This window comes from Hoplias malabaricus, chromosome 10 (genome assembly GCF_029633855.1).
Source record: "Hoplias malabaricus isolate fHopMal1 chromosome 10, fHopMal1.hap1, whole genome shotgun sequence".
NCBI classification, from domain to species: domain Eukaryota; kingdom Metazoa; phylum Chordata; class Actinopteri; order Characiformes; family Erythrinidae; genus Hoplias; species Hoplias malabaricus.
Window position 1 is genome coordinate 38,276,058 of NC_089809.1, and position 288,358 is coordinate 38,564,415.

General features: G+C 43.2%; 4 protein-coding genes across 6 annotated transcripts in view; 2 read left to right on the forward strand and 2 right to left on the reverse strand.

Moving 5' to 3' along the window:
* The first annotated feature begins 37,748 nt into the window (after positions 1 to 37,748).
* Positions 37,749 to 144,219, forward strand: srcin1b (SRC kinase signaling inhibitor 1b). Of its 3 annotated transcripts, XM_066682658.1 has the most exons (20): positions 37,749 to 37,940; positions 70,960 to 71,213; positions 82,901 to 82,924; positions 99,234 to 99,435; positions 101,120 to 101,436; positions 103,087 to 103,847; positions 104,143 to 104,226; positions 105,259 to 105,299; positions 105,469 to 105,492; positions 107,999 to 108,159; positions 111,457 to 111,632; positions 114,101 to 114,231; positions 114,388 to 114,535; positions 115,771 to 116,003; positions 119,467 to 119,702; positions 122,041 to 122,329; positions 123,562 to 123,704; positions 125,779 to 125,964; positions 128,519 to 128,641; positions 132,291 to 144,219. In XM_066682658.1, the coding sequence occupies exons 2-20, from the start codon at positions 71,025 to 71,027 to the stop codon at positions 132,447 to 132,449; spliced, it is 3,627 nt and encodes a 1,208-aa protein (XP_066538755.1). In that variant the 5' UTR covers positions 37,749 to 37,940; positions 70,960 to 71,024; the 3' UTR covers positions 132,450 to 144,219. The 3 variants fall into 3 exon arrangements, with proteins under 3 accessions (XP_066538755.1, XP_066538756.1, XP_066538757.1); XM_066682659.1 differs by lacking the exon at positions 128,519 to 128,641; XM_066682660.1 differs by lacking the exons at positions 105,469 to 105,492; positions 128,519 to 128,641.
* A 606-nt stretch (positions 144,220 to 144,825) lies between these two features.
* fmnl1b (formin-like 1b) lies at positions 144,826 to 204,276 on the reverse strand. The gene is made up of 27 exons (XM_066683363.1): positions 204,213 to 204,276; positions 202,995 to 204,126; positions 189,135 to 189,218; positions 188,492 to 188,572; positions 188,331 to 188,404; positions 185,975 to 186,058; positions 185,212 to 185,334; positions 182,485 to 182,593; positions 179,870 to 179,946; positions 179,252 to 179,345; positions 170,512 to 170,586; positions 169,340 to 169,450; positions 168,454 to 168,603; positions 167,753 to 167,854; positions 166,167 to 166,428; positions 165,135 to 165,323; positions 164,072 to 164,196; positions 163,217 to 163,419; positions 161,998 to 162,232; positions 159,809 to 159,877; positions 158,343 to 158,423; positions 157,364 to 157,493; positions 156,755 to 156,918; positions 151,160 to 151,261; positions 150,583 to 150,693; positions 149,333 to 149,447; positions 144,826 to 145,359 (listed from the first exon to the last, which is right to left on the reverse strand). Exons 2-27 carry the CDS (start codon positions 203,148 to 203,150, stop codon positions 145,259 to 145,261), a joined length of 3,207 nt encoding a protein of 1,068 aa, XP_066539460.1. The 5' UTR covers positions 203,151 to 204,126; positions 204,213 to 204,276; the 3' UTR covers positions 144,826 to 145,258.
* Positions 204,277 to 270,470: 66,194 nt separating this feature from the next.
* On the forward strand, positions 270,471 to 271,585 carry LOC136708051 (uncharacterized). Its single transcript, XM_066682313.1, has one exon. The coding sequence runs from the start codon at positions 270,683 to 270,685 to the stop codon at positions 271,583 to 271,585; it is 903 nt and encodes a 300-aa protein (XP_066538410.1). The 5' UTR covers positions 270,471 to 270,682.
* A 12,268-nt stretch (positions 271,586 to 283,853) lies between these two features.
* Positions 283,854 to 288,358, reverse strand: part of ccr10 (chemokine (C-C motif) receptor 10) — an 11,369-nt gene continuing 6,864 nt past the window's right edge. Inside the window, exons 2-3 of the mRNA XM_066683977.1 lie at positions 287,715 to 287,764; positions 283,854 to 286,172 (exon numbers count right to left, since the gene is read on the reverse strand). Of these exons, the coding sequence (XP_066540074.1) occupies positions 284,959 to 286,172; positions 287,715 to 287,760 (1,260 nt within the window). The 5' untranslated portion in view covers positions 287,761 to 287,764 and the 3' untranslated portion in view covers positions 283,854 to 284,958. The remainder of the gene's footprint in view (positions 286,173 to 287,714; positions 287,765 to 288,358) is intronic.

A 288,358-nucleotide genomic window follows, 5' to 3' on the forward strand; every position in this document is an offset into this window, starting at 1 on the left:
AAATAGCTCCTGAATTGAACTCGTGAATTTTCAAGAACACGTTTTCACTTATCATTCAAGGTTAATAAATTCAGATAAAAAAAAAATTCAAGCCCCAAAAAATGCAGACAATATATTTTGAAGTTGCACAAATTCGATAGACCAAATTCAGATTCCAAAATACGAGTAAAAAATACGAGTTTACACATCCTGGATACAAAGGATGAGCAATCGATTTTGCCTCCAATCGAACCAACATCCAACCACGACGCTGAAGTTGGCTACTTTCTGTTTCACCTTAAACTGTCGCCTCCACTGTCGCCGCTAGATGGAGAAATCCATCCATCCATTTTCTGTAACCGCTTATCCAATTTAGGGTCGCGGGGGGTCCAGAGCCTACCTGGAATCATCGGGCGCAAGGCGGGAATACACCCTGGAGGGGGCGCCAGTCCTCCACAAGGCAACACAGACACACACACATTCACTCACGGACACTTTCGAGTCGCCAGTCCACCTGCAACGTGTGTTTTTGGACTGTGGGAGGAAACTGGAGCACCCAGAGGAAACCCACGCGGACACGGGGAGAACACACCAACTCCTCACAGACAGTCACCCGGAGCGGGAATCGAACCCACAACCTCCAGGCCCCTGGAGCTGTGTGACTGCGACACTACCTGCTGCGCCTAGATGGAGAAATACAAACACAAATTCCATACCATTGAAAAAACTACACCTTTAGCTGTGGAGGTTTTTTGTAATGGCCCTGTGAACAGAGCGTGTGATGTTACAGAATGTGGAAACGTGCAAAACGTGTTCTTGAAAATTCACGAGTTCAATTCAAGAGCAGTTATATTCAGAAGCATAATTGTGAAGCAAAATATTCAGAGGTGGAAATCTGAAGATTTAATTTCAAAAGCAACAAAATTCAGATGAATAATTTCAGTGCAAAAAAATCAGTGATACAAATTCAAAGGTGGTAATATTTCAGTCTAATGAGACAGATTTGCTTCCACAATCATCAGTGATGAACATTCACTAAAATTTACCACTAAAAAAAATCAGTTTTGTCTTTGAAGGCTGAATGTGCCTGTTATTACATTATTTATTTAATCTACAAATGACTCTCAAAAGCATTATACTACTGTGTCTACAACTTAACAAAGAAGGTAAGACCATCCGACCATTAGAGGGACAGATCTAATAAAACACTTCTACTGGTAGGAATCACTGGTGATTTATCAAAAATCAATAGAACACTGTCCCTGCTTCTTTAAAGTCGTTTGGAGGAAAAAACAAGGATTTATTCTTTCAATATATTTGTGTTACTCCCTAAAGGTGTCTTATGTTAAGAAGAAGAGTACAGAGACACAGCTCAAGGTCCGGGCGAGGAGAGGAAGCTGATGAAACTGTGAAAGAGAAACAGAGAGATTAAGAATTCCACTCCTGAAGAAAAGAGATGAGCCTCCACTTCACTGAGGATGTGACTGTGGGTCAGAGACTGAGACAGAAGTGATCACTCAAACAGGTGAGTGAGAGTTCTCTCCAGCGCCATCTGCTGGAGAACTGACCACAACACAGCGCCAAACTACAGCGCTGTGCCGCCGCCAGGGGGCACTGTTTCCCCGCGCTAGCAGCTGAGACTGGAGAAATGTTCCTGACACTGTTTAACAGGAGCTGTTTTCCTGCAGAAATATCTTCACAACGCTTGTGTCCCGCTGTAAAAACACAGTTAGTAACAAGCTGCTTTCTGTACGAAATGAGCCTCAGTGCTAGCGCTAGTAATCTGTATTTACACCAGTCACACATCCGCATTAATATTAGCTCATTCACCTGTTTACAAACGATCAGAATAAACACGTGTGTTTTCATGCATTGTGGGGACATCATGTTTTCGTTTATAGAGACTACACTTACTTCATCCTTATTCCCTGCAAAACCCTAATCCTAACTTTAATCTAACTTTTCTCTAGCCTTAAGCCTTTGATTTAAAATTTAATGACATACTTTTAGCACCACTTTAAAGAATAGGCATTTGCCCCATTCAGTATCATTTCACATTTTATTTATACAGTTTTCAATTACAATTTCAAAATTAACAATTTTCCATAATCTGATTTCTATATGGGGCGGCAGGGTGGCACAGTGTATATGTGTTATATATGGCACATTTAGAGGATGTTCACCCAATTTTTTTCACTGCATAACAAATCATACTGATACACCACAAACATTTTTAATGAAATGAATTAATGAAACATAACACCAACCCACAGTCCACTGCGTCTAAAACTGGGTTCAGTTATTTAAAAAAACATTGGGAAAGTTATAAAAATAAACGCTACATTTATGGGTAACCAAAGAAAGCTTTCAAAGCGTTATTGTTTGTAAAGACCTAGTCATGAGAGGATGTTATATTCCTAACCACTCATGACCCCCTCACCTGTTACAAATTCACCTTCTTATAGAGGCATGGTTCCTATCAGTGTAATAAAATTCTATAAACATTTCACTCTTATTTTAGTAATGTCCCAACTTTACTGGAGCGTTGTTCTTTTTTTAATTGCTATTACAGACACGAGTCATGTTTATCCAGCTTATTTCCTCTCAAAACCAAACAAATTGTTTCCCCTGTTACTTCTCTATTCCTGCTCCTCTCTTAACATTTGTACAGGAATTAATACTGATGTTACATATTTTCACATTAAATATCAATATTAAAAGTTTTTATTCCATGTATTTTTTTGAAGTATTTCTGTTTGTCCATTCATCATGGCATTTTTTGGCATTTTGGTGGTGTCGCAGTCACACAGCTCCAGGGGCCTGGAGGTTGTGGGTTCGATTCCCGCTCCGGGTGACTGTCTGTGAGGAGTTGGTGTGTTCTCCCTGTGTCCGCGTGGTTTCCTCCGGGTGCTCCGGTTTCCTCCCACAGTCCAAAAACACATGTCGGTGGGTGGATTGGCGACTTCAAAGTGTCCGTAGGTGTGAGTGTGTGAGTGAATGTGTGTGTGTGTCTGTGTTGCCCTGTGAAGGACTGGCGCCCCCTCCAGGGTGTATTCCTGCCTTGCGCCCAATGATTCCAGGTAGGCTCTGGACCCACCGCGACCCTGAATTGGATAAGGGTTACAGATAATGAATGAATGAATGAATGATTTCTAGATTCCTCATGCTTCATACAGACACATTAACAAAATATCACCTAAGGTTTAAAATGTAAATATAGATATAGTAAATATAAAGTACTTATTATCCAACACATTCTCAAAAACGTTATCCAAAGCCTGATTATATCAACAAAACATTTTATTTATCTTTAGTTTTTCTTTATTTCTCTATTTAGAAACATTAAGCTGGTGAAATGAAATAAAACCTTTGAAACGCTGTGTCGCTACCAGATTAGCGCTGCTGCCTGATTTGGACTGTGCATGCTTGTGTACACTGTTCTGATATCTCTGATATTTTATTAATTTCTTATTAATTAACAGAAATAATTAACAGAATTAACAGAAAAAATTGGTTTCACGGCATGTGGCTCAAAAGAGTCACTTTCCTCAAAAGGAAAATTAGTTTTTACATTACATTACATTAGTTACATTTTACAGTTAGTTTTTACGGCAACTTTGTTGCCGTGTGTTCACAGAAGTGAGGAGATTCATGGCTAATTTAGGGAAAGTCTAAAATTGCGGGTAATCACAGTTCTGTCTGGTTGTTTACATACAGAAGCTAAGCGTCTTTTAGGGTGGAACAGTGTGTTTGAGGGGAACAAAATTGACTGTTGTTCGTATGTGGATGAGGTTAACCTTGTCTGTAAGTTTTTATTCACTGTTTGAATTACAACAGTAACTCATTTGTAACTCGAGTTGTTTAGTTTTTCTTTGTTTCTCTTTTTAGATTCAGAGAGAGAAAAAACACAGGTGCCTATTTTTCCTCTTCAGTAAACACAGAGGCTCTGAGCTTAAAACTAAAGAGAGAATAAATAACTTGACATTTATTAGCTTTAATAACCATACAGACGTCTTACCTGTTGGTCACAGTGGTCTTAGTCACAGTGGTCTTCTGAGTGTATCTTTTTCTCTTTCGGTTTTCTCACAGAGTGTGTGTGTGTGTGTGAGGGTGTGTGATGATTGTATGAATCCAAAGTGTCCTAATCACATGTTTTTGTTAAAACCTGTTATCAACTGTTTATCTGTGTGAAATAATACTCTCTCACTATTAGGACTTTAGAATTCATATGAAAACTATTTCAGATTTAAAAATTTATTGTCCATCATTTCATGAACGTAATTCGTCTTTGATGAACTGCAGCACAATACAGCATACCACACACACATAGTCATTACACCAAAAACTAAACTAAACTAAAAAAAAAATCCCTCCCAACATTAAATTCATCAATTATTAAAACAAATATTAGCCACAGGGGCAAAGGATCTTTATTGAAGGTGCACAAATCCAATTATTCACACACAAGAACAAAAATACACTGCGCTCACAGTTTTGCTCCAGTTGCAGCAGGAAATATGGTGAAAAATCCATTCACACACTCGTATAAAACATGCACAAAAGATGCATATTCAGAAACCAATATGTGAATCTGTGCAATTTGAGTTACACACCTGTATTTATTTATTTTTTTAGTTTTTTTGGGGGGGGGATATATGTCTTGCACACACAAATCAATGATTACACATGACAACTTCTGCACTCTCACCAAATGTATCAGTCAGTATGGTGCAAATCTATGGAGCCCCTAAAGTCTCATGGTGGAAAAATACTATTTAGAGACTTAGTTCCCTCAATTTAGTAATTCATTCCCTCAATTTAGACAGACATGACACAGACTATGCGTTAGGACACACGTTTGATCTCTCATGTCTGTTCCTTATTTACACGTTACAACCATGTTTTAATAGACTACAATATCAATAGTTCAGGTCGAGGAGAGAGTGAATAAAAGCAGAATTTAGAATCAGACAGGACTCATTTTTAATCGTGCATCCAGTGGGAGGCAGAACAATGTACTCCTGTTGTGTGTCACATAGCCACGGCCAAAATCTCATCTCATTCTCAGTCAAATTATTCAGTAAAATCCAATTGACCTGCTATTGTTATTCAGTCAAGAATGAATGTTTAAAAAATGAATAAAACCATAAAAATAAGCCCAATGTGTAGAGGATTACACCGTCAGTGACACTGTAAAGCTGCTTCTTTGTAATTATTTGATTCATTTAGCCTATTGCATAGGTGTATGTTTATACCTTTTTTCTTCATTCTGTATTGTCTGCAGCAAAGTGTAGCCTACGAAATAGGGTACAATACTTTTAATAAACAGTAAAAATGTAAAACTTTCAGAAATATTAAATCGATCTCTTCCTCAGCACTCTCAGCTTCTCTTGTCAGTAAAACATCTGCCTCCCCTCCTCTGTTGTCAGGTAATACGTCTAATGTTGTTAAATATTATAATGACACTCTGTCTTCTCTCTTCCTGCCTAGATCAGTTGGCTTCTATTAAAACCAAACTTGTATTGTTCACTCATTCTGCTCCTTGGTTTACACCTGAACTCCACCAAATTAAATCCCGTAAGATACTCTTACTGAAGCCCGGTCCCCCTGCTATTCAGATGTTATAGGTTCCGACTCAGCTAACTCCAAAGCTCTATATTCCATTATTAATAATATTTTTAGACCTATCAACAACATCTCAACGACGCAACTCTTTCCTTTAATTCTTTCAAACCAAAACCAATTCAAGCACTTTGACCACCTCCTCTGCTCTCTCTATCCCCCACCTGTCTCTTCTCCATTTACCACTCAGTCTCTGTCTCAGTTCTCCCATGTACCCAGTGGAGCTGTCTGACATATTAAAACGAATGAAAAGCTCCACCTGCGTTCTGGATCCAGTTCCCTCTAAACTCATCAAGGACTGTTTTCCAGCTGTCTCCTCACTCATCACAATGATCATCAACTCCTCTCCTAGTTTTGGTTCAGTTCCACATGCTCTTAAATTGGTTGCTGTCACACCAAGTCTCAAAAAACCTGGACTCAATTCTGACAATATGAGTAATTTCTAATCTTCCTTTTCTGTCAAAAATACTCAAACGTGCTGTTACCTCCCAACTTAAAGATCACCTTATCTCCAGTAACTTGTTTAAACTCTTCCAATCTGGTTTCATCTCACAACATAGCACAGAATCAGCCCTTCTTAGAGTTACAAATGACCTTCTTCTCTCTTCGCACTCTGGACACATCAACATTCTCATCCTCCTTGATCTTACTGCAGCATTTGACACTATTAACCACACCATTCTTCTTTCCCACCTTGAATCCTCTCTCAACATCACTGATGTACTGCCCTTTCCTGCTACGATCCTATCTCACTCACTGGAAACAGTTTGTCACCATTAATAACTGCACTTCTTCCATTCCGCCTCTTTCCCAAAGTGTTCCCCAAGGCTCAGTGCTTGGCCCCCTTTAATTTATCCTTTACATGCTCCCATTAGGTAATATTATACATCGTCATGGTCATCATGTTCATAGCTATGCTGACGATGTCCAGCTTTACATCTCCACAAAATCCATCACTACCTCAGTTCACTCCACTCTGACTGACTGCATCACTGAAATTAAATCATGGATGCAAACAAACTTTCTTAAATTAAACTGTGATAAATCAGATATGATTATCATCTGTCCCAAATCCCTCACTAAAACTACTCACAACTTTTGCCTTACTATCGACAACGCTACTGTCTCCTTCCTCTTATATCTGTAACCTCTGCATTATTTTTAATGGTATCCTGTCCTTTGAAACATAGCACGTATCCATCCTTCATTATCTTTTTCTGCTGCTGAAATCTTAATCCATGCCTTCATCACATCCCGAAGTGATCATTGCAGTAGTACTCTCTACGGCACAATCACCAAAATCCTAAATAAACTTCAGTATATTTAAAATTCAGCTGCACACCTTCTCACTCTCTCTAGTTCTCGTGATCACATTAAACCTGTCCTTGAGAAACTTCACTGGCTTCCTGTTTCACACTGGATTCAGCACAAAATTATTTTATTCATTCACAAAACCCTCCACAACCAGACCCTATCCCATCTCACTGACTTGCTACACTATCACAATACTTCCCGAAACATTCGCTCCTCTGATGCCCATCTCCTGTACATACCTCCTAGGACTAAGCACCGGACCTAGCGCAGCAGAGCCTTTTCTGTAGCCACTCCCTCACTTTGGAACTCTCTTCCCAAACACATCCACAACTGCACTGACCTGGCTGTTTTAAATCACTCCATAAAACTCACCTCTTCAGACCTGCTTTTAATATGAGTCAGTGTTCGTATTTTTCATAGCTTGCTTTTCTGCTTTCGGCTGTTTTATTGTTTTATCTAGTGTTGTTTTGTATTTTATTTTTCTTATTTGAACTGTATCTTATAGTCTTTAATGATCTTATGCTCTTTGGATTTCCCTGATTTTTATGTATCTAAAGCAATATGTAAATGATATTTATTATTGTTATTATTATTATTATTATTATTATTATTAGAACCAGGAGACCTTAGTAACCTGGATCTACAAGAGATCTGAAAATCTGAAGAGATTTTCTCTGTGACTTGATATGTATTGATACACGTGTGACTATTTTCTATAACTACAAATTTCTCTGTCACACGTGCTCAAGGGTTTTGCACCAAATGTACCTCCATAATACTGTCTCTTGTTTTCCATTTTCCCAATTTCAAAACAGAACTGAACGGCCAATTACACGGAGATCTCCGTTCTCAGAAAAGGCTTCTCGGAGGAGGGCACTAACAAAATATCAACCAATAACATTCCCTGACAGAAACTGCCCTGATCCTTCCCAAGATTGTCAGAAACACTCCCTGCTTAAGTAATTTTTATTTCCCGAGGTGGTTTTAAACAATCCCGACTGTATTTCTCCTCTCACAAGGTTTTTTTTTTCTTCTTGCGAACAGAGATTGTTCCACGCTCAATATGATTTCATGCACTCAAGATTATATTATGCTAACTCAAAATATCCGCATGCACGCAGAATTGTGGCACAAATATAACGCCATATTTCTGGGTCCAGAAGCTGAATGTAATTACCATGAACGTACATGTTCATGATTTTGAGGGCGGAGCTTCTGAAGATACATAATATAATACATACTATGTGTTCTATATTGTTTAGGACAGATAGCATATTTCTTAAGGATTTAATGTATTATTTATGAGTTAAGAATCACTCAATATCTATATTCAAACCACTGGCGACTCTAGGTTTCATGAGTGTGAATGCACCGAGGCATTGATACTAGAAAGTGGATGCATGTGCAGAGATTCTGAACTTTAATAAAGAGATATACACAGAATATATTAAACCACCAGAAAACAACTATATGGGGAACAGACAGGGACCAAATAAAGTAAATGGTACAAGACAAAAAACTACAATCAAATCCAAAAAAATATTATCTGAATAAGGACGGTAATAAATGAAGTAACTACCATTAAAAGAGAGAAGGAGTAAAACTAAAGAACTGAGAGAGAAAGAACTATGAACTAATAAAGAAGTAGACCACAGAGAACAGAGGACAAGTTATAAATATCATAAAGAAACACAGAAATTAATACTGTAATGAAATATTATCACAGAAACATACACTGAAAAGAACCCAGAATAAACGTTAACCTCAACATAAACACTACATTCACCAGGACATGGAACTGTAGGGGAGAAACTAGAAGAAAAAACAAACAGGAGATCATACTCACAAGATAAACAGACAAGATAAACTAATAAATGAAAGTTATAAACAGTCCCCTCTTTCTATCAGTGAGTCGATGATGGGGAAGAGCTGAAACACTGAGGACCAGCAAGCACTGGGAGGAGTTAATAATTGCTAACAGGCATCTTTTCATAAATCTGGTCTCTTTAAAATCTTTGAAGAATAGATTATGAAGTTCAGACTACGGTAGAAGTCTTTATTTAACTGTGATCAATTCACATGAGGTATCTACAGAACACCTCTTGTAATTCTTCTTTATTGATGTAGGAAAAGGATAATTATTCATTAATTTCCAATAATTAATTTTATTTACACACTGTTGTGCTGCTTTATTCTCCAATTAATATACAGGGGGTCCTCGACTTACGACGTTGATCTGTTCCTACGTCGCGTCGTAAGCCGATTTTCAGTGTAAGTCGGAACATACATACATACTGTATGTAAATAACATACTGTAAGCACTTATCCTACAAAGCGACTGGGGTGACGCCGTCCTCCTCGGTCCTGAGCCGCGTAACCGTGTATTCTTCCGCCGCACACACCAAACACGAAGTTCACGTTAAGACGTTTACGACGCAAAACCACTTAAGTCAAAGCATGGCTTTATAGAGTAAATGGGAGATGTGTCGTAACCACGAAACATCATAACTAGGGACTGACGTAACCCGAGGACCTCCTGTATTCACTTCTGCTGTATTTCCTATTCATTTTTGCGCAAAGCCTCATTCTGTCTCCATAACCACATTCGTTTAAAAAATCCAAGCAGCTCCTTGTTTGCACCCTCAGATCTTTTCTTCAGTTCTTTAAGTCTCTGAACTCGTTCTGAATTTCCTGTTTCATTGAGTTTCTCAATCAGGAAGTCCAGATATTGAAGGGTAGCCACAGAGTCTTTGTCTAAAGCGATTTCCTCCAGTTTCTCAACACACTGATAACACCCTTCCACCAGCCTGATTTTCTCACTCTCCTGTTGTTTTATTTCATTCTCCAGTCTGCGTTTCAGACTCTGTAAATCTCCAGATGCACCTTCATATTTCTTCATCAGATCTTCTTTGGTCTTTGTAACCCGTCTTGTCTTTGTCACATACATTTTATTCTCTTTAACATGTTTAGTGTGGTCACATCTTCCATTTTCCCTTTTCCATGACACGGCACTGTGAGAGATCACTGACCCACCAGCAATCAGGATAGTGACAGTTCTCCTCACACACACTGCAGCAAGTCGCCTCTTTGGTCAAGTGCCACCACTTAAATTCTATAGGCACCTTTTCTTTGTAGATTTCGTCCCCTTCATATTTAAAGTCATTCATGTCCTTCTTTTCTTTCTCATGTTTCTCTAAAGCTGTTTTTGTCTGTTCCAGCTCCTGTTTCCTGAGCTCTGTCAGTGTGATTCGATCTTTTAAATTGTTGATGGCTGCTGTTAGTTCTTTGCGGGTTCTCAGCACAATCGCAGTCATCTTCACTTTCACAAGTTTACTGTCACGAAAGAAATCAAAAACGTTCTTCATGTTTCTCTCATTTTCATCCCACAATGCTTTATCTTCTTCAGTTACTTTGTCATTGAAGTCTACACAGTGAGAATTGTCAAAGATGAAGTGCACAATTTCCCCTGAATCATTTGTAGTACACTTCATTTTAGATGCTTTAATGACTTTAAGGGTATTATTGGGGTTGCTGGAGGAATGTGTGATGAGTAGAACAATGTTTCTCTCCATATCTTTACCAAATAAAGAGAGAATCGCATCAAAAACATACAGCTGTCTGTCTGTGAATCGATTAATGTTTGCTGTCACCACAAAACACACTGCATCAACTTCATCAACTCCATCTTTACTCCGTCTGAATAATTCATGTAAAATTTCTGCGATATTTAATGCAGAGAAATATGTTCAGGTTCTAGAACAACATATGCTCCCATCTAGACGTCATCTCTTTCAGGGAAGACCCTGCAGTTTTCAACAAGATAATGCCAGACCACATTCTGCAGCAATCACAACATCATGGCTACGTAGGAGAAGGATCTGGGGACTGAAATGGCAGCCTGCAGTCCAGATCTTTCACCTATAGAGAACATTTGGCGCATCATAAAGAGGAAGGTGCGACAAAGAAGGCCCAAGACGATTGAACAGTTAGAGGCCTGTATTAGACATGAATGGGAGCGCATTCCTATTTCTAAACCTAGGAAACTGGTCTCCTCTGTCTCCAGACGTCTGTTGAGTGTTGGAAGAAGAAGGAGGGATGCCACACAGTGGTAAAAAATGGCCTTGTCTCAACTTTTTTGGGATTTGTTGACACCATGAAATTTTGAAACAACATATTTTCCCCTTAAAATGATACATTATCTCAGTTTAAACTTTTGATCTGTGATTTGTGTTCTATTCTGAATAAAATACTAGATGTTGGCACCTGAATTGCATTCAGTTTTTATTCACAATTTGTTTAGTGTTCCAACTTTTTTGGAATCCGGTTTGTACTTAGTTACATTATCTTATTCTTCAATGGTCAGGCCCACCACATAGCAGGTATGATTTGGGTGGCGGTAGAATCAAATGAGGTCTTGGAGTAGTAGGTGTACTTCTACAGTAGGTGTATTTCAGTTAAATATGGATTAGACATGTATTAGAGGTTTTAAAGGGTTTTCTTGGCGCGTGTGTGCGCGTGTTGGTTTTTATGGTTTACGAGGACTTTTCACCTGACTACGTACCGACATTACGGGGACATTTGCGTTTATGAGGACAGGGCTGGTGTCCTCATAATTCCTGCACTGTGGGTGCTCTTATCTACGTCAGAAAAACTCCCGCTCAAATTTTGGCGCCATGTCCTTTTACACCATAAAAACAAGAAACTCGCTTAACACAGTGTTAACTCCAAATTCGGAATAGTGCCCCTGTAGCCTGGTGTTGGAACAGCTCCAGTGTGACCGTAGCGTTAAGATTTGCGACTGCTGATTGGCTGGGCTTTGGATAGACAATTGGAGCTGTGATTGGCTACGAGCCCTGTCAATCATGATTGCATCGTCGTGTCAGTGGGCGGAGTTTCATCGTGCTGAGGAGGCAGCACTTTGCATGGAGATTTTAGCAGACTGGAATAACAGGTAAGAAATGGACTATAAAAATAATATAAGGATTTGTATATTTTGCACACATTTACTAATGCCTTTGAGGTGTGCATGAATGAAAAGATAGTTTTATGAGTTCTGGGCAGATGATTAGGACCAAAAAAATAATGCTAAATCCCGCTTAGCATTTCTATGTGATTTTCAGTGTAATATTAGCATCAAGGTAACTGGATGCTAGTTTAGTCATTCTCTGTTGTTTATGGGGTTTAATATGACTGGGTGAGTGCTAGTTTAGTAATTCTCTGTTGTTTATGGGGTTTAATATGACTGGGTGGGTGCTAGTTTAGTCATTCTGATGCGTCTCTGGAAGATGGCTCTCTTGGGAGACTTGTGAACGATGACCATCTTAATCCAAATAGCAAAATGAAAACAATCACAATTGCAGGAAAACCCCATCTGGGTTTATTTGCAACAACAAACTAATCCTGGAGAAGAGATCACGTACACTATGGTGACTCTGAATGGCCATGGAGATGCAAGGTTTTTAATGAAAAGCATTCACTGTAAATAAGAAGTACAAAAATGCAAATTTAACAGTAATATATTGCTCTTAAATTTGTTGCTCTAATTCATTGTATCTGTTTCCAAAGCCTGCAGTTATCAATACCAGCCTACAGACAGTTAATGAGGGAGACCCACTGCAACCGAAAAAACAGATACCTGAAGCAACATGTGAGGTAAGTAGTGATGTGTGAACATAATACAGTTATTTCTCATAGAATTGATCTAATGTGTGTGTGTGTGTGTGTGTGTGTGTGTGTTTGAGCTGTATATGTCCAGGTACAGTATGTTTAATTAGGACATACATATTTACTGAAAAAATGTGTGAGAAAATGTCTTTGTATCGATTAATGGAAGATCTGTGTGTTAATGTGTGTGAAAGAAACCTTCTGTATATGGACTTTAGTACTTACTGGGACAGCAGTGTTTACTGGGATTGTGCGTGTGTTAGTGTGTAAGTCCAAGACCTGTTTTGTTAGGACAATGTTTTACAGGGACTCTGCAGAGGCTTAGTTCATACTGATGGCAGCCTGTGTATATAGTGTGAGACAAAATTGTGATCTCGATGGCATCTGTTTCTGAAGCTCTAGGACATGTGCTTACACTGTGTGATCCTCAGGACAATGACTGCAGAATTTTAAACTATGATTCTCTAGACTTTAATATATTTTCTGATGAGGATATATCACTTTTGTCACCAGAACTGTGAACATGAAATAGTCATTGCAACGGTTTCAAGCATGAACAAGTGTGTGGAATGTGTTGGACCAGTTGCATCACTCAAGTGGATTGGCTACAGTGTAAAGGTCAGTAACAATTATTATTTAGATATTATGACAGAAAATGATTAATGGTATGTCATTATGGATGTGCCTGTGAACTGTAAACTGTTTGATATGTCATTTTAAAACTGACTGTTAGTTGATGGATGGAAACATTTTAAACTCTAGATTTTGTTAAAATATATACCATATATACCTTACTCATCTAAAGTATTTGGACTGTTTCCACATAATATACAATACATTTTTTAATTGGTCTTGTACCCCAATTTAAAGTATGATTGTTTGTGATATTGAGTGAAACCAGTCTAAACAGTTTAGAATAAAGTGGTGGGCTACATCAGATGAAGAATATGTGCCAGAGTCAGACTTAGATAGTGAATTGAATCAGACAGTTCAGTTGAGCTTGCATTAGAATGTGCAACAAGAGCCAAGTCAATGAGCAGAAAGTCCCGTTCACCAAATCTTGCGGTTTAAAGTTTTTTCCAAAATATGAACGCAAAGGCAGTGTCTAAAGCCCAGGAAAGAAACATGTTTGTATGAAGAAGCTGATTTATTCTGCTATGAGGAGCAGTTGATTGGTATAGAGTCAAATCATGAATTTTTCACTCGTCCGTTGCCCTTAACTTGACAAGTGGATCAAAATAAATCATCCTAAATTTCTTGTAATAAAATCATGTTACACTTGATCTATAAGTTGGAAATACAAGGTTTTGATTCAGCAGCAGTGATATCTTGCGTAACTTGTTCTTTTGTAAAGTAGCTAATGTAAAGTAGAATATGAGTTTCCCCCATTAATGCAGTTCCCTGTCTTTTAGGGATGCAGAAGACCCAGAACAGTGCTATTTGAAAGGCTCAAGGTATCTTATAGCCATATTTTATTTGTTCTGTTATGATTTGGGGTGTCACGGTGGAGCAGCAGGTAGTGTCTCTGTCACAGCTCCAGGGTCCTGGAGGTTGTGGGTTCGAGTCCTGCTCCAGGTGACTTTCTGTGAGGAGTGTGGTGTGTTCTCTCTGTGTCTGCGTGGGTTTCCTCCGGGTGATTGTCTGTGAGGAGTGTGGTGTGTTCTCCCTGTGTCTGCGTGGGTTTCCTCCGGGTGACTGTCTGTGAGGAGTGTGGTGTGTTCTCCCTGTGTCTGCGTGGGTTTCCTCCGGGTGACTGTCTGTGAGGAGTGTGGTGTGTTCTCTCTGTGTCTGCGTGGGTTTCCTCCGGGTGACTGTCTGTGAGGAGTGTGGTGTGTTCTCCCTGTGTTGCGTGGGTTTCCTCCGGGTGACTGTCTGTGAGGAGTGTGGTGTGTTCTCCCCGTGTCTGTGTGGGTTTCCTCCAGGTGCTCCGGTTTCCTCCCACACTCCAAAAACATACATTGGTAGGTGGATTGGAGACTCAGAAGTGTGGTGTAGGTAGGTGTGAGTGTGTGACTGAATTTGTGTGCTGCCCTGTGAGGGTCTGGCACCCCCTCCGGGGTGTATTCCTGCCTTGTGCCCAATGATTCCAGGTAGGCTCTAGACCCACCATGACCCTGAACTGGATAAGCTGTATAATGAATGAATGTTATGATTTGTTTTTCCAAGCCATTCTTTGAGGAAAATGATCCTTGTTTGTGTGCTGTGCTTGGAATAAAGATGATCTGCCCCATTGTTTTTATTTCTTTTATTTTTTATTTCTATTCCCAGAAATGTCTATCCTGCCATGGTAATTAATTGGTTAATCTGACTTTTTATTTTCTTTGATCAGTGTGCACTGATCACATCCCAGAAGAGGTTGAAAACACTAGGAAGAGGACAAGAACACTGTGGTCTAAACAGGAGGTGATGGCTGTGATGAAACCTCTCAAGCCTCACATAACGAAAGGAAAACTGGCCACAATGGCAGAATGTCAGCGGTGCAAGGATCCTGTGTTGAAGGACTGAAGTGCACAAAATATGTGACTTTGTTAAAAATAGAGGGTTCACCTTTAAAAGGCAAATTCAATCTAAATGAAGATTTACTTCAAGGACATGGGCTTGACTTTTTTTGACTTAATTCTTTAACAATCTGAGAAAAGTGTGGTGTTACACCTGCAGCATGTTAATTAAAGATGTGTTTAATTCTTTTTTTGTTGTTATAACTGGAGCTGCAGTTAACGCTAACACAAGCGAGATGCTCATGTCCAGAGTTTGTTGTTTACAGGGACCTGTTCTGCTTAATCACACGTGTCTTTGGAATGCACCTGTTATGTTTGTGTTTGTGTTTGATCAAGTACCAGTAAACCACCTCTGTCCTTATAACACAGTGAAATGGCCTTTTTTGTGTATTGTTAAATCAGTGTCCTGGTAAAGTAGGTATGACCTCACAAACCTCTTGCCATAGGTGGGAGATTTTCAGGATGTCCCCATATACAAGCATGTTGTCACGTGGACATAGTAAGAGCTTACATTTGTGTAGAAACAAATTAAGGTGATATTTGTGTTCTGTAAAAAGAGAGATTTTTTTTTGGTGTTTCCAGCAGCGCTGTAGGGCAAAGGGAAAGGTGGGTGCCACATTTTAACTGGTTTGGCAAGGGATGTCCTCATAAGACTTAGACCTGTGTGTGTGTGTGTGTGTGCAGAATATAATCTCAGTTCAAAGTTAAATCATTCTCCTGCTCCTTAGTAATATTTTTCAACAAAAATTGAGTAGTTTGAAAATGGCAAGTGAGAAGAATACATCACTGAATTCAGGAGTATTTGAATTTTGAATTAAACATTAAACAAAGGTGTACAAAGAAGTTTGAAAGCATTTAATACTTTCCTTAGCTCTTGAAAATGATTTTATGTCTTGTTTTTCAAAGAAAAACTGAAATACGGTATGAAAAATTAAAGAAATTGAGTGAGAGCTATTTCCTGCTTCACTCAGATGTTCACAACTAAGCCATTTTCTATTCTTTGTCTCACAGCTAAATGGTAAACACTGATCCTGGGTCGTCTGTGTGTGCTCAGTCTGGAGAGTATGACTGTTGTGATTTCTGCAGACCACCAGATGTCACTGTTTTAAGTCTTTAAATCTTCTGGCCAATCAGGATGAAGCTTCAAAACAGCCTCCACCTGTCTGGGACTTGAATGATTACTAATTGGAGTCAGCTGTGTTGTCTCTGTTTGGTTCAGTTCAGCAGTTTTTCCAGCAGTCTTGTTGCTTTCTGAAAAGAGGACTTTATTTTGTTGTTATTTTGGCTGTTGTCTGTAGATGAGGCTGAATTTGGGTTCTCTTGGGTAAATGCGTTTTAGAGATGTTTGTATATTGTAACATTCATTAGCTCTTTATGAATTTTTTTTAGTTTCTTTGGAGATTTGTAGTTTTCTTTTATGAGGAAATGTGCTGTTTTTGTTAGGTTTTATTCTGTAGAATCTGTTGGGTTCTGTTTGGAGACTTGCAGGTCTTTGTTGTCTGAAAGGGCTTTTATTTTACCCCAGGTCCATTCAGTAAGGGGCAATAACTGAATCCGTCTGACGTTAAAAAAGAGACTTTCCCTTCAATCCACTCACATCTGAAAGGGCTTGGTTCCAGTCTGTGGCCAGTGTGATCCTCTTGAAGAGATTTTGAGCAAGGTCTATGAGGTAAGTTAGAATCTTGTGTGTTTTTCACCTCTCATATGAAGAGCCATGGTCCTGGTCTATGGAGGCCACCTGTTTGTTTGGGGCAGGATGAGGAGGTAGATGGTTGCTTTTAAAGTCTTGGTTCGGGTCTGTGGAGCTAATGGGATCTTTCTAGAATGTTGAATTCTATTTCAGGAGACCGTTTCTCTGTTGTAAAAGAGGGCCAGTTCGGTCCCATTCTCCCACACACACACACACAAAATCCAAGGTTATTGGATTCTGAAGGGCTATGTTCTGGTCTATGGCAACACTGGGATCTTTCTCAAAGATTGATTCCCACCTGTAGAACCAGCTGAACCCAGTTTTGGAGTTCAGATGCCCTCTGGTGTAAAAAAAAAAAAAAGGGCCAATTCCACCTCAATCCCTGTCCCATTCTCTCTCTCTCTCTCTCACACACACAGGTTTACAGTGTTTATCAGGACACCCTGTACCCACCATGGTTTTTGAGGACACACCTTTCCTGACACCCTACAAATTAAATATGTGCCAAAAAATTTAGTTTGGTTTCATTAAGATACATCACAGTTTAAATTTTGATTTGGATCCTAAAATCAAGGGAAAGTATCATCTGACTTTTTACAGGTTTGAGGGGACTCAACAAAACATGGTTTGTAGAGACACACAGGTTTATAAGGACTGTTTATGTAAAACACACAAACTTTAATGTGGTTTACAAGGACAGGCATGGTTTACTAGGACTATGTCAAAAGGTGTTTATGGGTCAGTGACAGATAAGGTTTGGGAAGATGATCAATTCAAAAATATGTTTAAAACTTTAAAATAAAACATGCCTGAGGTTTGTGAAAGTGTATATTTTGTGGTTCTGTTGTATTCATATTATTTAATATGGTATTTATGCTATATTTTTAAGAACCAATTGTTTCACATTAGCATAATAATATAAAGGAAACAGTGTCAGAAACTTAAGACTTGAATTATTAAAGGGGTTGAGGATGCCTGTGGTACCTGTACATTTGGCTGCACATAGTCATGATCATGAGGGTTAACTATGGGTTACTGGCCAATATGCTGGTCATCTCCTGAAGTGTTAATCAATAGAGGAGTAAGGTTTAAAACATCAGTACCATTTTATTCTCTATATACTGTCTTTGGTACTGCTTCCAACTTTCCCCTCATCTTTTGTTGTATGTGCACCTTTCCCAATATATATGTACAAAGTACATCATTATTTTCTGAAATCATTATGTATATATTATGTATATATATTGGGTTATGGAAAAACTACTTGGTTTAATGGCACATACATTGGTTTTAAACTGTTGGTTTGTATATATCGGTTTGAGAGTATATATTGGATTATCAGTTTATACATTGGTTTCCTAGCATATATATTGGTTTGTTGGTATATATATATTGAACTCTCAGTACATACATCGGTTTGTGGGCATGTGTATATTGGTTTGTGGGCGCATATATTGGTTTGTGGGCGCGTATATCGGTTTGTGGGCGCGTATATCGGTTTGTGGGCGCGTATATCGGTTTGTGGGCGCGTATATCGGTTTGTGGGCGCGTATATCGGTTTGTGGGCGCATATATCGGTTTGTGGGGGCATGTATTGGTTTGTTGGTATATATATTGGACTCTCAGTACATACATTGGTTTGTGGGCATGTGTATATTGGTTTGTGGGCGCATATATCGGTTTGTGGGCATGTGTATATTGGTTTGTGGGCGCATATATTGGTTTGTGGGCATGTGTATATCGGTTTGTGGGCGCATATATCGGTTTGTGGGCATGTGTGTATCGGTTTGTGGGCGCATATATCGGTTTGTGTGTATCGGTTTGTGGGCATATATATTGGATTCTGTGCTGCATGGTAGAAATTTGCCGCTCAGTGCTGTTCAGCGAGTAGCCTGTTTTGATTGTGCTGCGCGGTTTTAATGAACCTCAGTTTGGACAAACTTTTGACATAGTCACCGGGCCACTCGGTTTTATTTGGAATGAGCTCCGCGATTATAAATACTAAATAAAGGTCATAATAAAGATGATAAAGCTCAGACTAGCCGATTGGATTACGTTCTACAACAATGTGTTTTCTACGACGCTGAAGTTAGCTCCTGATTCGCAGATCCAGATGTTCTTTTCGAGCTGCACGCGACCTCAGTGTTCTGTTCAACTGGGCGCTGTTACATCTCGGTCTAGGAGATGGTTATTGGTGAATGAAATAAAGTAGAAATAGGAAAAAAAAAGAGAAACTCACAGTTTAGAATAAATGAAAAAAAGTGTATTTACAAAGAAAATATGGATATTAAACAAAATAAAACAATCAAATCTTATAACAATACACAAAACTTAAAGCCATATCTCCAGGGGTAAGCCACGGCCAAAATAACAAACATAACCCAACACTAACTCCAACCCCAACACTAACTTTGCTATTCAAACCAATAAACAAATAAATGACAATAAATAACCCTGACTCCCTATCTAACAATAAACCAGGAGAAAATGGATAAACACAAAAGGCGCTTACCCCCTTCCGGCACAGGTGACCACAAAAATAATAAACGGAACACAATTAACCCACACAAGGAAACACACAGCCTCCAGAAGTTCACAACTAACACACAGTCTCCAGATATACACTGTTCCCTCAAAGAGACAGAGCAATCACCAAGTTAACCCACACAAGGAAACACAGTCTCCAGAAATACTGTTCCCACACAGAGACAGAGCAATCACCAAGTTAACACACACAAGGAAACACAGTCTCCAGAAATACACTGTTCTCACACAGAGACAACGCAATCACCAAGTTCACAACACATGGCAATTCACAATTGGAAAAAGGGGCGTGTCGATCTTCAGCTTCCTGCTTCTTTTATAGGCAGACACAGGAAACACCTCAGTAGCCAGCAATACCAGAAATCTCCACAGCTCCACCTAAAGACAGGGAGGGATGGCAAGACAACAAGAAAAGGAAAAGAAGAGACACAAGCATACAACCCGTAACACCCCCCCCCCCCCCCCACACCACCCAAAAAAAAAATCATTAGGGGGATAGAGAGCGTGACAGAGCATAATAATTCCTTTGGCTGGATTCACCCGGTAGTAGTTCTGCTTAATTGGAACACTTTTACCAATATTAACATTTGTTTGCCACAGCACATCCGTGAACAGATCCGCACACCGCCGACACAGTGCTCCCAAACCAGCACGATTAACAGGAAGAGACAACACACAACAATCAGCTAATGCCAAGTCCCTTTTACAAACAGAGTGGTTTGCCGGTAAAGGAACAGAGGAATCTCCATTCATTTCCTGACTACTTGTAAATAAGTTGCTAAGATCAAGCACATCCTTGTTAGAGCATTGGGATTGAGTTGTGACACACACAGGAAAAACAGAAGGAAATTCTTCTTGTAATTCATCCAACTTATTTAAGGAAGGTTCAGACACAACCTCTGGGATGGGGAAAACATTTCCACCAGCAAGGTCGTTACCTAGTATCATATCCACCCCTTCAACAGGTAATCTATTTCTCACAGCAATTCTAACCCTTCCACTGACCAACTCGGAATGTAAATGAACGTAATGCAACGGCACACTCATGGGGGACAAATCTATCCCACATACCACCCCATAAGAGCCACAAAAAAATTGTTTAAATGTTCAGCCGCGCGTGCGATCTCTGGGTGTTCTGTTCAGCTGCGTGCGCGATTTCTGAGTGTTCTGTTCAGCTGCGCGCGCGATCCCTGAGTGTTCTGTTCAGCTGCGCGCGCGATCCCTGAGTGTTCTGTTCAGCTGCGCGCGCGATCCCTGAGTGTTCTGTTCAGCTGCGCGCGCGATCCCTGAGTGTTCTGTTCAGCTGCGCGCGCGATCCCTGAGTGTTCTGTTCAGCTGCGCGCGCGATCCCTGAGTGTTCTGTTCAGCTGCGCGCGCGATCCCTGAGTGTTCTGTTCAGCTGCGCGCGCGATCCCTGAGTGTTCTGTTCAGCTGCGCGCGCGATCCCTGAGTGTTCTGTTCAGCTGCGCGCGCGATCCCTGAGTGTTCTGTTCAGCTGCGCGCGCGATCCCTGAGTGTTCTGTTCAGCTGCGCGCGCGATCCCTGAGTGTTCTGTTCAGCTGCGCGCGCGATCCCTGAGTGTTCTTTTCCAGCTGCGCGCGCGATCTCTGAGTGTTCTTTTCCAGCTGCGCGCGTGATCTCTGAGTGTTCTTTTCCAGCTGCGCGCGTGATCTCTGAGTGTTCTTTTCCAGCTGCGCGCGTGATCTCTGAGTGTTCTTTTCCAGCTGCGCGCGTGATCTCTGAGTATGGGAAGCCGTTCAGGAAATAATTATAATGTACTTTGTACATATATATTGGTTTATGGAGAAACTACTTGGTTTAATGGCACATACATTGGTTTTAAACTGTTGGTTTGTATATATCGGTTTGTGAGTATATATTGGATTATCAGTTTATACATTGATTTCCTAGCATATATATTGGTTTGTATGTATTGGTTTGTTGGTATATATATTGGACTCTCAGTACATACATTGGTTTATTAGCATATACATTGGTTTCTTGGCATATAAATTGGTTTGTGGGTATATATATTGGTTTGTGGGTATATATATCGGATTACCAGTACATACATTGGTTTTCCAGCGTATATATTGGTTTGTGTATATCGGTTTGTGGGCGCGTATATTGGCTTGTTTATATCGGTTTGTGGGCGCATATATTGGTTTGTGTATATCGGTTTGTGGGCGCGTATATTGGCTTGTTTATATCGGTTTCTGGGCATATATCGGTTTGTGGGCACATATATCGGTTTGTGGGCGCGTATATTGGCTTGTTTATATCGGTTTGTGGGCATATATCGGTTTGTGGGCGCATATATTGGTTTGTGTATATCGGTTTGTGGGCATATATCGGTTTGTGGGCGCATATATTGGTTTGTGTATATCGGTTTGTGGGCGCGTATATTGGCTTGTTTATATCGGTTTCTGGGCATATATCGGTTTGTGGGCATATATCGGTTTGTGGGCGCATATATTGGTTTGTGTATATCGGTTTGTGGGCATATATCGGTTTGTGGGCGCATATATTGGTTTGTGGGCGCGTATATTGGCTTGTTTATATCGGTTTCTGGGCATATATCGGTTTGTGGGCACATATATCGGTTTGTGGGCGCGTATATTGGCTTGTTTATATCGGTTTGTGGGCATATATCGGTTTGTGGGCGCATATATTGGTTTGTGTATATCGGTTTGTGGGCGCGTATATTGGCTTGTTTATATCGGTTTCTGGGCATATATCGGTTTGTGGGCACATATATCGGTTTGTGGGCGCATATATTGGCTTGTTTATATCGGTTTGTGGGCATATATCGGTTTGTGGGCGCATATATTGGTTTGTTTATATCGGTTTGTGGGCATATATCGGTTTGTGGGCGCATATATTGGTTTGTTTATATCGGTTTGTGGGCATATATTGGTTTGTGGGCGCGTATTGGTTTGTGGGCGCATATATTGGTTTGTTTATATCGGTTTGTGGGCGTGTATAATGGTTTGTGGGCGCGTATTGGTTTGTGGGCGTGTATAATGGTTTGTGGGCGCATATTGGTTTGTGGGCGTGTATAATGGTTTGTGGGCGTGTAATTTGGTTTGTTTATATCGGTTTTTGGGCGCATATTTATAGGTTTGTTTATATCGGTTTGTGGGAGCATATATTGGTTTGTTTATACCGGTTTGTGGGCATATATATTGGATTCTGTGCTGCATGGTAGAAATTTGCCGCTCAGTGCTGTTCAGCGAGTAGCCTGTTTTGATTGTGCTGCGCGATTTTAATGAACCTCAGTTTGGACAAACTTTTGACATATTCCAGATAAAACCGAGTGGCCCGGTGACCGAGCTCCGCGATTATAAATACTAAATAAAGGTCATAATAAAGATAACAAAGCTCAGACTAGCCGATTGGATTACGTTCTACAACAATGTGTTTTCTACGACGCTGAAGTTAGCTCCTGATTCGCAGAGCCGCGGTGAACGAAAGGGACTGTTCGATGTGTACATAATGCTGCGCACATTGCTTTTAACGCTTCATGGACTAATGAATAGCGCTAAATACAGGAAGTAACAAACTGTTTACCCTCACAACACACAAAACAAGCCATAAACATGTACGACATCTTTTCTTTGTTCCTTTACTCAATCGACGTTTGGTTTGTTTATATGATACTTCAATTTTAATCTGGAAACATTGCATATTAAGCAATTGTGCACCAAAAAAACAAAATGAATGTGAAACTGAGATTCTGGAGGGAATTTTAAAGTTTTAAAGTATGAAATCATTTCGGTCGGGCCAGGCTAAATCCATGTTTTCCTTACAGGGAGAAATTGTCCTAGGATGTGTAGTTGTGCTGGCCCAAAGTGATTAAGAACCTCACAGTCCCTCCAGAAACTCAGCCTCATATTTTTTATTATTTTTTTATTTTTTTGTACATAATTGCTCAATATGCCATATTTAAACATGTGTTTAACATACCTACTATTTATTTGTTTTATAATGTATAAAAATTCTTTAAAGTATTTTAAACTGCAGAGACCTTTAGTATTAAATAAACAAAATAATTGTCAATTGTGTAAAAGAACAAAGAAAAGATGTCGTACATGTTTATGGCTTGTTTTGTGTGTTGTGAGGGTAAACAGTTTGTTACTTCCTGTATTTAGCGCTATTCATTAGTCCATGAAGCGTTAAAAGCAATGTGCGCAGCATTATGTACACATCGAACAGTCCCTTTCGTTCACCGCGGCTCTGCGAATCAGGAGCTAACTTCAGCGTCGTAGAAAACACATTGTTGTAGAACGTAATCCAATCGGCTAGTCTGAGCTTTGTTATCTTTATTATGACCTTTATTTAGTATTTATAATCGCGGAGCTCGGTCACCGGGCCACTCGGTTTTATCTGGAATATGTCAAAAGTTTGTCCAAACTGAGGTTCATTAAAATCGCGCAGCACAATCAAAACAGGCTACTCGCTGAACAGCACTGAGCGGCAAATTTCTACCATGCAGCACAGAATCCAATATATATGCCCACAAACCGGTATAAACAAACCAATATATGCTCCCACAAACCGATATAAACAAACCTATAAATATGCGCCCAAAAACCGATATAAACAAACCAATACGCGCCCACAAACCATTATACACGCCCACAAACCGATATACACAAGCCAATATACGCGCCCACAAACCGATATACACAAACCAATATATGCGCCCACAAACCGATATATGCCCACAAACCGATATACACAAACCAATATATGCGCCCAGAAACCGATATATGCCCACAAACCGATATAAACAAGCCAATATACGCGCCCACAAACCGATATATGTGCCCACAAACCGATATATGCCCAGAAACCGATATAAACAAGCCAATATACGCGCCCACAAACCGATATACACAAACCAATATATGCGCCCACAAACCGATATAAACAAGCCAATATACGCGCCCACAAACCGATATATGCCCACAAACCGATATAAACAAACCAATATATGCGCCCACAAACCGATATATGCCCACAAACCGATATACACAAACCAATATATACGCTGGAAAACCAATGTATGTACTGGTAATCCGATATATATACCCACAAACCAATATATATACCCACAAACCAATTTATATGCCAAGAAACCAATGTATATGCTAATAAACCAATGTACGTACTGAGAGTCCAATATATATACCAACAAACCAATACATACAAACCAATATATATGCTAGGAAATCAATGTATAAACTGATAATCCAATATATACTCACAAACCGATATATACAAACCAACAGTTTAAAACCAATGTATGTGCCATTAAACCAAGTAGTTTCTCCATAAACCAATATATATGTACAAAGTACATTATAATTATTTCCTGAACGGCTTCCCATAAGCTGCGCGCGCGCGATCTGAGTGTTCTTTTCCAGTTGCGCGCGCGATATCTGAGTGTTCTGTTCAGCTGCGCGTGCGATCTCTGAGTGTTCTGTTCAGCTGCCCCGGACGATCTTTGAGTGTTCTTTTCGAGCTGTGCGCGCCATCTCTGTGTAAATCAGGGAATCCTTAATTAACAACGAGAGTTTGGAGGAAATCTAAGTCTAAAAAAACACCAAGGGGTACCCCTTAGTATTTTTTTGAGTTAAAATCGTGACCTCTTCAGATGTTTTTCAAATCCACACAGTGTGTCAGGGAGGTCCTGGCGAAGTCAGTGGTGTGGTTATTTTCGCTCTACCACATCCCAAAGCTGAGATATGGGGACCCCTTCTAGTCCATAAAATGTATAACTGCATATATCAAGATGGCATTCCTATTTCCAGTGAAACTGGGTAAAAACATGAGTAGAGGGGTGCAATCAGAAAAACCTGCTCAATCCAATATATCCTACATTGAATTTGTATTTGGCCAGGGGATCTCAGTTCTAATAAATTAAAGAAGATATAAAATGTGAGATTTAGGGATGTCAGAAGAAGCCTCACCATTGCAATATATTCAACCCCAATAAACCCATTGAGAGAAAATCCCAGTTACGTCAGTTCTCATATCTAAGCTTTGGGATGAGACAGGCTGAAAATAATCACATCCCTGTGTAAGTCAGGGCCTCCTTTACCACTGAGAGATATGGGTGAATTTAATTTCCTGGTGTGTTTATAACGCCCCCATCTGTTGTGGAAGAATGATTTGCACTTTTTTGACAAAGCTCCTTGCTGCTGTAAGATCTGCTTAAAAAAGTCTGTGGTCTCTGCTGTTAATGATAACAAACCTTTACAGCACAGTTATTTACTGATAGTCACTGTCAGAGCCACTTTACACAGTATATGTCCCAGCTAAGAAACTAGCCTAGCTTTATAATAAAAAAAGAAACCAAATAAACAATTTAATTTTGGATGACTGTTCTTCTGAAAAACCCCAGAGCTGCACTTTGTAAGTTTGTAACGTTGTTCTCTAAAGCAATTTCCTATTATTGTTGATACAAACGTTATTATTTTGAAGTTAGCAGTTTGGCTAAACTTATCAGTGTGTTTCTACCATCGTTTACCACGCTCTAACACTAGAGGGAGCCAGACGTCACCTGAAATCAGACGCTGGAGTTAATGTTAAAGGATGATTTAAAGGGGAAGTCCACTGCTTTTCAAAATTGCTGCATCATTCAGTCAGAGTTTGTACAAAGTCATTCTCTGGAGTCTGATTTATTTACAGAAACATTAATGATGCAGACATTTTGAGAGAAATTAGGTGCAATCTAAGTCTAGTCTCGTCTGAGAGATTTTCCAAAGAGAGAAGAGACCTGACGGTAGGTCAGAGAGCACTCTCTTGGTTTTAAAACACAAACTACGATACTCTGCATTGGGTTTGTGGTGAACATAAACCTGTGCTGGGCCTAACTTAAGTTTTCATTGCTGAACTCTGTTGCCATAGACTTGTAGCTGTGTTTATGTCTGTGTTTGAGGTGCAGTGTTTGGTCTCTGAGAGCGAGATGTGCTGCTGGGTAATGTGGTATCTCCACGATGAAGAGTATTGTGTCTGTGTCTCAAAAGAACAACAAGATAAAAGTAATTACTCTTTAACAGCAAGATTCATGATTGTAAACTTAAAACACTTTCATATGTTTCCCCACCATTCGCTGCTCTGCAGTCAGTTTGCGCTGGAAACCGCTTTAATGTGTTTACGAAGCCCCAGTGTCTTTAAATGGGTAAAAAAAAATCACACGGTCTCAATCTGGTATGCTAGGTTTCTCTCGTTCTGCTCACGGCAGGGTTTTTTAGATGACAGAGCAATTCCACAGAGTATCCATGCTAGTTCTACTCGACCTCAGTGCAGCTTTTGATACAATTGATCATACTATTCTGCTAGAAAGATTAAAAAACATGGTTGGAATAACAGGAACAGCCCTATCATGGTTTAAGTCTTATCTCACAGATCGCTACCAGTTTGTAAAAGTAAATAAATGTTTCTTCTATGCAAAAAAAAATGAGACCTGGAATTCCCCAAGGCTCCATTTTAGGACCTTTACTATTCATATTATACATGCTGCCACTGGGCAGAGTTATTAGCAGGCATGGCATTACCTTCCACAGTTATAAATATCAGCCAAACCAGACGACAAACCAACACTAAAGAAAATGGAGGACTGTGTTAATGAAGTGAAGCATTGGATGTCATACAATTTCCTTCTGCTAAACAGCGACTAAACCGAGGTTCTCCTTCTAGGTCCAAAACCTGCTATAAATAAGGTATCAGACTTAATACATAATTTTGACTTCCCTGTTCTCCCGAGCTCATCAGCTAAAAATCTGGGTTATAATTGATTCAGATCTATTATTTGATCAGCATATAGGTAACATTACAAAAACATCTTTCCTACATCTTCAGAACCTTGCTAAGTTAAGAAACTCCTTATCCCTCCCAGATGTGGAAAAAGTAGTTCACGCTTTTATTACATCAAGATTAGATTATTGCAATGCACTTTAATCAGGATGCTCCAGCAGAAACTTGAGTAAACTCCAGTTAATTCAAAATGCTGCAGCCAGGGTCGTCACTAAAACTAGAACATTTGATCATATCAGCCCAGTCTTATCGGCCCTTCACTGGCTTCCAGTTAAATTCCGTATTGATTACAAAATTATTTTACTCACGTATAAATCCCTACACGGTCTCACCTCTGAATACTTGAGACCTCATCACACACTATGAACCACCAAGATTACTCAGATCTCAGGGCGCCGGCCTCTTACTAGTACCCAGAATTCAAAGACTTCAGCGGGGGGGAAAGCCTTCTCCTACAAAGCCCCTCAGCTCTGGAACAATCTTCCAGCTAGTGTTCGGGACGCAGACACAGTCACTATGTTTAAGTCTAGGCTCAAAACACACTTGTTCAGTTTAGCCTTTGGCAACTAACCTCTGTCTAGTTTAAGGTTGTCGTTTCAGGAACTCATGAACATGGGGAATCAGGGTAAACGCGGATGATGTGCTCACAATTTCTCTTGTTTGGAGCGGAAGGATGTCTTTGCCTGAGCTCTTTCTGGTTTCCCTACTCCCAGTCTGTTACAGTCAGATCTGTCACTACACTAATGAAAATATTCACATGCTCTTATTCTCTGCTGCACTCAACTAAACTAACTGCTTCACTTTTACTGTTTTCTGAGTAAATGGTGGCTCACTGATGGAAGATTGTTTGCAGGATTCTCCTGCGGCCCAGACCAGCTGCTCACCTTATTATTATTATGTAGCATAATAAAACTTCATTGGTGATCATTTAAAATTCAGTCTATAGTTTGATCAGAGGAGGATGGGTCCCCTTTGTGAGTCTTGGTTCCTCCCAAGGTTTTTTCCTCCAGCCTCGAGGGAGTTTTTCCTTGCCACTGTCGCCTTCGGCTGGCGCGCATTGGGCTTTGATTTAAATGTTCTGTTCTGAAACGGTGAAGCTGCTTTGTGACAATGTCAGTTGTAAAAGGCGTTATACAAATAAATTTGACTTGATTTGAACTCCAAATGTTGAAAAAAATGAACCTAGATAAGGATGTTGTTATATTTATACTCCATTAGCTTAGATTCAACTGTATTGTCATTGTACAGAGTACGAGTACAGGGCCAATGAAATGTAGTTAGCATCTAACCAGAAGTGCAATATATAACATTATTTACATAATTTACATAAAGTGCAGTTGTGATATAACATTGTGATTATGGAAGTTACAGTAACCATATATACATATTGAAATATAAAACATGTAAACCAAGTAATATTGTGTAGATGATGCGTTATGTACTGAAGGATGAATGAAATTTTACAGAAGGTGCAGTAAAATGATTGTGCAATGTTTATTTAAAGTGTCTGAATAGTGTACATCAGGATAACAGCCTCAGGAGAAAACATTTACGAAGCCTGTTAGTGCAGGAACGGAGGCTCCTGTAACGTCTGCCAGATGGAAAAAGGCTGAAAAGTCCATGATTTGGGTGTGTGACGTCCTTGACGATGTTTCTTGCCCTGCCCAGGCAGCGTTTATGGTAGATGTCCTCGATGGTAGGTAATTCGGTGCTGTGCTGTTTTTACCACCCGCTGGAGAGTTTGCGGTCAGCAACACAGCAACTGCCGTACCATACAGAGATGCAGTTGGTAAGTATGCTCTCGATGGTACAGCGGTAAAAGTTCACCAGTATCCTGGGAGACAAGTGAGCATTCTCCAGACTCTGAAGAAAACAGAGGCGCTGCTGCACCTTTTTGATGAGGACTAAGGAGTTCAAGGATCAGGAGAGATCACAGGAAATGTGGAAAACAAGGAACTTGAAATTGGACACCTGAACAACTGCAGTTCCGTTGATGTAAATGGGGGTGTGAGCTTGATTCCTAGTCCGGCACCATAAAGACAGATGCTGTACTTCATCCCGGTAGGTCGTTTCATTATTGCCTGTGATCAAGCCTATCACCGTGGTGTCATCTGCGAATTTGACTATGGTGTTTGAACCATAGGCAGGTACACAGTCATGGGTGAAGAGAGAGTACAGAATCAGGCTCAAAACACAGCCTTGTGGAACGCCAGTGTTCAAGGTGATGGTTGATGAGTGAAGGTTGCCTAATTTAACAGATTGGGGTCTGTAAGACAGGAAGTCTAAAATCCAGTGGCAGAGAGATGTGCTGATGCCCAGATGGTTGAGTTTGGATATCAGCATAGATGGAATCACTGTGTTGAATGCAGAACTATAATCGATGAACAGCATTCTCACATATGAGTTCTGACAGTCCAGGTGTTAGTGCAGTGTGTAGTGCTGTTGACATAGCGTCCTCGATGGATCTGTTGCTACGATAAGCAAACTGGTGTGGGTCCAGTGTAGCAGGCAGGCAGGACTTCAGCTGAGAAAGAACTAGTCTTTCAAAGCACTTGGAAATTATTGGGGTGAGCGCAACAGGTTGAAAGCCAATTAAGTCTGAAGCAGTAGAGTGCTTAGGTACAGCTGCCTGGGCAAACGAAACATTAAAGATGTGAGTGAAGACACCCGCGAGTTCCACAGCACAAGCTCTTAGCACATGGCCAGGTACACCATCAGGGCCAGCTGCCTTTCTTGCATTCACTTTGCTCAGCATGCGACTGATGTCCGAAGTGGAAAGTACAAGTGGGTTGTCGTATGGTGGAGGATCGTTTATTGAAGATTTCTTGTTGCCCTGGTCGAACCGAGCGTAGAAGTTGTTCAGCTAATTCAGGGAGTGAAGCACTGTTGGTAGATGGAACAGTGCTAGCTGATTTATAGTCACTCAGGGTGTGTATTCCCTGCCACATACGCTGAGGGTCAGAGGAGGTAAAGTGCTCCTCAATCCGGTGTTTGTAGCAGTGCTTGGCTATAGCTATTCCTCTCCTCAGGTTAGCTCTGGCCAAGCTGTGTGCTTCCCGGTCTTCTGATCTGAAGACAGCATCTCTGGCTTTGAGCAGAGTGTGAACCTCTCTGTTCATCCAGGGCTTCTGATTAGGGAATGTTTTTGTTGTCTTTTGTGATGTCACTCTGTCCACACAGTTGTTAGACAGAGTTAGTGTAGGTGTCCAAGTGGATGTGTGAGCCTGTGGTGGCTCAAGCAGCATACTCACTCAAGTCCGTGTGCTGGAACTATTGCTGAAGGAAGGAGTCAGCCCCATCCATCCAGATCTTTACAGTTCTGGTGGAAGGCTTTCTCCTCTGCATGACTGGAGTGTATTTGGGAAGCAGGAACAAAGAAAGATGATCAGAAAGTTTGAGATGGGGGAGGGGTGTTGTTTTGTATGCATGTGCCACGTTTGTATAAACTTTGTTCAAAGTTTTTTGTCCCCTTGTGGTGCAGGAGGCATTCTGAAAAAAAATTGGTAGTCCAGATTTTAAATCAGAGTGGTTGAAATCTCCTGATACAATAAAAGCTGCGTCCGGGTGTGTATTTTGCAGTTTGATGATAGAAGCACAGTGACACTCCATAGCTGAGTTAGCATTAGCAACCGGAGGCACATAGACTACGGCTGAAACAATACAGCTGAACTCACGGGGGTCTACATTTTTAATGATCAGGAACTCCAGGTCTGCAGAGCAGTGGGTTTCCACAACAGAGTCCGTGCACCATGCTTTGTTTACGTATATACAGTTTCCTCCACCGCGGGTCTTGCCCGTAGTCACGCTTGATCGGTCTGCTCTGAACAGCGCTCGTCCCTCCATTTCCACCACGCTGTCCGCCACATCGTCCCTTAGCCACACTTCCTTTCATTCATTCATTCATCATCTGTAACCACTTATCCAATTCAGGGTCGCGGTGGGTCCAGAGCCTACCTGGAATCATTGGACGCAAGGCGGGAATACACCCTGGAGGGGGCGCCAGTCCTTCACAGGGCAACACAGACACACACACACAATCCACCTACCAACGTGTGTTTGGACTGTGGGAGGAAACCGGAGCACCTGGAGGAAACCCACGCGGATACGGGGAGAACACACCAACTCCTCACAGACAGTCACCCGGAGTGGGAATCGAACCCACAACCTCCAGGCCCCTGGAGCTGTGTGACTGCGACACTACTTGCTGCGCCACTGTGCCGCCCCCCACATTTCCACGAAGAACATTAAATTACAGTCCCTGAGCTGTAGCTTTTTTTTATGTAGATTTTTATAATTTTTTCTTGTTTTTCTGAAGAGACTCTTATTCTAAAAGAGAAGTTTCAGGAAGTATAAGGCCTAGCCTGGGGCTGTGTTTTTAACAACACATTTCATGTTTTTTTTTATCAAGAAAGCAGGAGACCCACCCATATCAGAACTGACATCAAATCTTTCCATTTTTAATTTGCTGCAAACTAACAAATGACTGGGTTTAAAACAGATGCTGTTTATTTATTTATTTTGACTGGAAATTATATCTGATACTGAGTGCACAGTGGCGCTGCAGGTTGTGTCTCTACCACACAGCTGTGGGGTCCTGGGTGGGGTCCACTGCCTGTGAGGAGTGTGGTGTGTTCTCATTTTATCTGTGTGGGTTTCCTCCAGGTGCTTTTCTTTCCTCAGTCCATACACACATGTAAATGCAGTGAGTGCATTGTCCACAGGTGTAAGTGTGTGAGTGACTGGGTGAGTGTGTGAAACTGTCCACAGGTAGGTGTGTGAGTGAGTGACTGGGTAAGTGTGTGAAACTGTCCACAAATGTATGTGTGAAATTGTCCACAGGCGTGTGTGTGTGTGTATTGTCCACAGGTGTGTGAGAGTGACTGGGTGAGTGTTTGAAACTGTTCACAAGTGTGAGTGTGTGAATGATTGGGTGAGTAACTGGGTGAGTGTGTGAAACTGTCCACAGGTGTGAGTGTGTGATGCCCTGTGATGAACTGGTGCTCTGTCCAAGGTGTGTTCCTGGCTTATGCCCAAACATTCCATGTAGGCCAAGTAGTTTCAGAAGATGGATGAATAAGTGAATGAATGTATCACTGAATGTTTGTCTTTAAAACTTTCATAAAGTAATGATTACCCTTTGTGCTCATTTGTGCCTCATCTTTCTGTTGGTCAGTGAGGCAGCTCCAGCACGTCCGGAAATGGAGGCTGTCTCACAGTTCGCTCCAGTGTTTTCAGACACATGCTTTCCTCGTACAGCTGGAACTTCCGGATGCTCCACCTGTCGGGTCTCTATGGCAACAGTCGTCTACACAATCCAGAAGGTCAGCTGTCCAGGTAATGAACGACCGGAAAGTCATTTTTCATGACTCTAATATGAGCTCAGTCTCCAATGAGACGACCACGCACTTAATGGCCACAAGTTAGTGAACATCCATCATTTTCCATTGATATTAAGGGCATTAAAAGACTGTTTGTCCCCATTCCCCCAGCAACAACTCTCTACAGTTCTGTGATGGTCCAAAATTGCTCTCAAGACCAGAAGGGTGCTGGAGGAGGCCTTTGGAATCAGAACATTTTCTAACATTAAATATCACTCAAACAGAAAAAACAGCCCTCACTCTTCATACTTTAATATAAACAGTGTAAAAGCCATAAACACCTTCTCCTTCAGTATCCAGTCATTGAACATGTTTTTTCCTGATAGTCTAACATTAAGGATATTGTGAATTTCCACACTCTCGTGGAACCTTTTTTTTTTTTTTTTATAGTAACCATCTTCAATCTTCAAAAACTCTGCCACATCTCAATCACAGAGACATTGCAAAGCTGCAGGTTTCATTTGGCGAAATCCTTTTTTTTTATGTGTAATATAAGGCTCTGTAATATTTAACAATTATTGTTATTAATAAAGGGCAGCACAGTGGAGCAGCAGGTAGTGTCTCTGTCACAGCTGCAGGGTCCTGGAGGTTGTGGGTTCGAGTCCCGCTCCGGGTGACTGCCTGTGAGGAGTATGGTGTTTTCTCCCCGTGTCTGCGTGGGTTTCCTCCGGGTGACTGTCTGTGAGGAGTGTGGTGTGTTCACCCTGCGTCTGCGTGGGTTTCCTCCGGGTGACTGTCTGTGAGGAGTGTGGTGTGTTTTCCCTGTGTCTGCGTGGGTTTCCTCCGGGTGACTGTCTGTGAGGAGTGTGATGTGTTCGCCCTGCGTCTGCGTGGGTTTCCTCCGGGTGACTGTCTGTGAGGAGTGTGATGTGTTCGCCCTGCGTCTGCGTGGGTTTCCTCCGGGTGACTGCCTGTGAGGAGTGTGATGTGTTCTCCCTGTGTCAGCGTGGGTTTCCTCCGGGTGACTGTCTGTGAGGAGTGTGTTGTGTTCTCCCTGTGTCTGCATGGGTTTCCTCCAAGTGACTGTCTGTAAGTAGTGTGGTGTGTTCTCCCTTTGTCTGTGTAGATTTCCTCCCACGCTCCAAAATCACACGTTGGTAGGTGGATTGGAGACTCAGTGTCTGTAGGTGTGAGTGAATGCGTGTCACCCTGTGAAGGACTGGTACCCTCTCCAGGGTTTGTTCCTGTACTTAACCCAGTGATTCCGGGTAGGCTCCGGACCCACCCTGAACCGGATAAGGTTTATAGACAGTGAATGAATGATTGATTATATCTTATATGATACACATGTTTCACATTATTGTGATGGTTCATTGACTCAGATGATGGAGGAGGATGAGAGGATGAACGCGAATGGATTAGGCCGTTATTATATTCTCAAAGAGACTGTAGTGAAGATTAGGAGAGCTGTTGTGGAGAACAGTGACCCTGGTTGAGTTCAGGATCATTAGGACGTTCGGATGCACAGCCACTGTGTGTTGGCTCTGTTTGTAGATGCAGTTTTCATTTTGTCCCAAACAGCGCACCGTACCCGAGTTACTCATCCACTCACTCCTCCCCATTACACATTTATGATGTATCATTTATTAAAGAGTAAACGTCACACATGAGACTGCGCTATTGTTGTCACACAGACAACAGCCCACAGTTTCAAGGGCTGTGTCCAAGGCCTCTGTGTGTTCATGTGTTAAACATGTGTGTGTCTGTGTGTGTGTGTGTGTGTGTTTATCTGCCACATGGAACAAAATGGAGTGGGTGTGGAGATCCTAACGCTGGTAAACAAGCGAGAACCAGCAAAAACTTTAGTAGTCACATTTTGTTTGGCCTGTGAAGCTATGTGATCTGACACCAAAACACACACACACACATCCTTCTTTTGTCCCTCTTTCTCTCTCACTGTCTTGTATTATGTGTTATTACATGGTAAGGTTCTCTCTCTCTCTCTCTCTCTCTCTCTCCGTGTCTCTCTCACTTGCATTATGTGTCACTAGAGAGTAGGATGTCTGTGCTAGTCTACATGCGCGCGCACACACACACACACACAGTATCTCCCTCACTGTGTCTCTCTCTCTTAAGGTCTTGCATTATGTGTGAGGAGAGAGAAGGAATTTTGTATTAGTCTACTAGTCACACACACACACACACACACAGACAAACAAATTTGTGTATGTTACTAAGGATATGTTGATGTTAAATAGTAGATTTTGAATCATTTATTTAAAGTCATACTTAAAACTATAAATAGAAATGTATTATTTGATGAGTAATAATAATAAACCGATGCAGTTCTCCAGTGCATGTGACGATTTATGTCCCACAAGTGGGTCAGTGCAGTATTGGGAGTCTTGCCCACGGACTCTGGTGTGAGTGGATCAGACACAGCAGTGCTGCTGGAGTTTTTAAACCCCTCAGTGTCTGGACTGAGAACAGTCCACCGACCAAAAACATCCAGCTGACAGAGTCCTGTGTCACTGATGAAGGGTTAGAGGACGAGCGACACACACTGTGCAGCGACAGATGAGCTACTGTCTCTGACTTTACATCTACAAGGTGGACCAACTGTATCCAGTGTCGCCTCTAACGAGAACAGTGGGCTTTGGAAACCACAACAACAGCGGCGGAAATGTTAAGCGGTGTTTTCTCATTGTTTATTGGCGTGTTGTTGTTGTTTGGGACTGAACACAGCTCCGTCATCAGTTCAGACAGATCAGTAGAGTTTGTTCCTTCCTTGTTGCAGTGTCCAGCTCTCACTGGATTCTTTCGTCGGCCACCGATCCGAGGAGCGTTTGAACCTCTTCAAAAGACCACGGCGTAATTTTACGAGCTGCCATCGTGAGTCGGATAAAAACAAACGTGATCTCTGCTGCAGCTGGAGATTTTACAGATGGAGAGTTGGTGCTGGTCGTCTGCGTTGCGTGGCGTAGAGTGACAACTCTCTCTGGACAATCAGCGCTCTGCAAGGTTTACACGCCACGGTTTAGTCCCTACTCATCTCGCTCTGAACCACGAGAGAACAGCCACTAAACAAGAACCCGCTTCCAGAACCAGTAGAACGGCAAGTAGAATAGTTACCAAGCAGTGGGCAGTGAGTGGACACTGAGTTTAAAAAAACCCAGCAGCACTGCTGTCTCTGATCCACTCATATCAGCTCAACACACTCACTGCAGCCCTGAGAATGATCCACTGCCCACATCAGACCTGCTCTGTGAGTTTCCTGAGCACAAGGGGAAAGGGGACTACATCCACCACACACAAGTTCTCCTGTTTGGCCAGTGGAGCTGAGAGAGTGGACAGTGTGTGTACCACAAGCCCATCAAGCTCACTGAGCCTGGACACACATTTCCAGACCCCACACTGTACAGATGACCCCTGTCAGCAGAACACCTTCGTTTGATTGCATTTGTGTGATGCTCTTTTCCTGAGGTCACAGTTACCTGTGTCCCTCACCCCATCATCCAGGTGAAATATCACCCGCTCTGAGGATGCACCACGTGGCTCACTCGTGACCTTGTGGCAGATTGAGTTACAGGTGCAGTGCTAATAGAGTCTGTCTCTTTCCGATCCGCCAATCACTTACTTCTCCTGGGCTGGACAACGGACCTAGCGGTCAGGCCCAGTTTGCTTGTAAGAACGACGTGTGTGATCTAGACCTGTGGTTAAGGTAATGAAGGTTAAAGCCCGGGATTATTTTTCCATGGGGACCTTGGGTAATGTCTTTTTAATGACGGATGTCAGTGATGTTTATGGTGGATTCACACTGTATCAGAAATCTTGGTGAAAGTAACAGACGGGAGCAGCTACTCGATTCGCACATCACTGTCACACCGCGTGGATCATATACTGGAGTTTTTGAGTGTCACTACTGTTCTCCAACCAAAAATATCCATCCTTCAGTGACCTTATCATCCAGTCATCAGGCGAGAAGATGGAAAAAACCTTTACTAATCAGTCACACAATTAATAGAACTGATAATATAAACGTCTGTAGGCTGATATGGACTCAATTGTTTGGTGCATGTGCACATTACTGTGTAGATCTGGAGCCCTCCAACTCACACACTGTGAAACAAGACCCCCCGGTCAGATCTCTGATACTGCTTCGCTTCTGGCGTCAACTACAGAGACTTTAGAATCGCCCCGCCCCCTCATCTGAGTCTGTCCAATCACAGTGCTGGACCTGTATTTATGTGAGAGCGCAAAGACGAGGTTAAACTCAGCAAATCAGACACAAAGAGCGCGGAGAGATAAGAGAACAGAGTTAAAATGGAGAAGAAAGAGAACCAAGGCTAAAGAGAGAGGCTAAAAACCAGAGCTTCTGCTCCTTGCTCCTCACTGCTGTGCGCTCGGGGTCGGGGTGAACATCGAGTGGCTCATTATCATTTAAAGGAACAGGTGCTGAAAGCGGGCGTTCTGAACAGGGGCTGTTTACACAGTGGGAGAACACTGCTGTGGGGCTCGTGGGGTTTGGACCAAAGCAGGTCACAGACGTTTCATTAAGAAACAGAACTGTGTTCCATTGTGGAGAAGAGGGAGGACATATTATATTTGAGTCTAGCTGTGAGGACAAGATTGGCGTTCTTAATAATGTGGATGATTAATGTAGATGTACACGAGCCGTAAATGTAGAAGCAAACAGTCGACACTTGTTCAGTAAAAGACATAACCACAGACAATTTACAGACACAATTAGGGCTGACTCTTACCAACTAATAGCTGGTTAATTGCTTGATTTATGGATAAATTAATTGCTTGATTCATGGGTAAATGTTTGTCTTGTTTACAGACTTGCCGTGCACTTAATCCATTTCCTGTACTGTACTTCATCAGGATGTGCTCGCTCGTGTCTGTAAAGCCTTTTTGCCCTGTCAGTCTCACTAATCTGCTGCAATTTTCTCATCAGCGAACCCCCCACCCTCAAACCCACCCCTTTTTTTTTTTTTTCAGAAACTGGTAAATTACTCCCTCCTCAAGCTTGGTGCGAGCACTGCATTGAAGTTACTGTAGCTTTAAGGGAAAGAGAGATGGAGTGGGAGTGTGTGTGTGTGTGTGTGAGAGAGAGAGAGAGAAAGGGGGGGTGGTGGTTGGTGGGGTCTGCATGAATATCAGATGAGGTCTGACTGTGCCATGCGGAGCTAAAGCCCTGCACCAGCATGTGTTTGACGTGCTGACACACACACACACACACACACACACACACACTGACCAGCACACGACTGGTGCTCACTGTTTTTCTTCAGAGAGAGAGCAAGGCAGAGAGAAACAGATCTGAGGGACAGATGGAGGAAGAGAGAGAGAGGGACAGGGTGAGAGAGAGGGATGCAGAGATGAAAGGAGAGAAGGCGGCTGCGTGAGGGAGAGGAGTGCGAACCGGGAGCTCGGATAAAAGGAGAGGAGAGGAGACGGAGAAGCGCCTCCAGGTTGTGGCGGGTAAGTAGTTGGTGCAGTGCTACTACACATTCTGCTACACCACGGGTCGCGATGCCTCGCTTTCCTGGGCTTAAATGTTGCATGGGAAAGTGCCAAACTGCTCTCAGATCAGCTGCAAGAGAGCAGAACTGAAGCGCTGCTTTGGCCAGTATCTGGGTGCATGTGTGTAAAAGGCTTGGCTCTGAAACGCTCTCTGTCGGCTCTGCCTCGGAGATGGAAACCCAATTATGATCAAATGCAATCTCCATTCATACGCTATTATATGCTTCAGCATGCGGAAAAAGAGAGAGCGCGAGAGAGAGAGAGAGCAATGGATAGATACTATACTTGCAGAGAGATGATGTATGGCTTCTATGAGTTTTAATGCACTCTAATGGACCCTAAATGATATCTGAATGTGTGTGGTAGATTTGTGTATCAGAGAGAGAGAGAGAGAGAGAGAGAGAGAGAGAGAGAAGGGGCTGGCAGGCAGTAATTGCTCTGCAGACGAACATCAAAGAGGTGATGGAGCGATATGTGGAGAAGAGCGAGAGGAATAGGAAAGAGGAAAGCAGACCTATTATAGATGAGAAGAGGGATTGGCGAAGAGCAGGATGGACAGGAGAGGAGGATGAAGGCAAGAAAAGTGGAAAAGAGAATAATGATGAGAAAGAGCAGGGGAACACTTTGAAATAGCTTTGGATTCAGAGCAGGGGCACGCTGGACCAGAAGGCTGCACAAGCTAATGACCTTCTCTGATCTCAGCAGTGGGCTACTGTGTCCATGAGTGCAGCACTTAACCCTGAGACTGCCCCAGGGATGTAGAAACATCCTCCCTGCCCCACTGCTGAGGTCATATGGGCAGCCGTGGTCTAAAGGTTAGAGCAGAAGGCTTGGGGCTGAAAGTTCATTGGGCTTTGGGAGTGAAGGAACAGCACTGTCCTCCTCTTCAATCCACGGCTGAGGGGCCCTTGAGCAAGGCACCGAACCCACAACTGCTCCCTGGGTGCATGCCATGGGTGTTTCACATTTCGGTAAACATTGCACAATGACAAATGATTGCACATTAGCGTTATCATTATCATATGGTGCCAATGTTGGTATAGATAAGTCTCTCAAGTGGTGCCATACTGACACAAATGATGGTATAGGGATCAAATGGTGTCACTGTTTAAGATCAAGTAGAGTCACTAGGATCTATTGGTGGCATTGGGAACAATTGGTATAGGGACCAAATGGTGCCTCTGTGATTGACTGGCGCCATTAGGACCAAACGGTATATGGCCAAGTAGTGTAACTCAAACTAGTGTATCAACTCAGTAGTGTCACTGGGAACAACTGGTGGCAAATCAATCCAAATTATGATATAGGGTTCATAGTGTCACTGGGCTCGAGTGTTGTCAATGGGACCTAATGACATAGGGACCAAGCAGTTTCAGTCGGATCAAGGGCTGCCATTTAAAAATGGTCCCTCTGTGGTAGAGGGACCAAGGTGTGTTCCTGAGATTAAGTGGTGACATTGGAACTAATGTATAGTATAGAGACAAATTAGGGTCACAAGGGTCAATTGGTTTCATTAGTCCCAAAAGGTGGTAAAGGTACTAAATAGTATAGTGTCCAAGTAGTGTAACCAGGATCAAGTAGTGCCACTGGAATCGTGTAATGGTACAAGAAGCAATTATTTTCAGTGGGATCAAGTCATGCTGCTGGGACAAAAGTTGGTATAGAGGCCGATTGTGTCCCTGGGGTCCGGTAGTACCATTAGGAACAAATGATGGTGTAGAGACCAGTTGGTTAATAGAATCAAAAGCATGCCTTGCGTCAGCCGGGCTGCATCTTTGCCAAAGAAAAAGATCTGGAATTTAATGTTCTCCTACAAACGTGCTGAGCATTATTCAAAAGGTTGCAGGGGTATTGACATGTCACAGAAGAGGCCTATGCTAGCTTTCACCCTAATAGACTTTTTCATCATGGGTTTTGGAGATTTTTTCAGACGAAAATCATGTTTCATCCGTTCCTGCATTACTTTCTAGCACAATGTCATTTAACCCTCTGGAGCCGGCGCTTAGGATTACGATGCGTGAAAATGCTCATTTTAGTCATAAACAAATGCACATGGCTGTGTTTTCACAGTGAGTGCAGTGCTGCAAAACGTCATAGTCACGCTTTTCAGCTGCCTGAGGAGGAACTGCTTCGTTTTGTAATGAGTAAGTGAAATATTTTTGACTCGTTTTTCTGCAGCACATTTAGCATTGGTTAGCTTCAAAGCTACACTAGTTCAGTACTATATTGCAGCGATGGAATTCATGAAGCTGACTGTAAATGTTTTGTAATTGCGCAGAGGCACAGAGCTCAGCTGCTTGTAGTAAAGTTTGGATGCTTTCTGCTGCTTCTTTGTTTGTTAATGATACACTTCATCCCACGGAAATCTGCGTGTCGACACCTCACTGACAATTTGCTGAGTTGTGTTTTTCGGTTTGTGTTTTGCTCTCTGTGTGGGGACCAAATGATTCCATTTTAATTGGAAGATCGGGAAAGTGTGGCTTTATGAGTACATTTAAGTAATCTAAAAAGTAGATGAACCAAACCTCTTCGATAGCGATGCACAACTGGAATCAAACCCGTGAGAGAGCAACTGAGAGCAGGAAAATCAGTGATGGTTTTCATGGCTGAACTATGCTGCAGTTTGATGAATAACCATATGAGTGAGTGTGTGTGTGTGTGTGTGATGCCTTTTGATGGACTGTTGCCCTGTCCAGGGTGTGTTCCTGCATTGCTCTGGATCCACACATAATTTAGCTCTAAACATTTAGTATTTCTCTTTTCAGACTCTCCATTATTCATCCAACACCAAACACTAAGTATATATTAATTTCTCTGTGTTACCCCAGTGTTCCTGCAACAATAGCGCCGTCACCTAAAGCTAAAAGCCTACCGCTCTACATTTATTCCTGCTGTTTTTGCATTTTCCTGCTGTTTTTGCATTTTCTTGCACCACGATTAACCCTTCATTTTCCCTTACGGGTCCTCGAATTTCATGGTTAGTCAGAATGGATGTCCCTAATACGGGTAATGCTTTGTGGCAAAAGCTGTACACAGTTCTGAGGACATTAATTCAAGTGCTTGCCTGAATCTACGCATACACTCGGACACTGCTTGTGTCACACATCTGTCATCCTGTCTTCTTGAGATGCAAGTTTCTAGAAGAAAACTGGATGTGAAGCTTCAGGAATCCTGAGGGAAAAGAGAGAGAGATAAAGTGGTTTTTGATTAGATCTCTCAGGCATGTTGATATTGCATGCACACCCACACACGACAGTTTGTATTCCTGCTTTGTGCATTTCTTTGAGACTCTGTGGGTCTTCTGTACGACTGTGAGCTGTGCACTGACCCCAGCTCTAACCCTGACCTCAGATGACTAAAGAACCAGCTTTGACCTCCTTTACTTTTGCTTTAAAAAAAAAAAAACTACAGTGTTTTGGAAAAGGAAGGATAGTATTGTTGTATTTGGAAAGCAGCCAGATATCTCCATGCTGGTCATGATTTAGAATATCCTGGGGACATCTCTCTCTCTCACACACACACACACACACACACACACACATTTCTTGCATTGAGTGGCCATTACATGGACTACAATTCATACTTTTGAGACTCAACCCAGCATAATGTTTAAGTTTACTTCATATTTTACTTTTGCATTCACTTAATAAAATGAGTTTTAGTCTAATTTTTATCAATTAATTACTGTTAGCTTTAGTGGGGAAAACTACAGCCATTTTTATCTAGTTTTAGGTCAATAGTTTAAATAAAAAAGAGCACCGTGCAAGCCCTAACCCCAACCAAACTGTGCCTCTGCATTAACCCAATTGTAGCAGTGAATACACACACACACACACACACACACATAGACAGAAAGAGAGAGAGAGTGGGGTATAATACTGAATTTGAGGATTCTGTGATGGTTTTCCTTTTACTTTTTTCCACAATTGGAAATGACGTGTACTAGCCATTAGGGCTGGACGATACGGCCAAAATTTATATCACATTATATTTATTAAGTTCGGTCTACGCGATATAATTCCAATATCAATGTGAACAGTAAAAAATAACAGAAAAAAACTGCCAAGAACTGAACGCAACACGACATCACCATCAAACAACAACCTCTTGGCTTCGTCAATATTATTATGTTTTTTAAACGAACTTGAAAATTGAGGGCAGTGAACTGATGACAGCGGTCTGTAATGACCCTCAGTCAGCGATTGATGCTGTAAATAATGTAAACTGAAATATTGAAAATGGGTTTAAAATCATATCATTGTTATTGCAACATTTTATATTGTAATATATATTGATATTTAATTATCGTCCAGCCCTTCTATCAGCTATTAATACATTTGTCTTACATTACTCACTTCATATTTCTCCTATTCTCTCTCTCTCTCTCTCTCTCTCTGTGCTGTGTCATGCGGGATCTTCTACGAGTGTGCGAGTCCTATGGGGAAGACTCTGAACCACTCATTAGAGAAAGAGAGAGAGAGAGTCAAAATCAGACCATGTGCCAGGAGAGATGGGGTGGAAAAGACAGATAGAGGAGGAAAGGAGACGGAGAGAGACAGGCTCGCTTTCCACACATCCCTCCACACCACACGGATTAGGAAGAGAGAGACATAAACAGTCCACAGTGGGCTGGATTACTGCACGCCATCATCTCCCTGCACAACAGTTCTGTGCAGGAGGACGGTGGGATGAATGACATAGTGGGGGAAAGAGGAGGGGGGGAAACATCTATAAGGATGGATTAATTATTCAGAATATTTGTTTTTGTTGCTATTCGTTTACATTATTGAGCATTTCAAAATAAGTTTTGTGTTTTGTTAAGACACATTAGCCTTTGCCAACCAGCTACCTCTTCTCTTTAAACTGCTGCTAACAAAATCAAAATTAACAGCTCAACACGCTTGGAGGAGAACACTAATGGTGTGTTTCTACCGTGGCTCCATGGTCCCTACTTGAGTTGACTCTGCTCAGCTTTTCCTCTCCTCCACCAGGGAAGCGGGTGCTTGTTTAGTCGCTGTTCTCAGAGCGAGTCGAGTAGGGACTAAACCGTAGCGTGTAAACCTTGCAGAGCGCTGATTGTCCAGAGAGAGTCGTCACTCCGAACCCAACGCTGACTGAAGACATGTCTTTTTCAGGAGCACGTACATCAGGTCGTCTTGCATTTATAAAAGGATTAGTACTGTACTCTGCTCTTAGTTGATCACACATTAAGACAAACTGTAGTCTGTGAGTGTAAAGCATGGATATTTAAAAGTTTGATGTCTTTTTTAAGTGAAGCGATCTTACAGACACTCTGTAGAGAAGCAATGTATTTGACTACTAACATTTAATAAACAAAATAAAAATAAAACAGCATAGGAGAGATTAGCAATCTCCCCATTTAAAGGAAATGTCTACAATGGTGTGAAACTGCAGTTCACTCTGCTTAATTTATGTTCAAAAGTGCTGTGTCTTTTAAGGTGGAGCGGTGTGTGTGAGTAAGAAGCGACTGTATCTTTTAATGTGGAGCGGTGTGTGTGAGTAAGAAGCGACTATCTTTTAAGGTGGAGCGGGGTGTGAGTAAGAAGCGACTATCTTTTAAGGTGGAGCGGTGTGTGTGAGTAAGAAGCCACTATCTTTTAAGGTGGAGCGGTGTGTGTGAGTAAGAAGCCACTATCTTTTAAGGTGGAGCGGTGTGTGTGAGTAAGAAGCGACTATCGTTTAAGGTGGAGCGGTGTGTGTGAGTAAGAAGCGACTATCGTTTAAGGTGGAGCGGTGTGTGTGAGTAAGAAGCGACTATCTTTTAAGGTGGAGCGGTGTGTGTGAGTAAGAAGCCACTGTATCTTTTAAGGTGGAGCGGTGTGTGTGAGTAAGAAGCCACTATCTTTTAAGGTGGAGCGGTGTGTGTGAGTAAGAAGCCACTGTATCTTTTAAGGTGGAGCGGTGTGTGTGAGTAAGAAGCCACTGTATCTTTTAAGGTGGAGCGGTGTGTGTGAGTAAGAAGCCACTGTATCTTTTAAGGTGGAGCGGTGTGTGTGAGTAAGAAGCCACTGTATCTTTTAAGGTGGAGCGGTGTGTGTGAGTAAGAAGCGACTATCTTTTAAGGTGGAGCGGTGTGTGTGAGTAAGAAGCGACTATCTTTTAAGGTGGAGCGGTGTGTGTGAGTAAGAAGCCACTGTATCTTTTAAGGTGGAGCGGTGTGTGTGAGTAAGAAGCCACTGTATCTTTTAAGGTGGAGCAGTGTGTGTGAGTAAGAAGCCACTGTATCTTTTAAGGTGGAGCGGTGTGTGTGAGTAAGAAGCCACTGTATCGTTTAAGGTGGAGCTGGGTGTGTGAGTAAGAAGCGACTATCGTTTAAGGTGGAGCTGGGTGTGTGAGTAAGAAGCGACTATCTTTTAAGGTGGAGCTGGGTGTGTGAGTAAGAAGCGACTATCTTTTAAGGTGGAGCGGTGTGTGTGAGTAAGAAGCCACTATCTTTTAAGGTGGAGCAGTGTGTGTGAGTAAGAAGCCACTGTATCTTTTAAGGTGGAGCGGTGTGTGTGAGTAAGAAGCCACTGTATCGTTTAAGGTGGAGCTGGGTGTGTGAGTAAGAAGCGACTATCTTTTAAGGTGGAGCGGTGTGTGTGAGTAAGAAGCGACTGTATCTTGTTGGTGTCTGAAGTGTAAATTGTAAGTGTTTATTCACTGTTTGAATTCCCACAGAAACTCATGTGTAACTCTAGCTGTTTAGTTTTGTAGCACTTTCGCTCTGCGTTTACTTTCATGCAGTAAGCGCTCTCCTGAATTTAGACTACAGCAACAATAAATCAATGTTACCCACCTATGGAGCAGGAATAGAGCAAAGTCCTCTTTTCATGAGTTTTTTTTTTTTAACATTTGGAAGTCTCTAGCTCTATCTTAATTCAGGGGCTACATCCTTCGAAGGATGCTGTCTACGGAGGTTTGTCTTTCGAAGGCTAAACCGAAATGGGAAAGTCTACAGCGGATTTCCTGTTTGACTGCTGTTACTGTCACAAAAACCCAGCTCCTGTTCGCTCCTGAGGCTCCTGCGCCTTTAAGGCGGAGCCAGAAACTTTCATTTAATTGTTTTTTCTCAGTTTATTACAGCTGGAGATTAAAGTGTTTTGGTATAGTGGATTTCACAGAAAACATCTTAAATAGAAAAATCATAGTTTGAAACAGATTGCGTTTGCTGTTATAGCAACTTTGTGGCTTGTGGCAGATATTGGAGTAGTTTACTGAACTTTATTAATTAAAAAAACAAAAATTCTCTCTCTGCTCCTTGTCTGTCTCTTTTCTCCAGCGTGCTCCTCGCAGTTGTAACACACAGTACACATAACGGTAATCTTTAAAATAAACAGCAATCATTATGTAAAATGCAAAAGCTATGTTATTATCCACGGCAGCTTTCTGAAGTGAACAGATCTCAATAGCACTCTCCTATAAACAATATTTTACAGAAATAATTACTATGTTTTCTGCCTCAGTCGCTGTGTATTTACCTCAGACCAGTGTCGTTTAACACCACGGGAGATAAATGAGAGATAAAAGGGTTCATTCACCGACAAACACTACATTTCCCCACAGTTTAATACACTGCTCCTTGCTCCTTAAACAAAGGAAACATTTAAATATTTTTTCTTCCTAATATTTGTATCAACAATGATTTAAAGTTGAGTCCAGTGCGTTTAAACCCGGTTCACTCCTCTGCTGAAGTCGAAATATTCAGAAATCCCCGCAGCACACAATGAACCATGGGATATCTCGGCTGGTGAAGGACAGTCCTGTTGCATTTTTTGTTTCTTGGGAAAAGGACGCATTTGTCGGCCACATGAGGGAGCCTCCAAAATAGGACGGTCTAGTCGTGCCACTGTGACGTAATCGGTCTAAAAATGTGTCTTTCGAAGAATGCAGCCCCTGAATTGAGACGCAGCCTCTCTCTTTTGAGCAGAAAGAGAAAGCCTAGCATACTAGATGGAGACACTTTGTTTTTTTACTATTTATAGACACTGGGGCTTCGTAAACACATTAGAGTGGTTTCCAGCACAAACTGACTGCAGTGGGAATTTCCTCTAGATACTGATGTCGATTACAGTTGTGAATGTCACATTTAACTACCTCTATTCTCTCTCTCTGTGCCATGTGTCAAAATAAAAGTCCTTAAAACACCGAATGCAGTAACAAATGATGGAAACTTTTAAAATTAAGACTAAGATGATTATGAACGTTGTCCATCTTGTTATTCACACTGATATATTTTATCTGACAGCACTCAGGATTAAGGTGTGCTTTGGACACTAGTTTGACACAAACTAGCTGAGGATATTTTCGGAGTAAACTGTGAAACTCAGTGAAAGTCGCTCTGGATTAGAGCATCTCCTAAATGCCTTAAATGTAAATGTTAATGTAAATTTAGCTGGACACCAGGGTCACACCGGACACTTTTCCAGGAAATGCCTCAGGATCTTTTGAGCTCAGAGAGTCAGGACCTTGGTTTTAGGTCTTGTCTGAATTTGTACTGTACCAAAGAGACAAGGATATATTCCTCTCTTTGACAATAGTTTAGTTTGATGAAGTTCAGTTGATGGAGCACTGAATGTCCTAAACACAACTGAGTTTGTTTCGTTGTTGTGCAGTAAAAAAGCTAAATTAACCACGAATAAACTTCACTAAACAAGGTTTTGGAGAGATGTACATCATGATTTCATTTCTGTGTCAGCTGTGTTTTCAGAGTGAGCAGAAATCCACAACTCCTCTGTCTCCATAAAGGCGACGTTCATGATTGTAATCACAACATTTTGTATATTCAATTAAGATGGTGTTTCCTCCCCATTTGTTCCTCTCTAGTCGGTTTGTGCTCGAAATGAGTCTAATGTGTTTACGAAGCATTCAAATAAACATTAAATCCACACACACACTGACAAGAAGTGACAGCCAAACACTCACAGCATACTCTCGACCAGGAACAACCGTCCACCTGGAGAACGCACTGGGCACTAGGGGGTTTCACCCAGGACAGAGAACCAATTCATATCTGGAAGAACACACATTCACTCCCACACATACAGACCATAATTCACACACACAGTCACTCACTCACACCAGGACAGTTAAAGTTAAGAGAAGCCAATTAACCTACCCTGTGTTTGGACTGTGGGAGGAAACCCACTCAGACAAGGGGAGAACATGGAAATTCAGATGGGACTTGAACCCAAGAGCCCAGTGCTGGGAGGCAAACATACTCACCTCCAAGCCACTGTGTCGCCCAATATATGAGTACGGATTTGACCTTGAGCCTTCATCTGACTTCATATTACAACGTAAATGTGTCTTATTGCTTCTTAGGGCTTGTTAAAAACAGTGTGTTATTGTCTAACCATTTTCACAAGTCCTAAATGTGTAAGTTCAGCAAGTTTGGGAGTTGGCGACCTCTCTGGTGAGAACATGTGATTGCATGAAATGTGAACACTTTGTAGCTTGGGTCGTGCTGTGTTCTGATTCCTGGAGCAGGCTTAAGGCCTTTTCACACTGAGTCTGAAACTGTGTCAGATTCTGAATTAGAACCTGTTCTATTTTCTGAGTTTTGTGAATGCGTTTAAATCATACCGACCAATCAGAGCGCAGCTGTCATGATTACAGCCCAAAAGAATGAATAGGAAGACGGCGACTGAACGGCTCGTATTGTTCATGGTGGAATCGAAAGCTTAAAGAACAACAACTCACTAACTGTAAAGAAAAAATAATCCCAAAAGAAGATCCGCAAACTCCCCCAGTGAGCTTCAGAAACACTGCTGAATTCCTGTGTTGTTCTGGAGACTGGGGCGGGTTCAGTGTGGCATTCAGTTACAGTGCTTACAGAAAAATGATAAATTAATTATAATTCCTATTTAGGTAATCAACTTCAATCATTTTCCCATGATTTCAGATCTGGTGCAAAGGTTCCATTATGTTGAAAATTGCAAAATTGTTTTTTAACTGTGGAAAAAACTGCTGATGCTGAAGGAGTATTCAAAGAGAAATAGATCAGAACTCAAAAGGAATGTCTTCAGCCTTCCCAGACAGCGAGCATATATCGGTCCACTGGCTTAAAAAGGTCCCCACTGACTGTAGGCCACTGCTAGTCCTCCATCAGAGAGCTCAGATTAGTGTCCTGTGTACGAGATATAACTAATCTCCTCAAACTGAGTCATTTATTCTGGGAAATTTACTACTACTACTACAAATGTTACCAGCTGTGCGAGATGCAATAATGGGCATTGTGCTGTATACATATTCATTACTAATCTAATTTACAAAGGAAAAACGCCAATGGACCTCCAGCTTTGCTCAGTGACCAATCGTGGTCTTGCTCTCAGGGTTATGAAATTCCATTTGTGTAAATTGTATTGAATGTAATCTTTCAAACCTTAAATTAAACAATTATATAACTCTTTAAGGGCGGCACGGTGGCGCAGCAGGTAGTGTCGCAGTCACACAGCTCCAGGAACCTGAAGGTTGTAGGTTCGATTCCCGCTCCGGGTGACTGTCTGTGAGGAGTTAGTGTGTTCTCCCCGTGTCCGCGTGGGTTTCCTCCGGGTGCTCCGGTTTCCTCCCACAGTCCAAAAACACATGTTGCAGGTGGATTGGCGACTCGAAAGTGTCCATAGGTGTGAGTGTGTGTGTCTGTGTTGCCCTGTGAAGGACTGGCGTCCCCTCCAGGGTGTATTCCTGCCTTGCGCCCGATGATTCCAGGTAGGCTCTGGACCCCCCGCGACCCTAAATTGGATAAGCGGCTACAGATAATGGATGGATGGATAACTTTTTTTTTTTTTTTTTTTTAAAAACTGTAGTTTTTATCTCAGTTCTCATCCGCAGCAGGGGGTTTTAACTAGCACTAGCGCTAGCCCTCTACCACTGACGCTGCATTGTTTGTGTTGCTATGGTAACACCACTATCAATCACTCTCAGCTCAGAGCAGAAGCAGTGAGTTATCACTGGAGCTGTTCAACAATATTAGACTGCTTTTCTGTATAAAAATATATTGAATTGAACATTTTTAGATACAGGGTGGACACTGGGTTTAAACAATGAGGATTAATGTGGTTTAAAATTAAAACTGCAGCCCGTGTGCGTTTTGCGATCGTGTTTTAGATAAGAATGATTCATCACTTAGCCTCAGGAGTACAGTGTGAGTGTGTACCGTCAGAATACAGTACAATACAACAGCCTGGAGCTCACACACACACACACGCTTGTACGCAGACATCAGAATACAGGGACTTGGCATTCTGCTCACTAGAGTCAGGCTTTATGCTGAAACATAACAAAGCACGTCCTGAACCATCTCTCTCTGTCTTTCTCTCTCTCTTTCTTGCTCTTTCTCTTGCTCTCTTTTTCTCCCTCTCTTTCTGTCGCTCTCTCTTATCTGCCTCTTTCTATCTTCCTCTCCTTTCTTCCCCCCTCCTTTTATCTTCCTCAAGCACTGATTCTGTATTTCTACCTCCCCTTCACTTTGCCCCTCTTGTAACTCTTCCTCTATCATTCTCTCTCTCTCTCTCTCACACACACACAGTGAGTTAACTGATCAGAGGCAATGGAGCATTGTTAATCTCATTTATCACACAGTATGCTTAAAAATACCATCATCCTCTCTTTTATCTATCTATCTATCCTCTTAGCTCCACTGATCCTGTAGACTAGGGCTAATTAGTTTAAATTCATTAAGAACATTTCTCAAGCCACAGTCCGGAGCGTAATGTATAACCTGCATATGATCAGTGCTGTATCCTGTACATTGAAGTAGCCTCATAGTTATAGCATCATTTTATATCGTTAACAACTGAATGTCAAATCAAATTACACTTTCAGTTACATTTCAACATATTTCCAAAAGATTTATAAATAGTTAGAAATAACAAATACTCAAATAAAAAGGCTTTTTCTCATTTCAATTAAAATTTACAAATAAAACAATGATTTTGAAAAATAAACATTTTTTACATAAAGTCCCTAATAACTTTACTGCTTTCCATAACCAGCGATCTGATTGGCTCTTATTGCTGAAGGGCGGGACTTTATCCATAAACAGAATCCATGTTGAGCGTTAGGAGAATGTTTCAAACGGTAATCGTTAAAGTTAAATTATTAAAGTTTCTGGTTTGACCTCACACAGCTCTGTCGTCCGGAAAGTGTCCCAAAAGAGCTTTTATTATTTTTAAACACTATGTTTAAATTACGGATAGGACAGTGTCTGACTCCGGACCTGGACCGCGGGCCACCTATTCATGACCCCTGCTGTAGGAGCACCTCACAGACGTGTGTGTTGTGTGGGTAAAGGTGGATAGTGTCACTATTTTCGTCTGTCCTTCCATAGCATCTTTCCATCTATCAGTTCATTCACCTACAGCAGGGGTCTCCAAACTTTTCTCAAAGGGGACTGAACTGGATCATATCAAAATTCTTAAGGGCCAGCCTCTCTTTCCAAGTATATCATGCATAAGTTATTTATATCATTCATTCATTCATTTTCTGTAACCCTTATCCAGTTCAGGGCGGCGGTGGGTCCAGTGCCTACCTAGAATCATTGGGCGCAAGGGGGAAAACACCCTGGAAGGGGCAACACACACCCGGAGGAAACTCACGCAGACACAGGGAGAACACACCACACTCCTCACAGACAGTCACCCGGAGGAATCCCACACAGACACAGGGAGAACACACCACACTCTTCACAGACAGTCACCCGGAGTGTGACTCGAACCCACAACCTCCAGGATCATGGAGCTGTGTGACTGAGACACTGCCTGCTGCTCCACCGAGCCGCACTTATTTATAACAGTGTATTCAACATATGAAAAACACATTTAGAAAATATTTTTTTAATTTATTATCTACTGAATTTCATTTTTCAAATTTATTTTCCTCTTTTGAAATCACCAGTTCTCACTGTCAACTTTGTATTTTTTGCTGCAGCCATCACCAAATGTCATTCTGTGAATTACTTTGCTGGTACAGAGAAATAAATGGCGTTTAAGTTTAGCTGAGTTCATTAACACAGTGGTGTAGTATCCTCTACATTAGCGCACTGCTGCCACCGCCAGGTCAAAGAAAAAACTGCCAAGTGCCAGCAGGCCACTAATGATGTATTCTTTAAAGTGAAGACGCGGGCCAATTAAAATCTTACAGCAGGCCACATTTGGCCAGGGGCCGGACTTGGACACCCTCGACCTACACCCCTGAAATCTTTCCAGAAAATGAAGTATTTCTCCCAGAAAGCTACTGAAATTACACATTTTGTTTTACACATGTTTATTTCCTTTGTGTGTATTGGAACAACTCAAAAAACAGAAAAAAAATTCATAGTGATATAATTTCATGCAAAACTCAAAAGCTGTCTGAGGACCAAAATTGTGGAAAAATATCAACAATCTCAAGTCCATCTCCAGATCGTGATGTTCCTTTGTCTGCTGTCATTCATTCATTCATTATCTGTAACCGCTTATCCAATTCAGGGGCGCAAGGCGGGAACACACCCTGGAGGGGGCGCCAGTCCTTCACAGGGCAACACACACAGTTACACATTCACAGGACTGTGGGAGGAAACCGGAGCACCTGGAGGAAACCCACGCAAACACAGGGAGAACACACCAACTCCTCACAGACAGTCACCCAGAGCGGGAATCGAACCCACAACCTCCAGGTCCCTGGAGTTGTGTGACTGCGACACCTACCTGCTGTGCCACCGTGCCGCCTCCTTTGTCTAAGGTGCACAATAAAAACAAGAAGTTTACAACCTATGGCACTGTAGCTAATCTCCCTGGACATGGACGGAAGAGAAAAATTGATGAAAGGAAAGTCCGGATGGTGGATAAACAGCCCCAATCAAGTTCCAAAGAAATTCAAGCTCTCCTGCAGGCTCAGTGTGCATCAGAGTCAGCGTGAACTATCCGTCAATATTTGAATGACATTAAATACCATGGCAGGAGATCCAGGAGAACCCCACTGCTGACACAGAGACATAAAAAAGCTAGACTGCAGTTTGCCAAAATGTACATAAGCCGAAATGCTTTTGGGGAAACATCTTGTGGACAGATGAGACCAAGATATAGCTTTATTAAAGCACATCATTCTCTTTACCGAAAACAAAAATAAAAGAACACAGTACCTACAGTCAAATATGGTGGAGGTTCACATATTTTTTGAGGTTGTTGTGCTGCCTCTGTCTCTTGGCTGTGTGCATCATGAAATCTGAAGATTACCAAAGGGTTTTGGGTCGCGATGTGGGGCCCAGTGTCAGAAAGCTGGGTTTGCGTCCTATAGGTCATGGGTCTTCCAGCAAGACAATGACCTCAAAGATACTTCAGAAAGCACCCAGAAATGGAGGGAAACAAAGCACTGGAGAGTTGTGAAGTGACCAGCAATGAGTCCAGAGCTAAATCCCACTGAACACCTGTGGAGAGATCTTTAAAATGGTAGGGAGAAGGCACACTTCAAATAAGAGAGACCTGGAGCAGTCTGAAAAAGAAAAGTGGTCCAAAGCTCCAGTTGAGAGGCGTAAGAAGCTTGTTGATGGTAAAAGGAAGCGATTGATTGCAGTTATATTTTCCAAAGGGTGTGCCTCCAAATAAAAGTTGAGGTTGCCAATCATTTTTTTTTTTTGAGTTTTGCATGAAATTTTATCAATTTTGTTGTATTTTTTTCTTGGTTTTTGTGTTGTTCCAATACACACAAAGGAAATAAACATGTGGATAACAAAACGTCTGGGAAAAATTCAGGGATGCCCACACTTTTGGCCATGACTGTAACACCATTCAGTCCATCCACAGCATCCACCAACCAATCCACTCCATCTGTTAGTACCCCTAGTACGTCCATAGACCTGGCTGTCTGTCTCTCCACCTGTCTGTGTACACCCCCTCTTATTAAAGCCATGATTCAGCTGTGTGAGGGGAGCAGCACACAGCCGCGTTCCTCCACTTTGTTCCCTCTGAACACTCGCTTTCGTCGAGACTATTATCCAACACGACACGTTCCACTCCCACGAGGCCCCGCGTTCCCGACTGCGCCGACGACAGCCCAGAGGAGAACTGAGACACTCACGCTCTCTTTCTGTCTCTCTTTCTCGCCGTCTCACTCTCCCTGTCTCCTTCTCTCACGCTCTTTCTTTCTCTCTCTCTCTCCCTCCCTGTGTCTCTCTCTAACCCCATCTCTGTTCTATCCGTTCTTCTCTCGCTGTGCTGCACGGATTATGGATTTTCATATCAGTGCTCAGTTCCTTTTCCGCTTTTTGAAGGCGCCTGCAGCTGCTGATGAGCTCTGTACTGTACCCATGTCACCACTGCCCCCCTCCCACCCTCCCTCTCTCTCTCTCTCTCTCTCTCTCCCTCTTTCAATTCACTTCAGCCCAATTCAGAACACTCAGCTGCAGGATTGCTGAGGCACCATCAGAATGACAAATAATCTCTCACTTTCTGTCTTTCCTTCATTCTACTGCGCTCTTTGTAAGCCTCAGTCTCTCTCTCTCTCCCTCTCTTTCCCTGTGTGTCTCTCTCTCCCTCTCTATCTATCTCTTTTTATCTTATTCCCTCTCCCTGTCTCTATATTCCCTCTCTCCCTTCCTCTTTCAATTTTACTTTCCCTCTATCTTTATCCTATTTCCCTGTGTCTCTCTTTTTCCCTATCTCTCTCTCACTCCCTCTCTCTTTCTCTGCTCTAGACATAGCAAAAGCTCTTGCCTCTGGATCGTCAATGTATTTTTAAACATGTCTCAACACACACAAATGCATACACACACACACACACACTTCCTCATCCCCACACAGCCTTCTTTTGATGTCAGCCAGATGCAAGGATCCAAATCCAGAGAGAGAAGGAGAGAGAGGATGAGACAGAGAGAGGGAGAGAGAGGATGAGAGAGAGAGAGAGAGAGGGAAAGGGAGAGAGATAGAGTGAGGGGGGAGACAGAGGGAGAGATACAGAGAGCTAAGTAGAGAGAGTGAGTGAGTGGGGAGAGAGAAAGAGAGGTAGGTAGAGAGAAGGGGTTAGATAGGGAGAGAGATGTAGGTAGAGAAAGGGAGATAGGTAGGTAGAGAGAGGGAGGGAGAGGTAGGTAGAGGGAGAGAGAGGGAGAGGTAGGTAGATGGAGAGGGAGAGAGATGGAGAAAGGGTGAGGGAGGTAGGGAGAGGGAGAGAGGTAGGTACTTAGAGGGGGAGACGGAAAGATAGAGAGCTTAGTAGAGACTGAGTGAGAGGGGGAGAGATGGAGAGAGGTAGATACAGAGAGGGTGAGGGAGGGATGTAGAGAGGGAGAGAGATGGGGAGAGATGGTAGGTAGAGAGAGAAAGGGGTAGGCAGAGAAAGTGAGAATTGGGTAAAGATAGAGTGAGAGAGAGGTAAGTAGATAGAGAGAGAGGGGGAGACGGAGAGATGTAGAGAGTGATAAAGAGTGAGAGGTAGAGGGGGAGACATAGGGAGAGATAGAGAGGTAGGTAAAGAAAGAAAGAATGAGAGGTAGAGGGTGTTGTTGATATATATATATATATATATATAAATATATATATATATATATATATATATATATATATGCATGTATGTGTGTGTGTGTGTGTCTGGAGGATAATTACGCATGTACCCGAAAGAAACAGCAAAGTAAACAAAAGGAAATGCTGTTTTATGCACTGAACCCCGCCCACCCCCCAGGGGGCACTGTAACCAGATCACCAATGTTATTAACATCATTGCCAGTGGTTTTAATCTTCTGGCTGATGTTTCAGTCAGTGGTTCCAGCTCATTTTCCCTGTTGTGAGGAGCTGCAGCCTTCTGTTTTGTTGTTGTTTATGTTAATTTGTTGGTTGCTGGGCTGCTGCATGGGCGGCAGGTGTTAGTGTTCTCCTCTGAGTGTGCTGAGCTCTAGTGGCTTTGTGTTAACAGTCGTTTGAAAAGGAATCGCTGGTTCATTCCCCACATCTTGGAGGAAGCATGTGTTCATCAGTGTGTGTGTGTGTGTGTTTGCCTCTTCATGGAGACCAAGTCGGTTCTTCTCTGGGTTTAAAATTTTCAGCTTTCTTCAGAGACCAGAGTTAATCGTGTGGATTTGGAGCTGAAGGTTAACTGCAGCAGAGCTGAGCATGTGGACGCTTAGTGTTCTCCTCGGAGTGTGTTAAGCTGTTCAGTGGCAGTTTTAAAAGAGCGGCAGTTCGTTTCATACGTCCCAGAGGAAGCATGTGCTCATCAGTCTCAGAATAGAGGGATGTTTTCCACACACACACACATCCCACAAATAGAGGGAGGTTTGCTTGCTTGCTTGTGTGTGTGTGTGTGTGTGTGTAATTGAGCTGTGTCCTTGGGGCGATTACATTAGTGTCAGCTCCTGTCCAATCGGTTCCCTCTGTGGGACGATTGTCATCAAGGTCAAAGGCTAAAGAGATGTTTTCCTCCTCCTCAGAGAGAGAGAGAGAGAGAGTGAGGATGATGAACAGTGTATAGCCTTGGGGTGCAGCGCTTGTCCTGTGATGTCTGTTCTGTTTTTAATTCGTGGAGAACCTCCGCTCCGGGATCTTCTCCTCTGTGCTCTGTTACTGAGGGAATGTAAAGAGCTGACGGTGGCGAGTGTGAACCATACACTGTTCCCTAACGGAGAGCTCTTCAGCCCTGTTCCTCGCTTGGATGCAATATGAGAACAACACGCAGTCCTCGAGTCCCACTGCTCCACCCCCTGATGGTCATTACGACCCAGTTTTCCTCGTGCTTGGTCCTGTCTGTGTTATCATCAGTGTCCGTTTCCCCCAGACGTCATTCCCTTCCTTATTTTATCAGCAGACACACCCCACTTAGCAAAATGGCTCTGGCCCAGGTCCCGCCCACGTCCCTCATTTTCACTCCAGCGCACCGCTCCTGCTCGCCACAAGAGGGCCATGTACAGCGCTTTTCCACTGCATTGTACCTACACTACCCATCTCTGCTGGACTCTACTCTGTTTTAATCCAGTTATGGTAGTGAACACACACGCAAACACAGACACAATTTGTGACTTGTGGGGACTTTACCTAGACTTTAATTTTGTGGATGTTACCATTACCTTTCCATTATTACTACTACCTTAACTTTAACCGTACCTCTAACTTTAACTTAAAACATGTTTCCACCTTAAAATGCAATGTTTATAGAAACACAAGTCCCCACAATGTTTGTGTTAAAAGGATTTGTTATATAGTACACACACACACACACACACACAGTTGAGCATTAGGTGTCTTGCTCAAGGACACCCCAGCTGTGGATGTTGAGGGAGGAGACAGTGCTGTTCCTTCACCAAGGCCTAGGGTGCTCTCAGCCTCTCGCTCAGTTCACATTCGTCAGTGTGATTTCATTTTAATAATGATTCATTTAAGTGAAAAACAGAGCATTAAATAAAGACTTAATATTAAATTAAAACATGAACTGATTCCAAAAGTCAGTGATTATCCACAGGCCCAGTTTATGAATATGTCTTTGGTTTTAAACTGGTTTTGTTGTGTGAGGGGTGAGAGGGTCCAGAAAAGGAGGACACGAGAGCCGACAGAATGAGTTTAACGTTTACGTGATCCACATTCAGACAGAGCTGCTGAGAGACCTGCTCTTCTCCTTTTTATTTCTTTCAAAACCAGCTTAGAACCAGTTTCCAAGAGTTTTATTTTTATTATAAACAAGAGACAGGAAGCTGGATTAAGAAATGTAAAATTCGTTTGTTTCCCAGTGTTTTTTAGAAAGTGAAAACTCCTTTACTGCTCCGTCCCCGTGCCCTAAACTCCTCCAGTTAAAATGAAAACGCTCACGAGGAGCTCCCAGAAGAGTTGATAAAATTAAATGAAATGAAACAACTTTCAATTATTTGTCTTCCACGTTTAACCCGTCTCTGGCAGTGAACACACACACACACACACACACACACTAGTGCACTAGGCGCTGTGAACAGGGGCGGACTGGGACAAAAATATCAGCCTTGCCATTATGGACCAGACCGGACCACCACATTCAATAACACACACACCTTTTCTCTCTTATCAGTCTCTTGAGTGTGTACCAACTGTGCAACTCTTTAAAACCACACACCGTAAGCCATGTGTTAGAGGTGGGAGTTTTGATACCGATACCGCTAGTCTTCACCACGTGCAGGTGCCGAAGCAAAAGACAGGAGGGGGGTTGCGCGCCCTCCTGCTCTGCGCTGACTCACCCATATGGCATTATTGTTGTGCCACAATTCTGCACGCGTACGCACGGATATTTCAAGCGAGCAAGAAGGTCTCTGACCCGCGCGCTCGCTCCACACTTACAGCCATTACAAAGTGCCTCAGATTCAGCCAATCAGAAACTTCAAATGACAAAGGTAATTTCTGATTGGATGGCTTGACCGCCAAGTGGGAAGGACATACAGGTTAGAGACCAGTAAATAGGCGAATACTGGCGAGTGGGAGGTTAGGGGGAAATCTGACAGTGCCCTCTGTACGACAACAGACCAGTACACCACAGCCAGTCATTTTATTTCATATTCATTGAATTGGCCACGTTAGAGTCAGCAGCGTAGCTGATATGCTAAAAACAATGTACATGGTGTAAATTAGTGCTGGCAACGACAATAAATGGTACTGCAACTACTGTAGAAACTACTTTATTAGTAATAGAAAGTACTGTAAATGCTATATAGATAGGTAGTTATCAACATACAGGGCTAGCTGATTGTGTAATGCTTAAATCTAAATGGCCAAGTCATCCAACCAGAATGTACCTTTGTCATTTGACGTTTCTGATTGGCTGAAACTGAGGCACATTGTAATGGCTGTAAGTGTGGAGCGAGCTTGTGGGTCAGAGACATCGCGTGTAGGACAGGAGAGCAAGAAGTGTAGGTTGTAGTGTGTGTTGAAGAAACCTGCTCGCTCTAAATATCTGCACACGGGTGCAGAATGGTGGCACGAATTTAACAACATACACCCACAGACTTTAGCGGGAGTGAAAAAAAGCTTGAGTATCGATCTTTTTCCAAGAGTATTGATCAATACCAATACCAGCGTTGGTATCGATATTATCAATATTTGGATCGATCCACCCACCTCTACCATGCAGTGAGTTACCGGGTGTCAGTGAGAGTGGACACATTAAATACTATTAGCCCTATAACAATGTATCATCCATCACTCCGTCACAGTAATGAATCTTAATCACCCCCTGGGGTCTGAGGGCTTTCAGCCACGTCTGAGGTGATCCGACACACCTCGACATTTTAACATATTTCACCAACCTAAAAAGGTTTGTTCCCAAAAAGCTACACCTGCTAATGTTCAGCACAAACCCAGCAACAATAACGTGAGGGAAGTCTGTACGTCGTTCATCTGTTCACTCTAAACATGGACTTCCCAAAAACCTTTTTCCAAAGGTGCTGATATAAAGTGAACAAACACACTGTGAGCATTTATGTTTTCTTTAGAGCTCTGAACTGTGTAAGCATGGGAGTTGGCTACACACTGGTGTTTACAGCTTTCTGATGTTTTAACTATTTTTTTCCATTATTTTGCTATGTATCTGATACCGGTGCCTCACACATTGACTATTCATGAGATGGTGTGAAAACCCCTCCCCACCGTCAAAGAGAATGGCTCATTAGCCCCCACGCCACCACATTGTTCGTAAACTGTGGTATATTAGTTATTTAGCAACTGATTTGGAGCAACAAAGCCATACATGAGCTTCAGATGACTGCTTGAAAGCAGCAGAGAGCATCCAAACTTTACTAAAAATTAACCAGCTGAACTCACAATTACAAAACATTCACGGTCAGCTTCACAAGTTCTGTCACTGGAATATAGTACTGAACTAGTTTAGCGTCAAAGCTAACAGCACAAAACGTGTGAGTCAAATATATTTCACTTAATCCTCATAAAATGAAACCGTTCCTCCTGGTCCTCCTCAGGCAGCTGAAATGCATGGCTGCGCCGTTTTAGAGCTCCGCGCTCAGTGCGAAAAAACACGGCCTTGTGTATTTGTTTATGACTAAAATGAGGGTTTTCACACGTCGTAATCCTCCAATAAGAGTGGATTATTTTGCTATTATCATATTAATACGAATGGGTGGGCCATCGAGGGTCGCTGCCTGAGTCTCAGAGAGAAACGTGCCTCTTGTTACTTATCTTTCAACAACAACCAGGTAAAAATACATTTCTTTTTAATCTCCATCTATTAGAAAAGTAGACCCTTTAGGGTTTCTGGGGATATGTTTGTTATGTTTCTAGGACAAAAACTCACTGTGTTGCATAAGTGTGTCAACGCAAGTTCTTTATCCTGTCAGTGGGAGCGCCGACTCCAGAGGGTTAAAGCAGCATTCGTCCTATTGGGTCTTGCCTGTGTGTTTCAGGGAGGAAGAAAAGAGAAAGAAAGTATAGAGATGAGAAATGATGGTTTAGATGCCCATTCTTCCGGGAGTAGTACTTGATAAATTGTGAACTTACCCAATCAAAAAGGATGAATGTAGCTGGGTGAACCTTGAACTACTACTCACCCCACAAACAATAATAGTCTAATAATGAAATTAGATTGCGGGCCACTGACTTACTGTTGTTGTTTATAAAGTGTGGTTTTAAAACTTGTTCTCGCAAATAGGAGTGTTTAGTTCACGATGGAAGACACGATGGAAGTACATAGTGTCCACTAGGACGTCATTAGCTTATTTCACCTGTGTTTACAATACAAACTTAATTTGCCTTAGAACATTAGCCAAAATTATTGTATTGACGTTTTATCATTTTATCAAATTTCCCAAGGGGTTGGGTTGCTTTCGCCTCCTCTTTAAATCGCCTAAGTGTTCTGAAAGCAGTCCAGCTCACCGCAGGTTCTACCACATGTTCCTGTACACAGCGAGTGCCACCACCACCACCCCCGTCATCAGCCACGGGAGCCGATGAAGGCCCTGGTGTGGCATGTTGGTAATTTTTTTAATCTTTTGTTTCTCGCAGTTTCTCTGCACCTCCTCAGAAGATCCTAACAGAGAACGTTACATTCATCCTACACTGCACTGCACACCGGCGCACAGAGCCAAAGGGAGGAGGTGTTTCATGGTATGATTGGGGCAGCCCTGTGTCAGTAAAGAAAATAACCAATGGGCTGCAGACCCCTGGTGGTTAGGAAACAAACTCATGCGCTGACTTTTCTTTTGCGGAGTGCATTACACAGACATATTTATAATTAATTAAAAATGTCAGGACTGTCGGCCCAAATATCACATAGACCCACCGGGTAAGTGCCTGGTATGGCCAGTCCGTCCCTGGCTGTGAACACACACACACACACACACACACACTAGTGCACTAGGGGCCGTGAACACACACTCAGAGCAGCGGGGAGCAGTTGTTGGTTCAGAGCCTTGCTCAAAGGCCACTCAGCTGTGGACTGAGGAGGAGGACAGTGCTGTTCCTTCACTCCCACCGCCACTAAAAGTGGCATGAATCCTGGTTCAGACTGAGTCACTTTGCCTCAAATCAGATTTGGATCAGATTTCAGTAGCGCGTATGAAAGTGGCCCAAATCCAGACTAAAAAGTACAGATTCGGAGTTGTTCAATGTTCACACGGTGGCACAAGCCACGCCCCTGTAGCCCTGTTCACACTTGGCATTAGTGCGCGTCTCCGGTGAGCGCTTATGGTCAGATCTCTCACATCGTTTCATCTGGAGGAGGGGTGTGGTGCACATTAACTCTTTAGAGTCTGGATTAAATTAAAATTAAGTGGAAACACTTAAAATATAAAGTCAAATATTATCCTAGAAACATATTAAACACGCCCCAGAAAACCTTGAAATATCTTTGAATGATCGGATTAGTGTGTCCTCGAGATCCGCATTGTACCCCATTCACACCTGTACTTCGTGACCCTGTGTTGGAGGCAATAGAAGTGTCAGACCTCACAGGTAACGGCCGGAGCTGACTCATTAAATTGGGGTGAGAATTGAGTGAGAAAATGGAGGATTCATGGCTTGGGCGAGCTGTAAAGCGCATCGAGAGCTCGAATGATGGACAGACGTCTGGCTCTGAGACTGATGTCTAGGACAATGTAATCTGGAGTTGGCAGGAGGGAGGTAAGCTCATTAAAACACAGAGGATTGAAGGTAGACTTGAGATTTTGGAGACGTTAGACATTGATGAGGTGATTTTGGGGAAGTAACTGTCCTTAAAGTCCCAGTCCGCTCAGCAATTAACCCCTAAATAACCATTGAATAACACTTTTTTTTATTTGATCCTCCCGGTTTAATCTCTTGATGTCTGTGATTGTGACCCTGTATCCTTCCTCCACTCCCTCACTCCACTCGTCTGATCAGGTATCATCAGTCCGTGTGATATCTGTCACACCTCTTTTCTCCATGGTGCTACGTGTGTTTGACAGTGTTGGGCCTGGGTGTCGTTACACGAGCTACACAAGCACTTATGAAGTTTAGGGTCGAGGTGGGTCCGGAGCCCCCCTGGATGGGGTGACACACACTCACACATTCACTCACACCCATGGACACTTTTGAGTCACCAATCCAGCTACCAACACGTGTTTTTGGAGCATGGTAGGAAACAGGAGCACCCGGAGGAAACAAACCCAGACACAGGGAGAACACACCACACTCCTCACAGACAGTCACCCCGAGGAAACCCACGCAGACACGGAGAACACACCACACTCCTCACAGACAGTCACCCGGAGGAAACCCACGCAGACACAGGGAGAACACACCACACTCCTCACAGACAGTCACCCGGAGGAAACCCACACAGACACAGGGAGAACACACCACACTCCTCACAGACAGTCACCCGGTGGAAACCCACGCAGACACAGAGAGAACACACCACACTCCTCACAGACAGTCACCCGGAGGAAACCCATGCAGACACAGGGAGAACACACCACACTCCTCACAGACAGTCACCTGGAGGAAACCCGTGCAGACACAGAAAGAGCCAACCGTGGCCTGGAGGTGAGGGAACTGGGCGTGTAACCGGAAGGTTGCTGGTTTGATTCCCAGTTCTGGTAGGTCATGACAGAAGTGCCCTTGAGCAAGGCACCTATCCCGCAACTGCTCCCTGGGCGCTGTGTCTAGGGCGGCCCACCGCTCTGGGCATGTGTGCTCACTGCCCTCTAGTGTTCACTAGTGTGTGTGTAAATGTGTGTTTCACTGCACGTATTGGGTTTAATGCAGAGAACAAATTCCTCTGTCCACAGCACAGTGGCCAATTCTATATCTAACACGCCACAGTCCTCACAGATAGAAGACCTGAGGCTGCGGGTGAACCCAGGACCCCAAGACCCTGCAGCACCACTGTACCACCCTGTGGTAGTGATTCCATACATTTTACTCTTTAGTGAGATCTTTGGAGAAGGTAGGAAACGTGGGCAATTACGTCTGAAAGGTGTCGTTCTTTGTTGTTCTGTGTGTGCTATTTGTGTTTGCTAATTACAAACTAAGCTTTTCTCCAATGAGACAGCTCTCATTCTGAAGTATTTAATCTGTCTCCATTTGTTTCTGACCTCCAGCTATCGTTTTAACCTTCCACTGATCAGACTCCTCTAACTCATTACGAGAGCCGTGTGTGAGTGTGGTCGAGCCTCCTCAGGGTAAACACAGGCAGAGGCAACTCCAACTGGGTTTGAGGTCCCCGAGCTACTTACCGCAGCTGTAATCAGAGGGCAGAGCCGCTCGCTGTTGGTGATTGTTGTGATTTCAGGTTGTTAGCATTCAGCAAAGAGTTTAAATTGCAAAAAAAAAAAAAAAAAAACAGATGGAAAATGGAAAGAAATGTGGCGTGTGATGGGGATAAATAGCTGATTCATATCAGAATCTCACTTAAGCATCGGTGAAGGCTCTTAATTTAGTCGAAGTGAAAACGTTCACGCAGTAATTTGGAGAATGGATTACAATGATGAGTTTTTGCAATCTTCTGATTTGAACGGCAGGCCCCTTATCTGCACGTATCCGCTGTGATTGTGCAGCGCAGCTCATGAACAAGTAATGCAGATTGGACGCGAATTCAGCGCCTCACGGCCCGGCGGGTGGGCCCTGAGTCAGCGACCGTCCGTAATTAAACCCTCACAGCCGTGATGAATCTCTTTTAAATTCACCTATTCATTAACCCAGCACTCATAATCCTTCTTCCCTGTCAAGAGTCGCCACCGGCCCTCTTCTCTTGCTCCTAATATCTCCCTCTCTCCCTCCCTCTCTCTCGCTCTCTCTCATCCCTCCTTCATCCAAAGAGCCCAGGGTGTGTATACAGTACTCCTGCAGATTTATGACGGTCGGGTGATTACAAACGCTGTACTCTACGTAAGCGATGGCCTTGTGCTGAGTGATGTCATTTTTCAGTGCTGCTGGAACCCTTACCCTGCGCTCAAGGCCTAGTCAGGACATTTTTCATCCTGCTGTAAAACCACAACGGCCTAGAAAAAAAAAATCACATTCAAATATCCGGCCACTTTTATATTCCTCCCCAGATCTATGCAGACCTTCTCTTACCTTTTTCAACTGGTGAGTTGTTTTCAGCTCTCAGGTTTAGAGTAAGCTATGCTATAACTTTATCAATAACAATGCTTACTATTCTATAACTACACTAACTGTAACTAACTGTAACTACTTTGTACTTAAACCTACCATGCTATAACTACTCTATAAGTACACTAACTATATAATTACACTAATTATATAACTACTCTATATCTACACTAACTATACTATTACTAATCTAACTACACTAAGTATATTATAAATACACTATACTATAAATATTATATACTAAACTAACTATACTTACCTTGTGAAGGACTGGCGCCCCCTCCAGGGTGTATTCCTGCCTTGCACCCAATGATTCCTGGTAGGCTCTGGACCCACCGCGACCCTGAACTGGATAAGGGTTACAGATAATGAATGAATGAATGAATGAAAACTAACTATACTATAACTACCCTATAACAACACTAACTACCCTTTAACAACACTAACTATACTATAACGACTCTAACCAAACTACGCTATAACTACATTAACTATACTCTATAGCTACACTAACTATACTATAACTACACCAACTATACTAAAACTATTCTATAACTACACTACCTATACTATAGCAATGCTATAACCACACTAACTATACTATTATTACACTAACTCATAACTAGACTATAACTACACTAACTATACTATAAGTTCACTAATTATGATATAACTACCCTATAATTACACTAAGTACTCTATAATGTCATTAACTATACTATAAATATACTATACCTACTCTATAACTACACTATATTATACCTATACTTGCATTAACTATAATATAACTATTCTATAATTATTCTATACTTACTCTAACTATACTATAACTACTCTTACTACACTATAACTACTTTATAACTACACTATAACTATCTACTCTACATCTACATTATAACTATATTCTAATTGCATATACTGCCATAACCACACTTTTATAAACTTCTATATCTATGCTATAACTACACTAACTGGGTTATAAAGACTATAACCACGTGTTTCTATAACAAAGAGCCAGTCCGAACGCAGCATGTGTCCTTGTGTATCATAGCATTGTGAAAGACAAAGACGTTTTACTCTCTCCCCCTCATGAAGGGAATGTATCTTCATCATAAAGCTCAAGGCCAACGGCAGTGTGTCCTGCTGGAGCAGTTTGTGTTGATGGACACCGTCTGATTTACAGGGCTGTTCCTCTGGGGCTGGTTTTCTGAACCTGGTTAAACCTCCTGAGCAAAATTTAAACTGTGATTCTGATTCGCAGAGGACAATATTTCAAAGGCCAGGGCTGGGTTTAATCTAGGTCTAGAGAAGCAGAGCACTCTGTGAAGTGCAGTGAGACTCCATCAGTCTCCCTCTATTTCACTGTCTTGTTCTCTCTCTCTCTCTCTGAGACACACACACACACACACACATACAGGAGAGATTAAATGTTGGACGTTTTTGCTTCCAGCACATTTATCATTGTCCATCTCTGTCAGATATTTTCGGGGTCCTGTCTAAAGAGCTGAGATTTAACCCGAGAGGTGAATGAAGGGAAACGATGTGACACTCCTGATTGGTTATTTGAGATGCAGTAGTAATTGGTCACTGTGGAGACAGGCAGGTGATCTGTGATAATGCTGATTTTGGTCTGTGGTTATCGAGGGAGTAAGAACGGAATGCGACACACATGAATTTTATAACATTTAGGGTCCAAATAAAAGTACAGTCTTTACAGTCTTTATTGTTTAAAAATAATGGGAAGCATCAGTGTTCAAAATAGAAACAACTCAGGGCCAGAAATAGATCCTTGTGGGACACCCTTTGATATTTTTTATCATCTTTTACTTAACCATGACAATCTGTGTCCTACTAAAAATATACAGTGGTCCCAGAAGGCATTGGGACACTTTTTTTTTTTTTTTTTTAAATTGAAAAATGCTAATGTAAAACACCCCCCACCTTTTTACACATACAAGTTACATAGCATGGAGTGGCAATGGTAGAGCCCTGTAATTCTGCTTATTACACAGGGCGGCACGGTGGAGCAGTAGGTAGTGTCTCTTACAGAGCTTGAGGGTCCTGGAGGTTGTGGGTTCGAGTCCTGCTCTGGGTGACTCTCTGTGAGGAGTGTGGTGTGTTCTCCCTGTGTCTGCGTGGGTTTCCTCCGGGTGACTGTCTGTGAGGAGTGTGGTGTGTTCTCCCTGTGTCTGCGTGGGTTTCCTCCAGGTGACTGTCTGTGAGGAGTGTGGTGTGTTCTCTTTGTGTCTGCCTGGGTTTCCTCCAGGTGACTGTCTGTGAGGAGTGTGGTGTGTTCTCCCTGTGTCTGCGTGGGTTTCCTCCAGATGACTGTCTGTGAGGAGTGTGGTGTGTTCTCTCAGTGTCTGCATGGGTTTCCTCCAGGTGACTGTCTGTGAGGAGTGTGGTGTGTTCTCCCTGTGTCTGCGTGGGTTTCCTCCAGGTGACTGTCTGTGAGGAGTGTGGTGTGTTCTCCCTGTGTCTGCGTGGGTTTCCTCCGGGTGACTGTCTGTGAGGAGTGTAGTGTGTTCTCTCTGTGTCTGTGTGGGTTTCCTCCGGGTTACTGTCTGTGAGGAGTGTGGTGTGCTCTCCCTGTGTCTGCATGGGTTTCCTCCAGGTGACTGTCTGTGAGGAGTGTGGTGTGTTCTCCCTGTCTGCGTGGGTCTCCTCCGGGTGACTGTCTGTGCGGAGTGTGGTGTGTTCTCTCTGTGTCTGTGTGGGTTTCCTCCGGGTTACTGTCTGTGAGGAGTGTGGTGTGTTCTCTCTGTGTCTGTGTGGGTTTCCTCCAGGTGTCTGTCTGTGAGGAGTGTGGTGTGTTCTCTCTGTGTCTGCATGGGTTTCCTCCGGGTGCTCTGGTTTCCTCCCACGCTCCAAAAATACACGTTGGTAGGTGGATTGGAGACTCAAAAGTGTCCGTAGGTGTGGTTGTGTGAGTGAATGTGTGAGTGTGTGTCACCCTGTGAAGGACTGGCGCCCCCTCCAGGGTGTATTTCCGCCTTGCCAGTGATTCCAGGTAGGCTCTGGACCCACCGTGACCCTGAACTGGATAAGCAGTTACAGACTATGAATGAATGAATAATTAAATATGGATGATAGCGTTTCTCACATCATGAAAACTAACACAGCAAATTATGAATGACTTCCAAATAATTGTATGAATTCTGCCTGTGAATTAAATGTAGGCTCTGAAGATAAGTACTGAGTCCTTTATGCGGCAGGTCACATGAAATTTTGCATGAATCACAATGGTTGTTATATTTTATGCCACTGTTTGGAGGTTCATGAGTCTTAGTCACTCTTCTGATGAAAATGATGTGTATTATGGACTTAAACAAATGACTGCCAATGGGGGTCTGGCAAAAGTACACTCACCTGACTTTGTTGCCCATGAAATTTCTACAAGTTGAACATTTATCTAAGATGTTATTAGAGCTGAATGATTCGGAGAAAGTATGAATTGTGCGTTCCCTGGACCAGACTGTGGTGCCGTTTGTGAAATCATGCAAACAATACAAGCCACACACTTGGATCTTTGTTTGAGGCTGTGATGTCACAGAACATGGCTATTTGGTCATTCCTAATTGGTTCTGACTCACCATCTCCGTGTTAACAGTTCGAGCTCCAGACTGTGATTGCGATAGAAGTCCCAGGCTGCAGGTGTCTTCCTTGCTCTGTGAACAGTTTAAGAATAAGACTTTTCTTGTTTTGAGTTACGTAAATAAATGGAGGTCATTGGTATTCTGCGGCTGAAGGCGTGTGGTCCGAGGTGTTCCTCTGACAGGGTTATGAGCTGTGTTACGAAGAACAGGCTTCTTATTTGTTTGCAATGATGCGGCACCAGCCTCTAATTTGTATGTAAGTGTGCCAGTCCGAAAGCTGGTCTCCAGTCTGCCCTTCTGCTGTGAGAATGTCTAACACAGCAGGAAAATATGTTAACACACGCACACGCAAAGGACACAGCAAGTACTACAAGCTTAAGAAAGAGAGAGAAAGAGAGAGCGAGAAAGTGTACGGCGACCTGCCTTTGCTTAAAAGTATGACAAATTAAAGCTGGTTTAAATCATGGGGAACACACTGGACCTCGTTCACGAAAGCTCTGTAGAATCTCGTGCGGTAATGACTTATAATGAACACAAAACATGCCGTGAACACTTTTCTACACTAAGCCAATAAGAGAAAAGAATTGGCTCCTGAGCCAGTGGTTGAATGCTTAACTAGCATTACACAATAGTGCCCCTGTATCTGCAGATTCACTGTCCTACTGATTACGAGGGAACACAGTTCTGGTTCTTAATGAAACGTCTGTGACCTGCTTTGGTCCAAACCCCACGAGCCCCACAGCAGTGTTCTCCCCCTGTGTAAACAGCCCTGTTCAGAACGCCCGCTTTCAGCACCTGTTCCTTTAAATGATAATGAGCCGCTCGCTGTTCACCCCGACCCCGAGCGCACAGCAGTGAGGAGCGAGGAGCAGAAGATCTGGTTTTTAGCCGTTTTCACTCTGTTCTCTTTCTTCTCCGTTTTTACTCAGTGCTCTTATTTCTCCGCGCTCATTGTGTTTGTTTTGCTGAGTTTAACCTCATCTTTGCGCTCTCACATAAACACGGGTCCAGCGCTGTGATTGGACAGAATCAGACGAGGGGGCGGGGCCATTCTAAAGTCTCTGTAGTTGATTTTATCCCGTGTTTTCCGGGGGTCTTGTTTCACAGTGTGTGCTTTGGTGGACTCCAGAGCCCCACATTAACGTGAACATGCACTGAACAAGGACTTTTTTTTTTTTTCTTTTATGAAAATCATTCAGATTTAAATTTGAGGTCTTTTTCTTTTTACATCCATTTCAGCTCATTTTTAATGCACGTTTATTAAAATGTTTTTTTAAATGTTATTGGTATTTTCCTTATCATTTTGTCTGTTTGCACATCTACCTTTATCCGACTGTTTAAAAGTTCTCATAGAACTGAGCATGACTGTACCAGACGTGAATGAGGTGAATAACAAACCAGAGGGTAATATTTAAACTCACAGACTTTGACTGGATACAACTGTGATGAATGAGGGCCACTGGATACACTTTATAATGCTCCGTGTGTGAAATACAGCAGCTGAAAAGTGCAGGAAATAACAAGAGCAACTTTGTGCTTGAAGGTTACGTTCCTCATTCCCATTTTTGTTCTGACTCCAGCGAGCGGCGCTGATCCGTTCATTACAGGGCATAATTAATCAGCTGAATCAGGGCCTTTGGAGGGTGTTTTTAATGCCGTGGCGTATCACAGACATGCTAATGAGTCCATCTGCTGCAGTTCATCATACTGCCTCTAGATGTCTCCACACACAGGAGAGACACACCTCACCTCCACAGATCTCCACTGACACAAAGGTTTGCAGACACTCCTTCTCTTTACTGACCACACAGGAGCACTTTGTTTTTCTGCAGTGACACTGACGTGGTGGTGGTGTGTTAGTGTGTGTTGTGCTGGTGCGAGTGGATCAGACACAGCAGTGCTGCTGGAGTTTTTAAACACTTTTCCGGTTCCTCTGTGGTAGAAAACCCTATCAGAGGCATCAGGACATCCTTAGTGCACCTCAACACGCCACACAGCATCCCGACAACACTACGTTAATGAAAGCCATATTGATATCGGTGTTCCTACTCAGAGGAAGGAAGCCAGTCTTTTGGTGAACAGATGTTAAGTGTTAAGGCTTATTTCCCTCACTGTCTTTGCTGAAGGGTCAGTTCTCCTGCTGCCTTCACCTTTGAGAGGAAAGAGCTGGTGTTTTCTGACGTGTCAGTGCCCTGTTGTCATGTGGCTTTATTTACACGTGACACAAAAACTCACAACCGCAGCGAACCCTCACAATCAAATATGTGTTGTTCAGAGAAGAGTGACACAGCAGCATGCTCTCAGTTTGTAAACCACCTGAGCCAGACAGAGGTATTCATCACACAATTACTGATTATCACAGTGAGACTCAAATGGGAATCTTCAGATTTCATCTCATTACCAGGTCATTTACACCTTGGTGTTTCTTTTCTCACTGTTTTGTTCTGTTGCCTCAAACACATTCAAAACCTAAATCTAATCAGCGTAAAGGTGTATTTTCATCTCTATCTCCATCTCCAAAGCTGACTTAACTGTGATGTCAGAGTAAAGCTGGCTTTAGTTGAGCAACCACACTCTCCAGCTGTAGTTAAAACCATGTGACCTGCTACTGGTAACACTACTGGTTCTCCCTGGGACCAAACAGGGACCAAACACAGAGTAGAGTAGGTACTCTACTGGACTCTACTCTGTGTTTGGTCCCTGTTACCTGCAGCAAACCCCAACAACGGCAGTGGTAACGTTAAGCGGTGTTTACTCATGGTGTATTGGCGTGTTGTTGTTGTTTGGGACTGAACACAGCTCCGTCATCAGTTCAGACAGATCAGTAGAGTTTGTTCCTTCCTTGTTGCAGCGTCCAGCTCTCGCTGGATTCTTTCGTTGGCCACGAATCCAAGGAGCGTTTGAACCTCTTCAAAAGACCACAGCGTAATTTTACGAGCTGCCATCGTGAGTCGGATAAAAACAAACGTGATCTCTGCTGAAGCTGGAGATTTTACAGAAGGAGAGTTGGTGCTGGACGTCAAAATAATTACTCACTTACTATCGACAAATCAGGCAAAATGTAGACATTTCCTTAATAATTGTTGCTGTCCTCAATATCATTGAAGTTGTTATGCGTTTGTGTGTAAAAGAATGAATGAGTCAATACTTTAGCCAGTGCTGTTCTGTTCTTTTTCTGGTCTCTCAAAATTTTATGTCAATTTTTTAAAATGTGGCTTTATTTGATGTTTTATTTATTTAAGGTATTTATATATATATATTCCAATAGCAATATCTGACCTAATAACTATGTCAGTTGCTCTTTAAAGGGGTGTAATTGCAATTAAAATGACAATGATATAGTTTATCATCAATATTTTGACCACAACATAATGGCTATTGAGACCTTTGTCTGCGTTGCGTGGCGTAGAGTGACGACTCTCTCTGGACAATCAGCGCTCTGCAAGGTTTACACGCCACGGTTTAATCCCTACTCGACTCGCTCTGAACCACGAGAGAACAGCCACTAAACAAGAACCCGCTTCCAGAACCAAGACCAGATATACCTGGTGGAGAAGTGGAAAAGCAGTTGCGTGAAGTAGGGACCATGCAGTGGAAAAGCTTCCTATATAACTCATTACCAATTCTGTGACTTGCTTTAGACAGGTATTATTCACTACAGACAATGTGGCCTACACCCCACAGACAAAAGTGTTTGACCTGTTAAACGCGACTCATGTAACCTGCAACAGGCAACAACCCACACCCCTCCACAGCAATGCTAACCCTGACCCTGACCCTGACCCACAGCACCACACAGTGGCACCACCGGCTGTGCCTCTGACCACTGAACATGTTGTTTCTCTCACATCTGTCCTTCTGCTGGTCTCGCAGATCTGCTGGGAAGGGACGAGGAGTGACGAAGGAGGGAGAGAAGAGAGGAAAGGAGGTCCGCTGTGATGTTGCGGGGGGAGCATGCAGATTACCAGCGCCAGTACCACACTTTGGGCAGCACCCCACGTCGTTTCTCCAACCCAGACATGGAAGCTCTGGCCAAGCTACACAAGAGCGAGGCAGAGAGGCAGCGAGGCAAATACCCACCCCAGCACGCCGCCACACTCGTCAACACCAACTGCTCGCGGCAGCAGGTACGTGAGTGTTTCTTGTGGGATGAGGGTGGGGAGAAGTTGGTATTTCAGGGGGACCCTCTATCTGGTTCATACAAAACCCATTCTAGTAGAATACAGTCTAGGACAGACTTCTAGTGCCTGTTTGAAAGCGGGTTTCTGACCTCAGTGGGATTTGTTTGGGAGGTGGACAACTTTATAACATCACAGTAACACTGAGGTAAGCCCAGTGTGGCCCGGTTCACACTGCAAGATTCTGGCCCTGATTTACCTGAGTGTCACTGAGTGTTTTTGGAGATCACAGACATCGCCCATGACTCAAAAATGCCCATCAAATATCCAGCGAGTTTGCCACCTGGACCAGTCTGTGACTCTTAACTCCAGGAGCGTGACTGGCAGTGAGTACAGAGACAAGCTACAGCCAACGAGAACATGCAACACGGGCAGAGGGGACAACAGATGGAGGAATACACCGTCTGTGCTGCGTCTGCTGGTCCTGGGCTGGGCTTCCCAAAGTGAACCAAGTGAGTGAGCATCAAACTGAACTTCCCCTCTCTCCCTGTTAAAATGATCTGGAATAAGACGGATGTGTCTGATGCTCTCAAACTAGTACCACACACATTCCCACATCGCCATGTCTCACTGTCACTGCAGTGTTGAGAAGAGTCCACCTCCCATACACAATGTTAACAACAGTCCCACACTCAGAAAGCGGCCAACGAGTGTGTTTGATAATCAGATTCCTGCACAAATTCCAATTTTGTGAGTAGTCTGATAAGCGGTGTTTACATGCTCTTGGGTAATCGTATCACAGGAAAACTCAGAGTCCAGCAATAATCTGATTTCTGCTTTGCAACAGCCACCAAAATATTCCAAAACAGACCTGACATAAACTTCCTGCTGTGACTTTTTGTAAACATGTATAGACTCTGAGTAAAGTCATACCCTGGAACTCTTGGGTACACAAGTGAACAGAGCCGCTAACGTGCCGGAGTATCTCATGAATGCGCTGCACAGGCTCTGCCCCGTGCCTGAAGCATGCAGCACATTCCCACTGCGAGAACGTAACTGTCACTAATAAAAGGACACCTTTTTAAGCTTTTTAACTTTTTAACACAAGCTTTTTAACACTCATGTCTGTTCTTGAATTCAGCATGGCCATCCGTTACAGACAGAGACCAGAGACCCAAGCTATGGTGAGGAGGGGGTAGAGTAGTGGATAAGTATACACTACACTACATACTCTATAACAGACCAGTGATGTAGGTGGTGCTGTAAAGTGCCTCGTGAGCAGAGGCTCCTCGTTACGTCGCTGCTGGATGAACGTATGATCAGTGTCACATTGTCCTCATCAAACCTGTCTCGTTTCTCCTCTTTCCTCCCCTCATTCTCGTTTTCTCCACTCTCCCCCTTTCGTCCTCTCTCTCCCTCTTCTCCTCACTCATCCCTGTTTCCTCTTCTCTTCCCGCTCTCCCGCTGTGTGTCGTCATCTATCTCTCAGTGCCAGCACCCCCTCCTCGCTGCCTGTTTGCTCGCCGTATTTACCCTGCTGCAGCCGCTGTTAGCAACAGTGCGGGAATCGGAGGTGGAGTGGCGGTGGGGGCTGGTGGAGGTGTGTGTGTGTGTGTGTGTGTGGGGGGGGGGGGACTCGGTCAGGTGGAGTCTGCCGTTTCCATGACAACCCCAAGCCCATATAAGGCGTACAATGATATCACATAGCAAGCTGGCATGAAGTGTGAGCCGCTGAGGAACAGGGACAGACAGGGACAGAGAGAGAGAGAGAACGAGGGAGAGGAGGGACAGACAGACAGACAGAGAGAGAGAGAGAGAGAAGCACTCCTGAGGCATGAGGGGATTTTCTGTGATCCGCAGTCCGTAAATGGAGACACGGAAGGAGGAAGAGACAGAGGAGAGCGGAGAAGAGGAGGGGTGGAAGGAGCCGGCAGCAGGAGGAGCGAACCTGCGGCGGATCTAATTAATTAGCAATGGTACGGTACGTTCCTTAATCAATGAAGACGTGGTCAATTGACACTGAGAAAACAGAGAGAGAGAGAGAGAGTGAGAGAGAGAGAGAGGTTGTCTACCTGACTGCAGGGAGATTGCTTTGAGGTGGGGAATGCTGCTCGTCAAACCAGGTGAGGAGCGCTCAGATCCGAGGCAGTGATAAGTGTGGGGCTGGCTTTTCACACCACGTTCTTCACATACCTTCAGAACGTACACTTCTGCGTGTTTGAGGCTCGCAGGTGGGAAGCAGGTGTGGCTGAAAAAGCCTGCCGCAGTGAGAATGTGTGTGTTTGTGTGTGTGTGTGTGTGTGTGTGTGTGACAGAGAATGAGAATGAAGGAAGGTAAAAGGATGGGGAAGAGCAGAAATGACAGTGTTTGTGTGCGCATATGTTTGCATGCTCTTAAGGAGGATAGGGACTGAGAGTGAGGGAATGCCACTGAGAGAGAGACATAGCATGAGAGAGAGAAAGAGAGAGAGGGAGAGGGGAAAGGGTGGGCACACTAGGCTGCTTGGCATGCAGATCATGCTGCAAATTCATCTCTCCACTCCTCTTCCTCTCTCTCAGACACACACACACACACTCGCTCAGAGCGAGCCGTCACTCCAGCTAAACCCTCTCTGATGTGCGTTTGGTTGAGCGTGTGAGGCTCAGACGAAGCAGGTACACCCTGTGCTAGTCGTGCCTCCTGTTAACTGCTCTCTGTGGACTCCTGGTTATTGAGAAGGGATGCTTTTCCTTCCCCACCACAGAGGGGCTTTCTCCTGCCTGGGGGCCTTACGTCATCCCTTATACTAACCATCTCACCATGCACTGAGATTCGGGAAAGACTTTTAATTTAAACCAAAGCTTACAGATAGTCATATCTCCTTTGGTAGAAGAGGATCTTTATGGAACACGACTGGACTTTAAAAAAGTGTGTGTAACTTTAGTGGCAATAATGAACCTCTGACCTTGTTTTTCTAACACGGGCTGAACCACTTCACCCACTACACCCAACGCCAACTCCTCAAACACAGCGGCCTGGTCAGGAGCCCCCTGGACTAAGCACGGTAGAGGTGTGGAGCGGGACGTGCACGTTGGTAGATCATGCCTTTTTAAACTACCCCCCCCCCTTCACTCTAAATGATCAAGACTCACGTGAATTGACTTTTGGTGTAACGCAGGCGTAGGACCAGATTCGAGACTAAACACTGGTGATGATATTAAGATGTCTCTGAGTTGAGACAGCTTTCGTGACCGACTCAAACCCAGGCCACGGAGACGACAGGAGAGCACTGCAACTCCAGCAAGGTTGGTGAAATCCCCTAAAACATTTAGTGTGAGGCCAGCTATAAGGAGTCAGGGGCGGTTCACACGTCACCGCTGTGTTACTGAGTTCAGTCGTGAAGATGTGAATAAATAGTGCTGGGATTAATGGCTCTGTGATGTTTAGTGAGTCTTATTTATCTGATTTTATTCTTGTTTGTGCTCAAACTGAACCGTATCGATTGATTTCAGGTAAAAGGAAGTGCTTCTTCACAGTGACTTCTATAGTAACAACAGTGTTTCATTAAAACTGTACTTACATTACTTTTGTTTGTTTCATTAGTTCATTCATTCAGTCACTTTCAGGAACAGGAATACACACACTGAACAGGGCATCACACACTCACCCAGTCACTCCCTCTCTTATACACACACACACACACACCTAGTGATCACCAGCTAGATAGAGTGGTACTACACTGAATGATCACTGGATCACTCATCCTCCATTCTCTTCACTCCACTGACCACACAGGAACACTTTGTAGTTCTACATCTTTGTAGTTGTCCATCTGTTGCTCTGCATACTCTGTCACCCCCCTTTCCCCCCTGTTCCTCAGCACTCAGGACCCCCACAGAGCAGGTGTGATGTGGTGGTGGATCATTCTCAGCGCTGCAGTGACACTGACGTGGTGGTGGTGTGTTAGTGTGTGTTGTGCTGGTGTAGAGTGGATCAGACACAGCAGTGCTGCTGGAGTTTTTAAACCCTGTGTCCACTCTCTGTCCACTCTGTGAGACACTCCTCCCTCGTTGGTCCACCTTGTAGATGTAAAGTCAGAGACAGTAGCTCATCTGTCACTGCACAGTTTCTCAGCCTCTGTCCACCGCAAAGACCAGACATGGCTAGATATGAGGGTCAGATATTTCAATTGAGTTTTCAGTTTCATAAAGCTTCATTGGCATGAATTGCTCTTAACTGTTTAATACAGAGATACAGAAAGAGAATATGAATTGAAAATGAGAATGATTTATATTTAGATACATTTAGATGTTATGTGGGTAGTGTCACTGATATGGCAGAGGTGTGTGTGTGAATCTACGAGTGTTTTACACCCATCTGTATCTCTGCTGTGTTGAAAGAGGTGGACTATCTAAAAATATCCAGTAAAGAATGGCTCCAAGAGGAGGAATTGACCTCTGAAGAGCTGAAGGATGACTAACACAAACTGTGCATCAACAGATGAGCCACTGTTCACCAGCAGCAGGATGCAGCAACGAGGTAGAGGTTTCTAAACAGACAGGCACTTCAGCAGCGCTCTTCAACTCGATAAACATGTGGAGTCCACCAACTCACACACTGTGAAACAAGACATGGCAGTTTTCAGTGGGCTGCCGAAGTCAGAAAACACAAGATAAAACGAGACGTTCTGATCCTGCGCCGCGTCTGACGTCAAGTGCAGAGACTTTAGAATGGCCCCGCCCCCTCGTCTGAGTCGGTCCAATCACAGCGCTGGACCCGCATTTATGTGAGAGCGCAAACACGAGGTTAAACACAGAAAAACGGACACAACGAGTGCGGAGATATAAGAGCGCTGAGTGAAAACGAGAACAGAGAAGAAAGAGAACAGAGTGGAAACGGCTAAAAACCAGAGCTTCTGCTCCTCACTGCTGGGCGCTCGGGGTCGGGGTGAACAGCGAGCGGCTCGTTATCATTTAAAGGAACAGGTGCTGAAAGCGGGCGTTCTGAACAGGGGCTGTTTACACAGGGGGAGAACACTGCTGTGGGGTTTGGACCAAAGCAGGTCACAGACGTTTCATTAAGAAACAGAACTGTGTTCCATGCTCTTTTCCCATTTGAGGACTTCAGGATTAATTGGGAGATCCTGCTTTGTGGAATACCCTCCAGGGGCCTGTTTTTATGGTTTTAGATCACAGTCTCTCCCTCACTCTCACACACACACACACAAAAACACACTACCTGAGCACGTCTTAAAGAAATAGTGCCCCATATCCTTCTGTTATAGGGACACACCACAACACAACAGTGTTTAAAATATAAGTTAAATGTCTCCAGTGTGTCTTCCAACCATGACATATGTTTTCTGAGGGAATAGTGGCATGTGTTTTTCACTTTGTGCCTCGTGGCTGGGTGATGTTGTTATATCACCTGCTCCATCGTCTCCTATTGATCAGCTCGGGAAGGTTTTTATAATGTGCTGCTCTGCAGTCGGTTTGTGCTGGAAACCGCTCTAATGTGTTTACGAAGCCTGTAAATATGTAAAAAAAAACAAAAACAAAGTGTCTGGGTCCAGTGCTAGGCTTTCTCTCTCTCCGCTCATGGCAGAGAAACGCCATCTGGAGGTTTTTAGACAACGGAGAGACTCCAAACGCTGAAAAGCACCAACCGAGATGAGGATGTTGCTCTATTCCTGCTCCACAGGGGGGTAACACTGACTTATTTTTACTGTTACAGTTACATTACTTAAGGTGGAACTGACTCTAAATTCAGGAGAGCGCTAACTGCATGAAAGTAAACGCAGAGCGAAACTGCTGCAAAACTAAACATCTCGAGTTACAAACGAGTTCCTGTGGGAATTCAAACAGTGAATAAGTTAAACGTCAGCTGCACACAAACCACATCAGAATGTTTTTCCTTAAATATACCTCCTTACCTCCTTAAAAGAGGCAGGGCTTCTGAACATAAACAAATGAGAGAACGTGAGTTTCTCAGAATCGGAAACATTACCTTTAATGAGTTTGGTGTCTTCTAGACCTCATTACTGTTGAATATGTATTCTGTCTTTTGTTGAGGAGCAGCTGTTACATTCTCCAGGGGAGTTCTCAAACAATGGTGATTTGCTTAGTGTCATGGATACGTCCAGGAATTTTCCCAAGAGCCTAGAGAGCTTTAACTTTGGGGGGTTAAAGTGAGCAGATCCTAGTCTTGTGTAAGTGGATGTAACTGTTCAGGGATATTTCCAACACGACGACCAAGGGTGTCTGGTGGTATTTCAGCGTCTTAGCAGTCAGTTGACCCTCTGGGGTCTGTGGGCATGTTCTTAATGCTTGTGTATTTTCATAAACTGGGTTTTAATCTCATTTGCTGAGAACATGACCCCCAGTGTTTATCACCGCAGGATGATCCTTCATAGCTCTGCATTAGACTGTTAGACCCACTGGACTTTACCCAAGTTTAATCCCTCCACCGTGACACCGAGCATGTGTCCTGCACTCGCTCACACCTTCACAACTCCTTCCCTGCATTCACATTAACCATAACTCTTCATCATTCTGTCAGATCGATTCTATTCTATAGCTGTGCTGTTATCTGTTGTGCTTTCTGCCACTGTCGCCCTTAACTTGCTCAAAGAAGACCTGGCAACATTAGTTGTGAAAAACAACGTACCTGAATTGACTGAAAGTTTTCCCAGATTTCCTAAGTGTGCACTGGTGAGTTTACAGAAGACTTGGACATACCCTCAAACCCGGCAGGTAGAAACGGTGAGAAGCAGATCTCAGATGTGTATCTGTTCTAACTCAGTAGCGATGGGCGATGATGTTGGAATTATATCGGTATCGGCAGATAATCGCTTTTTTAAAGAGTACTTTTTTTTTTTTGATATTTAAAATCGGTAATTGCTGACACATTTACTTTATACCAGATAAAGACTGGGTGACAAAATAATAGACTGATGAAAATGTAGGGAAAAAATGGTTCTGATTCTTCCCCCTCTCCCCTCTGATCGTACGGAGAAGTCTGTGCTGAAGCACTTATTTATGTATCACTTTGTTGTAGAATATTTACATTGCTGTAAGTCGACTGGTATTTATTTGTGTTTAATCCTTTGCTTAAAAGTTAACATTCATTAATTTATTATTAAAATTTGTATTAGCTTATGGAGAAAATTTAACAGTTCGCTAAACAAACGTGGCTTGCACTTTTCTCAGGAAACTCCTTTTATTTTATTGTTTGTGTACAGTTAAAACGTTGTTAAAACGTTATATAAATACGTCTTATATTTGTATGTAATTGTTAATCTTGGGTGTCTTAATTTTCTGCTTTTTATAAATGTTTATATTGGCATCAGCAGATATGTACGTGTATATCGGATATCACCATCAGACCATCCAGGGGGTTCATTAGGAGTTTATCTCGCTGTTGTACAGTTGATGTTTGTAGCCTGTCAGCTGCCATGTTTGTGTTGTCCATTCTCTAGCGGTCAGTACATGGTGGGGGTCTCTAGTGGACGGTGAATGGTAGAAACTTATACCAGCAGTTTGCTGTTATTCAGATCTGTTTTTGAAACTCAAACAGGGCTTTTCTTTGTGGATGTATAGGGCTCTCCTCATGTAACACGACAAAAGCCTGATCTTGTACGAGTTGAAATAACAGCCCAGAGGCGTCTCCGAGTGACCACAGAGTGAACAGACTTTCATTTAAGAGCTTGGAGTCCTCTAGACCTCATTACTGTTGGATGTGTTTAGAAAATAAGAAGCTCGTATTTATCCAAAGTCATGGGAGATTTGTCTTTTGTTGACGAGCTGCTGTTAGTGGAGTGGTCAAACTAAAGAGATATGTTTAGTGCCATGGATATGTCTAGGAGTCTATAGGGTTAGCTTTCTCACAGAAGGAGGACACTATTCGGAACCACATTAAAATAAATCTACACTTATAAAGGTTTATACATGGTTTAATGTCGACTGATGCAGGACACACCGTGAGGTCAGTATTTGGCAATATCTAAGGTTTGATTGTAGATGGATGTGGGTTCACTATTTGGCAAAGAACAGGTCACTGTTACCCTCTCTATCTGTGTGTCATAACTATTCTAATTATTAAAGACTATTAATTAACAACATAATTAAAAACTATTAATAAACATTTTAAACAATTTATAAACCTTTATAAGTGTAGTCTCTATTCTAAAGTGGTACCCACTGTTCTCCTGTGAGCGGTTCTAGGGTCTGTGCGAGTGGTCTTGTGTCGTGTTGTCAGTGGTGGTTTTTGGATGTTCCAGAATGAAGATAGAAACTTAAAAAATTTACTGTGACCTCAGATCTGTTAAAACTTTTATTTTGCTTTTATTTGGGGCTAATAGGCCTCTCTTTAATCATTGTACACACAGCACCATGCAAAATCATTGGGAGTAAGTTGGAGTGGTGTGTGCTGTCACACGTCCTATATCTGTGTGGAGGCTGAGTGCCATCAAACCCTCACAGAAACATTGCAACATACTTATTGACACCTGGGGACACTTTCGCACACACACACACACACCCAGTCACTCACACACACCCAGTCACTTACACACACCTGGGGACACTTTCACACACTCACCCATTCACCCACACACACCTGGGGACATTTTCACACACTCATCCAGTCACTCACACACACACACACACACACACCCAGTCACTTACACACACCTGGGGACACTTTCACACACTCACCCATTCACTCATACACACCTGGGGACACTTTCACACACTCACCCATTCACTCATACACACCTGGGGACATTTTCACACACTCATCCAGTCACTCACACACACACACACACTCACCCATTCACTCATACACACTGGGGACATTTTCACACACACGCCCAGTCACTCACACACTCACACCTTTGGACAGTTTCACACACACACACACACACACACACACACGCTTACATCTGTGGACATTTTCACACACTCACCCATTCACTCTCACACACCTTTGGACAGTTTCACACACTCATCCAGTCACTCACACACACACACACACACACACCTGTGGTCAGTTTCACACACCCACCCAGCCACCCACACTCTCACTGTGTCACATTCACTGCTCCTACCAACACGTGCATTTAAACTAATGGAGGAAACCCACACTGACACAGAGAGAACACACCACACTCCTCACAGCCAGTGACTCAACTCAGTAACACACACCATCTTTACAAACATATTCCCCACACACTCCTTGTTGTGTGGAATGTTTTAGAGAACGTGAGCTTCCAGCATCCTTCTGGTTCTGGAGGCTGTGTTGCCACAGTAACGGAGACTGGCCGGCTCGCCTGAGTCTCCCGACCCAGGTTTCAACGCCCTGACAGAGGAGGGATTCGTCTTTCCAATCGCAGTGGCTCTTATTTAGCACTACGATGCTAACGATTGAATCCAGCAGCTGAAATTCTGGCTCTGATTCATCCGGCTAAATCCACATAAACCCGCCGTAATAGCACAGACGCAGAAGAGCATTAGAGCATATTGATTTTCTTAGCAATCGCTAATTCATTTTAAAGGTACTCTAAGTAATTTTCTTTACACATTTTGCCTGTAAGTAGCATTTTACAGGGCTTTACTGTGTCCAGCTGGAATGGTTAAATCTGCTTAGTGTGTCTTTGAATGTTGGGTCTGGGATTAACTTCCATTCACTGTAATACAGGCCACGATAATGCTCCGACTATTCTTTTGATGAAGGGTTCGGGAAACGCAGGGCGAGACTCAGAGCAGACTCCTGCCGGAGACCCACAGCTGGACACGCCCCTCTTATCAGCCCAATCGTAGCCTGCGCTCTCTGTGACACAACAGCAGCACTGCTCAATTCTCCATTCATACCATTCACATACACACACACACACACACACACACACCAATCAGCCATAACATTAAAACCCCCACATAGTTTCTGCAGTCATCCTCTATTTTCTCTGACCTTGATGGATCATTCTCAGCGCTGCAGTGACACTGATGTGGTGGTGGTGTATTAGTGTGTGTTGTGCTGGTGTAGAGTGGATCAGACACAGCAGTGCTGCTGGAGTTTTTAAACCCTGTGTCCACTCTCTGTCCACTCTGTGAGACACTTCTCCCTCGTTGGTCCACCTTGTAGATGTAGAGTCAGAGACAGTAGCTCATCTGTCGCTGCACAGTGTGTGTCGCTCTTCCTCTAGTCCTTCATCAGTGACACAGGACGCTGTCGGCTGGATGTTTTTGGTCGGTGGACTGTTCTCAGTCCAGACACTGAGGGGTTTAAAAACTCCAGCAGCTACTGCTGTGTCTGATCCACTCACACCAGCACAACACACACTAACACATTTGGCCAGTGTTGGGTGCACTGGGGCAGTGTAGAAGATGGGTCCTCGGTGCAGTGTCCCGAGCAGAGTGTGTGTGTGTATGTGTGTGTCCATGTGTGTGATAACTTACTCTGCTTCATCCTGACTAAAGTGAATGATGAGATAAAGTCCAAAAGTTTGTGAATTAAAAACAGGAAAATACACAGATGGAGAAGAGTCAGATTTACTTATGTCCCACACATTTACACATTTACTGAGTGCCGGACTTTACACACACACACACACACACGTCTTATGCTTTCAGACGGTCAGCCGCCAGGGAGCAGACACCCACACAGCAGTCTCTCAGCCCACGGCCTTTAACCACCGGCTAGTGGACGCCTGCCAGGACTCAGACACCAATGCATTCCATCATCTCTGTTTACACTCTTTGAAAACACCAATGTTTTAGTCTTGAGATTTGATGGCAACCAGCCACATGCAGATACTGAGGCCAGGCAGTGGTGGTGGATGAAGGATTAGATCTGGACTCTTCAGAGAACACTGCTCCACAGCCCAGTGTTGGGGCTTTACACCGCTGAAGCTGAACAATCATGCAGGTTAATGTGTGAATCTGGAACCCACTAACCCACACACTGTGAAACAAGACCCACCCAGTCAGTTTCCTGTACGCTGCCGAAGTCAAACCACGAGATAAAATGAGCCGTTATGATCCTGCTTCGCTTCTGACGTCAAATACAGAGACTTTAGGATGTTACACACCCCTCTCTCTCTCAGATAAAGCCCCGCCCCCCATCAATAAGAGCCAATCAGATCGCTGGTTGTGGAAAAGCAGTAAAGTCAACTGCAACTACAAGTCATTAGGGACTTTATGTAAAATATGTGTTTTCTTTTTCAGAATCATTGTTTTATTTGTAAATTTCACTTAAGGTGGGAAAGTGACATTTTACTTAGAGAATTTGTTATTTATAACAATTTATAAATGTTTTGGAAATATGTTGAAATGTAATTGAATGTGTAATTTGATTTGACATTCAGTTGTTAACGATATAAAATGATACTATAACTATGAGGCTACTCCAGTGTACAGGATACAACACTGATCATATGCAGGTGATTCATTGGCTTCATAATTATTTCTCTAACTGGACCTTAATTAATTTAATTAATTACCCTGATGTAGACTTTCTTTATATATAAATCATGAAATGATAAAACACATATTGGATTTCCCCTTTAACAGTGCTTAGAAACACTCTCTCTCTCTCTCTCTCCACTCATTCTTTCTCTCCATTAGTGTCGTAGTTGTCTGGGTGAAGACACTTATTTGCTTAAATAGATGGAAAAGGTTTAACTCATTACTCTTTCTTTTCTCTCTCTCTCTCTCCCTAGCAACCACATTACTGGAGTTTTAAGGTCAGTACTGCAACTATGTGAAGTGTGTGTGTGTGTGTGTGTGTGTGTGTGTGTGTGTGTACTTTTTGTCTGTATGCATGGTGATGTCTGTCTGTCTAAGTCTGCAGATGCGCTTGGGCCAGAGGTGTCTACTGTGTTCTATAACAGCTCCTAAATTATTATTGTTACTGTGTTATAATGATGATGATTTGATAGGATCACTCCTAATGTTAATGTACATGGTCTTTAAGTTCCTACTGTGGACTTAGTTTTAAAGGGGAGCTGTGTTTAAAGGGGTACATAGATATTTATAAGTAATGTATAATATACAAATACAGTAAATAGTAGGGCAGCATGGTGGTACAGCAGGTAGTGTCCCTGTAGTTGTGGGTTCAAGTCCCGCTCTGGGTGACTGTCTGTGAGGAGTGTGGTGTGTTCTCCATGTGTCTGCGTGGGTTTCCTCCGGGTGACTGTCTGTGAGGATTGTGGTGTGTTCCCCCTGTGTCTGTGTGGGTTTCCTCCGGGTGACTGTCTGTGAGGAGTGTGGTGTGTTCTCTCTGTGTCTGCGTGGGTTTCCTCCGGGTGACTGTCTGTGAGGAGTGTGGTGTGTTCTCCCTGTGTCTGTGTGGGTTTCCTCCGGGTGACTGTCTGTGAGGAGTGTGGTGTGTTCTCCGTGTGTCTGCGTGGGTTTCCTCCAGGTGTCTGTCTGTGAGGAGCGTGGTGTGTTCTCCCTGTGTCTGCGTGGGTTTCCTCCGGGTGACTGTCGGTGAGGAGTGTGGTGTGTTCTCCCTGTGTCTGCGTGGGTTTCCTTCAGGTGTCTGTGAGGAGCGTGGTGTGTTCTCTCTGTGTCTGCGTGGGTTTCCTCCGGGTGACTGTCGGTGAGGAGTGTGGTGTGTTCTCCCTGTGTCTGCGTGGGTTTCCTCCGGGTGACTGTTGGTGAGGAGTGTGGTGTGTTCTCCCTGTGTCTGCGTGGGTTTCCTCCAGGAGCTCCGGTTTCCTACCACGCTCCAAAAACACACATTGGTAGGTGGATTGGAGTCTCAAATGTGTCCGTAGGTGTGAGTGAATGTGTGTGTGTGTGTGTGTGTGTGTGTGTTTGTGTCACCCTGTGAAGGACTGGCCCCCCCTCCAGGCAATATGTGGCCCTTGTAAGGGTCAGACCTGAGCCAGAATCATTTTGTTTAGTGGATTTGATGGAACCAAATCAGGAACAGCGAACATAACCTCAAAGAGACAGTTTGGACACGTGTGGGGTTCATCTGGATTCATCACATGAGTCTAACGAGAGATTAGTGGGGCTCTGTTTCTGACTGCACCGATGTGACAGAGAGAGTCGTGCAACTGGCCCGAGGTCAGAAACTGACCAGTGAGTTGAGTAGAGGGGCTACAGTTTGGGACCGTGCAGCTGTACAGCAGCGCAAGTGTGAGTAGGGCTTTCTAATAAACTGGTGACACACGTACGCATTAATACGAGGGAATTATTCAAAATGACTTAGACACAGAAGAATATAGCACAAAAATAGTTTATTTATTTGAAAAACAATGCCTTTCTTCTGTATATTTGACATTTGGAGGCAGACACTATTTTAGACACAGACCAGCTGTTGGGTGGATGACGTCAGATGGTTGCGCAGCACTAAATGTGGAAGGAGAGAACTTTATTTAAAAAATCGTATGGGAGCCACATGTGGGTGAACACAGCTTCCAAAAGCCCCTCGTGACTGTTTCGTGACATTTAGTTCATTCAAAAGCTTGCAGTAGATCCAGAGACTGGACTGACTGGTGAAAGCAAATAAAGTGCTCCCAAATTTCCCGCAGAAGGAGCCCTAAACCGGTTTTCCCCCACGTTCCAAAAACACACGTTGGTAGGTGGATTGGAGACTCAAAAAGTGTCCGTAGGTGTGAGTGAATGTGTGAGTGTGTGCCGCCCTGTGAAGGACTGGCACCCCCTCCAGGGTCCACAAGTGGGCAGCAGACGAGCAAGCCACCACTTCGCATTTGTCAAGTATTTTGAGACTAATCTCTGCCCATACTTTCTCCCCACTGTCGTCTCCGTCTCATCATTTCGACTCGTCTGTGATTTCAGAAAAACGATGTTCGGGCTCAAACTGAAAAGCTGAACTGTTCTGTATTTTTGTGTTGTTTTTGCTTAAGGTTTGAGTTACTCTGTGACTACTGTGTTCACTCTGTCCTGGTGAATTCAGACAGGTGTCTGAGCTGTTTATATTTTATGAAGTTTGGAGCTTTTCACAAAATGTTAGAAACTTGAGCTCTTCCCATCTGAACTGAAGCCCCCTGATCTGGAGCTTTACAACCCACCTCTGTCCCTTTGGGTTCCAGTTCAGTTCTGATCCTCTGCTTTATTCACAATAAACAACTGAAGGAACATGGAGACTTAAGTAGACGGGGGATAGCTAAACTCATTACACTCCAACAAGCCTAATACAGAGAGAGAGAGAGAGAGACCAGTACAGGATGTGTGTATTAGAAAATCACTTCTGCTTTTGTCGCATCATCAGATTCTGATGGGCTCAGCACAGCAGAACAATTCATTTACCCAATGAATATAGCACATGAATAATTCACAGCACACACACGCACACACAGAGAGAGAGAGAGAGAGAGAGAGAGAGAGAGAGAGGGAGCGCACTAAACAGGGAGAGAGAACTGAGACACAAAAAGAGAGAGAGAGACTTAGTAATTGTTGAATATTCAGTGTGGGTCTAATGAGGAATCACATCACAGAGCAGTGCAGTGTACAGTGCTCTGATGTTTATTTAGTGACGTGTCGGGGTTTAATTGTCTTCCTGAAGCGTATGCTCTATGGAAGCGGTTGCTAGGTAACTTCATGAGAAGCTTAGCAAGTCTATCAGTGAGGCCACTGCCCTGCTCTCCGTTTCGTCCATGTTCTCCTGGAGAAAAGCCCTTCCCAGTGTATACTGTAGATAAGAAATTCCCAGGTGATTTGCAGCCGCGTTGCATCAGATGTAAATGTAAATATTCAGCAGCTGCTGAGTGCTGAGTTCTGCCTCTTGTGTCCTGACCTGATGCAGCCCTTATCCTTTAGACTCCCGCTTGTAGCTTTCCTCCCACAGACGTAGATTAATGATCGGGTTGGAATCAAACACGGCGCGTGGCGCACAGGTGCTGTCTCTGTCACTCCGCTCTGGGGCCTGGGGTTGAGTTCAAGGGCCACCTCGGGTCATTGTCTGTGAGGAGTGTGCTGTGTTCTCCTTGTGTTTGTGTGGGTTTCCTCCAGGTACTCCACAAGTTTCAATGAGTGTGTGTGCATGTGTGTGTGTGAGTGACTGGGTGAGTGACTGGATGAGTATGTGAAATTGTCCACAGGTGTGTGTGTGTGAGAGTGACTGGGTGAGTGTGTGATGCTCTGTTCAGTGTGTGTTCTTGCCACACACTTGAGGCTAATGATGTTACAGAAAGTAAATGAATAAACAAATGAATCAGAAGCAAATAAATGTCCTGAAGGGTGTTTACTGTATGAACTCTTAGACCTTACCCAGCTCTAAGGGGAGAGGATGGTAATAAAGTGGACTGAGAATGCACACAGCCACCTGCTCTTCACAGTGAAAGACACACCAGGGAGGAACCATTTCACTCGCTTTTTAGGCCTCAAACCAGTGGGAGTCTCTTAGGGGCTGTGCTCTAGTGAGTATCGAGTGCAGGTTTTTATGAGTCTACAGAACCACTTTTAGGAAGAAGTAGGTCTAAACCCGGAGTAATTCATTACATTTCATTAAGGTCCAGTTAGAGAAAATGTTCCCAAGCCAAGGTCTGGAGCATAATGTATAACCTGCATATGATCAGTGCTGTATCCTGCATATCTGAAGTAGTCTTGTAGTTATAGCATCATTTTATCTAGTTAACAACTGAATGTCAAATCAAATTACACTTTTAATTACATTTCAACATATAAAAATAATTATAAATAAAAAATATTCTGAATGAAATGTCCTTTTCTCTTTTCAATTAAAATTTACAAATAAAACTAGAGGTCTGCATTTCCAGAAGGAAACGTGAGATGTTGCGCCGCTGATACCCCTGTCCCCCGATCTGAGTCTTTCCCGCTTAAAGCGAGGCCGTCAATACGGTAGACGTGTGGGTCCCTACGTGACGCGATGGTGAAATAGTTGACTGCTAAGCTGTTGGTAGTGGGATGTTAAGAGAGCAGTCTCCCACAGTAGTTTACATTGGACTCTATGGAGTTCCATAGACCATGAATGGAAAATGATACATTTAGAATTCCACCTTATAAAACAATTCCACCTTAAGAAACCCACAAGTGTATTGAGAAGTCCACATGTAAAAATGACCACTGTAAATAAAGGATAAAATGTAGAAAAGGCAGCCAGTATATTTTGAAGGCGGTATTCTAAAAAATTCCACCTTAAGAAACTCTGGATAATTAAGACGTCGCCCTTAAAAATGACCTTTAAAGTGTTAGAGACTGCCTATGTATTTCTGTGTCCTTCACTCTTCTATCCCTCTGTCTCTGCCTCTGCCCCTCCCCCTCTCTCTCCCTCTCACACGCACGCTCATAGAACACAACTGACAGACTCACGATTCAATGAATTTCGACCGGGGGGGGGCTCCAAAAAATCACCTGTAGCTCGAGAACTGATGGTGTAATGGCGAGTTAAAAACAGGCAAAATATTGAAAATCTGCGTGCCAACCCGCTCTTAAAATACATTGAGCTCTATGGGAGCTGAAACCCTCACAAGTGTCGAACAAAAAATCATAACTCAAAAACAGTATTCTCAAACGGTCTGAAACAAGTGTGAGAAAGGGGAAATTCCTCTACCATTTACAATTTAAATGAAGTCTGTAGGTGAATTTCAATGCATTCCTATGGGAGCGTACCCACCCTCTGAACAAATGCTTATAGCTCGGAAAGATTTTCCCAAATCACTTAACTGTATATACCGTTGCAAAAAAGAGACTCTGGGGATCAATCTGGTATAAATTGATATGGAATGGTATGGAATTGAGTCTGTTATCACAAGTTAAATATAGGAGAAAAATTTAGAAACCGCACTCTGAGCCGCTCTAAAAATACTCTATGGGAGCTGAAACCCTCCCTAGTGCTGGGCAACACCCATTGAAATGAATGGAGGGATTTTGAAGGAGGGATAGAAAGGGAAGAATGAGTGCAAGAGGTCCAAAAATGGAGATCTCAGATTCTGGTACACCCGGGTCTGACCGTCTGAAACCTTGTGTCCGTACGTTGAAAATTGACCGAGTTAGAGCAATTTGAAAATGAATTCCATAGAAATGACTGGGGAAAAACGAGTGTAGCGGGCAAACGAGTGCGGGTATCGGAAAGCTGTACACAAGCCCACATCGTCGCTATAAGAAGCACGATTTCCAGGTGGAACGGAGTTGATAGCTTGAAAACTGCGGGACGAGTTAAGCGGACAAGGAAATGCGGAATACTAAGAATACTGAAAAATAGAAGAACAATATATTTAAGCAGCAGGCGCAACATAACAAAGATTTTGAAAATTAAACACATATTTTAAATAAAGTCCCTAATGACTTGCAGTTGACTTTACTGCTTTCTCTTCACCAGCGATCTGATTGGCTCTTATTGCTGGAGGGCGGGGCTTTATCTGTAAACAGAATCCACGTTGATTGTTAGGAGAATTTAGAACAGTAATCTTTCCCTTCCTATTTGCTTGTTTGGACCATGGCCTATAGTTGGAACAGGGAAGGCAAACTCTGAAGAATTCGGGATGGAGTTCAGAGCTGTGGATGTGGATGTGAGTCACACTGCTTCAAACACACACTTTGTTCACAATTAAACAGCTGGATAGTTTATCACACAGCTCCAGGGGCCTGGAGGTTGTGGGTTCTATTCCCGCTCCGGGTGACTGTCTGTGAGGAGTTGGTGTGTTCTCACTGTGTCTGCGTGGGTTTCCTCCGGGTGACTGTCTGTGAGGAGTTGGTGTGTTCTCCCTGTGTGTCTGCGTGGGTTTCCTCCGGGTGACTGTCTGTGAGGAGTTGGTGTGTTCTCCCTGTGTGTCTGCGTGGGTTTCCTCCGGGTGACTGTCTGTAAGGAGTTGGTGTGTTCTCCCTGTGTCTGCGTGGGTTTCCTCCGGGTGCTCCGGTTTCCTCCCACAGTCCAAAAACACATGTTGGTAGGTGGATTGGTGACTCAAAAGTGTCTGTAGGTGTGAGTGTGTAAGTGAATGTGTGTGTGTGTCTGTGTTGCTCTGTGAAGGACTGGCGCCCCCTCCAGGGTGTATTCCTGCCTTGTGCCCAATGATTCCAGGTAGGCTCTGGACCCACCGCGACCCTGAACTGGATAAGGCTTACAGATAATGAATGAATGAATGAATGAATGAATGAATAGTTTATCAGTTACAGGTCCAGGTCTGGATTGGACAGTGTCTGGGTCCGGAGCGGGACTGTGGTCCACCTATTCCTGACCCCTGTTCTATATAATGGTGTGTTGATTATTACAACTGAACTGTTCTGCTTGAGAATGAAAACTGTGTTCATTCTTATAAATAACAACAGTGACAAACAGTGAATTCTGATATAATGCATTTCACAAACCCAAGATCACTTCAAGCGCGGCATGGTGGTGCAGCAGGTGGTGTCTCTGTTACAGCTCCAGGTTCCTGGAGGTTGTGGGTTCGAGTCATGCTCCAGGTGACTGTCTGTGAGGAGTGTGGTGTGTTCTCCTTGTGTCTGCATGGGTTTCCTTTGGGTGACTGTCTGTGAGGAGTGTGGTGTGTTTTCTCTGTGTCTGCGTGGGTTTCCTCCGAGTGCTCCGGTTTCCTCCCACAGTCCAGAAACACACAACTGGCAACTCAAAAGTGTCTGTTGGTGTGAGTGAATGTGAGTGTGTGTCCCCTGTGAAGGACTGGTGCCCCCTCCAGGATGTATTCTTACCTTCCCAGTGATTCTGGTGCTGGGTAAAACACCAGAGAAACAGACGTGTTGGTGGACGTTTTATTTTGAAATGGAAAAACTGCAAAATCGCTTGAAAAGAAAACTGAAAAATAATTGGAAAGTAAAACAGGTGAATGCTCCATCAGTGTTTTCTGGGGCTGTATTCAGCTCGACTCAGACGTTCCCCCAGATATTCATAAAATATCTCTCTTATGATTCGTAGGTATTTTTCAATCACTAAGCAAGCTCTGTCCACTGGTGGTGCTGTTTCAGTAAAACCATACAGACTACCTGAAGAAGATCTAGAGAAACAGTGCTGTAAACTGTTGTGGGGGAAAGTGACACAGGACACTATCCTGCGGCTCCTGTCCTTCTGGAGATTAGACCTTGATTTTTATTTATGATTGCGGTTACGGCAGGGATATAGTGAGTGAATGAATGAATGATTTGTGAGTGAGTGAGTGAATGAGTTGTGCGTGAATGAGTGAGGACTGGTGGTGGCCCTGTGGAGGACTGGTGCTTTGTCCAGAGTAGGCTCCAGACGCACTGTGACCCAGTTCAGGATGAAGTGTTTACTGAGGATGGGTGAATGAATGAATTGTTTGCTTTTCTCACTGTGGTGTTTAATGGCCACTGCTGAGTTTTTCTGCCTGTATTTGACATTAAATATGAGGACAGTTGTTGTGATATAGCAGCTTTCGGTTTCTGTCTTATCTCTAATAGGATTGTTGGCCATTGTTTTGTTCTTTCTCCCGCTCTCCCTCTGACTGGCTGATGTAATATAATCCCTGCAGCAGCAGAAGGGAAGGCAGTTCTTTGATGAGCTGAGTATTTCTCACCCTCTGTCCCTTACTCCCTCACATAGAGCCACACCCATTACTTTGGACTGCCTTTTTAAGACGTTTCTGTAGACATCGCTCTTCCTCTGGTGGAAAACACACAAACACAAACTGGAGACAAACTGAAACACAGACGCAATCGCTCAGTCTGTGTTTTGTGTTTGTGAGTCCCGCTCTGGGGCTGGTAACAGACAGTAATTGAAGTCTTTTGTCTTGTTTTTTCACAACTCTGTAAAACAGGGCAGAGAGAGAGAGAGAGAGAGAGAGAGAGAGAAAAACAGGGAGGAGAGAGACAGATAATGAGACAGTGATAGAGAAGGAAAGAAGAAAAGAGGGAATGTTAGAAAGAGTTAGAGTGAGAGAAATAGAGAGGCAGAAAAACATACAATGAGAAAGGGAGAGAGAGGACAACAGGGAAAAAGGGAGGAGAGAGACAAATAATGAGACGGTGATAGAGAAAGAAAGACAGAAGGAAAGAGGAAATGTTAGAGTTAGAGTGAGAGAAATAGAGAGGCAGAAAAACATGCAATGAGAAAGGAAGAGAGCGAGAGAGAGAGATGTATTTTGTACAAGCCGTTATCCAGTCTGTCTGCAGCTCTGCTCATAAGCCCCTCATCTTGGCGGTGACATCACTGTCCTGCTGCTCAGTTACATTTGGTTTTTCTGCTCTTTCTGTGTCAGTAAACACTGTCGAAGCTCCGTGGAGACGGAGGGAACCTGGTCCTAAGTCTGTGCCGGTCCTCTCAGGCCAGACGTGAGAGTTAAATGTGCCTCGGCCAATTCGGCTCGGTTCTGGTTCTGGATTCAGTGCTGTCCCCCTCTGGGCGCGGATCTCAGACAGAAGTGTCATTCTGGCCCAGGTCCAGTCCACATCCCTCACTTTCACAGCCCACCGACCTCATGGAGGCAGCAGTCACTGCTTCAGACACTTTCCCAGTGTGTGTGTGTGTGTGTGACTGGGTGAGTGTCTGAGTGAGTGTTAGACTTAGTGACTGTGTGTGAGAGACTGGGTGAGTGTGTGTGTGTGAGAGACTGGGTGAGTGTGTGTGTGTGAGAGACTGGGTGAGTGTGTGAGAGACTGGGTGAGTGTGTGAGTGACTGGGTGAGTGCTAGACTTGGTGACTGGGTGAGTGTGTGTGAGTGACTGGGTGTGTGTGACTGGGTGTGTGTGTGTGTGAGAGTGACTGCATGTGTGTGTGCGAGTGACTGTGTGTGTGCGTGTGTGTGTGCGAGTGACTGCGTGTGTGTGAGTGACTGGGTGAGTGTGTATGTGTGAGTGACTGGGTGAGTGCTAGGCTTAGTGACTGGGTGAGTGTGTGTGTGTGTGTTTGTGAGTGACTGGGTGAGTGTGTGAGTGACTGGGTGAGTGCTAGACTTAGTGACTGGGTGAGTGTGTGTGTAAGTGACTGGGTGTGTGTGAGTGTGAGTGACTGCATGTGTGTGTGCGTGCATGTGTGTGCGTGACTGGAGCTGGAGTGTTCCTGCTTGCACCTAATGATTCCTGATGGGCAATGCTCCCCCATCATTGATCAGGAAGAAGTGAGTGCAGGAGATGAATTCATTAATTCATTCGTTCATTGGAGACCAGGAGCATGTTCCTGCAATTCACTGGTGTCTAAGGTCATCATGCCCAGTGCCAAGCATCATCTAAAAGGCTGTAAAGCCCCAAAGCAGTGGACTCTGGGACAGAGAGAGGGCTCTCCATCCAGTTCCTTTAAGACCCAGGGTCAGTACCTGCAGCTCTCGTGGCTCAATGCAATCAGATTCTCCTTGTAATGTTCCAAAATAAAGCACAAACCCTCCCTAAAGAAGTAGAGACTTTTACTGCTGCAAATTGGGGTTCACATTCCTTTCCGACCCTTCGTTTCAGGGCACACCGTGAATCTACAAACCTCTGACACTCGATATCTACTTTATTCAAACTCCTACCGTGTTCTTACACGTCTCCTGAGGTTTCCACCCACTCTGCACTGCCAGGTCCACTCTGATGACCAGGGCCAAGTGGCCGCTTAGTGAAATCAAAGTCAGGAAACTAATGAGCAATCAGAACAGAAGTGTAACATGGTACACACTCACTGACCATTTCATTAGAATCCACTCTGGTGCCCAGAGGAGGGTGGTTTTGTGATGTTTTATTTTCTTTTCGTGAGAAGGTTTGGTTGAGTATTCATGAGTGAGTTAAAATATGCACCTTTTAGTACCAGAATCACTGGGCGAAAGGAAGGAACACACCCTGGAGGGGGCGCCAGTCCCTCACACATTCACTCACACTCACACCTATGGACACTTTTGAGTCTCCAATCCACCTACCGTGTGTATTTGGAGTGTGGGAGGAAACCCACGCAGACACAGGGAGAACACACCACACTCCTCACAGACAGTCACCCAGAGGAAACCCACACAGACACAGGGAGAACACACCACACTCCTCACAGACAGTGACACAGAGGAAACCCACGCAGACACAGGGAGAACACACCACACTCCTCACAGACAGTCACCTGGTGGAAACCCACGCAGACACAGGGAGAACACACCACACTCCTCACAGACAGTCACCCGGAGGAAACCCACGCAGACACAGGGAGAACACACCACACTCCTCACAGACAGTCACCCGGTGGAAACCCACGCAGACACAGGGAGAACACACCACACTCCTCACAGACAGTCACCTGGTGGAAACCCACGCAGACACAGGGAGAACACACCACACTCCTCACAGACAGTCACCCGGAGGAAACCCACGCAGACACAGGGAGAACACACCACACTCCTCACAGACAGTCACCCGGTGGAAACCCACGCAGACACAGGGAGAACACACCACACTCCTCACAGACAGTCACCTGGTGGAAACCCACGCAGACACAGGGAGAACACACCACACTCCTCACAGACAGTCACCCGGAGGAAACCCACGCAGACACAGGGAGAACACACCACACTCCTAACAGACGGTCACCCAGAGGAAACCAACGCAGACACAGGGAGAACACACCACACTCCTCACAGACAAGGGACTGAATCCTGTCCTCTCCTGTAACAAACCTGTCCTGAAATAGCATCTCATTATTGAAACTCAGAAAACAGATCACAGACGTTTCATTAAGACCCCAAAACGTATTAAACGTATTAACCATGGAGATAAGTGTTAATACCAGGTTGGAACAGAGCCCACACACACACACACAACCCAGAGCTTCACGATTTAAATCAGACGTATGTGTCAGACTGACAGTGTCAAGCAGCAGAAGGAAATTGCTATGGGCTAATCTCACCACCACTGGCGGGGGATATCAGTGTATCAGAGAAATGTAGAAATGACATGATAAAGCAATCACACCTTCTCCTGTTGCACACACACCCCACATGCGCGCACACACACACACACACAGTGTCCGAATCAATATTCTGTGTCATGTTGACACTCTTACTGTAATTAGGATATTAATCATTGTAACATGAAGTTAATTAGTCAGTTACACACTTCCTTTGACACTATTATACTGCATTAACCTCTCTCTCTCTCTCTCTCTCTCTGTGTGTGTGTGTTTATGTTTCTGTTCCCTTCGGGAAAGAAGGCTCTGTGTTTACATTAGCAGTTGATGCGAGTGTCAGCTTTGCTCATGCATGTCTTCGCTGAGTGCACACCGCATCATTTTAGCCCCAGTTTGGCAGCTGTGGACACGCTGTTGATTGCTGTGAGCATCCACCCAGCTCAGACCACCAAGCCAGACCCCCAGCTACAGAGAACAGCTCAGCAACACAATGTTCTCACTCTGTAAACACATTAGCAAGTCTCCGCGATGAATCCCGAACTGTCAGCCCTACTGCGACAGTCTGTAGCTGCAGTGATGTGCCGGAGACTGTGAGAATGCAGGTTGCTCAGCAATGAGAACCAATGCTTCGCTAACGGAGCAAATCTGGCTCATATCCCACCTCTGGAGAAGAGATGGCGGTCTCTCAGGATTGTGTGGAACGTGTGTTTGGGTTCTGCAGAGTGCGAGGGGTTCCCTCGCTTAAGGGCAAGGCCACCCTGTTCCTTCAGTTTGGAGTGTCCCCTAACTAGACATACACAGTACTTTCCGGGTTCTGAATTTCAGCAGTTCCTCTGAAGTACCCCTCCTTTGACAATAAATGGAGGACTGAGAAAGTGGAAAGTGACTAGTGAGAATGTGTGTCAGTGAATGTGCGAGAGAGTGAGCTGATTGACTTCACCGATGCCACCTTAAAACCTTTCCTTGACCTCTTTCTTTCAGAAGCAACACTAATTGGCTTCACATATAGGGCCTTAAAACTTTTTCTTAGCTCCTTTTAGACACAGTGTTGATCAGCTTCCTAAGTGCCACGTTAAAATCTTTTGGACATCTTTCTTTCAGACCCAGCACTAACCAGCTTCACCAGGACCTCCTCCTTTCAGACCCAGCACTGATCAGATTCATAAGCACCACATTAAACCTTCCCAGCACTGACCAGCTTCACAAGTGCCACCTTAAAACTTCTCTGCACCTCTTTCTTTCAGACCCAGCACTGGCCAGCTTCACATATGCCACCTTAAAACCTTTCCAGGACCTCGTCTTTCAGCCCCAGCACTTACTGGATTCATAAGCACCACCTTAAAACCTTCTGTGGACCATTTCCTTTAGAACCAGTGCTGATTAGCTTCACTTGTGCCACCTTAAAATTTTTCTTGACCTCTACTTTTCAAACCCAGAACTGACCAGCTTCACAAACTTCCTTTACCACTATTATACTGCATTAACCTGTGTGTGTGTGTGCTCTCCTGATTAAGGCTGTCAGTGGAACGGTATGCCAGGACCCCTCACTTCCATAAAATCTGATGGAGAAAGAGGGTCACAGCTGCAAACATCTGTCCTGTCAGTCATTTGCCCTTTCTGCTGATTGGCTGGAGAGCTTTCTACTTAGATTATCTTGGCCAATCAAAGAAGAGACAACTGTGTGGAGAGACTGAGAATTAATTTCTGAATGTTAACGCAGTCTGACAAGGATAACACACACACACACACTGCTACATCTCTCTCTCTCTCTCTCTCTCACACACACACACACACACACACACATTTCAGATTCAAAAGAAGAGCTCGTTCTGGACCGGTGAAAATGTGGGTATGCAAATTTTTGCATGTCTTTGATCTAAATGGGGGATGTGTGTGTGTGTGTGTGTGTGATTAAGCTGGTGGTCTTTGTGTGTAGAAGATGTGTGTGTAATACGGTTATTGTGATGTTGTGGGGACTGCTGCTGGAGTCAGAACTTGAGTGTGGGCTATTCACTCTTCACAGGGGTCTTTTAGTGTAGTGAAGTTGCTTTGTTAAATGAACATGTAATGGCCATGGAAGTGTTTAGGGCCGTCCGCTCATCCACCGTTTCTTCTCCTCAGATCAAGGGCCTTCACTTTGCTGCAGTAAAACTTTCTAATCGTCTGTGTAGACCTTAAAGTAACAGTATGTAGAATCTTAACTTTAAAATTACAGCTTCAAAATCACGGTGACGCCCCACTGTGCTGTAATAGGGAGAACAGAGTCTTTTCTCCAGGCTCAGCACTGCAGAAACTACACTGTGTAACTACCCTCAGGGTCCTGGGCTTGAATCTTGCCTTTGGTCTCCACAGGAATGCGGTGTGATTTCCGTGTGTTTAAAGAGTGCAGCTCTTGTGATCACTCACTGAAATCTTTGCCTGTGAAGTGACAGTGTAGAGTCCGTAGCAGAGGTAATGTTCACATAAACAAAGACGTCAGTTCCGACTGGAAAAACGTGCTCCTCATAGCCCCCTCCTCCAACAACAATCCCACAATGCACCACAACATGCAGTGTACAACCTGTGTACCCCAGCGGATAGAGGACACCCATAATACACCGAGTGGACTGGTAAAAACATTGTGTCCAAAACCGTTCACCATCCTCCTGAACACTCCCTAGTGTAGTGCACTATGTAGTGAGTAATGTAGGGAATAGTGAGTAGGGAGTAATTTCAGACCTAGGTAAGTTCACACATTTGATGCCTCTGGTGTTTTGATGTTGGGTTTAGGTCCGGACCCAGACCAGAGTCGACCCTCTGAGTTCCACTGCCTTAAAGGCTCACAGGCTGTTTCTGTTATTCTGCCTTCAGGAATAATAACTAGAACACTCCCTGTAATCTTTTACCATACAAACACTAATGAATATATATATGTCAAAGTGTGTGTGTGTGTGTGTAAGGGAGGAAGAGTCAAAAAAGGGAGAGGATATGAATCACAGATTTTAATGTGTCTGTGTTGAAAAGTGGGAGGAAGGGGCTCCTTACAGTCGCACAGTCCGCCGCGAGCCCAGAACGACAGCCACGGTGACGGAGGTGGTGGACGGAGGTGGACAGAGTGATGCCCCTCATTGTCTGGGGCCCGATTACCTGCCGGTGTCCTCCCAAAGCAAAACACCAGTCCTGGTCGCACAGGCAGACAAAGAGCCCGAGGAGAGGGGGACGCGAGACATACAGAGATAAAGTTTCATTTGTTGACTGCTTTGTTTTAATTGAATTTTAAAGGAACACTATGTAATATTTTTACCTTAAAATTACAGCTACTCTTGGCTCAGCACTGCAGATCCTGCACTATGTAACATTTGAAGGAGAGTGGGAAACCATCTCTCTTCTCCCTCCACCTCGATTTCAGGATGTTAAAGACATTTACCTATTTCAACTGCAGGGGGCACCCAGGAGACCCCAGTGTAATTTTTGTACTGAAATCAATGGAGTTTGAATGGACTGTGTTTTCTTACCCTCCTCCATTGTTACATAGTGCAGTATCTACAGTGCTAGCCCTGAGTAGCAACAACAGAGTCACTATTCTTCCTGTTACAGGTCAGTGGAGCATCACAATGATTTTGAAGCTGTAGTTTGAAGGTAAAAATATTACCTAGTGTTGCTTTAATAATTGGCCTGAGAGCAAACCTGCTCCTGCCTCCAGGGTCCTCCTTTCTGGGATGACATGTAGAGGAATGCTTTAAAGCAGGTGATTTGGAGTGTGTGTGTGCGTGTGTGTGTGTGCATGCACAGGGAGAGAGAGGCTCTTTGTATGTTTTAGCCTCATTAGTTCCCCTTCACTACGTAACAGCAACACAGACTCAAGGGAATGTCAACACACACACACACACACACACACACAACCACTCACGTGTCTCAATTTCTCCCAAGACAGTCCTCCACCTTCTCATCAGACATCAGGGAGGATCCTACACATCTGTTACTCACTGCACTGTGACTAATGACTGACTCAGGTCTTCAGTGTGTCTCTGTTTAAGGCCTAATTTGTGAAAAGCAGAGTCGACCGAAAGAGTTTCTCCTCGTTCCCAGGTGCATCTTTCGTTCTGCAGAAGAAGCCACTGTGTGTGTCCACTCACGGTCCACCTACTTTACACTATCCCTCACTGAGCTCATACGAACTCCACCTGGATTATACTCTTCAATATTAATCAGGCTCTGACCACAGTTCTGCTTGCATCCCAGACTCTGAGGAACTCAAACTGGGGAGGGATTATTCTGCTGAAGGGGAACCTCCAACACGGAGAACCTGGGAGGCCTTGCCCTTAAGCGAGGGAATACCTCGCACCATGTACACTCCAGCAATGGTACTTTTTGCTGTGGTGTGTTCTCCCTGTGTCTGCGTGGGTTTCCCCCGGGTGACTGTCTGTGAGGAGTGTGGTGTGTTCTCCCTGTGTCTGCGTGGGTTTCCTCCGGGTGACTGTCTGTGAGGAGTGTGGTGTGTTCTCCCTGTGTTTGCGTGGGTTTCCTCCAGGTGACTGTCTGTGAGGAGTGTGGTGTGTTCTCCCTGTGTCTGCGTGGGTTTCCTCCGGGTGACTGTGGTGGTCCCATCAAGAGTTAGGATTATAATTCTGTACCTTTAATTAGGGAAGAGAATGTAATGGACCTTTAGGGAACACAACTGGACTTTAACACCACTGCTGTACCTTTAACATACACTACCCTGTTAGTACCTTTAGTGACAGTAATGTACCTCTGTCGTACCTTATTTTTGAACAGTGTGTGGAACCAGAAACGCAATCTAAAGAGGCAACCATGAGCAACTTCGATTAAACTTACCATAACTCTTTCTCTGGGCGGCTCAGCAGGGTCCTGGGGTTGTGGGTTCGTGTCCCACTCCGAGTGACTCTGTGGGGTGTGTTATCTCTGTGTCCATGTGGACTGGCGACTCAAAAGTGTTTATAGGTGTGAGTGAATGTGTGAGTGTGTGTCGCCCTGTGAAGGACTAGCACCCCCTCCAGGGCGTGTTCCCACCTTGCACCCAGTGATTCCAGGTAGGCTCAGGACCCACCACTGCTCTGAACTGGATAAGGGTTACAGACAATGAATGAAAAAAAATATATATATATTTTTCAGTTGACTTCCACTGAAAGTAAAGGATTATATTTTCTTCGTGGTCAGTATATTTTTGCCGATACTGATGTAAGTGCAGGTCAGTGATATCAGCCGATTTATCAGTCTGCTGATGTATCAGTCAATTGTGAATAAATGAATAACACTGTCTCCCTCTTTCTTTCTCTCCCTCTCTCTCTCTGTAGGCGAGGACTCCAAGGGCCGCTGGAGTTGGTGGCCAGCAGTCTCTGGGCGAACAAGTGGGAGGACGGGGGTTTTACGCCTCGGCAGAGAATTTAGACAGCATGGGCGACGCCGACCTGCCCCTCGGCTTCAGCCGCACCAACCGCCTCCGACAGAGCCTCCCACTCGCCCGCTCGCCCAGCCAGAGCAAACTCCGAGCACCTGGTAATAAGCCCCACACACATATACACACACACCACTCTGCCCCACACACACACACACACACACTGAACAAATGCTCTGTGACTGTCACACTTTACATGCACACATCATTTCTCACCTGTTGAGAAGGTTTTCAGCTTCCTCACAGACAGTAGTCTCTTTGTGTTTGTAGTTGGGTTTATGAATGAATGAATGAATGATAGCTACACGTATACACCACTTTTCTAGAACCCCAAACCACTTTACACCCTCCTCAACATTTTGGAGTCACTTCAACCCCCACCAGTGTCTTGCCTCCACCTGGACAGTCCGCTCCAGTCTGGGATCCACACAGAACACAGGGACAGCACCCCCCCCGTGGAAGCCACTAACACCACCTCCAGCACCACCCTCCCGTGCGAAAAACAGACCCAAAGCCGCATAGCTTCAGTGGGTCAGTGGTTTGTTCATCTACACAAGGGTTCTGACAGGCTATAACGTTTCCCACTACCCTCCAAAAGTTACATAGTGCAGTTTCTGCAGTGCTGATCCTGGAGTAGCGTTGGCAGAGGATCTCCTCTCCCTGTTATACCTCAGTGGACCATCACAGTGATTTTGAAGCTGTAATTTGAAGGTAGTAATACCACCTACTGTTGCTTTAAATGTAAAACCATTGATTACAAAGAAATGCCATTGTTGTATACACTGGTGTTTGATTCTAAATTAGAGGTGCTCCTGATTAAAATCAATCCGCTTTAACAGTGTTCTCCACCAGCCTCAGGATTGTTGGCGCGGAACATCTCCAAGATACAGAGCAGTTCTCTTGTAGTGCAGCATAGACCGGCCATTTAGGAACACCGTTCCCTTTTGTTTTCCTTTAGATTTACTGCAGAGGCTGTGAGTGCTGTGTTTTCTTGGTCCCCATTTCACAAAAGACCCCCGCTCACATCCTCAACAGTAAATCTAAAGAAAAACAAAGAGAACGCCATTCCCTAATAGAGCATCTCAGAGACACCATTTAGGAGATTTGTTCCTTTTTGTTTTCCTTTAAAATCACTGTCGAAGGTGTTTGTGGGGGTCTTGTGTAAAACGGGGACCAAGGAAACGGCTCAGATTTACTTCTCAGGACATGCTTCCTGCAACAACAGGTGTTTAAACAGGAGGTGGAGTCATTATCTTTAGCCAATCAGGATAGAAATTATATGAATATAATATCAGCTCTCAGGGAGGGGCTCTGGTGGACGTGCCATGGACACACAGCATTAGCCTGTTACACACTTGGTTACACACTCACACACTCTTAAACACACACGCTTGTAAACTGAGGACACATTCAGTCTGGAGCTTATGCCCCTCACACACCTCCTAGTAGCTAGTAGCTTCTTCTTACCAGTAACTTTTCCATACGTATTACCAGCTTAACCCTAACCTTAACCCAACTTTAACCCAAATGTTAAAATAGTTTCTTCACCTTAAAATGTATTGATTACATTGTGGGGACATGCCAATCCCCAAAGCCAAGGCAAGACCCTACAATGTGTGTAAACAGGTTTGGGTCCCCACAGTGTGATATATTCCTGACACACACACACACACACACACTTTTCCCCTCCCCTTGTTTCCTAACTCTTGCTACTCTCTCTCTCTACCAACCCCCCTCCGTCTCTCTCTCTACACCTCACCCCCACCCCCTGCACTCCGTCCTCAGGGGTCCTGTTCCTTCAGTTTGGAGACGAGACGAGGCGTGTCCACATCACTCATGAGCTGACCAGCATGGAGACGCTGCATGCCCTCATCGTGCACATGTTCCCACAGAAGCTGACGATGGGGGCCCTTCGCTCGCCCAGCACGGCCATCCTCATCAAGGACGAGGCTCGCAACGTCTTCTACGAGTTGGAGGACCCCCGGGACGTCCAGGATCGCTGTGTCATTAAGATCTACTGCCGAGAGCCTCCACTCCGGGACACGGCCTATAACCCCCCCCACCATGGACACCACGGGCACATTGCCAACGGAGACCTGCGGGTGAGTGTGTGTGTGTGTGTGTGTGTGCAGTATTGCTCTGAAGGACCTGCTCCTTCTCTGTGTGAATGAGGGTCAAGGTGAGACACAGTGAAAGGGTGAGGTTTATTCCTGCTCCTGCTCGGTGTGAATGAGTTGAATAACACTGAGTGAAAGGATGAGGGTTAGTGCTGCTCCTGCTCGGTGTGAATGAGTCAAGGTGTGACAGAGTGAAAGGGTGAGGGTTGTTCTGCTGATCCTGCAGCATGTGAATGAGTCGACGTGAGATGAAGTGAAAGGATGAGGGTTAGTGCTGCTCCTGCTGCGTGTGAATGAGTGTTGAGGTCAGGCAAAGTGAAAGGGTTAGTGCTGCTCCGGCTGCGTGTGAATGAGTCGATGTGAGATGGAGTGAAAGGGTGAGGGTTAATGCTGCTCCTGCTGGGTGTGAATGACTCGATGTGAGATGGAGTGAAAGGGTGAGGGTTAGTGCTGCTCCTGCTGCGTGTGAATGAGTGTTGAGGTGAGGCAAAGTGAAAGGGTTAGTGCTGCTCCGGCTGCATGTGAATGAGTCGATGTGAGATGGAGTGAAAGGGTGAGGGTTAGTGCTGCTCCTGCTGTGTGTGAATGAGTGTTGAGGTGAGGCAAAGTGAAAGGGTGAGGGTTAGTGCTGCTCCTGCTGCGTGTGAATGAGTGTTGAGGTGAGGCAAAGTGAAAGGATGAGGGTTAGCGCTGCTCCTGCTGGGTGTGAATGATGTGAGACGGAGTGAAAGGGTGAAGGTTAGTGCTGCTCCTGCTGGGTGTGAATGAGTGTTGAGGTGAGGCAAATGTGAAAGGGTGAGGGTTAGTGCTGCTCATGCTGTGTGTGAATGATGTGAGACCGAGTGAAAGGGTGAGGGTTAGTGCTGCTCATGCTGTGTGTGAATGATGTGAGACCGAGTGAAAGGGTGAGGGTTAGTGCTGCTCATGCTGTGTGTGAATGATGTGAGACCGAGTGAGAGGATGAGGGTTAGCGCTGCTCCTGCTGGGTGTGAATGATGTGAGACCGAGTGAAAGGGTGAGGGTTAGTGCTGCTCCTGCTGGGTGTGAATGATGTGAGACCGAGTGAAAGGGTGAGGGTTAGTGCTGCTCATGCTGTGTGTGAATGATGTGAGACCGAGTGAGAGGATGAGGGTTAGCGCTGCTCCTGCTGGGTGTGAATGATGTGAGACCGAGTGAAAGGGTGAGGGTTAGTGCTGCTCATGCTGTGTGTGAATGATGTGAGACCGAGTGAGAGGATGAGGGTTAGCGCTGCTCCTGCTGGGTGTGAATGATGTGACACCGAGTGAAAGGGTGAGGGTTAGTGCTGCTCCTGCTGGGTGTGAATGAGTGTTGAGGTGAGGCAAAGTGAAAGGGTGAGGGTTAGTGCTGCTCCTGCTGGGTGTGAATGATGTGAGACGGAGTGAAAGGATGAGGGTTAGTGCTGCTCCTGCTGCGTGTGAATGAGTGTTGAGGTGAGGCAAAGTGAAAGGGTGAGGGTTAGTGCTGCTCCTGCTGGGTGTGAATGATGTGAGACGGAGTGAAAGGATGAGGGTTAGTGCTGCTCATGCTGCGTGTGAATGATGTGAGATGAGATGGAGTGAAAGGATGAATTCTGCTCACCTGCTTATGACCTCCTGTTCTCCTTCATTCTTCTAGAGAGAGCTAGTGTACGCCTCGAGGGAATCATCTCCCACTCGCCGCCTCAACACTATGCCTTCGTCGTCTTCTCCGTCGGGTTCTCCGTCCCGCTCCCACTCTCGTCTCTCGTACGCAGGGGGACGACCCTCGTCCTACGCTGGAGGTCCTCCACCTTCGCCGCAGTACCAGCACCAGCACCAACACCAGCAGCAGCACCACGTCCCTGGGCAGGCATCCCACGGGCAGCCTGTGTTCTGCCCCTCGCCCAGTGCCATCCTGGAGCGGCGGGACGTGAAGCCGGACGAGGAGCTGACCTCGTCTTCATCTAAGAGCGTGGTGCTGCTGAAGAACGAGGCCATCTACGCGGACCCGTACGCGCTGGTGCACTCTCCGCAGGCTCTAGCCTATCGCCGTGGTTCGGCTCGCTCGCTGGGACCCTACCCTGCCGCAGCACTGCACTGTGAGATAGAGGGCGCTCTCTACAGACCAGGGGGGCCACTATACGCTGACCCGTACGCTGCTGCGGGCTTCCGCACTCTGCCCCCAGCCTCGCCACAGAAGCTTCTGGATGCCAGGGATCCTTATGGGCCACAGCCAGGACGGGGGTCTCCAGGCAGGCAGGCCTTCAGGAAGGACGGGACTGTGTTCGTAGAGAGCCCCAAGTCCCGGGGTGGGGGGCCACCCCTGGACCAAATGTGCGTGATAGGGGGACCTGGAGGTGAAGGAGTGGCCCTGCCTGGATTTGCATCACCGATACCTGGCAATGAATCAGAGACCAGGTGAGGGGTTAAAGAAACACTACTTAATATTTTTACCTTAAATTGACAGCTATTTCTTAACCATAAAATTACAGTTTCAAAATCTGCAGAAACTGCACTATGTAACTGTTGAGTAGGAAACCATCCCAATTCCCTCCCACGCCCCCTTGATTTCAGGACAGTGCTATAAAAGTGTATTACACTCTGCAACAGTAGGGGGAGCCCATGAGGAAAAATACCTAATCATACCTAGTGTTCCTTTAAATATCCTTTGCGATGATGATGATGATGATGATGATTGTTCTCTGTGTTGTAGGGAGCGAATGGAGGCGATGGAGAAGCAGATAGCCAGCCTGACCGGTCTAGTCCAGAGTGTGCTCACCAGGGCCCCTGACAGTCCGTAAGCCTCAGTTCCACTTTCTCCTGAACCTAAATTAAAGGGCATATATTATAAACAACTCACAAGTTCTGCTTTAAAGTGGGGCTCTGGAGGCCACCAACACACACACTGTGAAACAGGACCCCCAGTCAGTTTTCTGTGTGCTGCCTAAGTCAGAAAACATGGGATAAAACGAGCCGTTCTGATTCTGCTCCGCTTCTATGTATAGTACTTTAGAATTGCCCCGCCCCTCATCTGAGTTTGTCCAATCACAGCCCTGCGTTTATGTTAGAGCGCAAAGATGAGGTAAAACGCAGCAAAACAAACACGCGGAGCGCGGAGAAATAAGAGCACTGAGTAAAAACAAAGAAGAAAGAGAACAGAGTGAAAACGGCTAAAAACCAGAGCTTCTGCTCCTCGCTCCTCACCGCTGTGTACTCGGGGTCAGGGTGAACAGCGAGCGGCTCATTATCATTTAAAGGAACAGGTGCTGAAAGCGGGCGTTCTGAACAGGGGCTGTTTACACAGGAGGAGAGTGTATGCTTTTTCCTTATGTCAAAGACATTTTAAAGTAAATACAGAATGCACAGATGTTTCTGCTTTTGGAGGGGGGTCGTGTGCACTGCTTGTAGGGGCCCGAGGTAGATTTCACAATTAATTTTGAAAAACTATAGTTATATATAGTTATTATACACAAACCATCCAAAACATTACAATGTCCTCCCCATTTCTACACCCACTGTTCATTGTCACAGCTCCACTGAACACACAGGAGCACTATTTAGTTCTACAGTTACAGACTGTAGACCAGATGTTGCTCTGCATACTGCTGGGTCTGATCCACTCACACTAACACACCACCACCACGTCAGTGTCACGTCAGCACTGAGAATGATCCACCACCACATCACACCTGCTCTGTGGGGGTCCTGAGCACTGAGCAACAACTGGACTACAGTCTGTAACTGTAAAAACTCTTTGAGTTTTCTACTGAACTGTTCCTGGAATCAGTACATTTTCCAGCGTGTGAGACAGCTCTGTGTTTCCTTACAGTGACAAGGCTGAAACAGCCAGCGACTGCTCGGCTCCTGAGAGTGAGTATACTGTGTGTGTGTGTGTGTGTGTGTGTGTGTGTGTGTGTGTGTGTGTGAGAGAGAGAGATGCTTCTCTGCCATTCTGCCAAAACACCTCCTGTGTTCATTGGGTGAAAGGAGACTGTTCTACAATGGGGATTCTTAACCACTGACATGTTTTGTGTTTCAGCTGGCAGGTTTAGAAAAAGAAAAGGTATTTCTGTGTGTGTCTCTCTGTCGTTTCTCGCTCTCTCTCTCCCTCTCTCTCTGTCTCTCTATCTCCTTCTCTCTCTTTCGTTTCCCGGTGAAAGTGTTGTCCGGTCTCCTGTCTGTCCTCAGCCGCGTGGAATGATTTCAGGGATTTCCTCCACTCTGTGGATGCTGGTGGTATTTCGAGGAAAGAATACAGGGATCCCTGAGTTTGGAAGAGCTGTGTGTGTGCGTGTGTGTGTATGTCCAAGAGTTTCAGATTGTGTGTGAGACAGACCCTGGAATGTGTCTGTCATATCCATGATAACCCCTCTGCATTCCTGGAATGAACCCCAGAAAGTGGTTTGACTCTGCGGCATGTTTTGTTTCCCCCCTGAAGAGAGCAATAACAGCGCTGAGGTGGATATTGCTCTGTTGCAAGCTGTGTGTTTGAAATGTTGGAGTTCAGAAATGTTCCTGAGTGTGTGTATAAGAGGCTGGGGAGACTGTTTTAAAGATGTGGATGTGTGTTGCATGTGTGGACTTCAAAGATGTTGTGCGTTCTGAACTGACGCAGAAGACCTAGTTCCATATTCACTGATGTGTTTTCTGCTGAAGGGGGAGGAGTGCACTGGAAAACCATGCACTGAATTTACCTGAATTAAATGTGTGCAACATTTCCACATGAATAATTTATATTATAACAGTAAACATCGTTGTGGTGTATTGAAAATATGTTAGAACAAAAAGTCAGACATTTTGTAAACTGCAATAAACACACGAAAATTAGGTTTCCATTGTTGCCATTAAATGAATCAAATGTATCTTGTAAATACAGACACATTTAGAGTCTGAAGCCTTAAACACATTCCAAAAATTGATGGGCTCCATCACCTTTCCTTTTACTGACACAGTTTAAGCATTTGGGAACTGAGGAGACTAATCGCTGCAGTTTTGAGGGTGAATTTTTTGCCCGTTCTTGCTCTTGAAGCCATACTGTGGTAGCACATTCAAAATGAGGCTTGGCGTCTTCTTGCTGAAATAACCATGCACTTCCCGAAAAAGACGTCACTTTGATGGTAACCCCAAAGTATACAGTAGCATGACGATTTATCCCGCAGAGCTGTCTGAGGGCTGGAAAGTCAGGCTCATTCAGAAGTGGTGTTCCACATGGACTGAAATTTATTCAGAGTTCCTGAATCTTCCACAGTGCCATGAACAGTAACGGTGATGGTGCTTAATTATACCTTTTATATTTTTCTTCTTTATGGGGACTTGCTCTTCACTCGTATTTTGACTCTGTCCCAACTTTTTTTGGAGTGTGTTGCAGGTGTCAGATTGTAAATTTGTTTATATTCACCAAATACATTTGAGTTGTTCTGGGACAATGTTGTAAATATGTCCTTTGTGACACTGTCATTAAATAAATCTGAGTTTTATAAAATCTCCAGAATTTTCAGGCCTTTGTACTTAAGGCCATAATGATGTAGATAAGATATTTCTACTTTTCAAAATGTGTACACATTTGAATCAGGTAAATTTAATCAATGATCTTTAGACTGGATATGGAAAATACTGCAATACATTTGTGTAAATATCTGAAAATCATGAATATATAACAGTGACTAAGTTATGTAGCGTTTCTTATGAAGGGCTACTCATAAAATCTGTCATTATCTCCATGTACACGGTACAACACCAAGAGTTAATAGACCATCATTTACTTCAGGATGAATAAAGTGTTTTCTGTTCTTGGTGGAATCATTGTAGCTCCATCCTGGTGGGCTTCACTTAGAAACTGTAGCTCTACACCCACACACTGTGAAAGAAGACCCTCGGCCAGTTTTCTGTGTGCCGCCTAGGACAGAAAACACGGGATAAAACAAGTGGTTCTGATCCTGCTCCGCTTCTGATGTCAAGTGCAGAGACTTTAGAATGGCCCCGCCCCCTCGTCTGAGTTTGTCCAATCACAGCGCTGAACCCGTGTTTATGTGAGAGCGCAAAGACGTGGTTAAACGCAACAAAACAGACACAACGAGCGCGGAGAAATAAGAGCACTGAGTAAAAACTGAGAAAACGAGAATGGAGAAGAAAGGGAACTGAGTGAAACGGCTCACTGCTGGGCGCTCGGGGTCGGGGTGAACAGTGAGCGGCTCATTATCATTTAAAGGAACAGGTGCTGAAAGCGGGCATTCTGAACAGGGGCTGTTTACACAGGGGGAGAACACTGCTGTGGGGCTCGTGGGGTTTGAACCAAAGCAAGTCACAGATGTTTCATTAAGAAACACTGTGTTCCACTGTGGAGAAGGGGGGCCTTTAAAGCAGTCAGAACATCTGTGTTTTTTCACTGTGCTGTTAGCAATGGATTAAACCTCCATGTAGCTGTTATGAATAGCCCTTTATAAGACGTCTACAGTAATACTCATGTTGGAGTAGCTATGAGATCTACAGAAAGATAAGATAACATAACTAGATTTGCATATATTTATCCTGGCTCTCATGTGAACTTGATTCTTGTCTCCGATTGGCAGCCACAACTCCCTCAGCTCCGCTGGCCCTGATGCCACCGCCTTCCTCCGGAGGTTCTCAGCCGATCAACATGTCCCGCTCACAAATGCAGCTTCACCTAAGTGAACTGCAGCACAGCACGTCCGAGCTGAGGAGACAGCTCACGCAGCTACGAAAACTACAGGTACGTACAGCTCTGAGTGTCTGAGAGAAACATGGAAACATGCATCTCATTGGTGAACATCATCAAATCGTCACAGAAATGTTTCAAAGTCTAAGACCTAAGGCACTCTTGGCAAAAACATGACCAAGTGGACGTGAACCTGGACGTGAACCCAAACAGTGACCTCTGGTGACATTGAATATATTTATGAAAACACAGAATAGAAACTCAGGACTAAGGCTGCATTCACATTACAAACCTCGTTGGTCCATTATGATTATTATCGTATTTGTCATTTTGACTAGGCGCAATGAGGGAACACCCTGAACGGGGCGTCATGACTCACACGTTCACTCACACCTACGAACACTTTTGAGTCGCCAATCCGCCTACCAACGTGTGTTTTTGGAGCGTGGGTCACCCGGAGGAACAGACAGTCACCCGGAGAAAACCCACGTAGACACAGGGAGAACACACCACACTCCTCACAGACAGTCCAGAGGAAACACACGCAGACACAGGGAGAACGCACCACACTCCTCACAGACAGTCACCCGGAAGAAACCCACGCAGACACAGGGAGAACACACCACACTCCTCACGGACAGTCACCCGGAGGAAACCCACGCAGACACAGGGAGAACACCCCACACTCCTCACAGACAGTCACTCGGAGGAAACCCACGCAGACACAGGGAGAACACCCCACACTCCTCACAGACAGTCACTCGGAGGAAACCCACGCAGACACAGGGAGAACACGTCACACTCCTCACAGACAGTCACTCGGAGGAACCCCACGCAGACACAGGGAGAACACGTCACAGTCCTCACAGACAGTTACTCGGAGGAAACCCACGCGGACACAGGGAGAACACACCACACTCCTCACAGACAGTCACCCGGAGGAAACCCACGCAGACACAGGGAGAACACGCCACACTCCTCATAGACAGTCACCTGGAGGAAACCCACGCAGACACAGGGAGAAATCACCATGCTCCTCACAGACATTCACCTGGAGGAAACCCACGCAGACACAGGGAGAACATGCCACACTCCTCACAGACATTCACCCGGAGGAAACCCACGCAGACACAGGGAGAACATGCCACACTCCTCACAGACAGTCACCCGGAGGAAACCCACGCAGACACAGGGAGAACATGCCACACTCCTCACAGACAGTCACCCGGAGGAAACCCATGCAAACACAGGGAGAACACGCTACACTACTCACAGACAGTCACCCGGAGGAAACCCACGCAGACACAGGGAGAACATGCCACACTCCTCACAGACAGTCACCCGGAGGAAACCCACGCAGACACAGGGAGAACACGTCACAGTCCTCACAGACAGTTACTCGGAGGAAACCCACGCGGACACAGGGAGAACACACCACACTCCTCACAGACAGTCACTCGGAGGAACCCCACGCAGACACAGGGAGAACACGTCACAGTCCTCACAGACAGTTACTCGGAGGAAACCCACGCGGACACAGGGAGAACACACCACACTCCTCACAGACAGTCACTCGGAGGAAACCCACGCAGACACAGGGAGAACACGCCACACTCCTCATAGACAGTCACCTGGAGGAAACCCACGCAGACACAGGGAGAAATCACCATGCTCCTCACAGACATTCACCCGGAGGAAACCCACGCAGACACAGGGAGAACATGCCACACTCCTCACAGACAGTCACCCGGAGGAAACCCACGCAGACACAGGGAGAACATGCCACACTCCTCACAGACAGTCACCCGGAGGAAACCCATGCAAACACAGGGAGAACACGCCACACTACTCACAGACAGTCACCCGGAGGAAACCCACGCAGACACAGGGAGAACATGCCACACTCCTCACAGACAGTCACCCGGAGGAAACCCATGCAAACACAGGGAGAACACGCCACACTACTCACAGACAGTCACCCGGAGGAAACCCACGCAGACACAGGGAGAACATGCCACACTCCTCACAGACAGTCTCCTGGAGGAAACCCACGCAAACACAGGGAGAAATCACCATGCTCCTCACAGACATTCACCCGGAGGAAACCCACACAGACACAGGGAGAACACACCACACTCCTCACAGACAGTCACCCGGAGCAGTTGCAACATTGTGCCACCTAATTATAGTAATAATAATAATACATTATATTTATATAGTGCTTTTCAAGAACTGGAGGGAGGGACAGTAAGCAGCTCGGATGACGAAGTGCCGGGGGTGTGAGTGGATTTGTAGGGATGGAGAAGATCAGACAGGTGTTTGTCAGATGACCCGTTGTATAAAAACTGGACAAAAGGACATGTTAGTAGCTCACATGTGCATCGCATCTTGTTCGGGAGGAAAACAAACAGCTCGCTAACTGAACACGATCAGGACGTGAAAGCAACAAAAGCCAGTTGTCTTTTACTTCTACTAAGATGTTGGCTGGATCCTGAATGTTCCCCTCCACCCTATGTAGTGCACAGTGTAGATCAAATGAGTAACGGTTTCTGCATTCACGTAGTGCATTGTACGTAGAAATATAAAAACAATTATACTCAGCAATAAACTTAACACCTCCCAGTTAATGTGTACTAGTTTAGTTTTATAATCTGTGAAGTGGATCTGACCATCTGACCATTCACATTCATGGTGCATACCCACAAATCAGATATGATAATCACTCAAATCTGATTTGAAAAAACAGATTTGAGCAACTTCAGCCTGGTAATGTGAACATGGCCAAAGACATCTTGGATCTGTTGAGTCTGCTCTGTCCACTCCATCTCATCCCCTCACATCCGGAATTATGAGGCTAGGATGAGGGGCTGGGACACAAGACACATGTCTGAGATCAGTGTGGAACTGAGCAGTGGTCACTCAGGAGTGATGGTGTGTTTTCACAGAGAAATGGTAGCTTTAGGGAGAATGTTCTCTGTCCACAGTGCTCCGGGTCAAACAGGGCTTGGTCCAGAGAGAGCAGAGACTGTTCTGAACAGTGCGACAGGAAACAGATGGAGATCAGGTGCAGTTAAAGAGGATTTAAAAAGATCTGGGGTGATCCAGAATATCCCTCAGGCCCTAGAGGGCCAAAATGGTCCAGCACAAACTCTTTGACACATCCAGGTCACTAGGTGTCAGTGTAAGGCCTGCTTCATAATGTGAAGTATAATCACTGGAGAACATGACAAATTGCTCCATGAAAATGAGGACAACGATCCTCTCTAAGCATCTGTGTTTCTAACGTATCTCCATGTACAGAATCTTGGGAGTAAAACGTGTGTGTGTGTGTGTGTGTGTGTGTGTGTGCAGTTACAGAATCAGGACTCCGTGCATGCTTTGCTGAGACAGACAGAGGCAGATCTGGGCCTCTGTTTAATTGAAGCATCACGGACACAAGAGGACCCCCTTCAACGCCAGCGCCTCCTAGTGGAGGAGGAGAGACTGCGCTACCTGAACGAAGAGGAGCTGATTATACAGCAACTACAGTGAGTTTATGCACACACACACACACACACACGTACACAGTTTCTGTGTTGGAAATCAACTGTGGCCTAACAGCAGGGGGCAGAGGGGCACAGCAGGATGGGGCAGTTACGCTAGGGGGCAGAGGGGCAGAGAAGGATGGGGCAGTTTCACTCAGGGGTAGAGGGGCAGAGGAGGATGGGGCAGTTACACTAGGGGGCAGAGGGGCTGAGCCAGATGATGCGGTTTCAGTCAGGGGTAGAGGGGCAGAAGAGGATGGGGTAGTTACACTGTGGGGCAAAGGGGGCCAAGCGGAATGGGGCAGAGGTGCAGAGTGGGATGGTGTTACACTGGTGGGGGGAGAGGGGCAGAGTGTGATAGGGCAGTTTCACTCAGGGGCAGAGGGGCTGAGTGAGATGGGGCAGTTACACTGAGGGGGCAGAGGGGCTGAGTGAGTTGGGGCAGATACACTGAGGGGGCAGAGGGGTTGAGTGAGATGGGGCAGTTACACTGGGGCCCATAGCAAAGTCTATACAGGGACTGTGTTACTGACACCCAGGTGAACCCAGCCACTCTTGGAAATCGCCCTGTTCACTGTATAGTGCACTATTTTGGGGTTGTGAAATTCTGTAGTCGTGTATGAAAATATAGTGAACGATATTCACTTTGCTCAACCAATCCCACAGTGCATAGCAGTGAGTAGTGTACAGCCGATGTACCCTAGTGGACAGCGAATAACCACAACACACTGTGCTGTGTGGTGAACTAAATCAGCGTGAGGTAGTGTTTGAAATCGTTCACTATTCTCTTGAATTCAGTTCACTATAATAGTGTATAATCAAGGGAAAAGGAGCCATTTCACGAACATATTAAGTTCCTTAACACATCAGTTTGTGTTCAAATGACACCGTAGAATTGTCTTCTGACCAGGAAGAACCGAGAGGCCTGAGAAGAGCAGTGCTTGATTTTCTCCTGTGTCTCAGTGTATATGGTGGAGCAGCAGGTAGTGTCTCTGTCACAGCTCCAGGATCCTGGAGGTTGTGGGTTGAAGTCCCACTCCGGATGACTGTCTGAGAGGGGTGTGGTGTGTTCTCCCTGTGTCTGCGTGGGTTTCCTCCGGGTGACTGTCTGTGAGGAGTGTGGTATGTTCTCCATGTGTCTGTGTGGGTTTCCTCCGGGTGACTGTCTGTGAGGAGTGTGGTGTGTTCTCCCTGTGTCTGCATGGGTTTCCTCCGGGTGACTGTCTGTGAGGAGTGTGGTATGTTCTCCCTGTGTCTGCATGGGTTTCCTCCAGGTGACTGTCTGTGAGGAGTGTGGTATGTTCTCCATGTGTCTGTGTGGGTTTCCTCCGGGTGACTGTCTGTGAGGAGTATGGTGTGTTCTCCCTGTGTCTGCATGGGTTTCCTCCGGGTGACTGTCTGTGAGGAGTGTGGTGTGTTCTCCCTGTGTCTGCATGGGTTTCCTCCAGGTGACTGTCTGTGAGGAGTGTGGTATGTTCTCCATGTGTCTGTGTGGGTTTCCTCCGGGTGACTGTCTGTGAGGAGTATGGTGTGTTCTCCCTGTGTCTGCATGGGTTTCCTCTGGGTGACTGTCTGTGAGGAGTGAGGAGTCTGGCATATTGCATTCAGTGTAAGGTAATTTGTATAAATTGTGCTGTAGTTTGAATGTTAGATCCTCTTTTGTAAGTCGCTTTGGATAAAAGTGTCTGCCAAATGCATAAATGTAAATGGTGTGTTCTCCCTGTGTCTGCGTGGGTTTCCTCTGGGTGCTCTGGTTTCCTCCCATGCTCCAAAAACACACATTGGTAGGTGGATTGGAGTCTCAAAAGTGTCCGTAGGTGTGAGTGTGTGAGTGAAAGTGCTGCACATCGCCACTTTCTTTCATCAACAGCACTGTGTAACAAATGTGTCAACAGAGCTGAAATAAATCAAACACATTTACATTTTAGATGCCACCCTCACTCACTCACAAATTCACTCACCTACACATTAATTCCCTCCCTACATCCCTCATTCACTCATTCTTTCACACACTCGTTCATTTATTCACTCATTCATTTACCCACTCACTCCTTTTCTCTCACTCATTTTGTCACCTACTAACTCACTCATTCACTCACCCTCCTTCCTTCCCTCACTCACTCATTCCATCACTTACTCATTCACTCACCTACTCACTCCCTTACACTCATTCTCTCACACGCTCACTCCTTTATTCACTCCCTCCCTTGTTGATTAAATGATTTACATATTTGTTCACTCACTCATTCACCTACTCACTCATTCATTTACACTCTCACTTCTTCATTCATTCACTCATGTTCTCACATACTAACTCACTCATTTACTCCCTCTTTTACTCTCTACCACCCTCCTTTCTTCACTCACTCACTCCCTTAAATTCTCTCACACACTCACACTCCCTCCAGACACTGAACATCATATATCTCTGTGTGTGTGTGTGTGTGTCTGTGTGTTAATCTTGATTCTAGTGATCTGGAGCGGTCAGTAGAGGAAATGAAGGCGGGGGCAGGGCTGAACCATCGCCTGGTGACCGAACAGGAAGTGGAGCAGAAAAGTCAGGAGCTCAGGAGACTGGGAGAGACTCTGACTGACCTCAAGAGTGAGTGACCACACCTCAGCCAATCAGAAAGTAGAGTAATGAGCACAGCCAATCAGAACACAGGAGTGACAATACAACCACATTTTCTGACTGTACATTGAGGAATGGTGCTCTCCCTCTCTCTCTCATTGTGTGTATGTGTGTGTGTGTGTGTAGACCAATTCCCAACACTGCAGAGTAAGATGCGTGTGGTGCTAAGGGTGGAGGTAGAGGCTGTGAAGTTTCTGAAGGAGGAGCCTCTGAGACTGGATGCTCTGCTGAAACGCTGCAGGAACATTACAGATACACTCACACTGCTGAGGAGGTAATGCACACACACACAGACACACACACACACGAGAGCTTTAATCAACACAACACAACACACACTAACACACCACCACCACGTCAGTGTCACTGCAGCGCTGAGAATGATCCACCACCACATCACACCTGCTCAGGGGTGAAAAGGGGGGGGGGAGAGAACAGGGAGAAAAGGGGGGTAACAAAGTATGCAGAGCAACAGATGGACTACAGTCTGTAATTGTAGAAATACAACATGCTAACCTTACGTCACTTCCAAACATTTTATCTGTAAAGAAGGAAGGTCACAGATAAAGGATAATGTCTGATGGTAAATTTATTACAGAATTTAATAAAATGTAATGCCCTGTGAAGGACTGGCACCCCCTCCAAGGTGTATTCCTGCCATGCGCCCAGTGATTCCAGGTAGGCTCTGGACCCAGCAATAATGGGTTACAGATATTGAGTAAATGAATAATCTAATCTAAATAGTTACAAGGTTTTCTCTCGACAGTGACAAAAAACAAAACATTTTCCTATAGGATTATTTATCTTTTTGAGATAACTTTATTCATTAGAAATCTCAAAATTCACATTTTCCTGATATTTCATGGAATATCACAGATAAACTACAAATTACAGCCTTGTATTTTTTGTAGCTTCCAAAAAGAACTAGTCCTTTCGTGAAACTCTACGAATCTCAACAAAATTTCCCCAAACACCAGGGCGATATTAGACTTGTCTTAGGGAAGCATTAGCATTAGCAGTCGTCTTCCCCAAAAATAAATTCACATCCCTGATTTAAATCTCCAGGTATCTCCAGCAAATAAGTAAAGACAACATTCTGCTAGAAACTTATTTGTTTATGACTGTTTTTGTTCAAAATAAAATCTTATAAACATGCTATGTATTAGCATTAGGCTAGCAGCAGACAAACCACATGCACACATTCCTCAGAAAGTGAGTTAAATATGGCTTCTAACATAAAACAAGGCAAATTAGCTTTAGCATAAATCCATGAGAGGAAACCTGAAGAACAGAAGCCAAGTTTGCATCTTTAGAAAAAGCACTCTGTGCTAGTAGCGCCAGCTAGCTATTTAAAAAAAAAAAAAAAGCCTATATGAAGACACAGTATGGTCCAGTGTTTACCCCAAGACTCCTTCAGTAAAGACTTGTTTTGATAAACGTCTAGTGATGTCCCTGTAGTACACACTCACAAATACACCTTCAACATTGTCTGTGTGTTTGCGTGAGCAGGCAGGTGTCCGAAGGCATGTGGAAGACTCCAGAAGACTTCAGCAGCTCCATGTCCGGCTCCAGTGATGCTGACTTTGCCAAGAGCTGTGATCTGGACATCCTGACCAGTCCCTCTCTCAGCAGCCTGCCCGACCTCACGGCCACTTTATCAGGCGTGGGCTGTCTCTCCACCTCCTTGGCAACCAGCGCTAACCTGGGGACTAGCGCCACCCTCACCAACACTGCCAGCATAGGTACCAGTCTAACTAAGCAGTGGACTACCTCTTTAGTGGCTGCACATGACGTAGAGCAGGGGGTCTCAACCTTTTCCACCTCATGGGCCACCTGAAATCTCTAAATAAATGGTGTTGTCTTTTATTTCTCAAGAGCTAACACTGATAACTTGAGAATTAGGGCCTGAACAATGGCTTAAAAGATTTATTGTCCATTTCTCTTCAGTCACAGAAAGGAAAATGTGTGAAGATGTTAAATAAGTTGAAAAGTGAGATGAAACTGATGATGATTAACACTACAAATGTCATATCTTCCTACTCCTACCCTGCTCCTACCTATTAGCACCAAGCACCTGGTGTTGGACATGGTGTTACATCTCCTGAGGATGTGTCCGCAGACCAGTAGCAGTGCTTTTCCACCAGTAAAACTTTAACTGGTTTTTGGACTGGTTCTGAACCTTGGAACCAAACCGTGGTTCTCTCCATCTACTCTCACCACCGCTCCCCACCCCCAGATTGTTTCCTCCAGTTTAGATGGGAACCAAACATATGTCGTCAGTGGGGGGATAGAGTCATGACAGGGTCGTTGTTGATGTTTTGTTTACACAGCAGTCAAATCAGAGTGAGATATGATACACATGTGGAAATGTTGCTGGTGCTCATGGAGAAAATTAAAATAATAATAATAAGAAGAACTGAACCGGCGACCCTCCAGCCTCAAGCTCACTTCTCTAACCTCTTCCACAGCTCCACTGTAGAGGAACTCTTTATTGAGGCTCAGGGTGCATAAAACACCTTAAGTGAGCATTTACCTTAGATTTCCCTTAAACATCCCTTAAAATTTAGTGTGTTGCAGAAAACACACCTTAAGTGGTACCTAAGGGTTTTCTTAAGGGAGATTGTCATATCCCCGTAAATGTTCCCTCAAGTATTGAATGTCCCTTAAGTGATCCCTTAAAAACCGTTAAGTGTTGCATGAAGTTCCTTAACCGTCACCTCACCTTAACGCTCAGAAAACAAAGAACACGGCTGCGTTTCTTGAGGTTTTAAAGATGATTGCGTTCCTAGGAGAGTTTTTCAAGACTGAGAAAATCCTCGAGCCCATCTGAGTGATTAAAAGAGAACAGATCTGACTGCTGTTCCATTTAGGACATCGCTGGCGAGTTAGAAGATGACTTCAGGCATTGTACACAGTGTAACTGCGCTTTTCCTGCAGAGTTACAGCTCCAGTGATGCACTTTTTTGCAACTGGTTTCCAGACAGTGGTGGGGGAGGTTTTACATTTCCATAAGTCTTCCGTGTGCCGGGTTGTTCACCCAGTGGCAGACGCTCTTTGTCGGTGGCTAGATGAAGTGGTTAAGTTTCCATCCCATGTTGATCAAGGTGTTATAAAAGCTACATTTTTCAGGAGAGCCAGTGTTCTGACGAGCTGTGCCATATTGTCAAAATGTGCTGCCGTAGTGTGCTTTTTATACGTAGAGGTGCTTAAATAAAACTGTAGGTCAGACACTCTGATTAGCTAAATGTAGTGTATCAGAAAATGCTGCCTACAGAAGTATAAACAGGAGATATGCACAGCCCAAGCCTCTTATTAAAGAAATGATAATATTATTGCGGTGGTAAGTAATGGTCTTATCTGTTTTTTTACATTTAATTTACCGTGTACAGTATGGGAAACTTCAAGCAAATAATACCAGTAAACTAAGACTGTGTAATGCACTGGAGAAAAACAGATTTATCACGTAAAACACCAGAAAACATGCGCAGAGCTGCAGAGAAGCGCATTCCGATAAGGCAGCACAACTGAGGGGTTTTATGCTACACACTTAAGTAATTCCCTTGGCTAAGGGCAAATCTTCACTTAAGGTTTATCCACTACCAGTCAAATGTTTGGACACACCCACTCAGGGAGGGTTTGCCTTGTTTTGGGCCATTTCCCACATGTTGTGAAAGTTTGGACATATTTATTATTTTCTACGTTGTAAATGAATGTGGAAGACATTAAAACTATGAAGGAACTCATATGGAATTATGTAGTAAACAACAAAGTGTTAAAGAAACCAGAATATATTTTATACTTTAGACTCTTCACAGTAACCCCCGGTTGCTTTGGCGACAGCTTCACACACTCTCTCCGTTCTCTCAGTCGGCTTCATGAGGTCGTCACCTGGAACGGTTTTCAGTGAACAGCTGTGGCCTTGTCGAGAGTTAATCTGTAGAACCGCTCCCTTCTGAATGTGTCTGAGACTGTAACTGGAGTTGTGCAGAGATAGGGGCTGGTACAGTTCTGTACAGGGAATATCCCTCTTCCACCAATCACTAATGAGATGTGTCCAAACTTTTGACTGGCACTGTACTTAATGGAAAAACCTAAGGTGTTTTATTCAACAGGGCACTGAGCTCTTTCTGGAGCTTCTTTATCTCGACTCGCCCAAATATGTTGTCGTGGTTTTCTTTGGTTCCAACTGGGAATTAACTTTTCTGGTTTGAGAACCTGTAAATATCGGTGGAAATGTAGCTAACGGCTCTAAATTTGGTTCAGGAATGGGAACAAAAGTGCTATAGATGTACTAGAGACAGGAAACCCTGAAGTAGAGAACTTAAATTACTTACATAGACAAGTGGAAGGCAGGCAGGTTTGTTCACTGCTCACTTGTGTTTTCTTCTGAAATCACTTGAAGATCAGCCGATAGTTCTATCCCCCTTTACTGAAATAACAGGACTAGGGTTGCCACCTTTTTAACAAAACCACAATCGAACACACCCTGGCAACACTGTGATGAACAACTACCTTTGAAGCGTGTCTCAAAAATGATTCAATCACAGGTTCCTTCAAATCCAAACTCTTAGAACGCTTTTCTAGTGCACTGGCCTCAGTCAGCACCAAGGCATCTAGGTTTGGACTCAGCCCATAAGTCCTGCATAATTTATCTGCTATATTTTAGCACACACTCCTAAAAATAAAGGTGCTACAAAGGGATATTTTGGCTAATGCTGTATGTTTAAATGGGTAAAGCACGTTAAGATTGAGTGATGGAATTTTAAACCTTTAAAATGTTCTCCACACACAGTCATTTCACAGTCAGGTACAGTAGCAGCAAGTGTGTATACCTGATATTAATTACATAATAAATACATCCTCTGTTTGCCCATAGATCTCTATTGATCACTCTGTTCCTTTGGTTACTGGTAGTGTGGCTTTTCTGATGCATCCTAATGATGGCTGTAGCTACATTTTGCCTCATGTTTGTAGTTTACCAAATGCTTTCTTACACTTTCCCACTTTTCAGACAATCCCTTACAGTTTGATATTGATAAATAATTGATAAATCCCGGTATCCTTATATTCTCTTGGAAACTGGTGAAGGTGAAGGCATCAGACATATTCACTGATACTCCACACAGCTTTATAATTTCAGTGTTATCTCTTTAACTTGATTCCTAAACTGTTTGATTCATTAACTGCTTGACTGATTCATTCCAGGGGCTGTGGCCAGTCTGTCCAGTGCTCTGGGTGCCAGTCTGGGCTCAGCTCTGAGTGGCGCTGCAGGATTAACAGGCACCACCACGCTGGGGAGCTGGCTGGCCAGCACGGCGGCGATGGACAGCAGCGTGCCTGAGCAAGACGGCACTCCTCTGGGCTCGGGGAAGAGCCGAGGCCTGGAGGACCTACCCACTCGCAGAGAACCGGATAAAGGAGTGTCTGTGGAAGTCCGTCTGGTAACACACTCTTTTCAGATCCTGTTGTCAGAGGCAACGGAAGTTGTTAGTTTGGTTACATTGGAAATACAATCACTGAAGGAAACACGACAGAACAAGACACAGCTGTAGTAAAAGTACCACTTAAGTAAAGATATTAAAGCATGGGTGTAATTCTGCTACCCTTCCAGCGGCGTGACTGTGTGAGTATGTGAGTGACGGAGTGAGTGTGATAGACTGGGTGAGTGTAACTGAATGAGTGTAAGTGAGTGACTGGATGAGTGTGTGAGTGATGGAGTGAGTGTGATTGACTGGGTGACTGTAACTGAATGAGTGTGAGTGACTGCGTGAGTGTGAGTGACTGGGTGAGTGTGAGTTTGTGAGTGACTTTTGGAGTGTAAGTGTGTGAATGACTGGGTGAGTGTAACTGAGTGAGTGTGTGAGTGACAGAGTGAGTGTGTGAGTGACAGAGTGAGTGACTGTGAAGGTGTGAGTGACTGGGTGAGTGTGAGTGAGTGTGTGAGTGACTGGGTGAGTGTGAGTGATTGGGTGAATTTAACTGAGTGAGTGTGTGTGAGTGACAGAGTGAGTGTGAGTGACTGGGTGAGTTTAACTGAGTGAGTGTGAATCTGTGAGTGACAGAGTGAGTGTGAGTGACTGGGTGATTTTAACTGAGTGACCATGTTTGTGTGTGAGTGAGTGTGTTTGTGTGTGAGTGACTAGGTGAGTGACTGTGTTTGTGTGTGAGTGACTGTGTTTGTGTGTGACTGACTGTGTGCATGTGTGAGTGAATGTGTGAGTGACTGGGTGAGTGTTTGTGTGTGAGTGACTGGGTGAGTGACTGTGTTTGTGTGTGAGTGACTGGGTGAGTGACTGTGTGACTGTGTTTGTGTGTGAGTGACTGTGTTTGTGTGTGAGTGACTGGGTGAGTGACTGTGTTTGTGTGTGAGTGACTGGGTGAGTGACTGTGTTTGTGTGTGAGTGACTGGGTGAGTGACTGTGTTTGTGTGTGAGTGACTGTGTGACTGTGTTTGTGTGTGTGTGAGTGACTGTGTTTGTGTGTGAGTGACTGGGTGAGTGACTGTGTTTGTGTGTGAGTGACTGGGTGACTGTGTTTGTGTGTGTGTGACTGTGTTTGTGTGTGTGTGACTGTGTTTGTGTGTGTGTGACTGTGTTTGTGTGTGAGTGACTGTGTTTGTATGTGTGAGTGACTGTGTTTGTATGTGTGAGTGACTGTGTTTGTATGTGTGAGTGACTGTGTGAGTGTGTGAGTGACTGTGTGAGTGTGTGAGTGACTGGGTGAGTGTGAGTGACTGTGTTTTTGTGTGAGTGACTGTGTTTTTGTGTGACTGTGTGAATGTGTGGGTGACTGGGTGAGTGACTGTGTTTGTGTGTGAGTGACTGTGTTTGTGTGTGACTGACTGTGTGAATGTGTGGGTGACTGGGTGAGTGACTGTGTTTGTGTGTGACTGACTGTGTGAATGTGTGGGTGACTGGGTGAGTGACTGTGTTTGTGTGTGAGTGACTGGGTAAGTGTCAGTGTGTGAGTGACTGTTTTTGTGTGTGAGTGACTGGGTGAGTGGGTGAGTGACTGTGTTTGTATGTGTGAGTGACTGGGTGAGTATGTGAATGACTGGGTGAGTGTTAATGTGTGAGTGATTGTGTTTGTGTGTGAGTGACCAGGTGAGTGTTTGTGTGTGAGTGACTGTGTTTGTGTGTGGGTGACTGTGTTTGTGTGTGAGTGACTGTGTTTGTATGTGAATGACTGGGTGAGTGTGAATGTGTGAGTGACTGGGTGAGTGTCAGTGTGTGAGTGACTGTGTTTGTGTGTGAGTGACTGGGTAAGTGTGTGAGTGATTGTGTTTGTATGTGTGAATGACTGTGTGAGTGACTGTGTGACTGTGTTTGTGTTGTGAGTGACTGTGTTTGTGTTGTGAGTGACTGTGTTTGTGTTGTGAGTAAGTGTGTGAGTGACTGTGTTTGTGTGTGAGTGACTGAGTGAGTTTGAGTGTGTGAATGTGTGACAATTTAAAAACACTCAAGTCTAGATCCAACACAGTACAGTGCTGGGTTCTCCGTCTGTTGCCTGTTGTTGCTGTGTTGTGTGTTCTCACTCTGGAGATGTTTACTCTGTGTGTTTGTTGAGCTGTGTTCAAGCGCAGAAATGTGTTTTTCTGTGTGTTTGTGTTTAATAATGTGTTGCTCTGACACTGAAGTAGTGTGATTTGTAAACAGAGTTTGAGGGCAGGCAGCAGTAGCCAGGGATATTACCCAGGGGTTCTGGAGAGCCTGGGATATTAACCCCCTCTATCTGTGTGTGTGTGTGTGTGTGTGTGTGTGTGTGTGTGTGTGTGTGCAGGCAGCAGAGCGGGACTGGGAGGAAAAGCGAGCGAGCTTGACCCAGTTCAGTGCACAGGACATCAATCGTCTCCTGGAGGAGACGCAGGCCGAGCTTATGAAGGCCATTCCCGATCTAGACTTTGCTGCCAAACAGATCACCAAACCGGCTGTGCCCCCAAAACCCCAGATCTCCTCTCTGCCCAAACCCATCACCCCGTCCTCCACACCCTCCTCCACCCCTGAACACCAGCCTGGAAAAACCCCTCCAAAACCCGGCAGCAAGGAGACCACCCCGCGCAGGGAGTCCGGTAAGACTAGGTTCTAGGGGAGAAGGGAACAGAGCTCATTAAAGTCGCCTTTAGAGCAGCGTTTCTCAACCTTATTTCCAACACGGCACACCCCACACCACATCTAAAATATTTATTAAAACATGCTCTCTTCATCCGTCTGACTGACACACACACACACACACACACACACACACACACACACAGAGGTGCTGGAAGTAGTAATTAGCTGTAATATTTTAAACATTTTTTTTCTGTGGAGTCACAGCGCTCATCATAATGCACAGATCTGATTGGCTGAGGAGCCTCACGTGTGATATGCAGAAACACATGTGATTGGTCTGTGAGTTTCCTGGAGCGCTAAACCTGAACCGTAACGACTAGAGGAGTCACACCACTTCAAACACACACTCTGTTCACAAGTAAACAGCTCTGAATAGTTTATCAGTTACAGGTCCAGTTACAGGTCTACCTGCTACGCCACCGTGCCACCCTCGGAATTCACCATGCTAAATGCTAAAATGCTATATAACTGTAAGCATAAATTAAAAAATAAAACCTGTGAAAATATGCATGTGGCTCTGGTGGTCCACTGTCAGTGCTGCAAACTGCAGGTGAACTAGAAGTGACCCACTTGTTAAAACTGTTCATTCAGCCACGGCATAAAAAATTGGGCCCACTCCTGGCAGTGCTGCACATGGCAAACTGGACATAAGCCAAAAGTGGCCCAAACATTGACCTCTGGCGACATGTGGTCCTGATTTGACATGTGGCTCACTCGAGTGCTGTCAGTGCTTCAGGCAAGTGGGCCATGAACATAGTGGACAAGGGCCAGAATCATTTTAATATCTGAACAAATTGCAGTTTCTGGTCATAATTCTGCTTCTATAATAAAAGTCTTCCACAGGAACAAGCTCAGAGCAAAGCCCGGGATGCAGATTGGAGAATTTCTGCTAGTGGCTTTTTAAGCCTTCTCGGGAAAACGGTTACCCAGCACACGTGAAGGCATTTGAAATGTTCTATTTATAATTGCCTGTGCTTTCATTGTCCTCTTCCACTCTGATCGTTACATCGATTCTCTTCACCGTGTGCTGCGCTGCGTTCTGTGAAAGACTGCAATTGTGTTTGAGTGCAGGCTGATCTCAATAGACTCCAGCTGAGAGCTTTCTATGATTGTGTGTGCAGGCCTGCCTGCATTAACGTGTGTGTGTGTGTGTGTGTGTGTGTGTGTTTGATTGACTGGCTGATGACAGGGGAGCTGACAGTGCCGCGGTATCGAACAGAGAAGCCGTCCAAGTCTCCGCCTCCTCCACCGCCGCGCCGCAGTTTCCCAACAGGCCACGGGCTCACGACCAACAGCAGCGGAGAGGTCATCATCGTCAACAAGAACCTCAAAGTGAGGAACGTGACCGAAGACTTTTGACTTTAATACAGGGTTTTATTTTTCTGTTTGAAGATCGGTTTAGTAAACAAACACAAGACGACGTCTTTATTAGGCCCCGTCCACACGGATGTGTTTATTATTTTCCTCTCTCTGTTTATGAAAACATCCCCATCCAGACAAATAAGAAAATGGCTGCATTATCACCTCAATCCAGTAGGGGGCCATAGTACCCCTTAAAGAGAGACATCAGGTGACAACAGTGTTTTCGGTCAGTGACCTACAACACTGTTTTCATGTGGACAGGAAGCCAAAACTAAAAAAAAATAAATGGATCTGTGTGGACAGGGCCTTAGATGCTCATCTTGGTGGGTTGTTATTTTCATTGGTGTAGTAGGTTGCTATTTATAGGGAACAGTTTGAAATTAGTGGTCTCAATACCACCCCAACGGCTGTTATAGTGCCCTCCCATCACACACTGCGAGGGTGGGAATAAGCAGGTGCTTCCTCAATGTCTCTAGATTATCATCACCGGATTGCTCACTCTGCCGGAGGAGAATGGGGGCCAGCTGCACCATGTTGTTGATAGAGAGGTTGGTGGTGGGGAAATCTGCCCACCCAGAAAGCAAAGCCATTTGGGAGCCCGTGAGCGACAGGGCATCACTGGGAGTCAGTGACAATAACTCAGTTTTGGCCACAATTTCTTAATTTGTTCCAACAATAAATATGTTGTTCGCTCACATTCTATTAAAATCCGTTTATTTGGAACAGAAACTGAGGTCACAAAGCTATTAAATGAGAAAATGTGGGAGAACAGTTTGTGCTGTTAAAGGATTAAAAGCAAAAACTGAAGAATTGTAGCTCCACCTCCTTTTCTTCTCAACACAAATGTTTAATAACCATATAGTTTTTTTAAGCCATGCTCCTAGGACCAGCTGACATCATGGCACATGACTCGGAAGAACATACCTCCTCTTTTCCCCAGACATGTCCTCGTTTTTAGGATGTGAATGATGTGTCCACTCATGATTTTTACATGGTGAAAAATGTCTGGGATATTGAATTGATTTGACGTCAGGGTTTGAGTCTACAGTCGACACACATTGTGTGTGGATTTTTACAGCTTTAAACACATCAGTTTAAGCCCCACCTTCTCTCCGACGCTATTGGTCAAAGCGTTTCCATGGCAAATGACCACAGCTTAAAATTACCTCAGCACAAATGTAATTAAACATAGTTTTACATAGTTTCAAGCACTCAGTGCGTAGAACCCTATTGTATTTGTTACGCTTTTTCTTCTTATTTTTTATTTTATTTATATATTTATAGATAAGTTTACATTTTAAGGCATTACATTTTAATGAAATAAGATGATTTAGCAGTGCAGGCTATTTAGGCTATTTATTAATCTTCGTAAATGACAAATGTTTATGTATTTAAGTTTATTAATATATTTGAATGATTTTAGAGATATTTAACTCCCTCTTATCCGCACACACACACACACACACACTGTGTAATGTGCAGTAAAATAAATCTAAAGCCTTACATGTAAACCATTTCTTTTAGCGATAGCATGTCACTAGCTAGCTTGTTTAACTTGTGATGTTAGAAGAGCATGAACTAGAGGGATCTGGGGGGTGGTGGGGTTGTGGGGGCTGACCTTTTGTTAGCAGCTTACAGTTGCCCACAGATGCGTATTCTCATTATTCTCATTGCCATGTTCAGCCGCTACCTCATTCATCACTGGTCAGTTTCTGACCGCAGGACCATTGCAGTTCAGATGCTGTCTGGTTTGTGGATGGATCTCAACACAGCAGTGACTCTGATATGGCAGTGGAACTGTAAATGTGAGGTTCAGAGACCAGCAGCTTAAAAATATCCAGCCATGAGTGGCCCTGTGGTCAGAGACTGACCATGTGGAGATGAGCTACAGTGTTGTAAGTGCAAGTTGGGATTTGTGTGCATAGGGGGTCAAAGACATGCTTTCACACTCTCACATCTACATTCACAAGTGTAGTACACACACACACACACACATACTGGCCACTCCACTCTCTCACTCTTCTGTCTCTCACTCTTCCTGCAGAAACTGGAGAAGAGTGAAAACTGTGAGGAACCGGACGCACAGACTCAGTCACAGATGCCACCGGTCAAACTCCGACGGCCTTCGACCTCAGACGGACCCCGCCCCTCCTCCACTCCGCCGGTCATCGCCGCCTCCGGGGTAAAGGATGACGAGGATGAGGACGAAAGGATCATGGCAGAGCTCGAGGTAAAATGGGCACAATGTCACCAGTCACATCCTCCAGGAAAGTCCCGGAATCATTTTTGCTTTTACAGGGGTTCCTCTGTGATTTTACTGCTGTCCAGATCTGACACTGAGGAGTCTTTACTGATGCTGTGTACCGTGAATACCGATACCATGTTCATTTACTCGTACGCGTAATTGCAGATGAGGCTCCGATACCAACATCTGATACCTCGTGACTAGTGCACGTTGCGGTGTTAATGAGCAGACAACTCAAAATGTCCATGATGTGGAAGGATTTACATTTGCATTTACAGCCTTTAGCAGACGCTCGCATCCAGAGCAACGCAAAAAAGTGCTTAGTGTTCAAACAGAATGTTTTTTCTCGCTCATACATCTAGGTTAATGTCCAATCTCCCCTTGAGCTCAGACATTGCCAGAGCAAGGACAATACACAGCATCTAGTCAGTGCTATACCTAGAATTATTTCACAGTCAGTGATGGAAACCCAAGGAAAGCGAACAGCAGGGGGAACCATAGAGCAGTGAGTGTGCCACGCTGTTTTGACTGTCCCTCAACAAGGTGGATTTTTCTTCACTCGAAGTGTATCTTCCTCCCAGGAAGTGTTTTCCCGTTTGCGAGAGCCCTGTTCGTTGCCTGACGTGGTTTTTCCTCGCACAAAATAATTTTCTCGGCTCGCAAATTTTGGATTGGATCCATCGTCATAGATCAAGCTGCTGCTCTTAAATAATCACTCCCAAGTGTGGAACTTCCCAGCCGTTATCACATGATGGAAACTGTCTTCCCAAAGATCCACAACACTGTGCGAATGCATATTAAGAACTTGTTGCTAATGTTACTAATTTGTAGATAAATACTTTATTGATCCCAGAGGGAAATTCCAATTATTGGTGGTGGAATGTGAGAAAATGCTAAAATAAAGATGGACAGTTCAAGAAATTAGCATTTTTTTAATTAATAACTACACTATTACACAATGCTCCTGTTTGCTTAAGTAGAAAATTACACATATGTGTACTCAGTTGGAAAAAAATGCATCCATAGTTCAGACTCTTGGTCACCAGTAAGACAATTGTCATTTTTTAGAAAATTATAAATAAACTCAAATTATAAATGCTCTGTTCCTAAACACTGAACACGAAGTCTCCATCTGTAACTCGTCTAAACCCACACTCACACATACTTTTGGACACAGTATTGTCCCCAAGAACAGAACAGATCCATCACAGTCTTCTGCAGCTTTTTTCTGATGGAGCTCAGAACCAATGAAGCGCCCAATATACTAAATAAACTTTTTAGTTGAATAAAATGAGAACTGTGATTTTAATACGACACACAGTCACCATAAAATGACAAAAGAGCTGAGAACGTTTGAAGCTGATACACTAATGTACAAGTGTACAAGTACATTGATTAGCAATGGCAGAGGCTCTATTCTCCTTGTTACAGCTCCCCTACCTAGGGGAAAGACTGTGCTGGCCTTGGAAAACTGGACATGAGCCTCTGGTGACCTCTGGCGACGTGGCCCTGATCTGGTCTTGGTGTGGTCCTCATTTGGTGAGAGGAGATGGTCCGATCAAGTGCCGTCATTTGATTATCTTTTACACTGTAATGATGGCCAGACCTCAGTCGGGATCGTTTTGCCATGTGTGAGGGAGAGCACCTGATTATTGGTGCAGTATTAACAGTTGTACAAGTGTTTGAATGAAGCATGTTGTGTGTGTAAAGCCTGAAGCTTAGTGTATGGCTGTGTAATTATTTTTAGCAGTTAGTTGGTACTTTTCCACTGCATGGGCTCTGCTCTACTCTACTCTGCTCTACTCAGATCTCCACCAGGTGAATCAGGTCCTGGTTCTGGAAGCGGGTTCTTGTTTAGTGGCTGTTCTCTCGTGGTTCAGAGCGAGTCGAGTAGGGACTAAACCGTGGCGTGTAAACCTTGCAGAGCGCTGATTGTCCAGAGAGAGTCGTCACTCTACGCCACGCAGTGCAGACGACCAGCACCAACTCTCCATCTGTAAATTCTCCAGCTGCAGCAGAGATCACGTTTGTTTTTATCCGACTCACGACGGCAGCTCGTAAAATTACGCCGTGGTCTTTTGAAGAGGTTCAAACTCTCCTTGGATCAGTGACTGACGAAAGAATCCAGCGAGAGCTGGACGCTGCAACAAGGAAGGAACAAACTCTACTGATCTGTCTGAACTGATGACGGAGCTGTGTTCAGTCCCAAACAACAACAACAACAACACCATGAGTAAACACCGCTTAACGTTACCGCTGCCGTTGTTGTGGTTTCAGCCAGCAGTTCCCGCTGGAGACAGGGTTTAAAGAAATCACCAAATACATTTCTTGGGGGTAGGGATTGGGTGGAGTGGGGCTGTATTAGTGGAAAACAGACCAGGGCCCAAACGAAGAGTCGAGAGTCCAGTAGAGTATATACCATGCAGAGGAAAACTGTCATAAGACAATAGTGTTATACTAGTCACTTGTTGACTATTTGTCATATGATCTGTTTATTTTGTCTCTCACACGCACACACACACGCACACACACACGGCAGATTTTCCAGCGAGCACCAGTAAAAGTGACCATCCCAAAGCCCAGCACCCTCCCACAACCCTCTGGTCACACCAGGAGTGTCCACAGTTTGGGTCAGTGGACCATCAGCTCTCTTTGGAGAGAGGTAACACCTAAACCAGCCCCTCTGAGCCTCTCTTACTCTGGGGTCCACTCCCTTTCTTTCTGCACTGCTTAGAGAACTGGCCCTATTTCCACAGCTCAAGCTGAGATCTTGTTCTCTTCATCCTTTTCTTCTCGCTCTCTCTCTCTCTCTCTCACCATTTTTGTCTCTGTAGCTCTCTCCATATTTCTGGCGTGTCTAGTTACAGTCTGTAATAGTTCAGTCTATTGTAGTTGTGTGTGACACTAAGACAAAAGCAGTGCCAGTAAATCGACGTAAACAAGAGCCAGGGCTGTAGGACAGGAGCTTCATCTGTTTGTAGCAGCAGCAACAACAAAAAAACTACAGCAACCATCATCATTTTGAGATACCGCCCTTATTTTTATGTACCACTGTGTATTTTATTACTATTATACTGTCCAACCCTAAGCTAATCCTCGCCTCGTTTGCAGGAGTTAGTGATTATCACTAACTCACCAGTTAAATTCTATAGTCTATTTTATGAAGCATGATATTCTGAATGAATGAGGGGTCTGTCAAAAGGTGCCAAGTGTTTCCAGGAAAAATCCATCAATGCTTAATGAGCCGGTATTTGTAACGGCTATAAGCTTATGTTAATAATTGTAATGGACAATGAAGGTCAAATGAAAGTGCTCCGATGTACCTAATGGCTAAAGGCCTGTTTGTTTTTTACTTAAGACGATCAAACTATGGCTTACGGTTGCTTAGGATACATAGGCAATGCTTACAGTGTGTTTACATTACAGTGGAGAAGATTTGTTATTAGAGCATGGAACTAGCCCAGAACATTGTCCACCAACCCACACACAGTGAAACAAGACCCGCACAGTCAGTGTTCTGTGCGCTGCCGAAGTCAGATAACATGGGATACGTGTCGTTCTGATTCTGCTCCGCTTCTGACGTCAAGTGCAGAGACCCGTTAGAATCGCCCCGTTCCTTCGACTGAATCGGTCCAATCAAAGCACTGGACCCACGTTTGTGTGAGAGCACAACGTTGAGGTTAAACTCAGCAAAACAGACACAACGAGTGCGGAGAAATAAGAGCACTGAGTAAAAGCAGAGAAGAAAGAGAACAGAGTGAAAACGGCTAAAAACCAGAGCTTCTGCTCCTCGCTCCTCACTGCTGTGCGCTCGGGGTCGGGGTGAACAGCGAGCGGCTCATTATCATTTAAAGGAACAGGTGCTGAAAGCGGGCGTTCTGAACAGGGGCTGTTTACACAGGGGGAGAGCACTGCTGTGAGGTTTGGGCCAAAGCAGGTCACAGTCGTTTCATTAAGAAACAGAACTGTGTAACAGTTCTGTTTAGCAATATACACACACATTGTTTGTGAGCAGTGATGGTTATGTAACAGATATCTTTACACTAAAGCTTTAGTGATAGCTATAAAGCGTCAGGGTTTTTTTTTTCTCTCTGCTTCTGTGTAAATGCTCCCTACAGCTTTAATGCACTCCACATTAAAAAGGGTTGTGTTTTCTTGCTGTAAATAGAGTTATACTTTGATTTTACGGTTATGATTTTAGATAAAACCAGATTGATAAGCAGATGGTGTGAGCTCCAGACCATGGAATTTAAATTTTAAAGCAACACTAGGTATTAATTTACATTCAAATTACAGCTTCAAAGTCTTTGAGATGATCCACCAAGCTGCAACAGGGAGAAAAGCACCTCTGTCAGTGCTACTCCAGGCCCAGCATTGTAGAAACATCACTATGTATCATTTAGATGAAGGGTTGGAAACTATCCCCTCGCTCACCTTTGATTTCAGGGCAGTGCTGTAAAAGTGAACTCTTCCACCAAAGGGGGAGCCCAGGAGCAAAAATACCCAATCTTACCTAGTGCTGTTTTAAGGATTAAACTTAGTCTTAGTCAGAAATGTCACTGACATGTCTCCATCCAGAACCGGTTTAGTCCATGTGTTTGTTTATTCTGGGTTGGGGAGGCTGGGGCTGTTCATCTCAGTGAGTTTCCGTGGCGTTCCCGTGCGCCGGGGTGAATCACAGGACGTCGGTGTAAGTGTTTAGACAGCTCATGAGTGGCCGTGCGGCGCAAAGTGTGTGCTTTCCATTGTTCAGAGGAAGTAGTAATATGCTGCTGTGAGCTCCCCCAGAGTGTCTGTCATAACAGAAGAGTGTGTGTGTGAGAGAGAGAGAGAGGGATAAGTATATAGCTGTCGGTTTTAGCACACAAACAAACACACACACACTACTCGGCATGCTCTTCTTTACACTCTCTCTGCTGCTTCAGATCTTCCAATGACTCTCTTTGTGTTTCCCCTGGTTACCTTTACTCTGTCTTTCAGCCGTGCACAGGTCTGTCACAGTAATCACATTATTGATTAATCTTATAATAAATGGATAATTCCTCAATCATTTTTGCTGATCTCAATGTTCCTGGTTGTGTTTACTGATGTGATCAAAGAAGTTTAAAGCATTTTTGTGTAATTTTTAGTGTGTAATTGTAATTGAGAATTCAAATATTCTCTGCTCTGTTGTAATTTTATTGTACCAGGATTGAATTGTTCCTGATGGAGCTCATAACGAATGTAGCGTCCAATAAATTCCTTCATTTTTAGGTTATTTTTTATCATACTGGTATAGAATTTTTCTATTTAATATTTCACAACATTCATCACTTATCCAGTTCAGGGTCGTGGTGGGTCCGGAGTCTACCCGGAATCACTGGGCACAAGGCAGGAACAGACCCTGGAAGTACACACATACACTCACACATTCACTCACATACTCACACCAACACACACTTTTGAGTCTCCAATCCACCTACCAACATGTGTTTTTGGAGCGTGGGAGGAAACCAGAGCACCCGGAGGAAACCCACGCAAACACAGGGAGAACACACCACACTCCTCACAGACAGTCACCCGGAGGAAACCCACGCAGACACAGGGGGAACACACCACACTCCTCACAGACAGTCACCCAGAGGAAACCCATGCAGACACAGGGAGAACACACCACACTCCTCACAGACAGCCACTCGGAGGAAACCCACGCAGACACAGGGAGAACACACCACACTCCTCACAGACAGTCACCCGGAGGAAACCCACGCAGACACAGGGAGAACACACCACACTCTTCACAGACAGCCACTCGGAGGAAACCCACGCAGACACAGGGAGAACACACCACACTCCTCACAGACAGTCACCCGGAGGAAACCCACGCAGACACAGGGAGAACACACCACACTCCTCACAGACAGTCACCCGGAGGAAACCCACGCAGACACAGGGAGAACACACCACACTCCTCACAGACAGTCACCCGGAGGAAACCCACGCAGACACAGGGAGAACACACCACACTCCTCACAGACAGCCACTTGGAGGAAACCCACGCAGACACAGGGAGACCACACCACACTCCTCACAGACAGTCACCCGGAGGAAACCCACGCAGACACAGGGAGAACACACCACACTCCTCACATCACTCACAATCCTTGGAGCTGTGACAGAGACACTACCTGCTGCGCCACTGTGCCACCCCATGATGAATCAGTTAAAGATTGAGAATTGCAGTTACCATAAAATGACAAAAGAGTGGAGAATGTTTGAATGTGAGTGTGATCTAAGTTCTTCTCTCATTCTGGTTCTTCTCTCCCGTGCAGTCTGCAGGAACGCCTCCTGGTTCAGCTAAACTGGCGTCATCCTCCGCCGCGTCCCGTCTCAAGCACCTGCAGCAGAGCAGCCTGGAGAGGAAGACCAGGAAACAGAGAGAAGACTTCCCTAAGCTCCAGCAGGGCCAGCAGCAGGTATTCCACTTCTAACAGCGGCTACGTCTCCCTCTCAGCACCACGGTTAGCCGCTGCCGTCCCTCAACACTCCACCTGAACGTCCCGAACCTCCCGAACAGCTCAGAATGCCTATGCTGCCTGCGTAGCAAGGGCAGCGGCACTAGCTGATGACTATTACCCATGTAGGTCTAGCCTAACATCTGTTTAGCTAGCGGCTAAGTCCCTTTGAGCAGTAATTACTATAGTAGAAGGTACGTGTCACCTACGAAACAGAAGTTGAGTATATCCTGTCCTGGTAGCAGTCGTGCACTGACGCTTCTGTTAGCCGCTGCAGATGGACCCTGTTGCTAACTAGTCTTGCGTCAGCAACCGCCAGCGACCATCGCAGCTGCTCTCCAGATGCTGTGTGTGTGCAACACTGCGACGTCTACCTCTCCGCAGGGGGTCTCAACATGCCCCATCTGTCCATGCTGCCTCATGTTTACTGTCTGCCTCTTGTAGTCTGAAATTCCATTTCTTCCACCCTCCACATTCGTCCAGAAGCAGCGCCGCATGCTAACAACACGTCATTCAGGACCTTTCTCATATCCGCTCACACCCTCAAACACAGGGGGCAGCACCTCGCTGTTCACCGTGTACACTGCCTCGATGTCATCTCCTGGGCTTGTCTCTGATTGCAGCTTGACATTTAGCTTCTGTAAATATGTGCAGCCCTGAAGGCTTGTTTGGCATCTTACCTTTGTTGAAATCAGTTCCCAGGTAAAAAAAAAAAAAAAAAAAGAAATTAAAAAAGCCCTGGTTTGGGGTTGTTTTTTCCACATTTCATTCTGTCTCCTGCAAACACAGCTCTCTCCACTGTTCAGGACAAAACCCCAAATCTCTACAAAGAAATACAGCAGTCTTGAATTCACCATAGTGTCCCGGGTCCTGGGTTCAATCCCCGCCTCAGGTCCCTGTCTGTGAGGAGTGTGTTGTGTTCTCCCTGTGTCTGCGTGGGTGTCCTTCAGATGGACTGGCTCTGTGACACTCTTCACAGGTGTGAGTGACTGGGTGAGTGACTGGGTGAGTGTGAGACAGTGTCCACAGATATGAATGTATAAATAACTCAGTGAGTGTGTGAGTGACTGGATGAGTGTGTGAAACTGCCCACAGGTGTGGGTATGTGAGTGACCGGGTGAGTGTGAGAATGACTGGGTGAGTGCGTGACAGTGTCCACTGTTGAGTGTGTGAGTGACTGGGTGAGTGTGTGAGTGACTGGGTGAGTGTGAGAATGACTGGATGAGTGTGTGAGTGACTGGGTGAGAGTGTGACATTGTCCACTGTTGTGAGTGTGTGAGTGACTGGGTGAGTGTGAGAATGACTGGGTGAGTGTGAGAATGACTGGGTGAGTGTGAGAATGACTGGGTGAGTGTGTGAGTGACTGGGTGAGAGTGTGACATTGTCCACTGTTGTGAGTGTGAGAATGACTGGGTGAGTGTTAGAATGACTGGGTGAGTGTTAGAATGACTGGGTGAGTGTGAGAATGACTGGGTGAGTGTTAGAATGACTGGGTGAGAGTGTGACATTGTCCACTGTTGTGAGTGTGTGAGTGACTGGGTGAGTGTGTGAGAATGACTGGGTGAGTGTGTGAGTGACCGGGTGAGTTCATTGTGTGAAATGTAAGCAGTTTTGCCATAAAATGTTCCGAAGATCAAACGATAGAGCGTGTTACCAACTAAAGAACACAAGAAACGCTTCTGAATTAACTCTAAATACAGGAGACTGTTTAACGAAGCAGAGCAGGAGACCTCAGGGAGAGGAGAAAGGAAAGAACTCTGGAGAGGGAGAGGGAAACGGAAAGAGGCAGCACTCCAGAGTCTCCTGGGAGACTCTTATCTGAGAGGGCAGCTTTGCAGAGTCACGGCTCTTCCCTCAATCCAGCCCAGAGAGAGAGAGAGAGAGAGAGACAGAGTAGGACGAGCATGGAAGCCCTGAGGGAAAGAATGTAAGAATGAAAACATGAAAAGGAGGGAATGAGAGATAAGACAGCGAGGTTCATTCCTCTCCAGTTAACATTTGGGCCGCTCTCTTTCTTTCTATCTCTTGCTCTTTAGCTTGTGCTCTTGCTCCCTTGCTCTCTCTCCTCTCTCTCTCTCCTGCAGGGTTAATCTTTAGGCCATTAGCTAGCCGTAAGCTGCACAGCTAGCCGGCTCACTGCAGTCTGCTGGGCCTGGTTATTCCCCCATTACTGATCCAAGGACAGACTGACACTCGGAGAATGAACAGGAACGTGTTTTGCGGTTAGTGAAGTGATGAGGAAGCTCAGATCCTTTCAGAGGATAAATCTGTGGATGTGGCACTAGGGAATTTCAGAAGAAAGGTAGACACGGTAGTGGAGTAGGTGATGGCAATGGCTTATCGTCCTGTAGTGGATGGTAGCAGCATCTGTGTTGATTTCTGCTGTGGGACCTGTAGAAGTGATCAGGGATGTTAAGGTGGACTTGAACAGAGCAAGACGATGGTAAACGAGAGCGCTCCTTCTGCCGATCTGTCTATCACGTTCCGCTTGGCCAGTTAGATTAACACCGTCAAAGCGCTGCTGCTGAAGATTTCCAGAGACAGGGTGGACTTACATGAACAGATGAGGAGGATTATGAAAGGTGGCAGCTGCCCAGAGTTCATCCTCTGTCTTTCTCCCATGTGACTACAGTCTGATTAGTGTTTTCTAGCAGTGAATCTGGGATGTTTACAAGTATCTGACCTATTATGCATTATAATATCACATTAAATACGAAGTCACACGTTACAGAGACACAAGGCTGCAGTCACACCGCAGGTGAAAGTGACCCACATCTGACTGTATCGTCTGAGAGGTCCCACTGTGTTTTTAATGTGGCATGTATCTGATAAGTCTGAACTGTTCCCACTTCAGCTGAGCAGAGGGAAATGTCCAAAGCGGTCTTCCATCTGCTTTTCTTGCTCCTTTCCCATCTTCAGAACTAGGCTCAAATCCTTTTCTTGTGAATGCACTATATAACTTATTATTATAAACCGTGTTTGAACAAACATGGATCAAGCTGAGGAGTCCATGATGTCCAGAAATATGATTTCCTCTTTCCCCTCTGACAGCAGATTCACAGCGATACACAGACATCTCCAGATAAAACTCGCTATGAGGGGCAAGGACCAAGCTGGGAAAAAGTGACAGTGTTTTACGTGTTTCTTTCCTGGCTGTAACTGCAAATGGTCACAAACGGCATAGATGCACTGATTCAAACAGGAACATGAATTGGATTCAAGAGCCTCTTACAAACACGGGGTCTCCTAAGAGGAGGACAGGAGAGCCGGAACAATGCACATATTCAAGCAGAATTTATACAGACATGACGATATAAAATTGATTCAGACGTGCTGAGAACAGTTGAAGTACACGCAGGCGCTGCACTGAACAAAATCTAGGGCACTGAGCTGTCACTCAAAACCTCAATAGCCAATGGGGACAAACGCCTGCGCGAGAGGCTTGTGTCAGAACTGCAGAGAGAAAGTCAGGCAGCGCGAGAGCTGCATTACACAGAATTCCTTTGTATAGATTTGTTTAGGTTTAATGCAAAACAATCTTATCCAAAATTGGCCAAATTCCATCATGTTTCTGTGTAAAGACCTTGAAGGTAATGTCAATCACAGTTCTATCTGGCTGTTTACATTCCGAAGCTAAGATTCTTTTAAGGTGGAATGGAGAGTTTGAGGAGAATAACGACTGTTGTTTGTTGGTGTCTGAAATGTAAAAGTGAAGTTTCATTCACTGATTAAATTCCTGCAGAAACTTATTTGTAACTTAAGTTGTTTAGCTTTGTAGCGTGGTTGGTAAAGCAGTTAGCCTTTCCCGTGAGTTTTGAAACGTTTCCACCTTAAATGATCCGAAAAAGCAAAAATAAGTTAGTGTTACCCCCTATGGAGCAGAAATAGAGCAACATCCTCATCTCAGTTCATGCTTTTTAGCGTTCGGAGCCTCTCTGTTGTCTAACATACTCCAGAGAGAGAGAGAGAAAGCCTAGCATACTGGAAAGAGACAGGTTTATTTTTCATTTTTTAACAGACACTAGGACTTTGTAAAGACATTAGAGACATGGAGAGCAGGAAATGGCAAGGAAACATCCTCAGAATTCTGTGTTTTTTTATTACAATCCTGAACTACACCATTAAAGCCTTGATCTTCTCATTAGCATAGTGCTAACAGGTCTTTACTGATTCCCATTAGCACTGAGCTAACTGTCACCTAGATTTCCCCAGTCCTGCTCAGAATGGCAGTTGTCTGTGAGCCAGCCGGACGGTCTGGTCACCACGCACAGTGTCCTGTGACCAGCGTGGTCTGCCCCACTGCAGGACGGTGCTGCTACCCATCTGTCAGACAGCTGTTAGAAGCAGACAGCTCCTACTTTGAGCTCAGCCAAAGGTCAGGCTAATTTGGCACGCTAGGAAGCTTTGTGTGCTGCCCCTTTCCCAGCCAAGCATCTTTATCTGGACTCTCAGCTCCAAGATCTACTTGCTGTAAATCTGAGACAACCTGGTCTCACACCTATTCGTGACATAGTCGCATATTTTACATATTTTATGCGACAATATCACGATCAAAAGTGAATGGGCAATTACCACAGAAACCATCATATCCATGCCTGTCATTACCATCCGTAAATATCACCATCTTATTTTTATTTACAGAAAATATAACGTTACTAATTCATTATTTGTTAAAATATTGAAGCAAATAATTGCTAGAGAAATGTTCTTTTCAGTATTAACCTTTTGAAAATTAGTCAAAATAACATTAAGTGAAAGAAATGTTCTCGTTAGAGTTAAAGCTGAAGTAGGACACCAGTAATAAGCATTGCTTAGGAAAAAAATTTATAATAAAATACTTTATGCCTTTGTTGGAATAAGAACTGTTATTCGCATTATGCCTTTTTCTATGTTATGAGTAATGACTGTAATGAGGAAGAGTTGTCGTGTTACTGTCGCATCGTGTTTGGTAATTACAAATTCACTTATGATTGTGATATTGTCGCATAAAATGTCGAAAATATTCGATATAAATTCGATATAAATATTCGACTATGTCACAAATTGCAGTCCCCTATATATGTGACCATATCACAAATAGGTGTGAGACCGAGTTGTCTGAGAACCCCCCCCCCCCCCCCCCCCCCCGAGTAGCTTGGGGGAAAGCCACTGTGGCAATCAGTTTCTGTTCGACTGACCTCACTTCCGACTGATTAGCAGTTGTGGGATTCACTGGATCAGCCAGGAAAACAATTGAACTCATGGAGACTTACACCGATAAACTTAAAACCATACTTGTTATGCACTTGGTGGTGGTGTGTTAGTGTGTGTTGTGCTGGTGCGAGTGGATCAGACACAGCAGTGCTGGTGGAGTTTTTAAACCCCTCGGCGTAACTGCTGCACTGAGAATAGTCCACCGACTAAAAACATCCAGCAGACAGGGTTCATTCTCCTGTATTTCACACCGTCTGTGATTACTTTTTTTCACCACACACATCCAAAACCAGCCACATGCACTCCCTGGAGAATGTATTTTCTTAGCAGTTGCCTTGAGTGAACCAAGGTTTGAAGGGTGCTGTCAGAGATGTTTCTCTGCAGACAGTTGCTGAGGCAGGCTAGCATCTCTGCAATCTTACATCTGAAAACATTCTTTGATCTGATCCCTGATAGTGGAGTTTAGAGCATCACACATCCAAAGCCAAACATCGGAGCACCTCAGAGGAGCAGTTACAGAAAGAAAATATTTGGGGTTTTTTTTGTTTTACTATTTTGTTTTTGGATGAATGCATTGCTAAGTTTTCATTTAGTAAAGAAAAGAACCAGTGCTAGTACTGTGTCATTCTCACACAGTGCCACTGTCCTGGGAGGGGGAGGCCACAATTCAACCACTGTTAAAGGGGATGTCTACGATTGGGGGTAAACACAGTTCTCTGTGGTTGTTCACATTCAGAAGCTCATTTTGTAAGATGGAAATGTACAACAGTTGTTTGTACGAGCTGAAGTGTAACTAACAGTTTTTAAACAGAGGGGCTAAGTGAAGGAATGAAAGAGGATCTGTGAGTGTGTGTGTGTGTGTGTGTGAAAGAGAGAGAGAGCGAGAGAGAGAAAGGGGAGGAAGGATAAGAGATAGAGAGATTTAATACATATTTCTGCATAAATAAAATGTAATCTACCCTCTGAACTCAACAGTAGCGACGCTGTGTTTGTCGCTAAATAAAACCACTACTCAGCTGCGTAAAAAACGAGTGAATTATCAAAGGAAGTTATTGCCAAATTTGGTAACACCATTCATTAGAATTCATATCATTAAAGCCTTAAATTCATGCTTGTGTTAACCCACATTTACCTGTTAATATTGACAGCAGTAGTAAAGTTGCTCATTATTCAAGTCCTGCTGGGTCCTGCTTTGATTCCTAGGTTTGAGTGTGTGTGCAGGAGCTGGAGGAGTGAAATGTAGAAGAGAGTAGTCCTCCAAACACAAGCCTGAAAACCTACCACCTTCCTAAATGCTTCTAACTGCACATCAGAGACAGCGATTATTGTGGTTCATTAAAGATTAACACTGTGCTTTTTCTTCTTCTGTTTCTCCTCACTCACCTCTCCTAACTCGCTTGCTTCATGCTTGCACTCTTTTCCCACTGATTCCTCACTCTTCATTTGCCTGACTGATACACACAGGTTAATCTGGGACAGCGAGTTTGTTTCTAACCCTCCGCAAGACGAGGCAGAAACGTGGCTCGGCACACGCGCGCCTCGTTTCTTGGCCTCTGTCAGAATGCTGTAAGGGGGGTTGTGTTGCGTACTCTCCGTCGGGAAAGAAAAATTCTCCAAGGATCCAAACAATAAATGACTTCATCACACTGGGTCTTCGCGCTCCTGCGCTCCTCAGGCTTAGCTTAACCGCTGACCTCTGCATTCTGACAAACTCTGTCCACGTCTCCCAACTAAGGCATGACCCTCTTTACCAACACAACCAACGTCCATAACCCCTTACTGCCCTGTTACCTCTCTGTGGTCAGTCACAGCCTCTCCCTCTCTGTCTCTGTCTCTCTCTCTTCTCTTCTGGCATGTCGGCTGGCATCATTTTTTTTAGCCAATCACTGTCCTTCACTCTCTCCTCCCCTGAGATCTGATCCTACTTTAGGTGATTATACCAGGCCCGGAGGGGGCAGGAGTCCATGGGGACAATGGACGGCAGTGGACCCTGAGTAGGATACTGAAGCTTGCATGTCTTACAATATGTGTAGTACATTAGGGTAAGTTTAATCAAGGTCCGACTTTTTGCTAAATGTAACAATGTAAGTATCGATATATGTACAATACGATCACATCAAAGGGTAAAACTGGTTCCCAGGCACGTGAACAAAGGGGATTCACACGGAGAGTGGCCAAATGGTGTATGGTGTGGATGAGGATAAAGTAATAATCACATAGCACTTATTAAGAGACCACTATATTCTGCTAGAAATCTCATCGTATAGAAAGTAAAATCTAATTAACGTAATCGATTGTGATAGATATTTAATATGAAATGTGGGATAGAGAGTTTCCTACAGCTACAATCTTTTGTATTTTTATACTTTGGAGCGAGAGGATGTGAAAGCGTTTGTAGAAACCCAGGACAAGTCCATTCGCCCGCCAAGTGAGATGTGTATATCTCTGTCCAGACCCCATTTACACTTGACGGTTTAATGCGTCTTCCCTAATGTTCTGAGCAAATGACGACGTGGAGGTACGTGGGCAGCTTTGCCTAAAGGTTAGTGAAGCAGTCATGGGTCTGAAGGGAACACCACTGTGTCCTCCATCAGTCACTACACTGTCAGAAAAACTGTCACTCTGGTGGTACCCTCTAGGGAACATATACAGCATCTTTAATTAGGGAATATAACTGTACTCTTTATTAACTGTGGATGTTAAAGTTGTGTTGATGTCATTCGCCCCGTTTCATCTCCAGGACTTTTATTGTGTTCTTTTATTCTCCACAGTTGTATAATGAAAGATTACAGAGATCCCCCTCTCCTTCTGGAGAAGAGAATGTAATGAACCTTTAGGGAACACAACTGGACTTAAACACCACTGCTGTAGCTTTAAAGATACACTACACTGTCTGTAGTCTGAAGATACACTACGCTGTTTGTAGCATTAAAGATACACTACACTGTTTGTACCTTTAAAGATACACTACACTGTTTGTACCTTTAAAGATACACTACACTGTTTGTACCTTTAAAGGTACAACTACACTGTTTGTAGCTTTAAAGGTACAACTACACTGTTTGTAGCTTTAAAGGTACAACTACACTGTTTGTAGCTTAAAGATACACTCCACTGTTTGTAGCTTAAAGATACACTCCACTGTTTGTAGCTTTAAAGATACACTCCACTGTTTGTAGCTTTAAAGATACACTACACTGTTTGTAGCTTCAGTGACTGTCATATACCTCTACCATACCTGTTTTTCTGACAGTGTAGAGTGTGATGTAATTTGACTTCTATGTTTAACCCCTTCTGCCCTGGTGGTCTTTAATGCACAGCCCACATTCCATTGCGCAATAAAAGTATGAATTTCAGTTTCAATAAATTATTTCAGTTACAGCCACGTCGATGCTCTTGATTTGAAGGAAAATAGGAGCATTAAGGAACAGTACTTTCTCCTCCCTCAACATCCATGTTTAAAGAGCCCGTGAGCAAGGCACCATATCCCCAACTCTTTTCTGGTTACTGGGATGGTGTCCTCCCACTCCGTGTGTGTGTTTCTCAAGTTCTTGATTGATAAAATGTTCCACATGCATCACGTAAAGACGTCCTGATTCATGTTGACTTTAAGAACCGAGTAAATGTCCACACGGAAAGTGCTGCTATGAACTTGTTTTGGCTCATCTTGGTCTGAAATAAGAGGGAAAGCCTTAAACATTGGTGGTGTGACCCAGTCACAAACGAGCAGAAGACCACCTGGTAATCCATTAATTATTCGAGGTGTCTACAGTCCTTTAAAAGTATCCCAGAGTTGATTTGCATATTGCATGCTGTACAGCAGTCAGATTTCAGTCGGACTAACTGCAGATACCCTCGACCGTGTGGCTGCATCTTACCGGGTTCCAACTCAGATCCAAACCGAGTCAGACGTTCAAGTGTAAATGGGGTCTCATCCTTGGGCTCCATAATTTACACATTATATATATAAATATAAATATATATATTTGAAACATAAGGAGTTTGAGTTACTCACACCACATGACTAACAAATAATTCATTTATTAGACGCTATTTATAGAATTTCCTTTGAGTTGATTTATTGTCTCATGTCTATGTTCAGTTCTCCCATTCATTTCTGTTCAGCTAAAAATACAAAGGTCCACAATGTAGTAGTTTCATGGCCATGTTTTTGTCCTAAGACAATCATAAAGATGTTCCAACATTACATGCAACTTGCTAAGAGGCATCTCCCATCACAGCTCTCCAGTCATTACTGATCCGAGACCAGCCCTGAGTCCACTCGGACTGGTCAGAGTTCACGGGGGTATTGACCAGAGGCAGTTTAATTGCCTATGAAGCTTTTTTTTTTTTTAATTAATGGAGAAATATATATATCTTATTTACTATTGCACTTTGAAAACAGTGTTTTGCTTTGTTGGTTCTGGCCAACAAAGAGGATCAAAGCACATCTTCGAAGCACAGTTCACTTGGCTCATAAAACTCAAACGAGCAAATGTTCTTCACTATCCCTTTATTTTACCAAGCACACACTGTGGGGGTTCATTAAAGTCTTCTGTCGAATGGTTTCAGCTCTGTTCAGGTCTGATACATCATTTCAGCTGTAATTGGCTTCCAGAAATGCCCAATCCCATTTCTCCTCTTGCCTCTACCACTTAGCACTCGCCCTCTCTTTCCCTTAGGGGTGGGTCGGTCTCGGTTCATGTTTGGAGAGAGGGGTGGGGTGAAGTGTGAGGGCGAGTTTAATGTAGATACAGAACGAGCAGAAAACAGCACGGGGACCAGCTGATGTCTCTGTAGTTACCTGTGATATTTCCAGTTCCACCTTAAATGGTGAAGGAATTAAATTCCAGTGCCTGCTGCTACTGCAATATTTAAGGAAATCTGAACAGAAATCTGCAGAATAAGACTCTGAATTTAGCTTCATATCACAGAAGACTGAGGAGAGGGTGATAAGATATGATTGTGGAACTCTTCTGAAGGAATATATCACTCTAAAATAGTCTAGCGGCCCTCATCTGATATCACTGCAGACTGGCTGAGCTGCTGATGTATCACTCTGTTGAAATGTCATCATATTTCCTAGGGGGAGATTTAAAAAACAAACCTTGTTACTAGGGGAAAGAACACACTCAAAACCAGGGGTAGGGGTAAAACTAAGAACTGGGATTGGGCCTAAGAATGTGCTTTTGATTTTGGACTAAACAAAGTAGAGGTGTCCCTCTGTATCTGTGGCTTCCACACTGATAATATTCAGAAAAACCCAAAAAGCAAGCTTTAATTTGCAGCACCACTATGCTGCATCCACATGTAGAATGTGATGTGTAGCGCCCCCTTCTGTGGACTTCTGCCATTTCCCATATCCTCTGTCTCTCTCCAGCTCTTGCTGTTTGAGCTCTGTACCCCTCACCTTTTCTTCATTCCTTCGTTGGTTAGACGTGTGCCGTGGTCCAGCTGCGATGGCTGTGTCTGCACTGAACATGTAGAAACCCCTCCTTAAACATTACAGTATCAATCACCCCCGTTTTTCTTGGTGTTAGGGGTGATCCATGATCTAGAGCTTGTTAACAGTGTATGGGAGAACGTGTGGAGTTCATACACCCATATTATCACATTATATATGAGGAACTTGAGCTTCCACTGACTCGCCAGACGTCAACTTTTTTAAGAATACAAACCAACACCAAAATGGTTTGAATTCCCTGGATGTTGTTCTTAATCTGCCACAAATACAGAGGGCGCACCAGTGTGTGACCAGTCTTCTCCACAGCCTTAGTGTCTAATCCGGGCTTCCCTGAGCAAGTCGTACCACCGTAAGACCTCCCCCAATGTGTGGTTCCTTAAAATAAAGGGTTGCCAAATATTCCAAAATGGAAAGAACTGCTGATCCACAGCTGAGAAAGCACACGTAGAGGCCTCTGAATGAGATCGTGAACGATGGGTGGGGGGGTAAAGTACTGACACACTAACGAGTGCAGAGGACCACGGTGGACGTGTACATAGACTGTGCTCTCACAGTGTACTAATGTAGTGAATTTGTATGTAAGGTTTTTTTTTTAATAAAGAGATGTTAGTGCTAAACTGCATGTACAGTATTCCTGAAAGTCTGCATGCAGAATCAACTCTGTGTAAAATAGATTGAATTCTGTATAAAGGAGATATTTTTTGTTAAAGATAGTTCCATATCTGTGTAGGTGGGTCGGCGAGGCCCGTTCTTCCTGTCGTCTGTAACCGTAACTCGAACCGCGGCTCTGTAACGACGAGCTCATCCGTGTTAAAGAATGTGTGGAGTGTTTACAAAAACCAAGACTTTTTTTTTTTGTGAGAACAATAAAGTGAGAATGCACACTGACCAATATGAATATATCTGTATGAAGAATACTGCTGCTCTTGCGGGGGAAAAAATCGAAATGCTAAACTCTATGTAACAGAGACTGTTGGTTTTGTAAATTCTTGTCCTGTTTTTTGTGAGTATTAAAGTGAGTATCTTGTACTCCAGTCTCGGTGAGTTCTTTGGCTTTGAACGATGTTCACAGATCAGCTGTAACTCTAGCCACAGCCTTATTTCTCTTAGCTCTACTGACCATACAGGAGCACTTTGTAGTTTTGTTGCTCTGTATATTTTTAAGCCCCCTTTCCCCCCTGTTCCTCAGCGCTCAGGACCCCCACAGAGCAGGTGTGATGTGGTGGTGGTGTGTTAGTGTGTGTTGTGCTGGTGTAGAGTGGATCAGACACAGCAGTGCTGCTGGAGATTTTAAACCCCTCAGTGTCTGGACTGAGAACAGTCCACCGACCAAAAACATTCAGCCGACAGCGTCCTGTGTCACTGATGAAGGACTAGAGGACGAGCGACACACACTGTGCAGCGACAGATGAGCTACTGTCTCTGACTTTACATCTACAAGGTGGACAAACGAGGGAGGAGTGTCTCACAGAGTGGACAGAGAGTGGACACAGGGTTTAAAAACTCCAGCAGCACTGCTGTGTCTGATCCACTCTACACCAGCACAACACACACTAACACACCACCACCACGTCAGTGTCACTGCAGCGCTGAGAATGATCCGCCACCACATCACACCTGCTCTGTGGGGGTCCTGAGCGCTGAGGAACGGGGGGAAAGGTTGGGGGGGTTAACAAAGAATGCACAGCAACAGATTGAGTACAGCCTGTAGAACTACAAAGTGTTCCTGTGTGGTCAGTGGAGCTGGGGGAATGAACAGCGAGTGTAGAAATGGGGGTGTTATGGCTGATTGGTGTGATCCTAATGTGTATAACACCCTGCAGAAGTTCCATCCCGTGTTTACAGTGAAGGCCACCCACTGGTGAGTACATTTTCTTTATTAATAAGTCTGTAATAAAACAAAGGCATAAACTTATATGAAAAAATAATTAATTTACACATACACCATTGTATGCATTGGAGCATCACACTCCTGTTTAAATACAGCAAGGGTCTCTCTGCAGCAGGTGGTGACCACTGTTCATCAGACTCTTACCTGGAGCTTCTGGCTGATTGTAGTTTAACAGATAAAACGAGTTACTATTTGTACAGCTTCCATAATAGTATTGCAGTGGTGTGTGTGTGTGTGTTACAGAGAGATATCTGAGGGCATTTGTAGCTGCTGTGATGGCTTCCACTTGGAGCTGCGTCTCCCTCCGTCTGCTCTGACATAAGGCTGGTTTCTTAGACCTGCAATCACACACACACACACAATTATATACAGAGGCCCCAAACATCTGAAAAACATTCATTTAGTTACACAACAACCAAAATATACAATTTCATCTCATCCTTTGCAGGGTCCTGGAGGCTGTGGATTCGAGTCCCGCTCCAGGTGACTGTCTGTGAGGAGTGTGGTGTGTTCTCTCTGTGTCTGCGTGGGTTTCCTATGGGTGACTGTCTGTGAGGAGTGTGGAGTGTTCTCCCTGTGTCTGCGTGAGTTTCCTCCGGGTGACTGTCTGTGAGGAGCATGGTGTGTTCTCCCTGTGTCTGCGTGGGTTTCCTCCGGGTGACTGTCTGTGAGGAGTGTGGTGTGTTCTCCCTGTGTCTGCGTGGGTTTCCTCCGGGTGACTGTCTGTGAGGAGCATGGTGTGTTCTCCCTGTGTCTGCGTGGGTTTCCTCCGGGTGACTGTCTGTGAGGAGTGTGGTGTGTTATCCCTGTGTCTGCGTGGGTTTCCTCCGGGTGACTGTCTGTGAGTGTGGTGTGTTCTCCCTGTGTCTGCGTGGGTTTCCTCTGGGTGCTCCTGTTTCCTCCCACGCTCCAAAAACACACGTTGGTAGGTGGATTGGAGACTCAAAAGTGTTCGTGTGAGTAAATGTGTGAGTGTGTGTGTTGCCCTGTGAAGGACAGACGCCCCCTCCAGGGTGTGTTCCTGCCTTGCGCCCAATAATTCTAGGTAGGCTCCGCACCCACCGCTGCCCTGAACTGGATGAGGGATACAGACAGTGAATGAAAGTAGGGCTGGACGATACGGCCAAAATTTATGTCACAGTATATTTCTTAATTTTGCTCGATATGCGATATTATTATAATATCAATATATACGATATAAAATGCACTAAAAAACCTCCAAGAACAAACAAGAAACATGACATCTCCATCAAGCATCAATCTATTGGCTTTGTCTATCAATATTAATATTTTTAAACTAAATTTAAAATTGAGTGCTGAACTGATGGCGGTGCCCTGTAATAAATGTCAGTCAGTGACAGAGGCTGTAAATTATATGTATTGAAATATTAATATATAGATATTGGTGTTGAATTGTTTTCCTAAACGAATGAATGAATGAATCTCATTCATTAATAAAACCCATGTCCACTTTTGTTGCTTTAGGACGTACCGTGACTTAAAGAACAGAGGAGTGAATTGGGGCTGACAGGTTGCTGTTTTTTTCCCTAGGATTGAGAGGAAAATATTGGGTAGCGGGGGATAAAGGAACAGTGTTTTCTCTTCCCTCAATATCCACAGCTGAGGTGCCAGCTGAACCCCAACTGCGCCCTGGGCACTGAGGTCTCTGGTTGCTGCTCTGTGTGTGTGTTCACAGATGGGTTGAATGCAGAGTGTTGTACTGCCAAGAAAGTGGTTTGTAAAATATAGGCTGTAGGTAAAAGGGGAGTCACAAGGGGGCGCTTCGGTGAAAACTCAGCACTTATATCTCCACATAGTAGGTTTTAATTCAGTAAACCTGATTTACCCGTCTACAAAACAGTAGCCTTATTAAAGTGATTAACACATCAGCCAATCACAGTCAAGTCCTTGAATGCGCTGGTCAGTGACGTGTGCATGGCGTGTGGATGTGGGCTACAGCTGGAGGAGATGTGGTGCTGAGGACCCTGTCGACCCAAAGTGGGCTCCACAGTGACCAGGGGCCAAACGTTTACAGTGAAGACCACCCACTGGTGAGTATGTTTTATTTTCATTATCCATGATTACATTTATAAAATCATGAAGAGTTCAAGTCTATAATTAACATATACACTCTCAGGAGGGTCTGTACAAACATCTCTGTCAGTACGAGCATCACACTGCTGTTAAAATACAGCGAGGGTCTCTCTGCAGCAGGTGGAGACCACTGTTCATCAGACTCGGACACAGAGGTCTTGGCTGATTGTAGTTTAACAGATTAAATGTGTAACTATTTGTACAGCTTCCATAATATCACCCCATTGTACTTTCCAACATGTGTCTGTGAGCTTCTTGTTTGTTTTAAGGCTTTCAGATGTGCCAGCCAATAAAATGATGACCTTGTCACAGCAGATATTCTCCAGTGTGCTGTATATCATCGCTGTCCAATAAAGAACGTGTCTCCATGTTTGTGGAAGTTTAGTTTACTACACAGCAGCTGTTCATTTCACAATGAATGGACCAATAGAAATGCTCCAAAAGTGACTGAATAAAATATTTTTGCTTCCAATAAACATTAAGAAGTTTTTTTTTTTCCTGTAAAGTTATGATGTGACAATGTCAAACACTGATGACACTATCCCAACATAGTAGCAGTAGAACGACATCCACATCACACAGACAAAAGATAGACATGTGATATGAGGAGGAATGCAGTGAAATAGAGAGCATTAAAGAGACAAATCTACCTCCAGCAGAAACAAGAAGACAGAGAAAGAGTGTCTATGAAGGACTCAAGTCACCAAAGCCGGAATCAGAGAGCAGACGAGAGGAGCGCTTCCCCGAACGAGCCGTGAAAGGAACAGCCTTCAAGGCTGAGAGAGAGAGAGAGGAGATGTAGAATCTGTCTGAATTAATAATACCAAACTCCCAGTCTTAGAACAAACAGGAGACAGAAAGCACACAACAGCAAAACAATCACATTGTGTTTTATCTAAACCTTGCAATCTGTTAGTATCTGTACTTTATTAAAATATTCAAACCATAGCCCCGAGTGACGTGGATTAATCAGAGTGGAAGACTACAGGCGCTGGAATCGCTGCACTATCACACAATACTTCCCTGAACTTGTTGATGTTGCCTTTAAGTACAGATCTTTGTACTTTAATTCAAGTCTGTAATGTTATTTCTTACTAATTCAAGGAATAAGGTTTAAAAGACCGTTGCCCCCCCCCCCCCAACGGTGTTGGGAAACTCTAATAGGCGTCTTGCCTGTGACGTACATGGTGGACAACAACTCTAGAAGCTGCACTTAATTTAATGCAAAATGACGAAAAGGTGTGTTGTTTTTGGCTGCAATCATTCAATGTACAGTGGGACATCTGTGAACAAATGGCCCAAAGATCCCAAAATATCCAGAAAATGGACTAAATTTGTCCACTTTAAACGGGCACTTTGGAAAGGACCATCCGCTCACTCCGTTATCTGTAGCTCTTTTCCAACAATATGGGCATGTAAGGACACCAACGAAAGGTGTTCAAGAGCCTCTGTAACATGGAGGTAAACAGGGTAAGGACACTCACTTCGCCTGTTTTAGTTGGTGTTAGTTAACGTTAGCTTGACTTGCTAAACTCGGTGGCTCAGATTATACTCGGCTACGTAGCTGCATTACGGAGGTTTATAGTGTCGGATGAATTCGAGTTTGACTCGGATCACATTTACAAGAATAACGGTACCTCTAAATTTGAGTTTAGCTTATTGCTAGGCTATTGTCATGAATAATGTTGGTTATTTAGCTAGCTAGATACTGTCATAACGGTGTTTTACCGCAGCGTTGTTCAGCTGTTGTCCACCAGTGACGTCACGGTTGCGTTCAAGAATTTCCGTAGCGAGCTCGGGTTTTTCCGTCAATTTAATAAAATTGTCAGTTTTAAAGCAAATTAAGGTGATATTTTCATTTTAATGCATACTTATATATGTCAGTAACTACAATAATGTGAAATATTCATGGAGGTCCATTAAGTGGTGCTTAGCCTTTAAGTTTGATTTGAAGATGATTGTTGCCATTTCAGTCAGGAACTTTTCCCGTCCACATAAAGTGATCACTTCAGAGATATAAAGTGTTTAAAAAACTGTTGAGTAGCTTTTCAGGGTGTGTTCAGAATTTTCACCCATCCACAGCAAGCATGAGGCACATGTTTAAGGGAAGAAAGGCAACAGAAAAGTTGGAAAGTGGACATTAACTGCCCTGAAGTCTAGGTCCCTGAAATCTTTAGGTCCTGCTTGCAGTGATTTGTAGTCTGACCCCAGACTGACCTGTGATGATGTCCTCTATGGCTCCGTCTTTTCCCTCACGCACAAGTGGAGACACCTGTCTTCGCTTCAGTTCAGTGATCAAGTCCACCTGCTGGAGCCGAGTCACACTGGGCATCTACAAACAGACACACACACACACCCATTAAAAGAAATCTGACCACAGGATTGTTATGGTGAGGTAATGGTTTTGCTGGTGAATCATTCTATCATTCTGAACACTGCAGTAAAACCGACATGTTGCTTTTCCACATCTACTTGACTCTACACTGTTTTCCACTTCTCCACCAGGTGAATCAGGTCCTGGTTCTGGAAGCAGGTTCTTGTTTAGTGGCTGTTTTCTCGTGGTTCAGAGCGAGTCGAGTAGGGACTAAACCATGGCGTGTAAACCTTGGGGAGCGCTGATTGTCCAGAGAGAGTCGTCACTCTACGCCACGCAACGCAGACGACCAGCACCAACTCTCCATCTGTAAAATCTCCAGCTGCAGCTTATTCGACTCATGATGGCAGCTCGTAAAATTACACCGTGGTCTTTTGAAGAGGTTCAAACGCTCCTTGGATCAGTGGCCGACGAAAGAATCCAGCGAGAGCTGGATGCTGCAACAAGGACGGAACAGGCAGGGTTTTGAGACGACACCCGATACACCATACAACAGAGTGTGCATGGTGTTTTTGCAAGTGTCTTGCTGGAGCGTTTACACTCAAGTCAGTGTTGCTGCTTGTGCAAGAGAGGTTCACCAGCCTAAAATCCCCAGCCAATAGCTGTGTTCAGTAACTGACCATTTATCAAGGGTCAGACAGCAGCAGTTTCTAACTCAACCCCAGCAAGATGCAGCTACAATATCAGTGTGTGCTTCTGATCAAAGTTATTCTACCTTTCAGCCAGATGAAGGTCTTCCATAAACACTAAACCGCCACAACGTTCAAACCACAGTAAATGAACCATGAGCCACTGCACACCGGGATCTCCCCACAGACCTGAGTCAGTCTTAGTGTGACCCTCAGATCTTTACACTGACCATTTCTCCTCTTTCAACATCAACTTCAAGAACTGACTGTTTACTCACTGCCTGATTTATCCCACCACACCTCAACAGGGGGTGCTGAAACCACTGACAGCTGTTAATGGATTCTGTTTTGTGGCTTATGTTTTACATCATTCTGTATCAACCAGGTACTGAAGCTTCCGGTTGTGCTGTAGACACGATTGTTTAGACGGCGACAAAATATCTTTGAATCTTTAGACCCTCTACCTTGTTTCTGATCTGCTCGTTCTTGGCTGGGTTTAAGCTGAGTGTGTCCTTGCCCTCCTCCCCATCAATGTAGCTGCCTCTCTTCCTCTGCTCGTTTTCTTGCTCAGCCGCCTGGAGAGAGAGTGAGAGAAAGTGAAAGTGGACAGTTTCACACACTCACCCAGTCACTCACACAGTCATTCACACACTCACACAATCACTCACACACTCACCTATGGACAGTTTCACACACTCACCCAGTCACTCACACACTCACCTATGGACAGTCTCACACACTCACACCTGTGGACAGTCTCACACATTCACCCAGTCACTCACACACACTCACACCTGTGAACAGTCTCACACATTCACCCAGTCACTCACACACACTCACACCTGTGAACAATGTCACACACTCACCCAGTCACTCACACCTGTGAACAAGGTCGCACAGTCATGCCACCTGTATGTTTCGACTGCGGGAGGAAAGCAGAGCACCAGAGGAAACCCACACAGACACAGAGTAAACACACCACACTCCTCACAAACAAAACCAAAACCACTGTGACGCCTAATGACGTTAATTATGACTTACCTTATAAGCTTTTATGAACCTAGTGAAGATGGGGAAGAAGTGGGAGGGAGGAGTGGTTTTGGGATTCTCTCCAAAATACTTCACCACAGACTCATACGCCTCCTGCAGAGACACAGAGGAGATCAGTAATTGTAATCCAAGTGTGTGAGTACAATCATTAATGATCTTATTTATAGAAACACGACTAGGTTCACCATCACAAGATCCTCATGGCCTACATTACTGCTTCACTACACAGCTGTATACAGACTGTACATTTCTGCTGATGCTCCGTTTACCAGCTGCTCTCCGTCTCATTCATCACTGCTCACTCTGACCATAAGAGTACGGGGTATATCTGCTTTAAACAGTGCTGGGGACGTGAATGTGGACCAGCTGTTGAATTCAATTCAGCTGCAAGTGATTGTAGAAGGTGAAATGAGGATTTATTTTGTTGACTTGTCAAAGCCAATTTATAGCTCTTGTAATCATCTTCTTATTACAATGTTCTTCGTGTATTTTTAATGCTACTCCTCCTAGGGTTTTCAAGTTACAGCCACAAAACTTCACCAGATCATAGAACGTATAGCCAATTATGTTGCTTGTGCTTTTTGGAGTGATCCGACTTAGGGATTTTGGAATACGAGCTTCCAAAGTTGGAATTTTTCCCATAGGAAAATTTCAACCTGCTCTAACTCAGTCCATTTTTTAAGCTACAGTTATAAGATTAATAATAATAGTCTTTAATTATAAATAAAAATATTATTTTGATAAATATACACAATTCTCCATTGGCTGCTCATCATTGAAGATTTTTTAACACTGGAACTTCAGTGTTGCTTTATTTAAAAGCCCTGTAAGTCGGCCTGCAAAGAAAATACAGGGGTCTTAAAATATACACCTGGAGTATTTAACATGTATCACTCGTGCTTCTTTCTCTCCCCACTCTACTGCATTTTTCATTCTCATCATCCCCAGTGCCACCACATCACAGATCACAGTCAAGGCTGAGCCAATGTTCTAAAGTCTCACCGTGCACAGCCTGTTTACACCAAGCTTGAAAGATGCTTCACCATGTGGTGTGTTCAAATCAACTGAATCTACCCAGTCATCTTCTCTTTAATGTGCTGCTCTTCATTTAAGAAGTCCTAAAAAAGGTGCAGTCGAGGGTCTCACTGGTACAAGCTATGCACCTGAAAGCCAAAGATATTTGTCCAAAACCAAATATTATGAAATATCTAGTTTGGGAGAAGGACCAAGCCCAAACTTCTTGTCTCCATCTTTACGCAGTCTGTAAAACCGCTCCTCTACCTTTATCTACTCGTGATGAAAATTTACAGCTCACCACCCTAGATCCTCCTTTTCCAACACTGACTCAGCCTTTGCTTGTCAACGCCTTAGATTTCACCAGCAGAAGCTGCCCAGAACTCCAGCCCGGGTCCCTCACAGTTCCTCTTCCTTCTGCCACACACTTCGGGCATGGTTCATACTTCTTAAACATGCTGTTTAGAAGTTGCTGCCAGTTGTGCCTCACTGGGAGAAGCCTCACATTTGTGATCAGGAGGTTACACTGATCAGAAACTCCAGGCCATGTAAGACATGTGAGGTTAGCTGGGAATATAGGACATGCAAGGTCTCTTTGTGCTACCACAGCTCCAGTCTCTGGATTCTGAGGAGATCTGAGGAAACTCTGAAACTCAACAGGAACTTTTCTGGTGAGGACAAACTCCAAGCCAGAGAAACAGGACAGCCTTGTCCTTAAGCAAGGGGATGTCTTGCATCCAAACAAGTAACTTCAAGAGACAACATTAATTAATTGGAGGTCTGCATTTCCAGGTGGAAACCCCCATTCCCCGATCCATGTCTTTCCCTCTTAAAGCGAGGCTGTCGATACAGTAAATGCGTGGGTCCCTAGGCGACGCTATGGTGAAGGAGTTGACTGCTAAGCTGTTAGTAGTGGGATGTTAAGAGAGCACTCTCCCATAGGCAGTTTACATTGGACTCTATGGAGCTCCGTAGACCATGAATGGAAAATGATACATTTTGAAATCCACTTTTACAAACAATTCCACCTTAACCCCTTGGAGTCTGAGGGGTTTTCAGACACTCTGGTGTAGTCTGACATGCCTTGATTGTTTTACAAATTGTACGCATCTGAAATTATTTTTTCTCAAAGTATTACACATGCATTTTTCAGAACTATCTCTGCAACAACAATGTTGAATCAGTAAGAGTGTCATACATCTATATTTTGATTAAATTTACTCTAAACTTAGACTTCCAAAAACCTGATATACTGTGAAAAAACACATTCTAAACCCACAATTGTATTGAGACGTCCACATTTAAAAATGACCACTGTAAAGAAAGGTTAAAATTTTGAAAAAACAACCGGTATACTTTGAACAAGGTATTTTTAAAAAATTCCACCTTAAGAAACCCTGGATAATTAAGATGTCCCCCTTAAAAATGACCTTTAAAGTGTTAGAGACTGCCTATGTATTTCTGTGTCCCTCACAGCTCTCCCCCTCCCCCTCCCCCCCTCTCTCTCACACACACACACACACGCGCTCACAGAACAAAACTGACAGACTCATGATTCAATGAATTTCAACCTGGGGGGGGGGGCTCCAAAAAATCACCCGTAGCTTGAAAACTTTCCAGGGTCCAAAAATGAACGAAACATACTGTAGCGACAAGGAAAGTCTGGCGATCGAGATGGTGTAAACTTTGAGCAAGAACTGATGGTGTAATGATGAGTTAAAAACAGGCAAAATTTTGAAATTCTGCATTCTGACCCGCTCCTAAAATACATTGAGCTCTATGGGAGTGAAACCCTCCCAAGTGTCGAACAAAAATTCATACCTCAAAAACAGTAGTTTCAAATTGTCTGAATTTACATGTGTGAGAAAGGGGAAATTTTTCTACCATTTAAAATTTAAATGAAGTGTGTAGGTGAAAGTATAAGGAAGTTATGGCAAAATGTTCGGCAGAAAATTGAAAAAGAAAAACATTCATTTCAATGCATTCCTATGGGAGCATACCCACCCTCTGAACAAATGCTTATAGCTCGGAAAGATGTTCTCAAATCACTTAACTGTATATACCGTTGCAATAAGGAGACTCTGGGGATCGATCTGGTATAGTAAAATCTGCAGATTGAGTGTGTTATGACGAGTTAAAAACAGGAGAAAAATTTAGAAACCGCACTCTGAGCTGCTCTAAAAATACATTGAACTCTATGGGAGCCAAAATCCTCCCTAATCCCCCCGTATTTTCAAAAATGTTCAAATTTACAGGTGCTAGAAAGGACAAGTTTCTCTACCATTTGAATGTAGAATAAAGTTTAAATGTAGTTTCTAGGTGAAACTATAAGGAAGTTATCGTGAATTGTTCGGCTGAAAAGTGAAAAAAAAAAACGGTTTTCGGGCAGAGAAGCTAGAGTGCGGTGACATCACATTCAAATGAATGCAGGGATTTGAAGGAGGGATAGAAAGGGAAGGGTGAGTGCAAGAGGTCCGAAAATGGACATGACAGGTCCCAGGGCACCCGGGTCTGACCGTCTGAAATCTCGTGTCTGTAGCTTGAAAATTGACCGAGTTAGAGCACTTTCAAAATTAATTCCATAGAAATGAATGGGGAAAAACGGAGCAAAAAACGAGTGTAGCAGGCGAACAAGTGCGGGTATCGCAAAGCTGTATACAAGTCCACATTGTCGCTATAAGACGCACAATTTCCAGGTGGAAAAGAGTCGATAGCTCGAAAACTGCGGGACGAGTTAAGTGGGCAAGGAAATGCAGAATAATAAGAATGATAAAAAATAGAAGAACAATATATTGAGCCGCTGCTTAAAGCAGCAGGTGCAACATAATTAGTGTTGGTCAATGTTGGATTAGCAATTTGTTTTAAGAACTGCTTTGTTGGCAATTCAGAAACAACAACCAAAGTTTCCTCTGCACCATGGATCTATGATCACCTGAGCAAACTCGGCCCACAAACACAGCCCATAAAATACATACATTCTCCACTGGCAAACACTGTCATAGCCAATCCACTCTGCCATCTGCGACCTTATACAGATAGAGGTATGTGACACAGGGGAGAGTCAAACTATGCCCAGAATATCTTGAAAGAAGTTGGTCATGTAGCATATCAAATAAGACCAGGATTTTCTCAGAAATTGACTGCTGTAATGTCTCTTGTGGTTTAACCATTATTAACACAGAAATTTCAACATTTTGCTGTTTGTTATAGGCTTGTTACAGGCTTGACCAGACCCTAAATGCTCAGCACTACCTGACAATGCTACAGGAAACAGTGTTCCCATCCATTCTGACCAAAGATGGCGCTGTGCATTTAGGGTCTGGTCCAGTCTGTAATGAACCTGAACTGAGCCTGTAACAAACAACAAAGTTTTGACATTTCTGTGTTGATAACTTCTGAACCACAAGAGATATTCAAATCTGATTGTGGCGATCCATTTCTGAGACAATTCTGGTCTTCTTTGATATGATATTTGACCACTTTCCCATTGGAAAAACTTGCCCTTGATACAATATGGCAGTTTTCAAAATGGTGGTCATGTTCCAGACATATTCTAAACGATTGGCCCCTGTACCCGGTTGCATAAACCACCTTAGGTTTTTCCCTTACCTATAAACCTTAAGTGAAGGATATCCCTGAGCTAAGGGAATTACTTAAGTGTGTTGCATAAAACCCCTCAGACATTTCACTTAACTAACAGAGAACGGTAAGGGATTTACTTCAGTGACTGAGGTTTTGTTGCAGTAAAATTCTATTGTTTCCATGACAACAACAATAATGCCACAAACACCCGGCAACCCTGTGTTCTGACGAGCTGTGGTGCCTTGTCTAAATGTGCTACTCTGCAGCTCTGTGCAGGCTCACACCCCAAAAAAAGTTTTCTTTTGTTTTATGTAATAAAATAAACAAGGTAGCACAACTCGTCAGAACACCCCATTTTCTGTGACCAAAAGAATAAATAACATTCATTCATTTATTATCTGTAACCCTTATCCAGTTCAGGGTCGCGGTGTGTCCAGAGCCTATCTGGAGTCATTGGGTGCAAGGCGGGAATACACCCCAGAGAGGGCGCCAGTCCTTCACAGGGCAACACAGACAGACACACACACACACACACACACACACACATTCACTCACACACTCACACCTACGGACACTTTTGAGTCACCAATCCACCTACCAATGTGTGTTTTTGTTCTCCCTGTGTCTGCGTGGGTTTCTTCCGGGTGACTGTCTGTGAGGAGTATGGTGTGTTCTCTCTGTGTCTGCATGGGTTTCCTCCGGGTGCTCCGGTTTCCTCCCACACTCCAAAAACACACGTTGGTAGGTGGACTGGAGACTCAAAGTGTCCATAGGTGTGCCCAATGATTCCGGGTAGGCTCTGGACCTACCACCGCCCTGAACTGGATGAGCACTTACAGACAAGGGATGGATGGATGGATGGATAATAAACAAGTCATATTTAGTTAAATTACAGAGCGGGAGATAGCACCATTCCTGACTATCAGCACGTGTGTATTTCCACTTCAGTGTGTGTATCACCGGCACTGGGACATTTCAGGCCTGTTTTACCTTGGCAGTTTTTGCATCCTTAACAGCAGACTGCATCAGGCTGGTGTTAGTGGACAGGAAGTCTCTGAGGACGGGACAGTCCTTCTGCTTCTCAAACTCCTTCTGGGTCACTTCCATTCCTTTGTCCAGGGCACGCACGTCTATCACAATGCTGTCCAGAGAAACTGGGTGGGAGAAGAATGTGAGAATGAGTGTGAGCGCGAAGTGAAGGAGACGGGTCAGCTGATCGTGCAGAGGGGGTTCTCGGCTGATATGAGGTTTTTCTGAACTTTTAGACATAGACTCGACATACGCTGCATGTGGTTACACAGTTTTTACTGTTGCTGTAGCATTAGCTGAAACAGCCCGTACTCTTCTTGGAAGGCGTTAGACTAAGAGTGGGAACATTGCTCTAAGGATCTGATTGAATTAGGCCACCTAAATATTAGTGAGGTCAGGTGCTGATTTTGGAGAATTTGATGGTTTCCTACCTTCCTCCACAAGTTACATAGTGCGGTTTCTGCAGGGCCAAGCCCGGAGTAGCTCAAGGGCTCTGTTCTCCCTGTTAGAGCTCAGTGAAGTATCTCAATGATTTTGAAGCTGTAATTTTAAGGTAAAATTATTACTCACCCAATGCTGCCTTGTCCAGAAAGTGCAGTTCCGTATGGAAGGTGTGTAGCTGTGGGTATTTATCTTGTATGATGCTCACAAGAAAATGCAGAAGCGTCTGTTTGCGGTCAGTAGACTTTGTGTCCAGCAGCTGAGAAGAAAAACAATGCAAAACATAAAAATGTCCCCTGAGAACTACCACTGTCCCCAAATCTGTCAAAAGATTTGCATGAGGTGCAAGTGTGGAATTGTTTGTGTTTCATGAATCCTACGCAGGATGTACATTGCTACTGTACATCTCCACACGCTTGGAGGAGAACACTAATCACCAGATTTATTATGTCAGCTAACACTCGTCAACTGTGCAGCGACAGATGAGCTACTTTCTCCAACTTTACATCTACAAGGTGGACCATCGAGGGAGGAATGGACAGTGAGTGCACACAGGGTTTAAAAACTCCAGCTTCACTGCTGTGTCTGATCCACTCCTTCTTAAATCAACAACACTAACTAGGTTTTGGTTGATCACCTCTTTAAGAAGAGAGATTTTGAAAGGATTAAATCAACAAATTCACACTGAAATAAAGATATGTGTTTTAATTCTAATATTGTTTTTTTTGAGCAAATACACTCTTACTGCTCAGATATCTCATGTTCTAAGAAGCATAAAACTATTGCACGGTACGTGCTCATGCAATGTGATGTTACATTATATTAACATTATAATGATAACATGTAAAGTGAGCAAATAAAGTGCAAGTGCAAAACTGCTGTTGACCAGATATTATATGGAAGGTGGACCACTGCTGAAGGGCTAAAAGATGGCCCAGACTAAATGTGCAGTATATGAGCCACAGTCTGCAACGGTACACCTGCACAGTGGACTGTAGGTGCTTCCAATAAAGTGGCCAGCGAGAATAAGGACTTTATGCAATGCTCCACAATGACCCATATTTAGAGCTTTGTGAAATCTCTCTCTCTCTCTCTCTCTCTCTCTCACCAGATCCAGGCTCTGGAGGCGAAAGCCATACGCCGCTCCTCTCTTCCCACTGTTCATGTAGTTCCCAAAGGCCAGAACAATCTGGACACATCAGAAAAGCATAGGGTCTGTTCATTCAGAAATTAAACACACTGCATCACGTACATGTTACAAAATTCGAGGACACTTCTAATGAGTGAGTTCAGCTAAATTATGGATTAGTTCAATTTAAGGTGAAGGTCCTTGCCATAAGCTCCTCTTGTTACACCCTTTGATTCCTCCTCTTCCCATTTATTTTCATGACTGGTTTCTCCTGCTGAGTGACTGGGGTCCACAGCAAAGCCGCCCAGAACTCCTCCTCCGTATCAGACCTCTACCTCGTCACTAGCCCAGTTTTGTAATTTTACACTTGTATAATCTCCACAGAAAAGCAAGGTTAATACCATTGGATGCTTTCGAGCAGCTCCACATGAGCTGGGGGTTGGTGTGGTTTGTCTTTAACTGATTCATCATGGGGTGGCACGGTGGAGCAGCAGGTAGTGTCTCTTCACAGCTCCAGGGACCTGGAGGTTGTGGGTTCGATTCCCACTCCGGGTGACTGTCTGTGAAGAGTGTGGTGTGTTCTCCCTGTGTCTGCGTGGGTTTCCTCTGGGTGACTGTCTGTGAGGAGTGTGGTGTGTTCTCCCTGTGTCTGCGTGGGTTTCCTCTGGGTGACTGTCTGTGAGGAGTGTGGTGTGTTCTCCCTGTGTCTGCATGGGTTTCCTCCAGGTACTCTGGTTTTCTCCCAAAAACACCTGTTGGTAGATGTGGGGGATTGGAGACTCAAAAGTGAGTGTGTGAGTGAATGTGTGAGTGTGTGTTGCACTGTGAAGGACTGGCGCCCACTCCAGGGTGTGTTCCCGCCTTGCGCCCAGTGATTCTGGGTAGGCTCTGGACCCACCGCCGCCCTGAACTTACAGAAAATGAATGAATGAATGATTCATCATGAACAGGGTCAAGGTGGGCAAAGAACTGACCTGGAAACACTGATGGCAGGCACCCAGTCACTCACCTAGTTTCTCACCTAGTCTCACACACACACCTGTGAGATTCAACAAGTCACTCAAACCTGTGGATAAAGTAATGCACTCACCCTGTCACTCCCACAAATGGGGAATATTTCACACACACCCCCAGTCAATCACACATTCACACTTGTGAAGAATCTCACTCACTCAGTCACTCACACCTGTGCATTATGTAACACCCTCACCCAGTCACTCACACACCATGAGAACACCCGGAGGAAACCCACACCGACACAGGGAGAACACAGACAGTGACTCGAGGAGAGGATCCCACCCAGGACAGAGAGACCCAACCTGCAGCGCCACCGTGCAGCTCCAGAAAGAACTGTGACCTGTTAATACCCTTCATTTTCACTGAAAACATAGGACGAGCCTATGTCCACAAACCTTTGGCCTGTTAGCGTTTGTGAATCCACCTACCTCCAGAATCTTCTTCAGTTTGCTGGAAGATTTGACGGACATGGAAGCTGCAATGACGGCGTTCAATTGCTGCAAGATAAAGACAAGCAGAAAAGGAGTGTGAATGGTGATAATTTAACCACTGCCTCTAAACCTATTATCTAATCAACACAAATAGTCGCTAAGCCGCTGTTCTCCGCAATCATTTGCATTTACATCTCTGCGCTAATGTGGAGATAAGCGCTGTAATTACGCGCCTGTCCAAATGATTCAATGCTTTATGACAAACGTACTGTGGGATTGACATATCACCTAATCCTGACTTTGTCCTCAAAGCTGTGCTTCTTTCGGAAGATGTTCTTTAGGTACGTTCGGTTCTCCATGTGTCTAGAGTAGCCTTATTACTCTCATTTCACACAAACCTCGTTCCAGACAGAGTGCGGTTGTGTTCTCCTTGGCAGAGATTCGTTAATGGTGTGTTGTGTGTGTCTCAGGCTGGTGACATGAGTGTGAAGCCACTTGAATCACTTTAAAACAAGCCATTACAGTTTTTTTAAGGTGTCCATTTATTTGGCGCAGTCATTTACTTAAGGTGGAAGCCTAAATAAAAGGGCAGATTTTTTTAATGTGGAATTTTTTAAGGTGGCCAGCAAAATATAATGGGAGACTTTTTAATGTGGTATTTATATTAATGTGACCATTTTGAAGAAGTGGTCACTTACTTAAGGTGGAAACCTAAATAAAATGGTTGATTGTTTTAAGGGAGAATTGTTTTAAGGTGTTCTCATGTGGAAGTTTAAATACAATGGCTGTTTTTTTTTTTTTAAGTGGATTATTTTTAAGCTGTTGACGAAAATACAATGGTTGTACTTTAAGGTTTTACACTTTATATGAAGTGGTCATTTTTTTTTAATGTAGAAGTCCAAATAAAATTACCTTTAACTAATGTGGAATTTTTTAAGGTGGCGTTCAAAATATCTTGCCAGTCTTTTTTAATATTTCAAATGTTATTTGAAGTGGTCATATATTTAATGTGGATATCTAAATAAAGTCGCTGTTTGCTTGAGGAGCATTTTTTTTAAAATGTGGTGGTCAAAATATATTGAAAGTCTTTTAAAGTTTTAGGGGTCATCTGAAGTTTTCATTTCTTTAAGGTGGATGTCTAGATGAAAAGGCAGTTTTTTTAAGGTGGAGTTTCTTTGACATCAGTGTCATTGCGACAGAACAAAGACACAAACTGGGGATATTGTCTACTCTATTTAAATGTAATGAAATGATTGGCTCCAATAGCGGTTGGACCTAAATTTTGAAATTTGGAAAACCTACATTTTTAAAATAGTTTTGTATTTGGTTCACAGACAACTATCAGGGATTAATAAAAGGAAAGTCAAGGAAAAACTGTGGTTAAGCAAATCCACAAGGAGCTGCTGCCTTTACAAAAAGAAAACAAAACTGACTTGTGAACAACTATTAACTGATTATATACAGGTACCTGTAAAATACACAGTCGTAACGTCAGGAAAGAACATAAACATCAGCTCAGTCAGCCCCTAAATACTGCAGAGTTTAACGCATGAACATTTTAACTGGCTTTTTCAGCAGCTTACTTTACCTTCATCAATAATCAGGTTTCCTCTGCTGCATAATTCTATTTCATCTAGTGCCTCAGTGGCTTTTCTGTTTGGTTTATTAAAGATTGTAACAGGCATCAGTTAATGTTTGTTCTTTATTTTTGTCTTTAGATGACACACTGTGTCAGGAACCTCACTACACCTTCTCCCCACATTCACTGTGTGCGTATTCTGTCAAGAAAGCAATACAGACACATTCCCCGTGGCGTCTAAGGGACATGCAGTAACAGCAGCAGCTCCCCCAGGTCCCAGTGCTCCCTAGTTTCAATACATTGTTAATATGGAGACAGAGAGAACCATTGTGGAAAATGAAAGAATTACAGCCGCCCTGAAACATGTCTGATGACGTCCATGTCCGTCTCTATATTTTTGGAACGTTACAAGCATCATATTTGTTGCGTGACGTATTTACAAACACACTTATCTAAAGTGTGAAATTTACTAAAACTCTGCAGGGTTTCTTGAATGTGTTTTGCGTTTCTTGTAATGAATGATTGCTGAAGACTGCTCATGGGAAGAAAAAATAATCTTTCCATGTATTTAAGAACGAAATCATGTGTGAGACCTGGTCACACTCACTGGCTGCAGCAACTGGACATTTTCTCTGAAGTTGCCCATGAACGTGAGGGTGCTAATCCTCTGAGAGAGGCGAGGGATTTTGCCGAAGCGCACCATGAACCTGTCCTCCTCAGACAGCTCCATCAAAGACCGGCCCTCACGCTCGTAATTCTGGATTAGCTTCAGCTCATAATCTGACGGGATGAAGCGCTCCAGCAGCTCCAGGAAATCCAGACTTAATGCATCTAGGTTATACCTGCAGAGAGAGATAGAGAGAGAGAGATGAGAAAAGAGACAGATAAGGAGAGTGTATAATATAAGGTTAATGTATAATGTGACACTATCCATGAGTGTTATGTAAGCTGTGTAATAATGATCTAAGATTAGTTCTATGCACTTGACCCAATGAGCAAAGACAATCAGTGCTCAAATAAAATTAGTGCCTCACTGTAATGTCACACAACACATTCAAGAGACTGCAGACACCCATATAGTTCATAATTTCAGCTAGTATAAAGGGGATGTATTATATGAAAAATCTGGAGCCCACCAACACACACTGTGAAACAAGACCCAACCAGTCAGTTTTCTGTGTGCTAAGTCAGAAACACGAGATAAAACGATTCTGTTCCTCTTCTAATGTCAAGTGCAGAGACTTTTGAATCGCCCCGCCCCCTCGTCTGAGTCTGTCCAATCCCAGCGTTGGACCCGCATTTATGTGAGTGCATAAAGACGATGTTAAACAAAGCAAAACAGACACAGCAAGTGCAGAGAAATAAGAGCACTGAGCAAGAACTGAGAAAACAAGAACAGAGAAGAAAGAGAACAGAGCGAAAACGGCTAAAAAAAATAGAGCTTCTGCTCCTCGCTCCTCACTGCTGTGCGCTCGGGGTCAGGGTGAACAGCGAGCGGCTCATTATCATTTAAAGGAACAGGTGCTGAAAGCGGGGGTTCTGAATAGGGCTGTTTTTGAACAATGCATGTCACAGATGTTTCATTATGATCCTAGGGGCCTACTAGTGTGAAAGGTGAACTTGTTTCACAGTGTGTGGGTTGGTGGACTCCAGATCCCCACATTTATGTGCACATGCACGGAATAAGGGATTTATTTGTAGTATGTCGCCTTTAAGCGAGACTTGTTTTATTTTATTACAAACACAGCTGGCTCTGAGGGTGGAGCTCGTCTTTAGAGTAAGCAAGAATAATGATCTTAATTCTAATTCCCAGGTCTGTCACATACGTCTCAATGGCAGTGCAGATTTGGCTTGTGTCCAGGCCTCCCTTGCGCAGTGTAATGGCCAGGTTTTTGGCCTTGTTGGGCTCCAGTAGTGAGACTTTGCTGGACGCTTTCTGAGCCACCTTCATTTTTAGAGTTCCCACTTCAGCGTGAGGGGACTGCGCTTTGGTCTTGAACAGCTCTGCAAACAAATCCATGTTCAGCTCCTGATCAGAGAGAGAGAGAGATGGGATGAGAAACCTGAGACGTAAACGAGAACTGTAGCATCTGCTCATTTCATACTTTTCAAAAAGAGGACAGAAGAGCAATAATAATAATAGCACAAGGCCCACGCTCCAGGTGAAGATCTCAGTTGTCTGCAGTTGCTCTTCTACCTTTGCAGTGTGTTTATTAAAGGTGATCTGAATAGAGTCATAGACTCCTGACATATTCCACTGTGTAGATCAGTGGTCATCAACCAGTTGATCACGTATATCAAGGCTTCTTCCCTTTCACCTTTATGTTACTGTAGCTGCATCATTCTGTATGCAGTGGTTCGCTGGCTACTTTAGCAGAGGTTGTGTCCACAAATTTTCACTATCAAAGGTTCTTAGAGCGATGGTGCTATCAAAGGTTCTTAGAGCGATGCTATTGAAGAACCTTGTTGGTTTCATAAAGAACCATTTTTGCTGAACAGGTAGCAGCTCTGATTTTACTGCTACTGTGGCACACACACACACACACGTGCACAAAAGCACACACATACACACACACACACATGCACACAAGCACACGCACATATACACAAACACACGCTCACACACACACACACATGCACACACAATCTCTATCCTCGAAGAAGCAGCTCCTCCTTCTTACCCCCAGCACGCGGTCGTCGTCCAGCTCAGTGAACACGGTCCCAGACACCTGCTCCTCCTTTAACGCCTGCCAGTTAAACAGAGGCATCCGATACTTTGTCTGGATTGGCTTCTTACGATTCACTCCTAATAAACACATTCAAACACACGTATACAGATGTGTCACACAGCTGCCGTCTTCAGTGCACATCGGCAGAGGTCCCACAAGTCTCTGAAACTTCATCTGAACAATATCCCTCAGTTGCTGTTGTCATGTAAACTCTGTATAATATTCACAACTACACTGAACCATCACCACTGTCCATTCCTTCAGTTCCACTGACCTCTTTGTAGCTCTACAATTATAGACTGCAGTCCCCCTGTTCCTCAGCGCTCAGGACCCCCACAGAGCAGGTGTGATGTGGTGGTGGATCATTCTCAGCGCTGCAGTGACACTGACGTGGTGGTGGTGTGTTAGTGTGTGTTGTGCTGGTGTAGAGTGGATCAGACACAGCAGTGCTGCTGGAGTTTTTAAACCCCTCAGTGTCTGGACTGAGAACAGTCCACCGACCAAAAACATCCAGCCGACAGCGTCCTGTGTCACTGATGAAGGACTAGAGGACGACCGACACACACTGTGCAGCGACAGATGAGCTACTGTCTCTGACTTTACATCTACAAGGTGGACCAACGAGGGAGGAGTGTCTCACAGAGTGGACAGAGAGTGGACACAGGGTTTAAAAACTCCAGCAGCACTGCTGTGTCTGATCCACTCTACACCAGCACAACACACACTAACACACCACCACCACGTCAGTGTCACTGCAGCGCTGAGAATGATCCGCCACCACATCACACCTGCTCTGTGGGGGTCCTGAGCACTGAGGAACAGGGGGAAAGGTGGCTAACAAAGTATGCAGAGCAACAGGAGGGATCCAGTCTGTAAGTGTAAATCTACAAAGTGCTCCTGTGTGGTCAGTGAGTGTAGAAACAAGAAGGTTGTCACTCACAGAGCATGAAAACATTTCCTAAAAACTATATGGTAAGGATATATTTAAGGATATACATTTGGAAGCTTGTCTCACCTGGTGTGAAGGTGCCTGAGCTGAGCGGTGGTGGAGGAGGAGGAAGAGGAGGTCCAACGCCTGGAGGAGGTGGTGGAGGAGGAGGAGGTGGCGGAGGGGCAGGGACTGGGATTGGCGGAGGGGCCGGGGGCGGTGGCTGTGACTGTGCTGAGGATGTGGCATTAGAAGCGTCTACTTCAGTAATCTCAACTACAGGAGGGAAGAAAAGAAAAAGACACTCAGATCTTCAGTCGTTTCTGATGTTGCAGCGATGAATAAAACACCATGTGGACACCTGTCCACTCACTATTTCTTCCGGTATCGGCGCTGCAGTAATAGCTTCTGCATGTTTACGTTAATGTGGGGCTCTGGAGTCCACTAACCGAGACACAGTGAAACAAGACCAACCAGTTTGTTTTCTGTGGGCTGCCGAAGTCAGTAAACACAGGATAAAACGAGCGGTTCTGATTCTGCTCCACTTCTAATGTCAAATGCAGAGACTTTAGAATGGCCCCGCCCCCTTGTCTGAGTCTGTCCAATCACAGCGCTGGACCCGTGTTTATGTGAGAGCGCAAAAACGAGGTTAAATGCAGCAAAACAGACAGAACGAGTGCAGAGAAATAAGAGCACTGAGTAAAAACAGAGAAGAAAGAGAACAGAGTGAAAACGGCTAAAAACCAGAGCTTCTGCTCCTCGCTCCTCACTGCTGTGCGCTCGGGGTCGGGGTGAACAGTGAGCGGCTCGTTATCATTTAAAGGAACAGGTGCTGAAAGCGGGCGTTCTGAACAGGGCTGTTTACACAGGGGGAGAACACTGCTGTGGGGTGTTCCACTGTGGAGAAAAGGGAGAATTGCGTGCAGTTGCTTCAATGTTCAATGCATTTTAGCAAAACATCTGCGTCCACAGTTGGTACATTCCCATAAAATTATACCAGGACAGCAGTGTGTGTGTTTAGGGAGAGAAGAAGCAAGTGGTGTCCATACTTTGGACTAGTACTGTATACACACACACACACACACACACACACACACACACTTGGCTGTGTGTTTTCACCTGTGTGAGGTAGCTGAGGGCTCTCGGTGCAGGTCGTGCTGCTCGGTGTGATGCTGAGGTCCAGCGATCCGGACGCTGATCTCTCCATACGGATAAGCCCCTGATTCACCAGCTGCTGCACTTTTTGCTCCAGAGCGGTTAGAGCACCGACCGACCGCTCTCTGTCCCTCTCCCGCTCTCTCTCTATCTCCCACGCCATCTCTCGCTCTCGTTCTCTCTGCTGCAGGCTGGAGACCTGAGCGCATGATTCACGAAGACTTTCCTGTACACACACACACACACACAAATGAAGTACTGCCTCTAGGCCAGTCTGAGTGTCTGTTTTCATACAAACCGGGGCAAACACTGCTCCAGGCTGGTGTTTGTGTTTATTTACAGTGAGACAGAATGTGTTTATCATATGAGAAACTTGTGTGTGTGTGTGTGTGTGTATGTGAGAATAAGCACCAGTTTATACACGCACATTGTGGGGACCTCTAGTTCTTGTGGGGGTCCATTACACTTTAAGTTAAAGACGTTTGTTTGTGGGTTGGTTCATTCACCCCCACCCACCCATCAGAGAGTCTCCCCCGCTCACACACAGTGACCCCCATCCTCGGTACGGTGAACACAAACTTCCTTTGAGGCACCTGAGGTTGACCCACTGCTCCTGAAAAACTTCATGCACCGGAAGAGAATGCAAACTTTCCAGATCTGTCCCAGCAGCCAACAGAGGCCAGCACCAGGTCTCACCATGAGCAGAGAGACGTGGGGGGAGAGGAGAGGACGCCCTACCCGCCCAGGAAGTGAGGCTACTTGTGCACTCTCCTGTTAAACCAGAAGGATGCCTTCTTTGATACAGAGTGCAATTTGCCAACCTTCAACTTGTTGGAGACATGATTTAGAGTTTGTCTGTATAAATATGGATGTATATGTGTATATAAGAAGTTAAGAAATTTGGTGTGTGTGGGGGGAGGGGTGTGTGTGGGATGGCCAATGTATAGTGACTCAGATTTAAAAAAAAATGAAAAAAAGAAGGAAAACAGGAGTAAATCTGCACAAGTTCCGACCCCTGTGTACAGTCCTGTGTTTAAACAAAGAATTGTACCTAAATTCACAAAGCATCCTCATGAAGATGATTCACACAGCATTCACACAGTGCATTATCCTGTGTTCGACAGAATCGAGCTCTGAACCAAGAACTTCCACCATGCGTTCTCCACTGCGTATCCCACTCAACGCTGAATGTGAAACTGGGCCATTGAAGGCTCGCTTGTTTAAAGGCTTTTATAAGAAGAGTGTAATTTATGACAAGGAAACAGTGTTTTATTAAACTCAAACTTTTAGGGGCCTGCCATTTACACGTACACCTCAGAGTTTAATAAATGAAGCCGTAGTGACAGGAGACGCTCAGACCTCAGCCCCACGGTGGAGCTCCGAAGGAAAAGCTTTTAAAGCTAGTGTGAGATTAGGTGTAGGATTAGGGTTAGGGCTGTGTCTCCACAAAAACAGTGGAAGGCTGTACAATACCCCACAATTCACAAAAATTGAAAAATATGCATGTGTTTATGGGTGTATGGGTGTGTGTGTGTGTGTGTGTTCTGCACCTTTAGCAGTTCCACTTCCTTAGTGCTCTGCATGAGCTGCCTCTCCAGTTCAGACACTTTCTCCATCGCTTCATTCTCACATTCCTCCAACCTGGTGCTCAGCTGTGCCACACACACACACACACACACACACACACACACACACACACACACATACACACAGAGTACATGATTTGTAAAGACTACAGTATGAAAATGCTGCCTTCCACACAATAGACTAGGGCTTGATTCCCAGTGTCAGGGAAGAGCACTGTGCTACACCATGTGTTTCATTTCAGTGTAAAGCCCCTAAGAATATATGAAAAACACAGGTTTCTGTCTGTGTGTGTGTGTGTGTGTGTGTGTGTGTGTGTGTGTATACATGTATGTCTTTGAGTGTGTGGTATGTGTGTGTGTGTGTGTGTGTGTGTGTACATGTATGTCTTTGAGTGTGTGGTATGTGTGTGTGTGTGTGTGTGTGTGTACATGTATGTCTTTGAGTGTGTAGTGTGTGTGTGTGTGTGTATGTATGTATGTCTTTGAGTGTGGGGTGTGTCTGTGTGTGTGTGTGTATGTATGTCTTTGAGTGTGGGGTGTGTCTTTGAGTGTGTGGGCTGTGTGTGTTTGTATGTGGGTGTTTGTGTGCATGTATGTCTTTGAGTGTGTGGGCTGTGTGTCTTTGAGTGTGTTGTGTATGTGTGTGTGTGTGTGTGTGTGTTTACCTGTGTGTTGTGCTGCTGTATTTCCTCTAAATGTTCCAGGAGGGCGTTTTTTGTCTCTGCGTCCTCCAGCAGAGCACCGACATCAAACACATTATCCAAATACGCCTGAATCTGCACCTGCAATCTCTCACTCTCACTCAGCTTTAATCTCTAAACACACTCACACACACACACACACACAAACATCAATCACCACTGCAACTACATTAAATCTACAGTAGTTATGAACTGAATAAATCACATTAAACAGCCCCACACCAAACACACACACACACACACACACTCCAATCACATCACAGACAGTGCCCCCAGCATCGAAAGTGTGGGGGTGAACATGTGCTTCTTTTGAGACATAACACCGACCCACTGCTCTTTTACAAACTGCCACTAATGCAGTGGCACTGAACAGTCATTCACACCAAAAGACCAAAGAAGAACGCAAACTGCCCAGATCTGTCACATCAGCCAACAGACACCCACACTAACCATCACTCTGACCCCAAGCTTGGACGACTGACGCATCACAGGGGATGGAACTCACAATCTTCTGACTACAGGAGCCCACACTACCACAAATGAATTGAGGTCTATTAAATGACCCCACAATTCATGAAAACGAACATGTGAGTGTTTACCAGGAACATATCACACTGCGGGGGCCAGAACCAGTAAATTCAGGGTCTCGTCTTTTATTACATTTTTAGGTGAAGATAAGGTTTAGCTTTAGGATTAGGTTAAGATCAGGATGAAGGTTGAGGAGTACTTTTGGCAAAGTTTTGGCCTCAGTCTCAACAAAATGAACAGATGTCTAGGTAATGTCCCGACAATTCACAAATACATGTGTGTGTGTGTGTGTGTGTGTGTGTGTGTGTGTGTTAATGCTCACCTCCAGGTAATCGTCCAGTCCCAGCTGTGTGAACTCGGACTGCAGATGAACCCTGAAGTTCATGTTCTCCACTGAATGCACCACAATGTTTATGAACTGCATGCACGCCACCTTGTGGAGAAACAGAATAATACACTTAGCAGCAGAGGTGTTGTGTCTTTGTGTGTACAGGGGTATGTTTTCAAAAAATAATATTTAAAGTAATTTAAACACTGTAATTTTCATACTCTGATGTGTTCTGATTTTCCACTAATTCCGTTTATTCTGGATTACTTTATTTTTATAACAAAGAGTCAACATTAGGGTCAGGACAGACGTGTAGCATCATGGAGTTTAGGAGTTTACGGGCTGACGGACCCCCTGTGTGTGTGTGTGAGTGTGTGTGAGAGTGTGAGTGAGTGTGTGTGTGTGAGAGAGAGTAAGAGAGTGAGTGAGTGAGTGAGTGAGTGTGTGGGTGTGTGTGTGAGAGAGAGTGTGTGGGTGTGTGAGTGTGTGTGTGTGTGTGTGTGTGTGTGTGTGTGTGTGTGTGTGTGAGAGAGAGAGTGAGTGAGTGAGTGAGTGTGTGTGAGAGAGTGTGTGAGTGTGTGAGTGAGAGAGAGAGAGAGAGAGAGAATGAGTGGGCGAGTGTGTGAATATGTCCACAGGTGTGTGCGTGTGTGTGTGTGTGTGTGAGAGAGAGAGAGTGAGTGAGTGACTGGGCGAGTTTGTGAATATGTCCACAGGTGTATGTGTGTGTGTGTGTGTGAGAGAGAGAGAGTGAGAGTGAGTGAGTATGACTGGGCGAGTGTGTGAATATGTCCACATGTGTGTGTGTGTGAGAGAGAGAGAGAGAGAGAGAGAGAGAGAGAGAGTGACTGGGCGAGTTTGTGAATATGTCCACAGGTGTATGTGTGTGTGTGTGTGTGTGTGTGTGAGAGAGAGAGAGTGAGTGAGTGAGTGAGTGAGTGTGTGTGAGAGAGTGTGTGAGTGTGTAAGTGAGAGAGAGAGAGAGAGAATGACTGGGCGAGTGTGTGAATATGTCCACATGTGTGTGTGTGTGTGAGAGAGAGAGAGAGATAGAGAGAGAATGACTGGGCGAGTGTGTGAATATGTCCACATGTGTGTGTGTGTGTGAGAGAGAGAGAGGACAAATGAATGAATGAATGAATGAATGATTTTAAACCAGCTCTTACCATGAAGTCCATGTTACTGTCTTCATTACGGAAATAGTCCAAGAGCTTCTCAAAGCGCCACTTCTCCCCACACACCTACAGAACAGATACCATCACTGAGGATTACACACTGCACAGTGTTCATCCAGAAGCAGCAAATCTTTTAAAGGTGGAACTGTGTGTTTGAGTAAGAAGCGACTGGAGCTTGTTGGTGGCTGGAGTTTATTTGTCTTTCATTTGAGTTTTTATCGTTACCAATTTACTACAAGATTAAGGTTTATAAAGATATTAAAAATCTGTTAATTACATGGCTATCAATCAAGTTATAAACACCTTAAAGGTCATTAATAATCATTTTAATTAAAAAGTGGTTTAATCAGTGGTTAATTGATGAAACATAGTGATTGACTTATAAAGAAGGTCAATATTAGGCAAGATGTGAGGTTTAACTGTATTGGATGTGGGTTCACTATTTGGCAAATAACAGGTCACGGTGACCTTTCTTGTTTTCATGTTCGGAAACTGTCCACTGACTAAAAGAAGTACACTCTCCTGTCTCTATCTGTACATCTGTAAGGTAAGGGCTTCTAATAAACTGGCCAGTGAATGGACAACTCTGGAGCTAGTGCTGTAACACAGGTTAGCGCAGCTGCACTATTATAGACACCAGGAGGCAGTATAACCTATATGTACCACACACACACACATTCTGGTCTCTGTGATTTCAGAGGACATTACGTTGATTTACACTCATGCCGTGGAGACTCTAATCTGGACCATGACTGCTATCAGACTCTAACAATCACACTCAGAGTAACCCTTACTCCCACGGTACACATCTTCACCTTAAAGTATTACTCTTTACAACAATGGGGACATCGGAGTTATTCCCATAAAGAAGACTAATAGATTAACTAATAGCTTTTGGACTAACACTACACCTCAACCCCTTAAAACTTACCTCAACCCTAAGCCTAGACTCTAACTGCAGCTTTAACCCTAACCATATATTTTACTAAATATATATTTGAATCAGAATTAGAATCACTTTATTGGCCACTGTGCTTGCAAACAGAAGAGATTTTTCTCTGCATTTAACCCAATCCGTGCAGTGAAACACATTTACACACACACTAGTGAACACTAGGGGGCAGTGAGCAGTCACCAGGGAGGTGGGCAGCTCTAGCCACGGCGCCCGAGGAGCAGTCGGGGGTTTGGTTCCTTGCTCAAGGGCACTTCAGTCATGACCTGCCGGCTCTGGGGATCGAACCGGGGACCTTCCGGTTACACGCCCAGTTCCCTAACCAACCAGGACACGGATATTAGCATAAATCTGAATATATATGGGAACTCTGAAAATGGAGAATGAATAAAATGAATCAACTGTATTCCTAGTTATTTCTTTATGCTTCTAAAGAAGACTACAACAACCACAATGCAATGCGGTTACTCTTCACTTTTTTGCAGCTGAGCATTCAGGAACTGTCCTTGAGCGAAAAAAAGAAAGCAGTGGTGTAACCTGCTGTTATTTACCAGATACCCTCAGCTACACCGTACTTTTCCCTACTGCCCCCTGAGCAGCCGTCTGCACAGACGTTTGCTCCTGGGGCTCCCCCTAATGTAACTCGCTTTTACAGCACTGTACTGAAATAAATAGGAAAGGAGAGGGACAGCTGCTGTTCCCTACACTCCTCCAAAAGTTACATAGTGTAGTTCCTGCAGTGCTGAGCCTGGAGTAACAATAACAGAGGCCCTATCCTCGCTGTTACAGCTCAGTGGAGCATCACATTGATTTTGAAGCTGTACTTTTAAGGTACAAATATTATTGTTCCTTTCATTTTCAGGTGAAATCTGACAGAAGACTCAAAACTGGACTGACAGGAGGTTTTTCTGGGGTGTGTGTGTGTGTGAGTGTGGTGAGGGGATGTGTGTGTGATTAGGAGAGACAATTTCAGACTCTCTAATAAACAGTTATTAGCATGTGTGGTATGCTAGCACTAAAGAAGCCACTGACCACAGACTCCTGAATGATTTATAAATCAGTCTGGCACACTGTGCCCAAACAATACCCACATTCTGTCACCACCATACGACACCTGAACCCCTGTCACACACACACACACACACACACACACACACACACACACACGCAATGAAAAGCTGAATAACATCAATACAGTGTGTTTGTGTATGTGCGGGTTGGTTTATGTGCATTTGCAAGGAAATGACGGCATGCATGTGTGTGAGTGTGTGTGTGTGTGTGTTGGGTGGGGGGGGGGATAATGTGAGCTTTACTGCTTGTTTTTAAAAGCTGTAATGTGATCCTTCTGACCATCAGCCCAACAATGAACACAATGTAATCAAATATTTAGACACTGAGCTCTAATTCACCACATACAGCATGATCTCAAACACACACACACACACACACACACACCAAGCAAAACCATTCAACACACTCGGGGCTAAGGAAGAGCGGTGAGTGACAAAGGAATCTGACCTACTTCATTCTGTGAACGTGCTGTGGACGGAAATATCTGAGCAGGACACGTATCTATTTTATCATTTCATCTGCACACATTCCAGTTTTACTGACCTTGGCAGTTCCTGAAGTGCCCTCCACTCTAAGAGCTTATTAACCACTGAATGCTATCAATAGTACAGCACTCACCTGCTCCTAAAGGCTCCTAAAGTCACTCTCAGCTCTAAATCTGTAACTAAACCTGACTCTTTAACCTCTGAATGTGAACTGGAGACTGTATATAAACTGTCACTGAAGCATTTCACCAGCACTGTGACCCCCCATAAATAAATAAATAATTATGTTGTACAGGGTGCAGCTCCACTGTTTTGACCCAGGTTTGAGGTGTAGGTGGCCCACAAAAGAATCCAGCAAGAGCTGGACGCTGCAACAAGGAAGGAACAAACTCTACTGATCTGTCTGAACTGATGACGGAGCTGTGTTCAGTCCCAAACAACAACAACACGCCGATACACCATGAGTAAACACCGCTTAACGTTAGCGCCACCGTTGTTGTGGTTTCCAAAGCCCGCTGTTCCCCTTAGAGACGGGCTTTTGAGACGGCACCAAGTACATTTTTGTGGGGAGCTGAGGGAGCGGTAAACCACCCAGGGACCAAACAAAGAACAGAGTTGGTACCATGTTGTGGATAATCGCCGGTAGCCACTGATCTTTTTCACTGATGTTGGAGGAGGAATCATCAAGGTCTAGAAGGGATTCAGGAGTTTACAGGAGGCCTCTCTGTACTTCAGGTTCAATACATGTTTTCCGTTTGTATCACGCCTTTCTTCACATGGCCCATTGTGACTGGTGCACATGCACACTTTGTGATGACGAAGCTGGAACTATGTTTTGTGCAGACTAAACTAAAGCTTATGCCCATTTACATAAAATTTGGCTTCTCTGTGTAAACCCGCCTGCATCTGTTTGTGCTACTGATCTGGAAATCTGACCATATAAAAGTTCCTTTCATTCCAGGATCCGGCGGCTAGGAGTGCAGTCACCTCATTTGAATCATGGCAGTGGTAAACAAATAGCAGCTTTTTTCTAGTCCAAACCAAAAGTGAAATGGATCACATTACAGCACGCTCGTCTCATTTGAATGTTGGCTCTCACAAGCTGAGACGGAAGTTGAACAGTAGTCAGTGTGGCAGATTCAAGTTTACAGCGGTGTCATTGGACCCAAAGCAGCCCTTATGGGATGTGACGGAATGAGGAAATGATATTGACTGATATGAGCACATGGGTTTTACCCTCTACTTCCATTCATTGAACTCCACCTACAACTCCACATTCCACAGGAACATTTTACTGCTCATGTGTTGCTCTGTAATGACTCAGGAGACATGAGGATTATTCTCCTAAAATTCCTTAGACGAAACAGAATGAGACAAATAGGAGACACGAGTGTATGATTAAAAAATAAATTAAAAAACATGATATCAATAATGAAAAATGAAGAACAGCAGATTAACTGATGTTACAAAGAATGAAATCATTGAGAGAATAGATGAGGAAAGTGAGGCACAAAGACGGAGAGACTGAGGAAAGTTCTTCCTCAATTTTGTCGAAACTCTAAAGGATCTAGCACCTAGTGGTAGTAGAGAGTAGCTCCTCCGGCAAATCTGAGCACAGTTTGTGACTGTACTGAGATCTCCACTAATACTCCAGGGGAGACACATATGAGAAGACTAAGGTCTTTATCTCAGGAGACACAGTTGAGCCTCCTTGAAGTCTCATTTGTCTTTCCATCTGATCTCATTGTGATTTAGGAGAAACTTCTAAGACATTAAGGAGATCTGCTTTTTGATTTTCTATCCTCTGGGATGTGTTTAAACTTTGTCATCCAGCTTCTGCTCTGTTCACTGTTACGTGCTACACTGTGGTCGGGGAAGAGCTGCTGTTCTTCACATGCCAGAGCAGGGTTCGATCCTCAGCTTGGGCAGGAACACCACACTACCGCTAAGCTTGCTGGGAAATGAGTCCTAAAAGCTGTTCAACTCCTAACCTGATTCAAACAGAAAGTTCAGGATAAAAGCAAATGTAAATGACTTCTGACTACACAACTGTTCCAATATTATTAGTGTGGAAGACCATTCTCTGGCAACAAGGGGCGCCAAACACAGGTCAGGGTCATTTCTAGGTTGAGACTGGTCCACCACCCAAACCTATACCGCCAAAAGCAGCTCTGTGGTCAGTGATGAAGTGCTAGTAGACTGCTAACGCAAACTGTGCATCAACCTAGTTTCTATACAAAAGCAAGGAAGGGTGTCCTGATACAGAGGTGTAAAAATAGTTCAGTCTGGATACTTCCTGTGGTATTTATTTCCATAAAAATGTTTTTGCTTTGGACCGTCCTACAGAGACACAGACGTCCACTGTTAGCTTCTTCCTCAACAGCAACTGCTAATTGTTAGCTGGGGGATGTTAAACCATCCCAAAAGTTATACATCTCATATAATTCAACAAATTCTATGATGAAAGAAGTATCTGAGCTTGGGTAGCACTTTACAATAAGGGTACATTAATTAACGGTACTTAAGACATTTCTGAATGATCAAGTAAAATCACAATTAATGATTGAGTAGTGATAGAAACTAGTGATGTAACAATCCATCGATCTGTATCGATGCACCGACCCAAAGAACAAATTATTCGATGCATCGACGAGACGTATAAATATACAGTCATCGGCATGACTCCTCTCTGTAAGCTATACTCCTCCTGAGGTAGGTGGCAGACTTTATAAATAAAGTGTGTTCAGTGAATAACAATGCAAGTGCTGTCTACCAGTCGTCTGAGCCGTAGAGGCCAAGGAAACGAAGTTATACGCTCTGCAGTTGGTTACAAATGATGGATGCAGAAAGATTTTGGTTTTCACAAAAATAAGGGCCGTTTGCGAGGACAAGCGTCCGTTCAGTGCAGTGGAAAATGCAGGTTTTTGAGAGCTTCTGTACATACTGGAGCCGAAATACAACATTCCTTCTCCACAACACTTCAGTGAAAACTGCATTCCTAAGCTGTAAAAAAGACATGCAGGAGGGCATTAAACACAAGCTTAAGGGCGAGTTGCAATTACAACAGACATGTACAGCTGAAGCGTATGTCGGCGTGATCTGTCATTTCATCAACGTCAATTGGCAAATGAAGAATTATGTTCTTCAAACACGCATTGTGAATGACACACACACACACACACACACACACACACACACACACACAGGAGTAAATACTGGGAGAGTGTGGAGAGAAGCATGTGAGGAGTGGAATATACAACATAAATAAGATGTTCAAATTATTCATTTTATTATTTTTATATTACTAATTAATTAATTAATATAATTATTAATTGTGAATTATTCATCCATTTATTGTCTGTAACCCTTATCCAGTTCAGGGCGGCGGTTGGTCCGAAGCCTACCCGGAATCACTGGGCGCAAGGTGGGAACACACCCTGGAGGGGGCGCCAGTCCTTCACAGGGCAACACACACACTCACACCTACAGACACTTTTGAGTCTCCAATCCACCTACCAACATGTGTTTTTGGAGCGTGGGAGGAAACCAGAGCACCAGGAGGAAACCCACGCAGACACAGGGAGAACACACAACACTCCTCACAGACAGTCACCCGGAGGAAACCCACGCAGACACAGGGAGAACACACCACACTCCTCACAGACAGTCACCCGGAGGAAACCCACGCAGACACAGGGAGAACACACCACACTCCTCACAGACAGTCACCCGGAGCGGGATTCGAACCCACAACCTCCAGGTCCCTGGAGCTGTGTGACTGCGTGCCGCCCTATTGTGAGTCAATGTACCATTATTGAAAGGGTGCTCTTGTGAATAAAACTGGAGGAAACACCAGTCGACACTGTTGTGTCTGATCCACTAGCACACACTAACACACCACCACCACGTCAGTGTCACTGCAGCGCTGAGAATGATCCACCACCACATCACACCTGCTCTGTGGGGGTCCTGAGCGCTGAAGAACAGGGAGTAATGGGGATAAGAAAGTATGCAGAGCAACATCTGGTCTACAGTCTGTAACTGTAGAGCTACAAAGTGCTCCTCTTCGGCCATTTTTCTAGACCCAAGTCCTGAGCATAGCTGGAGCTGCTTAGTTTCAGTGGAGGAGTGTGTTGTGATGTTGAGGTACTGTGGCTGGCTGCTGACTTATAAACTCCAACGAAACCTAGCATTTTACTGATGAGTATTTGAGTCTTGTCCTAAAGTATATGCATCATAACAGAATCAAAACCTTAGACGTGACCTTGGTGAGCATTAGAGAAACAGACCATGGCTTTTCGTTATCTAAAATTACCTCTCCCTCCTCTCACCTCGGCCTCAGTGTGTGTGTGTGTGTGTGTGTGTGTGTGAATGATTTGAGTCAGAGTTTAAGAGTGTGTGTCCTGTAAATGTCCAGCTGCTCCTTTACTGTGTTTACACGTCGTCTTAGTTTTCAGGAAGGGTTAAAAAGAGAGAGAGGGAGGAATCTGAGGGCCACGCCCGTCCACTGATTTATCGTCCACATGGACAACTGGTGAAACAGCAGCTGTTGCTGGTCTTGTGTGTGTGTGTGTGTGTGTGTGTGTGTGAGAGAGGTGCCAGAGTAGGAAATCAAGAGAATTACCTAGTAGCTGTTAAAAATGTTTGTAGACACCACTTATAACAACTGATTGCAGCTGGTTCAATACTTGTATTAACTTAAAGTATACAGTGTAAAGAAATACATGTATATGCTTGTGATTGTTTAGTTTACTACATCATTTGAACACAGCAACTGTCCTTCACACTGTGTAAAATTTCATAACTGGACCAATAGAACATTACTTGGAATTAAAGGGAATGCCTACGATTGTGGGGAAACTCTTCTGTTCTTTGTTTACGTTCAGAAGCTCTGCATCTTTTAAGGTGGAAGGGTGTGTTCGCGAAAGAAAACGACGGTTGTTTGTAAGCCGCTGAAGTGTAAATAGTCTGTAAGGTTTTTTCTCCATCGTGAACAGAGAGAGAGAAATCCTAGCACACCGGACCTAGACACTTTGTTTTTTTGATCCGTTTACAGACTTCATAAACACATTAAAGTGGTTTCCAACACAAACCGACCACAGAGCAGCACGTGGAGACATCCATTGAAATTAGGAAGGGTTATTTCTCCTTTCTGTAAAGTTTCTTCTTTGGAGATACATGTTTTCATCGTTGGTGACATTAGGGTGTGTCGTAATATCTTCTGGGGTGACGTGACATAGTACGGTGTAACAACTGACGCTGTAGCTTTTGTTGCTGCTGTCAGATGACAGTGATGATGATGTGACATTGGCTCTTGATATTTTTAGGATGTAGATCTTAATGTAGCTCTCACTCTGATTTTTGTTTGTGTTTTGTTTTGCTTTACACTTTATGACATTTATGAATCCTTACGCAAATACCATGACACCGTTATTGAAGTGTATCTTTTTCTCATTAAAAATGTTTAACCCCCTGGGGCAGAAGGACGCACCGGCGCGTCAAATTCGACCTTCCGTGATGATTCTATTAATATCCTGGTGATAACACAGCGCAGGAATACAGTTCAAACACTCTCTGAATGTGTAGCAGCTGCTCTTTCTATTGCATTTCATTTTGAAATGGTACAGGACTTACATCCCGAGTTGTGAGCCTGTGAAAAAGCTTGAGACATGCCTCCTCTGCCTCTCGCTGTTTCTAACTGGTGGATTCACTTGTCCGTCATCTGCATCTCTTCTGTCATTGGTGAATTCATGTGTCCGTCAATGTTTTTGTTTGAAACTGACCTATGGACTATCAATAAATCACTAAAGATGTACCCATCCCTTCAGTTACCCTCCATGTTTCATTCAGTCGACATCAGAGAAATGGCTTTAAAATGTTTAAATGCGCTGGTGCAACGCTGTCAGAGACAGAGGGGTTTTGTTCATATGACGAAGATGAATGTGAAAACAAATGTTATCTATTTGAAGATTGGTAAGTGTATTTTACAAAAATTTTCCCTTTAATGGTGGACTTAGCTAGTGTTTGGCTAAATGCTGCATGAAACAGATGTGATACAGTAGCCATGGACTTTGTAAAAATCAGTACCTGATCTCAGTACTGTTCTAGTGGCTGCATGCCCCCTTTCACCCTGTTCTTCCATGGTCCAGACCCCACTGAAGACCACTCTATGTATCTTGAGACTGGAAGGAAACAAGGGTAAAGCAAATAAGAAAATGCTCACCTCTTTAAAGTTGTTAAAAGCTGAGATAATGATGTCATGGCCGCCTCGGACTAAACACACAGCGGCCAACAGCTCCAGGACCAGGGCTTTAGTTCTGAAACACACACACACACACACACACACACCAAACACAGACTCATTACACCCCATATACTGAGCTTAACGTTTGTTAGAAACACCTGCTTTGTACCAATACTACTTGGCCACTTTATTGGAAACACCGACCATTTACATCACTGTAGCTTCAGACTGTAGTCTGTTCATCAACAAAACCGTGACATTTACAGCGAAGTTGTGGTTTTCCACACACTGTGCAGCGACAGATGAGCTACTGTCTCTGACTTTACATCTACAAGGTGGACCAACGAGGGAGGAGTGTCTCACAGAGTGGACACAGGGTTTAAAACTCCAGCAGCACTGCTCTGTCTGATCCACTCTACACCAGCACAACACACACTAACACACCACCACCACGTCAGTGTCACTGCAGCGCTGAGAATGATCCACCACCACATCACACCTGCTCTGTGAGGGTCCTGAGCGCTGAGGAACAGGGGGAGGGGGGCTAATAAAATATGCAGAGCAACCATTATAATTATAGAGCTACAGGGTTCTTACCTGGCATTGTTGTTGTTCAGGCTCAGGGTAATCTCATTCACACAGTGAGGGTGGGCCATCACCTGGTTAAACCCCAACTGAGAGAGAGAGAGAGAGGGTTGGGATAGTAATAGTAGTTGTGCATAAAGCAAGACCTAATTGCCAAAATAATGGATGTCTATGTAATGTCCCCACAATGCATGAAAACAAACTTGTGTGTATACCAGTGTGTGTTTACACTCAAAGTCTGTGGATCTATCTACATCACATTTTAAGGTGAACACATGTTTTAAGGTTAGTGTTAGGGTAAGATTACGGTTAGGGTTCCTACCCTCCTCCAAAAGTTACCAAGTGAAGTTTCTGCAGTGCTGAGCAGATAGTAGCAACAACAGCCTTTAAGACAATGCTCAAGAGTGAGTGTGTGTGTAACTGTCCACAGGTGTGAGTGTGTGTAACTGTCCACAGGTGTGAGTGTGTATGTAACCGTCCACAGGTATGAGGGTGTGTAACTGTCCCCAGGTGTGAGGGTGTGTAACTGTCCACAGGTGTGAGGGTGTGTAACTGTCCACAGATGTGAGGGTGTGTAACTGTCCACAGGTGTGAGTGTGTGTAACTGTCCACAGGTGTGAGTGTGTATGTAACCGTCCACAGGTATGAGGGTGTGTAACTGTCCCCAGGTGTGAGGGTGTGTAACTGTCCACAGGTGTGAGGGTGTGTAACTGTCCACAGATGTGAGGGTGTGTAACTGTCCCCAGGTGTGAGTGTGTGTAACTGTCCACAGGTGTGAGTGTGTATGTAACTGTCCCCAGGTGTGAGGGTGTGTAACTGTCCACAGGTGTGAGGGTGTGTAACTGTCCACAGGTGTGAGTGTGTGTAACTGTCCACAGATGTGAGGGTGTGTAACTGTCCCCAGGTGTGAGTGTGTGTAACTGTCCACAGGTGTGAGTGTGTGTAACTGTCCACAGGTGTGAGTGTGTGTAACTGTCCACAGGTGTGAGGGTGTGTGTGTAACTGTCCACAGGTGTGAGTGTGTGTGTGTAACTGTCCACAGGTGTGAGGGTGTGTAACTGTCCACAGGTGTGAGGGTGTGTGTGTAACTGTCCACAGGTGTGAGGGTGTGTGTGTAACTGTCCACAGGTGTGAGGGTGTGTGTGTAACTGTCCACAGGTGTGAGGGTGTGTGTGTAACTGTCCACAGGTGTGAGGGTGTGTGTGTAACTGTCCACAGGTGTGAGGGTGTGTGTGTAACTGTCCACAGGTGTGAGTGTGTGTGTAACTGTCCACAGGTGTGAGTGTGTGTGTAACTGTCCACAGGTGTGAGGGTGTGTAACCGTCCACAGGTGTGAGGGTGTGTAACCGTCCACAGGTGTGAGCGTGTGTAACTGTCCACAGGTGTGAGGGTGTGTGTGTAACTGTCCACAGGTGTGAGTGTGTGTGTGTAACTGTCCACAGGTGTGAGTGTGTGTGTGTAACTGTCCACAGGTGTGAGTGTGTGTGTGTAACTGTCCACAGGTGTGAGTGTGTGTGTGTAACTGTCCACAGGTGTGAGTGTGTGTGTAACTGTCCACAGGTGTGAGTGTGTGTGTAACTGTCCACAGGTGTGAGTGTGTGTAACTGTCCACAGGTGTGAGTGTGTGTGTAACTGTCCACAGGTGTGAGGGTGTGTAACTGTCCACAGGTGTGAGTGTGTGTGTAACTGTCCACAGGTGTGAGGGTGTGTAACTGTCCACAGGTGTGAGCGTGTGTAACTGTCCACAGGTGTGAGCGTGTGTAACTGTCCACAGGTGTGAGGGTGTGTGTGTAACCGTCCACAGGTGTGAGTGTGTGTGTAACCGTCCACAGGTGTGAGTGTGTGTGTAACCGTCCACAGGTGTGAGTGTGTGTGTAACCGTCCACAGGTGTGAGTGTGTGTGTAACTGTCCACAGGTGTGAGTGTGTGTGTAACCATCCACAGGTGTGAGGGTGTGTGTAACCGTCCACAGGTGTGAGTGTGTGTGTAACTGTCCACAGGTGTGAGTGTGTGTAACTGTCCACAGCTGAGCATAGAGTAACAACAACAGAGGCTTATCACAGCACAGTGAAGCATCGCACTTATTCTGAATTTGTAACTTTAATACACCAATACTACATAGGGTCCCTTTACATTTTAAATCGATGACATCTTTTAAGATTCAGATTAGGTTTAGGATCAACGTAGTCTCGAACTGCCAGACTGTCTAGGAGAGTATGCTAAATTTTGCAGCTTAATGTGGTCAAGAAACATCTATTACTGCAAAAAATAATGAAATTTGACTGACCAATCACAACTCTGCTTTGTCATGACCTGTAGAAGGAGGGTTCACTTTGGACCAGTACCAGAGCCAGTACAAATACACTGAAGTGCCTATATGTGGATTTACATAGAGCCAATCAGAATGCAACTGGCAGGATGCTAACAGTGAGGCCAGCTTCACACGCCGAAGGTATCACACTCTCGGTCAAGCCTGTGGCTGAGACTAGGAGCAGTGTAAGGATTAGGGTTAGAGTTACAGTTAGGTTTAGACTAGTATTTCTTATGGATAGGTTAAAGGTAATGAAAGGAAGTCTAGGTAATGGCTCTACAATGCCTGACAACAAATGTGTGTGTGTGTGTGGTACCTGGTAGTTCATGATGGCCCGCAGGCACATGATGCAGAGGTGTAGATGGTCCTTCTGACTGAGCAGCCGCGAGCTCCTCTGAACCTTCCTGTTGTGGAAAGAGTTGAGTCTGCAAAGGACACCCGTGTAGAGAAGGAGGGGGCACACAGACACAAACACACCATTTATCCACCCATCGTCAGTGCTGATCCCGTAATGTGATCAGGGGGCTTCGGATGGAAATGAATGAATGAATAAAACGGAGGAAAGGAGAAAAAGGAGTTAAGGGTCATCAGACTAAAGCACTGCTTGAGCTGGGTTCCCTGGGCCAGGACCTGTGATGTCATTTGTGAGGGGTTAAGTTGGCCAGTAGGTAGGAGTACCGAGGGCTGACAAAGCATCAGCAAGAAATCTAATGAAATATGACACAAAAAGAATTTTTTATGTCAGAATGCCTCTGAATGCCTCATTCAGCAGCCGTCCCAAATGAACAGACACTCAGTCAATTGTTATCAAAAATTGCTCCAAACCTTGAACATATTCAAATGTTTTTAGCATTTACAGAATAAGTTTGTAAACTATAGATAAATGGGAATCTGTGCTGTGTTTATTCTCATCGTCTGTAACCCTTATCCAGTTCAGTGCTGCGGTGGGTCCGGAGCCTACCCGGAATCACTGGGAGCAAGGAAGAAACACACCCTGGAGGGGGCGCCAGTCCCTCACAAGGCGATACACACTCACACATTCACTCACACACTCACACTTATGAAGACTTTTGAGTCGCCAATCCACCTACCAACATGTGTTTTTTGAGCATGGGAGGAAGCCGGAGCACCCAGAGGAAACCCATGCAAACACAGGGAGAACACACCACACTCCTCACAGACAGACACCCGGAGGAAACCCACGCGGACACAGGGAGAACACACCACACTCCTCACAGACAGTCACCCGGAGGAAACCCACGCGGACACAAGGAGAACACACCACACTCCTCACAGACAGTCACCCGGAGGAAACCCACGAGGACACAGGGAGAACACACCAAACTCCTCATAGACGGTCACCCGGAGGAAACACACGCAGACACAGAGAGAACACACCACACTCCTCACAGACAGTCACCTGGAGGAAACCCACGTGGACACAAGGAGAACACACCACACTCCTCACAGACAGTCACCCAGAGGAAACCCACGTGGACACAGGGAGAACACACCACACTCCTCATAGACGGTCACCCGGAGGAAACCCACCCCTCCAGGGTGTGTTCCTGCCTTGCGGCCAGTGATTTCGGGTAGGATCCAAACCCAACGCTGCTCTGAACTGGATAAGGGTTACAGATAATGAATGAATGAATGAAAAAAAATACAGCCGAGTTCAGGGTCAACTTTGGAAATATATTCTTTGTTCTGTGGTCAGTAAAATAAAGAATTAACACATCACAGATTCTTCATGGAGATTGTACAAAATGAGGGGTGTCTTGTGTTAAAAATAATTCTGTCATCAGTCTGTTTACAGTAGTCCTTGGTTGACACAAACCCAGCTCAGTCAATGCTGTGAATCAGGAGCAGGATGTTCACACAGCACAGGTTCAGGTGGAGACAGGAACATGGGAAACACCACAAAACATGCAGCGCCTCTAAACCTAGACTCACTGTCTAAATACAAAAATTTTACACTGAGTTCCAGGAGCAGAAACACAGTGCAGCTCTATCATAAAGATCAGGTTCACATTACAGTAAAATATCTCACTGTCGCAACACACACAGGAATGCGGCCCGTCCTGATGAAAAGCTTGAGGCGTGTGTTTTAGTGTGTGTGTGTGTGTGTGTGTGTGTGCGTGCGTGCGTGTGTGAGAGAGAGTGTGTATGAGTGTGAGAGTGTATGCGTAGGTGTCCGAATGTGCGTGACTACCATGTCCACCCTTTAAGACAATGCTCAAGAGTGAGTGTGTGTGTAAGTGTCCACAGGTGTGAGTGTGTGTAACTGTCCACACACACACACACAGTGACTGGGTGAATGTGTAAATAACAGGGTGAGTGTGTGAGTGACTGGGTGAATGTGAAAGTGACAGGGTGAGTGTGTGTGTGCGTATGTGTGTGTGTGTGCGTGTGTGACTGGGTGAATGTGTAAGAGATAGGGTGAGTGTGTGAGTAACTGGATGAGTGCGTGAGTGACTGGGTGAATGTGTAAGTGACAGGGTGAGTGTGTGAATGACTGGGTGTGTGTGTGAGTGACTGGGTGAATGTGTAAGTGACAGGGTGAGTGTGTGAATGGCTAGGAGAGTGTGTGTGAATGACTGGGTGAGTGTGTGAGTGACAGGGTGAGTGTATGAGTGACAGGGTGAGTGTGTGTGTGTGTGGCTGGATGAATGTGTAAGTGATGGGGTGAGTGTGTGAATGACTGGGTGAGTGTGTGTGTGAGAGAGTGAGTGTGTGTGACTGGGTGAATGTGTAAGTGACAGGGTGAGTGTGTGAATGACTGGGTGAGTGTGTGTGGCTGGATGAATGTGTAAGTGACAGGGTGAGTGTGAGAGTGATAGGGTGATTGTGTGATGTACTTGGTGTTTGGTGTGCGGTGCCTGAGATATCAGTGTGTCTTTTTGTGAATTTGTTTATCATTGAGCCTCATATTTCCCCACTCTAATACTGCAACCCTGCTGAGTTACTAATAGGAACTGCAGGACACACACACACACACACACACACACACACACACACACACACACAGCATGCTGTGACTGACCGTGCAGTGAAGGAGCGGTTGGTGCGTGAAGAATTGTGGGTGGGGGAGTTTGTGGCACTAGAGGTCAAATCCTCCACAGATTTCTCCTCAAAGCTGCTGTTGTCCATGCTCTCCAGGTCATACCTGCAAACACAGACACACACACACACACAGGGTTTAAAGAGGCACAGCTTTACCGTTTAGACACAATGTGTAGAACTGTGTACTCAGTAAAATACTGGATTATCACTGATAGTTTAAAGAGATTTAACAATAAAGTGGGTGTTACTTTGCCAAGGATGAAAAAAAGAGTAAGAAATTATACTAAAGAATGTTTATCAATGACATCTTTATGAACAAATAAAAACTGTATTAATCTAATCTCCTCAATTAAATATATATACAGCCAAGGACATTTATACAGTTCATTCATTCATTCATTCATTGTCTGTAGCCCTTATCAAGTTCAGGGTCGTGGTGGGCCTGGGGGCCTACAAGGTATGTGGATTGGAGACTCAAAAGTGTCCGTGAGTGTGTGTGTTGCCCTGTGAAGGACTGGCGCCTCCTCCAGGGTGTATTCCCGCCTTGCGGCCAATGATTCCAGGTAGGCTCTGGACCCACCGCGACCCTGAACTGGATAAGGGTTACAGACAAGGAATGTAGGTTGAGACCAGGAGCAAAAATACTAGTGTTACCTCCAGGGTCTTCCCACCGCAGCCTTGTCTTCCCTAAATGTGAACAACATTTACAAGCATCACACAAACAAGCCAGATGATGTACGTACGGGACGGCACGCTGTGCAAAGGACAGGTAGTCCACTAGAACGTCCAGCCCCTTATTCTCCTCATTCAGAAACTCCTGGGCCCAGCTGGAGAGAGAGAGAGAGAGAGAGAGAGATAGAGATAGATAGAGAGGGAGAGAGAGAGAGTGAGGTAATTGAGTGACAATTCTTTTTAAAGCATAGTTTCCACTGTCATTATCAGCTGGTGATGACATTACAGACATTTCTCAGGTGATCCTTATCAGCCCCCTGGAGCAGTGAGGGTGATAACTGCAAACACTGAAAACATCAAACACCCGCACATTACTTTTAACCTTCTGTTAGGTGTAAGAACAAGTTCTAATGCGTTTAGAATTAAAAATAAATAAATCATTTAAAATGAAATATTAATGCCCTACATTCAGGATCGCCAACTGTCTCCATCTGTAACTCACTCACACGGACTTCTGGACACAGTATTATCCCCAAGAACAGAACAAACCCATCACAGTCTTCTGCAGCTTTTTCCTGATGGAGCTCAGAACAAACGCAGCGCCCAATAAACTCTTCACTCACCGCTTTCACACCGCTTCATTTTTAGGTTATTTTTAGTTGAACAAAATGAGAATTGTGTTTTTCGTACGACACACAGTCACCGTAAAATGACAAAAAGGAAGCAGAGCATTTTAAATTACAATTATACCCTACACAGAATACCTTTAAAACTGCTCCTGATTCTTAAAGCATGATAAGAACTAATCCCCAAACACCGAACAGTAGCCTTCGGTATCAGAGTGTATTTGTCACTCAGTCAAACATAGTACAACTAGCAGTGAAATGCTTTGATGATTACGTTTTGTCTATACAAGAAAACAAAGAAAAAAAAATAATAAAGAAAAGCATTAAAATAAAAAAGCTAAAGACATACAGAGACAATAATTAATTATGGGAAAAATAAACATAGAGTGAAGTAAAGATATACGCAGAGGATTCAGCTTCACTATATTAATGCCTCTGTATATATCATTACTTTATTCTATGTTAATTTTTCTTTGCACAATTGGATATCTATGTTGCAGTTTTGGTTTAAATGTCTGTGATTGTGCAGAAATACTGTTCTCTCTGATTTGTTTACGTTCAGAAGCTCTGCATCTTTTAAGGTGAAACAGGGTGTTTGAAGAAGAAAACTACAGTAGTTTGGTCTTATTCACTGTTTGAACACGTGTAACTCGAGCAGTTTAGTTTTGCATCAGTTTCGCTCTGTGTTTACTTTCATGCAGTTAGCACTCTCCTGAATTTAGACTCAGTTCCATCTACAGAAAAAGTAAGTCAGTGGTACCCCCCCTATGGAGCAGGAATAGAGCAACATCCTCATCTCGGTTGGTGCTTTTCAGCGTTTGGAGTCACTCCGTTGTCTAAAAACCTCCAGATGGTGTTTCTCTGCCGTGAGCAGAGAGAGAGAAAGCCTAGCACCGGACCCAGACACTTTGTTTTTTTACCCGTTTACAGACACTGGAGCTTCTTAAACACACTAGAGGCGTTTCCAGAGCAACCCGACCGCAGAGCAGCACATGGAGAGGAGACACACTCAGAGCTTTGTACACAATGTTTTTTGAGTAAAATCATGGATGTCACCTTTAATCTAAAACCGTATGTTTATGTTAAAAACGATAGCTTTAATATGACCACAATAAACATCTCTCAGACAGTGACCAGAGGTTCAAACCAGGACCCTGCGGCCCTAGGGCTGTGTGCCTGTGCCGGTTATGGAATAAACAAATGACACTTGTACTGACAAGAGTGGACTACATGTGTCTCAGTGTCGATCATGATTGATGGGAAGAGGGATCATGGGATCTACCCCAGGTTGGATGCAGGGTCTGCAACAATGCGGTGGTCACTGTATCTGACAGTAGCACTGAAGATGGGCCGAGCCCTGAAACACAGCTCCTAATTTAACAGTCAGTCTGTGGGATAGTCGCAGAAAGAACGAGATCTCAGATGCATGCAACTGAAATGAGTTTCTGGGTTCACACTCTGAACACAGAAATGCTGATCCTCCTCCTCAAGAGGAGCTAGTTAAGGTGGTCCAGCCATGCGAACTGCATAGAGATGTCCCCTGGACACCTCCTGCTGGCTCAGGGCAAACCCAGGACTTGCGGGAGGCATCTGGGAACACCTGGGGGTCCCCCAGGAAGGGATAGAGGAAGCTGCAGGAGGGAGAGAGATGCCTGGGCCTATCACTGTGTACAGATGAGAAGAACTGTCCCTCCTAGCTTTCCTTAGTTTGGTTGTGACTATCATGGCTAATGGTTCATCCATATATATATATATATATATATGGGTGTGTGTATGTGGGTGTGTGTGGGTGTGCACTTACCCAATGTGATTGGTCCTTAAAGATATCTCCAGCTCTCTCAGGACTTGAGTGGCCTCTTGGACTCGCCTCTTGAACTGATGCAAAGTTACAGAAGACCATTAATGCTTTTAATTCTCTGTTCTCCATCACACACACACACACACACACACACACATACATACCTTCCTGCTGCCACTCTGCTCTATGAAGCTCTTGAGTTTCTGCAGGTAGGCGGATGGGGGATTTTTCACTTGAAAGCGCTCCTGGGGAGAGAACACACACACACACACACACACACACACACACACACACACACACACACACACACAGCATGATGCTCAGTTTGATTTGGGAGCAAGTGCAGTGAGTGAGGAAGTGTGTGTGTGTGTGTGTGTGTGTGTGTGTGGTCCTGATACGAGTGTTTTAGACATAGTGGGGTTTAGATGAAGCCACTATAGTGGGGATGGTACAGAAGCTAAACCTCACAGCTGACTCCTCAGTGAGGTAACAAACTGGAGAAGAAGCCACAGACTGCAGAAGGCCTGTGGTCACATGACTCTCCTCCTTCTGTTCCTGCCCTGAACACACACCTCTGAACACACACCTCTGCTGTTCCAGCCCTGAACACACTCCTGTGAACACACTCCTCTGCCCTCTCAATGTGAAACAGCTGGCAGAGGCACAGATCACAGCCTGAGGGCTAACGGTACAAAATGAACAGAGGTGGATGAGCTGCAGGTCTGACCCTATCACTGCTACCTCACCATGTCTCTAAAGTTTGGTTATTGTTTGTGTGTGTGTGTGTGTGTGTGTGTGTGTACTTACCTGATCACAGACTAACTCCCACTTCTTCTCGTTGTCATACTGACAGAGTAGTTTGACTTTATCAGGAGGAAGGTTCATGGAGTTCTAGAGAGAAAGAGAGAGAGAGAGAGAGAGTTATCTTCTTGAAGTCTATTCTCTGCAAATTCAAGACCCTTAAGAGACTTCAGAAGGCAGCCTTTTTTGTTCTTCATTCAATGAAATAGTAGTTACACTGACCCCCTGTGGCCTGGATGTGTTAGAAATTCATCTGTGAGACCCTCTCCATGGAGAAAAAACTGGTCTATTCAAGAAATATAAAGCAGCTTGATTCTTCATCTCATGTGAAATGTAATGTACAATAATAATAATAAATAGTTTTGAATTATGGGACGCGATGAGTCCACGAGGCAGAAACACATTCTGTCACAGAATCACTCACACACTGAATCTGAACTCTGTGTACAGTGTGTACAGTGTAGTGTAGAGCTGTGTGTGTATGACGACATTCTACAAGGCATAATTGTCCAATGTTTTTGTGTGTGTGTGAGAGAGAGAGAGAGAGAGAGAGAGAGAGAGAGAGAGAGAGAGACTCCTCTAATGAGAACACTCATGCCGTCCATGCATTATTTAGATGGATGTCGTAGCAACAGGTCGTGTTACAAACAGAGCTGATCTCCAGGTTCACAAAGGCATTTTGGGAGATTTACGTTTACACGTTACATTTATACAATTACATTTTTATTCACACAGATCAGCCATAACATTAAAGCCACCTCCTCCTGTCCACACTCACTGTCCCATCTCTCAGGGTTAAATAAGTATGTGGAGCAACAAACAGACACTACAATCATCAGACCCAACCCTGCGGATGACAGAGCCCTTTACATAATTATAGTCCTGCATTGTAACTACCTTCCTACAAAGTTACATAGTGCAGTTTCTGCAGTGCTGAGCCCAGAGTAACAGCAACAGAGGCTCTGTTCTCCCTGTTACAGCTCAGTGGATCATCACAGTGATTTTGAAGCTATAATTTTAAGGTAAAAATACGACCTAGTGTTGCTTTAAAGGTGTGCTGCTAACTCTCTGTTTTAACTTTGTCCTCTTCCATAACACAGATTCTCCTTGACTTCTGCCTTATCTCTCATAGCCCAGGGTATCTCCACAGCTAAGCCCTGATATGTGGGAGGTCTGACGCCAAACAAACTCTACAAACTGGTTTTCAGTGGCTGAGTGAGAGGAGGCTCAGCCCGGACCATCGCGCTGACGTTTGTACTTCAAAATACTCAAGATTCTCTCAGCATTTAACACACAGGTCTGCAAGGCACTTCATATCTCTAACACAGCCCTGTTTCAAATGATTATACACCAATCAGCCATAACACCAATTGTAGTCTACTAAGACTGTAGTCCAGCTGTTGCTCTCAAAACATTGTTAGCCCCAATGCTCAATGCTCAGCACCCCCACAGAGCAGATGTGATGTGGTGGTGGAACATTCTCAGCGCTGCAGTGACACTGACGTGGTGGTGGTGTGTTAGTGTGTGTTGTGCTGGTGCGAGTGGATCAGACACAGCAGTGCTGCTGGAGTTTTTAAACCGCTCAGTGTCACTGCTGGACTGAGAACAACCAGCAGCATCCTGTCTCCACTGATGAAGGACTGTGTCACTGTGGTGGTACCCTTAAGGACAATAATGTACCTGTACTGTAACTATTTGTCTGAGAGTGTAGAGGACGACCAACACAAACTGCGCAGCAACGGATGAGTGACTGTCTCTGACTTTGCACACATTTCGAAAATGTATTTATTTTTATTTTTTACATTTTTTTGGCTGTTCAGCAAACCCCACACTGTCAGCAGCATATCATTTCCAGCCATGCAGATCCACGAGGAGCAATAGGGGTTAAATACATTGTCCAGGTCACAACACCAGTCTGGTTTTCTCCTCGGTCCTGGTGTCTTTGTGCTGGTGTTAGAGTCAAGGTAACTCAATCTCCTCTTTAAGTCTTGACTAAACTAACAACAACCTTTCAGTCTGAGGGCCAGACACCTCTGGTTCACTTCTCTTTCTCCTGCGCTTCCTGCTGCCCCCTGGTTAGCGATAATACACTCAGCACACACAACGGTTCCAGAGCAGAATTTCACTAAAGGGCAGTTTGAAATACTTTATATATTTCACTCAGCAGAGTAAGTAAGTTCATCAAAATATTTTGGGAATCTGCAGAATTCTCTGGGAATAAAGGACAAGGCCATAAACCGCAGCTGCATATCAGTGTCCTTTCATCCCTCAGACAGCACTGCAATGAAAACTGGATTCTTCTGGGATAGATTCCACACACGCTTGGGAATACTTTGACAATTCATTGCCTATAAACATTCCGTACAAACAAATGCAAGTTAACGACAGTCAACTACATCTAGATCAGGGGTGCCCAACTCCAGTCCTGAAGGGCCGGTATCCAGCAAATTTTGGTTATACCTTTGCTCACACACACCTGAGTCAGCTCATCTGTTAATTACCAGGTTTAAGGGGTGTGTTTTAGCAGAGCCATCACCAAACTTTGCTGGATACCAGCTCTCCAGGACTGGAGTTGGCCACCCCTGATCTAGAGTGTTATACTGATCTGGGTTTGAGTTTTAGCCCTTAGTTTTGTGGCTGCTTTAAGCACTGTTCATTAATTCACTCATTCACACATACATTTTCTGTACCCACTTGATCCCACGTTGGTGTAATGGGTCAAATCCAGGATATTCACCTCAACAATCAGCCTCAGTATCCAGCCGGTTCCAGCTGCTAACTCTAAGGCGTTTGGTCATTGACAATTTATCAGTCACCCTTTACCCCCGCACACATACATTTCATAGTCCATGGGTGGATATACACTGGGGATGGGACAGGCCTCGCCTCACCACATCACAATCCTGTAGTGGATTCTCCATAAAGTGGAGACACCGAGATGTAGTCGTGTGGTAGAGATGAGGAATGAACAAAAAAAAAAAAAACAAGCAAAAATAAGTGCAAAAAATATGCAAATGGAACAAAAACGGTTAAAAACCAGAGCTTCTGCTCCTCGCTCCTCACTGCTGTGCGCTCGGGGTCGGGGTGAACAGCGAGCGGCTCATTATCATTTAAAGGAACAGGTGCTGAAAGCGGGCGTTCTGAACAGGGCTGTTTACACAGGGGGAGAACACTGCTGTGGGGCTCGTGGGGTTTGGACCAAATTGTTCTTACACAAAATAAGTGTCACGTTTCTGTATTAATTCATTTCACACACTGACTTTAAGAATATTGTACTTGTCTAAAACCCACCAATCAACACCGCCCAAACACAAACCCCCAACCCCCTCTCCCCCATACACACCCACACACACACACACATTCCCTCGAGTAGGCTCTCATTAGCATGGTGCTGTGGCCTATATTACACATCAGGTCTGTGGGAGGAGCTCTACAGATCTGCAGTAATAGGCCCTCAGGACAACACACACACACACACACACAGACACAGACACACACATTCTCATTTTGCCTCTCTGATTCTGCCTATGTTGAAATAACATTGGCCAACATCCATTTTAGCAGGTTACCCAGCACACACACACACAGAATCACACACTTTTACCTGTGTCTCCCAGCCTCTAAAATTAGTTCTGTTCCTCATCCTTAAGCAGGAAACGAGGGTAGGCAGCGGGAAACAGAAGTTCAAGGACAAACATCTCCTCTACGCCACAGTGTTCATTCTGTCCATCTCTTTCCCTCTTTTCCCTCTGTGTTTATCTCTCTGTGTGGGGTCAAGGGACAATTACAAAGTATCACACCAATGAGAAACACTCAAGGCTGTTGTTGGTTCTCTGTAACATCTCACCAATCGTTACCTAGTTGCACTAAAGCAGGGCTCTCGGATAAACAGTGAAACACTGGACACTTACTCTAATCTATATTCGTGTAACCAAGGGTATTAATGTTCAGTTCTTTAACATCCAGTGCTAAGAGTTGGCTAGAGGAGCATAATAAAACCCTGAGCCCTTTGCCTAGAGCAGTGGAGCCGTGTCCTCTGGCGTGTTGGAGATGCTCCTCTCCACAGTGACCTGAGTAGTGACCACTCCTTCCATGTCATCTCCAGTCCTCTGCTAACGTGTTTGGTGTGTAATGACCCCAGTCAAACAAAGCCAGACTTTACTAGATGATCATTTGTTGAGGTCAGAATTGGTCAGTAAAATGACATGGAGGACTATAATGACCATATGGACTGTGTTTAATGTTACTCTGATAGAACACAACAGGGCTTAGCTCTTACCGTGACAAACTCAAACAAACACAGCGCCTCCAACAGGACAGAAAGACCTGTGCATCATTTCTACAGTGACAGGAAACAGAAGGCGTGTCCGCAAAAAGTCCACCCCTAAAAGTTACTGCTTTTTCCTGTCGAACCTCCTTCTCTCCTCCGGGACCTGGAAACCGATTCCCAACTACATTACCCAGAAAACATTTTTGGAGTGACATCACTGTGTGCTGTCCAGAGAGAAGGCGAACATGGAGAATGTGACACACAATCCATCCATCCATTATCCACCACTTATCTGAGTCCGGGTCGCGAGGGAAGCAGTCTGAGTAAAGAAATCCAGATCCAGACTCGGCTGCCGCCCGATCCACAACGCACTAGACCCGGATTACTACTTCTCCCACAGGTGGTGGGCCCATGGAAGAGTGGACCCATGTTACTCCTTTGGGCTGAGCCCGGCCAGACCCCATGAGTAAAAGTCCGGCCACTAGGGGCTTGCCAAGGAGCCTCTCCCCCAGGGGTTACATCCAAATTCACTAACAGCAATGTGCGAATCGATACTGTAAAATTGATACCTTCGATACGCTCTAAAATCGATTCTCAAATCAATATATTGATACTTTTGATACTTCATTCATTTGAGGAATCATTAACAGGAACACAGTGGAAAGTAAGATCTTATCTAAAGGATACGCGGTTGGTGGGAACTACTTTTTCCTTCTGCCTGGGTAAGTGTGTAATGCATAAGCACAGCGGCACGTCGCTCAGTCAGTCGCTCAGTCTGTAGACACTGACACAACGGCAGAGTGTAAACAGAGTCATGTGTGGAGATATTTTAGCTCTGTCTCTCTTCAGTCTCTGGCGGAGTGCTTCAGTGCTACAGACAGGCGCTAGGTCCAGAGGGAGAAAACCTGGAGCTTTAAGAGGCACTAAGCACTGTTGCTGTTGGAGTTCATAAATTAATAAACATGGTTATGAAATAAGTAACAGAATAAATACATGCTTCATCATAAGCTGCATGGGTTCAGCTTGGAGTAGTAATGGGTTTATCACTGAGATAATCTCCCACAGGAGAAAAAGAGCCCAGATTTATTCAGGTAAGGTTTCCTAAAGAACTGATCATGCTGTGATTGGCTCAGTTCATCAATATCAGCATTGTATTTGAAAGGGATCAGCTCTGTCTAATTTCCCCAATTCCTGCTCCTTCTGTCCATTCCTCCTTCTCCTTTTCCTCTCCTTGATTCCTTTGCCTTCTTCCGGGGATGAGAGGAGCAGTAGGGAGGGAGTGAGAAGACAGGAGCAGTAGCAAGACTTTTGGGAAGCTCCCAGAGAGCTGATTCTGCTCTGATTTATTTTACCCTGCGTAGCCTGAACTTGCCCGTGCGGGGACTCCTCCATCACCAGATTTAAACCAAGAGAAAAAGTTAATTGTGCCAGTAATACCCACCCAGGATTTGTCAAAAGGGGGTCTCCAGTATCTAAAATATTCTCAGAGGAGTAAGAGATGTCGGTAAGGAAAAGGGGGTCATACTCTTTCTGATCTCAGAGGAAATGTTGTCGAGTGAAGCGTGACAACTGAAATGTGCATGTCTGAGTTCACAGCGGTTGTTTCCCTAAACTCTAACATGGTGACGTCTGAACTCACATGGCCGACTGATGAGATGTTTGCAGCCTGCTTTTGTCCTCTGAAATTCTCTAGATTTCTGATATTTTTATGGCACTGTCTGCTGTCGTCTGTGCGCTGTGGTGTGATGCACTTTGTGGAGATCAAACACAGATAAACTGTAACACCATCCCATCACCCTCATGAATTACACTGTTAGACTGTGCAGCAAATTTAGGTGTGTGTGTTGGAGGGGGAGAGAGAGAGACAGACAAACAGACAGACAGAAGCTCCTATCATTGATCATTCTCTGTGCATGCAGCTGATGATAGAGCAGGATAAATAATGACTAATCCATACACAGAGATCAGAGCTGCAGGGCTGAGGGCTTTATTTACAGCTCTACACACAAGGGTTGAAAACAAGGAGGTGGCTTTAATATTAGAGCTGATGTGTTGGGTTTAGTGTCAGGGTTTTAATTTATGAACAATGTTAGTTTTAGAGACAATGTCAACAATTCTGGAGAGCTCCAGTTCTCAGAACAAATCCCTTTAACGTTTTTTTAAAGTGGAATGAAGTGTGTGGGTAAGAAGCGACTGTATCTTTTAAGGTGTTGCGGTGTGTTTGAGTAAGAAGTGACTGTATCTTTTAAGGTGTTGCGGTGTGTGTGAGTAAGAAGCGACTACATCTTTTAAGATGGAGTGGTGTGTGTGAGTAAGAAGCGATTGCATCTTTTAATGTGGAGCGGTGTGTGAGTAAGAAGCGACTGTGTCTTTTAAGGTGTTGTGGTGTGTGTGAGTAAGAAGTGATTGCATCTTTTAAGGTGGAGTGATGCGTGTGAGTAAGAAGCGACTGCATCTTTTAAGGTGGAGCGGTGTGTGAGTAAGAAGAGACTATCTTTTAAGGTGTTGCGGCGTGTTAGAGTAAGAAGCGACTGTATCTTTTAAGGTGTTGCGGTGTGTGTGTGAGTAAGAAGCGACTGCGTCTTTTAAGGTGGAGCGGTGTGTGAGTAAGCAGCGACTGTATCTTTTAATGTGGAGCGGTGTGTGTGAGTAAGAAACAACTGTATCTTTTAATGTGGAGCGGTGTGTGTGAGTAAGAAGTGACTGTATTATGTTGGCGGCCAAATTAGTGTTTATTCGCTGTTTGAATCACCACAGAAACTTGTGTAACTCGAGCTGTTTAGTTTTGTAGCACTTTCTCTCTGCGTTTACTTTCATGCAGTTAGCGCTTTCCCAAATTTAAGCCAGTGTTACAAGCCTATGGTGCAGGAATAGACCAACATCCTCATCTCTTTTCATGTTTTTTTAACATTCAGAATTCACCGTCCAAACACCTCCTCCACCGATGCACCAGTTCTGACTGAGACCTATTTTCAGAGCTAGGGCAGCATACAGCAAACACCAGAGCTTTTTCCAGCACACAAAAAAAACAAACTAGTAAATGGTGAGGAAACTTTATCTGAAATTAATCCAAAACTATTTTATAAAAGATGTGAACATTGTTCTTAAGGCAGATGTTTTATGTTGGGCATCCAAAATTTAAAGTGAACATGTTTTATGAGTGCCAGTTTAATGTAGCACACATTTTACAAAATCTAATCCTAAGCCACACCATATGCAAATCAGTTCAGCAGAACTCCACAAACCCTGTAGGGCACTGCCCCACGGCATCAGCTTCCATCTGTGGAAATGTTCCTAGCCAGTGCTCACATGTTCTCCATTAACTGATTGACTCTTTCACATAATTAAGCACCTGTCCCTGTTGGATTGCCCGAAGTCCCTCTGCTCACCAAGACCGATGGCACCTTCCTTTACTCTCTGATGAGATCCTATTGATTACTAAGCACATACATGCAGGTGTAAGCACAGTCCTCATCCACAGAGACATGAACATGTGCTGCAGTTCAAAACATTGACCACTGAGAGCCATCAGAACCTGCAGATCCACAGAAGCTGAGCAGGTTGGGCTCTGGTCAGGACTTGGGTTAGAGTCCTCCTCCTACGAAGCCATGGATTCTAGAATTGATTTAGTGGGTTCAGCAGGGTGCGCTGTTCCTGTGGTCTGTGTAGGCGCCAATGCCTGGGTGCAGTGACAGGGACACTGTACTGAATAACAGGGCCATCCTTTGGATGTGGTATAAACCTGAGGTCCTCTCCAAAGTCATTAAAGACATTTGAAGACGAGAATTAGGACTATGGAATATTTTGCACTTTTCTCCAGTGAATAAAAACTAAACAATAATGTGAACGACTGACAAATTACCTGTTGTTTCAGATTTTAAAACAGAAAGATTTAAAACACAGAAAAGATTCTTCAGGAGTCGACTCCTCTTGGGAGTCATCTGGGAGTCACTCATATCTGTTGACCATTGATTTATAAATCCGAATCTCTTGGAGTCGACTCAGTCTCGGTTTTGCGACACCTTCTGCAGCGACTTTGAACTTTAAATGTTAATGTTAAATAAAGGCAAAATGTATTTTAAGAAAATACATGGCTATTCTCCCATCATTGAATTTTTTTTTTATTAACAAAAAATGTGTTTTATTTTTATGAATTAAATGGACAAAGAAATAAACTTAAATATTTTAGTTAATAAATATGAGACTAAACTAATCCAGATTTAATCAAAAGACTAAGTCTAAGACTAAATGCCCAAATAAACCCTGGTATGTGGCATGGTGTAGTACACTGCTGTGGTAGACAGCCTTCACCTACTGACCATGAGGCCAGTTTGTGACCAAGTGGACGGAGAGTGTGGCGTTACCATCAGTGCTGTGAGGAAAGTGATACATCAGCGGAATCAGGTTCAGTGTTTGGAGGAAAAGTGGTCAGTAAAAATATTATGCGTCGTAAAGAGTAGAGAATGCGTGATTTATGTGCAGCAGTTAGCACTGGGACTGGCTGAATTGATTAGCATGGAAAACATCACAGAACACACCCTGCAGTAACGGAGTCTGAAAGCTCAGACCCACCGCAGCTACTCTGCATTAGCCCCTACAGTCCACTCCACACTCCAACACACCGCATTCACAGCAGCCAAACTCAAATATATCCATCACAAGCACCTGCAGATACATGAAACAGGCTTTAACACACACACACATACACTAGTGCACTAGAGGCCCACCCAGAGTAGCGGGCAGCCACCTCAGCACCGGGGGAGTAGTTGGGGGTTATTAACTCAGAAGGGCTTCCGCTGGACCCCTCCTCGCGAAATACCAAGACATTGGTGCTAATTTTATCACGAGGTGTTGAGGGGAGAAGAGTGGGTTTATGGAGGAAATGGTATGTAATGGTAAAGAGGAGTCTGGGCGTGGTCTTTCTCCCAAATTTCATCCGTATTAAATATGTAGGCAGCTCCTGACCACAGCATGGATTTATTTACACTCTGTGGTAGTCCTCTCTCTCTCTTTTTTTTTTTTTTTTTTTGACTATTTCTTTAAAATTATTGGTGCCTCCCTAATGTCTCAGAGCAACGATGTTCTCCACTGTCCAAAAAAAAAACATGCATCTCTGTGTTTGAGGATAGTTAGTTTATCTTCAAGTAGTCAACAGGTAGTGTCTCTGTTACAGCTCCAGGGTCCTGGAGGTTGTGTGTTCAAGACCAGCCCTGGGTGACTGTCTGTGAGGAGTGTGGTGTGTTCTCCCTGTGTCTGCTTGGGTTTCCTCCGGGTGACTGTCTGTGAGGAGTGTGGTGTGTTCTCCCTGTGTCTGCGTGGGTTTCCTCCGGGTGACTGTCTATGAGGAGTGTGGTGTGTTCTCCCTGTGTCTGCGTGGGTTTCCTCCGGGTGACTGTCTGTGAGGAGTGTGGTGTGTTCTCCCTGTGTCTGCGTGGGTTTCCTCCGGGTGACTGTCTGTGAGGAGTGTGGTGTGTTCTCCCTGTGTCTGCGTGGGTTTCCTCCGGGTGACTGTCTGTGAGGAGTGTGGTGTGTTCTCCCTGTGTCTGCGTGGGTTTCCTCCGGGTGACTGTCTGTGAGGAGTGTGGTGTGTTCTCCCTGTGTCTGCGTGGGTTTCCTCCGGGTGACTGTCTGTGAGGATTGTGGTGTGTTCTCCCTGTGCCTGCGTGGGTTTCCTCCGGGTGACTGTCTGTGAGGAGTGTGGTGTGTTCTCCCTGTGCCTGCGTGGGTTTCCTCCAGGTGACTGTCTGTGAGGAGTGTGGTGTGTTCTCCCTGTGTCTGCGTGGGTTTCCTCCGGGTGCTCCGGTTTCTTCCCACGCTCCAAAAACACACGTTGGTAGGTGGATTGGAGACTCAAAAGTGTCTGTGTTTCTCTTTGGACTGCGAGGAAAGGCTCAGTGATGACTGATGTGGTCAGTAACGAGGGGCCAAACTGTGCCTCAACAGACAGCAGCTTTATATGGTAGGGGTTTCTAATAAAGTGGCCATGTGTGGATATCGTTAAGGCTCTGGATGGTGTGGGTTAAAATGCTGCAACATCAGCAGAGTTTCTTTCATTGTTCACTGGACAGGCCAAAGTCTGTTGAACTATGTACTGTGATGATCACATGACACTGGGGTGATGCATTAACTGCATTCATTCTAACTCCAGTAAACACGGTTATAACTAAGGGTACTTTTCTGCTGAGAATACTCTCTCTCTCTCTCTCTCTCTCTCTGTCTCACACACACACACACACACACACAAAACCACACACTGTGCAGGATCCAGACTGCGGCAGCTGCTCTCCAGGGCTGCACTGTTCCATATTCATAACTACAAACTCTGCTTTATGATATCCGCTATGTACTGGAAGTTGCATTAGATTTATTCACACTACGGCACTCACTCACCATCAGCTCTGCAGCCTTTAGGTGCTCATTACAATACAGTGCTCAGGATCATACAGGGGGGTAATAATAGAGAAATATACAGTAATAACAAGTTGCATTTACCCGTAACCAAAGAGTTTGTGTCTGTGTTGTTAATAATTAATCAAGTAGCCACAGCGGTAGAGAGGGGTGCAATATTAGGGTCACGACCCCAAGCAGAGGGCAGCAGTTCTGCTGAAATGAAGAGGTTTCAGTGTAAAAGACTTGCTCGGTTGTTTCTGACCTCTTCTGTCTTTGAATGGACAGCCACAACAGAAAACAGATTTACATCTCCCAACAGCAGACAACATCAGTTCCGACTGATCCGGGCTTTAACCGAGCGGGAAGTCGACCCAGAGTCATCAGTTCTAACTGATCTGGGCTTTACCCAAGCAGAGAGTCGACCCAGAGTCATCAGTTCTGACTGATCCGGGCATTACCCGAGCCGGGAGTCGCCCCCAAGTCATCAGTTCTGACTGATCCAGGCTTTACCCAAGCAGGGAGTCGAACCTGAGTCATCAGTTCTGACTGATCCAGGCTTTACCCGAGTGGGGAGTCGAACCCGAGTCATCAGTTCTGACTGATCCGGGCTTTACCCAAGCAGGGAGTCGAACCTGAGTCATCAGTTCTGACTGATCCGGGCTTTACCCAAGCAGGGAGTCGCCCCCAAGTCATCAGTTCTGACTGATCCGGGCTTTACCCAAGCAGGGAGTCGAACCTGATTCATCAGTTCTGACTGATCCGGGCTTTACCCAAGCAGGGAGTCGAACCTGAGTCATCAGTTCTGACTGATCCGGGCTTTACCCAAGCAGGGAGTCGACCCAGAATCATCAGTTCTGACTAATCCGGGCTTTACCCGAGCCGGGAGTCGCCCCCAACTCATCAATTCTGACTGATCCAGGCTTTACCCGAGTGGGGAGTCGAACCCGAGTCATCAGTTCTGACTGATCCGGGCTTTACCCAAGCGGGGAGTCAACCCAGAGTCATCAGTTCTGACTGATCTGGACTTTTCCCAAGCGGGGAGTCGACCCCGAGTCATCAGTTCTGACTGATCCGGGCTTTACCCAAGCAGGGAGTCAACGCCGAGTCATCAGTTCTGACTGATCTGGGCTTTACCCGAGCGGGGGGTGAACCAAGGAGAGGATCCCACCCAGGACCCCGGACCCTGCAGCTAATTGGTAGAATATTGTATGAATTCTAACTTGGGTTTAAACATAGTGCCACATCAATAAAGGTCTTTGAGCAAGACTCCTGCATCATCACTAAAACTGGACCTGGACTTTATGCACACTATGGGGGGGGGCAACAAGTCTGTACAAAGTGCTCCTGTGTGGCCAGTGGAGCTGAGAAAGTATACTGTGAGTGCAGAAGCAATGTCATTTTAATGTTTGGGGCTGACAGGTGTCCCACATCTCTCATTTTCAGCGTTGTGAGCTACACCTAGGTGTAGAGTTACAGTCTGTAGTCCATCTGCTGCCATGCACAATTCATCAGCCATCCACTAGCTCACTCATCACTGGCCGGTTTCTGACCATGGGATCACTATTGTGGTGTCATTTGAGAGGCAGGTCATGGTCGATTTTGAAAAGCAAATAATACATTTTGTCGCTTCCCCCCCCAAAAAAACAACAACATGTATCTCTGTATTTGTGGATGTTTAATTTACTGCATCATTTGAACACAGCAGCTGTCCTCCACATTGTGTGAAAATTTCATGACGAATCACCAATAGAGATGCTCCAAAACGACTTGGAATTAAATCTTTTTACAATGGCATCCACTGAAAGTTAAGGCTTTCACTTTCCTCTGTAAATTTACTGTTTTTGAAACGCTTCCTTCAATGCACTGCTCAAATAACTGCCCAGATCTACATCACCAAGCAGACACCCACCAGATCTAGCACAGTTCTTGTGTGATGGGTGAAAGGGGGGGCATCCTACAGCACAGAATTAGAATCACATTATTAGCCACACTGTGCTCTCTGCATTTAACCCAATCCGTGCAGTGAAACACACATTTACACACACACCAGTGAACACTATGTGCAGTGAGCACACATGCCCGGAGTGGTGGGCAGCTCTTGTTCAAGGGCACTTCAGTTATGACCTGCCGGCTCTGGGGTTAGAATCTGCAACCTTCCGGTGACACGCCCAGTTCCATAACCACCAGGCCACATCTGGTGGTTTTTCATCTGGCAATTTGTGAGGCCCAGATAGCAGTGAATGTTTAGCCCAAACGTGACACAGCTGCAGTTTTCTCATGGTCCACAGTTGGTCTTAAATAATGGTGTTGACTCAGCAACAGCTCCACCTTATATGTGTCAGATATCAGGTGTGTTGTGGACCAGAATCGACAGTGGGCCCACGTCTGGCCCAAACAACTCTCGCCAGTGCTGTAAATGCGCTGTGGCAAAAGTGAGATAGATTGGGCCCAATTGCATCTGCTACACTGTAAACCCTAATGTTCAATGTAATTAACAGGACTGAGTGATTCTAACTTACAATACATTGAAAGGTTTCACTCAATGAAACAATTAAATTAATTTTAACCATTTCTTCCGTTTGAGTTTGTGAAACTGTAATTGTGATTGAGCAGAGTCCTGTTTGTGGTTTTAAGTAAAAACAGCTGGATACGAGAGATTTAACTGAACTTAAATGATATGAGTTTGCAGCATGGCGTCTGAAGTCAGACATGGGAGCAGTGCAGTAATGTTCAGTCGAGACGGCGGATGGTCTGGGGTTCACTGCTGTATTCTAGTGGGGTGCCAGGATAACGTCTGTGTAATATCCGCTATAAACATTGCAGATATTTGCATTCACAAGTCTGGAAAAGTTCTGAGCTACAGTGATTGTGTTGAAGCTAGAGACTAAATGATCAGACGCTTGAGTGTGGTGAAAAAGAGAAGGAAAAACTGCCTGTAATTTTCTCAGGAGAGGAGAGCAAATAACACAGACATGGCTAATCTGGACAGAAGTAAAATCACAGAGGAGCTCCTTGGAGAGAACAGATCACCCCACGACTCTGTGGATGTTTAATCGCGTCTCATAACAATTCAAGGCTCTTGGTAATTGGTAGATAAACAGAAAAGGGACAACTCTCAACTCTTAACAACTATTACTTTATAAAAGAAAAGTGGTCTCTAACTTGTGCACAGCACTGTGTGTGTGTTTCTCCAGTCCAGTACTCACCAGCACCAGGCTGAACTTCTCCTCCAGCTCCTCATCTGGAGGTGGGGGCACTTTGGGCGCAGGAGGTTGTTTCAAGGCCCCTGGGATGAAAGAGGTTTGTGGCCCTTTCACGTCTCGCCCGGGGGACACGTCCATCCCCCCTGCAGCGTTCCCCATGGCTGTTTATCTCAGTCCCACACAGACACGCAACTACCGAACTCTCAGTCACATGGACATGAACCCTTAAACACACTCCCTGAGAGTGGAACTTGAGATACCCCAGTGTGACCGGAGAGAGGTGGCCTTCCCTGACGACCTCGGGACGCACTGGCAGAGGCAGGGAGGTGGGATTAGTCCCAGAGCTGTAGAAATCCAGGTGAGAGGAAAGTCCTCAAGGGTTGGGATCTTCAGAAACGACCACGGAAATGATGCACGTCTTCTCTGAACTGTAGCAGGTTCTCAGGAATGACTTCAGGGGCTCCAGGCTTTTCCTCTTTTGGAAGTTGCTCTGGATCCAGGAAGAGTGGAGGAACAAGTGAGTAAGTGGGTGAATGAATGGAGGAGATTTTGAAAAATGTTAAAGAGGTAGATAAGGAATGCTAGTGATGCAGGACAGAGAGAGATCGAGGGATGAAGAGAAAGAATGTTTGAAAAAGAGCGCAACACCATTAGGCTCCAGCAGTCCCATCCCAAGTTCAACTTGTCCACACTTCGGTCCCTAGATCAGCTGCCATCCAGAGCTGGACTCTTCTCTCTCAGGGCCCCGTGGTCCATCTCAAAGCAAGAGACTGAGACAAGGAGGTGAAGAAAGGGAGAGAGAGAGAGACAGAGAGAGAGAGAGGGAGGGAGAGAGGAGTGCTGAAGTGTGGTGGAAGAAAGCCAGAGCTCACTCTAAAACCCATGCACAGACAGGCAGCTAGAAAGTGAGCAGCTGGGTCCTAAAGCCTTCCAGTTCACCTCACTCTTCTCTATGTGTCTGAATGTGACAATCAGGTGGTGTAGATTCCTGAACTGTCACACTCCAAAACCTGTATTGCTATCTTAGTGGGCCTTTTTTTCATTAAAGCCTCAACCAAACCATAATCTTAAGTTCAGTAACAGAAGAGTCTTCGGATGTCAAGCAGAACTGGGCTGTGGAACTGTGTTTCTCCCTCTGAGAAAGAAAGAGAAAGCCAAAAAGAATAAAGAGATAAAAGCATCTCCTTTAAAGTGGGGCTAGAGGGTGTGAACAAAATTTACCTGTCAAGCAAAGGACAGCACGCATTCATTCATTCACTGACATTCTGTAAGCATTTCGTCCTGATCAGGGTCACAGCAGGCGAAGAACCCTTCCTGGAATCACTGGGCCCAAGGCAGGGACACACCCTGGAGAGGACATCACACTTTCACACAGTCACGCCACCTACCAACATGTGTTTGGACTGTGGGAGGAAACCGGAGCACCTGGGGGAAACCCACACAGACACAAGGGAGAACACACCACACTCCTCACAGACAGTCACCCAGAGGAAACCCACGCGACACAGGGAGAACACACCACACTCCTCACAGACAGTCACCCGGGGGAAACCCAGGCAGACACAGGGAGAACACACCACACTCCTCACAGACAGTCACCCGGAGGAAACCCACGCAGACACAGGGAGAACACACCACACTCCTCACAGACAGTCGCCCGGAGGAAACCCCTGCAGTCACAGGGAGAACATACCACACTCCTCATAGACAGTGACCCGGAGGAAACCCACACAGACACAGGGAGAACACACCACACTCCTCACAGACAGTCACCCGGAGGAAACCCACGCAGACACAGGGAGAACATACCACACTCCTCACAGACAGTCACCCGGAGGAAACCCACGCAGACACAGGGAGAATATACTACACTCCTCACAGACAGTCACCCGGAGGAAACCCACGCAGACACAGGGAGAACACACCACACTCCTCACAGACAGTCAACCATCTTGTGGAAACCATCCTAACCCTAATCTTAATCCTACTCTAACTTTATCCTTTCCTAAATATAGCATTTTATGTCATGGACCTTGATATTTTTCCCCATAGGGTTGAATAGAGTGTAAATAGATATTGGTCCCCACAGTGTGATATAAATCTGCACCATACACACCTCAGGTTAACTATTTTCTGTAACCCAGAGTTTGTAGACATTTTCACCTTCAGTGATCCGAAACAGCAAAAATAAGTCAATGTTACCCCCCTATGGAGCAGAAATAGGGCAACATTCTCATTTCGGTTCGTGTTTTTCAGGGTTTGGAGTCTCTACCTCATCTAAAAAACTCTCTCTGTGAGCAGAGAGAGAGAGAGAGACCTAGCATACGACCGAGACAGTGTGTTTATTTTTGAGACACAGACACAATACTCTTCATCGTGGAGATACCACATTACACAGAAGCACATCTCGCTCTCAGAGACCAAACGTTGCACCTCAAACACAGACATAAACATAAGCTGCAGGTCTACGGCATCAGAGTTCAGCAATGAAAACTTAAGTAAGGCCCAGCACAGGTTTATGTTCACCACAAACCCAATGCAGAGTATCGTAGTTTGTGTTTTAAAACCAAGAGTGTGCTCTCTGACCTACCGTCAGGTCTCTTCTCTCTTTGGAGAATCTCTCAGACGAGACTAGACTTAGATTCCACCTAATTTCGCTCAAAATGTCTGCATCATTAATATTTCTGTAAATAAATCAGACTCCTGAGAATGACTTTGTACAAACTCTGACTGAATGATGCAGCAATTTTGAAAAGCAGTGGACTTCCCCTTTAAATCATCCTTTAACATTAACTCCAGCGTCTGATTTCAGGTGACGTCTGGCTCCCTCTAGTGTTAGAGCGCGGTAAATGATGGTAGAAACACACTGATAAGTTTAGCCAAACTGCTAACTTCAAAATATTAACGTTTGTATCAACAATAATAGGAAATTGCTTTAAATGACAACGTTACAAACTTATAAAGTGCAACTCTGGGTTTTTCAGAAGAACAGTCATCCAAAATTCAATAGTTTATTTGGTTTGTTTTTTAATTATAAAGCTAGGCTAGTTTCTTACCTGGGAAATATACTGTGTAAAGTGGCACTGACAGCGACTCTATCAGTAAATAACTGTGCTGTAAAGGTTTGTGATCATTAACAGCAGAGACCTACCACAGAATTAAGACAGTTTTAAAGCAGATCTTACAGCAGCAAGCAGCTTTGTCAAAAAAGTGCAAATCATTCTTCCACAACAGAAGGGGGCGTTAGAAACACACCAGGAAATTAAATTCACCCATATCTCTGAGGTTAAAAACACAGGCATAATGTCTATGTAAATAATATATTTAAGCAAAGACAACAAATTTGTCTGGTTGATAGTCAATATCACCTCAGCACAACACTGCCCCCTTGTGGTCCATCCAGCTCCAAAAGGTGGTGAAATACCACCATAATATTCACTCATTGTCTTTATTTATCAGCTGCACTGACCACACAGGAGCACTCTATATTAATGTGGAATCACACACTCACCCAGTCACTCACACCTGTGCACTGTTTCACACACTCACCCAGACACACATACACTCACACCTGTGGACAATTTCACACATTAACTTAGTCACTCATTCAGTCACACCTGTGGACAACTTCACACACTCACCCAGTCACTCACACACACATACACACACCTGTGGACAACTTCACACATTCACCCAGTCACACACAATTTCACACACGGACAGTTTCACACACTCACCCAGTCACACACAGACACACCTGTGGACAAATTCACACATTCGCCCAGTCACACACACACACACACACTTCTCTACACTATGTAGTGCACAATCTAGGGCTCTCTGTGAGGAAAACTCTGGTGGTGAATGTTCTGTTGTCTGTGTCTCTGTGTGTGGAGCAGGAGTTCATATTTCTGGACTTTCTTAGTTAAGCTTTGAACAACGTGGAGCCGACTGTGGACCAGTCAATCGTTGTGGTCTGTGTGAATGTGACACAGTTACATTTCTGGAGAGGTGTGCGTCAGGTCCAGTCCAGACTACGGTGTAGGTTTCGTCTCTACATGTTTCCTAGGTTAGACACAGAAGCATAAAGTGGGCTTCACACCAATGGACAATGTCACGCAGGCAATCCACTATCAACACGTGTGTTTGGTCTGTGGGAGGAAACCAACACAGACACAGAGAGGACACACCACACTCCTCACAGACATCCCACCCAGGATCTCGAGACCCTGCACCACTCTGCTGCCCAGATACACCACAGGGCTTTTATATTTCTCTCTCTTTAGGGTTCAGCACTGACTCCTGTAGTCTGTGGACTCCAAACTGAACAGCCGATAAAGATGAACCTCGAGCATCGTGAGCTAACCTCATCTCATATCTGTGAGCTTACCTCTGCCCGAGTGGACAGCGCAGGGATGCGCAACCTGGGTATAACGTCCTCATCCAGATCCAGAGACAGCTTGGTGGTAAAGACTCAGGTTAAACTGCTGGAGGAATGGCATGTGCAAGGACTTACAGTTAGTGTGTGAAATAATCATAATCAGGGCTCCCTATCTTCTACTTTTATGGGCTGAATAATTAAGTTTTCTGTGTATTACTTCTGTATTATTTAAGAGTGCTACTGCATACTCTAAGCATAACCTAACTAGGTAAAGTGCATCATACACATGAACGCAACTCAAACTTCAACTCAAATGAAAGCAGAGCTTGTTTGTAAGGGATAGTGAAGGGTTAAAATCACTTAATCACAGGGTCAGACAAAGCAAAATAAACCGGGTTTATAATTCTGGGTGACAGCACTGGTGTTGAATCAGAGGTGTGTCCTTAACATTGTGTCCGGGGCGACATGCTCATGTTTAGACTCGTGTTTCAGAGGAGATTATTAAACCGGACAAATGTCACGTTTACCTTTCTGTTGAAACATAATACCAGTGCTTCACTGAACTGCTGCTGCTTCAATCATATAAACACTTCAGTTCACTCCACTTTAACCATCACAGCTCCTAAAGTGACATGGTGGGTATATTTAGCAAGTTGTGAGCACTATATAGTATTTTGAGGCCACAAAATAATATTTTGAAGCTTGGACCAAGGGACCTGCATTAGCAACGCACACAAGTTTGATTGGCACAGCAGCTGAACTATCCTAACCTAAGCTGAACACAACTAACCTTTGAGACCTTTGTTAACCAGATTGCAGTTGGTTAATGTTAATGCACACTGCCTTGAGGTTCATGGATGACATGAAAAAGCAGTGTGCATTAGAGAACTTTCTCCAGGACAGGTATATGGAGGAGAATCAAATAGCAAAAATGGTGGAAGACAAGGTTGGTTTGTACAAGTTTTGTCAGGGTGCGCAGTCATTACATGGCCTCAATTTATTATTTTGTGGCTTCAAAATACTATATAGTGGCCACTTGCTAAATAAACCCACCATGTCACCTTAGGGGCTCCATACATTTCAACACTTTGTTCTGCATGAGATTATTGCTCGTATTTATTAAAGCTTAACTTAACCAGGTTCTTGGAGAAATGCAACAATTACGTGGACGACACACAAGATCCATCCCAGGGTTGCAGGCAGAAATAGATGAAGATGGAATATGTTTCACTGAGACTTTGTTTACACCTGATTACTTCATGTGACTTGTACCTGTTTTGTATCCTGATAAGGTTTTAGCTGCATGGTGCACCAGGTGGACGTCATACAAGCTCTTTATAAAGACATTTATCGTTTCCTTTGCATTATTTTTACTTAGTTTACCTTAGTTTGTGTTTGAAGTGAGTGTGTGTGTGTGAGAGTATCTGGCCTGGTGTCATAAATTTCAGTCTTACAAAATGTTGAGGAGTCAGTTGCAGGTTTATTCAAGAGACAAAATCCAAGTAGAAGAGGAGTCAAAAAACCATGAAGACCGTCCGAGAAAAAACAACCATAATCCAAAGGGTAAACAGATCAAAGGAATAAACCAAGTCCAAAGCCAAGATTAAAAAAACCATGAAAAGCTAATACAAACACTAATGCTCAGAATTGCCAATATATTTCTAACAATACTTCACAACCTGTGGAACAAAACAGTGCGCTTAAATGCTCTACAAATGATTTGACTAATTAGAGACAGGTGAGGAATCTAAGTTAGAACTCAGGTGAGTGTGACCTCTGGTGGTTTGGAGGAGAAACTGCTTGGGCTGATGTGACACCTGGCCTTACCCAGATATAATCCAGACACTAGATGCGGAGGAATTTTCCAGGTGTAAACAGGGTAAAGCTTTACTGTTCAGGGCTCCTATAATAATAATAATAATAATAATAATAATAATAATAATAATAATAATATATAATTATTATTAAACAAATATATAATTATTCATAAAATGTTTTGTATATAAATCAATTTCTCTATATGAGTACATATTTTTATTTACTTAATTATAATTTTTTTGTATTAACATTTTTTTTTTAATATTCATTCACCCAAAGCAGTCAAACATTTGTCTTTTGTCAAAAAGAAGGGAGGTAGGTGGGGTATCATTAAAATTCAATTTAATTTTTTGTTTTTGTAGCCCATCGCCCAGATGTTTGGTATCGCCTTGAAGTTTTAGAAAGGCCTGGTCTCTGTCTCAGTAGACCCTGCAGCGCTTATTGAACTCAGCTTTGTGGACTACCATACCATCCATGATCGGGAAAACAACATATATTTCTGAGTCATTCCAGCCTTCAACAGCGTGAAGGGCAGTAAAGACATGACCATTTCCATAGAAACATCCAAGACCACCGAATATAATTTTTCCTTATATAAATATGGCAGGATATTTCATTAAATATCACCAGGTTACTGGGAATATCTTTAGAAATGTTTCCTTTCTGATATATAACTGGGCCAGGTTTATGACGTAGGTATTTGAAACATGCTTGTTTAATAGAATCACAGGCCCACAGTGGTACATCGTTTTTGTCAAAAGGTAAAACCTGTTTTTTATTGATTTCTTTATATAGGCTTGAAAACCCTAGGTAAAGGTATATATTTTTTTAAGTTTCATAAGAAATTTATTATCCAAAAGCAGTTCATTGTGGTCTTGATAAACCTGTAAAACAATAATAATTATTATATATAATATTTTATTTTGGAAACTAAAGTTGTAATTTATTTAGAAATTTTTTTAAATAAAGTTGTAATTCTCACGATAAAAGACCAGAACACTTCACTGTAATGTGCTGTGAATACCAGCCGGTAAAGGGCCACTTGTCCTGTGCACAGGTGAACAATAAACCAGTGTCTGAACAGAAACGCACTGTTAGGTGGTGTTCTTATTTATTGCAGTTTGTTCCTTTTTATGGAAACAAACAGTAAACTGATATAAAAATCTTGCTTGAAAATAAATAAAAACTAAACTGAAAAAAAAAACTATTCAATAAACAGAATAATGTGAAGTATGTGCCTGTGAAATGTTCTGGTTTATTACAATGAGATATTTCTTTATCAGCTCATAATATGATAAATATATTTGATTACCTCACAGTTTAGTGTGTAGTTATGATAAATCACTTAACTTTATGAACAAGCTCTAAATAAAAATGTACTCACCATTCCCATCTTCATCTATCTCTTTCTCTTCAAAGGAGACCATGCAGCTGGGCTGTATTTAAAGCTTGTCTCAGCCAATCACCTTTCAGCATTGTTCACAGACACTGACTCACCTTGTGGTAGTTACTGATGTCATGTTTCTTGTGAACTCCTCTTTTCTCGTTTTGCTCTGTGCAGGGTGGATGGTTGTTGGTTTAATTTTCTGCAATAGCCATTGGTTGTTGTGTAAATAACATAACTGTTATTTAAACATATAAGTGCATAACTTTTTACAGGGGCAGCACGGTGGCACAGCAGGTGGTGTCTCTGTCACAGCTCCAGGGACCTGGAGGCTATGGGTTTGAGTCCCGCTCCAGGTGACTGTCTGTGAGGAGTGTGGTGTGTTCTCCCTGTGTCTGCGTGGGTTTCCTCCGGGTGACTGTCTGTGAGGAGTGTGGTGTGTTCTCCCTGTGTCTGCATGGGTTTCCTCTGGGTGACTGTCTGTGAGGAGTGTGGTGTGTTCTCCCTGTGTCTGCGTGGGTTTCCTCCGGGTGACTGTCTGTGAGGAGTGTGGTGTGTTCTCCCTGTGTCTGCGTGGGTTTCCTCCGGGTGACTGTCTGTGAGGAGTGTGGTGTGTTCTCCCTGTGTCTGCGTGGGTTTCCTCCGGGTGACTGTCTGTGAGGAGTGTGGTGTGCTCTCTCTATGTCTGCGTGGGTTTCCTCTGGGTAACTGTCTGTGAGGAGTGGGGTGTGTTCTCCTTGTGTCTGCGTGGGTTTCCTCCAGGTGACTGTCTGTGAGGAGTGTGGTGTGTTCTCCCTGTGTCTGCATGGGTTTCCTCCGGGTGACTGCCTGTGAGGAGTGTGGTGTGTTCTCTCTGTGTCTGTGTGGGTTTCCTCCGGGTGACTGTCTGTGAGGAGTGTGGTGTATTCTCCCTGTATCTGCGTGGGTTTCCTCCGGGTGACTGTCTGTGAGGAGTGTGGTGTATTCTCCCTGTATCTGCGTGGGTTTCCTCCGGGTGCTCTAGTTTCCTCCCACAGTCCAAAAACACATGTTGGTAGGTGGATTGGAGATTCAAAAGTGTCCGTAGGTGTGAGTGAATGTATGAGTGTGTGTGTTGCCCTGTGAAGGACTGGTGCCCACTCCAGGGTGTGTTCCAGGTAGGCTCTGGACCCACTGTGACCCTGAACTGGATTAGCAGTTACAGATAATGAATGAACAAACAGAATGAAGTCATTTCAAAAGGTGAATGAAAAAAATGAATTGTAGGGTTACAGCACATAAACATGTTTGACCTGCTTGAGAATAAGTGAAACTAATTTAGTGAAAGAATTAGTGATTAATCCCACCCATTTTGATTGTCCAAATGGAATTAATTTCAAACAGTTGTGCCCATATACAACTTGTATTCCATGTAAGAATTTTGGGATGTTTCAGTCTTTTAGAGTTAACAGTCTTTAAAAAGGTGTAAGAGGACATGGAATCAAAGTGGAATATTATCCGAGTCTGTGTGTCTCTCTGCATTCTGCAAAGATTCTTCTCTTGACCCTGTGTGGCACTTGGTTCATAAAAAAGGTCCCTGGAGAGTGGTTTACGATGCTCTGTGTTATCTGAAATTCCCATCTGGGCTTGTGTGGCTTGGAGATGTCTCTGAAACCAGCTAAAGTTTACTTTTTAAGGGTATTAAAATCAAATCTCAGAAAGTCAAATTTTTGATTAGAAATGAATACACATTCATCATATCACACTACAGCAGCGATTCTCAATTGGTGAGTGTCACTGGCACTATTTGGGTGGGTCGTGGACAGCTTGTAAAAGATGAATAAATAAATAAATGAATAAATAATAAAAATGAAGAATAATTAATGCTTATCTGATTTTGTACTTGAGACAGAGAGAGGCACGCGTCAGATGCGCACAGATTTCTCGTTGCCATGGTAACCACCCTTCATTTGCTGGATACCCTTCTCTTTAAATTTGTGATGATGTTTGGAGGCAAGATGGCAAATATAACCCGTATTATTTGAAATTTGAGTATTTGAATGTGGATTTTCATTCATTGAGGACAAACATGGACAGAAACCCCAGTGTGTTATTTGTAATGAAGTGCTTCCACATGAGAGCAGAAAACCATCCAAACTAATGCGGCGTTTAAAAACGAAACTTTTATACATGCAGTTGGCATGGTCCTCCTCAGTTTCTTACTAATGTACTCTGAATGCAGAGATATGCAGAGAAGTGAAATATGTAATTTTGTGGCCTTATATATTTTGTGATGTCACCACGTGACGAAGTTTTGGGAGCTAGACCACGCCCCAATTACCTCTCCACAACTCTATTTATACCCCTTCACTCTCACTCCATCCCCATGACGTACAACATCGCATTGCGTTTTGTCTGTCATCCACCCGTTTTTTTATGCCACCATGGACATCACTCTCGTCGCCTCCGATGACGAATTATTTTCCGCAACCCGGGTCCCTCATCTACCAGTTCACAACCTACACCTAGGCTTCACTTGGTGGTCGAGGTTCCAGCCACTCCTGCTTCCTCTAAGCTCCGCACTCCGGCTCTAGGCGTTCCCGCCACTCCTCCCCAGCCTCTCCTCCTCCTTCTCGCCACTCTCTTCGCTCCAGTCACCAGACTACTCCTCCCGCCAATTCCACTGCTCACGGCAGGCCCCACGTTTCTCCTCCCACTGTTTATGCTGCCACGGATTGGACAGTGGCCGGACTCTGGACTCCTCCCCTCCCTGCCACCTTTGTTTCTAATTCTCTCTCTCGCCCTCCTTCTACTCTACATGCCTCAGCCTATTTTCTTTCTCGTCCGCTGCCCTCCTCTTCTGTCCTTCCCGCTTTCTCGTCATTTCGACCCCCTCCCCGTTCATCCCTATCAAGTAGCATCACATGACCTATGGTAACAAACACTGAATATTATATATTATTATATACAAATATTGGTTGCACTAAGGTCAAGCACCAGAATAGTGATACAGCCCTTATCAAGTGAAAGGAGTAAGTCATTAGTTACTCTTGTTAGAGCTGTTTCTGTGCTGTGATCTATGTGCACTGAAATCAAGACTGAAAAGTGTCATGAATGTCATTGTTTTGTAGGTAAGAGCACAACTGCTGTGACTTTTTCTAGAATCTCAGCAATAAAAGGGAGGTTTGATATTGGCCTGTAGTTTGTGAGCTCAAGAGGGTTAAGTTTGTTTTTTTAATAATTGTTTTGATTACTGGTAGTTTCAGAGGTTTAGGTACATATCCAATGTTGAGGGATGAGTTTATTATTGTGAGCAATGGTCAAATGACTTAAGGTAGGATTTGTTTAAATACCTGTGTTGGTGTAAGATCCAGTAAGCATTAAAATGATTTAGATGCCAATTAAACAAAGCCAGTCATGTCCATTGACAGGATTAGTTGACAGGACTAGTCGACGTGCACCTCAGAGCTGGCGGGGGGTTCATCTACAAGAGCCAATGTGACTTTGGACTGATTTTGGATTTTAAGTCTAATGCAATCAATTTTATAATTAAAAAAATATATAAAGTAATTACTACAGGAATCAGAGGGAATAATGAGGTTGATTTCCATTTTTGTTGCCAATTAGGATTTTATACAGTGCTGTATCAAAGGGTTGTCTTGGTTGTTTTCTATAAGGTAAGAGATGTACTGGGATTTGGCTTTATATAAGGCATGTTTGTACTTGGCGAGGCTGTGCTGCCATGCAATTTGGAAACATTCTAGTTTTGTGTGTCTCCATTTATGTTCATAGTTACGAGCAGCCAGTTTTAAGGCACGCGTGCTGTCACTGTACCATGGAGCTAGCTTTTTATCTCTAAGTTGTTTGGTCTTAACTTGTGCAACACTGTCTAAGTTTGTACACAGTAAAATTTTCTAGGTTGTCTGTAATAAGCTTGAGGTCATTTGGGTTTGAGCTGGAGAAGAAATGGTGGTAAGGTCTGGAAGGTTATTGATAACTGTTGAGGATGTCATAGTGTGCTTTCTAATATAGTGTGGCTGTGCACAGATATCAAAGTTTAATGCAATTTCATATATGATTATATGGTGATCAGAAATGGTCTCATGTAGCGAGAGATTGGATAGATTCTTTATCTCAATGCCCTGTGTTAACACTAGGTCCAATGTGTGTTTGCATTGATGAGTTGGCCCAGTAACATTCTGAGTGAACCCTAGAGCATCCAAAAGTGATTCAAATGCAATTTTAAGCAGATCATGATCCTTCTCAAAGTGAATAATGAAATCACCAACAAGTAAGGCCTTTTCTGAAACGAGAACTACATTTGAGAGAAAATCAGCAAATTCACAAAGAAATTCTGTATAGGGGCCAGGAGGACAATAGATTGTGATAAACATAAAAGAGTGCTGCCATTTTGATGCAGTAACTTTAAGAGTAAGCACTTCAAAGGATTTAGCATCATAACCAGAATTTTTAGTTGTGTATATGGTAGGGTCATTATGATGGAAAATGAAGATTAACACTAATGAGTAATGGTTAATGATAACTAATGATTTATATTATTGATACAATATATTCAGGGAGTAATGGTATTGATTAATCTTGATCAATTCTTACTAAATTAAATGTGCAGCTTAGTGTGCTTGTGACCTGAAAGGACTTGTTACATTGTGTTGTGTTACTGTGACCCAGGAGATAGCGGAGACTGTGGGAATGTGCTGAAAAGAGCAATTCTGAGAGTAGTAGGGGAGACTAAATAGAGTGGAAGAAGGAAGTTAACAAACTGAAAGACAACGCTTACCTGCAACCATTTCTCCTGACAGTAATAAACTAGGATCCACCAATAAGGAAATGTTTGTGTTGATGTAATAACGCATGATGGTGTACGTGACTGGGGTCATATATATACTGCTATAATGTTTTTGTTCAATAAAGGAGAAATCAGAGAGAATCTTTGACTGCGTGTCTTTATTCCTCTGGTCTCCCCAAAGAATTATTTGAGCATTGATCTTCCTTCTTGGTGATACTTAGAGATTAATTTTAGATTTGCCATGACAGTCATAAATTGTGGATATATCACCAACACGAACAGATGTTTGAGTCAACTGTAATAGTTGAAGCCAGGGGGAGAGGACTCATTCAGGGCAATGTATTCACTCGGTTGAGCCCATGTTTCGCAGAGACATAATGCACAAGGTTTGTTATCAGTAATAATATCACTGACAATGAGTGCTTTAGATGCTAGAGGTCATATATTTAAAGCCCTAATTTAATACTGGCGGTGCTGAAGCCTTGCATTCGCTGCAGTGCATTGATGTTCATTCTAATTAGGTGGTTAAAACTGATTTTTGGGTGTCTGTTACAAGCTTTGCAGAGAACAGACACAGTGTCAATGCTGGAATGAGAGACATTACAGACTCACAGGGTCCAAGATTGTTTTGAAAACATGCACTGCTGACATTTTCACTGTAGCAGCATGGACCCAAGAAGTATCAAACTCTCAGTTTACTGGAGGTGGCCTCTTCCCTTTCATTGGAAGAAAGTGGGTGGAGCTCCTGTTGACAACGAGGTCAAGAGTGAAGTTGGTGGTGGACCTGAGGAAGGACAAGGCACCGGTGTCCCCTGTGTCCATCAGGGGGGGTCAGTGTGGACATTTTGGAGGACTACAAATACATGGGAGTGCACATTGACAATAAACTGGACTGGGCTGAGAACACTGATGCCCTCTACAGGAAGAGCCAAAATTGTCTTTTTTTTCTGAGGCACCTGAGGTCCTTCAACATCTGCCGGAATATGCTCATGACTATTCTATGACTCTGTGGTGGTGAGTGCTATTCTTTATGCTTTTGCAGCAGGCTGAGGGCAGCAGACGCCAATAGACTTAACAAACTGATCCGTAACTCCGGTGTTGTTGTGGGTGTGAAGCTGGATGGCCGTGTCGGAGAGGAGGATGCTATCTAAGTTACAGGCCATTATGGACTATGGCTTCCACCCACTCTATGACACAGTGATGAAACACATGAGCACATTCAGTGCAAGATGCATTCCACCGAAATGCACAACAGAGCACCACAGGAGCTCCTTCCCCAAAGTGTTACATCATGGTTCATCTGTGCAATACTCAGTACCACATTATACTGTTCATATGTACATAGGTGCAGTAATATATACAATATATTTTATATGTATTATCACAACTTTAAGGAATATTTAAGAATGTAAATGTGTACATATTTCTGTTTTGTTTTTAATATTTTTCTTTTTATTTATTGTTATTAGTGTTTGTATTCTTTACATAAACTGTTGCAACTGTAACAACGGCAATTTCCCTCTGGGATCAATAAAGTATTTCTGAATCTGAATAAGTGTCTGCACAGCAGCAATGCACAGCTTCTACACAGTAGCCAAAGTTTTTCAGACATCCTTGTTCTCCAGTCTCCACAAGGTATACTAGTTACAGATTCTTCCCAAATAATTCTCATATTCAAACAGTTTTATAAATCATACAGTTCCAGTCAAAGGTTTGGACACATCTCATTAGTGATTGGTGAATTGAGGCTAGTTGTCATGGGGCTGACTGATGGAGACGGACGCAAATGCTAAAGCACAGACTTTCATTTACAAAATATAACAAAGCAAAGACAATCTTGGACTTCAAAACAAAGGTGGACTAAACGAAGAACATCAAAGATAGACAGGCTAGACTGGGAAACACGATGACAGAGGAAATGCCGGAGACAGACAGACTTGGTAAAATCATAACTTAGAAAACGAATGACCAACAAGAGGAAGTGAGACAAGTGAACTTAAATGCATATCGCAGATAAGAGACACCTGGAACAGATAATGAGGGGGACTGATAAGTCGGGACAAGGGTGGAGACACGAACAACAACAAACAAGTTTATTGTATAATGTCACATAACGAAAGTGCAAGGTGAGTGAGAAACTTCTATGTATTGTCCTTCAGAGTAGTAATAACTAGCAGTACAAAATAACACAAACACATAAATACCATGTTTACACCGCCATTTGACAAAGGGTTGGTTATCCACAGTGTCTCTAGAGTTGGGGCACTAAATTCCCATTGAAGGAGCAGACCTTGTTATAAATAAGCCAGGGTATTAATTTTTATTATTCCCCTTTCCAAATTTTAGGCACCATAAACTGAGAGTTGGAACTGAGACAGGTGACCTGGCCAAATTTCTGAAGAATAAAAATCTAAAATGTAGAATTCCTTTAGAAAGAAGTGAAAACCTTTCACAATTTTCTTTCTTTTTTTTTTTTTTTTTTTGCTAAAATCGGTTCTAGATCTCTCTCTGCCTGCTTTCATTCCTTTTCTTACTGATTGCACTGATTTGTTACTGGAAAAGAATAAAGAAAGATTAGTGGGACTGCGTAAACACTGTGTTACTCTTTCCTTACAGAATCATACTTTCATTTGCTCTGAAATGAACCCAAAAAGATGTTCAGGTCAAATATGTTTTTGTGCTGTAATCCGAAAATTCATTTATCTTAATTTTTTGTGATCTTTAATTTAGTTATTTTTCATTATTAGCAACAACACAGAATTCATACATTATTAATTTTTTGCCTGTAACCCTTATGCAGTTCAAGGCAGCGGGTCTGGAGCCTACCCGAAATGGACACGCATGGACACTTTTGAGTCACAAATTCACCTATCAACGTGTGTTTTTGGTGCATGGGAGGTAACTGGAGCACCAGGACTAAATCAACATAGACACAGGGAGAACACACCACACTCCTCACAGACAGTCACCCAGAGCGGGACTTGAACCCACAACCTCCAGGACCCTGGTGCTGTGACAGAAACGCTATCTGCTGCTCCACCGTGCCGCCCACAGAATTGCCATATTGAAAAGTAAAAAAGAATGGGGGCGATTGTGTACACGATTGTGTAATCATTTATAGCCATGGTAGTTCCTAGCCATCCAGATTCTTCTCTCTGCACAGTTCAAATTACTACCAGAGTCATTATTTAAAAGAAAGAATTGAGGTAACATTTGGAATGAGATCTCCAAAATTGCTGACAGAGTAGAAGAGACTTTGAACTAAAAATTATAGATATTGGGGCATTCCCAAAGCATGTGCAAAAAAGTATGATATACTCTGTAAGAACAGAAAGGAGAAGGGGTAAGTTGCATAAAGTAAAGTTTGTAAGGTGATAAGTAATATCTAAACACTAAGTGGTAATGAATGAACTATCATCATCATCATCGTTATCATCTTTTCCACTTAATCAATTCAGGGTCACGGTGGCAACAGTGCGAGCAAATAAGTCCCAACGTCTCTGTCCCCTGCAACCTCCACTAGCTCCTCCTGGGAATCCCCAGACAATCCCAGGCCATGTCCTGGGTCTACCCCGGGGCCTCTTTCCAGTTGGACATGCCTGGCATACTTCCAGTGGGAGGCGTCCAGGGCACATTCTTAGATGCCCAAAACACCTCAACTGACTCCTCTGAAGGCGAAAGAGCAGCAATTCTACTCCGAGCTCCTCTCTAATCAATGAGATCCTCACATGATCACCGAGAGTACGCCCAGCAACCCGTTGGAGAAAGCTAATTTCTTGTTCTTTCGGTCATACTGAATGGTAAATTGAGAGCTTTGGTTTATGGCTCATCTCTCTCTTCACCACGACGGTTCAGTACAGTGACCGCATTACTGCAGACACTGAACCTAACCTACGGTCAACCTCATGAACCCTCTCCCCATCACTCATGAACAAGAACCCGAGATACTTGAACTCCTTCACCTGGGGTAGGTTCTCACCCCCTACCTGAAGGGAGCATGCCATCTGTCTCCCAGAGATAACCATGGTCTCAAACTTGGAGGTGCTGATCCAAATACTGACCGCTTCACACTTGGCTGCAAAATCCTCAAGTAAACGCTGGAGGCCTCCGTTCAAGGAAGCCAGAAGAACAACATCATCTGCAAACAGCAGAGGTGCCACCTCCTGAGTCCCTCATCGATAGCCCTCCTGTTCTAGGCTATGCCTTACCACCCTGTGCATGAATATAAGGAACAGGAGTGGAGAGAAGGCACAGCCTTGGTGGAGTCAAATGCCCACATTGAACAAGCTTGACTTATTGCCGAGGATGCAAACATAACTCAAACTCTGAGAGTACAAGGACCATACGGCTTGCCGGAGCGACCCTGGGACCACATACTCCCAGAGCACCTCCCACAGAATCTCTCGGGGAACACGGTCATATGCCTTCTCCAAATCCACAAAGCATGTGTAGAGTCAAGTAGTAAATTCGCACGCCCCCTCAATAATCTGTGAAAAAGTAAAGAGTTGGTCCATAGTTCCACGTCCAAATCCGCTTTGTTCCACCAAAATCCTAGGTTCGACTATCAGATGGATTCTCCTTTCCAGCACCTTGGCATAGACTTTTCCAAGGAGGCTGAGAAGTGTGATGCCATGATAATTGGCACACTTTCTCCGGACCCCTTTTATAAAATAGGAACCACCACCCCTGCTTGCCAATCCAAAGGAACAGTTCATGAGGTCCATGCATTATTGTAGAGGCATGTCATTCAAGACAGCCCCATGGTATCGAGTGCTTTCAGTAACTCTGGACAAACCTCTCCTGGAGCTTTGCCACTGTGTAGATTTTTAACCACCTTGGTGACTTCAGCCAAGGAAATGGAATCTGACACCCCAGACCCTTCTGGCACTACCTCCTGTCTAGAGGGCACGTCTCTTGGGTTTAGGGGCTCCTCACATTGCTCCTTCCAATGCCCAACAATATGCTCAGTCGAGTTCAGAATTTCACCAGAACTGTATGGAACTGATGAAGTGGTGTGTGTTTGATGAGGCTACGAGAGGCCTGGATGAATGCATGGACACTGTGACATCCTGTGTCAGCTTCTGTGTTGACATATGTGTTCCCACGAGGACTTGAAGTAAATGTAATAATGAAAATAACTGGTTTAATGCCAAACTGAAGCAGCTGCCCCGGTCCAAAGAGGTGACATACAGGAGTGGAGATGGGGTGCTGTACAATAAGGCAAGGAACACACTGAACGGAGAAATCAGAACTGCTAAGATGAACTACTCAAGCAAGCTGAGCAGGTTGATGTTGAGCAGTGAACCATCATCCATCTTGAAGTACCTGCAGAACATCACCATTTACAAAAGATCACCCCCACAGATAATGGGTGATCATCACCTGGCTGATGAACTTAAAGTAATGACTTGTATCCTTTTACTCTTTTGAGATACAGACCCAGTACTCTTCATCGTGGAGATACCACATTACACTGAAGCACTCTCAGAGACCAAACACTGCACCTCAAACAGACATAAACACAGCTGCAGGTCTACGGCAACAGAGTTCAGCAATGACAACTTAAGTTAGGCCCAGCACAGGTTTATGTTCATCACAAACCCAATGCAGAGTATCGTAGTTTGTGTTTTAAAACCAAGAGTGTGCTCTCTGACCTACCATCAGGTCTCTTCTCTCTTTGAAGAATCTCTCAGACGAGACTTAGATTTCACCTAATTTCTCTCAAAATGTCTGCATCATTAATATTTCTGTAAATAAATTAGACTCCTGAGAATGACTTTGTACAAACTCTGACTGAATGATGCAGCAATTTTGAAAAGCAGTGGACTTCCCCTTTAAACCATCCTTTAACATTAACTCCAGCGTCTGATTTCAGGTGACGTCTGGCTCCCTCTAGTGTTAGAGCGCGGTAAATGATGATGGTAGAAACACACTGATAAGTTTAGCAAAACTGCTAACTTCAAAATATTGACGTTTGGATCAACAATAATAGGAAATGACTTTAGATTACAACGTTACAAACTTATAAAGTGCAGCTCTGGGTTTTTCAGGACTTTGTTGGTTTGTTTTTTAATTATAAAGCTAGGCTAGTTTCTTAGCTGGGACATATTCTGTGTAAAGTGACTCTAACAGCGACTCTATCAGTAAATAACTGTCCTGTAAATGTTTGTTATCATTAACAGCAGAGACTTACCACAGAATTAAGACATTTTTAAAGCAGACAGCTTTATCAAAAAAATATGCATATCATTCTCCCACAACAGAAGGGGGTGTTATAAACACAGGAAATTAAATTCACTCATGTTGCTCAGAGGTTAAAAACACAGGCATAATGTCTATGTAAATAATATATTTTAACAAAGACAACAGAGTGATCTTGTTGGTTTCCTGAATAAGGAATAAAATGGTCTCCACATCCCTACAGAGTGCACTGTAACAATCCCACAGTGGATTACAGTAAGTAGTGTACATACCCTGGAGGACACAATACCCACAATTCACTGCACTGTTTTTCTTTTAACTTTTTCTTTGCAGCTGAGGGGGATGTACAGAGAAACAATGGAGTGCTGTGTCACTGCTGGACGGAGGATAGTCCACCAACCAAAAACATCCAGCCAACAGCCGTATTTAATTTTTCACCCTCTAGACCACGGCTGCCCATTCCTGTTCCTAGAGATCTACCACCCTGCAGAGTTCAGCTCCAACTCTAATCAAACTCACCTGATTCAGGTAACAAAGGCCTTCAGGGGAGTTTGATAAGAGTGTGGTCTGTTGGATCAGAAACCTCCAGGGGGGTAGATTCCCTGGACCAGGAATGAGCAGCTCTGCTCTAGACTCTGGCCTCTAAACGACACATCATGCCATACATATTTCTGTCATCTTATTTTCCCTTGTCAGCATAATGTTTGCAGTCAGTATGTTTTTCAACATATTTATTAGACTTCTCTAATCTATCTAGAAATCTTACTTCTCTAATTTAACTATAGAAGTTTAATGGTAAGCACTTTCCCTCTCCAGTCCAGGGTCATGCCCTGAGTACTTTAAGATCATGAGCTTAAGCACAATATGTTCTATACTTCTACACTTCAATCATGATGCATCAGTGTATGACAATCATTATAGAGTGTATTGCTGGGTTATCATCATTATTATCTCATTACAATGTTAGACTTCTGACACATGGAATGATGCAGCATCCAATCGCTGCCATTACTAATAATGAAGTGATCACTGTGATAGCCAATTTCAGCACCAAAACCCCCCACTTGCCAAAATATGAATCAAACCAAGCCACCCATTCATTATGAATTCCAGATAATTCATGTAATTCAGCTGTGAACCACATGAGTTCTGCCATGACCAGGGTGAATGATCCATTAGCTGCTGTGTGATTAAGACTAAATGTACAACAGTGGTCACCAAACATATGTCAGCTCATGGACATTGTTGAGTCACAAGGTGCATATAGCGGATAGAGGTTATACACGTTTTGTGTTTGCAGAATATTTACAGTCTTACCCTCAGCCAGTTTACAGACCTGTGTTAGAGCCAGAACCTGCCAGAACACAAACACTCATGCAGAGACACAACAGCAAAACCAACTTGGTTCTTTCCACAACTGGCATAGGATGCTGACTCATCAACAAACAAATTAAGATCAGCATAAGGAAGAGGAATATCCCTTAAATCAGGTCTCAGGGAGCAGACCTGAGAGATGGCTGCCATAAGTCACGGGGCTCTCAATCATCCTGTGTAAGGAGCAGGTTTTGGAACTGTGCATTCGGCAGGTCATTGCATTCAAGCAACAAGGTATGATATCGTAACCAACGTGCAGCTGACAAATGACATGTTTTTTGTTCTAACAAAATCATTGACGCTGCATGTGGAACTACCAACATCAAAAGTTTTTAACACACTATGTCTCTGGAAGCGAGGATGGCCTGTTCTACTGTTGCCACAGCATGCAGACATTTGGGCAAACCACATGCCGCAGAGTCCAGTTTGCTGGAGAAATATACCCCTGGGCACTTACAACCCCATGAGGAGCAAGGAAACACAACAATGCAGCAGTATCCTCATGACATGCTCCAGCATCAGACAAACACACCAACAAATCATCTACAAACTAAAGTAGTGCACTTCCCCTGGGGAAAAAGAAATCCTTCAAATCAGCCTTAAGGCCTTAAATGGTCGGTGATTCTGCATAACCCCGAGGCAATCGGGTCTATGTCCACAATTTACCCTTGAATAAAAATGTAAACCAGTACTGCTTTTTGTCACCTCCAAGAGCCTAGAGAGATAGGACCTGGCAGATTCATCTGGGTTCTGTTTGCACTCTCCTATTCCTCTCAGGACCGGTCATGAGGTCCCCTTGTGCTCTTGTCCAATCCACTCCCATTTGAACTGCCAACACTCTCCACAGTTCATGTAGACTTGCGTGGAAAGTCTCACAGAACTGTCTGAGGTGTTTACAGAATTCCTCATCCCCATCATTGACATCAGGGAGTGAGACTGCCACCTCTTTTATTTCTGCAAATGTCCAAGGCCCAAACATTTGTCCTACACCGTCACCCATAGGCATTTCCAGCATTGGCCCCCACTTTTGTTATGGCAATTGTCTAAGTGCCACCAGGAAAAAATTATTCTCAGACCTGAGGAATAAAGACACAGAGTCAAGTATTCACTCTAATCTCTAGTTTATTAAAACATTCACAGCAATAGTTTTAGGGCATTTGTCACGTACACTTTTCCTGTTACCATTACAACTGTCTCATTTCCCAAACCCAGACACTCCCTAACTGGCACATTATTCCATACGTATTTCTGTTATTTCATTTTCCCCTGTCAGCTTAATGTCTGCAGTCAGTATGTTTTTCAACATAATCATTAGACTTCTCTAATCTATCTAGAGATCTTACTTCTCTAATTTAACTACAGAAGTGCAATGTTAGGCACTTTCCCTCCCCAGTCCAGGGTCATGCCCTGAGAACATCATGTAATAAGCACTTTAAGATATTGAGCTTAAACGCAATATGTTCTATACTTCAATCATGGTGTATCCGTGTATGACAATCATTATAGAGTGTATTGCTGGGTTATCATCATTATTATCTCATTACAATATTAGACTGCACTTTCCCATCACATGGACAATTTCACACATTCACCCAGTCATTCACGCACACTCACACCTGTGGACAATTTCACACACTCACCCGGTCACACACACTCACACCTGTGGACAATTTCACACACTCACCCGGTCAAATACACTCACACCTGTGGACAATTTCACACACTCACCCGGTCACACACACTCACACCTGTGGACAATTTCACTCATTCACCCAGTCATTCACACACACTCACACCTGTGGACAATTTCACACACTCACCCGGTCACACACACTCACACCTGTGGACAATTTCACACATTCTCCCAGTCATTCACGCACACTCACACCTGTGGACAATTTCACACACTCACCCAGTCACTCACAAAAACACACACACCTTTGGGCAGTTTCACTCATTCACCCACACACACTTGTGTTCACTCACTTTCCCAAAGATTAACATTTTGAATAATGACCCAACATCAGATAAAGTAGGAAAAGGTTTTATTTAAAAAATAATAATAATTTAATTATTCCATCATTTACTACAAAGGACAGATGAGAAGAAGGTGACAGAAGGGAAGAGGAGCAGGGACGGACTGTGTGTGTCTGGGATGCTTATGGTTTCTGCTTGTTGCTGAAGGTTCTAGATGTTGTTAGAACTTTGTTTGAGGGTTCTCCAGGTTCGAGTTTATCACTCTTTTACTGTGATGCACTTTGCTGGCGACGGCGTCCGCTCCATCAGGACAAGCTGTTGGTTCCAGCGTGCAAATAACAATGGTGATATTAAATTATTTCACCCACAGCTCCTTAATTACATTTCCCTTTCCACCGTAAACGTTACTGCAGCTGCTTTCTGTTTTTTAACATTGAGAAAAGCGCATGTTAATAAACACTGTGTAAACATAAGGAATATAAAGGAAAACTAACAGCAACATCTCATCACATCCCTCACATCTCCACTTTAACCTCCACAGCCACAGATCCACACTCTCTCTTCAAATGACCTCACATTAACAACAGCTTGTAATTTTGCAAGTGCAGCGTGGTTAAGGAGCACATTTCCACACTTTGTTCTGCATTAGAGTATTGCTTTTATTGATCAAAGCTTAACTTACCAGGTTCTTGGAGAAATGCAACAATTATGTAGACAACGCACAAGATCCATCCCTGGGTTGCAGCCATAAATAGATGAAGATGGAATATGGTTCACCGAAACTCTGTTTATACCTGGTCACTTCATGTGACTTGTATGTGGATTGTATCCTGATAAGGTTTTAGCTGCAATGCTGCAGAAGGCGGACATCATACAAGCTCTTTATAAAGACATCTGTCGTTTCCTTTGTATTATTTTCATTTAGTTTAACTATTTTTGTTATTTTATTACACTAGACTGATATTAATAACTGTAATGTACTTGAAGTGTGCACTCTGCCATCATATTATTAGGAAATTATTATTATTATATTTACAAATATCTGGCCTGGCCTTCTCCAGATATAATCCAGACACTGGATGTAGATGAATTTTCTATGTGTAAACAGGGTCAGAGGAGCCCTGAACAGTGAAGCCATGGCAATAATGTAGAATGTGGCAAAATAATATTGGCAATAATAATAATAATAATAATAATAATAATAATAATAACAACAACAACAAAAACAACCATAATAATAAATAATTTATACATTTTAATAAAATATAAAAATACGTATTATGTAACGTATTATTCATAAAACATTTTGTATATAAATCTATTTCTTTATATGTGTATACATATTTATTTACTTACTTATTAATTTATTAAAAAACTTTATTTTAAAATATTCAGTCATCTATATTCAGTCAAAAAAGAAGGGAGGTAAGGGTGTGGTGGGTGGTATTTTTAAAATTGTTAAGAATTTGTAAAAGATAATCTCTATTAGAGGCCCAGGGTGTCATCTCAGGGTGAATTTCTGAAAATAACCCATATTTTATATTGATTATGCCCCGATAAACGCCAACCCAGTTCCCATTACAGAAAACAGGTGAGCCACTGTCTCCAGGTCGACCCGCTTTACTCATGGCTCAATCATAAATATCGTGATTGAGAATTATGTCTCTGTTCTCTTCTTCGAGTTTAAGTTTCCCTTTTGGAAGTAACCAGATTCTGTTAAAATATAAAAATATAAATCACTGTCCGGCTGAACTCTACCGGTGATTTTTCGGTGATGTTTGGTATCGCCTTGAAGTTTTAGAAAGGCCAGGTCTCTGGACCTTGCAGTGCTTATTAAACACAGCGCTGTGGACTACCATACCATCCCTGATCGGGAAAATAACATATGTTTTGGAGTCATCAGGAAGATTGAGACGTCAGGAAATTGTTTTCACTTTGTTGTTTAAATAGATACGGCAGGGCATTTAATTTAATATCATCAGGTTACTGGGAATATCTTCAGAAATGTTTGCTTTATGATATATAACTGGGCCAGGTTTATGACGTAGGTCTTTGAAACATGCTTGTTTAATAGAATCACAGGCCCACGGTGGTACATAATTTTTGTCAAAAGATGAAACCTGTATTTATTACCCAAAACCTGTCCATTGTGGTTCAGATAAACCTGTAAAATAATAATAATAAAAATTATATATAATATTTTATTTTGGAAACATGAAATAAAGTTGTAATTCTCACAATAAAAGACTAGAACACTTCACTGTAATGTGCTGTGAATACCAGCAGGTAAAGGGCCACTTGTCCTGTGCTCAGGTGAACAATAAACCAGTGACTGAACAGAAATGTAGTGTTGTGTTGTGTTCTTATTTACAAACCGGATTCCAAAAAAGTTGGGACACTAAACAAATTGTAAATAAAAACTGAATGAAATAATGTGGAGATGGCAAATGTCAATATTTTATTCGTAATAGAACATAGATGACAGATCAAAAGTTTAATCTGAGTAAATGTAACATTTTAAAAGAAAAATATGATGATTAAAATTTTCGCAGGGTCAACAAATCCCTAAAAGTTGGGACAAGTAGCAATAAGTGGCTGGAAAAAGGAAATGGAGCATATTACGAACAGCGGGAAGACCAATTAACACTAATTAGGTCAATTGAGAACATGATTGGGTATAAAAAGAGCTTCTCAGAGTGTCAGTGTCTCTCTGAAGCCAAGATGGTAAGAGGATCACCAATTCCACCATTGTTGCGCAGAAAGATAGTGCAGCGATACCAGAATGGTGTTACCCAGCGTAAAATAGCAAAGACTTTTAAGTTATCATCATCAACCGTGGGTAACATCATCAAAAGATTCAGAGAATCTGGAAAATTGCTGTGCGTAAAGGTCAAGGCCGTAAAACTCTTCTGGATGCTCGTGATCTCCGGGCCCTTAAACGTCACTGCACCTCAAACAGGAATGCCACTGTCAAGGAAATAACAGAATTAGCTCAGGAATACTTCCAGAAAGCATTGTCAGTGAACACAATCCACCGTGCCATCCGCCGTTGCCAGCTTAAACTCTACAGTGCAAAGAGGAAGCCATTTCTAAGCAAGCTCCACAAGCTCAGACATTTGCACTGGGCCAGGGGTCTTTTAAAATGGAGTGTGGCAAAATGGAAGACTGTTCTGTGGTCAGATGAGTTATGATTTGAAGTTCTTTATGGAACACTGGGACGCCACGTCATCCGGACCAGAGAGGACAAGGATAACCCAAGTTGTTATCAATGCTCCGTTCAGAAGCCTGCATCACTGATGGCATGAGTGCTTGTGGCATGGGCAGCTTGCATGTCTGGAAAGGCACCATTAATGCAGAGAACTATGTTCAGGTTCTAGAACAACATATGCTCCCATCTAGACATCATCTCTTTCAGGGAAGACCATGCATTTTTTAACAAGATAATGCCAGACCACATTCTGCAGCAACCACATCATGGCTATGTAGGAGAAGGATCCGAGTACTGAAATGGCCAGCCTGCAGTCCAGATCTTTCACCTATAGAGAACATTTGGCGCATCATAAGAGAAAGATGCGACAAAGAAGGCCCAAGACGATTGAACAGTTAGAAGCCTGTATTAGACATGAATGGGAGAGCATTCCTATTTCTAAACTTGAGAAACTGGTCTCCTCTGTCCCCAGACGTCTGTTGAGTGTTGGAAGAAGAAGGGGGGATGCCACACAGTGGTAAAAAATGGCCTTGTCAAAACTTTTTTTGGGATTTGTTGATGTCAGTTTTCAAACAACATATTTTTCCCTTAAAATGATATTCTCTCAGTTTAAACCTTTGATCTGTGATTTGTGTTCTATTATGAATAAAATTTTAGATGTTGCCATCTCCACATCATTGCATTCAGTTGTTATTCACAATTTGTTTAGTGTCCCAACTTTTTTGGAATCCGGTTTTTAACAGCTCACAATTTGGTAATTAAATGCATGTGGTCCACAGGCCAGAAGTGACTAGTGTGTGTTTGTTTGTTCACTGCCACAGATGGGTCAAATGAAGAGAAGCAATTTCCCTAAAGGAAACAATAAACATGTTTCTTCATCTTCTAAAATAAGAGAAATATGTCTCGGCTGCTAATCCAGCCTAGTCTGAACCTCATGCTTGAGGTCACCTAAATCTGACTCATAAATCTGTGCAAAGGCAAACAGAGGCTCTTCATTCAAGAACGTTGCACTCTTTGGGTTCAGAGACTGCACACTTTGAATAATCTCACAACTTTTCTTTGAAAAACACCACTTAATTTCAGCTATGAGACAGTCAATCACACACACTCATCACATTCTAGGATGTCTTTTATACTGTGTTTGTACACCGATTTTGTATTGCTCAGCCAGCTCCTTAACCTCTATCCATAGTTCACCAAATGAATGTTCATTCCTGTAGTCCAGGAAAGTGTCTGTAAGTGCACCTACTACTGTATATAGAAATTTTACAAATATTCACATCTTCTTCTGGAGAAGAGAATGTAATGTACCATTAAGGAACACAACTGGACTCTAAAACCACTGTTGTACTTTTGAAGGTATTTTTACACTGCTTGTACCTTTAGTGACCCGCAATGAACCTCTGCTGTATCTTTGTTTCTGAGAGTGTATGATTCTTTTTGTCAGTCAGTTAGTCAGGAGTTAGAAGTGAGATCAGGTGTTAGAAGGAAGCTGAGGAGTTCAGCCCAGTATCAGAAACCTGTTCAACTCAGTTAAGGAAGGAGAAAACAGAGAAAGACATGGAAGTGTAATTGAAAAATTTTATTAGTTTTTCTTGAGATTTTGTTGCCTAGGGAGTACTTTGCCATCTAGAAAGAGCTCGCTACTCTATTCACCTTCCTAAGAAATATTTAATCTTGTTCCTTTGATTAGATCTCAGTTAAATATTTTGCTCACAAGAAATTTGTTTAAAGGCATCTAAAGGCAAGACCAGTGTGGCTTTGAAACAGGCAACCTCTCTAGGCAGCTCACTTCATCTAGGGTCCTCATCCGGCTCCCAATAACATTAGCTGCATTCCAAAGCCTAGGCTGCACCCGAGGTAGGATGTGTCCTCTGTAAGACTGTCCTATGAAGACTCCTTCTTAACCCAATCACACAGATAGACAGGAAGATCTGCCATGAAACATTATCACCTTCAGTGACTGTATCAATTGATGTACTACTGTTAAAACAAGGTTGAATTACACTTATTTTGTAACAAATTAAATCAATGGAAAAGTTAACTACCATTAAATTACTATAACTTTATTTATAGTATTAATTAATAAAAAATTATTAATTAATTATCAGCATGTATGCTACACATTTAATGGGTCAAAAGTAGTCACTGTTCTGTTTGGTCTCACTGTTTGGTGTGTACCACACTGAACATGGACTAAAGAAAGATAAAGAGAGAGTTGTATCAGGAGATTAGAAAGACAATTATAGATAAACATGTTAAATGTAAAGGCTACAAGTTTGCAAGTGTCAAGCTTTCAGCTGGAAATCCTCTTTCAATTCAATGAAATTCAAATGTATATGTATAGTGCCTTTCACAACATGATGTTGTCAAAAAGCAGCTTCACAGAAGTTCAAAATTAATCAAAAACACAAAATGAAAGACACAAAGGGAAATTAAATTATATGACATTAAGCAAAAAAAGAGTAGTCTAATTAGAATAACTCAGTGTGAGCAAGCCAAGGCCACAGTGGCAAGAACAAACTCCCTCAAAACTGGAGGAAGAAACCTTGGCAGGAACCAAGACTCACAAAAGGAGACCATCATCCTCTGAACAAAGCAACTTATAATTTATGAATAAATGGAATGGAGTTGTTTTGGCCGAAAGTATTGACACCCCTGAAGTTTTTCCAAAACATTTTCACCACGAAAACTTGTAATTGCACATGTTTATTTCCTTTGTGTGTATTGGAACAACACAAAAAACAGAGACATAAACCCAAAATTGATATAAATACACACAAACTTCAAAATGGGCCAGACAAAGTTGTGAGTAAATAACTCTGTTTGAAGGACGTGATGCTGGTTTAAACTCACGTTTGGCAGGTGTGAGTAATATTAAAACCTGAAACCAGATAAAAAAGTAGAGAAGTTGACTCAGTCGTTGTATTTTGTGTCTGTGTGTGCCACACTAAGCATGGAGAACAGAAAGTGAAGAGAACTGCCTGAGGACTTGAGAACAAAAATTGTGGAAAAATATCAACAATCTCAAGGTTACAAGTCCATCTCTAGATCTTAATGTTCCTTTGTCTACAGTGTGCAACATAATCATGAAGTTTACAACCCATGGCCCTGTAGGTAATCTCCCTGGACAAGGATGGAAGACAAAAATTGATAAAGTTTGCAATGCAGGATAGTCCGGATGGTGGATAAGCAGCCCCAATAAAGTTCCAAAGAAATTCAAGCTCTCCTGCAGGCTCAGGGTGCATCAGTGTCAGTGTGAACTCTCCATCGACATTTGAATGAAATGAAAAGCCTGACATAAAAGAGCTAGACTGCAGTTTGCCAATATGTATGTGAGTAAGCCAAAACCCTTCTGGGAAAATGTCTTGTGGTAAAAAAAAAAGACTTTTTGGTCAAGCACATCATTCTACTATTTACCAAAAACGTAATGAGGCCTACAAAGAAAAGAACACAGTACGTACAGTCAAATATGGTGGAGGTTCAAAGATGTTTTGGGGTTGTTTTGCTGCCTCTGGAACTGGGTTTCTTGACTGTATGCAAGGCATCATGAAATCTGAAGATTACCAAAGGATTTTGGTTCGCGATGTAGGGCCCAGTGTCAGAAAGCTGGGTTTGCGTCCTGTAGGTCATGGGTCTTCCAGCAGGACAATGATCTCAAAAATACTTCAGAAAGCACCCAGAAATGGAGGGAAACAAAGCACTGGAGAGTTGTGAAGTGGCCAGCAATGTGTCCAGAGCTAAATCCCACTGAACACCTGTGGAGAGATCTTTAAATGGTTGGGAGAAGACACCCTTCAAATAAAATGAAAATGAAGAGTGGTCCAGAGCTCTAGTTGAGAGGTGTAACAAGCGTGTTGATGGTTATAGGAAGTGTTTAATTTCAGTTATTTTTTTCCAAAGATTGTGCATCCAAATAAAAATTAAGGCTGCCAAAACTTTTATATTGCCCACACCTATTACTTGCCACAGGTGAGTTTAAACGAGGACCACATGCTTGAAACAAAGTTAATTACCCACAATTTTGAAGTTTTGCATGAAATTATATCAATTTTGGCATTTTGTCTCTGATTTTTGTTGTTCCAGTGCACACAATGGAAATAAACATGTGTAATTCTAATCATTTTCTGGAAAAATTTCAGGGGTGCCAACATTTTCAGCCATGAGTGCAAGCCCTTACCTGAGTTAATTCAGGTTAATAAGGATATTTAATGCATTTGGTATGTGGTGTATTCATTGAATAGATTTTAATTCATTCATTAAATCATTATCATATCTTTAAAAGTTTATGTTTATAGTTACTGTAAAGTGTAACCATGAATTCATCATTTACAATGAATTAATCAGGACATACTGTATATTAATAAAATTTCTATGAACAGTACACTCATTATTCATTACCAGATGTATTTAGTGAAGGTGAATCTGTGAAAATATGTATTTAGATCTCATTGTTTTACAGGACATTATTGACTATGGACAACATACAAAGATGTTTTTATTTGTTTGTTTATTTATACTGACCCAATCACAGTCTAATGCAATCACAGGGAATATAAAATCATGGTTAAACAATGTATTTAGTGTTATATTCGGATGAAGGATATTTTTATTAATAATGTTTATTTTCAATATAAGACACAAACAGTTCAGTCTAAATAGAAACTAAGTATTTTAATTCTGATTTTGTTGAAATATTAAGTTACAGCACTATGCAGAACTCTTAGGCACCAAAGATAATGATAAAGTTATACACAATCATAGTAAATACAAACAAATAAGAAATATAAGATATTTTTTCTCAATAAAGTAGTAGATAGAAGTCAGTTTGGAGAACAAGGATTTGTAAAAATTCTCCTTGATTTGCAAGAATTTGTTAAATCAGCAGCACACATTATTTAAGATCATTATTTATTTACTGCTAAAACTAGGTATTGGATGGTAACCTCAAATAATCCGGACTCCATGAGGAGAGAATTGGACCAACACAGTTAAACCAACACATTCACACACAGAGTATCACACTGGAATAATGTGATTGGGTTTATTATAATGTTGGGGGTTGTTTGTTTGTTTGTTTTTGCAAATAAACACTCAGATTAATAGCTTTTTAAATTTCATAATCTCTGGTGCCTAAACCTTTAGCACAGTACTGTGTATCTGAAAAACATAATGAGATGAATTACCAAACTTAGATGAGTTGAACATTTGTGAAATATTTCAGAAGAACTATAAAAGCTTCCAGGGATTTTTGTTTTTGACTAGGGTGACTGTAATTTGGGTTTCACATTTTGTCCAGGATATATAGTTTTTTTTTTTCTTGCTGACACCAGGAATTGAACCACTCAGCTTCTGATTACAAGCTAAGTTCCCTAACCACCTGGCCATGGCTGCCCCTGCCATGGAGCCAGTGGTGGTGTGAAGGGTATGTACATGACTGACTAATCGTGTTAGAATATTGGTTCAAAAGAGAACAGTCACTACACACACACACACACACACTCATACACACACACAGAGTTTTCATGTGAGATTATTGAAAGTAAAAACCCGAATCCCAAACCTGAAATTCTTTTGGAGAAATTACAGTCAGATGCATTGTTTTAGGTCCCAAAAAAAGGATGTCACCACTATCTGTAAATGAATAACACCCTGCAGCATCTTTACTACATCAAACTTTCACAATAAACTTTCTGAAGTTCACTGGATAAGAACATCTGCATAAAAATATTAAACATTAATGATAATATAAGTACAGACAGAAATTAAAGGTGCATAGCTAAAAATATGGGGTATTTTGTTTGAATCTAAATGAATCAAATGTCAAGATTTCCTAAAGTATAAATGTTAAAATGTTTGTGCTGCACTAGATTTGGCCTCAGCTTTCTTCTGGTTGACTGCAGATAATCAGGGATAATGGTACAGACGCAGTTCTCTGGGATAGCAAGTTTCACTAAACGGGTAACCGAACCACTGTCCCACCTGGTACCAGGCACTAGCATACCAGTGCATGCCCTCCTCCTCCTGCTCATGCTGAACAGGAAACATACTTTCAAAGAAGGGCACGTAAGACCGGAGAGTGTGAAGAAACCTGTAGGGGGCGAAAGCAAAATGGGACAAATACTGGAGGCATTCCAAGGCATAGCAGGACACCAGGTGCCCGTCCACAATCAGGTTTCCTTCCACAGTCAGAGGAGCGTAAGCACCTAGGTCCTTGGATTCCTGGACGGTGGTCACACGGCGGGCCACCAGTAAACCTGTTGTCGGGTCGTAGCGGTGGATTAAGTGACCTGGCCGTAGGTCTTTGGCGAACACCGGGATCATGGTGGCGACTGAGGCAGCAGTTTCGTTGGAGGTGGCGATGAAGGTCACATGGTCAGGTGACATTGAGAGTGGCTCTGAGATTCCTTCTGTAGTAAGGAGAATGTAGAGGGCTTCTGCAGATGGTCGACGGTCGAGCCAAAGGATTACTTCACTGTATATGAGATTACCATGTGCGTCCAGTGCAAGGATTTTATCACCCACCTTCAGCTCTGACATGGACTTATGGGTCCCATTACTCATGAGCACTGCTGCTTTTCCAGGAAAACACTTTTCGGCCACTTGACAGTCTGGGTTATATGTAAATTCACTGTGATCAACAAGTCCCGCCATGAAGTTTCTCACTTGAAATACCATATTGTTATCAAACTGCTTCCAGAAATCTTGACGTTTGGTCGGAGATAGTTCAGCATCAACACTGCAGCCCACTTCAGTCCATAGTTTGGTTAAGCAGCCCACTGAATGAGGTCCATGTTCAAACGAATAGCCACACTCTCCACTTTCTGTAAATAACATTAAAACATGATTTTATTTATATGATCAGTAAAAAATATCCCACATACTCATTTTTCATACGACTTTTTCATATGACTTTCTGAATTTGTAGTTTGTGTCCCAACAAGATCATCTTAATATCCACTGTATCAATGAAATCATAACATAAATATATGCTTTTAGCTGTTTGTGATATTTAAATAGAAATGAAAGTAAATTTGACATGAGATAACTTTAGTAAATATTCAAAAATAATGCAAAATAAAAATATTTAATGAGCTTAACTACAGTTAAAAATAACCATGTATGTATCAAACACATGATTAAAAATCAAAAGCATTGTTTAGATTAATTATTATTGATTTCACAGCATTGGCACATGTACAAAATGAATTTATAGTTTAGTGCACTGATGTAACTCTTGTTTAAATTTACCCATGATAAGAAAACAAGTCCCCACATATTTTATCTCCCAAAATGATTTTGTGTAGAGAACAGTGCATATTCTTGAATACATTACATTTAACTAAGATGATCATATGCAAAACTAAAATACAGTTTTATATAACGTTGCTCTGTGATCATGTTTTTTTTTTATATTTCTAATGTCATAAAAAGGAAACTGTGAACCTTCAACTAATGCAACGTCAATCAATTTTATTTTTATAGCGCTTTTTAAAACATGATGTCACAAAACAGCTTTATATAAAAATTAGTTTATATACATCGATCAGCCATAACATTAAAACCACTGACAGGGGTGACATTAAAAACATTAATTATCTTCTTACTGTGGGACCTGTGAAGGGATGAAATATATTAGGCAGCATGTGAACAGTCCGTTCTTGAAGTTGATGTGTAGGAAACAGTAAAAACTGTCAAGTGTAAAGATCTGAGCGACTGTGACAATGGTCAGATTGTGATGGATAGATTAAAAAAATGAAAAATTGTGTTATGGAATGTTCCATGTATGCAGTGGTTAGCACGTACCAAAGGTGGAGGAGGAACAACCAGTGGCATTGCACAGACAATAGGTTAAGCCTGCTGCCTGACCTTGTTATCAGTGTTATTCTCTGAGTACCATACAGAAATCCATACAGAAATATATATATATACACACACACAAAAGATACAAACAAGTAGAGTATTATCTATCTATATATGTGTGCATGTGGGTGTGTGTATATACAGTCATGTGTGCAAATGTGCAGATTATGTATGAACATGTTATGTATGAAATAGTAAAAATAAGAATGATAATAAGCAGTGAGTTTTTCCCATTTGTATGGTTTGCTGTTCTATTTTCTAGTAAACTGACTGTGTAATAACCTGTGTACAGATAAAGGAGGCAGTATTGACTTTATTCACACATAAGACAAGTTAATAGGATGCTGCCTGCAAAATAAACAAACCAAACAACTACTCAGCATGCCCTCGAAAACACTGCTAATGAAATGATGCAGATGTAAATCTGTATAGTGACTTAATCATCCGTCCGGCGTTATAATGGCAAAAAATAAAGAAAGTCTTGGCCAAAAATTTCCAATAAATTGAGAGATAGAGCATATTTAAATATTTGCTGCAAGCAATAGGATGATAAAGTACAACGCTGCAGTTGTTCCAGTGGCTGGCAAGATGTTGAAATAAAGTGAAATAATTAAACAATGATTAATCTAACATTAAAAACAGTGATTATATATTTCTGTTGAATTCATACTGTACAGTGTTTTATTTAAAATAATAAATGTTTAATTAATGTTAGTTAATACTTAATATAAATAACTGAGATTTTCTAGCATGATTATCAGATCTTCTGCTTTAACTTAAATATTTAGATCTTACCTATGCAGTAGGGACTGTCTGACCAGCCATCACTCGTGCACCGAATCTGAAACGGGCCTTGGAGGTTGTAGAGTCGATTACAGGACACTGAACATGAATCTCCATCAAAAATGTTTTCACACCCACTCTGTCCATTAGGAATTCTAAAAGGATCACACATGGATCTGCACTGGATCTGTCTGTAACATGTCTGTGGTTTCTTCTCCATTCGGCAGTAATGTCCATCACAGTGGAAGAAGCGAGCAGCATGAAACGGAGTGCTGCCTGGTAAAGAAACAGTCCAGTCTGTTTAAAACAAACAGCATGCAGACACTGTTAAAATTCAGCTTCAGCAGAACCCATGTAACTATAGTCTACCCCTAATCATTTGTACTAATTTGCATGAGCAACTGTATAAACTTTCTCTGTGTAATTTACAAAGAATTAAATTACATAGATTAAATTATGTCTAAACCGAAGGAGAGTGTCTTTAAAATGTGTTTTATTTTTACTAAATTGTTCTTCATAGCAACATCAGATTACAAAAATGCATCAACTAAACTAGAAACATAATTTCTGGAAAAGTTAGGTCATTGTGTAAAATGCAATAATAACAATCTGTTATTTTCTATTGTCGTATTTGACACCGGCAATACACTCCAAAAATGTTGGTAGGGACCAACATTAGTCAGAACCAGTTGAACAAAAAGACTATAGTTTACCCAGTAACTTTTTCATGGAATAGAATAAAATGGGAATAGGTTTACCTAATCCAACCACAAACTCACCAGACTGCAAGGATAAAAATTAAGTTGAAACTTCAGGAAAGGACATATGGTGGGTAGCCAGCAGTTAATAATAATAGTAATAATAATAATACTAAAACAGCAGATTAAATTAAGTAAAGCATTATTGGTCTCTAAAGACTGTAATTATGGTTTGGAAAATATTCCCAAAAATTAAATAGCAAAGAACTGAGAGAAGATATGAAATACCAAGTCTGAAACCAGTGAAAAGATCTTAGATCCTTTTCAAAACTGAAAATAATCATTTTGTACCAAGAGCCCTGTGCATTCCAGTGAATCACAAACCAAATCTGGCTAATAGACCAGGCGAATAGAACACTATTTCAGCATAGCAACAGTATCCAACAGAAACTTCCACATCCCTGGCTTCAGAGATTATTTCAGGGAACAACAGAAATATTTGACTCTGAGCAAAATTGTATTTGGAGAATTAAAAATATTGGTATTGGATTGTAATATCTTTAATTATAATAGCAGTTTTAACAGCTGTTGGACTACAGTGGAGTTACTAAATCCAGTGTTGCAAATTATGTAGTACAAAAGTGTCTCTGTACGTGTATCTGTGCTCTAAAGAGATCACAGGCATGAATCATCTGAACTTCTGTTGTCACATCACAGTAAAAGCTAATACAGTTAAAATGGCCTAATCAGAAAAAAATAATCTAGGATCCAAATTCCAATTTGAAACTTTTAGCCTACTTCTTGTTGTGAAAGAGCTTCTGTTTAAGTGATTTCTTGATTCTACAGGTCTGGCAGTAATCAGGCCTGGGTGTGTATAGTGAAACTGAACTCAGCTTTCCAAAAATGTGACTAATCACAGTTAATTCATGGGATGCAATTATTTTTATACATAGAGCCATTGTTGTTGGGGATAATTCACCATTTACCAATTGCTTTTTGTATTTGTCTTATATTCACATGTTTGTGATAATATGATACCTTTATGCGAGACAAATAAAAACAAGCAAATAAGTAAAATAAGTATCTGTAAAACAAATAAGTATCTGAAAATACTTTTTTATAGCACTGTATATGCATGCACTCACCTTTCCCAGGATATAACAATCCACAGAAAGTTCTCGCTGCAGTGATGCCTTCAAAACAGACCCTCTCCCAGCCATTCCCTAGGTTTACTTTAGCCTTTCCAGAATATTCTCTTCCAGACGTTTCCAGTTTTATCATAGAGCACTCCACCACTAGGCCCTCTAATCTTAATTTCACAAACACTAACTCTCTGTTTTCACAGGAAAACCTAGCAAGGTTTTCAGCGTGTGCTGAAGTGATTCGACTTGTCCATGTGCCTGATTTCCATTGCTGTAGTTTTCCATAGAGTTTTAAATTTTGATAGTTTGTTTCAATAAGTCGAACGTTTGGTTCACAGTTAGACTGTTCCCACTCTCCATTCCTGCATGTTATTCTGTCCTTAGTAGGATGATAATTAGCATCACATTCCAGTTTCAATATGTCCCCTTCTTTAAAATTATCTGAATGTCCTGACAGTGATCTGAATCTGCCATGAGGATCCTGTGGGGGGTCTGGGCAAGGGATCGGGGAACACGATGGAAAAAGAGACTGAGACCACTGTCCTCTTTTTAGATCACAGTCAAGGTGAGAAGGTCCTGAAAGCTCGTATCCGCGTGGACATGAAAAGTCAACAGCAATGATGTAACTTTCAGTTCTATACTTTTTCTCAATGTGAGCAATGCTGGGCATGTGACAACAAACTGGTACGGGAGGCTTAAAGTGTCCATATAGACACTGACTTTGTATTTTATTCGTAAAGCATTGTCTTTCTACAAAAGATCCATGAGGGATTACATTATATTCATGATTACATCTCCTAGGGACACATGGTCTAGAGAATCTTTTTTCTGAACACAAGATCTCAGGACCAGAGGTTAGACTATACCCTTCTTCACATGCAATCAACACAGCTGGACCACGGCTTGTCATCTTCTCCCCAATAACTCTAGTTCCCACAGGTGCAATATACGTGGGACAGTAATTAGAGGTCTTCATGTGAACATATTTCTCCTGACTTATTATTCCTGAGATATTTGATGACACAGACACTTTGTATTCCGTTCCAGGTTTTAAATCTGTTATCTTTGCAGTAGTGAGACCGGTTTTAATCTGCCTTACAGTTCTATATCCATCATCTTTGACACGTACCACATAACTGTACTCCCTGCTATTTGGGTCAGAGTCTGGAGATGGTGCTGTCCATCTGATAAATGCATTGCTGTGGGAGACGTGGGTCACAGTTACAGATGTTGGTGGGTTTGGATTTGTTCTCTGTATTGTTTCAGCCAGCACAAGTAGAGGAAACTCACACAATGTCACGTGAAACTGAAAGGTGTAAAGAACCCCTGATTGAAGACCTGAATATCTGATCAAAGGCTGATGATCCCAGTGGAGACTGTCACTAAAAAACAACTCATCAGACATTTCTAAATTGTACTTAATTTTGTACTCTTTGTTCTTTAGTTTGTTCTGTGTTTTAACCTCAATTTCTACTGCTGTTTCATTAGCTGACCTCACATTGAGTGTGGGCATGGTTGAGTTTATTTCAGAAAGAGTCGGACTGATCTCTGCAGCTGAGCTGAAGAAGGAACTGTCGACCATGGTGTCTTTGGCAAAGACAAAATCCACATGCTGATTGAATGAGCCATCGTTATTCCAGTTTTCCAGAAGAACTGTTAAGTCATTTTGTTGGATAAGACTCAGAACAGGATTTTGGTAAGAGAAGGCTATGACCAGGTTTCCCTGCAGCAAGAAGAAGCAGGCATCAGTGTGGCTAAAGTCTCGAAGGAGAATATAGTCTTGGGCCTTGTCTGAAGCAAAGTTGTTGATGTGTTTTACACCACTGCAGTCATCCAGGATGTACAAGTCATTCCCAGGTCCACCAAACAGGAGATCTTTGCCGTGTCCTGGTATGAGGGTGTCATTTCCAAACTTCCCTTGTAGATCATTGTCCTCATCATCTCCAGTGATCAAATCATTAAAATTTGTTCCTCTTACTGCCTCTACACCTGTATAGGTGTCATTCTCAGCATCTGCCCACTCGCCTTTGCCTGAGTTAAGATCTACTTTTACTCCTGTGGAGGTTTCCACATCTCCACTGAAGAACACAGTATCGATCCCTGGGCCCCCATCTACCTTGTCTGCCCCCCATCCACCATAAATCAGATCATTTCCTGCTCCTCCCATGATTTCATCATTTCCTTCTCCACCCAACAGGACATCCTCCCCATTGTGCCCTTTTATAATATCATCTCCTGCATCTCCTTCAATTCTCTCATTGCCCTCATTACCCTGGAGGTAGTCATCCTTGTTGCCCCCTTTAATGAGAGAACTACTTTTACTCCCAGTTATGTAGTTACTGAAGTGAATGGCTCCATAAATTTTGGAAACTGTGAGGAATTCATCTCTTTCAGCACAACTGATGTTACAGCTCTTAGTAGAAGTTGAAGTATAAATGGAAAGGACTGATTTGTATGGATAAGAGAGTGGATTCACCTGAAAAAAGAATCCATCTGAGGATTTTACCACAAGATGTTGGTGTTCAGGACCCTGAAGGTATTTGAGTAATCGGACACGAATATCATCATTTCTGGATCTAGATGACAATATGACGTGTGGTGGCTCTAGTAAGACTGTAATGTCATTGTAGTGCACTTCTAGAAAGAGATAATCGGTTTTCATGTCTGTAGCTCCATTATTAATTTCATTCTCATATCCATATTCATGTCCCAAGAAATAAGTGTCTGACCCATTAGCCCCCATTAAATACTGATGTTTCATGGCATTTCCAATACCTGGGTCAATATAGTTATCTTCAGAGTTTCCAATCACAGAGTAGGAGCAGTTGCTGGATTTAGCTTTGAAGCGTCTTACTTCACTAAAAGGATCTTTACTCAGATCAAACGTTTTTGTATGTTCTTCACAGTTTTCCTGACTGAGGTTTATCTCAAAGGGGATAATTATCTCAGGTTCAGAAATATTTGAGGCTATCATGGAGATGACACCATCAATGGTTTGCAGTGCCAGGTGTTGGAACTCTTTACCTTTGAGCCAGTCCTGTAGGTGTACCTCAGTATCTGAGTCCACGACTTTCAAAATGATATGAGGCCACTGATATGTAGCTCTGATCTTCGAAAATGGATGCTCCAAAAACAAAACGTCACTGACAAGGTCTTCAGCAATATTAAAAATGTACGCTTGTTTACATCCAGATTTAATTACATATTTATCACTACCACCTGCTCCCTGCAAGTGGTCTCTGCCTCCAGTGCAACTCAGAAAGTTCCCAAGAGCATTGCCAGTTAGAACATCATCGTGGGCGGAGTCAAAAATAGTCAGTACATAAAGCAAGTGTTTAGAAGTGTCTGAGAGATTAACGGTGCTGCCATGGGTGTCTTGACTTAGATCAACCATTAGTGCAGTCATTGTCAGCTCACCTTCATTGGTTGAGATATGGAATGTCACATGATCCGAGGACAGAAAGGTAGCGTGCTGAAAACTTTTGCTTTTGTTCCAGTTTTTAAGGCATACACATGTTAATCTGACATCTTCCTTATCAACTATCTGGAGGTCCTCCCCCTGCAGATCAGCCTGAATCCTACTGAAAGGAACATGAAACACTACCACATCCATTTTGTCATCATTGGCATAGTTTTTGATTGTGTCACATCCCTGTCCCTGAAAGATTTCATATGTATCAGCTCCCTCTCCTCCTTCAAGTGTGTCTGGTCCATGACCTCCATTAAAAACGTTGTTTTTCTCGTTTCCCACAATGGTGTCAGGAAATTTACTCCCAATTACATTAATTACACTTTTAAATTCTCCAGTTAATCTGATTGACACTCCAGTGCCTGATTTTGATTTGTCCAGTGTTTCTGGCTCACACATAGCGTGGAACTTGCCATTTGAAAGTCCTTTGTCCGTAACCTTAAACATGACTCCGTCTGCAGATTGGAAAGTCATGTGCTGGTAATGCTCGGCACTGCTATGCACAAACCAGTTTCTGATGGTAATTTTGTATCCCTGTGACCCATAGACAAGGACAAGGTCAGTGTTCCTTTGAGTACAATCAATATGACTGAAAGGGGCCTTTATCAACAGATGATCCTCCAACATGTCGTGTGAGAAATTATCAATGTCTGCATGAGTTCCACTTGTAGGAAAAACATAAATATCCCTCCCTTCTCCCCCTGAGAGCACAGCTGTCTGTGGCCCAAGAAAAAAACTGTCATCTCCCCCATGACCATAAATGGTGTAGTGATAATTCTTAATCACAAACTCCATATCTGGATCTTTTGGTGGTTGATCAATGGCAATAAACATATTGTCCTTATCATTTCCATAGTAGGTGCCAAACATGGATGAGTGGAGTTTGATTTCTCCACTAATTACCTTTGCATGATAAACAGGAATTACCCAAAATAGATGGGCTGCCTTTTGCGTATAGACAAATTTAGCTGATTCTCCAACTCCCAGTACAATGTTCTGTAGACTGGGGTCATAAAATGTTTTCTTTATGGTTTTGACCCCACCACTTCCATCATCAACTCCTCCAACCTGAACTGTCACACTCCCATTGTTTAGGAGCTGGACAGTAACAAATCCTCCATGCTGAGACAGGATGCCTTCCATTAGATTCAGAGTTCTCGTATTTCCATCATCAGCAGTAATTTTATAATAGGATTCTACTTTTGAAAGATTGCGTAGTAGTTCTTGGTTTTGTTTCACTTCTTCATCAAGTGCTTTCTTCTCTCTCAGGAATCCCCCTGTAACAAAATTCCCAGCACCCTCCCCAAGTCCTTTCATGACAGCTTTCATCTTATCCAAATCATTGGCTCCCTGGGGCAGTTTTTCTAACTCACTCACAATATCACAGTAGAAGTCCCCAATAGACATTCTGACTATGGTCAGGGCAATAATTATGGGCTGCAGCACAACTGCTGCTGGAGGGAAAGCAAGTTGTGAAATTGAGAGCACTGTTGTAGTCACATCGAGAGCCAGGTTTGTGGCTTCTAGTCCAAAGTACTTCTCCTGATTTGGATCAGATCTGTTGATGTGCTCAATGGCTATTACACCTTCTGCAATAGAATAGCCATCAAAGGACATGCCAACAATGGGAAATCCCTTCAGAAACCGTCCTGCAGCACTCTTTCCAAGCCTCTCCACAGAGCCACTGATCTTTGTGAGAGTCTTTTTCATACCCACTTTACTTGCTGCACTTTGGAAACTTTTCTGGAAAACTTTCTGGGACATCCTGGAGAGTTGTTTGTTCAAACTGGTCACCTCTCCGAGTTCATGCAGAGACTGGGTTAAAGTAAAAGCACCTCGAACAGTGTTATTCTCTGCAAAAAACTTCCCTGCCCCGAGGAATCCAGCCGCAATACCATATATACTCATAACTTTGTTTATGCGTTCTAGGTTTTCAATTCCACCTTTTTTCACCAGTGAAGAGACGCGCTCTGTTGTTTCCATCTCCTGTTTCATGTGAAACGATTCTTCAAGGGGAAATGACACTAAATGAGTGTCATCTGGATCGTATCTGTTGACAAGTTGCACTTTAACTTCACCATCTTCAATGGTTAGTGTATTTTCTTTTATCACATAGTCTTTTTCAATCGTATTCTCTGTCAGACTGCACACTGATGGGCTTCTTATTCTTCTCCTTTTTACATGTTTTTTTTTACCACTAATTATGTTCTTGCATTCTTTATATATTGACCTCTGGTAGTGTCTTTCAAATTCTTCCATGTCATTTTGCAGATTTATGTTTGTGTCTAGTTGATGCTGTTGACCATTGTTCTGTTTTATATATGAATTACGTAGCACTTTTCCATCTTTTAAAGTGTACAACATCCTCATTTTATTTTTATCATTGCTATCATCCGACATTGATATTATTCCATTGTCTGTTAATTCCTTGTAAACATCATTGAATTCTTTACCTTTCCGTTCATATGCCCAGGATAGTTCTTCAAAGTACTGTGACACAGCTGACATGTCTACATTCATTGTATACTTTGGTATTAATTTTGTGCGGTATGCCACAGCTGAACTGATTTTTATTCCCCCGTTATTTATTTCTTTTAAAAAATCAGACATATAGTTGCTTGCTGCTTGTGTTCCTGCATTACAAACCATAAATCGCATCTGCTCGAGAGGTCTGAATCCCACTTCCTCCGTAAACCGTTTTATAAGAGCAGCAAGTTCCTCTGAAGTCTTGTCACCAATACTATACTTCACACCAAACTCCTTATGAGTTCCTGGGAGAGGTTGAACTTCTCTGATTCCATGTGTCACAATAGTCAGCTTTGCCTCCTTGTTCTTGAACTCCTCAGTAATGCATGAGAATGTATCTGTATTACGGTCATATCGATATGAAAAAACATTTTTAGGATTTATTGCGTTCTTGTTTTTAATATATTTACCTTCATAGAACATATTAGCTCCCTCATAACTATTTAAAATCACAAGATGGACAGAAGGTATATCAAATGATGTATAACGATAATTTGAGTCGCGAAAAATGGTTTCTCCTTGTTCCCATTTCTTTTCAGAGTCAGGTGTCCAGAGTTTTTTTGGAGTTGCAAGAACAGATGATGTGAACAGTGTGAGTAAAGTTACTGTGAGGATTTTCATTGTTGTTTCTGAGGCTTTGGAATCCCTGAAAAAAACACAAACAACAGAGGAATACAACGTCTGTTTGTATTCTATGAAAAGAGATAATAGAATTATAAAGAGTTTCTGTCCTGATCACACGAGTGAAACAAATCTATGCAGTCAGCCACCATTAGTGGGCCTGACCGGCGCAGGAGAAGAGCTGGGGGATCTGGGTCTCAGGACTCAAATTCCCAGAATCCTCAGCATCAATCAGCACCAACCAGCTTCAGCTGTGCAGTGCTGCATATAAAGCCAGGCTCAAGCACAAGACAATGTTGCACCTTTTTGAAGGAATGGACAATAATGGTGGGAATAGCAAAAGAGAAAACAAACAAAAAAAAAACAATATTTCAAAGAGAAGATTATACAGAAAAGGGAATGCTAAAGCAGACAAGGGGAAATAGCTGAAAAGAGAAACCTAAACTGAAAAGGAGAAAAGGCTTTAAAGCCACAAGGGAATTGTTTTAAGAGCAATTAAAAGATACAAGCTCTGTTCATAGATATTTCAGACTGGCTTGTTGTTACACCTATTTGAGGCAAAGGGAGGGAAATTAAAGTTTAATAAATAAAGTATACACAAGCACTCCCCTTTCTCCCCAGACTACCTATAAGATAATAACACATAAGGCCTAAATAAATATATTAATTTCATTATCTATAAGCGCTTATCCGATTCAGGGTCACGGAGGTCCTGAGCCTACCTGGAATCATTGGGCGTAAGCCAGGAATACACCCTGGAGGGGGTGCCAGTCCTTCACAGGGCAACACAGAGACGCATACACATTCACTCACACCTACGGACACTTTTGAGTCGCCAATCCACCTACCAACGTGTGTTTTTGGACTGTGGGAGGAAACCGGAGCACCCGGAGGAAACCCACGCGGACACAGGGAGAACACGCCAACTCCTCAAAGACAGTCACCCAGAGTGGGAATTGAACCCACAACCTCCAGGTCCCTGGAGCTGTGTGACTGCGACACTACCTGCTGCACCACCGTATATATATATATATATATATATATATATATATATATATATATATATATATATATATATATATATATATATATATATATATATATATATATATATATACACGCCCACCGTAACCCTTGGATATGGAGCTAAATCAATGGCATAAGTATTTGAATCTGAATTTTGAATGTTTTAATTATATTTGTCGGAATATATCGGAATTATTTTTGTATGGCATTTGCTAAACTTGAAATTCTGAGGTGGTTAAAAATTCAGATTTAAAAAATATGGACCCATAAATTCAAGTTGAAAAAAATCAGATTGTGAAAATACAAATCTAGGTCAGAGGTCAACAAGCAGGCCTCCCAGGAAAAAGTAAACTTTCACAGAGAGATCGATTGCAGCGTTGGCCAATCACAGCACCCAATCACCAATCACATAGCAGTCTCACACCCTCCAAACCCTGCCCTAAAACCCAAGTTCTTTGAAGTGAGTACCCCGCTGATTGACCTGGTTGGTATTTTCGCAATCTGATTTTTTTTTTTAACTTGAATTCTCCTATTTTTTTTTTTTTTTTTTATGATCTGAATATTTTTATTGTGAATATTTCAAATCTGATTGTTTCACCAACTTAAAATTGCATGTTAATCAAATGCCATTTTCTTTTTGGCACAGGGCCATGTAGGTTTGGATGAATGTAAAATGGTCATTTGCATATTTAAATTATTAATTCTAATTCTCACAATTAGAGGCAATTAACAAAAACAATACAAAATTAAACAAACAAATCTTTAAGAAACATCACAAATAAGGTAATAACATATAAGACTACTACAGTACATTCAAACTTACTCTTGAACTCTTTGGATTCTATACGCGAAGCAAACTAAAATATTGTGTTTTAATTAAAATATGCTTTTTAAATAAATCCAAATACCTATTTAACAACAAGAATGTAAGTGTTGGTAGAATTGCCTTTGTTTATGTTCATGTTAAACAGGGAGTAACTTTCATGAGTAGTTTATATTAAACTCATGCAGACATTTGTAAACCTCTGTAGTGCACTAATTAGCCCTTTAAAGCCCGACACATTAAATAATAATACAATAAAACTGATTTTTTTTTTAAATCACACATTATGTGGCCCTTTAACTAAAAATCTAAATGCTGTTCATTTATAAGTTTTTGATCATATAATTTCTGAATGCATCATATTTATTTTAGGCGTATTTTATAACTTATTTCTTTAATTGGCCTTTTATTTTTAACTGCAGTTAAATCCATTCTTCAGACTCTGGTCTTCAGAACCTATGAGTACTCTGTTCTTCTCTCTGACCTTTTTACATTTCTTCTACCAGTGGTTATAAAAACACCAAAGACAAAGGCTCCTTTTTCTTAATCTGCACATCTACATTCCACATTTAGAGGAACTACACTCTCTGTCACTGTCTGAACCTTTTGCTAGAGGCATGTGGTCATTCACCAGACCTCCCATTACTCATCATGTTCCGCTGAATCTGTGTCACAAAGTCTGTCGACTCCTGAACCGACACATTTTACAGACAAAGACTTTTGGAAAACTTAAAGTACATTTGATTCATAAAAATACTTTGTAAAATTGTATAAATGTGTATTGATGCTGTAAAGTACTGTGTGATTTTTCTGAATATTTATTATAACTAATGAGCATTTAACCGGTACACAGCAAATTCTCCAGTGTTAAATCAACACTATTAGTGTAAACTTACAGAGTGCTAAATTATTACACTAACCGTGTTACTCTCGGTGTTAAGTTTACACTAATAGTGTTGATTTAACACTGGTGAATTTACTCTGTAGAATACAACATCTATGAAATGGAACAAAAATGCTTAGTTTTACTACAAATCACACATGGAAGTGCTTCAGTTTCACTAAAAGGAGTCTTGAACATTTCTCCTGTATTTTCATGGAGATAGGAACAATTATGTATTGGGACTTCATTCACAGTTCAGTAAAGAACTCAGAACACAGGCCACAAAAAGATAGAAGTTTGTTGCGGTTTTTCTTTTCATTATATGATGAAAGAGACACCTTCAGAGATCATGCATATTATTTGATATGTTTGGTTTTAAAGGGTAAGGGTCCAAGGAGACATTTGGGATTTAGCTAAACCAACACAATTTAAGGTGGAATTGACATTAGATTATCAAATCAACCTTGAGTTTTGTTTGTTTTTTTTAGTTGATGGAAGATAGTTTGTTAAACATTAGTATCTCACAGAAAGAACACACAGTAAATAAACTACTGTTTAGTAAATCTTACTTTAGCTGCTGTGTGGGAAGTTTTATACTTTTTAAGAATGTGGAACGGAACCTAACGGAAGTCATAATTATTACTCATTCATTCATTGTCTGTAACCCTTATCTAGTTCAGGGTGGTGATGGGGCCGGAGCCTAACCGGAATCACTAGGCACAAGGTGGCAACACACCTTCACAGACACACACTCACACATTCACTCACACCTATGGACTTTTTGAGTCACCAATTTTTATTGGTGATTTTGTTGCATTCACTGCTTGGTTTAATTTTCTGTTTCCACCTTAAATATTATGGAGGTATTAGGCGCCTGGTTACACAGAACTACTCCATTTAAGGTGGAACAGAAAATTGGAATAAACAGTTGACGCATGCATTAATCTCATTACATTTCAGATTCTAACACTTTTATAATAATTGTATTTTCTGATACTCACTCTGCTGTGAATCTTGAAGGTTTTATCGTCTCCACCTCAGTTATGTTTCATGTTCAGCGTACGTCATCAGTGTCAGGTCTTACACAGTTTCTGTTCACGAGTACAACTGTCCACCACTGAATACCAACCCTTTTTATACATTACATATGTTACCACCCCCCAAATTATCATAAGAAACCACTGCCCTAGCCTCTGACACTCCCCAATATAAAACATTTTTCCTTCCCCTGGTCTAAGGTTTCCCAAGGATTTTATACGGTCACCTGGGCTCTGTGCCAGATCTAAGTGATCTAATGTATTTTTCTGTGTGTCGTAGACCATGTACTCGACTGGCACCTTCCTCCTGCTTAAGGTCCCCACAGATGTACGGTCAAAATTACAGAACAGTCACTTAACGTGTAATCATCAGTTTTTTTTTATCTAAAATGCAGTGTTCTCCTCAGAGATGTGTTTGTGTTTTTGAGAAGATTAGAGTCAGGGTTAGGGTCAGCCGACAATTCTTCATTCCTCCTGGAAATTGATGAAATTGAATGATTGTATAACTGCATGCATTTGGTATGTCGTAGAGTAAAGCAAAGCACCGTGGCCTGGACAGATGTTGGTATCACTTCATATTGTTGTTGTTTATTGCCCTCCTTGTTCAGTAGGTAACTTAATTGAACTTAATACACCCTTCTGAGTGTCTTAGCAGCCAAAGAGTCTCCCCTCATCCTGCTCTGTGACTTCAACCTGCCAATGGACAAGATGCAATCATCCTGTCTCAACCCTCAGCTATCATCCTTTGACCCAACATTCAACCAGTCTTCTCCAAACCACAGAGCAGGCAACATTCTGGACCTTGTCTTCACCAGAGCCACTCCAGTGTCGGATCTCACGGTGACTCCACTCTATTGTGTGGATTTCTATCTAGGGAGGCCTCCAAGGTGCTCTAATTAAGTTGATTATATTAAAGGTTCTACATGTACAAATGCTATCCTTAACGTTGGCAAAACTACAGACATATTATCAAACACTAGGGACTTAAAGCTATGAAGCTGACATTCAGTATGGTTCATGCTAAGCATGAATGCTGAATTCAGACAATAATAAACAATTATTTTACACACCTGTTAATACAATGAATAATTAAGGGGTATTGTTAGCCAAGGCCCTACTGGAACAAAGTCAGAACCATAAATAAGGCATAAATAACACAAACCCAAAAGTTTCAAATGAATATTTATTCATTCATTCATTATCTGTAACCCTTATCCAATTCAGGGTCGCGGTGGGTCCAGAGCCTACCTGGAATCATTGGGCGCAAGGTGGGAATACACCCTGGAGGGGGCGCCAGTCCTTCACAGGGCAACACAGACACACCTACGGACACTTTTGAGTCGCCAATCCACCTACCGACGTGTGTTTTTGGACTGTGGGACGAAACCGGAGCCCCCGGAGGAAACCCACGCAGACACAGAGAGAACACACCAACTCCTTACAGACAGTCACCCGGAGCGGGAATTGAACCCACAACCTCCAGGTCCCTGGAGCTGTGTGACTGCGACACTACCTGCTGCACCACCGTGCCGCCAACGAATATTTAATGCATGTTAAATGTTGTGTATAATCTACTTAATTAGACAGACAATTAGACAAATTCACATCTACACATCCTTAGTTGATAGATCCAGTGCACCTCTAATGACTTTATATTAGTAGTAATTAGATGTAAATTGTTCTGATACTGTGTTGTAATATGTTTTGTCCACTTCTGCGTGAAAGGTGATGTTGTGTTAATTGTCTACAAAACACATTGTATGGCAGTAAGTTCATGATTGTCTGGTGTTTGTTAAAGACACTTTGTACATGCCTAATCAGCCAAAATACTAATTTTTACATCTCTTTACTGTAAAAAAACATTATTTCACTGTTAAATACTCAAACCATTAAGGGGCAGTACAAGTGTCCAAGGAATGGGAGGAGCTGAGACTCATGGGGGAGCTCCCAGCATGCCTTGCTGCTCCATGTTTCCAGAGTTTCTTAGTTTTTTCTGTCTTTGAGACTTTTTGATTTTGGTTTGCATTGGGGTGATCATTTTGTGTATTTGTGTGTGCGTGTGTGTTTCTGTGCATGTTGTGACGAGATGTGTGTTGATCAGGAAAGTTTACCATCAGCCTGTGTTCCGAGTGCTGGAGTGTGGCGCCCAGATCCCACACATTTCTTTGGTCCTTTCAGCAATATCTCCTTTTAAGGGTTGAATATAGGATGTGGTTAAGATTTATCTAAATACGGCAATATCTCAGTCTCCTTTCTCTTTTTTGTCACACTATTTACATGTTAATTTTATGGCAAAACAATGTTTCTTTGTTATTTTCATGTAGATACTATGGTTTTTTATGGTTTATATGTTTTTTAAATGTGCAAGGTACTGTAAACAAAACAGTTCTTAAATGTAAAATGTATGATTGCCAAAACTGTGAAAGCACATTTTACGATGAAATTCTGGCAACCACAGCTGCTGTTTTTTACAGTAAATTTTACAGATATTTTTTTTTTTTTTACAATGTACTTTTCAATCAAGTTAACACATTAAACCAGTTTACAGATAGATAGGGTTTGGGAGTCCTGAAGGGCCATACTCAAGCATACATTAACTCATAAATAGGTGGTGTGTTGAACCATGTTCAAGAAACTTTACTGGACTCCGGCCCTCGATCACTTCCTCACCTGCTTTAAGCAGTTACACTATGTCTTGCGGATATCAATGTACAATAATTAAGGTAATCAGTGTTGTTACCTCGCCCATGAGTGCTGTTAATTTTATGGTTGATCAGCTTATAATGTATTAAATAAATATATGCTTTCTTTGTTTCTCATTCACTTACACACACACTCAGTTATCTCCCTTAAAGACCCTGTGTGTACAGGAATAATGTCATGAGCTCTCGCAGAGTGACTGTGACTGTATTTACTTTACAGTTTTAAATATGATATGATTTCAGGTTATGAAATGCAGACAGATCTGCCAGAGCTCACATGGGCTGCAGGTGGCTACTGTCTGCTCATATATATATATATAGATAGATAGATAGATATTCATTCATTGTCTCTAATCCTTATCAAATTCAGGGTGGCTGTGGGTCCGGAGCCTACCTAGAATCACTGGGTGTGATGGGAAAATGCAGATTAACACTAATGAGCAATGGTTAATGATAACTAATGATTTATATTAATTATTGATTAATCTTGATTAATTCTTACTAAACTATGTAGGGGGCGGCACGGTGGCGCAGCAGGTAGTGTCGCATTCACACAGCTCCAGGGGCCTGGAGGTTGTGGGTTCGATTTCCGCTCCGAGTGACTGTCTGTGAGGAGTTGGTGTGTTCTCCCCGTGTCCGTGTGGGTTTCCTCCGGGTGCTCCAGTTTCCTCCCACAGTCCAAAAACAAATGATGCAGGTGGATTGGCAACTCAAAAGTGTCTGTAGGTGTGAGTGTGTGTGTGTCTGTGTTGCCCTGTGAAGGACTGGCACCCCCTCCAGGGTGTATTCCCGCCTTGCGCCCAATGATTCCAGGTAGGCTCTGGACCCACCGCGACCCTGAATTGGATAAGGGTTACAGATAATGAATTAATGAATGAATAAATTATGTAGGCCTTAGTGTGCTTGTGAGCTTGACCTGAAGGGACTTATTGCATTGTGTTATGTTACTGTGACCTGTGGGAGGAAGGCGTTGAACAGATTAGAAGGAAGGCAGGACATCTCTTACCATTTTTCCTGACAGTAATAAAATAGGAGATAATGAGGCACCAATAAGAGAATGTTTGGGTTGATGGAACAAGACATGATGTAATAACGCCCAAATGGCACACATGGTGTACGTGACTGGGGTCCTATATATTGCTTGACTCTGTTTAATAAAGATGAGAGATAAGAGAATTCTTGACTGCAGGTCTTTATTCCTCTTGTTTCTCCAAAGAATTCTTCCAGCATCTATCTTCCTTCCTGGTGATACTTAGAGATTAATTTTAGAATTGCCATAACACTGGGCACAAGGTGGGAACACACCCTGGAGGGGGCGCCAGCCCTTCAAAGGGCAACACACACACATTCACTCACACCTATGGACACTTTTGAGTCTACAATCCACCTACCAACGTGTGTTGTTGGACCGTGGGAGGAAACCGGAAATGGTCACAACATTTCCATCTTCATTGATTTCTTTCTCTTCAAAGGAGACCATGCAGCTGGGCTGTATTTAAAACCTGGCTCAGCCAATCACCTTTCAGCAGTATTCACAGACACTGACACACCTTGTGGTGTCTTACTGACCTCAAGTTTCTTGTGAACTCCTCTTTTCTCATGTTGTTCTGTGCAGGGAGGTGGGGGGGTTCTTCTGGCCTGTGGACCACCTACAGCCCTCCGCTCAAACCCCTTCATTCAGCTGCACGTTTCTTAGACTTTTATTGGTGGGTTGTTATGTAAAGATCCAGTCAGCTGTGAGAGCAGTGACTGCAGTAGAAATGAATCTGAGATTAATTATGTGAGTAATGCACTTACATTATGGGAACATATTTACCAACTATTTCACTTACTATTAAAACACAGTAATTTTTCAGAATCAAACGTGTAGCAAGAAGCAATCATTGCTTTTCACAAATTGAGGGATTAAAGTGAAATTTGCCAATTCCTATAGGTTTTAAGGTATAAATGTGAAGGCAGTGTGTACACACACTGAGCCCCAGACACCTGCAACACAGATCAAATTATGATATTTCTGCATCATGTCACACCTCTGTTCTCCAAACCAATCATAAAACTGTAAAAAGACCCTCCCACTCAGTGTTTTAAAAGAATGTGTTTTGGAAAAGCTTTTCTATGATGTGCTTATATTTTTAGATGTTAATGCAGTTGCAATCTATGAAATAAAAGTGGCTGGACAAATAATCAGCAGTGTTCATAAATTTCCAGTCCATGATTTTATTTTTATTTTATATTATTAAGCCAGTCAAGAAAACAGTGCATTCATTCAGAGTGGAGAGAGAGGTCCAGACTTTAGTGAATTACAATCTTCAGCTTCCTTGTGTCAAATTTACAGTGTCCACTTACAGCATAAACATTTAGTAATGGGTGAAATACAGAGTCATAACGTTTGATGTCCATGTGATATGAAACATCCAGTTCCATCTTCAAGGCCGTTAATGGACACAGATCACCTCCAGGAAGTTGCTTTCCCCCAGTTCCACAATCACCGATGGTTCTTCATTGTCTGGTAAGATGGTCTGAAAACTCTTGAACACTATGCTTTCAAATAAATAAAAAAAGATATTTAGATTTATTTGGCTTTCTTGTTTGACAATTTTCCAATTGTCCAAAAGTTTCCAATTGTTTAAAAAGTATTGTTCATTTATGTAAAGTTAACAAATCATGTAACCATGTCTGAAATCTATTAATAGCTAATTATAACTCTTTTTAAAAATTGAAATTAAAAATCACTGGTAGAGGCCCAAGGGTTCATCTCAGGAAGAATTTCTGTAGAACGGCCATATTGTAAGTTGCGAATTTTGTTATGGAAGTTACCGCGATAAATGGCAACCCATTTCCCATTACAGAAAACAGGTGAGCCACTGTCTCCATGACGACCTGCTTTAGACATTACAAATTCACATCTAAGCATCTGGGATTTCATGTTTGCATTTGGGCGAACGAATTTGCACACTTTCTTTTGGAAATGACCTAAATCTGTTAAAGTATGAAAATATAAATCACTATTCTGTTGAACTTTACCAATTAGGTTTTGTAAACCATCGCCCAGAGGCTCTGTATTACCTTGAAGTTTAAGAAATGCCTGGTCTCTTTCTCTGTAGATCCTGGAGTTTATGGTAAACTCAGCCTTGTAGACTATAATACCATCTGGAACGTGGAATACAGCATATATTTCACGGTCATAATGGGCTTTGATAACGTGAAGGGCAGTAAAGACACGACCATTACCAAAGAAACATCCCAGACCATAATTAATTAGTGTTTCTTCGTACATTATGTAGATAATGCAAGGCATTTCATTTGATAAACACAGACCATTAGGAACATCTTCAGAAATGTTTCCATTCTGATAAACAACTGGGCCAAGTTTACCTCTTAGTGTTTTAAAACAAGCCAGCTCAGTGTCACTAAACCAGGGGGCAAATATGTCCTGGTCTGTACTAGTACTATATATAGTACTAACAATTAAGTCCCTTATTTTTATCATTGTTTCCTTCATGATTTCAAATATGTTTATAATCATATTTTTTTAAAACGGACTATTTGAAAAACTAAAATCCTCAGAATAATCTCCAAATTCAGCTGATCTGCATGTATCCTGCAGTCCTTTTGTTTTAGATTCTGTAAAACAAAGAGATGTTTAAAATCATAACATTACAATAAATTCAGCATTTCTCTGGTCATTTCAAAATCTCATTTTTATTTGGATTTAATAAGTGTTTTACTGATAATGAGTTACTCTCCTGTATTTTGCTGTTTGTCCAGTACCGCAGTGTGAACCCTACGATGAATCTCAGTTGACTCTCTGTTATTTTAATTAGATAATTTGATAACAGAATGACAGATGTTGGACATGTCATTATAGTGGGAGGTAAACTAACTTTAGCCATGTTACCTTTTCTCTGACTACTCACTCTAATCATCATTAAATGCAGATCTGTTAAACTAGGCTTAAATTTTTCCCCATTTTTGTCAGTTTCATTTACAAAGTAATTAAATGAGTTTTCCACTCAGGACATGTGTTATGTTCAAGAGACTCTTGGCTGCTCAAATGTGTAATTATTTGAGATGTAAAAGCTAACAGACAATTGATATATACAATAATTTGACCATGTTTTTTTATATTTGACATCGTTTTTGTTAATTATATTTTAATGGACATTTATCCAAACTAATTACATTTGATATTTTTTCAGAAATGATTAGACTTCATGGAATATTAGCTTAAAATATGGGCTTTGATGACAGTATATTATTAAGATGAAATACATTATCATAAGGCAGATATATTTTTATTTATTTTCTCTTCTCTAGGATTCATAGAGATAAACATCTGAGAGCCACAGCCAGAGATTTGTTACTTGTTTATGTCTCCAATATCCCAGCTAATATATTTACTTCCAACTCTTCAAAAAGATAACTATTAATAATCATATTACTGTTATTATAATTAGTGTTTTTTTTCACAAACAAATTAAGTAAATACTGGTTTTCTTAAAATATAAATGATTAAAAACCATATAAAACAATAAAATAAATCAATGTGATTATAAAAAATTAAATAAAAAGTAAATTTAAAACACACAAATAACTGTTTTAAGTAAAGGAAATTATAAATAACAGTAGGATTAAAGGTGCGCTCTTAGTACTTTGTTGTTTTTAGGGTATGTTTAGGGTTATTTTTTGAAACGTTATGTTTCATAGTCTATAGGGTCAGTATTTTTGTCTTCTGTTTAAAATTTTGCTGATGGAAAATCTCATAAATGTTGATAACTTCAAAGATCAAATCTTCAAACTAACCTCCAAAACTTTAGACCAACATCAAATAAATATTGTTTAATTAATAAAAACAAAACATATCAAGTTTATTTAGAAGTTGTGAAAAACAACCGTCTTACCTTGAGTCTTTATTTGTTATGAAAGGGAATGCGGAAGTGTCCCCTAGATCAACTATTGCGTGACTTGGCATGTCATGATTGGCTAAACCTATACTGTGGGAATTTTTCTGGGTGGGAGCCTTTTGCCAGGAATATTCAGCTTGTGCTTTACTGTAATCCTGACGGACATAAGCATATTTCTGTCCCAGGCTTTACTATAGAAGTAAATGTGTTTGCTAAAAATGCATAGCCCAAGAACCTGAATTGGATAAGCGGTTACCGATAAAGAATGATTGAATGAATAAATGCATAGCTTTCAGCAAGTCTTCTTCTAGGCCATTCTTGTTTCATCAGATGAAACACTGCATTGTGTTAACATCTTTACTGCTTTTTATTGCTCTGACGCAGCAAAGAAAAAATGACAGATTTTTTAAAGTTTTCTACACATTTTTCGGTTAAATTTCATTGGCCAGGGCTAAACTTGGTGTGTGTGACATCAAGTCAGCTACAGAGTTAGCGATACAATAATGCCCTCTCCTCGATAAAGATGCTGCCTTCCAGTGCATTCAGACTCTAAAGTGACCCCCTCCTGCCCTCCCTACAAAATGGTCACTTCAGTCCAATATCATCGATTTGCAGCATCTATCCACAGGTTTAGTTTCAGGACAGAGGTTTATGCTCTGAAAGCATGGATGACTGTTGTCTCCTGTTAGGATTCAGGTTAAAGTAAGGTTAAATTAGAACAAAAAGCTGTACAGATGAACCCATCAGAAAGTCAATAACAGTCAGGTGTGTCCATGTATTTGTGCTGTTATAGCTGTCACGGCTCATAGAAACACTCCCATGCATGAACAGACTGTAAAAAATTACCTCAACAACCTTCAACACGTTTCTGTTCAATGCTCCAGTAAAACACTAAATGTTGTGCTGAGTTCTGTGAAACTAGTTAACATCATTTAAGCTGCAGCATTGCACACACATGAAGGCCAGTGGAGTGAAATGTGTACCAAGTTGTCTGCCACCCTTGCATATTTGAACTCTTGCACCCCCTTTGCTCACCTACAATACAATTATCAAACGGCATCAAAGTGCACACTTCAAGGCTTTAGGGCTTAATGCAAGAAATGGAACTGGTGTTGGATGATTGGACTTTAGCATTTGTGCTCATTCTTATAATATCAACCTCAAGATATTACAGTGGCGATGGAAGGGATCCTCCAAAGGATAGATGTGTAATTGAAAAAAAACAGAAGCTGGGGAAAGTGAAACTAGTACATTTGTTACAGAATGTATAAATGAAAATTTCAGAAGAGAAATCAGTTGAAAAATGAGATGGAGGGTGATTATATTGTGGTACTAAAGCAGCGTTCAACTAATAGCACAGCTCTAATCACATCATCAAGTTTGCTGATGACATAACTGTGGTGGGTCTCTTTAGCAAGAATGCTGAGTCAGAATACAGAGAGGAAGTTCAAAGGTTAACACACTGGTGTAGAACCGACAACCTGTCTCTGAATGTAGACCAATCCAAAGAGATGGTTGTTGGCTTCAGAAGGACAAGGCATGAACATTCTCCACTGTGAAGATCGCCAGGAGCACCAAGCTCCTTGGAGTTCACCTGGCAGAGGATCTCACCTGGTCCCTCAACACTAACACCACACCCAAGAAAGCCTAGTAGTGCCTCTACTTTCTGTGAAGACTGAGGAAGGCACATCTCCCTCCTCCCATCCTCACCATATTCTACAGAGGAACCATCAAGAACATCTTGAGCAGCTGCATCACTGGTTTGGAGATTGCACCATGTCTGACCGCAAGTCCCTGCAGCGTGTAGTGAGGACAGCTGAGAAGATCATCGGTGTCTCTCTCCCCACCATCACAGACATTTACACTACACACTCCTAATGTACACATCAGAGAATGGTCCGGCTCACCTCTTTCAACTGTCTACACATCTGCTGCTAACGTCTATCCAACTGGATAACATTGTACTTTTTTAAGTTTAGCAGCAACATACTAATGTCTACACTTAAACCAAAAGTCGAAACCTGCTGCTAAAAATAGATACAGACAAAAATTGCACCAAATGGATATATTTACACTTTACTGTTAACTGCACTGTCCCCCTCCCTTATTTATGGTTCATGTCTCACATACTTATTGTAAATCATTTTGCACACATGCACTTTGTGTTGTATTGTGTACTTCGTTGTTCTATGTAGCACCTTATTCCTGGAGGAACATTGTTTCATTTCACTGTGTACTGTACACCACTTCATATGGTGGAAATAACAATGTAACATACTTGAACTTGAGCTTGAAGGGGAAGCTTTTCAGAGAAAATTGCTGGTGAAACATGCTCTTACTTTCTAAAGTGCCTGTCACATTGCATTGTCAATTGAAATGGTGTCCAAGGATACACTGGAATTTGCTGGGAAAAATGAAAGAGCTGTGAATATACCTGCCAGCATGACGGGAGTAAAAGGATGGTGGAAAACGAAAAGTAAGGGAGAAAACATGAAATCATCATGAACAGAGACTAAAGCACACCAACCTTGTTATAGATGTGGTGGAGGCCATACACCACTAATGTGCAAGTTAAAAACTGAGAAATGTCACCATTGCTCATATTGAGGTCTACTGAATTACTATGAGCATTTCATGATAGACTTGTCCACTTCATTGCAGGCACTACACCAACTTTTGAATGAAAAGGTTGCATGGACCTGGTCCTGAATGAGAGTCAGCATTTCAAATTACGAAACAGCAGCTATTGTAGAACTCAATAGTTGCACATTTTGACACAGCAGCCAGTGAAAGTTGCATGTGACGCATCCCCTTATAGTCTTGCAGCAGTCATTTCACACATAGAAAATGGAAGAGAAAAGCCTTGTTTTCACCTCTCGCACATTAGGAAATGCTGAGTGTAAGTATAGTCAAACTGAGAAAGAATCTTTGGCTATAATACTTGGAAAGAAGATGTTTCACATATGCTTGTACAGTCATAGGTTTACTTTGATAACTGACCATAAGCTACTCTTAGCCATTGTAATTTGGTCAAATTTGGTCAAATAACCTGAGAGATGATTCATTCATTCATTATCTGTAAACGCTTATCCAGTTCAGGGTCGGGGTGGGTCCAGAGCCTACCTGGAATCATTGGGCGCAAGGCAGGAATACACCCTGGAGGGGGCACCAGTCCTTCACAGGGCAACGCAGACACACATTCACTCACACCTACGGACACTTTTGAGTCTCCAATCCACCTCCCAATGTGTGTTTTTGGACTGTGGGAGGAAACCGGAGCACCTGGAGAAAACCCACGCGGACACAGGGAGAACACACCACACTCCTCACAGACAGTCACCTGGAGCGGGAATCAAACCCACAACCTCCAGGCCCCTGGAGCTGTGTGACTGCGACACCTACCTGCTGCGCCACCATGCCACCCTTGAGAGATGATTATCTAAAACTATTTTTAACAGATGGACAGAACTGTCTATAGAACAAGGATGTGTTATATGAGGATTTAGAGTGATCATACCACCAAAGCACTGATCAAGACTTTTGAGTGACGTACACCAGTGGCACCCAGGCATCTGTAGAATGAAATAACTAGCCCATAGTCACATGTGGTGACCAAATCTTGACAACAACATAGAGAAAACCATTCAGCATTGTAGTGCTTGTCAAGCCATAAGAAAAAAGCAGTGTCATACCTTCACTATTAGCCATGGCCAGCATTGATTTCCCAGAAAAAGATGGTCAGAAATTCCTAGTTCTGGTAGATAGTCATTCCATAAGATTAGAAGTTGTGTCAACATTGTCTACCACAGCATTCAAGACAGTGGAAGTGTCTGTCTTTGCAGCATACAGTTTTCCGGAAGTGATTGCCTCGGATAATGGACAGCAGTTAAGAAACAATGGCATCAGGCAGTTTCTGGTGCCTGCTTATCACCCAGCATTGCATGGTGCTACAACAGGGAATAATTATAGCTAACAATATGACAAACATAAAATGCATGCCTTTTAAGAGGAACATTCAGCCAAAATTTAAATTATAGACATAAATTTCTGGTTTGGTCAAATTGCTATGCTAGTAACTTAGCTGCTGTCTTTCCTTGAAAATATACTGTCTAAAGTGGCTCTGACAGTGGGTGTGTCAGTAAATGCACTATAAAATATTGTTATCATTACCTCAGAATTCATTGTCTGTGACTGGTTTGAGGGACATGTTTAGAACACATCTCACTCCTCACAGTCAGTCACCTGAAGCAGGGCTACAACCCACAACCCTATGAACCCTAGACCTCTGAGACAGCAACACTGACTGTTTTAACACGGTGCCACCCACAGATGTAACAGCAAATTAATTAATATTCTTAACATTCATTCATTCGTCTGTAACCCTTGTCCTGTTCAGGGTCGCGATGGGTCCAGAGCCTACCTGGAATCATTGCGCGCAAGGCAGGAATATACCCTGGAGGGGGCGCCTTTACAGGGCGACATTCACTCACACCTACGGACACTTGAGTCTCCAATCCACCTACCAACATGTGTTTTTGGACCGTGGGAGGAAAACGGAGCACCCGGAGGAAACCCACGCAGACACGGGGACAGTCACCCAGAGCAGGACTTGAACACCTGGAAACGTGTGACTGCGACACTACCTGCTACGCCACCAAATATTAACATAGAAAACAAAATTAGCTGTAGGTTTCCTGGATAAGGAATTAGGCCACAGCACTATATAGTGCATATAATATAATATAATTCCACAGTCAGTGTTGGGTAATAACAGAATACATGCAACAATATTACATATTTAGAATACAAAATATAAGTAACTGTATTCAGAATGCAGTTACATTTGTAAAAGTGAATGGACTACAATGTATTTATCTATTTAACGCATTTTAATGTGCTCCTTCACTGCAGTGGATTTTCGTCACAGTCAGGCAGTGTGTGTTAAACACGGCTAGTAAACGTATCTGCCACCTGAAAAAATTCAAAAGCTTTCCACATAAGTTAAGGGCTATTCGACTGATAAAGCAGCTTTATCTGCTCGTAGTTTAAATACGCACAAATACTACTTTATCCAACATCATATAATTAGTTTGAATTAGTTTCAAATATAGTTTTAACTGCTTATAGTTTAAATGCTTATTCCACCTATATAGCTGCTTATAGTTTAGCTTCAAAGGCCTATTCCACCCAATACTCTATATAACTGCTTATAGTTTTTTATAGTTAAGAAGAAGCTGTTTTGCTTGCCCTGTTTTTTTCTGTTTTATTTTTATTTCTTCTGTTATTTCTGTTCTTACCACTTCCAAACCATTCATAGATTTATTTTATATATTATCTCCACAGGATTATTTACTACAGAGTCACTAAAACTGCCACCTGCTCCTGCAGCAACGTTTCTGGTGCAAGTTCCTAAATCAACCAAAAGCAGTAAGTATCTGTAATACCATGGCTGCTGCTGGCTGTGTTGCCTGCTCAGAGTGTGACATGTTTAGTTTACCACTAGAGGTGGAAAAGTGGGTTAATGATGGTGATTGCGCCAAGTACCAGCTAGTTAGTTATTTGGTGGATAAGGTAGACCAGCTAGAAGTGCATATCCAGGGCTTATTATTAAGGGATAAATAATGAGATTCATTGCTAGCAACTAGGATGCCTTAGGGAGAGTCGGCACCCCCTCTCCTACAGCATTAGAGCCCTCACAGCAGGGTGAAGTCTCGTTGACATAGCTGGAAAGCTAAGGCTAATGCTAACACTGAGGCCAAAGCTATTTCCTGTTCCAAAAATCAAGTGGGCTTTGTAGACAATTGGTTACATTTTGAGGGCAAGCCTGGTCTTCTAGGTAGGGATGGTACCCACCCCACATGGGAGCGTATTGCCTTACTTTCTTGCAGCATAGAACATAGTCTTTAAGTTAGTCAGCAGAGTAGTGTAAACAGAGCTGGGACCAGGCCACAGACCTTTCTCAGTTTCTAAGTAAACTTAGAAAAACAAAATCAGCCCATGACAGCAGCAAAACCTCATTACCATCACCTCACCACACCTGTGTACAATTATGTATACAGCCCAGGATTATCAAGCAAAGGAGGTGGAGTATGTGTAATTGACCAAAATACCCTAGATATCAGTCAGAAACAATGTGACACTTTCCACCATTATCACAAATCCGGTCACAAAGAGAATGCATTTTTATTATGTAACATTTACAGATGACCAGGGCCTTACTTAGAATTTCTAAAAGAATTCAGTGATTCAATGATAATTTATAATTGAATGAGATTTCAATACCCATTGAGAAGATAGATGACCTACTATTGATATTACTCAATGTAACAGGGCCTACACACTACTGTAGTCACAGTTTTGACAGTAGGTCTAACAGACAAAATTAATATCTTACCACAATCCTCAGCAATTTCCAACCATTAGCTAATTTCATTTATCGCTATTCTACAAAGCATATAATAAACCCATCTACTGCCCTACAATTTATAGAAAACCTCCCAGAACTATCAACCCCAGTTCCCACTCCATCAGACCCAATGGAGCTAGATGTTGTAATGTGGCAGCTCACCCAGGGGTGGATTGAAACAGGGCAAGCCACCAACAGAGCACTAGAGAAATAGGCCTCAAGTGCAGAGACACACAATCAACCCTAACTCTGGAAGTTAGGAACACAGAGACTAAATTAAACACGAGAGGAAAACTTAAGATGTCAGGGGAAAACTGATCAGCTCAGAATTGAGCAAAAGAAAACAAAGGCAAGAGAGTTTCCCAAAACAAAAGGGACAAGATGAGCCAAAAGAAATTAAAGATAGAACACAACTTTTTCTAATTATTTATTTATACTAAAAAATGGTAAATAAAAGATAATGCTGAATCCCAGGAGAAACCAGAGAGAAAGCTCTGGTGGACAAACAGAAGATAGAGAGAGAGCCAGGAGAAAACTCAAGAGCCTTTACCAAATTACCAGCCAGACTTACACAGTACTCTGAAACGAGAAACCCAAGACTGAGCACTGAGGTGTGTGTTGGCTTCCCTTAAGTAGAAGTAGCACAGGTGAAACCAATTGCCCCAAATTAAGAGTGTCTCTGTCTCCCTCTAGTGACTGGGGGTGGCTTAGCAGGCAGCCTTGCCCCAGCCCCAGGCAGACCTCTTACAGATGTACTAACTGACTACTTAGAAAATACCTGTCAATCTACTTTAGAAAACGTGGCGCCACTTAAAATAAAAAGTATGAGACAGAATAAGCTCGCCCCATGGTACCATGATGAAACCCATCCCTTAAAACAAACAGCACGAAAACTAAAGCAGAAATGGAGATCAACCAAGCTGGAAGTGTTCCACTCTGCCTGGAAGGACAGCCTTATAGAGTATGGAAATGCCCTCACTAAAGCTCGCTCAGCGTATCTGACCTCGCTAATAAAAAAATCCTAGAGTAATGTTTAGTGTGTTTTCCAGAACTGTTAAAAATCAGGCAGATTCGGAACCACAAATTCCAGCAACTCTCAACAGTAAAGTCTTTATGGACATTTTAATAATAAAATCAAGGATATTAGACAAACAAACTCCACCCACAGCATTAAATCTTTCCTGGCTGCCGCCCGATGTGACTGATATAAAACATAATGTAATTGTTAAAGAAAGACTTGAAACTGTCACATTGGTGTGAAAAAAAGGCAACTGGGTTCCTGGATGGTTTCTACAATTTAATAATGTGATAAACAGAAAACAGTAGAAAAATAAACACATGCACTGAATATTTACTTACACTTCTGTTTGTCAAGTCACTTATTACAGCATTACAATCACAAAGGCACACAATAGAAAAAAAAACACAACAGAATATTTTTCTTAAGAAACTGGGCGTGACGGCCACATTCACACATCTTAAACACCGGAGACAATCCACAACGTTCACCAAACCCCACAGAAGCCCTGAGGCCAGAGACCGTTATTTTGTTTTGTTCTCATAACTTCTAAATGAAATGGGATGTGTTCTGTTATTATCAGTTAAACAATCTTTTATCTGATGCTGGTCTAAAATTCAAGGCACTAGTAAATTAATATAAAAAAATTAGCTGTGAATGTTGACTGTAGTCAATATTTACACGTTTTTCATCAGCTGATTTTAATTAAGACATCAGTCATATATTGAGAGTCTGTAGAGTATCATAATTAGAATGACCAATCATATATAAAGTTAGCTTACCTGCCATTAAAGTTACATATTGAACATCTGTCATTCTTTTACTAAAGAGTTTGATTCAAATGTGATCTGATAAACAGTAAATTAAGATTCAGTGTAGGGTTTACACTGCCGAGGAAAATGATGAAGATTGAATGGGTGAGAACATTAAGGGTTTTATTTAGAACTTGTTTATAAAATTTAAAAAGAATGAATTTAAAAGAAGAATGTTGTTTTAATGTATCTACATTGGAAATTCTGAAACAAATAAATGATTATAATGTTATGAGAAATATAATAATAATAATGATTGTGTAATGTTCTTGTATATTTTATATTGTTTTTTATGAAATTATGTTTTGTTTGGTTTTGAATTGTTAGTTTGGTTTTGTTTGATTGATTATTTGGTCCTTTGTTTGTTCAATTAATCTTTCATTTATTCATTTATAATATTAAGGTTTTATTGTTTTCCAGACCATCTTTTTATTTCAAATCTTTAAGAAAAGTAAAGCTTTGGGTGTGTTCTTGTGAATCCTCTTTTGATCAATCAATGCTGTAAGGCGGAGTAACCGTACTGGTTTTAAATGATGCAGAGTCATGCCTAGACATGAATATTAAGTCTGAGATTAAATATAGATTGGTAAAGCTCCTCTTACAGTGAGCTTTGGAGATCTTTTTACTTCTCTGACCATCCTTCTCACTGTGTGTGGTGGCAAGATACACTTGCGTCCTCTTCCGGACTGTGTCACAGTTTGTCACAGTTCCAGATGTTTTTGAACCCTTTGATGATTGCTCTGACTGTAGATGAGGGCATCTGCAGGTGAGGGGCTATTTTCTTGTAGCCACTGCCTGATTTATGGAGGGCGACACACATCTGCTTTACTCAAATAGTGTGTTCTCTTGTCTTTCCCATGTTTAAGAGTGAGTAAGAGAAATAGGCCTCGGTGTAACGCCATATTTATACCCCAGGGAAACAGGAAGTGATGAATTACTAAATAAAGGTTCCTACTTTGATCCACTTTATACACTACAGTAGGAATGACAAAGTGGATCAAATACATTTATTTCCAAGAAATTGTTAAGGTGCCAATAATTGTAGAACAGGTCATTTTTATGGGAAATATTTATTTCTTATTCAGGATTTTTACTTTTTTTTTTCACTTGAGTTGAAGGTTGCTTTTCTCTAAATGAGATTATGCTTCTGCAATATTTATTTTAAGGCTTTTAACACATTTAACTAGGGGCGCCAATAATTAAGGAGGGCGCTGTGTGTGTATATACATATAAAAAAGAGAGAGAAAGAGAGATATTTCTGCTTGTGGTCTATAATGTATTAAGGTGTGCAAGGGTCTGGGAGAGTAAATTAAAAATGTTCTTTTATGTGCTTTATTTGAGCTGTAAATCTCACTGCTCACCAATATTTTAAATAGTTCAGATTCAGTACAATGGTCGATCAGACTCCTGCGTGACTCTGATTAAATGAGGCAGCATTTTTGAAAACGCAGTGGACTTCCCCTTTAAACCATCCTTTAACATATTAACTCAGAGGTTAAAAATCCTGTTGGTGTCCTGAATAAGAAATAAAATGGTCTCCACAGCCCTACAGAGTGCACTGTAACAATCCCACAGTGGATTACAGTAAGTAGTGTACATACCCTGGAGGACACAATACCCACAATTCACTGCACTGTTTTGTTTGACAGTTGTGTCACTGCTGGACGGAGGAGAGTCCACCCAAAAGCTGACAGCCATATTAAATTTTTCACCCTCTAGACCACGGCTGCCTATTCCTGTTCCTGGAGATCTACCACCCTGCAGCGTTCAGCTCCAACTCTAATCAAACTCACCTGATTCAGGTAACAAAGGCCTTCAGGGGAACTTGATAAGAGTGTGGTCTGTTGGATCAGAAACCTCCAGGGTGGTAGATTCCCAGGACCAGGAATGAGCAGCCCTTCTCTAGACTCTGGCCTCTACTGGTACTCTCTCAATACCCACATCCTCACAACAGATGGTCAATATCCCCTCAGCACAACACTGCCCCTCTTGTGGTCCATCCAGCTCCAAAAGGTGGTGATCGTACCACAACTCCACTGACCACACAGGAGCACTCAGAATTAATGTGGACTCTTTCACACACTCACCCAGCAGCCATTTACTACATATTTAATAATGGATGAAAATCCCAGTCATAACATCTGAGATGTGATACACCAATGAGAGCCAAAACAAGTCCAAGTGCAAGAATTCATAAGCTTGAAAAGTTTAATACGTATATTTACATACAAGAACATTAACAAGACAATATTAAAGAAAGATTAACACAAGAGTGATAACAAAGAGCCTATAAAGCTGCAGAATAAAAGAGAAATGAAGAGAGGACAGAAAGATTGGATAGGGCAGAGGTTCCCAACCACCGGGTTCTGGGTTGTTTGACACCAGACTACAGTTGCCAGCAGAACAGCTGAACTCCCCTTTTTGTTTTAGAACATATTTTTCATAAAACATCATTACTGGAATTCCAAAAACTCAGAGTAAATTAATATTGATAATTGCAAACAGCAAGATATAAAAATAAAGACATCCCACAACCCCCACCACTGGGTCTATCATTAACGCAAGGAGGGAGTCGTATGAGCGACTGTTAGAATGTTTGGGAACCCCTGAGTCAGAGGAGTGCAGAGAAACAGATCTGAAGGAAGCGGTAATAACTGCATGCTTCTATCTACTACTGTGTAAATTCAGACTAAATATCTAATACATAGGGCTAGGCAATAATTCAGTTTCAATATATATCGCAATATAAAATATATTAGTAACAATGACACGATTTCTAAACCTGTTTTCAGTATTTCAACATACAGTATTTACAGCATCCGTGACTGATCGTCGATACGGGACACTGCCGTCAGTTCATTGCACTAAATTTTAAAGTTAGTTTACATTTTTTAATTGAGTTGTTCTGTGTTTTATATTGTTGTTCATATCATTATCAAAACTATCATATTGCCCGAAATAAAGAAATATATCGTGATATAAATTTTGGCCATATTGTCCAGCCCCATTTCTAATATAGACTAGTGATTATGTGAAAAAGCATAAAAACATAAACTTAAGCACAATCCTAAGTAAATTAACAAGACGTCCAGTTCCATCTTCAAGGCCCTTAATGGTCACAGATCACCTCCGAGAAGTTGCTTTCCCCCAGTTCCACAATCACAGATGGTTCTTGTCTGGTAAGATGGTCTGGAGACGCTGGAACACTATGCTATTTGCTTTTTAAAATAAATCTAATATTTGTATTGCATTTGCTTTCTTCTTTTAACTATTTGCTTTGATGAACTTGATTAAATCTGTATTTCATTATAGTTCAGTTTGTCATCTTGAAAATTGAAGACTTGTTATTTGTTTTCAAATCATGTTGTAATATTTGCATAGTCACAATTCTATAAATTTTAACTTTTGTATTAAAAGTGTATAAGCAATAAAAAAATTATATAAAAATATTATAAAATTGGGTAATCTTGTCCAAAATGAATTCATAGATAATTATAACTTTCTAAAAATTGCCATTAAAAATCACTGGTAGAGGCCCAAGGATTCATCTCAGGAAGAATTTCTATAAAATGTCCATATTGTAAATTGTGATCTTTGTTATGGAATATACCCCGATAAATGCCAACCACTTTCCCATTACAGAAAACAGGTGAGCCACTGTCTCCAGGGCGACCCGCTTTAGACATTATAAATTCACAACTAAGCATCTGGGACTTCATGTTTGTATTTGGACTAATGACTTTGCACATTATCTTTTCAAAATGAAGTGTTTCAGTTAAAGTATAAAAATATAATTGAAGTTATACTATAACAGAATTTTGGGAGTTGGGCCACGCCCACGCTCCTCCCCCCAGGCCTATTTATACCCTTCAACCTCACGTAATCTCCGTGACATTCAAGTCGCTCATCTTGCGCTTCCTGCTTGCGTCACTGAATTGCCAACCACCATGGATCTCGACCTGCTCGCCTCTGACCACGAGCTCTTCTCTCCTTCCCCTACTCGATCGCCCAACGCCACCCCGGTCATCAGCACTAGGAGACTGCGTTCGGCAGTCGTCGTGCCTGCCTCACCTGCCACTTAAGCCGTTCCAAGCTCCTCCGCACGCTCTCGCCATTCTCGCTCCACACTCACGGGTCCTGCACGCGGACGCCGCTCCTCTCCGATTTCTCCTCCTCCCCAGCGACCTCACCGCCGCGACCAGCGCGTTCGGCAGCCCTCCTTCACCGCCGGACGAGTACGGCCCGATCCGGCTTCTCCCGCTTCTCCGTCCATCTCCGATTGGACCGTGGCGGGCCTCCAGAGAGCGCTGCGAGACCGTGGTATCCCCTTCCCTCGTTCAGCCAACAAGAGGACCCTTTTTTCCCTGTTTTCGGCTCCTACCCCGGAGGATGAGGTCTTTCCCGCTCAACCTGCGCCATCGCGCCATGACGTCATTGCACCTGCGACGCGGCGCCGAGGACGCCCCGCGAGGGCCTCCCTCCCCGACTCAGTGCCCCCTGCTGGTGCCACTAATCTGGCTCCTGTCTGCACTACTGGGCCCAACCCTGCCCCGACTTCTGTTTTTTCTCGTTTGTCCCCCCTTTTACGTGCTTCTGATCTTCCTGCTCTCTCTCTCCCTGCTACTACTTCTTCCACCTACCCTGTTTTTTCCTTATCATCCCAACCCCTTCCCTCTTCATCCCAACCCCTTCCCTTATCATCCCAACCCCTTCCCCTATCATCCCAACCCCTACCTCTTACGGGCTTGCAGTATCCCGTTCTTTATCATGCCGATTCTCTCTCCGCAGGTTTTGCAAGCCAACCTCTTGCTCCGGGGCCCCGAGCTCCCGACGCCACATTCTCTCTCTTCACCACTGCTCCAGCTCCTCCTCCTCCCAATGCTCGTGTCTTCAATCCACCCCTGGTGCAGCCCACCCTTCGTCAGCGGATTCTCCAAGGTGCGGACATTGACCTGTCCTCTCTATTGCTTCCCTCAGCTTCCTGTACAGCACCCCGCTCCATCGACGTGGGGGACGTGACCCTTTCATTGAAGACTTCAGAGCACAGAGCTTCTAAGCTCCTCACAACTTCCGAATTCGCACTCGCTTTTTCCCTCTATCGCGACGTGGTGTGCTCCTCCTTCCCCGCCCGCAGGCAGGAATTGGACGATTACCTCGCCATCGTCCTCGACCTCGCAGTCCGTTTTGGAGGCTCTGGTTTTTATGACTACCATCGGCTCTTCTCTGCACGGGCCGCCGCCCGCTTGCAACAGTGGAATATTCCATCCTACTGGGGTGCACTCGACTTGGAGCTCTACTGCCGCATTTTTGCTGGCCGAACTGCACTTTCCTGTGGGTTGTGCGGCAACCCTTCTCATCCCACTTCTGCATGCTCCCAGGTCATCCCGGCGCCCACTCCGGGCCCTAACTTTTCTTTTATCCCTGACCAGGCCCCCAGTCAGCGTATCACCAGTTCTAGCTCCCGTGATGCCCGCGGTAGACGCTTGTTCTTTCTAAATGGCTCCATGATTTGCAATAATTTCAATTCCGCTGGCTGCTTTGCATCTTCCTGCAGGTTCCTTCACGTATGCACCTACTGCGCTCAAGCCCACGCTCGGCCAAGCTGCCCCAAGTGGCCGCCTAAGTTCGGTAACAGCTGACTGATCCGTTTTCTCTCCACCCCTGTCAACGTTCCTGAGCTCGCAAGCTGCCTCTCGCGCCACCCTGACCCTGCATTCGTATGTTATCTCCTTGATGGTCTATTGTTTGGTTTCTCCCCAGGTTTGGTGGTTCTGCCCGTCTCCTCGTTCCATGCCTCCAACCTTCTCTCCGCCGAATCGGAGCCTGATGTGGTTACTTCTCTTCTGGCCAAAGAAGTCTCGGAGGGTTTTATGATGGGCCCCTATTCTTCCCCCCCATTTTCTACTTTCCGAATTAACCCCATCGGCGTTGCCACTCGAAAATATTCTGGTAAGAAGCGGCTCGTCATCGACTTATCAGCCCCGCGCGGTTCTTCTGTGCCTTCAATAAACAGTCTCGTGCCCAGCTCGGAATTTTCCCTCTGCTATGCTCGGGTCGACGATGCCATATCACTGATTAAGCTCCTTGGCCGCGGCACTTGGCTGGCTAAAGCGGACGTGGTCTCCGCCTTCAAAATCATTCCCCTCCATCCTGACTTCTGGCACCTGTTTGGGGTGAAATGGCGGGGACAATTCTACTTTGCAGTTCGACTGACCTTCGGCTGTAAGAGCAGCCCCAAGATTTTTGACACACTCGCCGAGGCTCTTTCATGGATCCTCCTTAACGTCTATGATGTCCCGTATGTGGTACACCTCCTGGATGATTTCTTGGTCCTTGACTCGCCGTCCTCCCCTCCGGCCCGCTGCATCACTTCTCTCACTGCTGCTTTCCGTCGCCTGGGCATTCCTTTGTCTTCCGAGAAAACCATCGGCCCCGCCACCTCACTTGAGTTTTTGGGCATCTCTCTGGATTCAGTTTCTTTTCGTGCTTCTCTCCCACACGACAAGCTGGCCCGCATTACTGAATTCCTCTCTGAATTTCTTTCTCTTCGACGTGTCACCAAACGACAACTCCTCTCCCTTTTAGGGCATCTTAATTTCGCATATGAGTGTTGTCCCACAAGGTCGTTCCTTCATCTCTCATTTGCTGCACCTAGCCTCTTCAGCCTCTTCTCTCTCTCAGTTAATATCCCTGGACCAAGCCTGTGCTTCAGAGCTACAATTCTGGTTGCTCCTCCTCCGCAGATGGAATGGCATCTCTTTCTTTTACAATGACGCACTAGCTAACCCAGAGGACGTTGATTTGTTCATCGACGCAGCCCCGTCCGTGGGGTGTGGAGGTTTTTACAAGGGACACTGGTTCGCATCCTCCTGGCCTGATCAATTCACCCGTCTAGCGCTAGACTGTGGTGACTCCATTGCGCTCCGCGAACTCTTTCCGGCTGTCATTGCTGCAGTTCTTTGGGGACATGAATGGACCGGCCGAGTTATCCTTCTCCATTCAGATAATGAATCAGTCGTTCATATTATTAATAAAGGACGCTCCAGTTCGCTCAGTCTCATGCCATTCGTCCGCCGCCTCACTTGGCACTCAGTCGTCCATCAATTTCTATTAAAAGCTGTTTACATTCCTGGTCACATTAACCCTATTGCTGACTCTCTGTCTCGTTTCCAATTTCAGAAGTTCAAGCTATTGGCTCCACAGTCCGACCTGCATCCTACTCCCGTTCCACCATTTTCGGACCTCATCTTCCATCTTCCCACACACTCAGCAATCTGACTCTAAGATCCCAGGATTTAATCCTGAAATCTCTGGCACCAAACACCTTGTCTACTTACTGGACTGGATGGCAGTGCTTTCGACGCTTCCATCATATACACTCTATACCGTTCCCTTCTTCTGATCTACACTCTTTCACAGCATTCCTCTCATTCACTAGCTCTCAATTGTCTATTCATTCATCCACTTTAAAAAGCTATACAGCCGCTATTAATTTCTTTTTCAAACTGATTTACGGCTCTCCCCATCCGTTTACTAATCATCACCAAGTCACTCTGCTTCTTAAAGGATTAAGAAGAACTGAACCTCATCATCTACCTCAACGCATGCCCATCTCTTCTCACATTCTTTACAGCTGCCTATCTACCCTGCGATCCGGTTACGTATCACCAACTACCGATGCCACCCTCGAAGCCATGTTCCTTTTAGCGTTTTTCGGCTTCCTTCGTTGCTCTGAATTCACAACCCCGTCTTCCATCCACCATAATTCTCTTCACCCTTGTCTATCTGACCTACTCATACTTGATCCAAACACACTCGTCTTTACTATTAAACACAGTAAAACAGACCAATTTCACAATTCTTCTCAAATATTTCTCTTTAAACTCCCTTCCCCTATAAGCCCCTATGAACCTCTTACACGCTACCTCCAGCTTAGATTATCCCAAGGTGCCTCCCATTCCGATCCATTGTTTACAACCGAATCGGGTTCGGTCGCCACTCGCCACTGGTTTCAGTCCCACTTACGACGAATCCTTTCACGCAGTAATCTTAACCCATCACATTTTTCCGCTCACTCTTTCAGAATCAGTGCTGCCTCTACAGCTTACCATCAAGGCCTTTCAGATCATACCATCCAGACACTCGGCCGATGGACCTCCCAAGCACATCATTTATACATCCGCACCCATATCCGTGATCTTTTCGAAGCTCACCAACGTATTGCTTCCCTGTAACTTTTGGGGGCCTGGTTCTACACACGCTCAAAACCGCGCTGAACTCCATCCCAAATTCCTCTGAGTTCGCCCCCCCGTTCCAAACTATAGGGCGTGGACCATACTAGCAAATTGAAGTTATACTATAACAGAATTTTGGGAGTTGGGCCACGCCCACGCTCCTCCCCCCAGGCCTATTTATACCCTTCAACCTCACGTAATCTCCGTGACATTCAAGTCGCTCCCACCTCCTCCCCATCTCCTCCCTCTTCTAAAATTAATCTTCTAACGGGGGGGCCTGGTTCTACACACGCTCAAAACCGCGCTGAACTCCATCCCAAATTCCTCTGAGTTCGCCCCCCGTTCCAAACTATAGGGCGTGGACCATACTAGCAAAATCACTATTTTCTTGATAATGACCAATTTGATTTTGTAGACCATCGCCTAGAGGCTCGGTATTGCCCTGTAGTTTAAGAAAGGCCTGGTCTTTATCTCTGTAGACTCCGCACTGCTTAGTAAACTCAGCTTTATAGAATAGAATATATTTTGTATTCAGGAACATAGCATATATTTCTGAATTATTATAGCCTTCCAGAACATGAAGGGCAGTAAAAACATGACCATTTCCATAGAAAAAGCCAAGACCACGGAAAATCATATTTCCGTGGTATTTTATAAAAATAATGCAGGGCACTTCATTTAAAATGATCAGACTACTGGGAATATCGTGAGAAATGCTTCCCTTCTGATATATAACTGGGCCAGATATAGAACATAGGTTGACTGATATTTTTTCCAATAAGTTTGGTTCATCTTCAAATCTAAAATCTGCGCAGCCATAGTTTTGTAGTTTAACCTGTAAAAGAGAGAAAAGAGATTATTAAATACAAGATTCTAGGAAACCCCACAGTGCCCTGTTCATTTCAAAGTCATTTTATCTAATGTTTAAAAAAAGTGAGATGAGAATCCCCCAAAAAATATTTAAACAACTCATTTTCTTATTTTGCACTAGTTCAGTGACAGTTGTTTATTTATTTCATTTTCGGGGTCCTGGACCCCTGGATGTGGAGAGAAACTGGACTAATTTGATCATTTGAGCCGTTTAAACACTGGTAGTTTACACAGAAGACCAGTTTGTTTTAGTTGTGGGGGGTGACTAAGTTCTCTAAAACTTGTAATGTGGGGCCCTCCTGATGAGTTTTAATACCCCAGGTCTAATTTATTTGAGTGAAGAGGTCTGGACAGGCCACAACTCTTCATTCTGAGATAGCATACGGATGTGGGCCACTTCTGGCAATGATATGGCACTGCTGGCCCACTGTCGGCATAGGCACTTAAGAGTGGGCCATATTTGAAAACGTATGTGCCAAAATATATGTGGGCCACTTCTGGCACAGATATGGCCGTGCTGCCTACTACAAAACGGTATGTCAGCCAAAAGTGGCTACTTATATAATGAAGCTCATGTGACACACATCTGGCCCACATATGTGCCAGGAGTGGCAGTGGGCGTCAGCCAAATGTGGCCCACATATTCAGTATCTGGCCCATTTCTGGCAGATTTATCAGTGCTGCTTATTAAAAACCTGCATATGACTCCAGGCTAACATACTAATATTCTACTGCCAGTACTACTGCTAAAATAATAATAATTATAAATCAATAAATACTACTACTGCTACTAATATTCATTAATTGTTTGTAACCCTTATCCGGGTTAGAGCAGTAAAACAGACTGAAAAAATCCTGAACACACCTCTCTGTCACAGATGATATTTATGGTTTTCTCCAGTCAGACGTTAGACTTCACCCAGGACACACCCTACGACTGAAGTATGACTGGAGTAATAAATAAATTATATATATATTTGAACTGGAAAACACATTTGCTTCTTTTCAGTTTTCGCGCCAAAAAATGGCGCCAAAAAAGGGCACCTATAGAGAGTGGGATATATGTCTCTAAAATAAACTGAAGCTAAACCCACAGAGAACCCTTTTCTCAGTGAAAATAATGTCTCCTAATGCTCACTAAATATATCTGGATTCATACTGTTGTTGTTGTTGTATCATAAATAGTTTATTTAATATTAACCTGCTCTGTGGATGCTTATCACTAGCTACATTTGGCTGTGGATTTGATGGTATTCAGAGCTAAGTTTAATCCTAATCATAACCTTCCTCTATGTCTTAATGTTTTCAGAATGTAAATAAGGGTCTAACACCTGAAGTAAAAATATGTTCACTCAACTTTCCATTTCGTTTCCAGCCCTTGTTTTAATATCTACACGATTCCGGACGACATTTTCCCGCCAATAACTTTTAATAAACTCTTTCTCCCTATGGAGCCAAAGCTGAAGTTTGTTTCCGCGTGGAGTTCTCCCTTCCACCTTAAACACAGCGGGTTAGGAAATATTTCAAGACGCAGAACCAGAAGCTGGTACTAACCTCCATCGTACTCCAACTCCTCGGGTCTTCTGCGGCGAAGAGACCAGTCCTCGGGCTCTTAGTGTCCTCTGCTGACGTGGCCGAAATCAATGCTGTGTTGATGTGTGCCACCATTCCTCGCCGCTAGATGGCGCAGTCCACTAAATAATGTTTCAGTGTTTCTTTTCTAGCGTTATTAATAAACAGTTTAAGTTGGTAATCAACGAACATTTCCGCAGCAGCTTCAGAGAGATCCTTCACCCCACTTCCATCACAGAGTCTCTTTTCTGTGAGGATTTGATTGCATTCTGCTACAAGAACTAATTTGTTAAATAATTACCAAGAGATCATTTGTCATAGATTACAAATACTACTCCTCCAACTCGTCCCAATGTGATGTGGCTCCATAACTCCAGGGAACACAGTTCCACTGTGTGTGTGTGTATATGTGTGTGTGTGTGTGTGTGTGTGTGTGTGTGTGTGTGTTGTTTCTGTATGATGTCGTATTTCTCAGATGTTTTATGAATAAAATAAAGACACTGACCAATCTGTGCAGCAGGTTTAATGTGGTTTATTTATTTTTTTTGGTTTGTTTCAACATGCACATTTTATTAAAGACAACAGATTCTATTTCTGAGACCTGATTTACAGCGAGTACAGTCAGAAATGCATTGAAAATATGGCAGAAATATTCATGGTCAGAAAAGGGATACTCCACAGAGGTGTCCCTCAAAACACAAACAAACCCCATCCGCGAACCTTAAAGACGGCTAACAAAGTATGCAGAGCAACAGATTAAATACAGTCTGGAATTGTAGACCTCCACAGTGCTCCTGCGTGGTCTGTGGAGCTGAGAGAATGGACAGTGAGTGTAGAAACAAGGAGGCTTTTAGATTCGGCTATAAACAGAGCTTCAGTTAAATACAGGTGCGTTACTCAGTGGAATGGAAACACGACTCGCTGTGATGGAAATCTGTTGTAGCATTTGGAATCTTTAATCCCTGAGATTGTTAGCTGCTAGTTTTCATTATTAAAGTTTACTGTTTGGGCCACCTCAAGGTCAGATAACAAAGCTCATTTACAGCACAGTAGAGAGAGAGGTCCAGACATTAGTGAATTACGTTCTTCAGCTTCCTTGTGTCAATTTTACAGAGTCCACTTTCAACATTAAAATTAATAATGGGTGAAATAGAGAGTCATAAAGTTTGATGTCCATGTGATATGAAACGTCCAATTCCATCTTCAGGGCCCTTAATGGACACAGATCACCTCCAGGAAGCTGCTTTCCCCCAGTTCCGCAATCACAGACGGTTCTTCATTGTCTGGTAAGATGGTCTGAAGACTCTGGTACACTATGCTATTTGCTTTCAAATAAATCTGATATTTTGATTTATTTGGCTTTCTTGCTTTGACAGTTTAAAAGTTTCCAATCATTTAAAAAGTATTGTTAATTTATGAAAAGTTACCAAATCATGTACAAACCGTATTCCAAAAAAGTTGGGACACTAAACAAATTGTGAATAAAAACTGAATGCAATGATGTGGAGGTGCCAACATCTAGTATTTTATTCAGAATAGAACACAAATCACAGATCAAAAGTTTAAACTGAGAGAATGTATCATTTTAAAGGAAAAATATGTTGTTTCAAAATTTCATGGTGTCAACAAATCCCAAAAAAGTTGGGACAAGGCCATTTTTTACCACATTGTGGCATCCCCTCTTCTTCTTACAACACTCAACAGACGTCTGGGGACAGAGGAGTCCAGTTTCTCAAGTTTAGAAATAGGAATGCTCTCCCATTCATGTCTAATACAGGCCTCTAACTGTTCAATCGTCTTGGGCCTTCTTTGTGGCACCTTCCTCTTTATGATGCGCCAAATGTTCTCTATAGGTGAAAGATCTGGACTGCAGGCTGGCCATTTCAGTCCCCGGATCCTTCTCCTACGTAGCCATGATTAGCCTACGTATTCCTGAGCCCATTCTGTTATTTCCTTGACAGTGGCGTTCCTGTTTGACGTTTAAGGGCCCGGCGATCACGAGCATCCGGTACAGTTTTACGGCCTTGACCCTTATGCACATCATTTTTTCCAGATTCTCTGAATCTTTTGATGATGTTACCCACGGTTAATGATGATAACTTAAAAGTCTTTGCTATTTTACGCTGGGTAACACCATTCTGGTATCGCTGCACTATCTTTCTGCGCAACAATGGTGGAATTGGTGATCCTCTTACCATCTTGTCTTCAGAGAGACACTGACACTCTGAGAAGCTCTTTTTATACCCAGTCATGTTGTCAATTGACCTAATTAGTGTTAATTGGTCTTCCAGCTGTTCGTTATATGCTCAATTCCCTTTTTCCAGCCACTTATTACTATTTGTCCCAACTTTTTGGGGATTTGTTGACACTGTGAAATTTTGAATCAACTTATTTTTCCTTTAAAATGTTACATTTACTCAGATTAAACTTTTAATCTGTCATCTATGTTCTATTACAAATAAAATATTGACATTTGCCATCTCCACATCATTGCATTCAGTTTTTATTCACAATTTTCTAGTGTCCCAACTTTTTTGGAATCCAGTTTGTAATCATGTATGAAATTTATTCATAGCTAATTATAACTCTTTTTAAAAATTGAAATTAAAAATCACTGGTAGAGGCCCAAGGGTTCATCTCAGGAAGAATTTCTGTAGAACGGCCATATTGTAAGTTGCGAATTTTGTTATGGAAGTTACCGCGATAAACGCCAACCCATTTCCCATTACAGAAAACAGGTGAGCCACTGTCTCCATGACGACCTGCTTTAGACATTACAAATTCACAACTAAGCATCTGGGATTTCATGTTTGTATTTGGGCGAACGAATTTGCACACTTTCTTTTGGAAATTACCTGAATCTGTTAAAGTATGAAAATACAAATCACTGTTCTGTTGAACTTTACCAATTTGGTTTTGTAAACCATCGCCCAGAGGCTCTGTATTACCTTGAAGTTTAAGAAATGCCTGGTCTCTTTCTCTGTAGATCCTGGAGTTTATGGTAAACTCAGCCTTGTAGACTATAATACCATCTGGAACGTGGAATACAGCATATATTTCACGGTTATAATGGGCTTTGATAACGTGAAGGGCAGTAAATACATGACCATTACCAAAGAAACATCCCAGACCATAATTAATTAGTGTTTCTTTGTACATTATGTAGATAATGCAAAGCATTTCATTTGATATCCGCAGACCATTAGGAACATCTCCAGAAATGTTTCCATTCTGATAAACAACTGGGCCAAGTTTACCTCTTAGTGTTTTAAAACAAGCCAGCTCAGTGTCACTAAACCAGGGGGCAAATGTGTCCCGGTCTGTACTAGTAGTATATATAGTACTAACAATTAAGTCCCTTATTTTTATCATTGTTTCCTTCATGATTTCAAATATGTTTATAATCATATATTTTTTAAACGGACTATTTGAAAAACTAAAATCCTCAGAATAATCTCCAAATTCAGCTAATCTGCATGTATCCTGCAGTCCTTTTGTTTTAGATTCTGTAAAACAAAGAGATGTTTAAAATCATAACATTACAACAAATTCAGCATTTCTCTGGTCATTTCAAAATCTCATTTTTATTTGGATTTAATAAGTGTTTTACTAATAATGAGTGGCTCTCCTGTATTTTGCTGTTTGTCCAGTACCGCAGTGTGAACCCTACGATGAATCTCAGTTGACTCTCTGTTATTTTAATTAGATAATTTGATAACAGAATGACAGATGTTGGACATGTCATTATAGTGGGAGGTAAACTAACTTTAGCCATGTTACCTTTTCTCTGACTACTCACTCTAATCATCATTAAATGCAGATCTGTAAAATCTAACAGACAATTGATATATACAATAATTTGACCATGTTTTTTTAATTTTTTCGTTTTTGTTAATTATATTTTGGTGGACCATTATCCAAACTAATTACATTTGATATGTTTTCAGAAATGATTAGACTACATGGAATATTAGCTTAAAATATGGGCTTTGATGACAGTATATTATTAAGATGAAATACATTATCATAAGGCAGATATATTTTTATTTATTTTCTCTTCTCTAGGATTCATACAGAGATAAACATCTGAGAGCCACTGCCAGAGATTTTTGTTACTTGTTTATGTCTCCAGTATCCCAGCTAATAAAAACGGCCTTTACTGCATTAGATATTTACTACCAACTCTTCAAAAAGATAACTATTAATAATCTTATTACTGTTATTATAATTAGTGTTTTTTTTTCACAAATAAATTAAGTAAATGCTGGTTTTCTTAAAATATATATGATTAAAAACTATTTAAAACAATAAAATAAAATATATCAATGTGATTATAAAAAAATTAAATAAAAAGTACATTTAAAAATACAAATAACTGAGCAAACTCAAGCCAAAAGGGCTCTGCCCAACAACAGCACACTGACGGAGTCAAGTCAATTCCCTGAAAATCAATTCCCTGAATGCCAAGTCCGCATATACAAGCTTCTTTAGTGACTATTAGTTAATGAAATAATCAAGTAATATTTGATTTGTAAACTGTTTTAGAAACAGCAGAATACATTACAGAACAATATGTAGGTTTTGTGGGAGTGGGAATAATTCACATGTATAAAACACACAAATAACTGTGTTTTAAGTAAAGGAAATTATAAATAACAGTAGGATTAAAGGTGCGCTCTTAGTACTTTGTTGTTTTTAGGGTACAATCGGGTTATTTTTTGAAACGGTATGTTTCATAGTCTATAGGGTCAGTATTTTTGTCTTCTGTTTAAAATTTTGCTGATGGAAAATCTCATAAATGTTGATAATTTCAAAGATCAAATCTTCAAACTAACCTCCAAAACTTTAGACCAACATCAAATAAATATTGTTTAATTAATAAAAACAAAACACATCAAGTTTATTTAGAAGTTGTGAGAAACAACCGTCTTACCTTGAGTCTTTATCAGTTATGAAAGGGAATGCGGAAGTGTCCCCTAGATCAACTATTGCGTGACTTGTCATAAACCTATATTGTGGGAAATTTTCTGGGTGGGAGCCTTTTGCCAGGAATATTCAGCTTGTAATTTACTGTAATCCTGACGGACATAAGCATATTTCTGTCCCAGGCTTTACTATAGAAATAAATGTGTTTCCTATAAATGCAGACTTCTTTCAGCAAGTCTTCTTCTAGGCCATTCTTGTTTTATCAGATGCATAATTTATTGCAAATTTGTTTGTGTAGTATATGCATAAACACGAGGGAGGCAAAACAGTAAAATTTTCTGTATTTTTAAAGATGAACGCGCTCTGATGCAGCTAAGAGGAAATGTTCTACACTTTCTTCAGTTAAATTTCATTGACCAGGGCTAAACTTGGTGTGTGTGACATCAGGTCAGCAACAGAGTTAGCGATACAATAATGCCCTCTCCTCGATAAAGACGCTGCCTTCCAGTGCATTCAGACTCTAAAGTGACCCCCTCCTGCCCTCCCTACAAAATGGTCACTTCAGTCCAATATCATCGATTTGCAGCATCTATCCACAGGTTTAGTTTCAGGACAGAGGTTTATGCTCTGAAAGCATGGAGGACGGTGAGGTGTTGTCTCCTGTTAGGTTTCAGGTTAAGGTCAATATAAAGCACTGTATCCATGGGGTGCAGCTGACACCACTGTGTAGAGTAGCCGCCATATTGGGGACACACTCATTACTCAAATTGTCAAAATGTTTATTAAGTTACCCTTAAAGCAGACGTCTATGAATGTGTAACTGGTCTGTAAGTTTTTATTCACAGTTTGAATTTCCACAGAATCTCGAGTAACTCGAGTTGTTAAGTTTTGTAGCACTGTCGCTAATAAGGTTAGCCGTGTCCTGAGTTTGGAGACATTTCCACATTAAATGATACAAATCTACAAAGATAAATCAATATTCTCCCCTACGAAGCAGGAATATAGCGAAATCTAAATCTCAGTTCATGCTAGGGACAGTTGTGTTTCACTTGTGTCTTACACATGGCCCTATTCTAGTGCCTATGCCTAACCCTCATATGGCAACTGCAAACCAACCGCCAAAGTACTGTCAGTACATGCTGCAAGTGGGCCAGATGAAAATGAAGGAGTAATTTTCATTCATTGTCTGTAACCCTCATCCAGGTCAGGGTTGACATAGGGAGAACACACCACACTCCTCACAGACAGTCACCCGGAGGAAACCCACGCAGACACAGGGAGAACACACCACACTCCTCACAGACAGTCACCCGGAGGAAACCCACGCAGACACAGGGAGAACACACCACCCTCCTCACAGACAGTCACCCGGAGGAAACCCACGCAGACACAGAGAGAACACACCACACTCCTCAAAGACAGTCACCCGGAGGAAACCCACGCAGACACAGAGAGAACACACCACACTCCTCACACAGTCACCCAGAGGAAACCCACACAGACACGTAGAGAACACACCACACTCCTCACAGACAGTCACCCAGAGGAAACCCACGCAGACACAGAGAGAACACACCACACTCCTCACAGACAGTCACCCAGAGGAAACCCACACAGACACAGGGAGAACACATCACACTCCTCAAAGACAGTCACCCGGAGGAAACCCACACAGACACAGGGAGAACATACCACACTCCTCAAAGACAGTCACTCGGAGCAGGACTCGAACCCACAACCTCCAGGATCCTGGAGCTGTGACAGAGACACTACCTGCTGCACCACCATGCCGCCCCCAGAATAATTTTGTAAATTCTAAAACAAGTCTGGTGCAGATCTGTTTCAGATACAGCCCACATTTTGTGGTTAGCTTCTGGCCCGGATTAGCCCCAGATGTGTGGTTCACTTTCGGCTGATGTATGGCCCTCATCTGGTGCATATGTGGCCCACATCTTACAAACAGGTGCGGTCCACCCAAGTGCTGTCAATCTATGCAGCAAGTGGGCTGGATTAAAATAGAAGATGTGGGGCAGATCTGGGCCGGAATAAGTTTGCTACTTGGGTCAGATGCAGAGCTATATCATTTTAATCCATTTAAATGTTTCTTTCTCATAACAATATTTGATGTAGCACATTTAATATATATGGAAATAACTACCCCATCTGTTATTATATCATGATATACTAAATATAAAATTTTGTTTGCACATGGTGACCTGTGCAGTGCATTTTCAAAAAACTTTTCTGGGTTCGAGCAGTAAAACAAACTGAAACAATCCTGAGCACACCTTTCAGTCAGTTATTTATGGTTTTCTCCAGTCAGACTTTAGACTTCACCCAGGACACACCCTACGACTGAAATATGACTGGAATAAAAAAAATGTTTAAGTATCTATTTGAATTGGAAAACGCAGTCACACCAAAAAAGAGGGCTCCTATAGAGTGCATATATCTGGATTCATACTGTTGTTGTTATCATAAATAGTTTATTTAGTATTAACCTGCTCTGTGGATGCTTAGCTACATTTGGCTGTGGATTTGATGGTATTCAGAGCTAAGTTTAATCCTGATCATAACCTTCCTCTATGTCTTAATGTTTTCAGAATGTAAATAAGGGTCTAACACCTGAAGTAAAAATATGTTCACTCAACTTTCCATTTTTTTTCCAGCCCTTGTTTTAATATCTACACAATTCCGGATGACATTTTCCCGCCAATAACTTTTAATAAACTCTTTCTCCCTATGGAGCCGAAGCTGAAGTTTGTTTTCCGCGTGGAGTTCTCCGTTCCACCTTAAACACAGCAGTTTCTGAAACATTTAAGGACACAAAACCAGAGGCTGGTACTAATCTCCATCTTCCTCCTACTCCTCGGGTCTTCTGCGGCGAAAAGACCAGTCCTCGGGCTCTTAGTGACCTCTGCTGACGTGGTCGAAATCAATGCTGTGTTGATGTGTGCCACCATTGCTCGCCGCTAGATAATGTTTCCGTGTTTCTTTTCTAGCGTTATTAATAAACAGTTTAAGTAGATAAACAACGAACATTTCTGCAGCAGCTTCAGAGAGATCTCTCACCCCACTTCCATCACAGAGTCTCATTTCTGTGAGGATTTGATTGCATTCTACTACAAGAACTAATTTGTTAAATAATTACCAAGAGATAATTTGTCATAGATCACAAATACTAGTCCTCCAAGTCATCCCAAGGTGATGTGGCTCCATAAGTCCAGGGAACACAGTTCCACTGTGTGTGTGTATATGTGTGTGTGTGTGTGTGTGTGTTGTTTCTGTATGAAGCTGTATTTATCAGATGTTTTATGAATAAAATAAAGACACTGACCAATCTGTGCAGCAGGTTTAATGTCATTTAATTTTTTTGGTTTGTTTGTTTCAACATGCACTTTTTTTTAAAGACAAAAGATTCTACCTCTGAGACCTGATTTACAGCGAGTACAGTCAGAAATGCATTGAAAATATGGCAGAAATATACATGGTCAGAAAAGGGATACTCCACAGAGGTGTCCCTCAAAACACAAACAAACCCCATCCGTGAACCTTAAAGAGGGCTTACAAAGTATGCAGAGCAACAGATTAAATACAGTCTGGAATTGTAGACCTCCACAGTGCTCCTGTGTGGTCTGTGGAGCTGAGAGAATGGACAGTGAGTGTAGAAACAAGGAGGCTTTTAGGTTCAGCTATAAACAGAGCTTAAATACAGGTGCGTTACTCAGTGGAATGGAAACAGACACAATTCCTTTCCAAAGTATTAACAAGAAAAAAAGCATGTCTTTTTTTTTCTTTTGTGATATTTTTCTTTGTTTGATTTTGTGAGTACTGGAGTCTAATTTAAATATTTGGAATTTACCCAAATTTATCCCAAATTTCATTCATTGAAAATCCCACCCACAAGCTACGTCTGCCCCAGTCACTCCCCCAGTGCTACCACAACGGGAGGATGATGATGAGCACACACATAATACAAATACATGGTAAGCCTGCCACCACTTCTTTTCCAACTGCCACTAATGATAATACTACTGGACAGCTCAACACACTGGAAGAGGACATAAACCGCTAACAGATACAGATGCTCATGTTGGCTAGCATTGTGCTGTAGGACTGGAGATGGGGAGAGAGAGAGAGAGAGAGAGAGAGAGAGAGAGCCTGTTGACCACTGCAAGGCCAAACTGTTGACCAAGTGTCAAAGTAAGTGTTGCCATTCCAGTAGCAATTTTAAATGAAGACAAAGACAAGTTTGGCACAGAACACTCATTCCCCGACATAATTAGCTACCTACATTCAGAGCTGAGGAACCCTTCTGGTGGGAGGGGTTAATGACGGGATTCGCTGATGGGTTTCAAGTTTATGTTTCTTACTTAAGTTTTCTTCCACACTTCTTGTCAGCACAAACACAGAAACCGAAAGCAGGAATGTTGTCACAAGTCTGGACCCGTGTTGAACATCTCTACAGTGGCTTTAGCTTAAACGTTTGTCACAGAGTCCACAGATGGATCTGGAGGGAAGGGATTTGGAAGGAGCCGGCCGAATCAGTGCTGTCCCCAGCTCACGTACGTGGGATCCTTGTGGGACTGCTGAGCAGGCAAAATGCAAGTATTGGGCACACCTGATTCTTTGGTTTGAGCCTGAGTCTCGGAGGGTGTGCCATTAAAAACAAATGTGTTTTTAACAGGGCAGTAAGCGGAGGAGAGAGGTGACACTGTAGTAGTAGGAGGAGGAGAAGAGGGAGTTGCTGAGCTTCCGTAGCTGGTCTGTGGCATCATATGTTTCAGACAAGAAGGTGCGCATCCCCAGTCTTGCAGCAGCCTCATCACATCGTTCCTGAACCTCACGCCCATCAGCGCATATAACACGGGGTTGAGGCAGCAGCGGACGTACGCCAGGCTGCGGGTGATATCTTCACTCAGATGAATTTCATTCCAAAGCTCGCATTCGGTAGGAGTTATGAACAATCTGACACACAGCAAAATGGTGTAAGGTAGCTGGAACAGCAAGAAGAGCAGCACCAGCGCCCCCATTAGGCGGAGTGTCCTCTGTCTGCGCCAGTTTTTCCCCCCGCTCTGCAGCAGAACATGCCCGATTGAACTGTAGCACACTATCATTGCCACGCAGGGTATGCAGAAGCCAGTGATTTTAGCCACTCGGGCCAACTTCTTCACCAACTCGATGTTTTTCACCCCAACTATCTTCATCCTACACTTCCCCTGATTCATAGCAAAGAACCTGAGCTCCGGAAGACTAAAGATGACTGAGATTAGTGCCACAGTGACCACAGATAGTTTGCTGTAGCGTAACATGATAGGACGTAGCTTGTGCGCTGCCCGAGCACAGACCACCACCAAATAGCGGTCCACGCTAATGCAAGCCAGCAGCAGTAAGCCTCCGTAGCTGTTGATAGCACACATGCCATTGTTTAACTTGCACAAGATGTCTCCCATCTTCCAGGCCGCAGCCTCAGCAGTCTGGAGCGGCAGGGTGAGCAGCAGCAGCAGGTCGGAGAGCGCCAGGTAGAAGAGAAGGACGTCGGTCATACAGCGAAGACGGAGACAGCGGAAGCAGGTGAAGGTGGCGATGACCAGCCCGTTTCCGATCACACCCAGGACAAAGACAATGACGAAGACTGTGATCTGGATGACCATGACAGCCGTCTCCTCTGACTTCCAGCCCTCACATATTTCTGGGATGTTGGTCATGTCTGTGGAGTTGTGTTCATAGTCAGTGTAGTCCACTGCCAAGGTCCAGTCTATTTTACAAAGACGAAGAGACAGAGAGGAACTAATTACTAATTATTGATAAGAGACATCATAAATGGCACATAATTTGGAAGGGATCAAACATTAGTGATGCTAGCACCTCAAAGCTATTTATCTCATATGTTGATGCTAAAACATATATGGGGATGGGTGGACTGAAGGAATAGAGCTATGTCCTCCAAGAATATCCACAGCTGAGTTGCCCTTTAGCAAGCCCTTACAACCTAACAGCTCACTGCCCCTTTTACACGTGTGTGTGTGTGTGTTTATATCCATGTATGGGTTAAAGGTGGAGGCAGAATTTTGTTGTCCATTTATACTTAGATACATTATAACAAGCGTTTTTGAAACATTCATGTGGTCAACAGAGTACAGCAGTTATGTCCTGGTGGTAGAGAAATAAGAAGCTGAGCAGCTTCACAATGTTAAGGGATGTAAGGTTGATCTTTAGAGGTGTTTCCTGATATAATGCCACAGAGGCTTAATAACAGGAAGGTGTCACTTAACACGTTTAAATAAAGAACACAGAGCTGTACTGACTCAGACAAAAAAAATGCACTGAAATCTTTTGCTGCCTGATTGGCTACTCAGTGGGCATCATTTTGATTGGTTAGCGAGTGGGCAGCATGCTGATTGGTTACTCAGTGGGCAGCATTCTGATTGGTTACGGAGTGGGCAGCATGCTGATTGGCTACTTAGTGGGCAGCATTCTGATTGGTTACGGAGTGGGCAGCATGCAGATTGGCTACTCAGTGGGCATCATTCTGATTGGTTAGTGAGTGGGCAGCATGCTGATTGGCTACTCAGTGGGCAGCATTCTGATTGGTTACGGAGGGGGCAGCATGCAGATTGGCTACTCAGTGGGCATCATTCTGATTGGTTAGTGAGTGGGCAGCATGCTGATTGGCTACACAGTGGGCAGCATTCTGATTGGTTAGTGAGTGGGCAGCATGCTGATTGTCTACCCAGTGGGCAGCATTCTGATTGGTTACGGAGTGGGCAGCATGCTGATTGGCTACTCAGTGGGCATCATTGTGATTGGTTACGGAGTGGGCAGCATTCTGATTGGCTACACAGTGGGCAGCATTCTGATTGGTTACGGAGTGGGCAGCATGCTGATTGGCTACTCAGTGGGCAGCATTCTGATTGGTTAGTGAGTGGGCAGCATGCAGATTGACTGCTCAGTGGGCATCATTCTGATTGGTTACGAAGTGGGCAACATGCTGATTGAGGACTGAGAGTTCGTTGGTTCAATTTCCACGACCAGCAGGAAAAGTGGGGGCAGTGGAAGTGAAGGAACAGCATTGTCCTCCTCCTCAATCCATGGCTGAGGGCACGTTGAGTAAGGCACTGAACCCCCAAATGCACCGATCAGGGTGTGTGTTCACAGCCCCTGGTGCACTAGTGTGTGTGTGTGTGTGTGTGTGTGTTCACTGCCACAGATGGGTTAAATGTAGAAGACAAATAATTGCACATTTAATTATCATCTGCTGCCCCCTGCAGGCTACAAAGTATATAATCAGTACAGTCACCTGTCAGGCCCTCATCATAGGCAGTGGAAAGTTCATAGTCTCCCATTGCCCTGAAACCAGAAAGAGAGATTTTGTTTAGTCACAGTCAACATGACAATCACGTTCTGTGGTTCTCAACTGGTTTTTGTGTTTTTGTAGTTCACCTGTGTAGCCGCAAGAGGTCTCGCATCCCAAATCCTAACCAACGCACTAGTGCATTACTCAAGGCGACCTCTAGTGGCTACACAGATGAACCACAACCACTCAAACAGTCACTCTGTCCTGGAGTGCAGCTTTCCAATCTGCACTTGTGCTGATACTGTCAATAAAATACGTCTTTTAAAATGTTATTTAAGTTTTACAGTTGATTTGCTGTAGTTAGAAAACGGAATAAAAACCAACTAGTGCACCTTTAATGTTCTAGGACAAGAGCAGAGTCAGAGGACCAGTGGAGAACCCCTGAGCCAAGACATTCATTCAGAAGCAGATTACAAAGTACTAAAGACTGAAATGCGTTCCCAGCACACACTCTAGTTGTACTCTAGAATGTGATCTAGTTTGTAAGTGACTGGGCTGTGGTGGCAGCTCTGGATCATCACATTTTCAGGAAAGCTGCAGATCAGATTTAATCGCTGCGCTGGCAGTGAATTGTAATTCTGTTTACT

What these genes read in the sequence shown, in the direction of transcription:
- fmnl1b (XM_066683363.1), bottom strand. Translation starts at nt 203,150, where the DNA reads ATGGGGAACGCTGCAGGGGGGATGGACGTGTCCCCCGGGCGAGACGTG. An exon ending in ACAGTAACATGGACTTCATG is followed by an intron (nt 169,451 to 170,511) that starts GTAAGAGCTGGT and finishes TTTCTCCACAAG; the next exon opens with GTGGCGTGCATGCAGTTCAT. An exon ending in ACGAGCAGATCAGAAACAAG is followed by an intron (nt 149,448 to 150,582) that starts GTAGAGGGTCTA and finishes GTCTGTTTGTAG; the next exon opens with ATGCCCAGTGTGACTCGGCT.
- srcin1b (XM_066682658.1), top strand. Translation starts at nt 71,025, where the DNA reads ATGTTGCGGGGGGAGCATGCAGATTACCAGCGCCAGTACCACACTTTG. An exon ending in CACCAACACTGCCAGCATAG is followed by an intron (nt 116,004 to 119,466) that starts GTACCAGTCTAA and finishes GATTCATTCCAG; the next exon opens with GGGCTGTGGCCAGTCTGTCC. An exon ending in CACCCCGCGCAGGGAGTCCG is followed by an intron (nt 122,330 to 123,561) that starts GTAAGACTAGGT and finishes GGCTGATGACAG; the next exon opens with GGGAGCTGACAGTGCCGCGG.
- LOC136708051 (XM_066682313.1), top strand. Translation starts at nt 270,683, where the DNA reads ATGATGGGCCCCTATTCTTCCCCCCCATTTTCTACTTTCCGAATTAAC.